Source organism: Cricetulus griseus (assembly GCF_003668045.3).
Source record: "Cricetulus griseus strain 17A/GY chromosome 1 unlocalized genomic scaffold, alternate assembly CriGri-PICRH-1.0 chr1_0, whole genome shotgun sequence".
NCBI lineage: Eukaryota > Metazoa > Chordata > Mammalia > Rodentia > Cricetidae > Cricetulus > Cricetulus griseus.
The window spans coordinates 208,072,907-208,275,074 of NW_023276806.1; the positions used below are offsets into that span (position 1 = coordinate 208,072,907).

At 40.7% G+C, this 202,168-nt stretch overlaps 1 protein-coding gene across 1 annotated transcript; it reads left to right on the top strand.

Moving 5' to 3' along the window:
• Positions 1–25,763: 25,763 nt before the first annotated feature.
• On the top strand, positions 25,764–177,533 carry Cttnbp2 (cortactin binding protein 2). The gene is made up of 23 exons (XM_027389955.2): positions 25,764–25,953; positions 37,674–37,781; positions 90,916–91,137; positions 103,010–104,642; positions 110,218–110,421; positions 112,045–112,144; positions 114,053–114,203; positions 117,005–117,256; positions 129,562–129,679; positions 133,771–134,046; positions 135,953–136,048; positions 137,168–137,247; positions 145,571–145,657; positions 145,740–145,839; positions 153,623–153,775; positions 154,760–154,947; positions 160,648–160,826; positions 163,768–163,973; positions 164,311–164,487; positions 166,670–166,733; positions 168,660–168,792; positions 169,983–170,081; positions 176,626–177,533. Exons 1-23 carry the CDS (start codon positions 25,873–25,875, stop codon positions 176,869–176,871), a joined length of 4,953 nt encoding a protein of 1,650 aa, XP_027245756.1. The 5' UTR covers positions 25,764–25,872; the 3' UTR covers positions 176,872–177,533.
• Positions 177,534–202,168: the final 24,635 nt, after the last annotated feature.

Sequence of the window (202,168 nt, forward strand, 5' to 3'; positions counted from 1 at the left end):
CCCCAACAACACCCCCACTCCCCAAGGATAGTGAGGCGTTCTATGGGGGACCATCAAATTTCTGTCATATCATTTGGGGGAGGGCTTAGGCCCTCCTCCGTGTATCTGTGCTGAAATTGTATCCCTCCATAGGGAATGGGCTCCCAAAGTCCATTTGTGCTCTAGGGATAAATACTGGTTCCACTGTTAGAGGTCCCATAGACTGCCCAGGACTCCTTTCTTTAAATATACAATCATATAATAGCTCACAAAGCTGGACTGTTCTAGAAGCAACGCTGGTCACACTGGGCTTGACTCTTCCCATAAATGGACCTGCACAGCACTCATGGGGCACAGAGCTTGGGTAGAGGGAAATGACATTCTTGAGAGTAAGAAGTCTCTGAAAATGTTATATTATTCCCTGGAACTTATCAGGTAACCCATCAAGAGAAACATGATTATGCCCATTTTACTTCCATGGACACAACATACAAAAGTCACCTCAGGACTCCCAATCCCTTAGCAGGGTAGAATCTCTCTGCTAAAGAACTAATCTAGGCAGAGCAAAATAAAGGCATTCCTGGTGAGCAGTACTTTTATAAAAAAAGGTTGTCAATCAATTTTCAGAAAATGTGTGTGTGGTACATGAATGCATTGAGAGAGGTTATTATAAAGAAGGCTTCAGAAAATCTTTTGTGAATACAGAATGTCTTCTGTTGCTATAAAATCTTAAGTTTTCTGTTTTGAAAATTCATCTCAGTCCGAATCGCTTTCTTTAGTTTCCTAATAGTAAAGTGTGTTTGCCACTTTGTATTGCTATTTTTATAGTAAGTAATCCTTAAGGACCAAGAGTTGTCTGGGATAATTTTAAGTACTTCCCCTGAAGCTACAGGGTATGATTGCCACTGGGGAATGGGCAGGAGGGCAGCTCTCTGGGCCTTATTTCCTATGCATTGCGTCACACTATGGTGCTGTCATGACTGCAGCTGTGACTCACAAGTGTATGGGTATTTTCTCTGTATCTCTTCTTGTTCCTCTAAATCAGGATATGCAGAGTCAATTCACCACTTCCTCTTCAAATCTCAGAGTAGGTTGATGTGTCAATGTGGAGGGGTCTGGTATGAAATCTCTAGGATCTGGTAGCCGTTCCACTTGGGAAATGTGAACCTGGAACAGGTTGAACTCAAGATCTCTGAGCCTCAGTTTCTTACATTGAAAGCAAAGCAAATTGAGCCAGGTATACTGGCATACACTTGCAACCCTAGGGATTGGAAGGCTGAAGCAGGACGATGAAAACTTTGAAGCCAGCCTGGGCTGTACAGCAAGACCTTGTCTCATTGGAGAAAAAAAAAAAAAGGCAAAGAGCAAAGGAAAGAGGGAGAGAGGGAATAAGGAAAAGAAGAAAGGAGGGAAGAAAGGAAGGAAGGAAGGAAGGAAGGAAGGAAGGAAGGAAGGAAGGAAGGAAGGAAGAAAGGAAGGAAGGAAGGCAGGCAGGCAGGCAGCCAGGCAGATGGGACTAACAGCACTACTTCACTTGGATACCGTAAGCATTGACTGATGCTTGGATACTGTAATGCTGGCCCTAATGAACCCTCCGTTTTGCATCTGAGTTGTAGTAGGTAGAATAATAGCCCCCAAAGATGTCCATATCTGACAGAATTTGAATATGTTCTCACCCTCAAAACTCCTGTTTTCATAAATGTTCATTGTGTGGTATTAAGGAAGAGAAAACTTACTCCAAATACTGTGCTTGTAGCTTCTGGGAGCTAATTAGCATAGGCAAGGTCATTAACATAGAACCTCCATAATTGAATACTCACAACTTCTTATGCAGAGGGGGAGAGATCTAAGAAGACACAGACACAAATTCATTGTCCATGCTGTATGATTCTATGCACTACCTCAGGCCCTTGAGCCATAACTATAACCCAACATAAACCACTCTTCTTTATGATAAGCCCAGTCTGTGGTACTATGTTGTCAACAGCAAAAAGCAGATTAATACAGCAAACATCTCAACTACTGAATCCTGTGAATCTTTTACCTTGCATAGAAAATAGACCTTGCAGGGCTGGTTAAATGAATGCTGTTGTGCTATTGTGATAAGGACATCTTCCTGGTTTACTAGGGTGAGTCTATCATAGTCACAAAGCCCTTATGAGAAGGACAAGTGAGAGGGAGGGGGAGATGTATGTGAAGATGTTATTTTGCTGGCTTTAAATATAGAAAAACAAGGCAAAGGCCTCTGGAGAGTGAAAAGAAATGAGAAGTGGATTCTCTTCAAGAATCTGCAGAAGGAATGTAGCCTTGCTGGTCCATTTTTCACTTCTGATTTCCAAAGCCATAGGAGAAAAAGTTTCTGTTGTCTTAAGCTACCAAGCTTATGCAATTTGTCACAGCAGCTATAGGGCACTGATGGACATTCTCTCACTCTCTGCATGAAATCACTCACATCTCGGCCACCACACCATCAGTTGCTACTCTATCTTGCTGTATTCACATCACGCTGTTGGACTAGATGTAGGGCTGTGCTCATACTTCTCTGAGATCGAGGGTTCATTGTTTTGCTCATTTAGTTCTTTCTTCTAAGAAGTGACTGAAACACAGTGGGTGCTCAAATTATGTCTGAGATGCATACTGAATCAGCAAATTTCTACTTCTCTATGATTGTTGCAAAGCACGCCTACCTGGAACATCCAAGAGCAAGCTGCAGGGCAAAGGCTGTCACAAATACCTTCCAGGTACATCTAGCATACTGTTCTCCTCTGCTCTTGAGGCACAAGTGCAATAGTGTTGTCTGTTTATTCAAGGATAACAGGCAAATGCCATTTTCTCCCCATGGCATGAGAGAAACAATGCATTGTGGGATGTCTCAACAATGTCTACCCTGCAAAAATCCATTCTTTCTTTTAAAGAGGTAAGATCAAGGATGTTATCTGCCCACCACACATATAGTGTGGTCTACAGAGCCTACATCAGTACCTCATGTCCAAAAATAACATTGTTGATATCCAATATTTTTAGAACTGAATGATTGGGATTCCTATTTCTGGGAACAGACAAATGTTAACTACAGACCTGGTATTTCGTGGATAACTTCCATTCATATTTATGAAGCTTCCTGTTTCTTTAAATGGGGCTCTGTTGCCTCTGCTAAATTCTCACTATCGTCCCCCGATTACCTGATTTGCAAGGCCTTCAGTTTGGTCTGCATTGATCAGTTATGTCAATGAAGTTGCCTATCACTAATATATGGATTTTTTTGTTGTTTTTACTTTTTCCCTGTTGCTTCAAGTGTCGCAGGATTATTGGTCATTAGCCAATTCATTTGTTGTATTGTTACTGCTGTCACTGGAAGAGCTGACTGCTGTAATCAGCAGGACAGTTTATTCCTGGAATTTGCTGACACTGATGTCAGCAGGGGAGGAGACCAAAGCCATCTATATCTACTGCTGGCCTTCTGCTTTGATTCCCTAGTCTACTATTGGTCTGTTCATTCATTAAATGGTTGTTAAGCACGTGCCATCTGCTTGGTCCAAGGGATAGATAATAAATCAGACCCATCCCTGTCTTAATGAGTCTGTCAGTCCAGAAAGAGATACAGACAACAAATGATGAGCACATTGAGCCTAAAAGAGAGGACAGCAGGAATCTAACAGAAAACATAACCTCTTCAGTGTTCAGTCGTTATCTTATAAGCAGCTACTTTGAGACATGTTTTATTAGATGCAAGGATTCTGACAGAGAAGATTAAGTTCCCGAACTTGTGGAACTTACACTCTATTAGGAAACAACAAATAAGCATTGTATAAAGAGCTAGGAGGAAGATAAGACAGAAGGTTAAAAGAAATGGTGAGTGGTGTAATAGACAGTCACCCCAGATGTATATTGAACTCTTCCTTCATAAATGGCTATAGGGAGGACCAAAAAAACTGGAACCTTTGGACTTTGACTACTGCTACCCTTAGGGAGTTGGAATCCACATGTAGCCTCTGTCCCTTTAGCCAGTTATGTTTATGTTTCCAAATTCAGGACAGATACCATGTCTCATATATACCATGCTCTGAGAAAACCTTACCAACCAAAAAAAACACTGATTGCTTCCTCCTGTGTTCTGTGTTCCTATGAACCTGCAGTTATGATCTCACATTAGAAAAATGTAGCTATTTGATGATTTGCCTTCTTGAGCTAGCTAAGGCTTATTCAGCCCTTACTCCTTACCCTTCTCCAGCTCTTCCTAACCTTCCTTCACGATAAGAACTACCCTGAGGCATTTGTTAAGTGTCTGGATCACCCTTACTCTCTCTGCAGATTGACTGTGTGGTTCTGGGTTACATCTTTCCAATCTGTTGGCCCACCAGGCATTATCAGAAAAAATAATGGGACACATCTGTACAGAGTTCACCCAATAAATTTAGTTGACTATGTTAAAAACTTAGAGATGAGCAAAGCCTTCTCATGCAGGTTACTGATGCAATAAACACAGTAGTTTAAAACTCCCTGGCTCCTGATGTTGATGACATTTAGAAAAGGGTATCAGTGGGATAAATAAGCTGATAGTTGCTGCTGATAATGTTAATCACCCACTCTGGGTATACATTAAGCAATGTTTTCAACTAGGTGATTTTTTCTTACAGGGAATATTTGACGATGTATGAAGACATTGGTTATAAATACATAGAGAATAGAAGCCTGAGATGCTAGTAAACATCCCACAGGATCTGACATCTCCAAAGAAAGGCTATCTGTCCCACCAAATGTCTAATATTTGTCTTCCTGTGGTGGAGAGTCTTATCTGGAAGCTTTTAGCAATCCCGATACAGGGGTAACTCCTCATACCAATTACCTAAGAGCATCTGCAAAGAGAGAGCTGAGTATCAGCATTCTATAAATCTTCCCAGGAAGGTCAGTTTGTACCCAGGCCTGAGAAGCATCACAGCCATGTAGGATGCTAGGAAAGGATTTGGGTTCTAAAACTTGGAGTTAAGTTGAAGGTTTGCTACATGCTCCCTGGGAAATTAGGCAACTAGCCTCCAAGTGTCTGTTACCTCACCTGTAAAATAAGAATAACGCCAACATCTCAGATGGTTACACTAGAGATTAAAGGGATAATGCAAGTGCTGGTACTTTGTAGCTATAAAAATATAAGCTATCATTACTGCTCCCTGTTTGGGCAGGGATCCAGGTGGCAGAACTGGGTAGGTTACTTGTGCAACACCACAAATAAGTTCTAGCCTGTAAATTCGCCTTAGTATTTTTTATTTCCTAAAATATGTTGTGCTTATGCCAAAGGAGTGAGAAAACCTGCGTGCTTACATTCACCTTCAAATGTATGGAATAGTCTTCTCCCCTCTCTTCAAATTTGATCTGCTTAATGTCTTTACATTTATATAAAGTTTAATAAAGCAATTCCTGTGGTTTTTGACAAGAACATTCCTGGATGGTCAGTCCACTGATGAGTAATCTAACGGCAGTGTACACTTAGAATAAAGCCACGCACGGGTGGTTCTGTGTAGCTAAAGTTGAGATTAACAGTAGGAGAGGCTGGAGCCGATGAGATGGCTCCGAGAGTAAGGGTAAGTGCCACCAAGCCTGATAACTTAAATTCAGTCCTACATGGTGGGAGGAAAGAAGTGAATCCTTCAGTTTATCCTTAGTATGTACTTGTGCCCTTCCCAAAGAAATAAAAAAAATAAAAAAGTTAAAACTGTAAAAATAGAAGAGGCATCACATGGTGAAGATTGAAGATAACAACATTGCATGGAGTGTGGGTTCAGATTTACAGGTTGAGACTGAGCATCATATAACACCATCTTACTATAGAGTATGGTCCATGAAACTGCAGTGTCTGTATCAGCCAGAGTGCTGTTACAAATGCAGAATCTCAGGATCTATCAGACACTCAGAATTAGGATTTTTATAATTTAATAAGTCCCACAGTGAATCGTAGGCAGGTTAAGTTTACAAAGCATTGTAATAGCAAATCCCACATGGAAAATTAGACAGTTCTCCTAAACATCAAACATGAACTAGTCTTCCAAATCCATACTGCCTTAATTCCTTGCATTTCTCAAATGGAGTCAGATGGCTGCCAAATGCATAACAGGTTGTGAATTAGTAAATTCTACAATCCTTGGGCACCTCTGTGCTTTGGGCAGTCATTCTAGATTGTTAGGTAAAGATCTGAAGGATTTCCATCAGAGGTACAGACAAAAGATAATCATTCTCTTGTGTTTGTAGGTTTTTTTCCCATTCAATAATCATTTGGGACACATTATTTCTCTGATTTTATTACCAAAACAAAATAAAACAAAAACAAAAAAAATGTTTGACAATAAACAGGTTAATTCATGAGCTGAAAAACTGGTTTGTTTTGTGCTGAGAGAACTTATCCTTCTTGTTGAGAGAGACAGTTAATCAGTGTCTACAAACCACTGATTGATGTGACTTAACTTCAAAAGATGCATGGTTTATTTCTCAATGAGAGTGAAGCGCCTACTCCCTGAGAAGCAGGCCCGGGGAGGGCTGGCATGAAGCTCTATGAAGGCCATCTTCTTTCATCTTTTCTTCTACCGGCTTGGTTCTTTCCATGTGAAATGTCTATAGCCCTAGGTCTATAGCTTCTGACTTCAGATTCTTGGAATCCTTTCAAGGACATGTCCTACACAAATACTAGAACCTGTAAAAACAAACATTCTTCATGCACTTAAGAAAGATGGTAAGAAAAGACTATTCAATGTGGGACTGCTGTCATAGTTGAAGATAGTACTGTAATGGTCTTGCAGTAAAGAAAGGGTATTGGTCTCAACAAAGACAAATGAGATTTATGTCCAAGGGACAGCCTGGGGGACACTGAATAGAAAATTACCAAGAAGGTACATCTCAGGTAAGCATGCTAAATTGAACTAACAGGATTTTTGATGATGGGAAGCCAGAGTAAGCAGACCTGGGGGGTGGGTAACAGTGGAGAACTATCAAGGGTGGTCAGGTGTAGAGGGAGATTCTAGTTTAACAGGCCAGCATTCTTGTTAAAATTAGAGTATGCAGATGTGAACATAAGAATCCAAAGGTAACGTCCTAGTCCAGTGGAGCTGAGACGTTTAGGCAGAGACAGGATACAGGGCTACACAGAAAAACCCTGTCAATAAATAAATAAACAAACAAAAAACAATACGCTGGGGAGGAGGTGGACAAAAGCAAACATGTTCACTGCTGATGGACTTTGCACATAGTTACTGGACACAGTAACTATGAAATCAGTATGGAGGTTCTTTAGAAACCAAAAATATGCCTACCAGATGAGCCAGTTCTCCTCTCCTGGACACAACCTTGAAAAACTTCAAGGCAATGTATAACACCGATTCTTGCACATGAATGCTTACTGAAGTTCTATTCATAGTTCAGCTACAGAACCAAGCTAGGAGTGGATCAATAGAGGACTGGATAAAAAAAAAATGAATTCAAGGCTATTCCCACTTACTCTGTTATCAGGTTCAATATATCTGGACTTACATTGAAGTTTTTGATCCATCTGGAGTTTTGTTCAGGGTGGTAAGTTTGCATTCTTCAACACAAAATAAACTCAATGGCATCTTTGGAGATTCTTTGTCTCATGGTTTATCAGGGAATTTTTTTTTAACCTTACAGGTCCTTTGTGCATGCATTATGGATTTTGGTTTTCTGTTTTTAAGGGATTCCTATGTTTACAAATGTGTATTTCTAGGTCTATATGCTTTTTCTTTGGCTTATTTTCTTTTGTTTGTTTTGCCCTATTCTGTTTTCTATTTGTTTGATTTGTTTTTGTTTTCTATTACTTTATTTTATTATTACTCTTAGACGGCTGGTTGTTTACTTTGAGGGACAGAAAGGGTGTGAATTTGGATGAGAAGATCTCAGAAGTGTTGGGCAAGGGGAAATCATAATCAGAATATACTGTATCAAATATATTGTTTTCAAAAAATAAAATAAACAAAACTAAAAGAAAGAAAATGTGGTAAATATAAACAACGGGAATTTTTTTCATCCATGAAGGCCAAAGTTTATGTTCCTCTGAAGGAAAACAGAGGCCACTGGAGATAATCCGTTTAAGTGAATTGAGTCAATTTCAGAAACCCACACATTGTATGTTTCCTCTCATTTTTGAGTCCTGAATTTTACATAGATGCATAACAACATATCTGTACATATCATATGTAGGAAAGTAGGAAGGTAACATTCTTGGAGCACATGACAGACTAACCTAAGCAGGAGTGGCTGGGCACAGGAATGGGAAAAGGTCAGGAGCATTGCAGGCATATACTCAAGCACATTACTTGCTTGCATGAAAAGTCCTTGTGTGACCAACTACTGTATATCCTTTTTTTATATTTCTTTTTTTATTTTTTATTTTTGTTTATTTTATGTTTTTATTTTTTTGTAATTTTTTTTTAGTTCAAATTAGGAACAAGCTTGCTTCACATGTCAATCCCTTCTCCCTCCCCTCCCCCAACCCTCCCCCCCCGCAACTCTCCACCTGCCCCCCACTCCATCTGCCCTCCACTCCCCAGCCAGGGTAGGGCCCTCGAAGGGGCTCCTCAAAGTCCACTACATCATCCTGGGCCGGGTGTAGGCCCTCCCCCACGTGTCCAGGCCTAGAGTGCATCCCTTCACGTGGGATGGGCTCTTAAAGCTACTTTTTGGAAACTGCACTATAGGGAATGGAGGAAACCCCGACTGAGTGAAATCTTGAGCGAATATGTGTTTTGACATGGGCATGGCCATGTGAAGGAAAACAAAGTCCTCAGACCCATGGAACAATTGACAAAGCCAATACCCATATGGCCTAGTCTCAAGAGAATGGCAAAACTTTGCTCAGGAGTCCAGGCCAGGTATGAGTGAGTATGAACATGAATGATTGATCACTGCCTGCAAGGATTGCCAACTACAGCTTCCTCTTTCTGGTTGTTCACCTCCAGAGGCCTCTTACAGAGACTAGCTCACTCCCAACCCTCCACCTCCATGTTGGACCTCATCAACTCACTGGGGTTCCAGGCTGTGATGGTATTGGTAGCAGTAGAGGTTAGAGAATCCGCCTGGTCAGAGAGCTTCACTGCAAGCGAGTCTCAGTGTCTGGTCCTTTCTTCATTTCCTCACCACCCAGCTAAGGTTCTGGGATCCAAGGTGTACAGGACACCACACCTCACTGGTGGAAAGGAATTCCAGAGATGCTCGTGTTGAAGAGGAGCCTCCTGTGTAGTAATTTAGCATCATTTTTAACATAGAACTTAAGCTGAGGGGACAAGGGATGTGATTTTGCATCTCATTGGTGACACGGGTTTAAGTTAGTGCCAGTGCATTGAAGTGGAATTTCTAAGAGGAATGCCTCAGGCATCTAAGCTGCTGCCATTTGCTTTTGGATATCTGCTGTGGTCTAGGTCAACAAATGTTTTTTACAGAGTCAAAGAGCAAACATTTCAGGCACTGCAGACAGCACAGTCACTTACAAGTATAAAACTCAGTGCTGTGGACATAAGCAGCCTTGTAAATAAATATAAGTGGATATGTTTGTAATTCTAGGAATGGTAATGTTTGAAAAATCAGAGACCTTAAATCAAAAAAAATTTCTTACATTGGAGGAAATTTGCTAGATATTTTCAAGAGCCTGGATTGATCCCTGGCACTAGAATATGCACAAACCCACTAAAGAAAGAAAAGAGAGCCAGGCATTGGTGGCACACGCCTTTAATCCCAGCACTCGGGAGGCAGAGGATAGGCTCCAAAGCTACACAAAGAAACCCTGTCTCAAAAAAAAAAAAAAATGAAAGAAAAGAGAAAAAAAAAGAAATAAGTTCTTAAATTTACATTCAACTTCTGAAAACATCATTGCTTAACTATTTTTAGGCACTCGAAGATTAAGAATCATAAAATTGTATTTTAATGTTCCCTAATTTAATTTATTAATTTTTTATTCTTTTATTCTTTTTTATGAAGCAGGATTTTTCTATGTAGTCCAGACTATCATGGAGCTATGTAGCCCAGGCTGGCCTCAAACTCACAATTCTCCTGCCTGCCTCAGCCTCCTAACTGATGGAATTACAGGAATGTGCTGCCATAACTTGCTTAAGCATTTAATTATATTTTATTTAAAACTTGGCTTTGCGGTTTTATAAAGTTTTTCATGTTAGAAAGTTCCATCCATGTACATAATCTATCCTCCATTCCCTCCACTCCAGCTTCTCCCCGTCCTTACCACTACTTTTCCCTCCTAAGTCATGTGCTTTCTTCTTTTATAAACACACTGCAATTTTATTTCATTTTAAGTATCAGTTTCCATATTCTTCAGGATAGACTCAGTAATACTGCAGTTAAAACTTGCCCACATTTCAGAGACAACACAATCAGCTCCCTGGCGACAACTCTCTGAGGCACAGTGACTCAAGGGTCCACTTTATAGCTTTGGCTTGTGAATTATTGGTCTATAGGTCTCTGGGAAGGGAAGAGAGATGATTGCCACTTTCTAGGCTGTGGCCTAGAAAGTATGTGTATGAGTTCTCTTTATAGCCAAGTAACTAGCAACTCACATAAGCCAAACTTAACTATCTGGTAAGATACAGAGAGCCACCTTCCCATGTAATCAAATGGCACTTACAGAATGCCCAGTATCTCCTCACCCATCCTTTTAGTATGATAAAGGGTCATAAAAAGCTTAATTGTGGTGCTTGACTGAGGCTAAGGATTGATGCAGGGTAAATAAAATATTCACTATAACTTTAGTAGTACATGAAGACATAAGATAAACATATTAAAGAGGAAGGACTATTACCCAGTTTTCCGTCAGTTTAGATAGCTATGTCAGAAATCACATTAGGAGGTGGGGGGAGGGACATGCTTTTAATCCTAGCACTCAAGAGGCAGGAGGATCCCTGAGTTCAAGGCCAGCCTGGTCTACAAGTGAGTTCCAGGATGGCTAAGACTACACTGAGAAACTATCTCAAAATTAAAAAAAAAATATATAAGAAATTCTATTGGTTGAGAATTGTGTGTTGTAGAATGAGAGTTCACTTCCCACACCATGTACTCCATGACCAACCACAAATGACACATGGCAGGTAGTGAAATTTATTCAAATCAAATCAATATAAGAATTTAGGGGTCAGTTTAGTTAGGCACCAATAAGAGAATAAATACCCTTTGTTCCTAACCTACCCTTTGTTCCCAGATATTTTTTTAGTGTTGATCCGCAGTTTTGTTAAACCATCTGAGATTCTCACACTTGAGCCATCATCACCAACCTCCAGTGCAGTGCTGTTGTTTTAGATGAGAGCCCTGCCTATTATCTCCAGAACCTCTAACATCTTCAGTCACACTCCTACTCAAGATGACTTTGAGCACCACATCTTTGTCAGTGGGGCTGGGGCTGTTTTACTTCCCTCTTATGAACTGTGTGAGCTTGTCTGCCTGCTCTGGCTGACTCCAGAGGTAGCAGAATGTTACCATAATCCAGCTCCTCCCTGATCGGAGCCTTCTCACTCTGTACATTTCCTTTGGGTTTTCTGCCAGTTTCACGGCTATATTCAGCATCTTTGGCTGCAGTTCCCACCAAGGAGACATGGATTTCTGAGTTTGGAGTTGAGAATCAGAATCTCCGAAGGCAAGGGCAGTGGGCGTAAGGCATTTATAGCAAGGAAAGGCAAATTTATTATAGCCGTGCAACGTGATATTTTACAAAAACAATTGCTTTTGTAATTTCAGCTCCTACTAGTAAAATTCTCCCATGTTAGCAGTTGGGAAGGCACAAATGTTGCTGTCATCGGAGTTAAGGAAGAATCCACTTCTGAATCAGCAAGTGAATGTATCTAAAGTATGCTGTTTATTTGCTTGCTTGCTTGCTTTTAATTGGGGGGGGGGAATCTGAGAAGAGCTCCTCCACTGAGCAGGAAAATAGAAAAGTGTGAGGTGAGGGTGTAAGGGGAGTGGATCCTGCAGAGCCAGTGAGAGGATAATGCCAGGCAACTGAAAATACCCCAGGAAGTCTTTCTGATATAAAAGAGGGTCTGAGACATACCAAGTCTAAGGGGGATGGCAGTGCAGAATATTTTATTTGCATGTTAGCGGAAGGCTGATAATGTTGGAATCACTGGAATTGCATTTATGTTTGGAGAGATAACATGTGATCTGCTGCAGAGCCAAGATAACAATCCCATCTGGGCCTTACACTCTTCTATAAAGTCAGAGGGTGGATGAAAGCCTAGTTCATTAAAAATTGCTTTCATCTTCATAGACTGTCCTCTATAATAGGTGGAAGGTAAAATATCCCCCACCCGGTGCATGTGTTTGAATCCTTGGTCTCTGGCCTGTCATACTATTTAAGGAGGTTATCAAACCTTTGAAACATGGCAGGAATAAGCCACTGGGGCTTTGGGGGAGTGACTTCCAGCCACTGCTCCCAGTCCTGCTCTCTCATTCCTAATCCACCTGTGATGTGAACCAGACCCACTGCAAGCTGCTACTGTCATGCCTTGCCTGCCACTATGGACTGGGGTCCTCTGAATTTACAAGCTACAATATTCTTCCTCCCTTTATCTGCCTCTGTCAGGCATTTTGCCACAGAAATGAGAATCAATTAGCTAATAATAGGTGGATGAACATTCACCGACACTGATTCTCACAACTTTGTGGCTAACTTCTACAGGCATGGGGAGGGGACAGAATATAGGCTTTTCTATCTGTAAAAAAAAAATAATTACCATTTCTTTGTTAAGACAAGATATCATTGTAAATAATACCCCCAAGTAGATCATTTTCAGACACTAGCCAGGAAAAATAAGTTCCTCAGGACAACTATAGCCCAACACTTGCTTTTATACATGAAATTCTACTAAAACGAAACCACACCGCTTCATTTGCACCATGATCTGTTTTTATATTGCAATGACATCCTATCTGAAATATTTACAGGTTAGAATCTTATGGGGAATCTTATTGGTTAGTCAATACTTGTATTAGAATAGCTGCACAGTGTCACTGGATAAAGAAATATCCGGCCACTGAAATTTAAAGGACTAAACTATAAGAGAATCCCACAGCCTGTTCCTGGAGACACATACCCAGCACAAGGAGATCCCAGGTAGGTTTCTCAGAGGACAGTAAGGGAGAGGAAGATATTTAATATAATTCATAAAGATATGTTAAAAGTGTTTGCATGAATTTTTTTCATCTTTTCTTTTCTTGGTGTTTATAAACTATTGCTGACCCTCAGGATGGCAAATTTGGAAAAGTCTAAGTTTTCAAAATATCCTTTATGATGTTTCCCTCAAATCATTGGTTAAAAATTCATTATCCCTTTTCTAAGAAACAAAGAATATTGCCCCACAGATACTCTTAGTGAGTCAAAGTTAATCAGAAGAGTGTATAAATGAGTTGCAAGAAAAGTAATATAGGAAAATCCAGAGTTACAATTAAAATATTAATGTTCACTGTATTTTCACTGAGGAATTTCTGTTACTGTTTATACTTAATTTATAAATAATAATTTGACAAATGGAAAGACTTGAAGATAATTGGCAGTTGCAACAGCTTCAGAGTATAGTTATTTTCCATTGTAAAAAAAAATGTACTGCTGGGCATTGGTGGCGCACGCCTTTAATTCCAGCACTCAGAAGGCAGAGGCAGGACGATCTCTGTAAATTCGAGGCCAGCCTGGTCTCCAGAGCGAGTGCCAGGATAGGCTCCAAAGCTACACAGAGAAACCCTGTCTCGAAAAACCAAAATAATAATAAAAAAATGTACCATTGCAATGAAACAGCTGATATTAGTTTGTAGCTGTTAAACAGTTTCTGGTGTCTTAGAGCCTTTGCTATGTAGAGATCCCTGACTCTGTTTTAGAGACTTTGAGTTGCTGTGTATAGATCCCTTACTCTGACTGACTCCTCCAGACTTGCTCTCTTCTCATAGTGTCTCATGTTCTATTTCAGTACAAATTTCTTTCCAGGTATATGTGGAGATCTTAAATCTCAAAATCCATAGGAAGAAAGTGAGTTAATCCAATCTTTGTTGACTATCTTCTTAGGTTAAGATGCAGCAGTAAGATACAGAGAGACACACTCCCTCAAAAGACGCCTGCATTTGCTGATGGACTCAGCCCAGGGGACATGAATGGAGAAGTTATGGGTGACTTGCTACTTCAGTAGTGTGTGGCTAGAGGTGGCTCTGAGCAGTGCTTGTTAAAATGTTTAACCAATTAATGAATGCTGCAGTTTAAGCAACACAAGAGTTAATTCTTTGATTTGAAGCATCCAATGTTCACAGTTTGAAAACTGATATGTTTAGATTTTTTTGACATATGTATTTTTCATTTGGAAATTTTCACATGAACATTAATTTTCTTCCTTCTTTTTTTAAAAAAATGGGTGTTCGGACATGACCAGGTTTGCATTTCTCCACACAACATGTTGAGGGATTATTTTTTGCTTGTTTTGTTTTTTTCTTTTATTAAACAGAACCTCTGCATCTGCCTTGCCCACAACCTTGCTATTCCCCAATTCCTTAACCCTGACTGTTGTTATTCATATATCCCATGTGCCTGGACCTTGTAATCACTGACTTAATAATTCTCACCTAGACTCAAGCGGATAATTATACTTTTTTGTCTTGATCATGTTTATTTTTTTCTTTCCATTTTCATTTAATTTAGACAGGAGATTATTTTACATGTCAATCCCAATTCCCTCTGCCTCCCCTCCTCCCCTACCACCCACCCTGCAACGAACCCTACATATCCCATACTCTTTCTGCTCCCCAGGGAGGATGAGGCCTTCCATATGGGGTCTTCAGAGTCTGTCATATCCTTTGGGATAGGGCCTTGGCCCACACCCTTGTGTCTAGACTCAGGGAGTATCCCTCTATGTGGAATGGGCTCCCAAAGTTCATTCCTATGCTAGATATAAGTACTGATCTACTACAAAAGGCCCCATAGATTTCCAAGGTCTCCTCACTGACACCCACGTTCCTGGGGTCTGGATCAGTCCTATGCTCATTTCCCAGCTATCAGTGGGATAATTATATTTTTAAGGGAAAAAAAAAGCTCAACAAATTCAATCCAGCTTATTTGTGTCACAGGAAACATTTTAAGACAGTGTTTCATCTGTGTATAATTTCTGAGATGCCTGACGATGTGGAACGTGGCATCCTGGAGCAGAAAGTGGTCAAGGGCTTTGGGGCAGACAGTCATTTTCAGCCCTGTAGCTCACATGGGTTCAGTTTAGGTTGTTGAGCATAGATATTGGGAAGTAAAACTGAAATTTCATTCCTTTCTAATTCTAGCATTTCTATAGCAATTGTCACCATGGTATCTTAATGTGTTCTGACAGGGGAAATCTCACTTTAAAAAAAAAAATGTGGAAATGAAGGAGAAAGACACTCTACACTTCAACCTGGGAACCATTTCCTTAATGAAGAGCTCAAAATTGTGCATAGGACAGAAGGGCCAATGTCACCTGTCTCAACTCAGGGATGTAGAATTGCGTAAGAATGAGACTGGCACTGTTTAGACAAAAGACGACTGAATGTCTGAGTTCTAAAGCAGGTCAAGCTATGCGTAGCTCTTAAGTATCCAGGCGCTCGCACATATTCATCTCATTTAATCCTTTCAACTGTAGTCTAAGTAGTCAACTCATTATTCCCATTTTGTACAGACAGAAACCAACTTGTCAAACACCAGGGATTTGCTTGAGAAATCTCCACAAAGGGAACAAGTCTTCCAATACAAAATTCCCTGCACTTTAAATGACCAGGGTTTTCAGTTTCCTAGGACTGACTTCTAGTGAGCTTCTCAGGTAGAAGAACCCATGTACACAGACAACCATGGGGATGGCCCCTGGAGCTACACAGTGTAGATGTTGATTTGAGCCTTGATTGAGGATGTAAGCATAGCAAGTGTACTGTTGGCATAAACGAGACCTGCTAGAAGCTCTGAGTATTTCGTAGTAGACTTGGCCTCACTCAAGCATAATTGAAAATCAAGTAAAGGAAATAACACAGAAATAATGATTTTGAATCTTCTCAGAGTGAGAGTGTCCTCCCAAATCTGTGTGTTGAAGTTCTGGCCCAGAATGTGTCATTGTTTGAGGAACGAGCCATTGAGATCTAACACTAGGGCTGGACTAGATCATGAAGGTAGAGACTCATGAGTTTAGTGACTACACAAGAAATTCTCCCTCCCTCTCCTCTTCTCCGTCCCTCCCCATATTTCTCACTCTTGTTTTACACACACACACACACACACACACACACACACACACACACACACACACACACACACTCTTCATTTAATTAAAATACGCCTGCCACAAAAATCACTTTGTCAGCTAGGCAGTGGTGGGGCACACCTTTAATCCCAGCACTTGGGAGGCAGAGGCAGGTGGATCTCTGTGAGTTCGAGACCAGCCTGGTCTACAAGAGCTAGTTCCAGGACAGCCTCCAAAGCCACAGAGAAACCCTGTCTCAAAAAAAAAAAAAAAAAAAAAAAAAAAAAAGAAAAGAAAAAAAAAAAGAAAAAGAAAAAATCACTTTGTCTTTCTGATTTAAATGAACCCTCTAGAGTTTCACTATTTAGACATTCCTAAGTTCATATTGAGTTTTTAATATTTAATTGAGTATCATGTAGTATTTGGTTTCAAATTAAAATTTTGTACCAATAGACTTGTTAGAGCTGTTATATATCTGTACAACAATTTTTATTAAATTTTATTTAAAAAATCTCTTTCCAAAACAGCAAGTATATTAGAGAGAATATTAATTCTTCAAAAGGTATAGGAAGAATCTGAAATAGAAATAAGTGTTGAAACTATCAGAAGAGGGCTAAGGTAAATTACTCTAAAAATACACCACAGCAGGACACACGCTTGTGTTGTTTTGTTTCCTCTTGGGATGCCTTACTTGGCCCACCAAATGTAGAGTTTGATTGTCATCTTGAAATAGGCAAGCTTAATATATATTTGAAAAATCATGGCATTTAAAAAAATTAAAATATTTGTAATAATTCAAAAAGCATGTTTTCAGGTTGGGGCTCTATCTTAACCTGTCAATCGCTCTCTGGAATCAAGAGGGTCCTAGTTCATTCCTAATGCATGTAAAAAGTCAGGCTTGATGCTGACTGGGGAGGTGGTAGCAGGAGGCCCTCTGGGGTTTACTGGCCAGTCAGGCTAGCCTGATCAGTAAACCCTAGGTCTCTGGCACAGACCCTAAGGTGGGGATGGAAAGAACTTCCCACACACACACCTGACACACATGAACACACAAATTATTTCCATTTGGCTAAGCTCTTAGTCATATTGAGCATTTATTCCAACTAAGAACTTTAGTAACAGGTCACAACATACCTGGAAGCACTTGATATGATGTCACAATACAGATTGTAGATATTTTAAAATATCAGTATAGTTATTGGAGAGCTTTCAAGGTACCCTTATATTCATGAAAACGTAAAAAGGTCACAAATTATGAACCTTGACATTATCATTACATCTTCTTATTTACTGTTCTAGTAATCAAACTTCTCGATAACTACATTATAATTGTGCTTTCTGTGGGAAGAATTTTGATCACTAAACTTAAATATTTCTAGCTTTTTAAAAATCCTTTTGAATTTGTATGTGGTGTTGAAGATCAAACCAACTGTTGGAGCAGTGTTCCACTCCTAACCTGTCATGATAGCTAACAAATAAAGCTTGTCTGGAGATCAGAGTTCGGGCCTAGCCACTAGTTAACCATAGAGACCAGGCAGTGGGGGCATACACCTTTAATCCCAGCACTTGCTATCTCATGCCTTTGATCCCAGTACTTTGGAGGCACATGACTTTAATCCCAGCACTATGGAGGAGGAAACAGGAAGTGATATGGCTGGGAGGAGAGAGGAATATGAGGTGGGTGGAGACAGGTGCTAGCCCCCTTTTTGGTCTGAGCATTTCATAGAGTTAAGAACCCTAGTGACTGGCTGCTCGATTTCTCTAATCTTTCAGCTTTCACTCCCTACTATCTGACTCTGGGTTTTTATTATTAGGACAAATTAGAACTTGTGCTATATTAACTTATCCTATGTATTTCATTTTGTGAATTTAGTTCCCTTTTTGAGAGAGCCCCTAACTATTATCACACTGCCACAGGGGCCTATGACACAAAAGAAGGAAGTAGTAATATCCACTTCACTTTCATATACATTCGTGCATCCATCTGCCTAAGTACTGGACCCATCCAACAAGTTGGAATAAAGTTTTATAGTTGACTTGGATGCTGGTTTAGTATCAGATACTGCAAACCCACCAATCCTCATTTAACCTCGAATTATAGAAAATCTGTTAGAGACTCAAAGTATGTTTTAGAATCTGCATGTTTGAGAATCCTCTATCATTGGAGCATATTCATTTACCCTTAGCTTCTTTAGTTCTGAATACCAGTTTTTAAACCCATGCAGACAGGTTACTTCCTGAAAACAAGAGAAACACCACTACACTTTAAAAACTGTCAACAGAGCTTTTACGTGGTGGCAATATGTTTTACAATTACAGACTAACCTTTATTGCCAGCTTGGCATTCTGTATCTGACTACAGATGGGGTCATAAATCAGTACCTGGATTCTATTTGTCAAGGGACATTAGGGAGTCTAAGCTAGGCTTATGCCACTCCCAGAAGTAAATCCAAAAACAAGAGGCTAAATGCAATTCAATTAGGCAAGAGAACTGGGATATTTTTGTTACAAATACTTTCTTTGAAAGTAGGCACATGTGGTTCTCATTTCTAATTATGACATAGTAAATTGTGTTGAGCCAACCCTTTTATTAAAACAACAATAAAGTAGGGCCATGTTTACAAAATGACTCTCAGTAAATATGAATTCAAGTGAGGCTTCAGACACTGTGAGTCTTGAGGAGATGGTTTGGGGAAATGAGAATATGCCTTACTGGACTAAGGAGGCAGTCTTGGGCTTGGGACCTTGCCTAAGTGCTCTGGACTTGAACTTTAGACTAGAAGAAACTTCAGAGAAGAGAATCCAAATATTAAAATCTAGGATTTTAAGCCAAAAAACTACAGGATCTGAAGGCTTAGGAACTAAAGAGGGGTGTGGGGGGGTCATAAACAGGTGTGGTAGTTTGAATGTAATTGGCCCCCATAATCCCATAGGAAGTGGTGCTATTAGGAGGAGTGGCTTTGTTGGATTGAGTATGACCTTGTTGGAGGAAGTGTGTCACTGTGGGGGCGGGCTTTGAGGTTTCCTATGCTTAGGATACTGCCAAGTGTGTCAGTTGGCTTCCTGTTGCCTGCAAGATGTAGGACTCTCATGCACCATGTCTACCTGCATGACATCATGCTCCCCACCATGTTGATAATGGGCTGAATCTCTGAAACTGTAAGAAAGTTACCCAAATTGAATGCTTTCCTTATAAGAGTTGCCGTGTTCATGGTGTGTCCTCACAACAGTAAAAATCTTAACTAAGACAACAGGACACAATATATATATATATGAAAGAAATGGATAAATTACCTTCCATTAAGATCAAGTTTTGCCCTAATTTACATACTTATTAAAAATAGCTTCCTTCTAGCTGTCTGATTGTTTTACAACTCATGTTTGAATCTCTAGTTCTATTTCTGTCTTAAAAATTCTATTGAATTCTGTAGTCAAGCAGAACAATGCAGTCGGGTTTATATGTGACATGCTGCTCAAACTTAGGGATCTGGATCCAGTGTAGTTAGATCCTTCCCTGCCAACTGGGTTCTAAAAATCTGGTAGTGGAGTTCCCTGCCACAGTGTATGGTTGTAGATGGATGAGCCAAATAGAAAGGTATCAAGCAAGGCCACATTGTAATGGCACCACGTGGACTGAATGGCCAGGAGGAGGGTGAGGTTGAAAGCTAACCCAGGGAGACAACACAGAAGAGATACTGAAGAGAAAGTACAGTAGTGGAATAATTTATATTCCAACTGAATTGATCCTTTAGAAGACATTAATGCTGAAACTGATAAATAATAAATACTAGGTGATGATGACATCATGATAAAAGGGAATTAGTCATAGCTGGTATGAGGATAACTCTGATTTTCATAAGCAAATACATGTATTGTATTGTTAAAATAGAACATTTTCAGCAGGGAAGTGTTGACTCCCAGGTGTAAGTTTATTATCCTGCAAATGAATTCATCTTCCCCAGAATCTAGAGATACTAATCAGGTTTTTCCTTTCAATTCTTGAATCACAAATATAATTAAGCCTTCAGATGTATCTATGTCATTTTTCATAAATATTATGAATTAAATTCATTGGTTATTCAACTTCTGTACAAATATTTATGTTATTTCCTCTCAAATAATGTCATCACATTTCCAAGTGCTTTAAAATGAGCCCAGCTAATATGAGGATTTAACTAGGGTTTTTGTTTGTTTGTTTGTTTGTTTGTTTGTTTGTATATTGAAGGATAAAAGTAACTATTGCCATAAATTGAGATTTCACATTGATTGGGGCAATGTGAAATGAAATGTGTGTCTCAAAAAAACCTAACATATTAGAAATTCCATTAACTACAAATACACAAATTGTGCTATTCTAAACAGTAAAAATGCCTTGGTTTACTTCATAATTTTATGTAGAATAATGTATCTGTAGCCTAAGCAAATCCTAATTGAGTCAAGCATAAGCACTTTCTGCATAATCGTTACTATTGCAAAGCATCATCCTAAGTTTCCTTTAAATGTGTTGAACTCTGCAATTGCTTTTGTAGTGAATAGCACATGCCCAGAATTAAAGGGACATTTTAAGGTTTGATTTTATAACAGGTTCTGTGCTTATAATCAAAGAGATGAGGGGCCGGATCTCACAACCTATTTATATGGTTTTAAAACTTTCTAAGAAAAATACAGTTCTGCTATAATTAATGCCTAATGGTATAAACACTTCTGCCTTCATGGTTGCCTAGTAACTACATACTGCAAGCTTGTGGGGTGACTAAAGAGCCTGAACAAGTGGGAAAACTCAGATCCATTTCCAATTCAGATGGTTGAGGGGCAGCTATGGGCCAGATTCTTTTGTTAAAATAGTTTTTCTACAATGGCTGTGCACTGAAACATACTTGTACACCACAACTTGCCCTTGTAAGCAATTTCTGTAGGTAGAAGTGTAAACCAGCAAATAATGATGGAAAAGAATTCAATAGAATGGGACCAACTCTATCTGGGTTTTCTGAACTAGTCCCGGTGTCTATTAGAGGGACTGGATCAGGGTTTGATTTTCTTATCATTCCTTTATAGCTATACTTCTGTAAAATCTAGTATCTGAGCTGGATATGAAGCTTATACCTGTAATCTCAGCCCTTGGAAGACTGAGGGAGGAGGGCTAGGAATTCAAAACCAGCCTTAGCTGGAGGCCAGTTTAAATAACACAGTCAGACCCCATCTGAAAAGAAAAACAAAGAAACAGAAAAACAAGCAACTATCCCCCCCAAACCCTGGTATTTGGATACCAGTTTGGCAATTGAATGATCCCTAGATATAGATCCTAGTTAAAGATGGCATGATGGCTAATCTTCATTGTCAGCATAACTTCATCTGAAATCAGCTACAACCCTAGCAGCTGGGCATGCCTATAAGAAATTCTTTCTTTCCTTCCTTCCTTCCTTCCTTCCTTCCTTCCTTCCTTCCTTCCTTCCTTCCTCCTACCTTCCTTCCTTCCTTCTTCTTTTTTCTTCCTTCCTTCCTTCCTTCTTCTTTCTTTTTTTCTTCCTTCCTTTCTTTCTTTCTTTTTTTTTTTTTTTGATACAGGTTTTCTATCTGTAAGAGCTTTGGCTGTCCAGGAACTTGTTTTGTAGACAAGGCTAGCCTCGAAATCACAAAGATCCTCCTGCCTCTTCAACCTGAGTGCTGGGATTAAAGCTGTGCTCCACCACACCCAGTGAGCGACTTTCTTGCTTCAATCATTTGAGATAGGAAGACTCACCCTAAACCTAGGCCACACATTCTGGTCGTAGCTCAGGTAAAAAGACTTGCAAGAAGGAAGCTTTTGCTTTTTGCCTGCTTGCCCTTACTCTTCCTGGCAAGTTCATCTAAGATCCTGTTTCTGAGATATTCCTTTCCCCACTTCTTAGGGGTTCCAATGTAGACTGAAGACTAGCAGCTCTCTTGGAATCCTCTGGAGTCTCAAAGTCAGGTTGGGATTATTGAGATATCCCATTCCATAGACTGAACAACTACCAGACCCTTTGCCTTACAGTCTAGAGAGAGTCATTGTTGGACTATCTGGACCACAACTCATAACAAACCACTTTAATAAATTCCGTGTGTGTGTGTGTGTGTGTGTGTGTGTGTGTGTGTGTGTGTGTGTGTGTGTGTGTGATTCATTCTGTTAGTTCTGATCCTTTAGGGAACCCTAACTAATACAGATTGTATTAAAAAGGTTAAGGGTGGTTACAATTTACATTTAGCTTCGACTTGCTTCCTATGTAGCAGATTTAATGTCCTAATTACATTTTGCTTTAGCTTAGGTAAAATTAGCTTGCATTCCCTTGGCATAGACCAACTACAGTTGGTAAGAAGGCTTTCCAAATCCATAGGTTGTTGACAAGAATGGCTAACTAGATTCAAATGAAATTTACTGAACAAAACCCACAAAGAGCCCCTAGCACATGCAGATAATGACAAGTTATCTATGAAGGAATGTAGTTAGGTCATACGAAAACCCATTTCTGGCAATGTCTTGATTTCAAAAGCATGTGTTAGATAGGGTGCTGGGAGCTCATCCTCATTCTTTCTTCCAGAATTCCTGAAGTCAAGATTTGGGGCGCCCTAGGTTGGTCACTTCATGCAGAAAGGAATAAGTGGGAGGGACTACCTAAATTGTATAACTATAGTCTTTGGGGACATAGTCAGAAATGATTTGTTACTCCGTAATTTTGTCATTTGGCAAAGCTAAGACATGATAGCATATGGTTTGCTCTCTGGGATTATCATATATGTTGTCATTTGACTGAAGTAAAGGATTCTCTTCCATGGCGCTGGTTTTAGGATACTCATATATTTCTTTATCTTTTCACATGGAAGGAAGCCTCCCCTTGTATCATGATGTTGGACTCTCCCGGTTCTTGGCTTTGTGGGTTGGAGGACGTGGCTGGTGAGGCCAAGGACAGGGTTTAATCAGAAAACCCACTTGGTTTCCCAACCACTGTCTCCATTCCTAGCCTCAACAACTCATTTCTCTGGCCTTAAAAAGAGACCTTTAAAGACTATCCCATAGCTCCACACAAACACCTCTCTCCCACAGTTTGGAAAACAATGAACCTCAGATTCTTTTGTCAAGAAGACGTCATTGTTATTATGTTCAAAGGAAAAATTAATGTAAATTGTTTTCTATCTGCAATATATCTCTCCTTCCATCTTAATGCTTTAGAGAACCTATGGGTTAAGAATCTGGTTCATTTCTAGTATAGGAATTTCCTCTTCCTCTTATACTTCTGGCTTCCTACTTCTACCCTGCCTTTTAGAAGTTTTCATTCTTACCCTGGAGTGTCCTTCATGGTTGTTATTTAGCTGTTTAATGAACTATTAAAAGACGTATGTTCTGGAGTCATCAAACTACTATCCTTTTGAATCTATTTGCTTTAACTGCAATAGAGACAGTCTTTGTGCAGAAAGAGTTAATTTACAATAGCAATGAAAGCTAATTCTCAGGACACAATTTAAACAAGTGTCCTCCAGTGGCAAGGCTGCTCCAGGCCAGGCCACTGGTGTGGGAGTTAACCCCTCCTTTGCTGCAAGCAGCCCTAGGATCCTCAGCCAATTCTCCGGGGTGGCAGTTTTAAGGCAGAAGCAAAGGTCTTGAATTCTCTTTCCCATGTCCTGGATTTTGGCAGCTAAAACATGCTGTACTATGGTTTTTATACCTGTATATTTTTCATTGACACATATACACATAAGTAAGAGGGCAAAAAAATCATTCAAGAATAACTGCTTTTCTGATATGAATCTGTTTGGGTTTTACTTAGAATTCTAGAAAGAAAACTATTCTTTTCCAATGGTGCAGTCACATTTTGAATGTTATTATAAAATACCTTAAAATAAATGAGACATTTAAAATTGAGCTGCATGTCTAAGCACTAAAACCTGCTTCCCAGAAATAAGGGATTTTAGACACCGCATTCCTAAGTCCTAAATGAAATATATTATTTCATCCTCGTGAGTCTCCCTAGAAGTGTGCCAGCTAATTTTTCAAGTAATAACTCAACATCAGTATTAAGAAAATTGATGGCCGAACGATGTGCAAAAATGAGTTTTGAAAAGAATAAGAAATATCATTGCTTCTAATTTTAATTATTTACTATCAGTTCAAAACCTTTTACTGTCAAATGCTTTTCTTTTATCTTACAAGAAATCTAGAGAGTCTCATATTAAGCAATTTCAGGAGAATATTCGATTAAATAAGAGAGTTGTGTGATGAACAGGAGTACAAACCGAGCCTGGCCACCTGAGTGAAGCCACAGAGAATAAACAAAGGAAGCCCTGAATCAGGATGACCTCCATCTGCTTCCTAAAATCTGACCCTTAACCTCAGAGTTTCAGGTGGAAGTTTCCTTGACCTCTCTTTTGAGAGCAAACTTTCTAGATTTTGCTGACCAATTCTTTCCAGTGTCTTTGTAGAAAAGGTTTTCTCTGATGTGTCATACTTGGATCCAGTTTGGAAAGCTGAGCAGTTAAGGTGTCAGAACTTCTCATTAGGAGCAGGTTGTTTTGTTTTGTTTTAAAGGCTTTGATCTGTGCACTTGGACTGAACATTCCAGTCATTCATCTTCCAGAATTTCAAGTGTGGGATTGGGTTGTCGGTTGATTTGACTGATTTGATGACATCACAGAGACAGTTTGAATGCCTCCATTTGATTTTGTGCTTTCAACACATCTTTAGGGACCTGGAACTTTAGGGACCTCCTTACCATATGGTCTCAGCAAGGTGATAAATTTTCAGATTCTGGGAGTTGGCAGGAAAAAGTAAGAATGGAATTAGAGGCAGGATGGGGGAAGTTAAGTGTCTTGGCCTAACTCATTCGTGCTAACTCCCCAACCATGCATTTCCAATCGACCATTTTGTCAAAGGTTTGTGTGTGTATATTTGGGTTTTCACCTGCACGGAGAAGTTGCTGTTCTCACAAAAGTATTAAGACATCACTGATACTTGGTGGTTTTTCTGGATGGACCCCTGGGGGGGGGGTCTCCACCTTCCTTAAAAAGAGAATCGAACAGAAAGGCACCTAGCTGAGGGGCTTAAAAACAGCAAGGCACAGACTTTCAGCGGAAAGTTGATCGTTTTAGAGGGTGAGCATCGAAGATGCGATTAAAAAAAAAAAGCTGGGTGTATATAAATCAAGAGGATAGAAGTGTTCAGAAGGCAAGAGTTGGGAAATATTAAGAGAGGCACCTCGATGGAGCTAGTCGAAGTGAGGGATGATGGTTCCTCGACCGTAGATCTTAGATTTAGCATCCAAGGGCCTGACATCCAGTTCGGTTTGTGTCCTGCTAAGTCAAGAGTTTGTCAGCCCATCGCCTCCGGAAAGGAAGCTTATTTTCTTTTGCATCCTGGGGTGTTTGTCTCCCCAACACCAGCTCAAAGCCACGCGGCTCGCTTGCTTGCTGGTTCTTGGTCCCTTGGGAGCGGCTGCTGCAGGCTAGCGGGTGGGCGGGGCGCCGGCGTCTGCAGCGCGCAGAGGGTTAAGCGGCAGGGGCGGTGCGCGCGGGAGGCGGGAGGGGGCGGCCGGGCTCCGGGGCTGAGAGCGCCGCGGCCGCAGCCAGCAGCGGGTTAAGCGCCGCCCGCCCGCCCGCCCGCGCCGAGAGCAGAGCCCCGCCGCTGCTCCGAGCTCGCATTCGGATCCGCTAGAGCAGGAAGATGGCGACGGACGGCGCGAGCTGCGAGCCCGACTTGTCCCGCGCCCCGGACGACCCGGCGGGGGCCACGGCGGAGGCCGCGGTAACCGAGTTCCCTGGGCTCCGGGAACGGTGTAGATGCGGGCTGGGGGTGGTGCCCCGGTCCCCGCCGGACACTCCCCGAGGGATGCCCGGTGCTTCCCTGGAGTGCCCCCTTACTTCCTCGGGGTTCCATTTCCTTCTCCGAGGTACACCTTCCCAGGGGTGTCCCCTTCCTTCTGGGGTGCCCCCTCCCTGGTGTGCCTCTTCTCCTGGATGCCCCTTCCTTCCCCCGGGGTGTGCCCTTCGGATGTCCCTTCCCTGGGGTGCCTGCCCCCAAGGCCAGAAGCGGATTCGAGTAGCGCGACGCTACCCCCGCCGCCCCCGAGGTGCTAGGAGCCCGTCGGTCCTTCTGGAAGCTCCCCGCATGCGTCCTTGGGGACCCCTTTGCCCACTGCTGGGGTGCTCACGGAGGATCTCAACCCCCATTGTTCAGCTCCGCCAGGCACCGAGCAAATGCTAGTCTCGGGGTGCCTGACACCTCTTGGGAGACCTGGGGAAGCAGCGAGGGAAAGGCGACCCGTCCGTCGCCAGGCAGGTGTGGAGATGCTCTTTGTGTGCGGGGGTTCGTGTGTCTCGGGGGGGGGGGGAGGACGCCCCGTGGGAGAGGCCCCGCGCCCAGCTGTGGGTGCTGCTGCAACTGAGCGCCAGCACTTTGGGTCCTAGCTGCCTGCTGCTCCATCAGTCATCGGTAGGGACCTTCTTCCCCAGGCGGAGTGGCACTGAGCTGGGGTTTCCGAACCTGGTGTCAACACATTGTTCCTTTCCCTAGCGTCCTCTCTTGCTTAGGCGCCTACCTGCTCCCTTTTTTGGTACTCTTGAGTTGTCTGCACGCACAGACGCTCCCCGGTGGTTCCCACTCCCTCTGTGCCCCGCTTGGGGGGTCTCAACCCACAAAGCCAGCTTGGAAAACGTTCGCAGGTCTGGGAAACAGCTTTTGCCAGAGCGGCAAAGATGTGCAAAGAAAGGCAGGTCTAGGAGCGCCTCCCAGTCTTGGCCAAATCCCGCAGCTCTCTCGGAAGATTCTGAGTGGGACCGAGGGAGCTGAGCAGCCTGGCATGGACGCCCAGGTCCGTATCTCCCATCTCCAGAGCCCAGACCCGGGCTGGGCAGGACCAGGTGTAAACAACCTGGGCAGTTTAATTCCCTCCCCTCTGGAGGGAGGGCTTGCTAGGAGGAGAAGGCAGGGGTGTGGAGGAAGGTACCTGGAGGCAAGAGCTGCGAGAGGAGAATAGGAGGGGTCAGGTACTAATTCCCATTGGTGAAAATAGAAGACTCTGGGCTAAAGTTTTGGGAAAAATAGCGGGTTTTTTTTTCTAATAAGAACTTTAAAGATATTTCAAATGAAACCTTTCCACTTGAGAAATACTTTCATTCTGAGAGTCGGGGACAACGAAGAAAATGGCTATCAAAGCAAAAGTCCCTCTGGGAAGCTGAAACTATTGAGTGTCCTGTTCTCCATGAGGGGGAAAGTGGAGGTGTGGGGGTCGCGCTCCTTCTCCCCCCAGGAGGGTGGATAGTTTGTTTAATCTACTTGGAATACACAGCTTTGTGCCCACAAGATATTTCGGCCACCAGGCAAACCAACACAAAGCATGCAGTTTATGATATGTAAGACTGTAAACAAAATTGCATCGTCAGGAATACTGCTGTGCCAACAAGGTCAGTGTTGCTGTCGGCTGTTTAAAATTGTCAGGAGCCCGATTCAAAGGCTGCTAAGTTGGCAGCTTGATTGTTCTGCTTTGGTTGAGGGAGAATAGCCAGGCAAAATCTCACCGACTGGGACCTCCTCCGTTATTCCCAAGGGATCCCTTAGGCTTCAAATCTGCAGTAACAGTGCTAAGGTATTTGAAGTAACTGTCTACTTTTAAGAAAGAATGTGGTGGCTTTTTATTCAGTAAAACTGGACTTCATTGTTTACAAGTAGTTGGACTTGAAATATGGGGACTCTTATGTTAGCTACTTGAGTAAACTGGCATTTTTTTATTATTTTGAGGATCACATGTAGCTAAAGCTTATCATGAAATCATGGTTCTCCTATCTCTCTGCCTCCTGAAGGCTGGGGTTAGTAGTCCTTACCACCACCCTGCCTGGCTTTGACTTATTATTATTATTATTATTATTATTATTATTATTATTATTATTATTATTAAAGAAAAGCTAATTAGAGAAATCCTGTTTGTCATACTTGTTCTTCTTCTAATGGTTAAAAATTAAAACTATATTTTGCCAACAAAGGACTTAATATATATTTTTAATTATAGTGAGGAATTCTCTTTTTGCCTCAGAGAGATTTATTTCATTTCAAATTGGTTTACGTCTTGTGGAATTTTATATATACATTTGGCAGAATCAAGCTAGTGAAGCCTCCAAAGCAGTTGGCTATTTTTGAAAGTGCATGTTTTTAGAGGGCTTTTTAAAAATTCTATTTAGATTGTTGCTTAGGAACTGGTTTAATTTATAGTTTGCAGTTTAATATAATTTCCAGTGGAGTGTTTTAAATTTAGTTTGTTATCCTTGTTCTTCACTGTTTAAATCCTGAAAGCACCTCGAGTGTAAAGCTGGCTAACAGCTACATTATTCAATAGGATCATATTAATAGTGTGATCCATGCCGGGAGCCTGGGTTATTTTCAGTGCCTTAGCCAAATGGGATGACTTTTATAGGCCATATTGCTATTTCTGCTCAGAATACAACTCTTATGGTAGGCAGTATGGAAAACAGAAATCTGCTTTTTATTGTCACTGGAATTTGGGAGTGAGAAGAAAATGGAGATCCACTTACAGCTGTATTTAGGGAGGTGACTAGCATTGTGTTCACTCTGGGCTTTTGGGATTAGCTAATATGCAAAGTGTAGGTATAGATTTTGCTGTGAGAGTGGAAATCTCGGCATTGTTTCCACTGAAAATTGTACATTGGTGTTAAATTTAATGACTGGCACCTGGAAAATTTTGTCTTCTAGGTAACAGCATTGGATGTAAACACAATAAAAAGGATCTTCACCCATTTTGGTTCTGATACTGGAAAAAATGAAATTGCAGTGATATAGCAGCTGTGGAATATTGAAGGTTTGGTAGACTAATTTTAAGGGGGCGTAATATTAACTCACCCCACAACATACACCAGTCTGAAGGTGCAAGCGTTTAACCCCTTAAACCATGACTCTGGTGGACTCTGCAGGACACAGAGGAGTAAAATCATGATGGGCACAAAAAATGTGGAGAGAAATTGTAGGATTAACAGTCAGAGAGAGGGTTCCTAATAGAAGGAACTGGAAATGTTTTCTGGAAGGCACTAGAAATATTCCATAGTGGAGGACAGAGCCTTCAGAGCACTGGGCCTTCAGAGAGAGGTTATGAGCAGATATGGCAGAAAGTAGTGTTGCACCCATGGCTGGTTCTTGAGGCTCCTTCACAGATGTCCTATGTCAAAGACTCTCAAAGATGCAATGACACCATCTTGGCTATATTTTTTAGAAAATACCTTAGATTTTTCTTGATCTTTGAAAGGTTAGAATGGAGGTGTTTTACACACTCTCTTTTTAAACAATGGCTTGCATGTTTCTGCTTGCACCTGTTCTGTTTATTTTTATTGCTATCGCCGATCTTGTTAAATTTGTCATAGGAGCAATTTTGTGTTAAGAAAAGCATTTGCCCCATTTGTGGTTCAATCCATACCAAAGCTAAGTAAGCAGTTGGTTCTATTCTCACGTGTTTCCCATAAGTTTATCCATTGAGAAAGCATTTTTACAGCATCAGTTCTGCATCATCAACAACAGAGATCAGCTGTTGACCATGTGACCATGAAGGCTGTGGCAGGGAGAGAGCAGACTCCTTCAAGGAGACTTGTATGAACCAAAATGGTGGTCCTCTTTTCCCTGAAGAGGAAATGGAAGAAGAAGAAATCTAAGAGGAGGAAATGGCTGAATTTAATCCCCCCTGCCTCAGCCACTTTTGTTTTCCTTCCAACTTTCTCTTAGTTAAAATTAGCTAGACCCAGAATCAGGTTTCCTTCCTGCCATTGTTTTCTCATCACTATTACATCCTCCAAAACAGAGTTGCTTGTCTTCTGTGAAAGTATCCAGGTGATACTGCCTGCCTTGAGGTACAAGGTGGGCCCCAAGCTCTCAGCAAGTCTTAAGAACTTCCTTAGTTGCTTGCCTAGTATGGGTTACTCCTAGTGGTGAATGAAGGTGCATCTACTTAGTAATCCCTGGAGTAGAATTAAGTCTTAGTTGCCCCTTGATTCTCTCTCTCTCTCTCTCTCTCTCTCTCTCTCTCTCTCTCTCTCTCTCTCTCTCTTGCTCTCTGTCTCTCTGGATTTTTGAGACAGGTTTCTCTATATAACAGTCCTAGCTGTCCTAGAACTCGCTCTGTAGACCAGACTGGCCTTGAACTCATGGAGACTCACCTGTCTCTGCCCCTCCCCCCACTGAGTGCTGGGATTAAAGGCGCGCATCACCACTGCCCTGCCTCGTCTTCTTTTGTATACTGCACGGGGGAGGCGTATTAGATAAAAGCATGTAAAGACGTAATATTTTTGCTGTCTTGACAGGTGGTAAGGGTGAAGAAATAGATTTTCTGAAGATGAGTTAAAACTTTGGGGAAATACATGAGGCAGGATGTGATTAATGGCCACATGAGAAAATGTAGCAGACTCTTAAACTCAACCGGGGGGCGGGGGGGTGGGGGGGAGATTTCAGGAGTCTTCAAGAGCATACAAACATGAAGGTAACCATTGTTTGATTGGTGAAGAAAGACAGTAACCAAATAAAAAGGTGGGAAAGGAGAGTTGGGAAAGCAAGAGAGGTTCTCTCTCCTTACTTCCTCCCCTCCCCTCCCCCTTCTTCGCTTCCCTCTCCTCTCTTCCTCTCTCCCCCTCTCCTCTTCTTTGTGGTAACACTTGCACTCCCTCATCCCACTCTGCTCCCCTCTCTTCTTGGCTTTCCTTCTGGCATTATTCTGACAGGATCTCACTGTACCCCAGGCCAAGTTGTCTTCAAACATTTAGCAATCTGGCTTCAACTTCCCAAGTGTTTAGACCAGGAATGAGCTAACACACCTGCACAAAGATTTAAAAATATGAAAGTAGGTTGAAGTCCTGAGAAAGATAGATATTTTTCCCCCTTGAGAACGCTTATATTGGCCAACTCCACACTCTAAATATTTTGAAAGTTGTGCTTATTTTTTTATTCATGCTGATAGAGCTTTCAGGATTCTGAAGTTTCAGGATATTTCATTGATTCCCCTTCTGTTTAGCCTCTATTGGTCTTCAAAGAAACTCTTGCTTGCTTACAGAATACTAAATGCAATTAGTTATTAGCATAATGTATTAAGCTAGGAAAAACACATTTTTCTAACTTTGAAGCAAAGAGGCAAAATCCATTTTCCTCAAGTACTGCTCAAATGCTTTTATTCCCAAGAGGAAAAAAAAATTCTTCAATCCAGTTATCCAGTTACCTTCATGGCACATGAAATCAAGATATTTGAGGAGATTTTAGAGACCACCTAGTCTAATTCCCCTGTCTAGAGATTCCTAAGTCCAACAACAGCCTCTTCTTACTTGGAGAAGTCTGAGAACCAAACAACTTGCCCTTCTTAATGACTGTTGACTTGGCCTTCCCCACATCTGTGTCCCTATCTCTGGCCTGTTCAAGCCCTCTTCTTTCTCGGGTACCTTCCTAGCTATGTTGACAAAGGCATTGATCACATGGGTTTTAACTGGAAAGGGGAAACTTGGTGTTGAAGGGAAGAGCCATACAAAATGACTGGCTGTATGTTTGATTACATTTTCTTTAAGGATATCTAATGCAAGTGATGTGTTTGGACAAATGTCTGAGGGACACTCCAACCCCTGTAGCTCAGAATATCCCTTGCAAGATTTTCGCAAGTGTTATGGTTAGCTTCAGCTGTCAACTTGACACAAACCTATAGTCACCTGGGAAAGGGAACTTCAGTTGAGAAATTGGCCTGATCAGATTGGCCTGTGGCCGTATCTATGAGGCATTTTCTTAATTGAAAATAGATGTAGAGATGTAGAAGGACATGGCTCACTGTGGGAGGTGCAATCCATAGGCCGGGGGATGCAGACTGTATAAGAAAGGTAGCTAACTGTGAGCCTGAGAGCAAGCCAGGAAACAACTTTTCTTCATGATAAATATATACCATAAGCTAATTTATGTGACTTATTATATCCCAAGACAAATGCCTTCTCTCCTTAACTGGAATCTGTCAAATTTTTATACAGTAGGTGTTCAGAACACTGAGTTTCCTGTATATACGACTTTTCTGAAAAAAAAAAAAAAAAAACGAACTCAGTTTGACAGACCAGTTTCATTGTGTTGTTATTGGTTTCATTATTATTTTATTTCCTTTGTGTCATTGAAAGAATGTGATCTGCATTTGCTGGGTTTTTGTTTTGTGTGTGTGTGTGTGTTTTTAAAGCACTAGCTTTCTATTCATTCATTTATTTTTATTTTTAATTGGTGTTTTGCCTGTGTGTATGTCTGTGTGAGGGTGCTGGATCCTGAGGTCACAGACAGTTGTGAGTGCCATGGGGGTGCTGGGAATTGAACCCAGGTCCTCTGGAAAAGCTGTCAGTTCTCGTAACCACTCCAGTCCCATTTTTTTTTTTAGTCGTAAATTGTAGTTCAGTAATAACACATAATCTGAACATCTTTCTCTTGGTATTTTGGAGGCAGTTTCCTTGTTTTCAAGAGTGGTCTGAAGATCTTAATGTTATGTAGATAGCAATATTTTCTGTCATCAGTATTCTTTTGAAGATTAGATTATTATGGTAGTTTTCAAATAAATATCATAAGATGTAGGACAATTCATTTTAATCTTAAGCTAAGATGAATTATTATTTTTTTCATTTCTAAGGTCTTTGTGCTATAGGTATATGAGATCAAAACCACTTCAAGTGAGAAAACACCAGAGCACTTTCTTTGTTTCTTGCCCCTCTCTCAGCTCCCAGGGCTCATGGGTTTCTAGTGCTGTGAAGAGACAATGACTTTGGCAACTCTTACAAAGGAAAACATTTCATTGGGCTGGCTTACAGTTGCATGGCAGGAAGCATGGCAGTGTACAGATTGACATGGTGCTAGAGAAGGGGCCGAGAGTTCTGCAGACAGCAGGAAAATGAACACTTGGCATGGCTTGAGCATGTAAGACCTTAAAACTCACCTCTGCAGTGACACACTTCCTCCAACAAGGCCACACCTCCTAGAGGGCCATTCCCTATGAGCCAAGCATTCAAACACATGAGTCTATGGGGGCTATGCCTATTCAAATAACCACATGGGCATGCTTCTCATCTCAGCTACACAGGAGATTGGGGCTGGAGGATTGGGAGTTCAAGGTGTTCATGGGCTGCAGAGTGAGTACAAGGCTAACAGGGCCAACTCAGTGAGACATTGTTTCAAAATACTAAGTAAAAGGAAGGCTTGGCAAAGCCCTGGTTTGCCTACATGGAGCCTGGGGTTCACCTCAGAAGCAAAACTGCTTCCCACTTTCTTTTTCCCTTTAAAGGAGACCCTTAATTCATTTCATATATGTGTATATGACAGGGTGTATGTGTGTATATGTATGAATATAATTTGGTCAGCTTACACAGTAACAAAGTTTTCTTTACATGTTTAGTGTCATTACCCCACACCCAACCCTCCTACACTTCCTCCCCTAGTGTTGACTTATGGCCTTGCTCACCTTTGTATTTTAGTTTTTAGTAAGACGCTCCAGAGTGCTTTTACTTATGAAGTCATTTCAGAGTGCCACCATATTTTCTTTCTTTTTCCTTTTTTTAAAAATTTAAATTAGAAACAAGCTTCTTTTACATGTCAATCTCAGTTCCCTCTCCCTCCCCTTCTCCCCTACCCCTCCACTGCCTCCCCCCCCCATCCCAGCCCCTTTCTGCTCTCTAGGAAGGGTGAGGCATTCCATGGGGATCTTCAAAGTCTGTCATATCATTTGGAGCAGGGCCTAGACCCTCCTCAGTGTGTCTAGGCTGAGAGAGTATCCCTCCATGTGGATTGAGCTCCCAAAGTCCATTCGTGTGCTCGGGATGAATACTGATCCACTACCAGAGGCCCCATAGATTGTCCAGACCTCCAAACTGACTTCCTCCTTCAGGGGGTCTAGAATAGTCCTATGCTGGTTTCCCAGCTATCAGTCTGGGGTCCATGAGCTCCCCTGTTTCTGTGGGTTTCTCCAGCCTGGTCGTGACCCCTTTGCTCATCACCCCTCTGCCTCTGCAACTAGATTGTAGGAGTTCAGCTCAGTGTTTAGCTGTGGGTGTCTGCTTCTGCTTCTTCCATCAGCTACTGGATGAGGGCTCTAGGATGGCATATAAGGTAGTCATCAATCTCATTATTGGTGAAGGGCATTTAAGGTAGCCTCTCCACTATTGTCAGTTGGGGTCAACCTTGTAAATCTCTGGACATTTCCCTAGTGCCTGAATTCTCTTTAGAACTGTAATGGCTCCCTCTATGATGGTATCTCTTTTCTTGCTCTCCTCTTTTTCGTGTACTTTCTTTCCTCCCATTTCACTAGAATGAGGATGAAAGAATCAGGCACTAGAAAACAGCAATGTGAAAACAGAGTGGAATTTTATTGTTAGAAGCAAGCGCTTGGTTATGTTTTACTGAGGAAGCAGGGGTGGAGCTAGATGCAGTCAGGAAGAGAAGGCAGATGCATTGTATGTTCAGAATAATACATCACTTAATACTTGGTGGTAGAAGACATTTCCTTAGCATTCTGCACGATACATTTGTGGTTCAGCAAGAACACTTGTAGCAGTGTTTTCCTCCTTTCATGAATTTCCTCTTTATTGACACGAGGCATAGGAAAATAGAGGAGCCAGCTGCAGGTCCCATGCCAAGATGCTGATGCTGGAATCAGGGCAAGCCCTCCTAAGTCTTAACATGAATCAGAATCTTGGCACTGCCTTTCATAATTTATTAGCCTTAAAGTAGAGTGCTTTTGCTCATGAAGCTTCGGAGAAGCAAGAACAATAAAACACACAATTAATTAAAATCCTTAGAACTAGCGGCAGCAACATTAATAAAACATTATCCTCTAAAGCACACAGGCATTGCAGTCTCAGTGGGGAAAGCCAGGTTAAAAGTCTTTCATCACCGTCAGTAAACTGAGTTTATTGAACTTGGGTTGGTAGAGTTAAAAACAGAAATAGACATTGAAGCAGTACCCTGATCCTCTCTGTACAAAACATCTCGGTTATTAATAGCAGTTGCTCATTTGTACTCCGTGCTTAATTTTACACATATGTTCTTGCACAGTCCTCAGAAGAACTGTTCAGGTGTCAGGCTTTTCGGTGTGTGGCTAAGAAAATAGATCCCTTGGTGAAATGCTTCTCAAAGTGAGCCCCATCCTTCATCCTCAGCAGGAACTTGTTAGGCAAATTCATGCCCACCCCCACCTTCCCTGAATCAGAGTTTTAGGAGTGGAGCCCTGCTGTGTTTTAAGAACAAGTCTCACATGTTCCCTCCTCATGCTGAAGTTTGAGAACCATTGGATTATGTAACCATATGTGATAATGCTCTGTTAGTGGAAACAGGATTTCAGATGGTATATTGAAGTTTACCACTTACTGGGAAGGAACATCTCCATAGTTGCCTGCTGGGCAGTGGTTTTCTTACACAGCCCCAGGTCTGCTATAGGTTTATTTCTCCCCATCTGCAGGCTCTGCTTGACAATACCTGCTCTGTTTCTCGAGTGCGTGCGTGTGTGTGTGTGTGTGTGTGTGTGTGTGTGTGTGTGTGTGTGTGTGTAAAAACAGCCATACTTAACTAGGAGGAACATTTAAAAATCTTTCTTTGGAGAGCCACCTGGGTCTCGTCTCTTTCCACTGTAAATCCTGGATCTCTTTCCTAAAGATTTCTTGGAACTGAAATATGACTGGTCTGGCCATGTCTTGTCACAGCCCCTGAAGTAATGGGCTTTGCTATGCTTTCTTCTGTGTATTCATACAAAGCCTGGTGTTAGACACTTACATGCCAAACCTTTCTCATTGGCTGATTGAGATGCTGATTTTTCTGATGCTCACACAGCCCATTCTGGAATGTTGTTGCTGAGTACCACATTCACACATAAGCCAGGCACAGGCACAGCTAGTACATCATGGTTTAGTGTTTACTAGTTGCAAGATCCCTTATGCTTTCAGACTCCTGAGTTGTTTCTTCAGGTAAAACCAGAGGTGATAGTGTCCTATGGTTTAAACTTGGTTCTTTGAGAATACTTTGGGAAACACTGAGTGTTTTGCAGAGAACCCCAGACTCTGCACTACCCCACCCCTGGCTGTTAACTTTCTGTCTGATCCTGTCTCAGATCCAGCCATAAAATGGATGTCAGAAGACCTCCATGTAGAAGTCATAATGAAAGAGGTAGGTTAAGGACTAGAGTGTGGAGACAGTGGTTATCTGTGTAAGCCTAACTGAGAACTAGGAAGTAGTCACCAGGGAACGTTGTTAGGAAGAGGTGATAGGGCTAGAAAAACAAGAGCCTAGTAGTGTACCTGGTTCTCTAAGAAGCCTAATTTTCTAGTCCTTGAGCCATATTTTAGCCTTCCTTATAGAAGAGCAAGAAGCTACATAGGTTTATTTATCTCTGTAGCATGGTTACAATGTCACCTGACCACAGGTCAGGATAGCTGTATATGGGTGATGGATCAGGCTTTTTAAAAGCGTATCTCTCTCTCTCTCTCTCTCTCTCTCTCTCTCTCTCTCTCTCTCTCTCTCTCTGTGTGTGTGTGTGTGTGTGTGTGTGTGTGTGTGTGTGAGAGAGAGAGAGAGAATTAGGAAGTGTTGACAACATGAAGAATATATTCATTAGAAAGGGGCAATTGTTACTTGACTATGAATTCTTATGTACAGTAATGTAAATCTGAGAATGCCCAGACATCTGACTTACAGAGAGAGAAGACAGAGTTTTGAAATTTTAGTAATATTTTCAGGTTTTCTAATGTTGGCTGAATGGAAGGTGAAGCTTTTCTTCATGGCCCAAGTAACACATCTGTAGGCCAGAGTGTTCTGTAAACAAGACCTGTTATTATTGGATGCCCTGGAATTTATAATAGCCTCCCAGGAGCCACTACGTCAGGGACCCTCCAAGGAATACATCTGTGTTTTCTTATTACCCTCAAAACCAGCCCCCTATCCCAAGGCCAGACCTGTTTTGATATAGACTCCAGGGACTTTTAAATTTGTGCTGTATAATTTGTCCAGATGTTTAGGCAGACAGACAGACAACTATATCTCTTTTGAGGGGAGGTTTGCAGAAATGGCATTACATGGTTTTCTCTCTCTAGGAGGTCAAACATCAGTCTGCACACTAAGCCACTGGATAGAAATGATCCATAGGCTGTCCATGTCTATCTTATTGCTCTCTCTTGTATGCATGTCCTTGTGTGTACACTTATGGCTAAGAGTGTGAATGTACATATATATACACATGCATGTGGAGACCACAGGACAATCTTGGGTATCATTCTTCATGCATTACAATCCTTCCCTTTGTAAAGACATGGTCTCTTATTGGCCTAAAGTTTGTCAAGGCTAGCTGGCTGGCCAGGGGGCTCCTGGGAACTTCTGGCTTCCTCTTCCCAGTATTGAGATATTGAGATGGATGTCCAGTGTCTGCCATGTTTGACTATATATATCTTCTTAAGGAATAGTTTTGTATTGACTCCATTTTTAAATTTGCATTACAGAAAAAAGAGTTCGATGTGGATAACCTCAGCAAGTCAGAGCTTCGCTTGCTCCTCAGTGTGATGGAAGGGGAACTAGAGGCCAGAGACTTGGTCATAGAGGCCCTTCGGGTAAGAACTTTCTGGGGGTGTGTCCTTCTAATTTCTCAGAAAGCCAATGGCAGAGGCACCTTTCTTCTTAGTTTTTGAATCAGTTGCATTTAAAATGTTGCCTTACGCTGTTGTGTGCTCCTCATTCAAAACCTAGAATCTACAAGAGAGATAAATCAAGTGGGTGTTAGGTTGATAGAGGCTGAGAATAAGCCACTGAAAACGGGAGACTAGAGAAGTCTACTGTGTTAATCAGTAGTCCCTTGGACATAGCACGTATTTGTTTGACCTTAGACATACAATCTTAGAAAATTAGTACTTTGGTGTCTTGCATGTATATGATAGCTGTGGGAGGAGAATTAAGAGATTTCACTTCCTATGTAAGTCATGAATTGATGTTTTCAGTTTCAGAAACTCAGTTAAAATGAAAATGTATTTATCTTCAAATTATTTTATCTGAATTTTCAGTAACTTAAATTTTTTTCTATAATAGCTTACAAAGAATATATCAGATGCCTCAATGACAGTTTCTTTGTGAAGCAATGTTAAACTGTATTGGTGCAGTTTTCTGATTGGAAATTCCACATCTTGATTTGGTATATCAGTCAGCTGATATAAGTTTCAGTTTGGTTTTGCTTTTTTCCCTCTTTTATAGTCATTTGTATGTAATCAGATATATCTTGGTTCTCAGTTATTTGGAAAGGATGACTATTATGTAATTATTGTAATTACATAATTATGTAATTACATAATTAATATATGTAATTATTACATATAAAGCACCGGTTTGTCTTATTTCACTAAGCATGATTTCCTTAAACTTTGTCCTGTGGATCTTATTTTAATATGTGAGAATCTATAAAAAATGTAAAAATACAGCTGATTGTTGCCTGTGACAAGAACTTTTAAGGTGTTGATGTGAGGTAGGTAGGTAGGTAGGAATGGCAGATGGGTCGCATAGGACATACAAGGGTGTACCCAGCTCTGTACAGGGGTGAGAACTTGGTCCCAAGGGGGAGTGGAAGCAGTTCCCGGATCCCACATACTGGAAATTGGTGCAGTAGGTGTGTTATTTACCATCAGTTCAGTGTCCTAGAACAATTCCCTCCTAAACTGGGAGTCTGGTTGTGTCATCTGCAAGCCAGCATCGAAGTGGAGCCAACAGCTCTTTGGATACAAAGCTTTGCTAAGTGGCTGTCTGCATACTTGGGTGGTGAGTGTGGTCTGTCCTGTTCCCCTTTGAGAATACAGTGCTGCCATGTGTGCCACTGTTCCAGAATGCAGTCACCTCTTGGAACCCAATGAAAAGGCAGGGCTCTAGCTGCCCTTCTGTGTTTCTCAGTTCTGTATTAGCATGCAAAATGTGCTGGCCCGGTGCAGTCTGCAACTGCTTTCAGACGTGTTTGAACGCTTAGCGGATTCTTTGTTTATACGTTTTAGAAAGCATGTACATTTTCTTTAATTGCAACATTTCCAGTTGGGAGAGTATAGGCAAAGGTTCGCTAATGATCAAGTGGATATCTTCTATAAGATTGGAGTTTCAATTATGAGGAAACTTGTGTGGCAAGTGGTTTAAACCCTAATCAAATCCTTTTTCTCATGCTCATAAAGTATTTCTGCCATGCTTGACTAGCCTGCCAGGGACATTTATGTATAATTGGATTTTTAAGTATACTATATTAAAGTTAAAAAAAGTAAAAATCTCAACCAGTTATGACATACATTTCCTGATATTGAATGGAAAAGTAAGTTACAGTAAGTGGAGAAGATCTTGGGGAAGTTAGGGGATGGGTGACTGTAATCAGAATATATTGAATGAAAAAATCTATTTCAATAAAAGAAAAAGAGAAAATGAGTTTTCATTTATGTATGTTTACTGGAGAATATGATGTCCAATTGCACTTATTTATAGCATTTCTATAAATGCAGTTGCAAGAGAATCCTGACCCAAGCCTACCTTAGTGTGACTCAGATACATACAGTGAGGTGGTTTTACGGAAAGGGTGAATGACTTCTGGTAAAGTTCCAAACAAAAGCACATGTTTAGCCAGGCCTGTGATGGCTATCAGCCCTGGAGAGGCAGAGGCAATGAGATCAGCATAAGTTCAAAGCAAGTGTGGTCTTCATGGTGAGACTCGGTGTCAAACAAAACAAACAAGAAAGAATGAATGGAGAAAGAGGGAAGAGTATGTTTGTGTGGGAATTCAATCCCTAGAAAATTCAGTTTGTTAGAATAATTTAAATAAGTTGTTTATTGATAAAAAGGAACTCCTCTCTTGATTCAAAATGGTCATACTGAAAGTTTCAATGAGAGGAATAAACTGAGGGGCATTTAAAAGTTTGGGGAGGACCGGAAAAATATTCGTGGAGGCTAGGCTGATGGTCTCTAGAGTGAGTTCCAACACAGCCAGAGCTGCACAAAGAAACCCTGTCTTGAAAAACCAAAAAAGAAAAGAACTACAGAAAGTTCCTAGATCTTTGGTACTCTCACCTCCCTGCCCTCTAAGACACAATTAATGAGAAAACAAAAATGTTCTGACCTGCTTCAACATAGCCTGTGGAGAAGCACTGACAGACCAGTCTCCTGTGTTTAGAGATTGAAATCAAACAAGGGAGGCAGGGAGAAGGCAGTCCAGCCAGGACCACACCGTGGGCTCACAGAGGAGCCCTCCACTTGCTTTGTCACACAGACACTCTGTGGAATTCGGTGTGTGTGAGATCTTCTTAAAAGCTTTTTAAAAAAATGCTGTTTATGATTTATTTAAATATTTAGACGATCTGGTTTGAAGCCTGGGTAGTAATGGAATTTTCACATATTTGTGCAACCTGGAATAGACTCAAATGCCAGGATTATTGTTCCCTGTGCATTTGACAGGAACTAGTCAAATATTTACCTGGGCCCAAACGTATCATTAAATTGCCTTTTCCTTCATTGTGCAGCTGAATGCGCCTTACTGGCTGATTAATCCCCCAGAAAAAAAAAAAAATTAAGAACACGAAAGGATGTGAAAATGTTTATTTCATATTAATAGATAAACTTATCTATAAATTAAGAACCAAGCTATCTTTAATCAGTAGCCAGTATACCATGTATCTGCAAGTGACATACATTTGGCTTTTTTTTTTTTTTTTTTTTTTTTTTTGGTTTTTTCGAGACAGGATTTCTCTGTGTAGCTTTGGAGCCTATCCTGGCACTCGCTCTGTAGATCAGGCTGGCCTCGAACTCACAGAGATCCCCCTGCCTCTGCCTCCCAAGTGCTGGGATTAAAGGCGTGTGCCAACAACGCCTGGCGACATTTGTCTTTTTCAAGTAAAGAAAAAAGTATTTGCTATTCGAGCTTAGTAATTGAAATAGGGATAACTAATTTGTACCCTCCACTGTATTAGATTTGGAAATGATTGTATTGTGACATGTCGAAATTCTTTAGATTTTAAAAATGTGCTTCAGACCAAGCTGTTTCACTTTCTAAACCACATGATCCTGGTGGTTTTGAGTTTCAAGTCATAAAGATTTCATTGATCATTGAATTGGTGGCAGTTGACTTTTGAGAAGAAGAGTTAATAAATACAAGTTGGAAGTGGTAACACAGATTACAGTATATATCTTGGCATTTCTGCTGCTTTCCTTTAAACACAAAGATTTATTTATTGTTTATATAGTGTTCTGTCTGCCTGTGTGCCTGCAGGCCAGAAGAGGGCACCATATCTCATCATAGATAGTTGTGAGCCACCATGTGGTTGCTGGGAATTGAACTCAACCTCTGAGCCTTCTCTTGGGCCTGCTGCTTTTCTTTTTAAGAAAAAAAAAAAAAAAACTCTAATATAAAAGTCCATAGCTTTGTAACAGTATTCACTTTAACAATTTTTAAAAATATCTTTAGACGTAAAAATTGTTAAATTGGAATTTTCAAATTTTGACCATTTTAACATTACTTTACATAGACTTCACTTCCAGCTCTGGTAACCTGTGGGGACTATCAGATGACAGAAATGCCTAGAGAAGGAATTGTGTAAACAGCCATATAAAGGAGACCTAAACTACAGTGGATGTTCTTTCTCTCTCAACGTTGTGAAGATGAGTGATGGAAGCTGGAGAGGCGGCCAAGTCCTCAGTTAACTGCCAGGATTATTTTTATGTTATGCCTCTCCTGTGGGAGTTGGATTCCTCTGCGTGGTGGAAGCCTGATTTGGGGTAGCCCTCATGCCAATGCACAGTGAAAGGAAAGGTGAACCGCAAGCTTTCAGCATACAGCTGTCTTCACATCGTGCTCAAGAGTTTGTCCAGCTCGACAGGCTAGCAAATACTTGTAATTGCAGTCCAGGAGGCTGAGGCAGGAGGATTGAGAGCTTGAGGCCAGCTACATAGTACAATCCTGTCCAAGATAAACAAAAATGTATTCATTGAATACCTACTGGATGCCAGGCAGAAAAGTGAAATAGAGATGCATATAAGGAGAGATATGATACACCAGACATTCAGAAACATGCTGTATCCAGACCTTGCATGTTTTTAAATCAGTTCTTCCCAATAGTGCCATTTAGGCCAGACTTCACTTTTTGTAAACTGTCACTGAACGTATTCAGTTTTCCTAGATTCATCTTCATTTTATAGTATAGCAAAACAAAAGCCTGATCTATTCATTGGGTTAAAAGTGCAGAGGAATTTAAGACTTTTAAGTATGAATGGAAGCTGGTTTTCTCACCCCCACTTGGTATTTGGTCTTAGATTCCTTTGTGGGGAGGAGAGAGTATCCAGTATCTTTCCAGGTGGTCAGCAGCCTCCACATTGCCCGCCAGCCTTCCAACCCGTTCTTGTCAACAGTACACCTAGCTGTGATGACCAAGGAAGGTCTCTTTTTTTTTTTAAATTAATTTTTATTTAAACTACAAGCAATCTTGTTTTACATACCAATCCCAGTTCTCTCTCCCTCCAGTCCTCCCATTTCCCCCACCAACCTCCATCCCATCCCCCATCCACTCCCCAAGGAGAGTGAGGCCTCCCATGGAGAATCATCAAAGTCTGTCGCATCATTTGGGGCAGGGCCTAGGCCTTCCCCCATGTATCTAGCAGAAAGAGGATCCCTCCATAGGGAATGGGCTCCAGAAGCCCATTCATGCACTAGGGATAAATACTGGTTCCACTGCCAGAGGCCCCATAGATTGTGCAAGCCTCCCAACTGACACCCAAGTTCAGGGGGCCTGCCCACTGGCTCAGATCAGCTGTTTCTGTGGGTTTCCCCAGCATGGTCTTGACCCCTTTGCTCATCACTCCTCCTCCTCCAACTGGATTCCAAGAGTGCTTAGTGCTCAGTGCTTAGCTGTGGATCTCTGCTTCTGCTTCCATCAGCTCCTGGATGAAGGCTCTATGGTGGCATTTAAGGTAGTCATCAATCTCATTATAGGGGAAGGGCATTTAAGGTAGCCTCTCCACTATTGCTTAGATTCTTAATTGAGGTCATCCTTTCGGATTCCTGGAAATTTCCTTAGTGCCAGATTTCTCATTAACCCCAGAATGGCTCCCTCTATCAAGGTATCTTTTTCCTTGCTCTCCTTCTCTGTTCTTTCCCCAACTTGACCTTCCTGATCCCTCATGTTATCCTACCCCCTTTCTTTCTCCCTCAAGGAAGGTCTCTTATGAGGGACACAATTGCTCCCATGGGATCAACACCATTCTGAAGTTGTATTGACCACTAGAAATGTCACTTAAAAAATCATATTTGAACAAAATGAATGTAAAACCTTAAATGATTTGAACCCATTGTGACATACTGACATTTCAAAGCTAAAGGTTAATCTGAACATGCCCATTTTAACAAATTTTATGACCCTTTCCAAACATGCTGCATATTTTACTATTTAAAATTACAGTCTCCCCCCCTCCCCAGGACTTAAAGTGGTTTACTTTTCAAAGTGAAATATGCTTATGATCGTAACGCTCAGAGCCGGAATGGTGATATAGAACATTTGGTGCCGTGAATCACCCCAGAGCCTCTCACAGAATAAGCAGGTGCCCACCCTCCACAGACCGAGGCCCCTGAGGATCAGACAGAATAATGTGCTCCATTCTAGTTTTCAAACCAGTTCTCGGTAAATGGCAGCATAGTGTGAGCATACCTCATACAGCATGTGGGCTAAGTGTTGGTAAAGGAATACTAACCTGGCTTTTCATTGGTCTTAACTCAGTAAAACAAAATTCCCCTATGATTGCTGGCAATTGATTAAGCAAAGAGTATTTGTGTGAGTGTGTGTTGTTCATTTTAACGAATGGATTTGATAAGCATGGCTGAATTCACAAAAATATAAATTTATTCCTTTCTATTGCTGTCCATGGGGATAAGACTTTTCTGTGTCTAGAGAAAAGAGAGGGAGAATTGATCAGGAATTATGTCATTTCTACAGCAAAATCAGTTTTCATGAAGTACAAATAGCCAGTAATTTAAAAATACTATTGTATTTTGTCCAGTAAGACAAAACCAGAAACTAACAATTTCCTTTCTGTGAAATTTTATTTTCTTTAGTGAATAGTTAGAATTAATTAAAAAAAATAGAATACGAGAGGAAAAGTTCTGTTCTATGGTCTAGGAAATGCAGTTGATGTTACGAGCACAGGTCAGAGTGCAGTCAGTGGTCACCTACTGAAGTTTCCTGCCCCTTAGGTCCCAGTGTAGCAGTGGTTCTCAACCTTCCTAACGCTGCAGCCTTTAGTACAGTTCCTCGCGTTGTGGCAACTCCCAACCGTGCAGTCAATTTTGTGGCTACTTCATAACTGAGATTTTGCTACTGTTATGAACCCATAATGTAGATATTTTTAGAATTAGAGGTTTGCCAAAAGGGTCGCAATCCACAGTGTGAAAACCACCGCAGTAAAGAATTGTGCCAGGGCCATGTGATGATGTAGTAAGAGATAGAGATGATGTATTAAGAAAAGGGTAGAGCACATGAGAATGGGAATAGGACGGTGAGAGGGGAAAAGTGCTGGACCCCCAGGCTCATGCATGACTCTTATAGGCCGGTCACATAGCTTCCACTGTCTCACTTCTCCATCATGGGCTTTTCTTGCATCTGTTGGGTTTTTGTGAATAGCCCTGGTGAACAAGGGGTTCTAGTGTCTTTTTGTCATATGTCAAGTAGGTTGCTGACTCTCTCCACTCCTGACTCTTCTACCATGGTGCTGATAATGTTACCGGTCCTGGCCCAGTTACTGAGCCAGAGAATTAGCTGGGTGATGCTTCCTTCCTGAATTATGAAAATACCCATGAGGAAAACAAACTTCCAACGAGGCTTGTGGAACTCAGTGATGTGTCTCTCTAAACTGGGTGCAATGCACAGTTACACGCAGGAAGGCAAGAATGTGGGGTTTTGTGCAATTTGAAGATACTGCAGTTACAAGGACCTGAAAACTATGGGATGTTCTTTCTGGCATTCTGCTTACATTTTAGGTTTATTGTCTCAGTGCCCAAGGCTAAGGAATAACTTAGGGATTTGTGTAGGATTTTTCCTTATCATATTTATGATTAATTCCATATCCTGATTGGAAAAAGTTAATAAGGGTTTGAAGTAACACCCTCAAAATCCTAGTATTTTTCTTCTAGTTGTAACACTTAGGGGAAAAAATTCGGAGGTTTCTGGTTCTATCTTTCTAATTTTCTGAGTCAAACTGTAAGTAAGTTTTTCATTTGTTTGTAGTACTGGGGATTGAACCCAGGCCCTAGCATATTGTTCTAGTTCCTTTTTAGTTGCTTAAGTAAGGACAATGCCCAAAAGCAACTTGGAAAGGAGATGGTTTATTTCGTCTTACAGCTTGCAGTCCATCACGAAGGGAATTCAGCATAGGAACTGGTCTTAGGGTTTTACTGCTGTGAAGAGACACCATGACCATGGCAGCTCTTACAGAAGAAACGTAATTGGGGCTGGCTTATGTAGTTTAGAGGTTTTATTATCATCGTGACAGGAGGCATGCAGGCATGCAGATACATGGTGCTAGAGAAGGATCTGCAGTTCTGCATCTGGACCCAGAGGCAGCAGGAGGAGACAGTGAGCCACTAGGCAGGCTCGAGATTCTGACACCTCAAAGCCAGTCCCCAGTGATGCACCTCCTCCAAAAAAGCCACACCTACTCCAGCAAGGCCACACCTCCTAATAGTGCCACTCTTTGTGAGCCTGTGGAGGCCATTTTTTTTTTTTTTTTTTTTTTTTTTTAAATACCACAGAACTCAAGTCAGGAACCTGGAGGCAGAAACTAAAGCAGAGGCCACTGAGGAGTGCTGCTTACTGCTTATTGGCTTTCCCCCTTGGCTTGCTCAACCTGCTTTCTGGTACAGTGTAGGACCACCTGCCCAGGAGTGGCACTGGCCACCCCTACACCAATCATTAATCAAAAAAATGCTCCATAGGCTTTCCTCCAGGCTACACTAGTAGGCACATTTTCTCCTTGGAGGTTCCTTCTTCACAGATGTCCCTAACTTGTTGAGAAGAAATTAACTAGCATGCTATGTGAGCGCCTACTTACCAAAGTATATCCCCAGCAGTATTTCTATGTGTTTTTGAGTCAGGGTCTTGATTTATTCCAAGAATGTGACCTTGTGATCTTCCTGCCCCAGGCTATTAAGTAGCTGAAACCTTGGCCTGTGTCACCATCTGTTGCAATAGTTTTTTTGATGAAATAACATTAGGATAGCAGTAGCTTATATTTCAAGTGGTAATTCAGAAGAGTGGCAAAACAAAACCAGAAGACACATGTATTCATTCATTCAGCAGATATCTATCTTTTTGATGTTCTTATCTTGTCCCAGTAGAAACACAAGGGCCTGATTTCTGTCTCTTGGATCTTAGACTCCAGTGGGAGAGATGGGCATTTAACTGATGAGAAAAATGGTTATACTTGAGTGTGTATTTGAGCAAAATGATGGCTTATGAAATGGGTAAGCAGAAAAGGTTCAGAACAGCTACTAGGTAGTGTGGACATTGAGTCTTTATCAACAGAACAAGAAAGAAAAATACAGAAATAGGCTAATTGGTTTCAGCTAGTCCTTTTCTTTTCTTTTTTTATTTGAGAGTGGATGAGTTGATCAGTTGGCAACTAGTGGTTATCTGAGGCTTGATTGTTCAGAATTGGCTGACACTGGGTTGTTTTTCTTCTTCAAATAAAGTAGATTTTCAGTGTGTTTGTATATGCTGTTTGACTGTGGTTCCTTACATAGAAAATCAATGTCTGGAAATAACCTCATGCTAGTGGCAGTAGCAACTGGCTTGTTTTGAAAAATAAAATAAAAATATTAAAATCCAAATGACCATGGTGTAGGGAAAAGAGCAAATGCTTTGAGAAGGAGTGAAGGGGCGAGGAGAGGAGGAGAAATCCCTAGACCTGACTGTGAACTCAGCTGGAAGGAAAGGTTCAGGCAGAGGTGGAAAGATGTTCACAGAGGAAGGACAGTGGCTGTTTATATGAGCTGCAGAAGGTCAGAGGGAGACCGAATGAAATGACATGAGGAGTCAGGCTAAGGTGAGACAATGACAGACATGGTGTTTGCATTGTGTCCTCCTGACCATGTGAGAGGCCACAGGAGTGCTTAACTATGAGGGAGAAATGTGCATTTTCTAAATGATCACTTTAAAAAATCATAGTGCACTGAATTGTGCTATAAACGATTTAATTTTTTAAATGTAAATAACTACATCACCAGTCCCAAACTGCTGGAGGTATTTAGGAGAGCCAGAGTGCTTACACAGCAAATCCTCCGGAGTCACTCGAGAATCAAAAGGCTCTTGTGCCCTTTCCCAAGATGTCCAAAACATGCATCTTCTCCATCAATTTTATTGCTTAGCAAAGAAGTGTTTTTTCTTCAGAGCATTAAGATTTAGCTGATTGTGAGTGTTTAAATTAAGATTGATATGGAAAGTTCCCCACCAGGCATCTTTTGGAAGACAAAGTTCTGCCTTCAATTTAATTTTCTCCAAATCTAGTTTACCTCAGTTCACGTTAGATTTTTAAATTATGTGGGTATTATTATTTGATGCCTTCTGCCTAAAAAATGTAAGCCAGCTATATAGTCCAGAACATACTTGCTGTATTCAAATTCCTTTAAACTCCTTTGTGTAGATTAGGGCTAAATGGCAGAAAGTGGCTTTACAAAGTGCTGGAAGGTATCTTGCAACAGTGTCTGAGTTCATTTTGTCCTCAAGCATCCATCAGGCTGATTTGAGTACACTCCTGGAGTGGGTTATCACTTAAGAGCCCCACACAAGCCATACTCGGTAGGATAAACAAGCATTTCATCAGCCCAGAATCCTGGTAAATCACTCTGGGAAACAGTGGAGACACACTCAGCATCAGGCCCTGACCCAGGTATTATGTCTGTAGTATGTCTGAACTGCATATCATTGGGCACATTGCATTTTCTACTGGAATCTCGTCTTTACTTCTTTTCACGCCTTTGTTTTAGAGATGAGACCTCATGATGATTTTAGGTTGTCTTCGTTTACCCAGGCTCAGGTTATCCTCCTGCCTCAGTCCCACAGGTACAGGGGGAATATAGGCATAGGCTGCCATACCCAGCTTGGCACTAAGTTTTAATGGTTAAATTTCTGTGGATAATAATAACCTTAATGTAGTGTAAATCAGACACTCAAGTCTGGGCAGAAAATTAAGTTCTATTAATATAAAAGGATGAAGCATACTTGTGTTTCATTATGATTTCATGAATGTATGTCTGTCTTTCATGCCTTCTTAAACACCCCTCCCTAAGGGGCTCCCAAATATCTCCTTCCCTCCTTTTTCTTATCTTTTGTTTACTGTTATCATCAATATTAAATATCATCTTGGCTTTTAAATCTAGTTCTGCATATGACATATGCAGTTAAGGTAGCCTTTAAAAGCTTACATAAACAGGATGGAGAGATGTTTGACTATCACAACTTCCAGCCTGCCCCAATGCACTTGCCTATACTACAAGGATTAAACTGTCCTATACCACAGGACCCAACCTGTAGTCAAGTTGATGGTACTTGAGACAAATACTTACATTTCCAGATGTTTTGGTAAGATTCCCCCGACCTTACCCTCAAAACTTTCGTCACAGTGAACCATGAAAATTGTAGGACAGATCTTGGTCCCTTCTTTTTTCCTGATTTCTGTAGAGGGTATTTGCTCCAATTTCTCTGGGTAGAATTAATACTTGTCCAAATCAGAGTGGCAAGATAAGAACCAAAGCAATCAACCTGATCCACCTTCCTCACAGCAAGCCTGAGGCAAGCGGGGAGATAACTGGTTCCCTGGAATCAGACAGGCATTATGGAATGTCTCACCATAGGCTGGAAAAAAATCATTTGCATGGGTGGGAATAGTGCTGTCTGGAGGCCTAGTAGTCAGTCAGTCAGGAGAGTGGCTTTTAGGAAGAGTAAGGCTTTTGTTACAGTTTGTCAGCCAGCATTTTTTAAAACAAAATCATTCCCTTTCGAGTAGGACTTAGGAATTTTGAAAATGCTTACAGTTGGCAACTGTGAAGACCGGCACAGTGAAAATTAGGCCAGTGAATTACTCTATATACTTGTCTTTGCCTCGCTGCGCTGTTCCCCACATGGCTGCAGCTAGGGTTTTGTATTGTGTTAGATCTTTCACCTAAGGTCATGGTGAAACTTGACTTGTGAATTACTGTATGTACTCATCCTCTGGCCTGTCACTCTGTTCCCTACGTTTCTACATGTTGGGAATATATTCTATATTATGTTAGATCTTTTGAATTTTGATGGAATTATTTTCAAGTGTGCATGAATAATTCTGTCTGTAACTACCACCATCTGAAAGTAGAAAACACAGAGGGAGGTGTTCTGTTCTTTTAAACCAAAACAGTTTCTTTCCCACAACCTTTTCCTCCTATGCAACAACAGTGGATTCTTTATTGCCATTGTCAGCTGGGTGAAATTTAAGCATATGGAGAAGGGAAGGGACTTAACATTTTTAGGGTTTGTTTATAAGCCAGACACTTCACAAGCATTATCTCTTATCTCTATGAAATCCCCTGTGATCAATGGTAACACCCGTGCTTTAGGAGTGGAGCCACCAAGACTGAGCATGTCATTCTCTGTCTGCCTCCACCCTCCACTGTCACACGCATATCCTCATTGGTGGCATTAGTAAAGTTAAGCATTTTCCTAGACCTGACTCTTCATTTCATTCTAAATGAAGCAAATTTCTAGGACCCGCCCCACCCCCATGCATTCATCAGCTGTAAATAAATATCAAAGGGACTTAGAAACTGTAGCTACAAAGAATTTGCTAGTCTTCTGATGTTTAGTCATTCGCTGATCCTTGTCAAGAGATTGTGGATAATTATAAACAGAAACCATTTCTCAAGATTGCTGAGATCTCCCTTGAATGGAAGTTCTGACATTGTAAAAAAAACAAAAAACAAAAAAAACAAAAAAAACATTGGTTATTAATGTTTTCTCCTTATTAATTATCATATAGAGTTTGTGCATTTCTGTAATTAGGATATGATCTTGTCATTCCTGGATGAATATGCCTGTGAATGCTACTCTCCCCAAGTGTACCTTAGGGAAACAGATATCTCAGATATCTGTGAACAGACACATGAGTGCCAACAGACAGGGCTTCCATCCTAACACTCCTTCCACAGTTTAAATTAAACCTGTCTTCTGTTGTTAGGTTTCATTTCTCTTTCTTTTCATTTTTGCATATTTTCTCTACTTGGTTTTTGCTTTGAATTTGAAAAACAAAAAGACAGACAGAGAGAGAGAGAGAGAGAGAGAGAGAGAGAGAGAGAGAGAGAGAGTAGCCTACCCATTGAGCCATTAAATTTAGTCCTAGATAGCTTTCTATAAAAGGTCATTGTACTAGTTTTTCTTTTCTGAGAACTTCCTACACTAACACTAAATCTCTATCATCTGCACTCTATACTGACTTCATTATATCATCTTTTGATTTTGTTTTTCCAATCAGAAATGACCATGTAACTGAATGCAATGGGTTCCCTTCTTGTATGAGTGCAAAGCCAAAACAAGCACAGCCATAAAATAAAATAAAAAAAACTTTACTGCCGGCAGCAGGTAAAGAGATAGCATGGGAGTTCTTTCTGAAGTAGTGCTTTCTCTCACAGTGTGTGGAGAGTTTATTCAGGAAACCTATGCATAGAAATCATTTTAGGGGTAGGCACTGAGTGGGCTTCTTGAAGGAGAGTATTCCGGAGCACGCTCAGTGCAAAGTCAAGAAAAGAAGATGGCAGACACAACTGTGGGTTTGCCTAGCCTGGATTCTTTTGGTCATGCTCCATTTCTCCAGATGGTTTCTTAGCATAATCAAAATGAAAGAGCTCTATGAAGAGGTGTACATCAGGAGTTTCCCCTAAAGGCACTCACCTCACTTAACAGCTATGACTATCTAGGGAAGGTGGATGTCAAGAGCAAGATTCATGACAGAGGTACTACCAGCGAAAAAAAGGTTGATGTTTTAAGTAATTAGAGTATTAAAATACAGTTACCTTTTACTAAAGAAATGTTTCTTTTTATTTTGTATTTTTGAACTCTCTTTTTTTATGAATGTTTGCCTGTATGTATGTCTTGACACATGTGCCTGGTCCGTTAGGCTCAGAAAAGGGCATCAGATGGCCTGGAACAGGAGTTAGAGCCAGCTGTGAGCCACTGTATAGGTGCTGGGAATTGAATCCCAGTCCTTGGTCCTCTACAAGAGCAACCAGTGCTCCTTTAACTGCTGGGCCATCTCTCTCTCTCACCCCCCCCCAAGTCCCAGCCAAGTAAGTTCTTAATTACTTTTAAGAAGTCTCTAAATAACCTCAGAGAGTTATCATCAAGTTGATGATGACTGGTAGTGGGTGAATCACTCCCTCCTTCCTGGAGTGACATTCTGAAACACATCGAATAAGCATGGTAACACATACCTGTAACCCTAACACTAGAGGCTGAGGCTAGAGAATAGTGAGTCCTTGGCTGTATGTCCAGATCCCAAAAAATTAAATAAATAAATAAATAAATAAATAAATAAATAAAAGCACTGAACTTCCTGCTGGTGTGTCTTGGGGAAATAATATGATCTCAATGGCTATATCAATGGATCCATGGGGGTTTGTTCCTGTTTGGAAAGTGGAATTGATATGTAAAATAATTTTCTTTCTAATAAAAAAAGACCCCCCCCAAAGAAAGTGGGAATAAGATATCAGTTGGATTTGGAAAGGAAAAGTTGGTTGGGAAATGAGTGGAAGAATTTTAGAAAACCTTAATAGGCATTGTTGATGTGTTAAATTCTTAATGAGTTTCAATTCCAAGCAGTTGACAGCTAAGATCCTCCTTGGGTTCTGGGGTAGGAAAGGGATACGGTAAAAATAGTGTTTAAGGGAGATTATGTTTGCCTCTTTTGGAAACAGATTGACAGCAAAGGGAAGAAAATGGATCTAAGGCAGCAATTACAAATGGCATTTGTTAAGTGTGGATCTGTAAAGCTCTGAATTCTTGGTGATGACTCTAAGTAAAGGCGAAACATTATGTGTATGTGTTTGTGGGGGATTAATAGATCTTGAGTAGACCCTGGATTGTAAGTAAAAGTAACTATTTCGGTATATGTGTGCATTGGCTCCTGACTTCTAAGAGAAAATGATGGTACATAAAGCAACTCGATACAAGGGCAGAAAGTTTTGCTTTTGCTTTTCCTTAAGGATTTTTTTATTTGTGTCTCCTGGGAAAAGAAGTCAGATGTCTACTCCGGTTTTTCCAAACACCTTTCCACAATTGTCATTCAACATTCAACTAATAAACATTCCTTCGGGGTACACTGCCATACCTGGTGCTATGCTGAGGGCTAAGAAACTGGCACCAACTAGATAATCCTTTATGTATGGCAATTACTACCTAGGAAAGGACATGGGCCATAATTAACAAGTTTCACCCTCTTAAGTGCAAGATAATTTTCCAAGATCCTAACCAGCCAGCCCATCCTGTAAACAGCTAACAAGGCTTTTATCTGAGAACTTCAGTCTACCCAACTAGGGTAGCACTTTTCTTGGGTTAAAAGAAATTCTTTCTCAGGAAATTGTCTGTCTTCTCATGCAGTGAGATCCCCTAAGCAGGCTTTCCCCTCTAGAGATGTCTGGGTCCTGTGGTGAATCTTCTTCAGGGTTCTGACCTGTGGACTTCCTTCTGGAGGAAGGAAAGAGTGGAGATGTATGACCAGCTGCCTGCTCTGTCTTCCAGTCCCGTGTGATAAAGCACTCCAGGATGTCATGATTTTAAACAATAAATCACTCTTCTTTGAAATGCACAGGTTTGGCTGGGCTGAGTGAAGGGAGTTTACTTCGTGTACCTTACTTGGCAAAGGGCATATGTTAGACCACCTACATTCCAGATAGTTCCCCTAAGTGTTTTCTGTCTGCTGGGAGCTCAGGGAAGGCTACAAGCTGGGGCCTCCTTATCACACAGTGGCAAGGAACCAATAGGGAGGGAGCCTCCTTTCGGGCAGAAGGTAGACTGTCCATTCCTTAGAGCCTAGACCAGGGTCATTTTCTGTCTCATTCTATTGGTCAAGCAGTCACAGCCATAGGGTGGAAGGCAGATAGAAACCTGACCTCACAGGAATGAGGGCATTTAATATTTTCAGGAAACTGCTGCCATTATCTGCTGAGACCTATCAGCTAATCAAGCTGTTTAGTACTTTATGTGAATTAGCTCATTTAATCTCCACAAGTATCTTCAGAGTGATCCACTATTACCTCTGCAAGGCTCACGGTCAAGTACTGTGTTCACACGGCAAAGTGTCTCATAACCTTGACTTTGATGTATCTTCTTAAATGCTCACCTGTGTAATTAGTGAAAGAGATCTAGATAATAGCTAATAATGATAATGCCAAAGAGGCTTGTGTAAGGGATGGAAAAGCACAATGGAGAGGGTTCTACCAAAGGTGAATTGTAAATGGCTTCTGGGAAGAGGTGTCCTTCCAGGAGGCTGTGGAAGACTGAGTACAATAGTGAGAACTGTATCTGAATCAGAACAGCCTGATGCAGGATGCTTGTGTGCTCTGCACACAAAAAGTAACTGAGCAGAGCACAGGGGTTGATTGATTCAGCAACCTGGCTGTAGTGGTACAGAGCTGGACCACTGGCAGCCCTGGGCTGAGGCAAGAGGATTATAAATGGATCCTGAGATACAGTAATAAGACTGTATCTCAAAAGGGAAGGGGTCTGGGGCTGGTCAAGATGAATGTGATCAAAATACATCATTTGAATGTATGAAATTTTCAGAGAATTTCTAAAATACTGTATGAAAAGAGAGGGTATTGAACATCACGTTGAAGCTTCTATGTACCCAGTAGGTTGGGACAGGGAATGTGTTTGGACATTATGAACCAGGGCAGTGGAATGATCTGAGGCATTAGTTTTCCAGGATGGTTTCCTCACTAGCAACAGGTAGGCGGTAGGCGGTAGGGGCCTTGCCTGGGAACTTGTTAGAAATGCAAATCCTTAGACTGCTCCACCCTAGACCAGCTGACATGGAGACTGGGGGTGGAAGATGCATTGTTTTTACAAGCCCTTCCCTGTGTCTTCCTCCCTACTGCCCTTAAAACCATTGAGAAGAAGGCTGGTTATTGTGGAAAGATAACTGCTTGGAGTAAGTAGCCCAACCCCTAAAGCTCTCTACTCAGGAAGCAGGGGAGCAGCAGTTGATGGCTGGAGCTGCAGAACAGCTCTTAAGGGAGTCTGAGTGAAAAGGACAGCTGGTGGCCCCTCACCATCTCAGGTCTGCTCTTCCAAAAGCCATTATCTCCCTCCTGAAGTGGCACATCCTAGCCTCATTCTGGAAGAAGCTTGTGGGAGGGTAGTGCTGGAGGAGTGCTCTTAACTCGCTTGGCTAAAAGAAAACATGAGTGTATAGGATGCCAAGCTTTTTATTTACCTATGCCCAGGCTGTTCCACAGAAGATATGAAGTAATGCAAGAATTAAAAACCCTATTATTATATTAAATACTGTATTATTTTATTATATTGTTATATATACTATATCATATGTATATGTTTATATACATTATATATTATAAAAACTCGGGACTAGAACAGACATTAAAAATCTTTTAAATGGCTCTCCTTTTCCTTTAAAAAACATTTTACTTGAGGCCCAGCATAAAACCTGGAAGTTGAGCTGCTACATGGAAGCAAAGGATTGGGGCTTTAGGCTTCCTGCCAGGGAAAAGAAGACAGGAACATAGGCAGTTAATGACTTGCGTTGTTTTTAACATGAAAAATAAATCTACGTCTTTAGACAAGGCAAACTCCAATCACATATTTTTCCCCCAGTTCCTCTTCAAAATGAAAGTGTGGCCAAGTAAAAATGTCCATCTAAGGATGAATGGGTGCTTTTTCGTGTTGTTTATGGGTGTGAGAGGCAGGGTGCCTGGGATGAGGGTTAAATGGGTAGGGCCAGCATCTACATGGTCTATGTTGACCAGCATCTTCAGTAGGTCATCTAAGAGAGCAGATGTGTTGTGTGATCTTTTAATCTTTGGCCAGTGTGATGCCATCTCATTTGCTCATTTGCGTTTCACTTTCCAAGGAACAAGTAGATCGCTTATATTGAAATGTGGTTAGGCAAATCTGTGTCTACATTAATGTGAGCATAGAACAAAACCATGGGAACAGTTAAGTGAAATGTATCTCAAAGAAAATGAGAGTTGATGTCAATGAACTTCAGCTTGTAGTAGCTTTCCCCAGGACTGCCTGTGATGCAAATGTTTCTAAGTTACGAATTGATGAGTATACTTAGAATTTAAGCTATGCTGCTTGGCATCAGACCAGTTTTATGTACCAGCAAAGTGGTACTTTTAGGTATTTCCTCCAATCACCTGACTTTGATTTGCAAGTTCATGGGTTACCTACCAACTTAGCAGTTTTCCATGACTGATCTTTGCACTTACAAACTCCCTCTATGCTTCTGCTTTTCATGGCTCTCAGAAACAGTCTGTGGTGCATTTGCTCCTGGCACTCTTCAGATAATAGGAAAACATTATCAGCTCCCTGTTAACTGTCATCTAGAAGTATGTTGTTCATCTTTCTCTGTCTTCCAGAGAATAGTGTGTGCCTTATGTAGGGCCTTGTTTATCCATTTCTGCAGGTCTTTAACAATCTCAATTTTTCTGTAAGTCAGTTTGTTTTCAAACTGTAAGGAAATATAACTTTTGGTGAACTTTGAAAACCATTTTTTTTTCATAACAAAAAAATAAAGCCATCTCTTTCATAAAGTCACCCCTTTAAGATGGGAGCACTTTCATGAGAAGATAATAAATTTCACAAATATTTGTCATAGAAAAGGTCTTCTACATATTCTTCAAGAAGTTTGCCTTCAAATAGTGATTCATTTAACTGAGTATGGAGATTGCCAGACAACAACAGTAATTAAAAGTTTTTAATATTTTTATTAAAAAATATTTGTGATAAGTAAACATTTATATTTGCTTTGTAAATTGTAGCAACACGTTCTACCAGCTATTTAAATGTTTCTTGTTAGTTTTCTTAACTGGAGAGAAAAAAATTACCGTAATGTTTTTCTAAGATTTATTTACTTTTGTCTTATGAATGTTTTGCCTGTGTGTATATATGTATACCTTGTGCTTGCCTGGTGCCTGTGGAAGTCAGAAGAGGGTATAAGATCCTCTGGAGTTAAAGGCATTTGTGAGCAACCATGTGGTTGCTGGTAACCAAACTCAGGTCTGCCACAAGAGGAACAAGGGCTCTTGGATACTAAGCCATTCTTTCAGCCCAAGTATTGTGATATTTTAAAGTCCTGGCCTCCATATTCATTCACTCATATTCTCTCTCTCTCTCTCTCTCTCTCTCTCTCTCTCTCTCTCTCTCTCTCTCTCTGTATGTGTGAGTGTGTGTGTGTATGAGATTGCTAAATTACTGACTTAAAAATTCTTCAGTAAGCTTAACTACCATTGTAGCTTACCTAGTGCAATTTTAAGTTTTTTGTTTGTTTTGTTTTCCAATCAAGCATTTAAAACATTTTCTCTTTTAAAATTTATATATATATATATATTTTTTTTTCTGAGAATATATATACATATATATATTCTCAGAGAATATATATACATATATATTCTCTGAGAATTTCATAAAATGTGTTTTGATCAGATTCACAATCTCCAATCAGAATCTTCCTGTTTCTCTTTCATTTCCTATGGTTTAAGAATCGACTCTGCTAATTCCCACATTGTCTCATCAACTTTTTCTGTCAGCTGTGAGGATACTCAAAGTATTTAATAACCAGACCCACACAACCCTCAGCAAATAAGAAAGGTTGCCTAACTAACCAGAACAATTTGCATCTATTTGTGTCTGTATCGCCAGAATTCCAACTGATGAGCAAAACACTTTCTACGACTATTTTCTTTCCTAAATTAAATTTCATCTTTGAAAGTTCCATTCATGTATATAATACATTGTAATCATTTTACCTTGAACCTCTTGTTACTTCTTGACACTCCTGTGGACCCCACCTTTTTCCTACAAGTATTTTTCTCATATATGTATCTTTTTGTTTTGTTTTGTGACACCCCACCTCCCCCCCCCCAAGTTTAACCAGGGCCATCTCTGTGGTTATAGGTTTGGTAGGTTTGGCCCTCAACCAGAATTTGTCAGTAGCCAGTAGTTCAGTAGGAAGGAATATGGCCCTGTGAACGCCCCCCCCATAATTGACTGTTGACAAGTGCAATCTTATGTAGGCTCAGTGCACACAGCATCAGCTGCTGTGAGATAATTATCAGTTAGTAAGGTTTGGTATGGAAACTCACAGCCTAGTCAGAGGCATTCATTTATATATATATATATATATATATAATATATATATATATATAATTCATATCTTAATGACTGGTGATAACAGCTGTCTTCAACATTGTGGCCACCTGAAACAGGTAATTTGTGGGTGCACAATTGTAATTGGCATAATTTTCCAGGAACCTTTACCACCTGTGCTACTTAAGAAACCATCTATCTTTCCTTGAATTACTAAAGTAATAATCTGATATGGCACTAACAAGGGAAATTTCTATCATTCAAAAGTAACCTTTCCCCCTTAATGAACTTAATGAACACAAATAATCTGTTTTTCAAGAGATGAGTAGTAACTGCCCCTTGCTTTTTTTTCTCTCTATATATTTTGGTGGCGTCTTTTTAAGATTGAGAGTTTTAATCACTGCCCGACATTGATGGAACCACGATGATCTGACATTTCCTCCTTCCTTTAGATGTCAAGAGGGATCGCTTCAATTCCTCCTTTGCAGATGTGTCAGTTCTCTTGGTCCTCATCAGGCCCCTGGTACTTGCTAAACACTCTGCCTACATTACTCCCATGGCCTTAGGGTTATATAAGGCTAGAGAAGAGCTGCCCTTGCTGTATGCTGCTCGCTTTAAATTCATGGCCTCGTCCTCTCGTTGGCCTTGTTTGCTAGTTGGCATTTGGATGACATTTCCTGGTACTATTACTCATTGCTTTCTTCTGGATTATCTTACTTTCTTCCCTCTTCTGGGACCTTCAGCGCCCCTCCCCTTTGTTCTACTCTTAGTTGATTTAGTTTCTCTGAGCTTAACACAAGTCAGAATGATGATTCATCCTTTAATCTTTCCCATGGTCACATCTACCAGCTCACTTTCAACATGGCTCACATGTCCCCGTTTCTTTCTGCTCTGGGCAGACTATCCATGCTCATAGCTTGGGTTAGGCTAGCCACTGGTACTTCATTCTGTACCCCTCACACACTTAAGGAGTCTTCTTCCCAAGGTGTTTCCTCCACTCTTCCACGTCATCAGACTTCCTCAAGCTGGCTGTCCTTCCTTCTTGGTATTGCAGTTTCCTTTTGTGTCAACACAAAACTCATCCACATTATTTTCTGTTTTCTACTGCCAATTCCATCTCTTCCCTTCTACTTGGATCTATGCTAATCAGGGCTTTGTCAATACTGCTGTAGCCAGAATCAATCCACCTTTGTATTTGTTGAGAAAACAACTGTGGAGTAAGACTTGGCTTCTCTCTTTATTCTACACCCCATTCAACCTCTTTATGAATCTTGTTGATTCTGATTCTCACATACACCCCTAATGTTCTGCCCCACCCTCTCTCCAGTGACATTACTTTGTGTTAGTCTTCATTTATCACGGGAACAGGCTAGGATGAACCATCAATAGACACCACTGACTTCAAGTTGTAAAGGGCTGCATTTAGTGAGGTTTCATAGCTGCTTTCCCATTTCCTATCTTTCCCAGATTCTAGAGGCTTTCTCCATTCCCAGGCTTATGGTCCTTGCTCTGTCTCAAAACCAGCAACAGAGTACTTTCCAATCTCTCTGACCTTGACTTCTATTATTTCTCTATCTCCATTTATCTCCATTTCCCTCCCTCTCCCCCCCCTCTCTCTCTCTCTCTCTCTGCACCTTATCTTCCTTTCTCAAGGACCCTTTCTGATAACATCTGGCTGCACTGCAATGATATAGATGGTCTTCCCATCCCAAGTTCTTCAACTTGATCACATCTACAAAGTCTCTTTTGTCATAGAAGAGGACATATTGACAGGAACTAGGAACTAAGGTGCAGACGTGGGGGTTTGGGGTGCATTATTCTGCCTATTCCACCACCATCAGGATTGTTTTTATAGCATCCTAACTAGTCTCTCCTGTAGTTGCTTCACTACAGGCTCTATTTACATCACAGCCACAGAGTGCTGGATAGTCTGTGGCTCTTGGAAGGAACATGGTCAGCCCAAACGGATAACTTTCACCTAAACTATATATGTATACACAGATCAAAGTGATCCTGTTTAAACATAGATCCTGTCATGTCACTCTTCACGTCACAGCTTGTGTGTGGCTGCCATCTCTCTGAACACGGCACAGGACTTCCTAGAGACCTCAAGGCTGTACCATATCCCCCTTAGGTACCCTAATTCCCACTTTAGATCTCTGAATAATGTCCTAGTATGTTGTATTTCTTCTTTGTAGCCCCAGTAGGCACTTGCCCAGACTAGCCTGGGGGCTTCCCTCTACATCTGTGTTCTCTGCTGAGAGAGCTCTTCTGAATAGGCTCAGGCCTGTAGTTCTCCATACTCCTATTCAGGTCTTTTGCAGGATGTCCTCTGACCATTCTTGGTAAATTGAAATCCTGTCCACACCTATTTTATTGCATTGTTTAGCTCCATTGTATTTACCAACATCTTATACATTGTGTATATTCATATTAAATTTTTTATTTATTTAAAAGGATTTTTAAATTTTGTGTGTATGGGTGTTTTACCCACATGTATGGATTTGTACATATTATTGCAGTGTCCACAAAGTAGGGTCAGATCCTACTGGAGTTACAGGCAGTCATTAGCCAAGTGGGAATCAACCTCAGGTTCTCTGGAAGCCTAGTATGTGCTCTTAACCTCTGAGCCATCCCTTCAGCCTGACTTTCTCTTATTTTTAATATCCCATAATCTTTCCGCTGGGACCTTTTAAGTGATTATACCAGCTGATAGTGTCTTTATGTGTGTAGCATTGTAATTATGTTTTCATCAAGCCTTCTTCCCTCAGAGTTCTCTGCATATAATTAGTGGTGAGTAGGAGGGGTTCTATGTAAATGTTCTAGCTTTGTGTCTGAGACTCACTTTGTCTTTGACAAGGTCTTGGGGCCTTGCTTCAGGTCATAAAGCTATGCCTGCATTGACATTGGCTGTTTGGAAGTTGCTGTTCTCTCATTGTCTTTCTGGGACAAATTAAACAAAGGCGGCTCATTCTCATAGAAAAACTGATTCAAAACTGAAAATTTCCGGAGGTTTAATGGAAGAAAAGATGGGGCTGAAAGGAAACAAATACAGGAGATCAGAGACTAGACCAGTGGTCCTCAAATTGTGGGTCAAGATTCTCAGGGTCCCTAAGACTTCTAAAAATTCTTTGATGTCAAATGGGTGTTCTTAACAATAGCTACATTAGTTTCTCTTTCTAGTTTCACTGTGTCACTTGGGAACATTGTAATTTTCTAGAGGATTAGAAAAGAGCTTGTGAGTGGAGAGGCTACCTTAAATGCCCTTCCCCTGTAATGAGATTGATGACTACCTTATATGCCATCCAGAGCCTTCAACCAGTAGCTGAAGGAAGCAGAAGCAGAGACCTACAGCTAAGCACTGAAGTGAACTCCTGGAATCCAGTTGCAGAGAGGGAGCAGTGATGAGCAAAGGGGTCAAGACCAGGCTAGAGAAACCCACACACAAAAACAGCTGACCTGAACAAGGGGGAACTCATGGACCCTAGACTGATAGCTGGGAAACCAGCATTGGATTGATCCAGACCGCATAAAAGTAGGTGTCAGTGAGGAGGTCTGGGTAATATATGGGGCTTCTGTAATGGATCAGTATTTATCCCTAGTATACGAATGGACTTTGGGAGCCCATTCCACATAGAGGGATACTCTCTCAGGCTAGACACACGGGGGAGGGCCTAGGCCCTGCTGCAAATGATGTGACAGACTTTGAAGATCCCCAGTGGAAGGCCTCACCCTCCCTGGGGAGCAGAAAGGGTGTCAGTGGGGTCAGGAGAGGATGGGACGGTGAGAGAACTGTGATTGACATGTAAAACAAGCTTGTTTCTAATTTAAATTAAAAAAAATTAAAAAAGAGCTTACGTCTTTTATTAAGAAGGCATTAAAGACATATTCAGGAATACAGAGTGGTGCCTCTCTTATCAATTAAGTTCTTTGAGATAGGAAATAAGTTGTCAATAACTTGTTTCATGGTAATATTGCCAAATCAAATTATTGTTTAAAATAATGAATTTGCTTAAAGCTTTCATTTTTTTCCCATTTTTTTAAAATCTGAATTAGAAACAAGATTGTTTTACACGTCAATCCCATTTCCTTCTCCCTCCCCTCCTAGCCCACCATCCCCCCAAATAAAACCCTACCTATCACATATCCTTTCTGCTCCCCAGGGAGGGTGAGGCCTTCCATAGGGAGTCATCAGAGTCTATCATACCCTTTGGGATAGGGCCTAGGCCCACCCCCATGTGTCTTGGCTCAGGGAGTATTCCTCTGTGTGGAATAGGTTCCCAAAGTCCACGCCTATGCTAGGGATAAGGACTGAAGGAGTTCCCGTAGATTTCTGAGGTCTCATCACTGAAACCCATGTTCCTGGGGTCTGGATCAGTCCCATGCTGGTATCCCAGCTATCAGTCCGGGGAACAAGAGCTCCCCGTTGTTCAGGTCAGCTGTTTCTGTGGGTTTCACCAGTCTGGTCTGGACCCCTTTGCTCATCCCTCCTCCTTCTCTGCAACTGGATTCCAGTTCAGTTCAGTGGTTAGTTGTGGGTGTTGGCTTCTACTTCCACCAGCTGCTGGATGAAGGCTATAGGATGGCATATAAGACAGTCATCAATCTCATTATAGGGGAGGGCATTTAAGGTAGCCTCTCCTCTGTTGCTTAGATTGTTAGTTGGTGTCATCTTTGTAGATCTCCAGACATTTCCCTAGTGCCTGATTTCTCTGTAAACCTAAAATGTCTCCCTCTATTATGGTATCTACCTTTCTTGTTTTCTTCTATTCTTCTCCTGACTCATCCTTTCTGCTCCCTCATTTCCTCCTCACCCCTCCTCTTCTCCCCTTCTTAATCTCCTAGCTCCCTCCCCACTCCTCCTGTGCTCCCAATTTGCTCAGGAGATCTTGTCCCTTTCCTCTTCTCCCGGAGACCATGTATGTCTTTCTTAGGGGCCTCCTTGTTTACTAGCTTCTCTGACAGTGTGGATTTTAGGCTGGTAATCCTTTACTCTATGTCTAAAATCCACATATGAGTGAGTACATACCTTAAGGTGATTGCCATTAGTTATGACGCATGTCTTTGATGAGCTTTATGGACACCAAGGGGTCCAGGGAGCAGAACTTTGCGGGAGCTGTAGTCCATAGAATTTTGCTTATAGAACTCAGCTCACTCAGATTCAGCTGTGTCCCTGCCTTGTCCTATTCTTTCTCCAGAGTCTGTGCTGGGTGTTTCAATCGCCCTACAAGGAGGTGAGCAGTGCTTCTCATTATTTGGGATCTGCGCACACCATTCAGGGTTCCTTCCGGAGAGCACAGATTTTTCTAGAGAGGCTAGGAATAATTGGCGGACAGGCCCAGATTCTCCTCAGACTGACACTGTCCTGTACCACAGCCAGCTCACCGGAGGGAATAGTGCGCATTTGCAAACATTCCTGAAGGTCCAGGCAAAGAAATGGAACATCCTGTGTTGTGTCTACCCCTAAATAGATGCTGAGGCTGCACACAGGAATAGTTTCTCCTTTGAGTTCTTTTGACAGGAGTTGGTAGTTGCTGAAGATCACAGCAGGAGATAGAGTCAGACTAAGAGTAGGTTCCTGCCACTCCTCTATCTGCTGACATCAAACATTCAACTTTACCAATCATGCCCCGCCCTCTGGTCATGATTGATGCTTTCTTAGGTGTCTGGTGGATGCTGAAAACTCAAGACAGAACAGAACCATGTGTTTTTCCTTGCATACATACCTATGATAAAACATGATTTGTAAGTTAGGCATATAGCAAGATTAAAAATGATCACTAATATTAACACCGGTTATTAAACAATATATGCAATACAAGTTATTTAAAGGCTATGAGCTGTTTCTAGAATTTTCTATGTGGTAGTTTTGGATTGTGGGTATCTGAAATTGTGGGAAACAAACCCAAGATAAAAGGGCACTTACTGCTGTATTTATTCCTTAGATATGACATCTATCCATTTATTTACTTACTTACTTACTTAGTTAATTTTTAAGGCAGGGTCTTGTAATATAGCTCATCCTAGCCTTGAACTCACTATGGAATGCAGGCCAGCCTAGAACTCACCACTCCAGCCTTTCCACTGCTGAGATCAAAGCCATGCACAAGCATCACAGTTTAGAAGTAGCATCTTTATTAAATCAGTAGCATACTCAAAATTCTTATGATAAAATAGTAACAAGGCTAAATGTTGTGACTGAAATCAATATTTGAATTGTTATATTGAAAAAGCAGGTTGCCGTTTTATAAGCACATTGAAGAATTTTATTTCCTCTAATCCTTTTAGCTGTCAGGACATGATTTTACTCAGCTGTTAGATGAACTGGGAAGGCAGCTCTGTGATTCTAATATATGACATGAGACCAATAAATGCTGATGAACTTTATGCTTTTAAGAAACTTGTTTCTCCTTAAGTCTGTTTACCATTCTAACAAATGGCATAAAAATGGCTGAATGTGGCCTGTACCCTATTGCTGACACCTGGAGCTGATGTCATATGCAGGCAGGAATACTTACAAATTGGTGTGATTTTGTGTTCAGAGAATAACAAGTTACCACTTTACAAAAGGTGTTTGGAGAAAGCCTTAAATTGGACATTTGTGTTCCTTTAGCAAATGACTAGAAATCTGTAGAATTTCATTTTGGAAGATTTTTTTTTAATGTTGTAATAGGACCATTTATATACTTTGTTTAGCAAAACTGTATGATACACTTTAAAGTTGTAAAAAGAACTGTGGTGTTTTCAACTGCTATATAAATTTATATAAATATATGGTGAATTGTAAAAGCCCTATTTTAGTGTGGATTTCTTATATTTCATATCTCTCTCTCTCTCTCTTTATATATATATGTATATATATATATATATGAATTGCCCTTATATATATAACTATATAGGAACTATAAATATAATTATACATATAGCATATATATCTATATACTTGTGAAGGTTAATTAATCTGTTTCTATTTTTTAAATATCAAGAGTCTCAAAGATTCTTGCTGTGATTAACACTACTATATGCTAATGAATTTTTTAACTACTTATTTTTAGCAAATAGTCTTTGTCAAGAAGAATTGTTTGTGAGCTTTCTAGGTCATCCTCAACAAGGCTCCTTATATCCCTTCTAATAATGGCACTACCAATAGGGATCTGAGTTGTCAGGATGTCTACTGGGCATTCTTTATAATAAGCACTGGTTTCCTGTGTGGGAAATACAGCACTGCAAAGATCTGGTCATTGGATGTAAACTGTTTCCTGTTTTGATGCTGTTTCCCAATTTTTCCCTGATGCTGGCTAATCATGGGAACTGCTGCTTGGAAGGGTTTTGTGGAGGCATGGAACATCCCCATGTTCCCCTGCACCCTGTGTGGTATTTATATACCCTTTGAGGTCTGTATCCCCTTAGGAAATTACATCTCTTAACTGACAGTTTCAGAATAAAATGGCCCACAGACACAGGATAAACACCATCAAAGCCATAAGCTATTGAACGGTGGTTTCTTAGTAGGTCTCCTAGTTGACTGGGCTGGGCCAGGTCATAACAGAGAAGTAAATGGAGGCCATAAGATGCAGGTCGCTGTATGAGGCCACAGTTTGAAAGGTATATGCCACTTTTCTGAGGCTCCTAGGATATCCTTTATAATCAGGCAGTTGTATTCCCTTTCCTGAGAGAGACTGGTTTGGGCAAATGTCAGGAAGAATGCAAATGAGAAAGCAACCAGGATGTACCAAGAGCAAATATCAGCGTCTGGCACGGCATTGCCAGTCAGCTGCAGAGAAGAAGCAGGCTTAGCAATTGAGTGTTTTGTTCTTCTGAGGCTGGTAGCACTGTGGAAATGTGGGGCTCAGGGCCTTATTGTTAAAGGGCTTTTTGGATGAGACTGTAGTTGGTTGTTTTTACTCTTTGTTCTTTGGGGACCCACCACCCAATTCCCAAATAAATACACAGAGACTTATTTTTGCTTATGAATGCCAGCCCTTAGCTTGGCTTGTTTCTAGCCAGCTTTTCTTAAATTATCCAATCTACCTTTTGCCTCTGGGATTTTACCTTTCTCTATTCTATATACCTTTCTTTCCTTCTCAATCCGTGGCTGGCTGTGTGACAGTGTGGCTGGCCCCTGGCATCCTCCTCTCCTTTTTCTGGTTCCTCTCTCCTTCCTTTTATTTATTCTCTCTGCCTGGAGGCCTTACCTGTTTCTCTCTCCTGCCTAGTTATTGTCCATTCAGCTCTTTATTAAACCAATCAGGTAATTTAGATAGGCAAAGCAACACAGCTTCACAGAATTACACAAATGCAACATATAAGAGTGCAACAGATCTTTGCATCATTAAGCAAATATTCCGCAGCATAAATAAATGCAACATGTCTTAAATTAATATTTCTTAACATGAGACAGTCTAATATATTCCAAGAAATATCTTGGCTTGTGTAATTGAAAAATTTCAGGAAGAGCTTGTAGATATGGCCGGACTAAGGGTCCCCAAATAAAATGTCAGTCAGATTGGAATCTTAACTCTCTCCATCTCTCAAGCATGGTCCCCTATCATTGAAACACTGACTCTATGTCTCTGTAAGGTACATTGATAGAATTGTATGATGAGGTATTTTGTCCTGTCAGTCAATATTCTTAACACTTTCTTCAATTTCATAAAGAGAATACATAGGGGAAACCATGAAATGATAAAAAAAAAAAGTTAACAACCATTCCTGGACCACTGGTCTAAGGATATGACTTGTGTTTAGCATTATGCTAGCATGAGAATGTGGAAACACCAGCCTTGGCAGAGTAGCCTTTTCTAACCAACCGTTAGCTCAATCTGGATAATTCCTAAGTAACATCCTTTGCATCTGAAATGTGACAGACATAGACACTTCTCATGGTGTCCAACAATACATGCTCTGTACTGTACATGCATTCTTTACTCCTTAACAATCTTGTGCCTTGGGAGTCATTGTCTGCTTTGCACAGGAGAAACTGAGAATCAGAATGGCTAGCAATTTGACAAACATCATTGGACTAGGAAATGGTAGAGCCAAACATAAAATCTAGCCAATCAGAAACCAGAGCCCCCACCCTAATCCCAAGTCTCTTCCCAAAAGCTATTTGATCCAGATGGAGCCTGTGAATTACTGTGCATTTGTGTCATGGGGACGAGGGCCACTGGTAGCTCCATGCTGTCCTTGGTTGTGTTACTATGCATTTCTGTCATGGAGACAAGGTCAACTGGTAGCTCCATGCTGTCCTTGGTTGTGTTTCTGTGCATTTGTGTCATAGGGACAGGATCCACTGGTAATTCCATGCTGTCCTCAGTTGTGTTACTGTGCATTTCTGTCATTGGGACAGGGGCCACTGGTAGCTCCATGATGTCCTTGCTACTGGGAGACAGAATCACTCCTGAGGATACTTTGAACATGTGATTGCATGTGTACCTGTCTGGGCTGGGTGTTCAGAGCATCCATCCACACACAGCTGCCACACTCCAATTTAAAACTCCACCTGAGGATGTGCACATTGTAAACTCTGTTTCCTTTTACTGATGTTGGCAACTGTCTGAAGAGAGGAGGAAAATTGAAGCACTTCAGGACTGCTTTGATGTACTGCCAAGAGGCACCTCTAAATAAACAAGTAAAGCCCAAAGTTGTTTGCTTGTGTAGTCTGTAAAGTACATAGATAACCAACACAGTACTCTCCATATGAGCTGGTATGTGCATTCCTATTCCTGGGTCCTGATGAAATGGAACAGATGACAAAAATCTCTTCATATGTTGAAAAGAATACACTTGAATGCTTAAAAAGCAAAACTCGCTGGAGAGATGGCTCAGCCATTAAAGGCTAGGGTCACAACCAAAAATACAAAAAAGCAACACTTATTCTTTTTTAAGCGTTACATTTTTAGAGCCCTTCTGAAAGTTGAAATAGGTGCACATTCTCTCTCTGACTGTGTGGTTGCCTGGAATTCTGCAACTTTGAATTTAAGTCTTAAACTGTCTTTCACAGGGATGGGGCCTTCAGTTGTTTTAGAGCTGTGCAGTATCTTTCCTAAAGAGAATGGACTGAAATAGTATCTTAAGTGGGGGAATATAAAGGAAATCAGTGTAAGTTCTAGTTAACTATAGAATTGTTCTGATTTGGGGAAACAGTACTGTAAATTTTGAAGTGACATTGCGTGAGACTGGGAGGTGATTTGTCGAGAACTTTTGTATAATATGCTTGAGAACCTAAGTTTGGTTCCCAGAACATGGAAGAACTAAAATTAATCACATACCCACTTCAAATATTCAAAGAACACAGACTGGAAAGTGAGTATGTTTGACTAAGTAACCACTGAGAGGATGCCGGTATTGACTTTTTGAATGGTTTAAATGACTGAAAGTAAACCATGTCTTCAGTTACAGTCATTCATTCCAGATCTACTCACAGATACCCAAAGCCATGGTATCCCATCCTGTATATTAATTAACATAAACTAACATAGTATTTGCATATAATCAATACATGCTTTCTTTCCTGTACTTAAATCATCTCTGGATTATATCACCTATTATGATGTAAATACTATGAAAATATTATTTTCCTCTTTGCTGATAATTTGCATCTAAAAGCTATTTCAGAGCAACAGAACTAATCATTACCATTATCTGATATGGTACTGCCATAAGCAGTACACATTTAATTCATAAAGAATCCACTTTGTGTTTAGGACACACTAGGTCAAGTGTTCATAAAAACATCTGTAGACCCAGGTCTCTCTTATAGTGCATAGCATATCTTTAGGGCATAGGAGAGATGACTTGGCAAAATAATGATGCCATAGAATAGCAAGGATTCATTAAAGAGCCAGGCACATAGTAAAATGGAGGCACAAAGAAAAGGACTAAATATCAGACTCATAAAGAAAGAATGGAGGAGACACAGGCTCTGGTAGAGTGACTACAACTTCCCATTGCCCCATTTAGGCATGACATAGCATGACAAATCCAATGCTAGCCAAATAGCTCTGTCGTTGAGAATTATTTTGAATATATATATATATAATATATATATATATATATATATATGGGAATATAGTGCTTGCTTTAATTAGATATGATAAGACATGTAGACATTGATATATCCTGAGTGACTTTTTTGTTTTTGTTTTTTTGAGACAGTGTTTCTCTGTGTAGCTTTGGAGCCTATCCTGGTACTCGATCTGGAGACCAGGCGGGCCTCAAACTCAGAGATCTTCCTGCCTCTGCCTCCCGAGTGCTGGGATTAAAGGCATGCACCACCAACGCCCAGCTCTGAGTGACATTTTTATAAGAAGGACCCTATATGTAGAAAGTAAAGCACCTCCCTGGGACCATGCGGAGAAGTTTTGGGAATGGGAGAGCCACAGCCTTGATCATGGTTAAATGGGAAGGAATTGGTGAGGTCATGCATGCAGGCTTAGGGTTGACCAGCTGGCTCCCTGGTTTTGTATAGGTGATGTTCTGTCTGTACATGCTTGGCCCCTTTTAAGGCAAACATATTGTATGATGATGCCTGGGAATTCAATAAAAATAGCTGGGTGGTGGTGGCGGCACACACCTTTAATCCCACACTCGGGAGGCTGAGACAGGCAGATCTCTGTGAGTTCGAGACCAACCTGGAGAGCGAGTTCCAGGATAGGCTCCAAAGCTATAGAGAAACCCTGTCTCCAAACAAATCAAAAACACAATGGGGAGGATAAAGGGAACATATGACCATAGATGGCTTGCAGATGAGCACAGGCTGAATGCAGAGTTGTTTTCTATCTTAGAGTTGGCTAGTCCTGTAGGAACAGTCTCTTCATCAGTTGTGCTCTAGTTCCTGAACATGGAGAATGGAGAAAAGAAAAATAAAGTTCATTAAAAGCTTAGGAGGTGAAATGGAGAAGGTAGGGGTGGTCACCTAGAAAGCCTGGACTTGCTCATTGAGTCTCCAGGAGCCCTCCAAAACTGAGAAATGTAGAGTGGTCCTGTGCTGTGGGGCCGTCATCCACTTTCAGCAGCAAGATTGTTGACTAGCGAGGCATTAAGTATAGAGACGTGGGGACAGCCGTGGATTCTAAGGAATGATAATGAATAGGGTCATAAACAATCATCAATAGGATAGGGAGGAAAGGATAGATACAGGCCCATTTAAATATGCCTTGCCTGGTTGGCTGTGGGTCAGAGAATGGAAAGTGGTGTCTCACTGCCTGCCCATGAGTTACAGGCAGAGTCACAATCAGAACACAGAACGGTTGGAATAAAGTGTGTGTAGTGAAAACAGGGACAGATTTAGTTGGGATCGCTTGTTCAGGATCAAGGTAAAACATTCAAGGCAAGGTTTAGTTGACTTGAAGGTTCTGTTACTTGTACTTGAATACAAGGTATTGCTTTTAGAAACAGAGAAAGAAAGAAAGGCAGAGCACAGATATAATTAACAACATCAGAGGGGGCAAGCAAGATGCTAATGGAAGGAACAGAGAGATGAGTAGTATGCAAACTGGTTCTGAATGGTATACATAAACTGGTTCCCAGTAAGAGGAGAGAAGCAAGGTTAATGTCAGGAATGGGTGGTGGCCTCTGAAGGGAACAGATTCTAAAATTCCCTGTGGATATCAAAAATGCCAGGTCTTCACATGATATTTAAATACAATCTACACATACTTTTGTCTGAACACTAAATCATTTCTGTAAGTTAAATCATCTCTGGGTTATGTACCTGATATGGTAGAAAGTATTGTACTGGGCTGCTAAGAAAAGAGCCTGAATAAGTTCCTTTTCATCCCAAGGGAGAGTGATACCTAGGAGTGGAGGCTGCCGACAGAGAGGGCTGGCTTTACCCTCAATCACTGGAATGTCATGGAACCAGGAACCCACAAACAGGGATGGGCCTCCCTCTGACAGATACAATTCATGAGGGTATACTGGTCTTGACAGCTTGTGCTAAGGCAACTTTGATGACCTCAGATGCATGGTCTCTTCTGATGTCTTGCTGGGTGCTTTGCATAGAACATGGTGTGTGGGCTTAGTCTTAAGGACATGATTGGCAATGGCTGAAGGTTGAAATTATCTTCAGAAATACCAGCTCTACAGTGGGTGGAGAAAGTAGGTGGTGGATGATGAGCCAGTTAAAAAATCACTGAGCCCCTTTTGTGATGACCAGGAAGCCCAGGGATACAAGGGTTCTGAGAGCCAGTTCCAGTGAAGGTTATTACGAAACTATGGACTCTTGATTTTTCTGCTTACCTACCAGGTCTAGACTCTCCTGGGCAATGCCATTGTTCTCAGTAAGTTTGCAGACTCAGCTTTATAAAAGCCATTTGTTTCATCAGTCTGGTATTTGGGTCCTAGAATGTTGCTATAAGTAGCTAATAGCTTTTCATTCACAATGAGAGTTACACTTTCCCTCATTCCAAGATTTATTTACCTTTAAAAAAGAACCAAATCAAATATCATCAGTGTTTTTCTTAGCCAGTAGCATCTTTTTGACCACTGGTATTCTAGGCGATTCATTCCCAAGGGACAGTTTAAATAGAAATGCCTGGTGTGACTCAGGGAAGCAAAAACACTCATTACTGTTTTAATGAATTCAGAAAGGAGGTGTACCTTTCCTGGGAGAAGCAGGCAGCTTCTGGAGCAAGAGCCAGTGAAGCCTGAGGTTTACTTACTATACTGCAGAGGAGAGGAGGAAATCAGGATAAAGGAAAAGCAATCAAATGCTGGTAAAAAGTCATCAGCTGCACAGTGACTGCCACCTTCCCCGATCCCGCATCCTAGTGATGTCTTAGCTCTGAGGATAGCCATCTCCGACTGCCCCTGCATTTGGAGCTCTCATTCTTCACTGTTACTGGCATTTGCAAATGATTTTCAGTGTCCTTGACATTCAAAGAGCAAGGGGCAAAGAATGGAAACACCAGATAGTTTGGCAGGGCCCACTGCTGGTCTGTTTGCCCACGCAGACATGAAGTATAACAGATTTGTTGATCCTGGATGGATGGATGGATGGATGGATGGATGGATGGATGGATGGATAATGTTGTTGAATTTTTCAACATTGGATCTCCATGGAGCCCTTGCTGTTGACCTCATGATGAGACTGACTTTTAGACAGGTAATAAAATCATTGTAACACAAAACACCTTAGAGAAACAGGCATTCAGTTCTTATCTTCAATTTTGAGAGAGTCTGCTGCTTGTTGTATACTCTGTATACATTAGGGAGCATTATTTCAACACTGCAAAGCAGATAACCCCAGTACTTGGAGACAGAAGAAGGAAGCTAACCTTAAGTTTGAGATTAGTCTGTCTATATAATGAGTTCTAGGCCAGCCTAGGCTACTTAGAAGGCTATTGTTATAAGCAAACTTACTTCAGACTATTGATAATGCTGAAATAGTTTCTATAATTATTTCTAAAATAAGCTATTCAGATATTTGTTTATATTTGTTTTTTTCTGCTTCTTGTTTTGGTAAATTCTATTGCTATTTATATTGAATGGGTAGGGATTGTTTCTATGCAGGCCAGGCACTGTTTCCAGGTACAGGTTACCCTTTGCTTCTCAGACCTAGCTGCGGTACTATGTGCATAATACCAGTTTTAACAACAATTCACAGAGGCAAAAGTAAACTTTGCAAAATATCAGGATAACAGGATCTTCTATGTCTGTGTCCTGTCAGCTCAGGCAGCAATCAGGATGTCTTTCTTGTGTGCTTTGACAGCTCTCATGTGCAATTGGATCTGTCAGTTTGAGTATAGGATTGTGTGACCACTGCCAGAGATGTGTTTTCTATCTGGGGTACTCAACTGTAGTTCCAGGATAGTTAAATGGTATCCTTGTCTTTTCTGCCAGCCAGCCATATTGAGAGACAAGGATCTGTAGGAATGGGGTAAGAGCAAGTGGGTTACTTCCTCCATAGTCCTGCTCTATTAACAACCGTTCTATAGCATCATCTCACAGATACAAAGAAAATGTTCTCAAGGGGAACGAGGACTTTCAGCCTGAACCAGTTGTGCTGCCTGTGTGGACTAACTGTCCAATCCTGTGTAATCAGGAAAACTTTAAGAACTGGCAGGATTGGAGCAGATGTTGAGTTCCTTGGTCCCATGCTAACTTGCTCTTATGACCCATGTGTTTCTGCAGGAATATTAATGGGGAGACTAAGGCTACCATAGAGCAGAGGCAGACACTTTCAGTTAGTGCCCAGCATGAAGCAGGGATGGATACTCAGAATCCTTTCTCCTCCTGCAGTGACTTTCAGCAGCTGCTACAATAAACCTCCCACACAGAAGAGTGATGTCATCTCCCACCTAGCCACTAAGCTTACAGGCTTGAGCTCCACATTCAGTGGGAAAGTGGGTGATGTAACTTGGAGATAGGAAAGCAGATTCTTACAAGGCTAGGCTTTATTTTAAATTCGGGTTTCCTCTGTTCAAAACCCAATTGCAGAAGTCAGAAATCATACCTGAGACTCGGGAAATGGTCCCCTTCCATCTGGGTCTCTACTCTTCTGAGGGAGACTATGCACTACACCATTTGCCATGTGGAGCCTATATTTGCAGCCTTCTCTAATTTATTCACAATTGCAGATGATTTAAGTTCTGCCACCCCCTTGCCATTCTGCTCTCAAATACCCAACAGATTTAAGAAAGCCAAGGGAAGCTGGATGCTGGAGAGGAGCAGTGTAGACATTACTTGATACAGTCATTGCTCGATAAACAGATGAGGTAATGTAAAACAAAAACCCTGGCAGAAGTAGACTAGTTTTCAATGACAAGAACAAACATAAACAGTCCAGTGATAACTGACTCGTTCACATTACTATGAATAGTGCACTGAGCTTGTTCAGTGCACTTGATTCATGACGCCTTTTTCATAGCCAGTAATATATCACAAACCATGAAGTGAGACAAACCGTAAACTAAAACGGACTCTTTCCAGTTCCTGCAAATAACCCTGCTGAGATCTGTCTATGTCGAACTAGATCAGGGCCTCACCCTCAGCCCAAGTCCTTGTGCCTCTGACCTGAAGGTAGTGTCCTACTCATGCCTACACATTTGCCCCTGTCTGAAAGCCACACACTGGATTCACAGCAGGCATGGGATGGAGTTACTTGCAAAGACTTCTGTTTTGCCCATTTGTGTAGAGCACCACTTCAAGCAGCCTGAGAAGCTTTCTCGTTTACCCTGGGGAGCAGCAGGAGAAGTTCATTCTCTAAGGCCTGGGGATCATTTGATGGTGGTAAAATTACTGGCAGACTTTGAATAAAGAGTGAGTGCATCCAAACCGTTGACATTCCTTCTCCCTTGATTGTTTTTAATATGGTGACTCATCTTCGACTGGTACATGGAGGGGAAGCAGACTGCCTTCTGTCTATTTTTTCCAGATGCTGAGCAGCTTTTCTGACTGGTTAGTTCCTAGTTGGTAGGTCAGTCTGCTTCTCTCAGGATGTGGGAGCTAGGTACCACAGTGATAACAGGATGCCCACTGCCATTTTCTTTGTTCCCTAGGGAATTTTATTTTTATAAAAGACAACTTGTCTGCCCACAGAGATGTCTATGTATTATCTCTGGTAGACATGACACTGCCCTTATTTCAATTTTTCACTTTCAGAACATTTTCCATGTGGGGATGTTTAATGTAATGTTGTTCCCACACCCACCACTATTTCCATTTTTTCCAAATCCATAATAATTAGGAGTCTCCAGAATTATATATGTCATTCCCAAAATAATGAGATATTTTAAGGACCATACTTTGTATTCCCTTGGGGCTTTGTGTTTGCTTGTTTATGTTGATACCTGCTGATCGTTCATATGGGCAAGACATTTGTGATTGTTATTAGTAAAAATATCCTTGATTCTAAAAACATAATAAAACAAATGCTTCTGAGGAGTGACATAATGGGAAGAACATGCACAGAAACTGGGTGGAAATGTTCAGAACAGAATTTGGTCCAGCAAAACCCACCAACTTCCTGAATGCTCCATTCAGAGCTATTCAGTTCCCCAAAGGGGGCGATTATTTCTTTAAACAATTTCACACTCTTCAGAAGTCTTATTTTCCCAGGACTGACTGTGAATTCAAAGAGCGCTCAGATTTGGCCCTCATTTTAATTCTTGCCTACCCACTTTCTGGCTATACTAAATCATCTCTTTATAAGGAAGTACTATTTTACTTGTTCAGTAAATGACAAGATTTTTCTAAGTTTTATGATGGGATCATTTGTGAGAAAATTGCCCCAATTTACCCAGTATCTAAAAACTGTAGAAAACCCAGAGTATGGTTTAGAACCTCCATAATGAACAGCTTATGTTCCACTGTTATTTTAAGACTACAATCAGTACTTCTATGTCTCTCTCTAAATTTACTCTGAAAGCTGGGAAACACATCCAATCCTAAGGCAAAGCTTATGACGTCAGCAGCTTCACAATAGCTCCCTTCTCTAAATGTGATGCTTTAGAACTCATTGTTTGCCCATGTTTGAACTGATCTCATGTATTAAGGGCTGCTATAGAAATAGAATTCTGTTGCTATTTGCCACAAGTGTCTTCTCTTGGCCCCACTAATTTCCTCAAAATTGTCTCATAATAAATTTCTTGTTCATTTTTCTCTAACCACAATGTCATATTTGTGTATGCTTCTCTAAGTGTTAGGCTATGAGGTTATGTCTGTTCATGGGCGAACTGATTACATCTTGCTTCGTAAGTAGTGGTGGTTCTTCTTGATTGGGGCATGGAAAGACTTCAAGCCATTATAGACTAGCCAGCTGAGCACAGGCCAGCTGTACGCTGACATCATGATACTTGAGCTGTGTAATTTAGTGTTTTACTCTTGAGGTGCAGAATAAGACAAGGGCGCCAGCTTATACCAGATCTGTTAACATGCTGGATATCACCCTCATTTCAATGTGGGAGTAATGAGAAATATAAGATAGAAGGATGCATTTCACATTTGGATATGTGAAACTATGAAGAAATTATGCAAAAACAGTGGCTAAAATTAGTAAGTCAAGTGTCCAAAATAGAAAGGTTTATTATGCAGGTATTCACTATGTAGTCCTCAGATTTGTGATCCTCTTACCCAAACTCCCTAAGTGCTGATATCACAGGGATGTACTAAATCTAATATTTACATATACTAAAGCTTAGTAATGGGTACATGGATCTTGATTATATTCTCTACTTTTGTGTATTCTTGAAATTTTCACAGTTAGCAAAAACCTTAAAAAAACACATTTTAAAAATTTAGTTGTATTTTTCTATATTAGTAAAGAGTAAATAAATAGAAATGGGAACATCCCTATTTGCAGTAGAGATATAAATCACACAATACAGAGGAATTGATCTAATGAAAGATTGCTGACACAGAACCACTTCTGAGGAACTGCGTCCTCTAGTACTATAAGCATGTGTTCATTCAAAATGGGTGAATATGAAATCATACACATTCAAGTTGCTTTATGTGTGTTGAGCAGGTTGTGTGCATGTGTGTATACGTATACATGCTCGCTCATAAATACATACAGAAAAGAACAAAGAAACTGAGGTCATGGATTTGAGAGAGAGCAAGGGAGCCTTAATGGAAGGGTTTGGGAAGGAAAGGAAAGGAGAAAGCAATTTAATTATGTTTTAATTTCAAAAACTTCATAATTTTTTCAATGGATGAGTATAAGACCTAGACCTATAAAACTTTTAGAAGAAAATACTCAGATGTCCTGTTTCTCAGGATACAAAAAAAAATGAAACTTAAAAATATTAAACACAGATGAAAAAGTTGTATCTAAGAAAATGAACACATTATCTTTGGAATTCAATCAAATATCCATGACACACATGCAAAAGAACATATTTCCAGAATACATAAAACAGTCACTTGGTTCCCCTGTTAGAAAGAGCAGATGCATACCTTACCAAAGACAGCCAAAGATGAGGTGAGCCAGATGTGGTGGTGTAGGCTCCAGTCTCAGCTCTCAAGAGGCTGAGGCAGGAGGATCATGAATTTGAGGCTGTTCTGGGTTAGAAAGGAATACTGACCTAAACAAAGCCGATTACCCCCACAACAACCATCACTACCACCCCCACAACAAACCAGGTGAAAGGATAATGGCTGGAACAGGCTGAAGTGTAAAGGCTTACTCAATGTCACATATGTAGCGTGTTGATAAGCTAGTAATCTCTGAAAGCCACCAGATAAACTACCAATCTCTGTAAGTCATTTAATAACCTAGCATTCTCTGAGTCACTTAGGAACATATCTCAAAAGGCTTGAGAATATTTAGCTTCTTCTTTTCAGTCACATCACTTCCATGGATATCTATTAATAATGTGTTTACACACAGATTTGTTAAAGCAATTTGAAAGCAACCTAAATGGTAAAGAATATACAAAAATTTAATATGTTAGAATGTTATTTCTTTTTAAAACATTGAAATAGATTGACTTTTTTAAATGAGTCATACTTAGATAATATAATGGGAAATAAAATACAATTCCTGAAGTCCTCAATAATGGCTTTTAATATATCCTTAGAAAAAAAATTAGCTGAGGGATGCAAGGCTTAACAGTCACAGTATTTTGATGAATAAATTGTGGATGATTTTGTTTTCATTTTTTTAAAGTTTTCCAAATTTGTTCAGTAAACATATATTATTTTAAACAAAGATGTTTTAAATGTTTTTTATATTTATATTTAAATTAGAAACAATCTTATTTTACATATCAATCCCAGTTCGCTCTCCCTCTCATCCTCCCATAGACCCCCACCCTCCCCATTCACTCCCCATGGAGGGTGAGGCCTTCCACGGAGGATCTTTAAAGTCTGTCACATCATTTGGGGCAGGGATTAGGCCCTCCCTGCTGTATCTAAGCTGAGAGAGTATCCCTCCATAGGGAATGGGCTTCCAAAGTCCATTTATGCTCTAGGGATAAATACTGGTTCCACTGCCAGAGGCCCCATAGATTGCCCAGGCCTCCTGTCACCCACGTTCAGGGGGCCTAGTTCAGTCGTCCTATGTTGGTTCCCCAGCTGTCTAGATGGGGTCCATGAGCTCCCACTTGCTCAGGTCAGCTGTTTCTGTGGGTTTCCCCAACATGGTCTTGAATTCTTTGCTTATCATTCCTTCCTCTCTACAACTGGATTCCAGGAGTTTTTCTTAGTATTTAGCTGTGGATCTCTGCTTCTGCTTCCATCAGCTGCTGGATGAATCTCATCATAGAGGAAGGGCATTTAAGGTAGTCTCTCTTAAGAGTATATTGCTTATATTCTTAGTTGGGATCATCCTTTTGGATCTCTGGACTTCCCCTAGTGCCTGATTTCTCTTTAAACCTATAATGGCTTCTTCTACTAAGGTATGTCTTTTAACAGTACAGACTAGGTTTCTTTTGTCAGTTCCAAGTAATAGTTTCTGTTATATTTAAGATTATGTTCTCTAATATTAAATATTCATTTAGATTAATTTTAGGTCATGATTGATTCTTCTGCAATCCTTTTAAATAACTGCTTTGTGGAGAAGCTCCTGTTCATTGCCCTTCAAGTCAGAAAGGCATGGAGGAAGTCAATTTGTAGTTAGCATAAGGATTCAGTACTCATGGTGGAGATCTGCTCACCCGAATCCCAGGTCTGATGAGTGGGGAGTAGCTGTTTAGTGTGATTTATTTAGACGAAATGTGGGATGATTCCTGAGTTCATCTTGCTAACTTAGTAATACTGACCCTTGGTAGGAAAGCAAAAGAGTATGTTACATGTAGGCCATTCTTGGCCAAGTTTGGAGAGAGGGGAGATAATTGCTTCTGCAGATAAGCAGATCCTGGGAAATGGGTACCAGATGCTGCGATGGCAAAGGAAAGCCTTGGGAGAAGTCAAAAGATGAGATTCTGAGCTGGGCATTGGTGGCGCACGCCTTTAATCCCAGCACTCGGGAGGCAGGCAGGCAGATCTCTGTGAGTTTGAGACCAGCCTTGTCTACATGAGCTAGTTCCAGGACAGCCTCCAAAACCACAGAGAAACCCTGTCTCAAAACAAACAAAAAGATGAGATTCTGTCTGTTGTAATAATCTACTTTATAAGTTCTGTTAAAATGGGCTATACAAAAGGCATGGCTCATTGAAACATGCCTTCCAGAGTTTGGCTTTAGAAACCAAATAAATGTTAAGTCAGTACTGATTTCTGATTTATAATATGCATTATGCTGTCCACACCATAACAATTTCTGTCTGTGCACACACAGAGATGTCTACGAGCAGGTGGCAGAAAGGCTATGTGGCAAAGGAGGGAGCTCAAAGGCCACAGTTAAAACTTTGCCTCTTCCCTAGCGTAACCCAGCGTGGCAGAGAAGAGCATGTGATGCATGACAACTCCCCCCCCCCCTTTATTTCTGTATCTCCTCTGTCTTCGTTCATGGAAGCATCGTCTCCAAATGGAATAATGGGAAGGAACTCCCCAGGGAAATTGACATTTTACTCATAACTCCAGAATTTAATTTCTATTCCTACCTGGTGAATTTTAAAGCATTTTGGTCATTGGAGGCTGGTACTTATCCTTTTCTAGAAAATGGGGTGACTTTTTACATTGCTCTTTCACTGTCTACCATGACCACTCCATGCCAGTGTGAGCAAGGAAAGCGACTCCTGGGCTTTTCCACTCCTCTCAGAGGAATAATTTCTGAGGTCCACAGATTCTCTCTGCTTTTCTTTCTCTTGCACTTACAACTGAGATTTTCACCACTTTCTTCTATCAAGAGCTTGTTTTTGTTTGATTTTTGCTGTGCTTGAACTCCTTGCTGCTAAGACAGATTTAGGGCTACATGAATTTAATTTTGATGTTAGTTGTTTGGAAAGAAAAATCTATGTTTCTCCATCTCAGTTTTGAATCATAATAGCTCAGGGTTTGAGAATGAAACCGTTTAGAAGCCAAGAGCCTCTCTGACTTGTAAATCCCAGTGTTACATTTCTTATGCATGTTTTCTCAGTCTGTGTTTGAAGCACAGCCAGAGATGAAAATCGATGCCAATTTCGTGCAACTCATTATATCTTGGAAATAGTATTGGCTCTTGAATTCTTTATCATATTGACCATAATTCATTTCATTAGGCAGCATGTACAAATGATAAAATATCTTTAAATTTTCAACTGATAAAGAAAATCAAAACACTGTACATAATAATGGGGTTTCCTGTGGGGATTCATGAAATATCACTTTAAATATGAAGTGCCTTCAGATACTGAAAGAGCATAACCGTGCCTCTATCCATCATCTCTCTGGGGCATCCCTAGCTCCTACACTTTTGCTTCAGTCTATATATACATCAGTGAAAAGTGAGTCCAGGAGGACAAGTGGTGGCCAGTTGAGACAGTTTTTTTTATTAATAGAGCCCAGAGTTGAGTGTGGGGATGGGGGGTGCATTGTTTGTGCATGGGGTGGCAGTACCATTTAGTTGTTCACACGTTAAATGGAATCTTAATTAAAACCGTGGTTCACACTTGCTTCTTATTTTTTATTATAAATGTTCTCTTATCTCTGACACTGAAAGTCCATCATCTCAGGTTGGAGTCATCATTTCCAGCATCACCCCTAGCTTGCTGAACGTTGGTACCCAAGGCAGTGACAGCCATGTTGAGTTGTCCAGACTTGAGGACAGATTTTTCTCTGCAGTTTTTAAGCTATATGATGCATATTGATGCTGGTGTCTGGTGGTTTTAGTTTTGAAGTTATCAGGGCTTTGGTCCCAGGGAGGTGGGGCGGGGGAAGACATCTACAAACAACTTAAGTGTCAAGTTTTATTTTACACATTCGTGGTATATTCTGTAAGTGTCTTAAGAGAACTGGCGAAGTCTGATTAAATCTGTTACCAAGTGGTCAGATGGGCAGCTGTACATACAGTTCTCACAATGCTCTAACCTCTTGAACACTGCCTAGTTTCTGCTTTTCAAACATTGTTTTTATTGTTGCTGTTTTTATTTGTTGGTTTTTTTTTTTTGTAGTGGTTTGAGCAGAGTTCTGTATAACATTTATCTTTGGTGCCATTTTTTGTCTTCTAAAAATATTCTTGTTAGAATTACCTTTCAGTGATCAGAAGTATAGGCTTTGACTAAAACTGCCAAGATGAGTTGTGCTAAGCGTTAGTCTGCTTTCTATATAATGTGAACTAAAATACTGGCTGTCACCTAGGCCATGTGTCAGGGGAAAATTAATTAAATTATGAAACAGTGAGCCAGGTGGTGGTGGCTCACACCTTTAGTCCCAGCACTCAGGAGGCAGAAGGAGGCGGATCTCTTGAGTTCAAAACCAGCCTGATCTACAAGGGCGAGTTCCAGGACAGCCTCAAAAGCCACAGAGGAAACCCTGTCTCGAAAAACCAAAAAAAGAAAGAAAGAAAAAGGAACAGTGACTATTAAGCTCTCAACAAGATTACCTTTTATTATTTTTAAATTATTGTTTTACTTATTTATGCTTGTGTATAATTCCAGCTTTTCATAAGATAAATTGAAGTTGTTCTTGCTTTCATATGAATCAGTGATATCTTTCATAACATTATAAATACAACTCACAGAGTAACTTTTAGTTTCTTTCCCCATGAGGATTCCAGGTACATCAACTTTCTAGTGTGTAGGGACAGATCTAACCAGCCTCACCTGTGGTGCTGACCACACCCATTTGGGGTCTGGGGTCTAGGACAGGCTTGCTCTCTTGGTTCTGGTCCAGTCACAGAGAGCAGCTGGGTGTGGATCCTTAAAGCTGCAACTGGTGGGTCATCGGTTTCTCATGTGAGTGACTTCTCCCTAATAAAATTAACCTATATTTGTCCTAGTCTCGTATATCTTAATCTGTACATCTACACTAGTGCTGTACTGAAATACTTAAGCAATAGTGGAGAGTCTATCTTAAACACCCTTCCCCTGATAATGAGAATGATGACTACCTTATATGCCATCCTGGAGCCTTCATCCAGTAGCTGATGGAAGCAGAAGCAGACACTCACAGCTAAGCACTGAAGTGAACTCCTGGGATCCAGTTGTAGAGAGGGAGCTGTGATGAGCAAAGGGGTCAATACCATGCTGGAGAAACCCACAGAAACAGCTGACTTGAACAAGTGGGAGCTTATGGACCCCAGACTGATGGCTGGGAAACCAGCATAGGACCAACACAGACCCCCTGAACGTGGGTGTCAGTTAGGAGGCCTGGGAAATGTATGAGGCCTCTGGTAGTGGATCGGTATTTATCCCTAGTATATGAATGGACTTTGGGAGTCCATTCCACATAGAGGGATACTCTCTCAGCCTAGACACATGGGGGAGGGCCTAGGCCCTGCTGCAAATGATGTGACAGACTTTGAAGATTCCCCCATGGAAGGCCTCACCCTCCCTGGGGAGCAGAAAGGGGATAGGATAGGGGTGTCCCATGGGAGGGCAGGGAAGGATGGGAGTGAGAGGGAACTGGGATTGACAATGTAAAGCAAGATTGTTTCTAATTTAAATAAAAAAGGGGGAAAAAAAGAGCTCCTGTAAGAGACTAAGCATGTAACTAATTAGTCTTTGTCTTCATAATGACTCATTTTCTTGAAATGCATTTCACACTCAGGTAATTCTGAGGCATAATCCAAGAACCTGTACAATAGCTGTTCCTCCTAAGAAAAAGGTTTCCTCAACCCAAAGCAAAAATCCCCTTCAAGTCATTTTTTTTTTTTTTTGGTTGCTTGGTCTCTTCATACATAAAAACATATATTCAGTATTGTGTATGTTTAGTATTCTTTATTGCTGACACAACTGCTCTTTTTAAGAAATGAAATCCTTCTATATTACCGCAGCCCGGGGGGGGGGGGCAAACTCCTGAATTCAATCAATTCAGCCTGAGTCTCTTGAGTACTGGGAGTCAGTGCCACGCCACTGCGCCCAGCTCTTGATCTACTGTCACTGGAAAGGATGAAAAGTGGGCCAGGGATGTGGCTCAGTTCTTAGAGTGCTTCTTTACCATTCAGAAAGCCCTGAGTTCCAGCTCTAGCCCTGTAGACCTGGCTGTGGTGGTGTGCACCTGGAATCCCAGTACTTGGGAGCTGGAGGCAGAAGTTCAAGATCATCCTCATCTATGTAAGGAGTTCAAGAGTAGCTTAGGCTATGTCTCAAACAAGACAGACATTAAAAATACTCTGTTATGTTATTAAATGTCTTAAGAAAGGCAAACGTTGCGTAAGGATGCTCAAATGGATAAACATGTGTGTTGAAAAGTAGGTTAACATTTTTTAAAGGGCTTGGACGTGTAACTACAAAGGCTTGTATGAATCTAAAGCCAAACCCTGAACCTTGTGAGATATTGAAAGTGGAGGCCGTGAGCAGGAACCATCAGTAGGAGATACTTGGGGGTGGGGAGCTGTCCCAAGCAGCTTAGGGAATAAAGGTGATCATGAATTTGCAGAGTTGGAGGCTCATTGTAAAGATTCTATTGTAGAAAGGCAATACTGAAAGACTACCCATTACACTGGCTCTACTTTGGGAGTACAAAGAACAGTCATCACACAAAAAAAAAGTGATGCAGGGAACAGATGCTTCAGCCCCCTGTGGTGTTCCTGAAACTGTTTTGATCTGACATCAGATCAAAATTAGATCAAAGGGTTGCATCCTTCCTGCAACCCCCCCGGCTTTTTCTTAGCCAAGTGGTAAACATGTCCTCACTTGCCACCTTCTAGAAATAGTTCTGTGTTGAAGATCTGACTTTGACCCTGTTTCATGAGCTCTTTCCTCCAGAGGCTTTGGGCTACATATTCTGTTTGCTTAAGTTGGCTAAGTGCTACTTTTAGCCATACAACAAGCATGCATTATGAATGTGTTGTTTTCCTTAGGCTGGGTTAACTGGGTCAGTTCAATAAAAGTAATCCATTTGAGAAGAACTGCAAGGAAAATGCTAGAGGAAGGCATAGCCCAGTGAGGTTTACACTGGGTGAGCCTCTAATTCCTTTGTAGAAATTAGAGATTACAGGCTTTGATGTCCTGCTGACCAAACTAGGTGAATTATGTGTGTGATGTAGCAAAATGAACCACACCTCCTTGTGTATGTTTGTTTTATAGACTTAAGTGTCTTTGTCAATAGTAGTTTTCCATTCCATATTGACCAACAGCATGCATGCCAAATGTACACCAAGTTTGCTGCTTACCTTGTTGAGCATTTGAGAGTACCTACCAACCTAGTAGTGAGACCCCAAAGTTTCCAAGTTATCAAACATTCCCAGGTATCTAGTTGTATCAACCATGTTCTAACTCCATTGGAAAAAAAGAAACTCATCCATTTTTATAGTACATGTAGATATCAAAACATATTTTTTTTTTACCGTTTCTCTTATATAACCAGTGCAAAAAAGAAGACATTTGTCTGGAAAGAGCTTGTATACTAAAGAGTTCATCCCCAGCTGGTTGAACTATTTTGGAGGGTTCTGAGGCTTCACTGGAGGAAGTAGGTCACTAGAGCATGTCCTTCAGGGATTTATCTTTTCCTGGGTCATCCTTCCTCTCTCCTGTCTGCCAAAGATGATCAGCCTCTGCCATATGCTTATGCCCCATGATGTTCTCTCTCACCACAGTGCAAAATGAGCAGAGCAGTTAACCTAGGGCTGAAATTATGAACCCAAATAAATATTCCTTCCACTTACTTGTTTATGTCAGGTTATTTCTTCATAGCCTCCAAAGCCTGACACAGCTTTCTAGTATTAAATGTGTGAAGATGTTTTTAAAATCAGTTACAGTGCGGATAATTTGCTATATATCATTGGAAGCATGCACTAAGAGTTGACATCAATGCTTTCTCTGTCTTTTGGTTAAGATCAAGTGTAGCAGACATTGCAGCCTATTTTCTTCAGTTCATGCTCTTATTCAATCTGTGACTTCCAACTCTTGGATCAAGGTAAACAATTGCATTCTCAATCAGCCCAGACTCAGAAGTGCCTTTAAATCAGAAAATTACCTTCTTCCAGAAACACTACTTATAAAGATAATTCAGGGATATAAGAAATTCAGAGAATATATAACATACAAAGACATTTTTGTGTGTTCACAGAGTGAAGTTATTACCTGAAAACTAAAAACAAAACAAAAAAGAAACAAACAAAAACAGCAGGAGTTCAGGGGTTAGTTTAGAGAATACATGTTCTTTGATGTTCATTCATGGAAACACAATATGGTAGTTTAAGTGTAATTGGCGCTCATAATTTCACAGGGCATGGTACCATTAGGAGGTGCGGACTTGTTGCAGGAAGTGTGGCCTTGTAGGAGGAAGCGTGTCTCTGTGGGAGTGTTCTTTGAGGTCTCCTTTGCTCAAGCTACTGCCAATGTGACAATTGACTTCCTATTGCCTACAAGATGAGGGATTCTTCACTTACCTCTTTAGTGCCATGTCTGCCATGCTCACCACCATAATTATAATGGACTCAACCTCTGAAACTGTGTGAGCCAACCCAATTAAATGTTTCTTAAAAGAGTTGCTGTGGCCAGGGTGTCTCTTTATAGCAATAAAAACTCTAAGATACCTGGCATGTATATGATTTTAGAAACATGAAAAATGTGATCAAGTTTGGTGCTAAAAGGCAAATTTTTTACATAACAAATGAGTATTCCTTGATTTCTCTTATTTTAAAATCAGTAGATATCAGGAATATGGATATATTTAGCAACACGATGCAGCTGCTTTCATCCTTAAGGGAATCTAATATATATGTTTTGCACTTCATTGTAAGTGTTAGTGTCTGTCCATATTTATAAAGCAAAATGATTAGTGTTTCTATTTTATGATTTTCTTATAATTATGTAACATTTTCAGAAGGAAATGAATGCCACAATTAGGTCATTAAAGCTGCTAAATCTTACATTTTTGTTTGTTGCAAAAGATTGTGCATCTTTATGGGACACTTTTTTGTATATTTGATGCCTCTACATAACATGTAACATTCAAATCTAGATAATTGTTTATGTTTTCAGCTCTTAAATATTTATCATTTCTTTGTACTGGGAGAATCTTTGAACTTCTATCTACTAGTTATTTTGGGATGCATAATTCCTACAAACTGTGCTCAGCCAGACTACAGAACATGAGAGATGTTCTGCCTGCCTATCTGTACTTTGGTACTCATTGTAATTCAGCTTTTTCTCTGTCTCATTGCCCCATGTTTCCTAGCATTCAGTGGCTACTATTCTAATCCATTTCTACTTTAGCTTCAACATATGAGTGCGAATATGGAACACTTCTCTATATATCTAGCTCATTTCACTTCATGTAATATCTTCCGGTTCCAGATATGTTACCTCAAAGGTCAATTTTTTCATTTTTATGGCAGAATAGTACATTTTGTATGCATACATATAAATCACATTTTCTTTGTTCCTATTATTTATTTCAGAGATACCCGAATAAATTCTATACCTTGCTATAATAGAAAAAGCTAACAATTTTATGATAAAGCTAAATACAACAAAAACACCAAATTATTTCACAGTAGCAAAAAAAAAGTGTTAAATATTTTCACACCATAAAAGCTATTGGGAAAAAGTGGAAATGTGTTCTCAATAAATCTATTTTACAGGATTTTAAAATTAATTTTAGTTCAATAATCCTCCTCCTGAGGCAAGTGGTTCTTTCCATTATGTGTTCAGAAATTATTTAAGGTACTATTATGAGTAATATACAATAATAAAAAATAGATGTCCAGTAGTAAAAAATAGATTGTTAAAAGTGTAATCTGGTGTGGGGGGGGCATCAAGATACCTCAGTGGTAAAGATGTTTGTCAAGTAAGCCTGAAGACATGGGTTCTATTCCCCGAGATCCATATGGTAGAAAGAAAGAACCAAACTACAACTTGTTCTCTAACCTCTACAAACACAGCACACATGTTCCTTCCCACACAGGCCAATGGATAGACTAAAATTGTGTATAATTTGAGCAGCAAGTGCACAGTTAAATACTAAATACAGAAGTGATGAACAGGATCACGTTTTCAGAAGAAAAATTTGAAATCTCGTTTTGATTTTTAAATTTTATTTGCTTTGAGAATAGTATACAACGTAGTTGTTAGAGATTAAAAAGGAAGTTGTTTTTTTTTTTAATTGTTTGGTTTTGGTCATGAAAAGTTAAACCTGGGATTATACATGCTAGGCAGGCACTGTGCTACGGGACTGAGAGTTAACCCCTAGAGTAAGGTTTTTATCACAGAATCATTTCTCTTCAGAGGACTCTGCTCCTGTTCTTGCCTAGTTTAGTTGCTTCTTCCTTGGTATAAGATGCTGTTCTCACCCCTCACCAAGGGAACCTCTCTTTGCAGCAGATAGAAAACATCGAAGAAAACCAAAACCAATCAGATCTTGGGGTGTGGGGGTAAGGAGAGAAGAAAGATGGATTCAAATTAATGAAAGAGAAAGAACATGACTTTAAGAGAACAATTTAGCTGGTTATGATGGAACAGGACTGGTACTGAGGAGACTGAGAAGGATTACAAGTTCAAGGCTAGCCTGGACAATTTAGTGAGAACTTGTCTCATTTGGAGGGGTCAGGGGCCGGGAATTTATGGTTGTTGAATACTTGCCTAATGTGTTCAAGGCCCTGGTTCAACCTCTAGTAAGATATAAAACATTCCAATTTTGTAACACAAGTTCTAATTGGTCTTAATAATAAAACCCAGAGATAGATATTAGGGGGTGAAAGCTGAAAGATCAGCGAAACAGAGCAGCCAGCCACTGGAGCTCTTACCTCTATGAAATCCTCAGACTGAAAAGAGGCCGAGTTCCTGTCTCCTCCTTCCTATTCCTCTCTCTGCTCAGCCATCTCACTTCCTGTCCATCTGTACAGACCTCCAGATCTCTGTGGTTAGCTAGTGGCTAGCTCCACCCTCTGACCTTCAGGCAAGCTTTATTTGCTAGAGTATAAGCAAGATACCACCATACAACTTATTGACTCACTGCAGACGGTGGAGGTCTTGTGGGCCAGGTGGAGATACGGTTGAGTCAACAGCTATTTTTGTGGAAGTGCAAAATTGGCTAGTGAGGTCATCTTATAGAAACGATGATCTTTTATTTGAATAAAGATGAATGACTTTTTTCACAGAGACCAGTTGGGCATGACATCGTGAAGGCGAAACTGGATCTCTTTGCCATAGCAGCATGGAGAAAACATAGACCTCAGTCATAGACGCTGTATCTCAAATGCTGCACCATAAGGAGCACAGGCTGGGCTGGCTTTCTGTCTTGCAGTCCCCACACTTAGATGAGCCCTACCCACACTTAGTTGAATACTATAACATTGCCACCTTGAAATTTTTCTTGGACTTTGAACAAAATCTTCCATTTTATAATGAGCCCTGGAGGTTGTGTAGCATGTCATAAATCATGGCATACATTGAGGAAACTAGGTGGGGGGGTCCCAACATGGGAAAGGAAGGATCCCTTAGAGTCACCAAGTACTTTGTGAAGAAAGCTAGGCACAGTTTCCATCCTCAGATGGTAAAGAACCAGTCAGGGCACCCATAGCTCCCGCATCTCCCCTGGATACCCACCTCCAATGCTCTCTACTCAGAGAGGGCAAAATGGAGAGGAGACAGCTTGGATAAAAGGAGAGAGACTGTCATAGGGCCTCCTTCCCATATAATGGCAGTTGGCTTGCTGTATGACATAAAAATGACTATATGGCTTCCATTAAATAATAGCAATTAGAAAAACCACAGGGTCATCCAGGTTTATCCAGGGATGATACGTCACATAAATAGGGGGAAAGTGGCTTTGATTTTGAACTTAAATCTCTGAAGTAATACTTAACCTAGGCATTGATTATATAATTGACTTTGAAGAACCTAGAAGCATGAAATGCTTTTAACTTCCAAACCTTGTTATTTTTTCAATTTAAAATTATTTTCTGAAAGCTACTGAAAGGCAGTTTAAGGAAACTGAGCTTTTTATGTTTTTTCTTTTTTCTTTTTTCTTTTTTTTTTTACTTTTTAATCTAATTTGGTAATAGAAAACAACATGTTAGATTTCCCCATGTCAAGGCACTTGTATTTATCTAGTTTTGACTTGCTGACAGTCACCTAAAAATGGAAAATCATAGTTCCATGCAGCTGTGCTGAAGAAGGGAACTACGTGTAGTATTTCTTGAGAAAACATTTGACATTTGAGAAAATTATTCTTGATTTATTGTAATTTATTATTTTTTTCAGTATCAGAAAATGTGTTAGCAGTTATTTCAGGGTGACCTGAATCAGGGTTGTAGGTAGTCTTTGATATAGTTCTACTGCTATTTTCCATTTCATGCAAAGACCATTGTAGACTATTTATAGAAAATTGCATTTGGTGTTCATTACATAAGTGTGAAATTAATTTTGTCACTGATGGTCTGACATTTGGAGTAAAACGAGGTTGCATTCTTTCCTGGGATTCTGTGAACTATATATGTTAATGCCCTTCAACAATGAGGATATAGTTTTATTTTCTCTACTTTACTGTAGGCTTTAGAGTTGGATAATTTTTTTACAAAGTATGAATACATTCTCTTATTTAAAGAATTTTATAGTTTATTCATTTTTTCATCAAAATCCTTACAATGTCTCCTGGTTAGGAAAAGAAAGAACAAATATATTGACTGTAACTTAGCTTGATTACCATTTAAAATATCAATTCTATGAGTATAAAGATAATTTTTCCTAAGGGTTTTTATATTATCAAAACTTCTCATTTTACTTGGTCTAAATTGTTTTAATTATAGAAATTTATGGGAGACAGCATAATAATCTATTACATTAGTATAGTTGGCAATGATCATGAATTTTACTTTATCTTTTAAAAAACATAAGCTTTTTGTCTCTCATCTATCTATCTATTTATCCATCTATCTATCTCTATGCATGTAACGTATGGGTGGTTTGCCTGCATGTATATCTGTGTACCACATGACTGCCTAGTGCCTCAGGAGACCAGAAGAGGGCGTTGAATCCCCAGGCAGGAACTCAAGTTAGAGATGACTGTGAGCTGTCCTGTGGGTGCTGGGAATTAAAATTGGATCTTCTGGAAGAGCAGCCAGTGCTCTTAAACACTGAGTCATCTCTCCCGCCTCATGGATTTTATGTTAAACTGAAAAGACAACACCACACCTATAATCAATTCAGACTCCTGAAGAAATAAAGCATTTATGGAAAAGTTTTATTTATATCAATTTTAGTGTAAAAGACATTCATAGTCACTCCCTCTTTCTTCCTCACCGTGTGTGTGTGTGTGTGTGTGTGTGTGTGTGTGTGTGTGTGTGTGTGTGTGTGTATGTGTTCATGTGTGCACACGCAGAGGCTGGAGGTGGAGATTGAATACCCAGTTGTACTGCTCTCTCCCTTATTACCTTATTATTATTTGAAGAAAACAAAACAAAACAAAAAAACCAAAAACAGAGATCCAGATGTCCAAGCCCCTCACAGTGGTGGATTTATGGTTTGCATGTTGCACCCATGGCTCATAATATGGGTGTTAAGAATTGAGCTCAGGGCTTCCTGCTTGTGGAACAAGCATGGTTAACCCACTGAGCAATCTTCCAACCGCTGAAAACGTGAAGTTCTAATGTGAAGTGCTAACACCTTCCACAACCATGACAAAATACCTTAGACAATCATCTTAAAAAGAGCAGAGGCTTGCTGTGGACCACAGTTTCAGAGGTGTCAGTCCGAGGTCACAATATGTGGTACATCATGGCGGGACTCTGCTATGCAGGAGACTTGGTTGCCACAGGAGGTCAGGCAGTGAAGTGAAAAGGGGAGAAGCAATCTTGGTCCTAATACCACTCTCAAGCACATATTCCCAGTAGTCTGATTCCCTTCTACCTCCTGAGGCAAGTGGTTCTCAAGCTTCCTAATGCTATGACCTTTTAGTACAGTTTGTTTGTGGTAACTCCCAACTGTAAAGTTATTTTTGTTGCGGCTTTATAACTGTAATTTTGCTACTGTTATGAATCATAATGCAAATAGCTGTGCTTTCAGATGGTCTTAGGTGAAGCCTGTAAAGGGTCCTTGGACCTCAGAGGGATCACAATCCATAGGTTGAGAGCCACTGTTCTAAAGATTATCCCAGTAGCACCCATCCCCGAGCCCCAAGCTTTCCATATGTGGGTCTTTGGGGACGCCCAAAATCTAGATAACAGTGGGAAGAAACTTTGGAAACAGGCCAGATGCCCTACCAAGCTTGTCAGACTTGGTGTCCTACTGGCCTTGGGCTCACCACCCGATGACACAGTCTGTCAACCTTTAGAGTAGCCCTGAGTACTATTTGGAAAAGACATCTCAAAACTTCTGGATAAATTTCTTTCTGTTATTTTCATTTATTCCTTTAATGTCTTTCTCCAACTCTGTTGTAGGCTCGAAGGAAGGAGGTGTTTATCCAGGAACGGTATGGGAGATTTAATCTAAACGACCCCTTCCTGGCACTGCAGAGAGACTATGAAGCAGGTGCTGGTGACAAAGAGAAGCCAGTCTGCACCAACCCACTCTCCATCCTTGAAGCTGTCATGGCCCACTGCAGAAAAATGCAAGAAAGGATGTCCACACAGCTGGCTGCCGCTGAGAGCAGGCAGAAAAAGGTACTGAGACAGTAGATTGTTTTTCCTGTAGCAGTGTGGAGCAAAAAAACCATCTCAGGTGGTGGCTGGCTATTGAATAATACATTTTAAGGAAGGATTAGTGTAAGTACAAAATGTAACTAAAAATAACAGTATGAAAAGTGAATATTTTCATGGAATGTTTAATACTTTCTTTAAAATATGAATTTGGTGAAAGTGGGCCTCATTTTATCTAGAGTCTATGTAAACACTTCTTTTCAGGCAGGCATGGTGGGTCATACCTGCAGTCTCAGGTGCTTGGAAAGCTGAGGCAGGGGGATGGAAAGATGAGGCAATCCTGAGTAATACATGAGACTATAATCTAAAACAAAATCAAAATTAAAGATGTTTTTACAAATACAACTTCTATTTTTTATTTTCTAGCATTTCTGAACAAAAAGGAAAGTAGCTAAAGAGAATGAGAGCTTGCATGGTTGTCACCAAATGTCCTCTTAAAGCTAAGGCTGGTGGCAAACTCACCTCTAGGATTTGAAGGCCATAGAACTCTAGCTGGCACAGTCACTTAGACCAGTATTCTCCTTCTCCCAGCAGCACGCCACATTGCTTACACATGAGCATATGCTTCAAAGAAGGCTAATTTGATCACAGACACACATACACATTCACACACTCACACACAAAAGACACACACAGACACACATACATGTGCACACACACACATGTGCACACACACACAGAGACACACAAACACACACACAGATACACAAACACACAGAGACACACAGACACACAGACATACACTCACACACACAGACATACACACAGAAACAGACACACAGAAATAGACACATACACATGTGTGTGAATGCGTGCATACACACAGGGGCGTGCATGCACACACATACACACACACACACACAAACTCAGCTCAGCCATAAAGAAATAAGTTTCTATTTTGTCCCAATAAACTGCCAAAACCATTGCTCCTTTTAATAGTACATTCGGGAAGTCTGAGAACCTGCTGCTCTCTGCTATAATTGGAATTAATATGGGCAGTTCCTCCCTGCCATCATTAAAGCATAAAGCAGTGTTTTCTCCACCTGTCCTTTTCAAAGAATCTTTACATCCACATTTAACACCTGGGAGACAATAGCCTGAATGTGCCTTACTGTAAATATTTAGGGCATTATCATTTAAGCTGTGTGTTTTTGCTGTACTTCTGTCTTTCATTATCATATGAATCCAGCGTGCTCCTATGTGGAATAAAAGCTGATCTTTTTATCAGTATGGTACATGGCAGGAAACAAAAGCAATTGGAAAAAAAAAAAAAAAAAAGGAGAGGAGAGCAGAATGCTCCTGGTAGGGAACCAATCACTTTTCCTCTGGACTTTAAAAGCCTTCTACCAACCCCTCAGATAACCACCAAGGTCTCTGGAGGTTTTCAAATCTCCCCGCAAACCACACAAGCAAAAGCCAGTGCATTGCAACTGATGTCACTGAAACTCATCTATATTTCTTGGAGAGGATACATTTCAATTATGTTCTTAACATGTCCAATGAGGTGGATAATAATAAATGATTTCTGCTGGACTTTATGCTGCATTATCAAAACTTAAGAAAATATTTTGTTTTCATTTATTACATGAAATGTGTAATTTTTCAAAATTCTATTTATATCCTGGATTTTGCTTTTAGGAGAAAATAAAGGACCCGTTTGTAGTTGAATCAAAGATTTTATTATCTAGCTGACTTTTTATTTTAATCAATGTACATCCTGTTTGTTTCTGAATGACTGGGTCATTTCCAACCTGGCTGGGAGTGAAAGGAAATAGTTTCTGTCCTATGGGCCCAGAGAGGCTCATATAAAACAAGCCCGTGGGTCTGCCTCCTCTGCATAACGGGATACAGGAGTCCTTTTATGGTCAGATACATTGGCTGTGAAGTCTCAGTGAAGGGCATTTGGGTGGACAGTGCTGCTTTTTTGTGTTTAAAGAATCTCCTGTTCCAGTAGGATTGCAATGTGTGAAAAGACTTACATTCCATTTTCTACCCTGTGTGCTATAAAGAAAATACTGACAAAACCAGAAACCCCAGTTGGTTTTTTTTTTTTTTTTTTTTGGTAACAAGAAAATTATGTCACCTTTAGTATGGAAAGTAAATCTTTAACCAAATGCCTTCATCTCCCTCCATATATAGTAAGCTGTAGTTGGAGAAAGCCATTATTCTCATTAAATCTCCTAAGCTTTGCAGTTGCTGTGGAAGTCAGTGAAGGCAAAGGCCTCACCCTCTGCGATTCAAGTGTTTATTAGCGGACACTGTCACATCTCTTTGGGAATTCTGAGACATTTGGCCCATGTGCTGCTATGGCTGGGCCTGCAAGGCCCAGAAGGGGCTCTGGGCTCCTGCATGTGCTGGCTCCTGCTGAGGCTACTAATAGGAGAGTTAACTGTTTGGTAATTCGTGTGCCAGAGAAATTTGGGCAGGAGTCAATTTGGCAAATAGGCTGAGCCTTTAAAACCACTTTGAATAAGCTAATGAGTAGCCAGCATGGGGAATTTTGCCTGGGGTAATCTACTCCTTGTCCTGTGCCAGGAACACAGGGTGAAATGAAATTTGGGGCTCTGATTTTTTTTTTAAATCTTTTTCTTCATCTTTTAATAGCTCTTTCATTCTAATGTATTTGGACATTTGGGAAGAAAATAAATCTGTATATTTTCAAATCTATTATTTATACTTTGGAAGTATGATTTCTATCACTGGAATAGAAAATTGGAGCAAAGCCTTTAAAAACAGGCCAAAATCATATCTTAAGAAATTCAAAGAAGTGATGTTTTGGCCAGCAAAAATTTAGCTCTATACCAGATGTAGTTTCCTTATGGTAGCATCTGTGCATCATTAGGTCAGTGTCATAGCATTAAGTGTGCATTGTAGAAGCCTTAGCTCTAAGCACGTGACACCAGTAGGCCTTGACTCAGGCCTACAGGAGTGGTTTACAGAAGTGTTAGTCATTTCACAGCATGGCTCAGTATGGTGGGGATGTTAGGGGATGGGCCCTAACTAGCCAGAATCATGGACAAATGTTCTCTGCAGAGCTAGATGGCAACCATTGGTTCTTGCTTATACTAGGGCTTGCTCCTCTGCCCTGCTGATACTGAAGGGCCCTGAGTATTCGTTGCATAAGATTCTGAATGTGCCTCCTGGCCCTGACTTCTTCATTTCACTTACTTATTGGAAGCCAACAGCAAATATATGTGATGCTCAGACTTGGCTACATACTCTCTCCTCAGCCTCGTGGAAGATCAGGAAAGTGATTGGTAGACATATTCAGACCCTGTAGAGTGGAATCCTAAAGCAGAGAATTTTCTATAGGAAGTGGTTTCTAATTCTAGACAAAGGAATAACACATAAGCCCCCCTACCTGAAACCAAATTATTCTGGTTATTTTCTTTTGTGTGCCCTTTCTTCCTGTTTTGCATAATTGCATTTTATCCTGCCATTTGTATTCATTCAGTGCTGTTTCATTGTGAAATGACTAGCTTATCACATATAACTAACTTTTAAATTGCTTTCTAGATGTTTAGCCATTACTAACATAGGAGACAGCCATCCATAACACCATTTTTAGGGAGAGTATTTACCATACTTTGCACATGAATGATAATTGTAGCTCATCCCAGGCTCCTTTTTATAATGTCTCACAGCATTTTAAAATAGACTTCGATGGCCCAAGAACATTGCAAGGCAGCTATGAAGGGGACCCAGGAGACGCAGATCTGTGGGTTTGAGCTGACATTTTTATGTGAGGTGCTTTTGCTTTGTCCATGAAAGCAGCAAAACCTGGCTTCCACTACTTGCTTTCCTTCTTGTGATAGTTTTATGATGAAGGAACTGCTAAAAAACACTTCAGAGTGGCAGCTATAGGCTCAATGAGCTAGAAAAGGGAAAGCAGAGACCTTTTAACATATATGATTATGTATTTGTTTATTAGAACTGACCAGATAGGCAGCGTAACAAGGTAATGAACACTAGGATACAACAAGAGTTGGAAGATTTAGACAGCAGTAAGGCAAAAAACACATAGCTCTCTTACTTTATAAATGGACACAATTATTTCCCCCTCTGTTCTCCACTGTGAATTAGAGATAATTGCTTTTATGTGGCCATTGAGCTCACACCTACAGAGTTTCCCACTCCTTCTATGAATGCACATTCATGGCTCCAGTCTGGGTGCTATTCTTGGAGCCACCACCAGCTTTCTCACTGAGTCCTCCAGGCTCTTCCACACAATGCACGGACTACTGCTAAAGAGCCTGGTGATGCTACTGTGTGGGCCTCCTCAGCACCTACCTGAGAGGAAGAGAAAAGTTGCTAACTTTTTAGTTTAGTGTATGGTCCCAATGTCTGAATCGTATAGAAAATTTTATTAGATCTGATAATAACATTAATGGAGTCCAGAAGTTTTTATTTTCTTAGAAGTAGCTAGTCTTTGGACACTCTAGGCAGCTAAGTGGATTGTTTTCTGTTTTCATTGAAGTGTGGGGACATCACTAATATTCAGACCATTCACATTTAAGCCACTACAAATATACCACTGAAAATATATTTAAATGAGGCTATCTTATTGATGAGATGAAAAATTAGTATAGGGCAGAACTGAGACATCCCTGGAGAGGATGAAAAGGTGAGGTTTCAGGATCCTGTGATGGAATCCAAAAGGCTTAAAGGACTCTTGTAAGATATGATATGCCAAGGCAGCATTTATTTAGTAAGTGCTAGGTCCAATGTCATTAGCTCATTTGATCTTCACTGTATGTGTTTGTCAGGGTTCTCTAGACATATATACATATACACTCACACACATATGTGGGTATTTATTAGAGTGGCTTCCAGGCTGTAGTACATACAACTCATTCAACAATAGCCATCTACCAACAGAAGGCCCAAGATCCAGTAGTTGTTCTGACCATGGGTCAATGAGGCAAGATTTCTCAGATGGTGTTCATTACATGCCAGAATCCCAAAGAAGTAGGCTCTAATGGCAATAAAGACATGGACTGTCCAGTAAGAGTGAGAGCAAACAGGAAAAGAGAACAAGTTCCCATCTTCTCTGCCCTTTATATAGGTTGCTAGCAGGTGTGGCCCAGATTAAAGATGGATCGTCCAAGCTTAAAAGGGATTTTAAAAGGGCCTTTCTAATGCAAATGATTTGATCAAGAAGAAACTCTTCCCACAGGTGTACCAACTGCTTGGGTTTTAGGTCATTCCAGATATAGTCAAGTTGACATCTGAGAATAGCATCACAGCATATTGTGACGTCAGTCATGATGCTATCACTTCTCATTAGACATAAGCAAAGCTACACCACAGAGCATCCAAAGAACTCTGCCTACTGGCTTAGGTACAATCAATCTCTGCTTCCAGGGGCCATATTACTCCTTCACCTTTGTACTGTCTTCTATCTTGAGGCCTTACAGACACCTAGGGATCTCCTGCTCCGGAGACGTGTGTATTCTCTGTTTACTGAACTCATTTTTGATGCTAGAAAAAAGCAAACGCCCTTCATAACTCAATGTTTTTCTTTGATTAAGCTGACATTTCTTAAGGGTTAAGATTGAAAAATACATAGCTTCCTTTTTAAAATTTTCTTGCTAGGAATTGAACCCAAGTCCTCACGCATGGTGGCCAAGTTCTGGTACCCCCAATTTAGTACCTCCAATGGTACCCGGATAGGGATTGGTCCCATAGAGGGGATGTCCAAAGGTGAAGTCACACCTAGTGCTACTGGTTCTTTTCTGGTGGGAGTTTGTTGTCTTCCTGCCTGTATTCTTTATTCCTCTCAAGAACCCTCCAGCCATAATTTTTTCAAGGATTTATTATTAATTCCTGTAGAAAAATATCTGAACAAGCATTCCTTCTCCATTATTGGTGGTAAAACTTTCTGTCATTGTCAAAATATACTCTGTCCAATTTATTTCTTTAGATATATCCATATGTTTAATGTAGTCAGGTCTCTAACTTGTAGTTTAAGTGAAAAAGAAAACTATGCACAGTGACATATTCCTAAACAATACAATTAGCTGTTATATTATGAATTGAAAATTGTTTTTAAACCACCAGCACTATGCACAGTGCTTGCACAGCACTTCCCCAAGGAAGAATAAAACTGATTTATTTAAAATATTAATTATTTTGATTTTGGTTTTATGAGACAGGTTTTCTCTATGTAGCTCTGGGTATAGCTCCTGAACTTTCTCTATAGACCATGTTGGTCTCAAACTCAGAGATCCACCTATCTCTGTCTCCCAAGTTCTGGGATTAAAAGCATGGACCGTCACTGCCCAGCCTTAATTTTGTTTTCAATTCTAGTTTATTCTATAAAAATAGAATGAGTGATGGATGGATAAGTAGATGAAGGTTGTTTTATGGGCAGAGAAAAAGTAAAGAGAGCAGAAGCAAGGGAACAGAAGCCAATTGGTTGCAAAGTTACCTTTCCTTGGAAGGTGAGAACAGGAAGACAATAATACTTTGAGTCAAACACTCTGCCTCTCTCTCTTCCTAGAGGGCATTGGTGACCAAATTCGAAGTCTGTTGCATGTTAGGCATGCGTTCTGCCACTGAGCCTTTGGCTTTTGTTTCTTTTGAGCCTATATTTTTGGAAGGTGAGGCAAATAAGTCAGTTTTCTGTTTGGTGATAAGGAATTGTACTGTGTCTCCATTATGGTGCAGGATCTTAAAACACTGGTCTCATGTGATTCCTGATTAATATATGTCTGCTGTTGTGCAAGTAAGGAAACCATACAGAACTAAGCTTTCTAGTTACAATTTAGCAAGGTCATACAAGTAAGAAGCTTGGGATCAGACTTGGCACTGCACCTCCGCATCTCTGAAACACACACAAGGCATGGGAGTGTGTTCTGTCCCAGTGGGAAGATTTACAGAGCACATGTTTGATATTTGCAAGGAGAAATGTGGTAAGTAATGGAACAAGTCCAAGAAGTGACTGGAAAGAATCGAGTTAATTACTAAAGGAAAGTCTAATGTTGGACAGATGGAAACCATTCTCTCAGTGAGTGAATCTTCTTGGTAAAGGAATCATGTGAAGGTGTACCAGGAGTCATCTTAGAAACCATCAGGAACATTGCATCAGCAGAGGTGAAGATTTGAAATATCTGTTGTAGTGAGTGGTAAAGGAAGCTGGAGAAGAGTGAGTGATGGTGACGTTGGGGGCCTATTGTGTGGCTGTCTCACTGTCTAGGTAGAATTGTAGAGGCACTACTGATGGAAGAACAGCAATTACCAAAGACTTGTGGGTACTTTTATAGTAGTGGAGTTTGGGGTATAAATATCAGCCATTAGTTACACGTTTTTCATTTAGAGGTTTCTCAAATTTGATTCTGAGATAGAAGATGAAAGCTATAAAAGAAATAAGGTGTGGTGTTCCATACTGAAGAAACAACGTGGTCAAGACATCTAGCACTGGCGAGGAGATGAATCCCTGGACCTCACTGGCTGGTCAGTCTAGCCCAGTCAGTGAGCCCCAGCTTTAATGAGTGACTCTATCTCAGAAATCAGCCAGAGAATGGACCTCTGGCTTCCACACACAGAATACATACACACATAGAACACACAGACACCCCCCCCCCACACACACACACCTACCTGAAACTTAGGGGAGAGGAGGACATGAGGGAGCAGGAAGGTTGAGTCAGGGGAAGAATAGAGAAGAGCAAGATAAGAGATGCCATAATAGATGGAGCCATTGTAGGTTTAAAGAGAAATCAGGCACTAGGGAAATGTTCAGAGATCTGCAAGGTGACCCCAACTAACAATCTAAGCAACAGAGGAGAGGCTACCTTAAATGCCCTCCCCTGAGAATGAGATTGATGACTACCTTATATGCCATCCTATAGCCTTCATCCAGCAGCTGATGGAAGTAGAAGCAGACACCCATAGCTAAGCACTGAACTGAACTGGAATCAAGTTGCAGAGAGGGAGGAGTGATGAGCAAAGGGGTCAAGACCAGGCTGGTGAAACCCACAGAAACAGCTGACATAAACAAGTGGGAGCTCATGGACCCCAGACTGATATCTGGGAAACCAGCATAGGACTGATCCAAACCCCATGAACGTGGAGTGGATGTCAGTGAAGAGGCCTCAGAAATCTATGAGGCCTTTGGTAGTAGATCAGTACTTATCTCTAGCATAGTGGGGAGCCCATTTCACATAGAGGGATAATACCTCAGCCTAGACATATGGGGGAGGGCCTAGGCCCTATCCCAAAGGATATGACAGACTCTGAAGACCCCCCCCCCTGGAAGGCCTCACCTTCCCTGGGGAGCAGAAATGGTATGGAATAAGTAGGGTGTTAGTGGGGGGCAGGGGAGAGGAAACTGGGATTGGCATATAAAACAATCTTGTTTCTAATTTAAATTTAAAAATGGAGAAAAAATAAAATAAAATAATAGCTGTGACCTCTGGTTAAACAGAGGTCTTCTTATGGTCTCATGACACTGTCAGAGCAATAGCATAGTGGATTCTTCCAGAAGAGGCATATTAGGACTGCCCAAAGTTGTTGGTCTTTAGAACATTTTACCTTCCTCTGCTGTAGGTAGCTAAAATTTGACTTGAGCCAAGTATTGACTTTACAGAGAATACATTTCATGTTTGTGCCTAAACCAGTAAACTGTTGAACAGTCTGGAAGTACCAGACATCTTTTCATTTCCCAAAGAATGCAAGTGTTTTTAATACTGTACTGTAGTCTATGTGTTTGTATTGTATCTAAAACACTGTACACAACTTCAAAGTGTTGTTATTACTATCAAGGGAGGAAGAAATGGTTCCCTTAATGATGTTGTTTGATGCAACTGTGAATCACAGTCATACAAAACACAATTAGGTTATGCCCACGTGTTTGTTTTCAATATCAAAAGGAGATAAAATAGCCTTTCTTCATCTTTAAACAACTAAATCCACTTTGACCCATGAAGCACTTTCTGGACTAACAGGAAAATAGTTTGTAGTGGACAGGTGCAGTGGGTGGGCCAACCTGATTGCTGCATCGCAGCCCATGGTATACCCTTAATGTTTCATAGTTTCATGACACATACTTCTCAGTAGAAAATAAACAATCTCGAGGACTTGTCAGAATAATGTAACTGGCTACTACTCCTGAATGTGTGATTCCTGACAGAATCTAAGGTAGCATACAGAATCTGGAATTCTCATGTTACCTCAGGACAACTAAGACAGGGACTTGGCCTAGGTGCCCATTAATGAATGGCCGGATGAAGAAAGTGTGGTTTATGTATATAGTATAGTGTGATCCAGCCTTAAAGGAGACTGGAATGATGTTACTTTTAGGAAAGTGAAGTGAACTGGAGAGCATGATTTTAAACCAAATAAGCCAACTCAGGAAGACAAACCTTACACGTTTTCTCTCCTGTAGATTCTGCATTTCTAAATATGACATAAAATCATAAGGAAGAAAATATTTATTTCTTTTTCCCATTTCTCTGACAAAATTCTTTACAAAAGCAATTTGAGGAAGGACAGGTTTATTTGGTCTCCTGGTTTGAGGGGATAGCGTGTCTCATGCTCTGGAAGGCAAGGTGGCAAGAATGTGAGACAATTGGTCACATTGTGGCTATGGTCAGCTGGCTTCCCCCTTTCCCTGTTTTATTCAGTCTAGGACCCTAGTGCATGGAATGGCGCTGCCTGCTCAAGGTGAGCTTTCCTTTTTTGGAAACACCCTCATAGACATGCGCAGAGGTAATACACCTCCTAGATGATTCCAAAAGTTAATAGCAAAGATTCCCCATGACAAAAACTATTTAGGAAGAGGAAGGGGACCAATGGTGGGGAGGTTCGAAAGAAGATAATTGGAGAAGAATTTGATTAAATTCTGTATATATGTGTTATATATACATACATGAAAATACCACAAAGATAATTATTTTGTGTAATATATAGCCATTAATAAAAATGCAGTTATAAATGTTGCTCATGTGCTCAGAAAAGCTGTTTCTTTTAGTAAATTACTATAGAGCAACAATGCTAACTTCATTCATTCATTAAACAATTTATCATGTACAACCATGTGCCAGCCACTATTGTAGGTCTGGAGGACACAGCAAATGATTCTTAGTCTTTCCACTCATAAAGTCATGTTGTAGAGAAGACAGATAGATACTAAACAAAAATGGTATGGACAACAAGAAAGGGGCTTTCTATGGAGGTGAAAGAAGGTGTCTTAGGGTTTTTTTTTTTTTTAAAGATTTTATTTATTTATTATGTATACAGTCTTCTGCCTGCATGCCAGCAGAGGGCACCAGATCTCATTCAAGGTGGCTGTGAGTCACCATGTGGTTGCCGTGAATTTGAACTCAGGACCTCTGGAAGAACAGTCAGTGCTCTTAACCGCTGAGCCATCTCTCCAACCCGTGTCTTAGGGTTTTTACTGCTGTAATGAAACACCATGACCCAACAGCATCTTGGAAAGGAAAGGGGTTTTTTGCTTACACTTCCGTATCACAGTCCATCATCAAGGGAGGAACCTGAAGGCAGAAATCGATGCAGAGGCATGATGGAAGAGTGCTGTTTACTGACTTGTTCTTCTTGCCTTGCTCAGTCCCACCAGTCCAGGGCTGTCACTGCCCACAGTAAGCTGGACCCTCCAACACCATCCATCAATCTAGAAAATTCCCCACAGGCTACAGGCCAGGATCATGGGGGTACTTTCTCAACTATGGCTACCACTTTCCAGATGATTCTGGCCGGTATCAAGTTGACATAAAACAGGCCTCACTGTAAGGGTTACAGTCAAACAGAAGCCTGAAGGAAAGAGGGGAGCCAACCTCTTCTGCTGCTCGATGATTTCTGTGACTATGAAGGAATCTCATCACCTCAGGGTGGCAGTGTAGCCCAATGGTAGGGCACTTTTATCATGCATGCAGCCCTGGGTTCAGTGCCCTCCCCTCACATCTGGAGACATAAAGGTTTTATAAGCTTACTCTCTGTGTCAATCCTGTGGCTTCATGAGCAGCCAATACATTTAGCTGATGAAAAGGCAGATCAGCCCCACACATAAGTTTGATGAGCAGGGGAGCCATAGGTTTTGCTTGCTAGTTACTTCTGTGACATGCATAGCATTCTTCATGAAGGAGAGCCTCCTGAAGGTGTGTGAGGGATTGTAGGCAGACAGGACAACAAGGTCAAAGACCCTGAGACAAGAGGTAGGGCCAAGTTCAAGAAATGCCAGGAAAGACAACGTAGCTGGACTGCAAAGTGGGATCCAAGTAAAGGCTGAGGGTCAGTCTCTAGGCTCACTAGCATAGACTGTAGTTCTAATGAAATAATCTGCTATCTCTTTATAGTTTTATTTTAAAAATCCCTTTACATGTGGTTACATATGACTTCCAGCCCATCAAAAGATGCTCAAAGAGGTAAATAAATAACTTAGCAATAGAATACCATTGGCAGATATGGAGCTTGGAATTTAAGTACTCTGATTGTGTAGCTCAAAGTAATTTCCAGCCACTGAACCATCATTAAGTGGCACCCATTCTCTCACTGATCTCTGCTCATCAAAACAGCCCCTTTTGAACTCTGCGCTGTGATTTGAGGCATCCTACTATGATTCTCTTGCACTGTAGTTAACTTTAATAGATTAAAACAATTCCCTTTTGTTGCCATGTAGGTGTTTTTAATAAAGCCATTTACGGCAATCTTCCCATTTTAATGAGTCTTTAAACATTATCCTTTCAAAAATCATAACAAAATGTGGCACTTTTGCTAACCCAAATCATGCCTTTGTTCAGAAATTAACAAAAAGCCCTTCTATGATACAAAGACTATTGTGTCTATTAATCCAGGCTTCCCTTTGAATATCTTCCAGTTGGAGATGGAAAAGCTTCAGCTCCAGGCCCTTGAGCAGGAGCACAAGAAGCTGGCTGCCCACCTGGAGGAGGAAAGGGGCAAGAACAAGCATGTGGTCCTGATGCTGGTGAAAGAGTGTAAGCAGCTCTCAGGCAAAGTCGTGGAGGAGGCCCAGAAGCTGGAGGAAGTCATGGTGAAACTGGAGGAGGAAAAGAAAAAGACAAGTGAGTTGGAAGACCAGCTCTCAGTGGAGAAACAAAGAAGCGCCGGAATGGAAGCTCAGCTGGAGAAACAGCTCTCCGAGTTCGATACAGAACGGGAACAGCTGCGTGCCAAGCTGAACCGAGAAGAGGCACACACCACTGACCTCAAAGAGGAGATAGACAAGATGAAGAAAATAATGGAGCAAATGAAAAGGGGAAATGACAGCAAGCCAGGCCTCTCCCTCCCACGGAAGACAAAAGATAGGCGCCTGGCTTCAGTATCTGTGGCAACAGAAGGGCCCATGATAAAGTCTGTTGCTTGCCAGACAGATGCAGTGACAGAAAGCACTGACCCTGTGAAGAAGTTGCCTTTGACTGTACCCATAAAGCCTTCCACAGGGAGCCCTCAAGTTCCCACAAACACAAAAGGGAATGTGGGCCCAGGTGCCCTACTGATTAGACCAGGTATTGACAGGCAGGCTTCCCACAGTGACTTGGGTACCTCTCTACCTACTGCCCCGACACCAAGTGCAAATAGAATTGAGGAAAATGGACCAAGCACGGGCTCCGTCCCCGATCTATCAAATAGCACACCCACAACCCCCAGTGGCACTGTCCCTGCCACTGCCCAGACACCAGGCACAGCTCCTCAGAGCCTCTCACAGGCTCCCCCTGTGCACAGTTTACATTCACCATGTGCCAACACACCTTTGCATCCAGGTCTCAACCCACGAATCCAAGCAGCCAGATTTAGATTTCAGGGCAATGCTAATGACCCAGACCAGAATGGAAATACCACCCAAAGTCCTCCCTCAAGAGATGTCTCTCCTACAAGTCGTGACAACCTAGTTGCCAAGCAGCTAGCCCGGAATACTGTGACCCAGGCACTGTCAAGATTCACCAGCCCTCAAGCAGGTGCTTCTCCAAGGCTGGGAACATCCCCAGGAGGGGATGCTGGCACCTGCCCTCCAGTCAGTCGAACGGGTTTAAAGACTCCTGGGGCAGCACGAGTTGACAGAGGAAATCCTCCTCCTATCCCTCCCAAAAAGCCAGGGCTCTCCCAAACTCCTTCTCCACCACACCCCCAGCTGAGGGCCTCCAATGCAGGGGCCAAAGTTGATAACAAAATTGTGGCTTCACCTCCCTCCACTTTGCCACAAGGGACCAAGGTAGTAAATGAGGAGAACATCCCTAAGTCATCTTCCCCCCAACTGCCACCAAAACCATCCATAGATTTAACTGTGGCACCTGCGGGCTGTCCCGTTTCGGCCCTGGCTGCGTCTCAGGTGGGTGCCTGGCCTGCTGAAACCCTTGGACTGAACCAACCTGCATGTTCAGACAGCTCCCTTGACATTCCCACCACCACTGCCTTTTGCTCTTCCATAAACCCTCTTAGTGCCTCATCCCATAGCCCCGGTGCCTCAGACAGCCTCCTGGTAACAGCATCAGGTAAAGGGATTGAACTCTTACACCCTTGTTAAAGAATGTGGCCTATTCTCTCATCTGTCCTATTTTCTTTCAAATTGTCTGAAAACATTTTTAATACCCCTTCCCCGTTTCCCCATTTATTTCCTCTGTTTTTTTTTTTCTTTTTAATTGTCTTTAAGGCTCTTGGGTGATGGTGATTCATCTTGCCCTATGAATTGTGGTTCCATCATGCTAAGTTCTTCTTCTTGAAAATAACTTGAAAATAGTGGTTTTTGAAGCACACAAAGACCATTAATTTAGAGAGACTAAAGCATTTCCAGGAGAGGATAGAGTATCCCTTCTTATCAAATATTTAATCTCAGGAGACCTCAGTGTTAATGGATCATCCTTAGTGTGCATTCAATTCGTTCCTTCTAGGGTGACATAGGAAACATCCTTTCAAGTCACTGTTCACACCACTCGGGTTTAGCAGTCGTCGATGGGGGTTTGCTCTGTAGGTAATGGACTGGAGGTGAATATCTGTTTGGTATGAACATTCCCTTCTTATCTTCAACAAAGGACCATGAGTGAATGCCAGGTACCCTGTTTGATAAGGTAGTGTCCTCTAAGTCTTGAGCACACAGATGGCTTCTGTGCCACATGTGTCATGTTAAAGTTCCCATTGCATCAGGGCATCCTGAAGTTGCTGGTTGGGGGAGTTGCAAAAGGACTAGATAATTTTCTTTTTGTTGTATATAGTTTCATGGAAGCATTTCTTTTTTTATTAACAAGGCTAAAGTGACATGCTTGGTGTCGAAGCTCTGTTAGCACCTGGAACAGTTGGTGCTGACATCACACATTGGGGTCAGCAGGTCTATTGGGCTCTAAAGAGAAGGGGTTTAAAAAGGAAAAGAGCATTTCCAGAGCATCACATTTATAACTTAAAGCATGCAGCCCTGTCCTTGAGGGGGTAAGTGCTGCAGATGGCATGCTTGTAGATCAAGCTGTCCCTGTTCCCGTTGAAATTCAGCTTTGAGAGAGGGGTTTTCATTTCTGAGGGCAAAAACTGAGAGCCAGAAACATCATGAACTTTGGAGTGGTAGATCAGTGTTATAGTTGAGGCTCTGTGGTGTGTAACTGTGTTCCTGATAATGAGCAGGTTCTTTCTTCCTTAAATAGGAGTGTATACTGCTCAGAGAGAGGGTTGCTGGAAGGAGTCTCAGAGACCGTGACGCATCAAGGCATGGCACTGACTTGGGGCAGCACGAGCAGTCACAGCCTCATTAAGAGTCTTGCTATAGCTCTTTGGAGAATAGGCCTTACAGTTGATCTTAGTGTCATTTTGCACTGTCTTTATAGGTATTGGAGATTCCCTTTTATTTCTCTCCAAAATGGTTGCATCTCTTGGTATTGCTCAGAATTATGTTAGCTTTCCCACTTGTTAAACATGCCCCGACAAAGGAGAGATTTGGTACCACCCAGAAGATTCTAAACATGAACCTTAAGACCTGCAGGTCGCTGGAAAGCATCGGCTCCAAAGTCATTTGGAGCCCCGTGAGTGCTCTGGTGCAATGTATAGACTGCATGACAGACAGCACTTCCCAGGGCACATGAATGTCATCAGCTGGTTTGTTTACAGCTGCAGAGCCATCTGTCCTCTGATACTTTGGCTCTGCTGGCTGCTGCCTGGGTAGGCACTGATCCCAGTTCCAGCTGCAGACATCCTTAAGGTTTGAAGAGAAGCTCCAGAGGCAGCATGTGTAGTCACTGGTTTTTGAGGGAAGTTTTACAAGATGGCTAATCCCTACTGTATTAAATGTTTGCCCAAACAACCTATTTTGTGTTCAGTGGAATTCTAGATAAAGAAGCCAGGACCCTAAAATAAAATGCCTTTTGGGAATATCTGAGGTGCTAAGGAGAATATAAATAGAGTTTTTGTCGAAGCAGTCACCGTGGAAGATATGTACAATCAGTTTGTTGTTTTCTGATATCCAGTCTTTTGATTTGGCCATAGTCACCTCAACTATAGGAAGACCTTTGGTGGAATAGCAGGCCTCTGTTGGCTTGATTATAAGGTGTGCCTCTTTGGGGCAGCAGGGTGGCACCAGAGGAGTTAGTCCTTCAGCAGGTGTTATTAAGAACCTCCTCATGTACTCCGAGGGCAAAAATGTTAGACTGATGGATGCATGCTTGTATAATTATAGAATTCAACTGCAGGAGTAGGCCATCCTAAACTCCCCAAATTTGATGGTGTTTCGGCTGTATTGCATTTCGTTTGTTCCAATTCTTCTGTTTTTAAGATTATTTGGGTGGTGCTGGGCTGCCTATCCAGGGCCTTGTGCATGCGAGGTGAGCACTTCACTTCTGAGCTCCACTGCAGTGTCTGCCAACACCCCCATCTCAGCTAGAAAGCACCAGAGCACCTTCCATCTGCCTCTTAACCTGGCTGTGCCTAGGTGGGCTTGTCCCTTCATAGGTCATTAGCACATAGGAAGTCATTAACTTCCCACTGACCCCATTGCAGTGACTAGGAACTGCAATTCCTAATTTTTGCTCTTTTGTGGTTCTGATCCTGGAGAGACATTATTTCTATGCTACTGGCTTTGCCATCTAAAACATAAACTCTTGGATACAAAAATTATTTCCCTACTGAAGGCTGTCCTGCCTTATCCTGATGGGTAAGATAGTTTACTGTCTGTCCCTCCTTGCCCTGGACCCCATAATCTTTCTCTTGAGATCACCTGTGTACCTGTCATCTTCTGTGTCTAACAATTAAGTGACCTGAAAGCCCAGAAGAAAGCTGGGATGACAGAAGGTTCCCATTTTAATGGATTGCATTGTCACTTGCACTAAGCAGAGGCAACTTCTTGTCAAACCACGAATTTTTGAAATTGTGTTGTAAGTTCTAAATAAATTAGAAGTTCTTGTCCCTCAGGAACTTATCAAATGAACATGCACAGTCAGTGATTGGATGAGTAAGTTTAAAGCAGGTGTTAACTCCAGGCAACCGAGTCCCCAAACCCTTGCACATTTTCTGTTTCTATTTCGTCATGGTTTTCCTTATCACTATTATTTATTTTATACATTTTATTTCATTTGGTTCAGACTTTTTTCTTTCCTTAAATATATTCTTTAAAGTATCCTCATGTATGATTGGCTTGGAAGCTAAATCCAAAAACGAGAATGGTCTGGGCTGTGACCTTAACCCCTCTCCACCCTCTGAAGCTGGTGCCAGAAGCTGTCCTCAGCTCCTCCTCTTCTGCCATTGCATGTCCCCTCTGTCTCGTGACCTGCTATGCAACGTCCTTACCTTTACTAATGTTTGCCTATGATGCTGCACAACTGAATGACTTTCTAACATCCGTAGAGTAGCTGTATGGATTCGGGTCTATTCTGTCATTACTAATCCAGGTAACCAGATATTACCATTTCTCTCATTATTGAGAGTTTCTGATGAATACTAGTGTTGTGATGAGGTTGTTATTTCACTTCCCCCATATTTGTAACAGGATTTATTAAGATAAATTGTGCTTGAAAAAAATTGGAAGCAACAAGTTAAAAATACAGCATTTATTTGAAGTTTCAGAGTATATGATATTTACAAAGCATATTTCTTTGGTGAAGATTTAAAAAGTATGTTTTTCAGTCCTCTGAGGAAGCTGAGAGAGCTGCTTCTGAATATCACAAGGGGAACGATGACACTTCATGACCAAAGATTAAGAACATTTTTGAATAAAGCATTTTTCCCTTTCACATTAGTGAGGTCTTTGAGAAAATTATATACATAATTTAATGTTTCCATATAAAACAAGTAGAAATATGAATTATTTATTGTCTTGTCTGAAGTCTAGAACTGGTTAAAAATGAAAAGGAAAAATTAAAACACACTTTTAAAGAGTAGCAAAATTTTAGTATGTACACATTGGTATTCATGAAAGAGTATCCAGAACCAAGATTCCTTGAATGAGATCTAGAGACAAGAGAATGACTATGTGCGTGCGTGCGTGCGTGTGTGCGTGTGTGAGTGTGTGTGTGTGTGCAGAAAGCATGAAGCTGACCCCTATCCCCATTCTGCCGGGGAGAGTAGTGTGATGCCTTCCTATTGCTTGTGTTTGCTTTACAGTCAAGGTGTCCAACCTTGGTGTTTATAGTTTTCTATCTATCATCCATTTCTAATAAGTACTGATTTAATTTTTGTGGGCCTGTTTTTTTTGTTTGTTTGTTTTTAAGAAAATACAAAAGGTAAAATGTACCAGAGAGGAGCCTTCTTGTAAGTATGAAGTAAAAATACTACTTTTCTAAGAAGACCTTATCAATATCGATGGGGAAATATTATAAAGATTTGAGAAATACTGAATTTTATAAAACTTTTAATCTTGTCTGTCATTGCTATCCTGCTATGGTAAAAACAATAAATTATCTATGGATTCAGATACTTTGTTATAAAATATAATTTCAAAATTTTAATATTCATTATAGTTTCAGTTGCATAAATGGCCTCTTTTTTATTTAAATTTTAAATGTTCTGAGAAACTTCTTTGTGTTTTTCTTTTGGTATATCCTGAAAGAATTTGAGGCCAAAAACTTAGCATTAAATCATAAGAATAGAATTGACTATTATGTTCAAATTAGCATAACTGAGTACAGGGAGAGTGTCTATCCATTGCATCTTGCTGAAGTCATGTATACCCATGGAAGGTCTGCCCTGACGGAGGTGTATGTGTACCTATATGAAGCACTGCTTAAAAGTACTGTGGCTTTCTTGTATATTTAAACGGAAAAGACACAAATACCAACTAAATAAACATTTGTATTTTACTGTTTTTACAGCCTTTTGATCAAGGAAGGATTCAGAAAATTTTCCAGGCTATATGCAGCCGACTTCTCACTCTTAACAGATTGTCTTCTAAAGCTGCTAAATACTGATGAGAACTATCTAACCATGATAACTCTTACAGTTTTCGTTAAAGCTATATGGTAGCATGCCTGGCCTTGTTGGCCAGTTAAAATGTTCATTAGTCCTCCCCTGAAGATGGCAGGAGGTGATGGTTTTCAAAGCTGTTATTGCTCCATGAGCTGTCTTATGCTGCAGCCAAATATGTTTGTTGTATTCTGTTAGCTCTTAAAATCTATTGTTTACCAAATAAGGAAATTCAAGGGACATAATAAATTCCTTGATAGAGTGAGGTCTACTTTCTAGCTTATGTAAAATAATCTTGGAAACATTGTTGAAGAAACTGTTCCTAATTATTGTGCTATCTTATATCTATTTGATTTATGTTTCCATGTAAGTATTGAAATTGAGGAAACCTTTATACAGTTTTAAAATTCAAATGCTTTTAGAGTCCAAATCGAAATCTAAGTTTGTAATGTGTGGCAGCCATCTTGGTTATCAATCATTTAACTAAAACCAATCATTTAACTCTTATTTGTGCCAGACTGACAACTAAAAATATGGATTTGTGCTAAGAGTATTAACAGATAATGTTGGAAACCATGTAATTAATCTTCTGGGGATACTTGTTCATGTCTCTCTGTGTGTGATTCAAAAAGGAATGGTAGTATCTGTTGTCTCTTGTCCTTCCTACTCTCTAACTAGGGTCACTTTAACCTACAGGCTGGTCACCCTCCCTAACCCCTTTGCTAATGAGTGGTGGTCCTGCCCCCCTGGCTGGCAGGCCCACCCTTCTTCAGCAAGCTGCTGCCCAGGGAAATGTCACTTTATTATCAATGCTGCTTAATGAAGAAGGACTGGACATAAATTACTCCTGTGAAGATGGCCATTCTGCCTTGTATTCTGCTGCTAAGAATGGACATACAGGTAAAAATAAACAAATACCATACAAGATCTAACCTTACCACACCTCGTACTTGCAAAATGACAGAAGGCCAAAGGTGATTGAGCAAAAGATCCACTTGATTTTCACTTTTCTTTTAAAGGGAGGGACGGGTAAATCTTTTTTTTTACATGAGGTTTTTTTTCTTTTTTAAGATTTATTTATTTATTATATATATAGTGTTCCACCTGCATGTATGCCTGCATGCCAGAAGAGGGCACCAGATCTCATATAGATGGTTGTGAGCAACCATGTGGGTTCTGGGAATTGAACGCATGACCTCAGGAAGAGCAGCCAGTGCTCTTAACCTCTGAGCCATCTCTCCAGCCCTTTACATGAGTTTTAAAGTTTTGTGACCATTTAAAGGCTTAATTGTGTAGTTACTTAATGTAAAATGTAGAGCTAGTAGTGAAGTAAATTTTCATTTGTGCACACCAAAATGCAATAGCCACATAGCAGTTATAAATCCCACTTTAGAATCAAGCTGTCTACCTGGGCTCACTCTTGTCAGGACAGAATAAACCTGTTTTTTGCCATGGAAGAAAAGCAGAGCATCTGGGCTGTTAGGACTAGGGTACGGGTAAGTTTTACTACTTAGGAAGGATGGTCTTGGAATAATTCATAGTTATTTAAGGTTTTTTTGAGAACTGAGAAGTTATGGCACTATAAATGATCTGTCAGTGGAGACTAAATTCTCTTTACTCTTTAAAATGCAAATCCTGCAGTTAAATATATTAAAATATGTGGTGGTACAGGAAAAGAGATGCGTTGCAGTGCCTTGACTGCAAGTCCTAAGTTAACAGTGTGCTGGTTGGTTCAGATAGACACAGTCGTTTGCTGAGCAAAGAAGACTGTAGTCTTAAAGCACTTTGGAATTCAGGAGCACTGGGGAATTTATTGTAGAGAAATTAGATTTAGACCATACAATATTATTTATATTTCTCTGTTAGTGACATTTACATCTCAGGTGACTTTCTGTGGGCTTCTCTTGATCTTCATGTGTGTACGATGACCTACAGAGAGTCACTTTGATGATTAAGTTAGCATCAATCCTGCAGTAAGAATATAACTATATAAATACCATTTGGGAAAGAGATCCAGCTCTCTGCCTCAAAACATTATTTTGGGAAAATCTGGTGGAGAGTCTAGCAAAGTACTTTTCTGGTATATGGTATTCCTTTTTAGCCACCAACAAGTAAAAATCATCTCTTAGCCGGGCGTTGGTGGCATACGCCTTTAATCCCAGCACTTGGGAGGCAGAGGCAGGAGGATCTCTGTGAGTTCAAGGCCAGCCTGGTCTCCAGAGCGAGAGCCAGGATAGGCTCCAAAGCTGCACAGAGAAACCCTGCCTCAAAAAACCAAAAAAAAAAAAAAAAAATCATCTCTTGGTGGCTTTGAAGATAAGAGTGTCTCCAGGAAAAGAGATGGCTTGATGGCTTTCCATATGAAAGTCCATGACATGCCGCATCCTGCAGGACAAAGCTGTTAGATCATCTGTGCAGTACGAAGGGCCTTGAGCCATTAAAATCTCTCCACAGCTTCTAGAGCTTTGGCTCATCATAGCACCAAATGGAGCATTCAAGTGACTTTCTGTTTAAAACCCATAGACTGTGTGCGATTGCTGCTGAACGCAGAAGCCCGAGTCGATGCTGCTGATAAAAATGGCTTCACACCTTTGTGTGCCGCAGCTGCTCAGGGACATTTTGAGTAAGTGTTGCACTTCATTCTTTTTTCCCCTGTGAAAAAAAAATGGCCCTTTTTATATTCCTGCACATATTTTACTCCTGCTATTTATGTAAATGAGTGCTTAACCTTCATTGACAAATAAATCCACCAAACATGTTTGAGGGTTCAGCTGCAAAGTGGGACCAGAGATTTGTTCTTCGTAAGAGAGGTTAAGTGTTATATCTGAAGGAAGTGTGCATGTGTCCATGTCTGGTCAATGAACGTGCTCTGGAGAAGGCCAACTACAGCATACAACCAGAGAATGAAGTAAGGAATGCTGCGCACGGCATTGTTTCCTTTTTCCTCCAAAAGCTTTTGTTGCTGCTACCATTAAAAGGAAGACAGAGCGTTATACTATTTATCATAACCCTACTGTCCTACTGGTTAAGTTATTTGATAGATAGGCCCACATCCTAATCTTGCTTCATTCACAATGAAGAGAAAGATCAAAGTAGGACTTTTGCAAACTGAAAGTAGTTTGAGCGCAAACAGAAGTGGTTAATTAATATGCAGATGGCTTTAACAATGATTTCTAAAGGAGTTGGAAGTCATTAAATATAGGGATTACTTTTAAAAGCAGAAAGTCATATTTTAATAATAGAATAGAGCCCGGTTGCTGCGCTGCCTGTGCTGAGCTGGCAGATTGTGAAGACTATATACTGTTGCTACCTTTAAAACCCATCTGTCCTGAGAGGAGTATTCTTGAACATATTATAGAATCCTTGGCATTTTGGTTTTGAGCCTTGGTCTCTTCAACAGCTAAGCTGTTTTTCCAACTCAACTTAAAAGAAGGCTTTTGAGAATTCACATCATTGTTATTAATTACAAATGTATTCTATAATATTCCAAATGCATGCTTCTGTTTCCAGTGCCGTTTTCCTTTCTCTGGTGTACCTAACATGCATCTTATCAGCCTGAGTTTACGTTGAAAACTGAAGGTGCTGCTTCTGCTGTTTCCTTTGGTTGTGTTCTGTGTCCTACAAAGCACATCTGTCCTCCTGGTCTGCACTTCTGTCTTTGTCGTCTCCATGTTACCAGGCCACATGTGAAGCTCCTTGCTTGGAAGTTGTGACTGTCACAGACCAGAAGCATGGATAGCTTTTGAAGGAGGAACCCTGTGGAAATTCAGGAATCAGTAAATGTAAAGAACATGTTACACAAATATGTCAACATGTAACTTATTTTAAAACACATGTAAGCCAAATACTGGATAAAAACAAAACCTGACTTCCCCTAATTCAAATTCTCTCTCTATGTGTTGAACTAGTCACTAAGTCACAGTCTTGGCTTTACTTCCTTCCCCTTTTCTGTGCAGCTCTGTGTCCTCAGAAGCCAACTATCACCCAAAGAGATAGCCTCTTCCATCATTCTCCCAAGGCAGCCCTTTCCCCAGCCCCCTGCTACTTTTTATAGCAGAGACACATGGTGCCCGGCTGTCTATGCTATTTATAATCAGTTTCTGGAGTGAAAGAAAAATCACAGAATGAATCAGCAGCCCCATGTTTGTTTCAAGGCCCAAACTATTTCGAATTACAAATAGTGTGTATACCAAGTGCGATTAAACCATCTAACCTAATAACTCAGACCTGTTCCAAGGACAGTGCCTGTATAAAAGTTGGTTATGTGTATCGTGAACTATGTGTGAGCATCTGTAAAAGAATGATTTGATTAATTTTCATCAATTCTGTGACTAAAGTGTTGTCTTTAGTCTTAGGAAAGTGATAGCAATGTAATAAGGTTCAAAATAACCAATTTGGTCTAAATAAAGATAAATGATATATGTCAATATGCAGGCTTGCTTGGGCATGTCATCTAGATTTGGAACTGACCAGGGAGTCCTTCAAAGCTGACATCTCATCTCTGTGTCACTAATCACAATCCTATATGCAGATGTATAGAATTACTAACTGCATACGATGCCAACATTAATCACGCTGCTGCTGGAGGACAGACCCCTCTGTACCTGGCCTGTAAAAATGGAAATAAAGAATGTATCAAACTCCTGCTGGAAGCTGGCACTGACCGGAGTATACAAACTAGAGTAAGTACCCATTTGGGACAGTTCTCACAGACATTTGTCATTCTTACTGTGTCTGAAAACTAGCTGTATAGGTTCAGAAATCATATACCTGTGTTTTTCTAGCATAGATGTGCATATATGACATGTGCAGACATTTTTCTTTGTCATTATTCCCTAAATAAGGCAGTGTAACAGCTGGTTACATAGTATTTGTATGTTAGATGACATTATAAGTAATATGGAGAGGACCTAAGAATGTTGAGGGATGCGTGACGTTATGTTAATGCCACAGTATTTTTCATGAGGGGTTTGTGCGTCTCCAGGAATGCAGAGGCCAGGCTGAGGTAGGATGTAGCATTGAAACTATTTCCCTATAAATGCTAAAGGACAACTGCACATTGAAACAGACTCCTTAACTTTGCTTTACATTAAGGACATTGAATTGGAAAATGACCTCGGTTTGAGTCTCTAACTTGCCAATTAAAAATTATGTCCACTTTACCTTGTCAGTCATTCAAATGCTGAGACTAGAAACAACAACAACGATAAAGGATACTAATGCTATTAGTATTTCAGAATTAGAGACAGTGAAAGTATAAGTTTCATTCATTGAACAAATACTATTCTTAGACATTTGATGTTGTGACATAATTTCACTTACAAGAGCTAATCATTAATTGCCAGTATAAGCAAAGATAATAATGCAAGTATGTCCGAATCACTTACATGCCTAGTTCCCATAGAGTCCAGAAGAAATCAGCTGGTTCCCTGGAACAAGAGTTTCAGATGGTTGTGAGGGGCCATGTGGGTTTGTGACATCCAAACCCGGTCCTCTAAAAGAGCAGCCAGTGTTCTTAGCCACGGGGCGGTCTCTCCAGATCCTGTTTGTTTTTAACCTGGAAGAAGCAGTTTAGTTTCACATTTCCTTATTATTTTATGTATTTCATCCAAGAAATATATGGTGATTATATACATCCACTAAAAAATCCTACCTTACTGATGAAAGAGAAATGAATTTTGCATCATCAAGCAGAGTAAGAAGTGCAACAGAGAAGGTTAAAGCACATCCTGTTGAGGACAGAGATCCATGCCCTCTCGCTAGATTTGTTGGTCGGAACAGAGTCTTCTTAAACACAGAAGTGCACAGTGTAATTCATAGGTGGTCCCAGGAATAATGATGCCTTACGCTTTTTAACGATAAGGTAGCAAGAGAAAGTGGAAAGTCGAAAGGTTTTTGTTTTGTCTTGTTTTTTTTTCTAGAAGGCCTGTTTGAACTCTGTTAAATAGGAAGGTAATCAGGACTTACTCCCTGAGGCCTATATAAGGTTGGTGTCCTAGCGCTGCAGAAGAAAGCTTTACCTGTCTGGACCATACCCAGCTCTAGTTACTAGCTGTGTGGCCTTGTCTGAGTCATCTGAACTTACTGTCATGATATTCAGAAACAGAAAAGGGCACATCCTCAAGGGTCTGCTTTGGGAAAGGATTGCAATACTTAGTGTACATTGAGATGGTTCCCACTTACTGGCTTATTTTCCAAACTTTTACATCATTAGTTAAAAAAAATACTGCTATTGTGGTATATACTTGTTGCACTCAGGAGTCAGAGGCAAGGAGACTCTGTCAACTTTCAGGCCAGCAAGGGCTGCACAGTGAGACCCTTTCTCAAAACACACATTAAAAAAAACAGAAAGTATTGTAGCTCATTCAAATGTATTTAATATAACAATATGGAATTTTTTTAAATTTTTTAAAATATGTAGCCCAGGCTGGTCTCAAAATCGTGATCCTCCTGCCTCCACCTCCTTCAGCAAATCCTACCAATATGGAATTCTATATGAAAATGATGTTAAACATATAATGTAAAGGTAGAAAAAATAAAGCCCCAAAGCAAGTCAATTCTTTGACAAAATCTCTAAAGACAGACAAAAATTCCTGTGTAGTGAGTGGGCAGACCCAGCTGTGTATCAGAATGGGAGGCGAGGAGAGGCTCACCCTAGAACAGAGCTCATCAGGTTTAAATATGTCCCATTCACTCCTGGGTATGCCTGATAAGCTGGTGGGCTTTCCCCGATAGCATCCCCACAGATTCGCTTGTCTAGAGAGAGGCTTGGGGGTGTGCATTTTTAACAAAGCCTCAGAGGGTACTGAGGCTATGGAACTGAGAACCCCCTGCCCTGAAACTGAGTACACTCAAAACCAGCTAAGTGGGTGGCAGGGGCAGCGCAATTCATTCTAGAAAATGAACTCAGTGATTTTAGGTGCAATGCAACATTATCTAAGGAAGTATGGACATCCAGGGAAATGATGTGGCTTTGTTTTCCTCTGCATTCCTACCTTTTTCCTGTTACCTAGAATCTTTCCTTCCAGAATAGTTGGCAAAAAAATGTTCAGCTCATTGGAGTTAGGCCACTGGCCTTGAAGTAAAACTCATTTGCAGTAGTGTTCTTCAGTGTGTTACTAATTTGCTAATACCACTGTTACTGCATATAATTTTAAAAATCTCATTAGGATAAAGTTCACTCCATTTTTAATACTGAATTGAGATTCTGATTGGTCAAGCATAATACTCATTCCAGACAGTGACTATTAGGTGAAAATGGTGATTTAACAGCAAACATGAATCACAGTTGTGGAAAATAGGGTCACCAATAAAAGTCAGAGTGCTTAAGTTCATCAGGAATATTCAGGGGTGGACCACCTCCATTCTTTGGTACAGTGATTCATGACCAAGAGCATTTAGAGGTGGACTTTAAAACAACACTACACTGTTCTCATCATTAATGTTGTTATCAGCACTTTGCCCTTGGTCTTTTTATTTTCAGGATGGTTGGACACCAATTCATGCAGCTGTGGACACTGGTAATGTGGACAGCCTCAAGCTCCTAATGTACCATAGAGTTCCAGCTCCTGGAAACACTTTGAGTGCAGAAGAGCCCAAGTCAAGCTTGTTCACCTTGAATGGAGAAGAGAGCCCTACAGGTACATCCAAACCTGTGGTTCCTGCAGACCTCATTAACCATGCTGACAAAGAAGGCTGGACTGCTGCCCATATCGCTGCTTCCAAAGGTTTCAAGGTATGTCGGCCAGCAGCTGGCCTCATCACCCCATTGTAAATTTGATGAGTGGCATAGCCATCTGCAATTGATCTGATGTGTTTAGGCTGAGGAATTGGAAATGGAGTAATATCATTGCAGAAGATGAGCTGTGAGCTGCTGCTGGTACAAATTGACATTCATCTCTCTCCAGCAGATGTTTATGGTTAAGGAATAAGAGAATTTTCATTTTTTTTTAAAAAAAATCTCTTATTTGTAGTCTTTCAACAAGAAACAGTTTCAAATGTTTTATTTCATCTGTCTTAGAAAGGAAAGATGAGTATTAATGTAATTCACAGGTCACATACTAGTTAAAGCTCTGATATCTAGAGGGAGTCTCAGATTATAGGCTATTTTCTTGTGCTCTTTCTATTGGGAACAGTAGGTTTGACCAATAATAAGGTATTAGGACACTGGAGTGCAGAGCACCTCGCATGCTAATATCTGCAGAAACAAGTTGCTATTAGACCAGTGGCAAGGGTACAAGTTACACATGTAGGCTAAGGAGACAAAATGGAGCACAAAGTGATGAATAGGCATCAGATCCACCCCTCAGTCAGTGACATGGGAAAACAGAGATTATGCACGTCAAAGAGCAGGGGGTTTAGGAACGTTCACTTCAGGGACTGTTCATTCTAAAGGCGGCAGAAATTACGTGGGGTCCTTAAGACCATAGGAGAGAATGATTCAGGTGAAGTGAGAAACAGAATAGACATAGAAGCAGTGGCTAACAGTCCCAGCTGTGCTAAGGTGAAACCAAAATAAAGCGACCCTAGGAGTGTCATTGTTGGCGTGGGGGCCTTTAGTAACATTTAATAAGGGGCTTGACCTGAAATTACCGATGAATATACAGCCAGTGGGAGGCTTTACAAAAATAGGGTAAGTGGTTATCCAGTTTAAATTATTCAATTTAGCAATACAATTTAGACCATTTGGGATATTGAACAAAATGACAGCAGGAAGAAGGTGGTGAGAGCAATTTAATAATTCCTAATATTCAAGCATGGGGCTGAAGATGGTTTATTGGGTAAAGTGCTTTTTGCACAAGCATGAGTTACTGAACTTGGATGAACAGCACCTACATGAAAGCTGGGTATGGCAGCATGCTCTTGCAACTCCAGTACTGAGGATGTGGAAACAGACAGATCCCAGGGATTTTCTGATCAGTCAGTTGTTATAATAAATCTTTCCGCCAAAAGCCGCCTGAGCCCCACCACCACGTGTGAGCTTTACGCCAGCTGCTTGCCTGAGTTAGGCCCAAATGAATACACAGAAACTTGTATTAGGTTCATTACTGCTTGGCCAATGACTAAGATTCTCATCTGTTAGCTCAGTCTTAACTATCATAAACCTATATATTTTGTAAGACTTATCTTATCGGTCGCCTTATTGGCATCCCTCCTTGTCGGTGGATCACATTGTGCTGCTGGCACAGGAGCAGAAAAGAGGACATACTTTCTGTTTCCTCACTTAGATATGAGTCTCCTTGCCATGTCACTTCCTGCCTGGATCATCACTTCTCTACTACATTTCCCAGAATCCTCTTTGACTCCTAGTCCTTGCTTGCCATTGGTCAAACAGTATTTATACAACAATCAATCGGATAAACATACAAAGAAGTACATTCCCCATCAGTCAGTCTAGTCGAAACATTGACTATTATGCTCACAGGGAGATTCTGCCTCAAAAAAATAAGTTTGAGGGAAACAGAAGACGACACCCAAAGTCAATTTTTGACCTTGCCATGCACACATATATACATATACCTTAGTACCAATTTAGTTGGTCTTAATAATAAAAACTCAGAGACAGATATTGGGGTTAAAGCTGAAGATCAGAGAAGCAAGTCAGCCAGCTACTAGCCTTACCTCTACCTCAGACCAAAGGGGCAATCCTGGAAATACCTATGTGGGACTCTTCAATCTACTACAGACATCATGTACTTCACAGTTTGATTTCTAAAAATGAGTAGGAAAAGAAAAAAAAAGCATGATTTTGTTCCGTGCTCATTAGCCTAATGGTTTCCCCCACTTTACACTTTGACAAAAAAGAAACAAAAATTCTGAGAACTCAATATATATATTTCATTTTAATGGAATGTATGTAGCATAAAAGATTTTAGGAGACATAAATGAGAAGAGTAAATCATTTCAATTTGAAAATGCAGCTACTCAAAGACTGGCAGTTTGGGTGACAAAAGGTTCATGGAAAGTCAGTTTGTTGCTAACAGCCATTCCTTCAACAACAACAAAACTCTGTAATGTGAGATGTAGCTGATAGGAGTGGGTTATGAATGTACTCAGCCTGGAAGAGCAGATCATCTCTGTCCTAAGGTGTTTGCCTACCATACCTCTACACCTCTTTTGCTAGGCCAAAAGGAACCTCCTCCCCTGGGAAGCTAGCCTTCAGTGAAGGATGGGGCTGTTGCATGGACACTTCAATGCGAACTCTTCTTAGTCCCAGAGTTTTGATGATGCTATTTCCCATTGATCCCCTCAACCCTGATGGCAGTAAACACTCTTTCATTGTTGTGTAACAGGAAATATGACCTCCTTATCTCAGAATAGGACTCTTCTGTATCCTCATATTCTTAAAAGCAGAAGATCAATTTCTGATGTGAGATTTTAGGGAATGATTGACAATACACACTGCTAAGCTGTTTAATAGATTTTTTTTAGCTCTGGAGTGGGCATTTAATCTTCCATTTTGACCTCTTTATTTTATGATTAGGACCTCTAAGCTTGGGAGGGTTTAATAGCCGTTGGGAATGAAGCCCAGATTTCCTGATTCCGTTACTCTTTTTCACTCTACATCTCTCCTTTCTAGCCAAAACGATTATAAAATATATCTGTATCATTTGCCTGGAACAATGTTTCCATTCTGTCCAAAATATCTTTCCCAGATTATCCATTTATAATAAATTGCTGAGGCCGGTTTTCAGAAACAGTAAATCCCAACCATCAGTGTGTTGTAGAGTCATTCTACTCTAACCACACCAGAACCTTAAAAATAATCTTAGCTGGTCACATACGCTTTTCTAGTCTGTATATAGCTAGTGACGTTGCTCAAGAAAATGCAGAAACATGCATGCCACATATTTTCTCTTATACAGATCCTACATTTTTATTGATATATGCACATGAGTGTGGGTAGATGTTATGCAATTGGAAACACAACTCTGAAAACTTGATGAGCTTTATAAAACAGGAGACAGTGGAGCCTGGGAATTACTAGAGTGAAGCCAGCATGGAAGCAAACATCAGAGGGAAATACTGGTTAGTTTTGTCAACTCCACAGGTATTAGTCACCTAGGAAAAGAAAAGAATCTTGGTTGAGAAATTGTTTCCACCAGACTGGGCTATGAACCTGTGGAGGATCTGTAGGGCATTGTCTTGATTAATGATTGATGTAGGAAGCCCACCCACTGTGGGTGGTGGCCTACTCCCATCCCCTGCCTCCACTCCTTGGCAAATGGTCCTGGATTTTTATAAGAAAGCAAGTTTAGCAAGCCCTGAAGATCAAGCCAGTAAATAGTTTTCCTCCATGGCCTCTGTTCCGGCCTCCAGGTCCTTCCCAACTTTCCTCCATAATGGATTGCAACTTGTTAGCTTAAATAAACCTTTCTTCCCCAGGCTGCTTTTTGTCATTATGTTATATCACATCAACAACAACAACAACAAAATCCCACTAGAAAGTGGGAAACTTAAACCGAGAGGAATTGAAAGAAAAAAAAAATTGGGTAGGGTAGTGAAAATCAATAAAACAAGGTATACATGAAAATGCCATAATGAAACTTTGCTCAGATTTCAATGGAGAATTATGGGATTTTAGAGCTCGAAGGGACAGAGTTTACTCATTTCAGCCCCTGGCCATTGTGTATCCCACATCAGTGCTTGCTTCTTCACAGTTCTAGATGGTTTTTCCACGGTTGACTTTGTTCAGATAGGCACTACTGTCTTACCACAGGAGATCTTCTCCCAGACTGGCTTCTGGATGCTCCACAGAGAAGGTTCAACCAGGGATAAACCTTCTTTGTCTTCTTTGATTCCTGGAAATAGATTTTAAAATCTTCTTTTTGCATATATTCCTTATTATTATTATTTACATCCTGACCTTAGTTTCCCCTCCCTCCCCTACTTCTAGTAACTACCCCCACCTCCCCTCTGCCCCTATTCACTCTTTCTCCAGTTCCCTTCAGAAAAGTACAGACTTTCCATGGATACTAACCAACCATGGAATATCAAGTTACAGTAAATCTAGGCACCTCTCCTTCATATAAGGCTGGACAAAGTGTATGAAGAAAAGGCTCCCAAAAGCCATCAAAAGTGTCAAATACAGAGACCCTGTTCCCAATGTTAGGAGTCTCACAAGAACATCAAGTTGCACAACTGTAACGTATATGCAGAGGGCCTAGGCCAGTCCCATGTAGACTCCCTGGTGTTGGTTCACTCTTTGTGAGCACCTCTGGGCCCAGGTTAGTTGGCTCTGTGGTTTCTTTGTGTGCTTGACCCCTCTGGCTCCTGAAATCCTTCTTCTGTCTCTTCCTCAGGATTGTCTGCCTCCAGTTCTGCCCAATGTTTGGCTGTGGGTCTCTTCATCTGATTCTGTCAGTTGCTGGATGAAGCCTCTCTGATAATAACTGGGCTAGGCGGTAATCTATGAGTATAGCAGAATATCATCAGGAATCATTGCATTGGCTATTTGTTATGCCAGTCATGTTTGGTTCTATCCTAAGTTTCTGGGTCTTCCATCCTCTGGGTTCTAGCTCCCTAGGCAGTGTCAGGGATGGGCTCCCTCTCATGGCTTGTGTTTCAAGAGGAACCAGTCATTGGGTGACCACTTCTACAATTTCTGTGCCATCTTTCACACAACATCTTGTAGGCAGGACAAGTTGTAATTTGAAGGTTGTGTGGCTGGGTTGGTGGCACAGCCCCTCCTCTCAAAGTCTTGCCTGGTACAGGAGATAGATGGTTCAGGCTCTGAATGGGGGGGGGCATCTCAGGGATGAGATAGAAACCTAGTACAATAGAAACTCAGGAATCCATGGGGATGATCCTGGGATAGACTCCTAGTGATAGCGGATATGGAGCCTGATAAAAGAGCCACTTAAGGAAGCTCTCTCTCTTGTTGTGAGATCTTTGAGAAGTTGAGGTCCTGCCAAAGAAATGAGGAGATTAAATTTGAGCTTTTCTGTCACTGATAAAAGCTTATGTTCCCAGATCTTGTTTATTCATTTATCTATTTATCCTTTTGATTTTTTTCATCCCTTTGGTTTATTTTATTTTATTTTGTAGGTGGTATTGGTTTGTTTGAGATATGGTCTCCATTACAATCCAGATTGCTTGAGAACAGCCTGTGTAGCCCAGGCTAGCCTTAAACTCACAGAAATCTGCAAATTATATCCTCCTATGTGCTGGGGTTACATACATGGCCACCACAGCTAGTTTCCTAGAGCATTTTCTTTTGGGGGAGTATGAGAGTGTCATGCTGTGGGTCAGTCAAGACTTCTAACTTATCTGTTGCCCGTGTCTGTGTCTTCCTATCACTCCTACTCATCTGTGGCTCCCCTACCTTATTTAATATTTTTAGTATCCAATACAGCTCACGTTCCTCTGGGCTTCGTATACTCCATCCTTGTTTCCCCTCCAACAATGTTCTAGCAAATCCCAGGATCCATTGTGGGCACATCTGGTTTTGTTTGTTTGTTTCGTTTTGACAAGCTCTCTGGTTTTTAGCTTCAACTGTGTTTTCTGCAGTAACTAATCACAAATCATATCCTCATGTTGGACTTCTGTACCTGTCTTGTAGAATGTTCTTTTCAGCATCTCAAGTCATTTTTAGGCATCCCCAGTGCCCTTTGGACAGACTGTGGCTCACCTGCTGCCATCTCTTAGGTATTTTTGGACTATGATGGTATCACATAGTCTATGGCGTTCAGCCCTAGGAATATCACACACTTTCTCTTATAGCAACCACTTCTGTTCTTCAGGGGGCCAGGTTGAGGTAGAATGGAAATGCTGAAAGGTTTGGGGTTTTTCCCCCTTTTAATTTAAATTAAAAACAAGCTTCTTTTACATGTCAATCCCAGTTCCCTCTCCCTCCCTCCTCTCCTCCCTGCACCCCCACTGACCCCCCATCCTAACCCCTTTCGTGCAGAAAGGTTTGTATGGGACCCAAGATTTATATTTTTCCCACCTAAATCTTGACTGCAAAGCAGAAGTCACTGGAGTTTTTCCTTATTGCAGAGAATCATGCAATAGGTTTAAAGAGGGGAAGTCAGACGAGCTATCAAAAAGCATTAAACTAAGAGAACCAGCTGCCATTTAGAATGTTTTAATCATGTGACTATGTGTGTATCTGTATGTGGGAATGTGTGCATGAGTACAGGTACTATTGGAGGCCAAAGGCTTCGGATCCACCCAGAGCTGGACTGTCAGGCTGTTGGGAGCTGCCCAGCTTGGCTGCAGGGATCTGAATGCAGGTTCTCTACAAGAGCCATAGAGCTCTTAACACTGAACCATCTCCAGCCCAGATAGCTCTTTATTTTTATCTTCTATGATCATTTTCTTTTCCCCTTAACTTTTAGTGACAAACCAATGCCATACTACACGTAAGCAAAGGGGAGATCCTCTGAAATACTCATTCCAGTACATGAAGTGAAGGTCAAATGGATGTGTGCTTATTTGTGGCAGCAATGATTGACTGGAGGAAACATAATGGGAATGTAAACACAGCCATAACCAAGCTCAACCCCTCACCCCAATGTGGAGCTGTGGTTTTTGCCACTTTCAACAGTCACCTATCTGAGTTTAAACTCCTCCCCCTCCCCCCTCGCTCTGTGCCTTCTTCATTGACATCCCACAATAGAGTCTCTTGGGGTTCCAGAATCCTGTCTTTGAGTCTCTGAATGTTCTCTGAGACTGTTCAGGAAGGTTATTCAGAGTTCTCAGCTCATCTCCATTCATCTCCAAACATTTTGTTTGCCCAGTGCAGTCCTGAGTATGCTTCTTGTCCCAGTGGAACAGCTCATTGCAGGCTTTTACTCTTCAGACACCTCAGCTTAGAGGGGTTCAGTGACAACACTGTCAGTGAGCACATTTGCTCATTGATTCACCATGGCTGCGACTCTGTCTGCTCACATCTTCGTTCTCCTTACTCCATGAGTTCAAAAGTTCAGCACACCTCTAGATTTTATTTCTCAGTAAATTAACTTTATTTGCTTCCTCATTGACTCCCTGCATCCTGCCCTCATAGCTTCTCATCTGCCCTTTAGATGCATTCTGCACTCTGTGGCAGTCTCCACCTTATTTGTGCAGCCATGGGACCTATCTAACAGCTAAATATGGTGATATAACCTACTTTGTATCCTTGTATGGCTCTGTCACCCTCAGAGTAGGGTTTGCTTAATTTAATAATGGTTAAGCCCCTTCTCACTGGCCTCAGACAACAAGCATTTGTCACCTTTCCTAGTATGTGCTGCGTGTAACCAACAGGCCAGACCGTCGTCTCCCTGGTTTCACATCTGCTGTCCCCAAAGTCTTAAATAGCTTCTTAACCCGCCCCACCCCCGACCCTGTTTGCCTAGAAAATATTTCAGTAAACATTACTGGCTAGCAGTAGAGTGCTTCCAGGGCACCTCTTCACACTTCACTTACATAGTTTCTGTTTACTGTAATTGCTTGTATGTATCTCCCCCACTTCTGTTCCGAGCAGAGAACCTGGTTCTGAAGTAGTTTCTTGAACCAATGGGTGAATAGACAGAGCACTGTTTGCTCACTCTCTTCCTTTCCGGTATATCTTTCCAATGCATCCATCAGCTTCTAAAACAGAGCTGATCATAGTGTTTTCCTTCCTGCAGGAAGCCTCGTGTCTACAGAAGAGCACCCACGCTGCTTAGCGGGCAGCATTACAGCTGCCCTCTGACAATTCTGTTTTGACCTATTCACACCTACGTAGTTTATGCCCATTACACCAACCTGCTTATGCCAGTGTGTCTGTCTTAATAGCTCCTGCCTCCCCTGCCTGCGGAGCAGTGGGCACACCCACACCCAAAGGCTGCTCTCAGTTCTTAGTTGGACATTTTTTGTGCATTTGCAAACTTTTTGTTTTCTTTCTTTCTCTCCCTCTAACCAATCCCAAGTTCCACCTCCCTGCCTAGAATTTGATTTTATCTCTAGCCCTTTGAACTTGGGGTTTGTACTCTATCTCCTTGGCACTGGTTCCTTGCTTCTGAGCACTCCTTGACTAAATGACAGTGGAGGAGACTTCTCGTCATCCTCAACATCTCTTCTGTTCTCTCTGTGATCATGTTCACTCGCTGTGATCATGAATCCCTATGTTGTGCTCTGGCCTCATGGTCAGAAATGAAGATTATGTTCTGACAAATGCAATGTGAGTGACAAATGAAGCCCAAGACACTGGGTTTTAGGTCTCTGTGAGAGCAGATATATCCCCATAAGACTTCAATTTAAACCATCCATCTGGACACCTGTAGGACACGCTGCTCACTCAGGCCACTTCCACATACTCTTATTACACCATGCTTCCTCTTCCTTCAGTACCCTCATGGAAAGTGAGAAAGTTAGGTTTTTTTCTCCATTTTTCTTTCTTCCTACATTTCTGTAAGGCAAAAATCACCTGCTGTTGCATCTATAGCTCTCTTGATGTGGTTTAAATAAATGTTTCCCAAAGGCAGTGGAAGCTGTAGGCAGTGGGACCTAGTTAGGAATCTTCTGGCCTTATAGGATCATTATTTTGCTTCCCAGTCAACGACAGGTTCTCCGTTTTTGCTCTTCCCCATGCCCCTGCCTTTATCTGCCACCTTATGTAAAGCCCACAGCAACACAAGCAACTTACTAAGAATGGGAATCTCTGAAACTGCTTGCAAATGACCTTTTGTCTTTTTAATTGTTCATGTTGCATGTTTGTTATAGTAATCTAGCACACCAGCCCTTACTTCTTCATACTTTCCCCCATATGTAACATAGAAGAGTTTTTCTGTATATGTGCATTGTGTGTGTATGTGTGTTCAGGTGTGCGAGTATGGACCCATACATGTCATTCATGCATGTAGGCATCAAAGGACAACTTCAGGTGCTGAGCCTCGCCTTCTGTCTTCTTAGAGATACTCTTTTATTAGTCACTACCTACACCAGTTTGACTGAGATGCCAGTGAGTACCTGGCTATGCCTCTGTTCTTGCTATAGGAGTGCTGGGATGCATGCTGCTGTATCCAGTTTTTGATGAGTCTTAGACTCTAAACTTAGGTCCTCACACTTGCTGGGCAAGGCCTTTATTGCTGAGCTATTTCCCAGACCCATATCAAACTCTTCATGGCACTTTCCCCTTCTCCATGATACATGGAACTGGACCCTTATTTGTCCTTGGAACCTGCAGCCTTAACATAGTGTGTGGGTATAGCACTTTACATGTGTGTGATTTGATAGTATGTCAGTCTTGTACCACGTAACAGTATTTCAGTCATTGGTTTATTGATGGCAATAAGATTATATTGCCTCGTGACATTCAGCCATCTCAGGATATGGAAATGCAGTCTGTGATGTGTAGGTAGCCCAAATGACCTAAAAATGCATATCTCAGAAAATTTCACAGCATGTGTTCAAATGTTATGTAGTAGCAGTAGTTATTGGGAAGGCCCTGCTAAGTCAGAGTCTTCATCTAGTTTGTGTTTGCCATGAGGTCTACACCACACCGTAGGGTTGGATTTGTAGCAGTCTTTGAATGCCGTTATCCTTGTAAACACATCTTCATGCCCCCTTCAAGAAAAAGACAGTACTTGTCATATTAGGTTCTACTGCCTACCTGCATACAGTAACAACTAGAAGCAACCCACTTTGAAGGTCAGGAATCAAGGAATCTTAATTTGAGAGACTTGCAAATTCATATTGTACCTTTCTATCATTAAAAAAATAATTTAAAGTTATATCACCTAAATTATCTTTAGACAAATATTGGCTGTGTGCATTGACACCTTATCAGTTAACTAACTAGGATGTTTCCTAATGGGCAATGACTTGGTTATAATGAATTGCAGCTGCTGAGAAACACCGGGAGCTTAGTTCATGCCAAGCATTAAAGAACTCAGCAGCTTTTGTTTAAGTCACATGGCAGTCCTATGAGAGACATTTTTTGAAACACATAGAAAGAAATTAAAGCAGGAATGTTATAAAGAGCCATGCCATACTTTTAAATATGACTGTATCCATTAGCATGATCTGAATCCAGACCTGCTTCAACTTTTACTATCTTTGCCACAGGTACTAATGAAAGAATCATTGTGGCTTTTAGGAATCCTATTGTGATCCTGGAATTTGCAAAATGTTGTTCCCATATCGCATTCTTTTGAAACCTATTTGAGTACTGTGTCAACTCGTATTATCCAAGTTTCTTATTGGCTATCCTAGTCACTTAATTGGCGTTACAGTAATTTTAGAAATAACAGCCCAATAACTAGTTTATAAAATAGGTGTTGCTTTCAGTTAACTCTTTAGCTTAGTGATTTTCTAAGTCTGAGCCACAGACCTTTGATGATATGGCCCCTCCAACCTAAGCAAAAGACAGCAGAGAGAAACAATATTCCCAGTGTGTTTCTTTGAAGGCAAGTAGAATTTCTTCATTTAGGGGTCTCCTAACAGAGCTCCTCCAGTTTGTAGAACTAGTCTTGCATCCCATGAATACTCAAAAAAGTCCTCGATATCACCTATGCCCTCAGATCAGCAAGGCTTCTGGTCACATTTCATTTTAATTGGTAGTTCCAACTTCCTTTTTGCTTTTCTTTCTGGTTCCTAGAATTTCCCTGAACTTGTGAACTCATTATTGTATTTAAAAGTAAATTTTGGAGGCAATAGGAAGCAGCTGGAGCTCACACATGCTCCTCCTGGGAGTGTGAGTTGATACAGCTACTGTGAAAAGTGCTTGCACCATGTCCTAATACGTCACAGACCTGGCCTGCTCTCTGTCAGTCCAGTGCTAGTGCATATACCTGCATCTGTGCCCCATAAAACACAATCCTGGAAAGTTCATAGCATAACCCAAATGTGAATCAACACAGAATGAATGAGTAATTTGTGGCATGCTTATGTTCAGAAATACCATACTGTTAATACCCTTGAACTCAAATTCAATTATGACTGATAGCACGTGGATGAAAATTAGATGTCATATTGTATAAAGAAGCTAAGTGCAAAAATGTACCTGCAGCATGCTTCCATTTGTGCTGAATTTAAAGGTAAGCCAGCGCAATCACTAATGTTGAAATTCAGAAAATAGTTATGGCGGTGGGGGCGGCATGAAGACACTTGCTAGCATATGCAAGCCCCAAGAGTTCCATCCTCAGGACTGCAGAAGGAACAGAAAGAAGGAAAGATTTCACAGGTACAGATATTTCAGTTCCAGCTACTCAAATGTACACTCATTCCAGGTAGATCTAAATGAATCTCTCTCTCTCTCTCTCTCTCTCTCTCTCTCTCTCTCTCTCTCTCTCTCTGTGTGTGTGTGTGTGTGTGTGTGTGTGTGTGTGTGTGTCTGTCTGTCTGTCTGTCTGTCTGTCTGTCTGTCTACTTTTCTGCCTACCTTTCATTGAGGAGAATACTAGGGAGGACAGTGCCTAGTTTGGCATCCAGTACCTTTTATTGTTTCTGGCCTATTCAGGGTTCTCATTTTTCTTGGAAAAAAACAATCATAACTTACCAGGAGGCAACAAGAAATAGCCAGTTGAAGCAAAAGTCTTTCTGGTTTGTATTGCCAAGTTGTCTTGAAAGGGATATAATCTGCTGAAGTCTTTTTATTCTTTATTTCTGTCTGTGAAACAACTGGTTGGTGTGCGCACATGTTTGTGGAGGTCAGATAATAGCTCTTGGGACTTGGTTCTCTGCTTTCACCGTGTAAGCCTCCAGGATAGAACTCATGTCATCAGGCTTGGCAACTGATGCCTCAACTGGCTGGGCCATCTTCACTTCCATTTCTGCTTTGTTTGTTTTTTCTTTTCTTCTATTCTCTCTGTGTAGCTGAGGATGGATTCTGTCATGATCCGTAAGGGCAAGACCATGTCAAGCCACATATTTTCATATTCCAGACAGGTCACAAACTCCTAATGTTCCTGCCTTCACCTCCAAAGTATGGGTGTTACAGGGGTGTGCCACCATGCTCAGCCTCTGACTATGAATTCTTGATCAGCTAGCCACAGGCAACTGGCTTTTTCTTTCTTGGGTTTTGCACTCCAGTTTATTGATTTGGACATGGATATAATAGTGCTCTTGTCTTTACAGAATTGCCTAGAAATCTTGTGTAGGCATGGAGGGCTAGAGCCGGAAAGGAGAGACAAGTGCAATCGGACTGTGCACGATGTTGCCACTGATGACTGCAAGCATTTGCTGGAGAATCTGAGTGAGTGATGTTCCAGCCTGTTCTTCCTTCCACACCACTGGGGCCTCTGGAGCACTGGGAAAGACATCAGTGCAGCCCTCGTGGATCGTGGACTCACCCTCTTAATTTCTTTTGAGCCTTAGTTATAGCAAAAACACTTTTGATTATGTCATCATTTTTTTCCCCAAGTAGAATGAGTTTGCAGAAGTCCTTTGCTATACAAATAGTGTTAGCCCTTTCTTAGATTTTACTGACTAACCCCAAAGAACAATCTAAATGATTGCCCCCACCGCCACCCCCCACTTTCTCTGGAGACATTAGACTGCCAGGTGAGAAATCCCAGCTGTGTGCTCTGCATCAGCTGATCCTGTGAGCCTGGCAAGAAGGTTACACTCCTACACTTGGTTACCTACCAGTCTTTGCAGTTAATTGATGATCTCACGGGTCCCCTCCAGCTCTACAAGTATATACTCCTGAGTGCATTTTAAGGAAAGTTCTCTTATAGGCTTATGAATATGGCATGCCAGATCATAGAAAATGTGATAACATATCAAATATGTCAGCCATCAAACCAGTTGGTTCAATAATTACTCTTTAGGATAAGCAAATTTTTACCATCTAATATAATGCTTTAACCTCTAATTATGCACTCGTATATGGGATATGAATCCATTCCCTCCCTTGCTTTCCCACTCTTCCTCTTCCCTCCTTCCATCCCTCCTTCCTGCTCTTCCTTCCTCCTATTCCTTTTCATCCCAGAGCTTCTCTCTGTAGCATTCCCTCACCTAAAACTCAGTATGTATACCAGACTGTCTTTAAACTCAGTGATCCTCCTGCCACAACCTCCAGAGTAGCAATAGGTGTGAACCACCAGAACTATGTTAGACATATATCCCAGATCCACTCCCTAACTCCAACCCTTCTCCCAATTTAATAACCTGCATGGTATAATTTATTTTGCCCATATATGCATGGGCATGCGACATCAGTGGACCATATTTGACCTACCCAAGACCAACCTCATCCTTATAGAAAACTGACTTTCCCTCCTGGAGCAATGTTCAACTGTCCAAAGCTACTCAGTTAGGGGGTGGGTGCCCATGAGTCCCTCCCCCATAGATGACAGACTGTTGACTGGCTTGCTCTTATGCAGGTCTTACCTAAGCAACCACAGTGATTGTGAATTCATGAGTGCATTTAATCCTGTCATGTCCAGAAGACTGTTTTGCCTCAGTCCTCCTAGGCCTCTGGATCTTATATTTTCCTTCTTTCTTCCATGATGTTTCCTGAGTCTTGGGTTCTGGAAAGGAATGTGACAGGAAAATGCCCCCATTTATGACTAAGCACTCAACAGACAATCGTTCTTTTAACTTTGACTAGTAGTGAGTTCTGCACATACTGGTGCTAACCTCTGCATAAAGAAAATTCTCCAGTGTGGTCTGAGATACACACTAATTTGTGAGTATAGAGATAACAATTTCAAGGCCCATTTAGCAAAATGATAGGTTCATTCCTGGAGACTATGAGTTTCCTAAGAATTCTTGGTCAGATTAACAGCACCATCTATGTATTTTCTCCTGTGGAGTGGACTTTATATCACAAAGTAATTTGATACCAAAGCTCCTCAGCTAGAGCTAGGTGCCTGTAAACTCTTCCTCCATAGATGATAGACTATTGACTGGCTTGTTCTTGAGAAGGTCTTACCTAGACAACCACAGTGACTGAATTCGCTAGTGCACTCAAATCATACATTACCTCTATGGTTTGTACTCAGTACGCATATCTTCTCAGTTTGGTCATTATTGTAGCTAGCAGATTTCAGAAGAGAGTCTAGATGAGGAATTATCTAGATCAAGTTTGGCCTATGTGCATACCTGTCGGGGATTGCCTTAACTGTTAATTGATCTAAGATGACCCAGCCCACTGTGGGCAGCATTATTTCCATTATTTGTTGAGAATAGATTATAAAAATCCATGTACAAACTCACGGACAGCTATGAAAACATAAATCTTCAGTAAATGTTAAAAACTGGTGGGTCATACTGAGGATTATAGCAGATGGCCCATGAGAAAGGGCATGGGTTCCAAAGATACAGAATGAGGGGGCAGAACTCCTTGATGAAGAAAATGTAGAGTACATAAGAAGGAAATCATGGCTCATTCCAAGGGAGCTGCCTGAGCAACTGCGAGGATGCAGTTGTCACCCCCCATACCAGGGAAGTCTGTCAAGGGTGAAGCAGGCTTAGCAAATAAAGGTCAGGAGTTGTTTGGATGCATGAATTTGAGATATCTGTGTCAAGGCAGCAGAACTCTCTGGAAAAGTATGAACTGGATGTGTAAGTTTGACTGTCAGCAGTCTGTCAGAGACATTTAAAGTTACCGCACTGAGATGAGGGAAGGTCAGTGCAGGAATGACACTAAAAACAGAAGACAGTTCTGAAACAGTCTGTCATTAAAAAATCTTGAGAAAGCAGAGGGGCCTTCAGAGGAAGAATATTAAAGGGAGAAGAGCAGAGGGGCATGAAGGGAGCAGAGGCCACTAACGTTAGAAATGGTACCATTAATAACAAGAGAACACAGCTGACAACTGGAAAATAAAGTAACAATAATGAGTGGAAAAGCCATTTAAGAAAGGGGAAATGACACATTTGATTTTATATTTTAATTGTTAAAATGAAATTTTTTACTTGTATAATTTCTAATTTATTATTGAGAGTTTCACACATGCCTACAATGAATTCTGACCATATTCACCACCACTTTCTTTAGATTCTGTAAGAGATTTGTTTATTTCTTGAATTCTTTGGTTTGTCTTTTCCTCCATTTCATGTAATTTTTTGCTTGTTTTTTTTTCTTCTGTTTCTTTAAGGGATTTTCTTGTTTCCTCTTTAATGGTTTCTATCATCTTCGTAAGATAATTTTCTTCTTCATCCTCTGCGTTGGGCTTTTCAGGTCTTGCTGGTGTGGAGTCCCTAGATTCTTCTGGTGTCATATTGGTCTTTCTGTTGCTGAGTCTGTTCTTATTCTGTCATCTTCCCATCCCTTCTTCCAGTGGATGCAGGTGGGGTCTCTCCCTCTCTCAGGCAGCAGGCAGAGGGCAGAGAGCAGAATGTGGTGTGTCCGGACTCAGGGTGGGCCTTCCAGTCTGGACAGGTCTACTCTTGTCCAGGGGGAGGCTCAGGAAGAAGTGAGAAGGGGGTGATGGGGGAGGTTGGGGGCAGAGCAGTGCCCAGACTCACCTCAGGTGGCAGGCGGAGGGCAGAGGGGACAAATTAGACACTAGTTCTAATTTTCTAGTAAATGTAATTGAGTTCTTGAGAACAGAAGTGCATGGGTGCCAGCTCCAGGCATTTGGTATCATATAGACTGGAATGTCATGGGAAGTTTCCACTGTTGGGGCTGGAGTAAAACCAAACACTGGAGTCCTAGCTCCCTGCACTCTATGTGGGAGTTCCTGCTGCAACCCTGAACCCGTACCAAACACTCACTGGTACTTGTTGTGTAATACCTACCGTGTTGAATTCATTAAACCCCTTACTAATATAAATTAATTTACTCTCCATGCTGATTCTCTGTATATTTTCTGTATTTTTGTGGAAGAAATTGAGAGACAGCAAGACCAGGACCATGTACCAAGTTCACATATAAGAGAAAGGCTCAGATCCAGGTCTGTGAGGTTCTTAGGGAACTCTTGTAAGCCTGCCAACCTTTGGAGCTGTATCCTAACTTGTTCATGAAGATAAGGACAGTGTAGATGAAAGGTCTCTGGTCTTCACTACTTGGTTTTTTTGTTTGTTTGTTTGTTTGTTTGTTTTAAACAGCCTGAGAATCTTGCTGAAGGGAAAAAATTCAATAAATTAGAAAAGGCTGAGATACAAGGAATGATAAATAGTTCACCCTGTCTGCTCCCAAAGAAACAGTCTGCTCCCAAAGAAACAGTCTGGGAGACCAGCATTTGCCCAGTACAAGAAGGCTCAGTTTAATGTTGACTAAAAGAGCTGTCCTTTGATTTACCTTTAAAACCTTCATATTGGCTTATTTTATTTAATTGCTAGCTTGTTTTTTTCTATCAAGGCTGTTTCTAAATGTCTATCTCTCTGTTCTTCTAATAGATGCTCTTAAAATACCCTTAAGGATTTCCGTGGGTGAAATTCCGCCAAGCAACAATTGTTCCGATGACTTTGAATGTGAACACACAATCTGTGTTTTAAATATCCGCAAACAGACATCATGGGATGACTTTTCAAAAGCAGTGAGTCAAGCTCTGATGAATCATTTCCAAGCCATCTCTTCTGATGGATGGTGGAGTCTGGAAGATGGGACATTTAATAACGCTACCGACTCCTGCATCGGTCTCGGCACCAGCAATATACAATCCATCATGCTAGGTATAAGCAGCCTTGAAGTGAAAAGAGAGTTAAACGTCTGGGTTTATTTATGCTTGTGGGCTTCCTAGCCTGATAGTTCACTGATGAAATGCATTCAAGGCTTGACTCGTGGCAGCTGCCAGTACTGGAAACCTTGAACCTACACAGGGAGCCATTACATAATGTAGCCTGTTAATATAAAAATGCTTTTATGCCTCAAGTAATGTTAGAGAGTAAATAACTTGAAAGCCTTTGATGAGGCCTTGTTATTGCACTTGCGTCCAAGGTAAATGCAAGATGCTAAGCACACTACAGATGCTCCCTTGTGGGTAGTTCCTGAACATAACTCCAGATTTGTTCTCAGCTGTGGCTTTTGTGTTGTGCTGTGTTAATGCCTCAATGATGGGGGTCCAGTACAGTCTAGAATTGAAAGAGATCCTTTAATGAAGATATATTCAAAGCTGCCACATGGGCTGAGTCTGAATGTTAACTAGTTATTCCTACTTGACAGACAGTACAAAGAACTTAAAGAGATGAGGTCTGTTTTCTGGTGTGCACAATAAGTGCTCAAAAAATATTTCTTGCCTCTGGCTAGCTTCTTTCTTCTTAGATCCAAATTAAGATCTATGAGAAATCCTCTCTGCATGATCTGTGCTCAGTACTTTATGTTTGAAGAGTCCACGCCAAAGCCATACTGTACAACTAACTAGGTATGAGAGGACTTGCCCAAAGGTACAAGACTAATGAGCAAAGCAGCCAGGATTCAGCTCACAGGCTCTCTGAGAAGAACACACACACACACACACACACACACACACATCCAACAGTACCATGTTTAAAAAGAATGGTCACAGTGAAGGGAGGGCAAATTTTTACTGTTGCTTTTATGTATCCATTTAAACCATATGGTGTTATTTTTTGAAGCTTGCTCATAAATGCAGGTTTACATTAAAATATATCCCCACTAGCTTGAGAGCAAGTTATTTATGACAACTTTGGCATGATAGTTAAAATGTTGTTATGGAGCCGTCATTATGGAATTTTAAAATTGCATTAAGAAAATAAGGCATGCGTGATTCTCGGGATCACGTTTCGCCCACCTAGCACAGTGTTGTGCAGAGCCTGGCTCCGTGCTGAAGTGTTGTAGATGAAGACAAGAAAGAGGTTTTCTGAAAGAAGTGGCCCTGTTCATGCTGTTTCCAGCTAATCTGGAAACTGGTGGCAGTGAATGGCTATTCCCAACAGCCAGTGAGCGTGCCTCTGAACAGTGGATCCCAGATGGCTGAAGGTTCACCCTTATCAGAGTTGTAGTATACCCAAGCAGACTTTTAGCTCTAAAAGTCATCAAGTTCTGTGACCAGAGGGCCTAGCTTAGTGCCTTTCTATAACCTGTTCATAATAGATAGTATGATGTTCTTTAGAATGTTGACTTGTGAATTTTCAGAGTCCATGTTTCAAGGAACTTCAGGTCAACTGAGAAGCAGAGGGTTAGGTAGGGGTCAGTATAAGTGCTAGGGCACTCTGAGATAGAGAATCTGAACTAGATTGTCTGAGACTCTGAAACTTCCAAAAACGTTCTGGAAATTTTGCTGGAGACCAGATGTTCTTCAAAGTGCTGGGATTTAGCGAACCAGGGGGTAGGTTTAGGGTATGGAATTTATGAGAACTTAACCTTGGAAATAATCTGGATATATTTTTGTTCTTTAGATTATTTTCATAAATTACTGTTTTTGAGAAGTCTATAGAGTTAACAGCTTTCCCTTTTGACCTTCAACAAAAATGTCCCTGGGGAGTTAATTGCCCTTTGGATGACCTTTGACCTCAGAAGCATTAGATTCTTTTGCATCTTACAGAGGAGAATGTGTTTGCCATTATGAAAGCATCATTTGGGCTCTCCTTGACATTCTATTTCCATTTATTCAACTAGGAACGATGCCATGGTCAACTGGCCAGAGCTTCCCCCAGTCCCCGTGGGACTTCATGAAGAAGAAGAAGGTAGAGCAGGTCACTGTGCTTTTGTCAGGTAATGAAAGAGATTGCAAACCAGGGTGATGCTCAAGGAGTGTGGCTTTCGGAGGGCCAGTTTCTAGTCATCAGTGTGCTGTCCTCTTGCTTCTAGAAGTATCTGCTTAAGGGTAGGGAAGATTTAGAAGTCATGTTTCTGTCAGTCTCGGTTATAGCTGCCCGACTCTCAGATTCCTGCTGCTCTCATTGTCCCTCATTAGAAACAGCCTAGAGGCAAACTGGCATGCTGCCAGGAGTGACAGACTCTGTTAAAAAAGAGAAATGTCTGTTGTTACCATCAACTATGGTGTATGTCTGGTCTGATTATCATAATGGTATACATTAATATTGAGAAAGTATCTACTATTCTTAGGCTGTGTTTGTATTTATGACGTATTACAGGTATAATGTCACTAATGGTCCTAGCAGTCCACTAAGTGACATTTCTGCTTATGTCTAATTTATATACAGTACTAAGTCTCAGACTGATTTTCTTATGTGATGTTTCCTTATTGGTATGTAGTGTATTTACTGTTTCTCAGCCCTGGATTCTAAAAGGCTGCTGATTTCTTCATGTATTTTCCACATGTAGGAATGGACTTTCAAAAAATAAGTGTTGACTAAAAGTTTTGTTGTATGAATTATATTTATGACAATTTTTTCCGAGTTGCATATCCACTCTAAAAAACTTATTTCCATTCAACAGTGTGTTGAGAGAGTGGCAGAAGCTGGCATGGGAACAAAAACTAATGGGAGACCCTGGCCTTGTACATTAATATTAGGCAAGGAAGATTTCCAAAGACTATCTGTGACAACTGTTGATAATAAACAGTGAAGCACAGAGCCCAGAAGTCAGCAGGCACAGCTCCTGGGTTACACCTGGACTCTGGAGGTCCCTGGCTATAATTGCTAAAGTCGTCACTGGGCTTTCTTGGGAGAGACAAGAATCAACTGTGGAGCTTTTAGGCTCCCAGGGGTGCTAGCTGTTTAGTAATGGGTTAACAGGTGTCAGAGTCACTCTGATGCTTCTTCATCAAATGTCAGCTCCTAGAAGTCCACAAGTGTCCTGTTTCTTTCACGGTAGCTTGTGTGGTGTCTTGATCTCTCTACTTCCCTTCTCTGTGTATATGTCTCACAGGTCCTCACGAAGGCTGTCTCAGTAGTGTGACTTATGCATCCATGATTCCACTCCAGATGCTGCAGAACTACCTCAGGCTGGTAGGTTGGCACTGACGTCATCACTATTGCAGCATCCATCAGGTGGCCCATGTGGACCCACCCACCCACCCTGCATTCTGGGTTATGATGTTATTTTCCCCAATCCTCCTTCCTGGTAGGCTGTCCATAACTGGCCTGCATTTCTGTCACTATGACACAGCTGTCCATTTCTTTGACCCAGAGAGACTACAAATGATTACTAAAGTGCTTTAACTTGGGTGAGAACATATTACTTGCCCCTTAACAAGGATGTTCCACCAAACCATAGACATAGAAAGGATTAAACATGTATATCAAGATGACTTACTATGAGCTTTTATAATTTAACATTGAATAAATACGTTCTGTTAGAATATTGAGTTGACCTCTTTTCTGGAAACCAAGGTTTCAGACAAAACTGAAGTTTACTTTTTTTTTTTTCACATACCTAACTTGCCACACAGCTGAGAGGTCTGGGGAGGCAGAACAGTCAAGATAACAGCTCCAGGGTCCAAGCTCCGTATCCTCATGCTACCACAATTTTAGGTCATGACTTACTAAGCTGGCAGATGTGTCCTGATGTGTGTAATCATGTCCCCTGTCAAAATTAGGCAGGGTGTTAGTTACAGGAAGCGGAATATTATTGTCAAGGAAAACAGACAAGTATGTTACATCCATTACATATTTCACAGCTGTAGGTAGTACACCAAGTGCTTTCACTTATTTATTTCTAATACCCCAACAAGATAGATAATGTTACCTCTCTTTTAAATGAGTAAGGCAAAGAGAGGGTAAACCGATCTTGTGATCAAAGCAATACACATGGCCACTGATAGAACCCAAATTCCGGATGCCTATGGATCCCTGTGTCTGAGTGTGGTCTACTGAAACAAATACGAATAGCATAAGACAATAACGAAAGCTCCACTATGTAAAAATAGTCTGACTGTACTCTTTATACTAATTGTTTCCCTTAGATGGAAGTCAGTGGTTTTGTAAAGCCGTACACTGATAATCCTGGACTCAGAGTCTGGACTTACCTTGTACCGGCAAGCTTAAGCACTCCTGTCTGTGGGCCCAAAGCATCAGTTATGCCCAAGAGGAAGAGCTCCTGCTTATTCCTTTACTTAAAAGAAAGATGAGGGTGTAGAACCCTGATTATTGGGAATATGAGCCTCAGGCTGTGAGTACAGCCACTTCCTTCTCCCCTCTCAACATCTCTGCATTAAGCATGATCAAGGGCTGTTTGTTTCCATCTAAAACTCTGACAAGTTAAAATGTCTTGATAGGCTTTATGTCTTAGTTAGGGCTACTATTACTGTGATGAAAAACCATAACCAAGAGCAGTTTAGGGAGGAAAGGGTTTATTTTGCTCACAGTTTCATCTAACAGTTCATCATCAAAAGCAGGAACCTGAATGCAGGAGCCTCTGCAGAGGCCTTGGAGGAGTGCTGCATACTGGCTTGCTCAGCCTGCTTTCTTTTAGAACCTCAGACTATCAGCCCAGGAATGGCCCCACCCACAATAGGCTGGGCCCTCCCCCAAGAGTCAGGCAGGCTTGCCTACAGGCCCATCTTATGGGAGCACTTTCTTAATTGAGGTTCCCTCCTCTCAAATGACTGCTGTAGCTCAAGATGACATAAAACTAGCCAGCATACTTCATTCCATTAAATAGATAAACACCCCAGGAGGCTGATAGGAGTACAGTTTTGCAAACATAGAAGAACTAAAGCTAAGGCAAGCAGATGGCTGTAAATTCAAGGGCAGCCTAGGTACAAAATGAGACACTATTTCAAAACAGCAAAAAAAAAAAAAAAAAAAAAAATAATAAAAACAGAGGACCAATTTTTCTTTGATCTTACTGACCAAATGTAATACTGGCTTTTGTATGTAGTTTCAGTAAACATATATTTTTATATGCAAGGTATATGTATATACCTTGCATATATAAATTATAATTTCTCTTGTGTTCCTTTTATATCTTTGTATATATTCTATAAAAAGGGGCAGCAGAAAATGGTCACAAAACACAAATATCCCAAGTGCCAGTTGTACAGACTTCTAGATCATTTCATAACCCCATTGGAAGGTCTTCTCACATTTCAATTCTTACCAATTATTGTTGTTAGTTTTTAAACTGTCTCATCAAATAACGTATCATTGCATGCCTACTATTTCAAATCTGTACAACATATACCTGAGAGTGACTTCTGATACCAGTGATAGAAGTTCAGGGAATGTTTATGTGACTAAGTTGACAGTAACAGCTATTTGTGCCTTTCAGGTGGTAAATAATGTCTTTGAAATTGTGTGTCAGAACAGGTCACAATGAAATTCCTAGCTGTAAAACATGTAACTTTAAGTGACAGCTATCCCAATTTTATTGGCACAGTAAAGTGCTTTCATTCCTTCATTCTTTTTTGTGTGTTTACAGTCTCAACATAGCTGGCCTGAAACTGTCACTGGGCAGCAGTTCTGACTCAGAATATATATAACAAGTAGAGCACCAAACAAAAGTTGTGGTTTTATTGCTTTAAAATACCACAAATCTAAAGGCACATCTCAGTTGCCACAGAGACAGTAATGGAGACCACAGCTCTTGAATTAACCTCCATTCTGTGGAAAAACATTGTAGAGGGAGGAAATGACAGAATGGATGAGCCATTGTTGAGGTTGTTTGCTTCTAGAATTGATGTGCCTCACAGACTCCTGACTGATGTGAAGATAACACAAAAATAAAATAGGATACTATCAATCGTTACAATGAGGCCAGTATCCCTTTACTAATAAGCAAAAGTGTCACACTGTAGCAGAACAGTTCTAGTGGCTGTGACCCAGGCTATAGTTTTAGAAGTTGATTTTTATTTCCTTTTCAAACAGATATCCTTTCAGCACAAAAACCTTTCTCCCACCAGTCCCATCCAAAATATTATTAGTATTAGCTTAACTTCTCGGTCTTTCTAGCTGTAGAGCCCTCTGCTGGAAGCAGGAAGCATGAGACATGACTTTACATTATACCTCAGAGTTTGACGTTTGGAGAAACTTGACATGGTAACTCTAAAAGGGATGAATAGTTTGTTTGTGTTTTTTTTTTCTTTGATCAAGGTTCTCACATGTATAGCAGTCTCAACTGACTAGCTACAATTTGCTTCAGTAATTAATTTCTGGTTAAGTTTGTAAATGATAATCGATCTACCTATATATCATTTGATCAAAGAAAAGAGTCAGCAAAAGACTTGTTAAAACCTGAAATGAGAAGATATTATTACTGGAGTGTATGTGTTAAAATACAAACACTCAGGAATTCTGTGTGTGTGTGTGTGTGTGTGTATGTGGTGTGTGTGTGTGTGTGTGTGTGTGTGTGTGTGTGTGTGTGTGTGTGTGTTGTGTGTGTGTGTTTTCTCTTTACCTACACAGTAAAAGTGCTTGTTTATATTCTGTTATACTTCATGGGGGATGTTATCAAGTTTAAACATAGGCGTTTGTTTCCAGTAAAAGATGCATTCAATGCATTTTCAAGTGTTTCCTGTCCCTTGCTCCCTAGCTATGAATGTGTGAGAACCAGTGAGCGGTGCTGATGTTGAAGACAGCTTATCTCTGAAGCTAGATCTTTTGCTGTTGTATGATTTCAGAATCTGCCTTCAGGAAGTGTAGACAGCTCAATGGGAGAGTTGTAATGAATAGAGCACTCTTGTTTTCAAATTGCAAGGCCAGTTGAAAATCTCAGGGGTAGAATGTTCAGCAAATCCTCGAAATCTGTATCCCATTTCAATTGTGGGAAACAATCTATTCCTTGTGAAAAGGATTGCTGTTCAGCAATGCATAGCAGTTTGGGATTAATTTGGAGAGCTGGAGAGTTCTAGTTTAGAATTGCACCTGGCTAGCAATATCTAGTCCACAGTTTTTCACTAAGGTGCTTTTTGAAAAGAGACAAAACACCAGAAAATTGGAACTGAGGTCTCTATTATACCAGGCTTGCTTTCTTTTGGACCAACTAGCTCCCAAATCATGACGCAGAGACTTCTTATTAGTTATGAATGCTCAGTCTAGATTAGGCGTGTTTTCGCTAACCGTTTTAACTTTAATTAACCTGTTTCTCTTTATCTGCCTTTTGCCTCTGGACTTTTTACCTTTCTTGCTTTCTGGGTATCTAACTTTCACTGTTTCTCATGTCAGTTCCACTGGCAGGCTGCCTGGCTTCTGGCCCTGGGCAAGCCTTTCTCCTCCCTCTTCTTGCCTTCTCTGGTCTTGTTCTTTTCTTTCTTTCTTTCTTTCTTTCTTTCTTTCTTTCTTTCTTTCTTTTTTGAGTCTAGATTTCTCCTCTTATTTATTCTCTCTGCCTGCCAGCCCCATCTGTCCTTTCTCTGCCTACCTATGGGCCATTCGGTGTTTTAGTAGACCACTCAAGTGCCTTAAGCAGGTAAAGAGAAACAAATGCAACACATCATAACATAATTAAACAAATGCAGCATAAACAAAAGCCTTTATGTGTAAAGCATAACACACTTTTACACAGCTAAAGTAATTCTCTGCAGCATAAACAAATGTAACACGTCTTTACATTAATATTCCACAGTATTCATTAACAAGAACCTGAGACTTCCTTACTGCCTTTAGAGTATTAGCCTTGCTTTTTTTCTTTTTTGTTATTTAAATTAGAAGCAAGATTTTTTACATGTCAATACCAGTTCCCTCTCCCTCCCCTCTTGGTCCCCAACTATAACACCCTACCTATTCCATACCCTTTCTGCTCCCCAGGGAGGGTAAGGCCTTTGATAGGGGGTCTTCAGAGTCTGTCATATCCTTTGGGATATGTGTCCCTCCTGTCATGTGTCTAGGCTCAGGGAGTATCCCTCTATGTGGAATGGGTTCCCAAAGTCCATTCCTATGCTAGGGATAAGTACTGACCCACTACAAGAGGCCCCATAGATTGCTAATGCCTCCTCACTGACACCCACATTCATGGGGTCTGGATCAGTCCCATGCTGGTTTTCCAGCTATCAGTCCATGAGCTCCCCCTTGTTCAGGTCAGCTGTTTCTGTGGGTTTCTCCAGCCTGGTCTTGACCCCTCTACTCATCACTCCTCCCTCTCTGCAACTTGATTCCAGTTCAGTTCAGTATTTAGCTGTGGGTGTCTGCTTCTACTTCCATCAGCTGCTGGATGAAGGCTCTAGGATGGCATATAAGGTAGTCATCAATCTCATTATCAGGGAGGGCATTTAAGGTAGCCTCTCCTCTGTTGCTTAGATTGTTAGTTGGTGTCATCGTTGTAGATCTCCAGACATTTCCCTAGTGCCTGATTTCTCTTTAAACCTATAATGTCTCCCTCTATTATAGTATGTCTTATCTTGCTCTCCTCTGCTTTTTGATGCATCCCTGAAATCAGAAAATACTGGCATCCCTTCCTTACCATGTTCTCAGTATTATAAAACTACAAGTTTGACACCAGTGAAAAACTGAGCAGTTAGGCTCAGCCTTTGCAGCACAATGCGAGTCTCCTCTACTATGTCAGTGTGGATCCTTTCATAGCCATTAGAAAATGTAGAGACACCTGAAAAGACATTGATGAAGATTGGTGAGACCATGCTGAGTCCTGAGAGGTGTATTACTCATGAGCACTTTTGTTGATCTGGAGATGAATAGCATGGGCTGCCGTTGGTCCTCATGTGCTTATCTGTCTTGTTGAGCAGTGGATCTTGCTGCCATTGTTGGATGCTGCTGTCATTGTTGAATCCTATAGTTTAATCAGTGACTTATAGACATGAGATTGACATCCACCCAGGGGCTTCAGCTAGGAAAGTGAAGTCAGTAGTGGTACCCTCTTCTTGCCTTATTGTAACAATTTCCCCCATGCTTTTATAGTGTTTAAACTTCAATACGAAAATGTTAATGCTATATCTGTACAAGAATACTATCATTCTGAATATACTGCTTTGACAATCATAGATTAGGTGGTTTATAGTCACACTCTGGAGGCCAGAATGTTCAAGACAAGGACCCCAGCAGATACAGTGGGATGAGAGTCTGTTTCCTGGTCCCTGATAGTGTCTTCTTACTGTGCCCTAATATGGGGGGCGGCAGGGGTTTGCGATGCTACTTTCATAACAGCACTGATACCTCTTGCCTTAATTAGGGTGACCATGGCTGTGATGAAGCCATGAGCAAACCAAGTTTGGGAGGATAGGGTTTATTTTGCTTTTACACTTCATGACACTGTTCATCACTGAAGGAAGTCAGGGCAAGACCTCACACAGGGTAGGAATCTGGAGTCGGGTGCTGATGCAGAGGCCATGGAGGAGTGCTATTTACTCACATGTTCATTATGGCTTGTTCCATCTGCTTTCTTATAAAACCTAAGACCGCCAGCCCAGGGATGGTACCACCCACAATTTATGCAATTATTAAGAAAATGCCCTACAGGGTTACCTATAGGAGGCATTTTCTCAACTGAAGTTTCCTCCTCTCAGATGACTCTAGCTTGTGTCAAATTGACATAAAAATTAACCAGCCCACCTCTTTTTTTAAAATTTTTTTTCAGATTTTTTATTTGAATTAGAAACAAGATTGTTTTACATGACAATCCCAGTTCCCTTCTGCCTCCCGTCCTCTCCTACCACCACCCCCCCTACTAAAACCCTGCCTATCACATATCCTTTCTGCTCCCCCTGGATGGTGAGGCCTTCCATAGGGTGTCATCAGAGTCTATCATATCCTTTGGGATAGGGCTTAGACCCACCCCTGTGTGTCTTGGCTCAGGGAGTATTCCTCTATGTGGAATGGGCTCCCAAAGTCCACACCTATGCTAGGATAAGTACTGAACTACTACAGGAGGTCCCGTAGATTTCAGAGGTTTCCTCACTGAAACCCATGTTCCTGGGATCTGGATCAGTCCCATGCTGGTATCCCAGCTATCAGTGTGGGGAGCAAGAGTTCCCCGATGTTCAGATCAGTTGTTTCTGTGGGTTTCACCAGCCTGGTCTGGACCCCTTTGCTCTTCACTCGTCCTTCTCTCCAGCCCACCTCTTAAGGGCACCGCTTCCTAATTCTAGCTCTGTAGATCCAGTTAGCATTTCTACATAGGAATACAAGAGGGCGCAATCTTACTGACAGAAAAATCAGACCAAAAACATGGACAGTTCTCCAGAATGCAAAGAGATGAAACTGTGAAATCAATGCAAGAAAGCTGCAGTAAAATCTGACCTAGGATGAAAAATCTACTCCCTGAGCCTAGGGACTAGACAAGTAAGTGAAAACACTGTGGTGTAGTAAGGCTGTGCTCAAGCCAGCAAAGAGCTAAAATGAGATAGTGAATATCCAGTGTTATATGAGACTAACCCAAGGAGCTCTCTCCACATGTCATCCAGAGGGTTAGAGGTATAGTGATGGGACATGATGGCAGATTTCCTCACAAACAACAGAAGTATTGTAGGTTTTCCTTAGACATGTAGAAAACCAGTAGATATTACCAAAAACATAATGGAGGAAAACTTTCCTAAGCCAGCCAAAAAAATTAAAAGGCCCAAATGTGTAGATTTTATTTAAGATTTTGAGAAAGAGGTCATAACTAAACAAATCTTATCACCACTCTAAATATAATCCCATACATTCTTCAGGAGTCCTACTCACGAATACAAGTCAGAACAATTGTACCTCAGTAATATTCTTTGATTATAACTTTTCCCAGGATTCTTATGACACTGTCACACCTCAGCCTTGAAACTGAACCTCACCTGTACTTTCCAGAATATTCTCTTGTGTTTCTTGAGAAGTCCCTGCTTCAACCTTGGTCCTTGTCTGAACATCTGCCATTGGCTTGATTGACCACCAGTACCACGGAAATCAGCCTTAATGCTATGTTCCCCCTATGGTTCTTAGATCTTTACATTCCCTCAGCAGCTCTTGCCATTATTGTGCCTTCTGTAAGCATTAGTAAGTTCTTATTGAAGGCTACCAATAACAGAATAGTATGTAACTTCAGAGAAAATTCACTCATAACTGTCAGAAATATTGTCTTTCATAAGCTAACACACAGTCCCAAGCTTGCCATCAAGGGACCCCTAAAGAATGACACTCTTTAGCTCATAGTGTAACAGCTGGCAGGAAATCATTGTACATTCCTCTACCCTGAATATACTCTTTAGCTTCTCTAAGCATGCCGTAGTTTCTTGGGGAGGGGAGGCATAGTTCAAGTTTCTGAAGACTTCACATGTCTAGTAAATGCTGCTAATCTCAAATAGTCTTATTCTTTTGGATACCTGAGGATAATTGGGAATTTTGTCCTTCTACACCACCTTCACCTTGTCAAACTAGCATCTTCACCCAGGCTTCTTCTTGGTTTGAACAGGTTGAGCAATATCATAATGTCATTTTCCATGGCCCAGATGGAAGCTTGCAAGACTACATAGCACATCAGCTCGCCCTCTGTATGAAGGTATTGTGTATTTTTACACCATTTCGTTTGATTTGAAAACTGGGAAGACTATAAAGCTAATGACCCTGTTTTGTTGCCACAGCACAGACAGATGGCTGCAGGATTCCCCTGTGAAATAGTGAGAGCTGAGGTGGATACAGGTTTCTCCAAGGAACAGCTAGTAGACATGTTCATCAGTAGCGGTAAGAACTTTCAGAGAACTGGCTTATGATAACTCAAAGGCATGCTCTTCACTGAAGCCATTTCAGGGAAACCCTTATAGCTATGCAGCTTTTTAGTTTCTTCCCATTGACGAAACTGAAAATTGGAAGCCCAAGGAAACACTTAAAGGACGGTTCTGTCAATACCACTGTGTTAATTGGTCATCTTGAATTTTCAGTTTCTTTATATAAGACACTCATTGGTCCGACATACAATTTAACCATCCATAGTAGGACAGCAAGAGAAGAGGTAATACAAGCAGCTCCCCTTAGTAGGACTGCGTATTGCATTTTGACACGCCTAGAATTGCTGCTGCATGGTGATAAAGGGAACCAGATTGATGTGTAATAAATTTTGTCATCCACACATTTCCTGTAATGATGTACTCATTATTCTCCTCCCCGGAGCAAACATCTATCTTCAGCTGACCGTTAGTGTGCCATTGATTAGCGTTTTGGCAAATGCATTACATGCCCCCATTAACTCATGTGATCTCTACAACAGTCCTCTGCAAGTAGCTGTTGTTATATTTATTCCCACAAATAGGGTAGCAGAACCACATGCAAACATTTATTAAGATAAATTATTCATGAGGCCTTTTACAGCCTGACACCCCAAGTTTCACCACAGATGCAGTCCACATAACCCTGCATGGCACAGCTGTGACGCAAAGCTGAAAGGGGTTCACCTTTAGTGCCAAGAGGGTCTAGCCACAGACACACCTAGGGTAGAAGTTGTAAGATTCAAAGAGGATGAGTTGAGACATTCTGCATATTATTATTAGAGAGGGCTGTACCTTGTTTTTGGAGCCGTAATGAGTGGAATTACCCTGTGGCTCAGGGCTCAGCTTAGATTAACTTAGTATAGGAAGATGAAGACAAAAATCACCTTTTTATAATTTTTTTTAATTAAAAACAATCTTACTTTATATACCAATCCCAGTTCCCTTTCCCTCCCATCTTCCCACTCCACCCACCATCTCCCCATCCTATCCCCCATCCACTCCTCAGAGAAGGTGAGGCCTCACATGGAGAATCATCCAAGTCTGTCACATCATTTGGGACAGAATGAGGCCCTCCCCCAAGTATCTAGGCTGAGCAAGGTATCTCTCCATAGGAAATGGGCTCCAAAAGCCAGTTCATGCACTAGGGATAAATACTACTTCCACTGTCAGAGGCCCCATAGATTGCCCAAGCCCCACCACTGACACCCATATTCAGAGGGCCTAGTTCAGTTTTATGCTGGTTCCTCAGCTTTCAGTCTGGAGTCAGTGAGCTCCCACTTGCTCAGGTCAGCTGTTTCTGTGGGTTTCCCCAGCAGGGTCTTGACCCCTTTGCTCATCACTCCTCACTCTCTCTCTACAACTGGACTCCAGGAGTTCAGCTCAGTGCTTAGCTGTGGATCTCTGCTTCTGCTTCAATCACCTTTGGTTTTTAAATCTTGAAATCGAGTTTGGAGAACAACTGAAGATTCTTTAAGCCTTGAAGTACCCTTTGGAAGTAGGAAAATCTCCTAGACTCTTAGTGTCTGGCTGCTGCACGGGCTAGTCTTTGACCAGAAACCAGGAAATAGATTCGAAACACTATTGTCTTTCATGCTGTTTCAATCACAGATAACATTTGTTAACTTCCGCTCTTGCATGCCCTATCCTTAAGCTGTCTTTGTAACTGACAGCTCTGTGACAGACCACTCAGTGTCCCTCGTTGGTAATCTTGAAAGTACCTAAGGTACTACCCCGGGTTCTACCCAGGGATCCACAGCAAGAACATAGACTAGGACTCACTCCCACCCAAGCAGTCTGGCAGGAGCTGGACCTTCATCAGTCTCAACCATGGCTCTTGAAAATGTCCCTGTGCTTAGTTTTCTCTTATTTTATTTTAACAAAAGTCCCCTATAATTCTTCAGCTTTCAGGGTTGTGCTACCTCGAGGTTAAGAATATAAAAAGTTTTATTCTTGACCTGTTAGGGTCAAATACAGACTGACCTCTGCTATAAATGTAGACACCTAAGAAAGCTGGGAAGCGGTGAGGTCAGGCATGGAGGGTGCGAAAGGGAGCAGCCCAGCACTGCAGAGCTGCTTGACAGCTTCTTAAAAAGAACCCTCCAAGCTTGGAAACTTGGAGAGAGGCCCCTTGTCTTAAGACTCAGCTCCCCCTGCAGGGCTTCTCTGACCTTCTAAGGTGAGATGCTCTGCTAGGAAACACACACAAAGTTTATTTCTAGCTCTGCGTCCCACTCAGCTATAGATTAAGCAGTAGGACTCAGGACTCTTGGGACTTAGGCCTTGCATGTCATTCCATGGCAGTTCATGAGCCTCTTGAAAGCTACTTCTGTGACTTCTATTCTTTCTTCTATTTCTTTCTTTCTATTTTTATTTTCCTAAAGCAGGGTTTCTCCATGTAGTATTTGCTGCCCCCAAACTCACGCTTGTAAACCATGCTAGCCTCAAACTCAGAGATCCACTTGCCTCTACCTCTGGAGTACTGGGGCTAAAGGTGTGCACTACCATCACCACCCTGCTGCCTACTTTTACTTTTTTATTTGCTTGAGTGACTGAGTGGATATCCCATTGCAGGAGGTAGCACTGGTAAGAAATGAGGAAGTAAAGAAAGAAAGGAATTGTTTTTCCTATTCAGAAGTATTTGCTTGAAATGGAGGTAGATGTTAAGACCAGATTGGACAAGAAGGGATAAGCCACAAGAAAGAGTAACTTGATTTTGGAAAGTGCAGTGCTTGGCGGTTTTGTTGGTTTATAGTAGCATTTGGGATCGAACCTAGTACCTTGTGCTGCTAGGTGAGAGCTATGCCACGGGCAAGGTGAAGGCTTTGAACAATATACTTGAGTAAATCAATAAGGAAAGAGAGAAATCTTCACTCTTAATTCATTGCTAAATACAGAAGGAAATCTGTATTTGGCTTAGCAATTTATAAGGATCAACAGTTTCCTTCAGTTTTTAATATCAAAGTGAAGATAAAAATGGTGGTATTTGTGTGTTGTGCACTTGACTAGTGACCTGTCAGCAGCCTGAGTACTCTGGGTCCCTCAGTGGCCTTTCTCTCCTGGCTCCAAGTTCTGCCAAATCTGCTCCTTGCAGCTTCTGCTGCTGCTCTCCACGGGCCTCATCTCTAACCCATCAACTCTTGTTCAAGTGGCTCTGAGGCCTCATCAGTCCTCCTTACTTTCCCTGCTGTTGCTTCTTCAGCAAGTCCTCCTCAGTGATTCTTGGAGGATCACTCTAGGAGACAAAAGCTTTCACATGTTTTCCCTGGCGTTACACTCTGCAGGCTCCCGAATAGAAGTTTAAGTTCTTAGAATGTTATGGCAAGAACATGATGGTCTAGCTTGTCATCTTGGGCCTACTTCTCTGGATGCCTAAAACTCCCTTCCCCATCTCATCCTTTCAGTAGGACCCACTGCTTTTGACTCGTAGCTAGTAAAGAGGGTGGTATGGAATGTACCTCAGGGATACCATGGCTTGTGAGCAGTGCAAGGCATGTCCAGTGAACCCCAACAAAGGGTTCATGGGTCTGTGGGTATCTGTTTTCTTCATGCAGAGGGAGATAGTCAGGAACCATCCTTTGGTGAAGAGGTGATGGAGGGCCTTGGGGACAGGGAGGGCAGAGCCCTGAAGCCAAAAAGGCTCCCTAGCCCGTTGTACTGTAGCTTTCAGAATAATGAGGTCTAAGGCTGTCTGTCCACTGAACTGTTGCTTTCTTACCAAGAAGTGGAAGTGAGAAGAGGGTAGTATGGAGGAGCGCACTGATTCCTCACAGATGCTCTGTGTGCTAATGGCTTGTAACCTTATTATATTCTCCAAAGATGAGACCTGTCCCTTGGCTTTGGCCAGCATTGGAATGGTGAATTTTATCTATCTTCCACCAAGCAATGCACATGTTTGTCCTTGTCTGCATGTCTGAGGGGCAAAAATGCGAAGAGAGCCACAGAGAACGAATAAAAGAGCAAAACAACACATTAAGGAAGAGGGACAGAAGCTGAATACACTTAGCTGTAAGAATCCAAAACTCACATGGAGAATAAAATGGAGTCATTGAAAAGGGGAATAAGAACAAAGAACTCCAGGAAGCATGGGGGAGCTTGGAGAGAAGCATAAATCACTTTGTATTCGTGAAGTTCAAGATGACCTTTTCCTTCTCATTTTACCGTTTGGGAGAGCCACGTCACATGACTCTTGTTGGGCTAGGAGGGTTTGAATACATACTGCAATTGGCTCAGGTTCCTCTGCAATACAAGGTATGAAGCCGGATCATTGAGACAGATGGTGTTTTAAATTACATGCGACAGAATGTGGAGAAAAAAGAAAAAAAATGAAACACTAGATCAATATTTTCAGATAACACTTTTAATTCCTTGGAGAACATTCCAGTTTAGAAATAAAAAAAAATGAATGAAATGACAGTAGTAATGATAGATGAATATGCTAATTAAATCTCTATAAATGAACTTTCCTCATTGGGCCCTGCATCACTGGAGACGTTTTGAAGGCCTTCCCTGAAGTCACCACTTTGTCACATCCAGAGCATTGTCCCTACAGGCTGGAGTAGGCAGTTAGTTATGAAAGGGGTTCTTTTCAGTCCCCAAAGGGGTTATTATAAATTTGGGGTTTATCTTCAATTGTTACATGTTAACTGGTTTCAGACCAAGGAGTGTTGCTGTTAAATCAACACTGTAGGATTTTAATTGAAGGCTATCCATAGTGGGGATTTAGATCTAAACCCGGTGTCCAATTAAGATTGCCAATATCTACAGGAGAGAACGGGGCCAGTGCACTCTGCGTTTGGAAGAAATAAAGAATAGTTTCAGAAATGCACTCTGAAGTAGCATAGAGTGAGAAGGGGTCTCAAAGGGTCAAGTTTTAAGCTACAGGATAAAAGGAGTCCACAGACAGAAATACAATGGGTGAGTGGCTTTCATTCATATGTCCAGAAATTTGCCCCACTGGAAAAAACCTTCAAACTCAAAATTTGGTAATGAGTTCTCACTCACTTCTGTAGTTTATTAACATTTAGATATGAAACAACGCCAAATAACCTAAACTAGACCATACTGTTTCTTAACCTTTGCACACACTGGACTAAGGAAAGTGGTCACAGAGGGAAGTGGGTGATACTGAAAGGTGGAGGCTGAAAGGCCGGCTGTGTAAAAGAGACTTTTCACCAATGATATCCACACTCCTTTGATTGGTACCTCAGGACAGACCAAGATGAACACAGATGAGGTGGATACCTATGGACAGCAACACTCAGCCCTTCCTTTTTTTCTAGGCACAAACTCACAGTCTGCTATACATTAAGTCAAAATGCAATCTCTTCTAACGGATCAAGAAAATGAACCCATCTTCTCCCATGAGTCTTCCGTACTATCGCACATCCATAAGTTCGACTTATTTCATTGCCAGTGGAATCCCACCTCCTTATTCCCACTTGATGTCCCTTCCAGTTTGGAAGCATCGGACCTTACACACCATTTTCATAGTCCCTTCCCCAGTCCAGGGATGGGCACATGCTCACTGCTTCCAATAACTTGGCAGCCTCTTCTTTGGTGGGAAGTTCAAAGTTGTCTTTGACCTTTTTTTCCCCTCTGCCCCATCTCTGCAGGTGGCATGCAGACTTACATGATGCCAGTCTACTTTTTTGGGGCCCTGTTAGAGGCCCCCCTCACCTCTCGCCTGCAGCACAGCAGTGAGAGCTCCTGTTTCTTTTCTCTTCATTTTTTCCTGCAAATCTCCTTACACTGAATGAGACCTCAGAGCAGAATGCCGTCCTTCCTCTCCCCCAAGACATAACCCACAGTAGGCATGTAGCACCCGTAGCAAGGAAACACTTGGATAAACATTTGTTGAAATGAAGTTCAGTTTTCTTAGCAGAGTCACTTGACCTAGCCATACACCTAACACAAATCAGAGAAAATCTGGACTCCTTCAGTCCTAAGTTAAAGGAAAGGTAATGTAAACCATTGGATAGAGAGGCTGTGTTCTTTTTGTCTTTTATCACTGAATAGAAGAGGCTTATGTGTTGTTACTATTTTAACCAACTATAATTTCTTCTCTTTTTTTTTTTTTTTTTTGATTTTCTGAGACAGGGTTTCTCTGTGAATCCTTGGCTGTCCCCTGTAGATCAGGTTTTCCTCAAACTCACAGAGATCCTCCTGCCTCTGCCTCCCAGGATCTCGGATTAGGCATGGGCCATCACCACCCAGCCCAATTATGGTTTCTTATACTTCTATAATATACACGTATATATTTGTGCATGCATCATATATTTATTTATCTAAGAAAGGCTCTTACTATGTAGCTCTGGCTTGCTTCATTATTTCTGAGATAATGCTTAAGAAGCATAAGTTCTCAATGTTACTAGATTGCTGTACAAAGGGTCACATCAGACGAAAGTGTGATGACTGGCCCCTAGTACCAGGAAATGGAAAGATGGCTCTTATTTCTGTCCTAGTTTTTATGGATGTTTAGCTGAAGAGGTTCGCATTGTTCAAGACTTCTTTTGAGATTCAGACTCCATTGTATCTATAGTAATGAAAAGAAAATACAAACATTTCTCTCATGAGTATCCATGACAAGTAGAGTGTTCCACAAGTACTTTTAATTGATTGTTCCTCATTGAGGGTTAATTTGACTATGACTGAAACTTCTGCAGTCTTTTAATAAGTAATAAGTAATAAGTAATCCCTTATTAATTGTCATATAGGAATTGCTGTGTTCATGTTTTAACTAAAGCAGTAATGGCGTGTGAGTGCCTGGTAGTTATCATGAGTTGTGTTGAGCATGTTTTATACACTGGCTTATTTGTTCACTGTTAGTAGAAATTTCCCATTTAGTTCACATCTTTCTATTTGGGTTGACACGCAGTCATTTCTGCACCTCCTGAGTGGGAGGAATGGTAAGGATGGAGACACTCATTTTGACTCCCTCCTCACTGTTTCTGAAACCTTAATCTGATCACAACTCAGGGCCAGGATGTGCTTACATCTCTCAAAGCCTTGTCTATTAATGCTATGAACATCTTATGGATGTGTGATTTAAAGGTCGTTTAATAATCTTAACCTTTCATATTATGAAACATACATAAAATACTACATACAAACAAGTCAAGAATTTAAGTGTCTTCAGCTTCCAGAATCCACCCACATGTCTCCTCCTTGCTCAGAAAACCTCTCTTCCAGCCCCAACTCTATCATTTGTAATAATAATTTCTTAGTGTTTTTTGGAGGTGTTGTGGGATGAAACAAGGGTTTCACATTCACCAGACAAGCATTTGACTGTAGAGCCCCACTCCAGCTCTTAATGTGTTTTTAATCATTTGGTTACCTGTTTATAAATTCACAGATTAAATACTTCATATCAATTTTTCATATTTTATATAAGATGAAATTATATTGTATATATTCCTTGGTAACTTGTTTAATGTATTGTTTGTGACAGCTTCCTATGATCTCAGAGTTGTCACTTCCGCTGTGGGAATAGACTCATTTATTTGCCTGAGTCCTTGCTGATGGATGGTGGGTGGAGGCCCAAGATTTGCTATGTAAAAGGGGTAGCATGTTGTGTTCATCTTCAGCTGTGTTGAGTAATACCACACAAGTTTCTGGACTTGCAGCTGTCACCCCAGTATTTTCAGAGTATGCCCACCTCACAACATATTTCGTGAATATTTTGTCTTCTTAGTTTTGCATGTTTTGCCAGTTTGTGTAGGCTGTGCACAAGTATTAACCTCTCAAATTGCTTCTGACCACAGCTTGTCTGATCCCAGTGAAACAGTCCCCTATTAAGAAGAAAATAATCGTCATCTTAGAAAACTTGGAAAAATCTTCATTATCCGAGTTACTGGGGGACTTTTTGGCACCTTTGGAAAATCGAAGCACTGAAAGCCCGTGTATTTTCCAAAAAGGTAAAGGGTGGAGAGAGCACATTAACAAGCCAGCTGTGGTGTTGTCACCAGGAGTTGGGGCCAGGCTTTGTTTCGAGGTTCTTAGCCTGTTATTCAGGAATGGAACAAAAGCCCACATGGCTCACAGAGTTTCAAGGAAACTTTACTCAAGAGCAGTAGTACAGATTAGAAAAGATGCATTTTCAAGATTTCTGGTGGGCCCCATGAGTGAAGCTCTGGGGTCCTGATTCTTGTTTGAGATTTATTTTGACAAAGTCCAAGGGAAGTATGACCTTGGTTGCTAAGAGAGGGGTAGCATGGGTAGTTCTCTACTTTGATGAAAAGTTTTGGATTGTATAAGTCTTTTCTCATTTTGCAGGCCCCTTCCCAATGCATCTGATTTTTTGTTTGTTTTTATTTTTTAAGGCAGGGTTTCTCTGCATAGCAATCCTGGTTATCCTGGAACTCACTTTGTAGACCAAGCTGGCCTCAAACCCACTGGGATCTGCCAGCGTCTGCCTCCTAAAGGTCTGATTTTACTACAGGTCCAGTTATGCATAGGTACAAGAAAGGATATAGGGGACTTTTCCTCAAAGTTCCCCTGACACTTTTTTCCATACTGTGCAAATGCTCAAAATTCAGTCTAGGCTGAATCTGGCATTGCTCATAGTTCTCAGGTTGTATTCCAGGATGTTTTTGGGTAGAAAAAGAGCCTTCCAAAGGGTGTTGCTAGGGAGACTAAGTTATTTCCATTGTTTAAAGCAGGTATACAGCTCAGGGCAGGTGCAGGTTCTAGTTTGCTAGGCCCATTGCTTAGAGAGAAGTGTGTGTCTAACCCAAGCCAAAGGGAGTCCCAAGGTGCTAAGTTATTCCTTATGCATACATGTCCTGGTATGCCTCTAATCTTGCTGTCCTCAAAGCACAAGTTAAATACCTCATGCTGTTGATTTGCATTTGCACCAAACATACATAGCTGAGGTTGAATTATCACTTGGTTTGTTTTAGGAAATGGAATGTCCGAATGCTATTACTTCCACGAGAACTGCTTTCTGGTGGGAACCATTGCCAAGGCATGCCTCCAGGGTTCTGACCTGCTGGTGCAGCAGCACTTCCGCTGGGTTCAGCTGCGGTGGGATTGCGAGCCCATTCAAGGGCTGCTGCAGAGATTCTTGCGAAGGAAAGTCGTGAACAAGGTAACAAGCGGAAACTGCCGCCCGCCAAGGTGGGAGGGGCTTGAGTTCCACTAACCATGTGACACTGGGCTAGAATAATCTGTGAGCATCCCAGGGATGAATAAGAGTGATGGATGTGGACCTCTCTCAACAGCTTCTGCACGGAAGGACGGACAAGAAGGTGGGGATGGGTTTTACAGTTTCATTATTGGAGAGTGCATATAGAAGCTGTAATTGTTTTTCGATAATATTATAAACAAGAAAAGGTTAGCAGGTTCTACTGGTGTTATCAGTGGTTCTCAAGGAGTCCCTCCAAGCTCTAAAAGTTGTAAAAAGTTGGATTTGAAATGTAGTCACTGTTGTTAAGGAAGACTCACTAATGTCTTAGAGCCTGAGGATACCGCCCTACTGCTTATGCCATTTTTAATAGACACCTTTTACACTATGAAGGGAAATGGTTTAGTGTGCTCGTTTAAAGAATAACAGTATTTATTTTATAGTCTCTCATATAGAAGACTATTTCTGTGTTGACCAAATGTAAGAAATTATTATTTAATAGTCTGGGATTGGACTGATATCTGGGCATCAGAGTAGATTTAATATAACAGAACTTTGGTAAAGTTGTCTCAGTCCTGTGCACAGGCAGCATTTAGAGAACAGCATTATTTTAACAATACCATATTCCAAGCCACTGATAACCAAACAGCTCTCCTTACACAGGTGGACATCTGACTGTCCCTTCATGACTACAGAAAATACCTGACACCACACCCTTACTTCAAGGCATGTAGAGGAAGAAACTAGGGGATAGTAACATGTAGTGCCAACCTCTTATTACCATGGAGGAACAAAAAAAGAAAAACATTTTTTCTAGAGACTTGTAGTATCATAAGAAGTTTCTCCTTAATATTCCAGTGAGGATAACTGTCTACCCCATAGTGCTAGACCATAACTAGAGCACCTGTACAAGACCAAGACTCTCTGTCGAGTATGTAGCACAATTCGGTCTGTCTGTGGATGTATGAGTTACTGTGTGGAGCGAGCAGATGAGAAGAGCAATGTGGGTAAGAATTGCCTTTCGTTATTCAGTAGATAAAGTCTGACACCAGGGATTTGAATTAGCATCTGAAAATCTTATTTAGAGAAATCTACTGCCCAGTCGTAAATATATTCTCTTAGCCAAAGCAAAGTATGATGTGACCTCAGTAACAGGAAAGAAAAGTGGGGTGAAAAAAATGGCAATCAGAAGTTTTTCAAGTTACTAATACTTCTATTAATTTTAACTCTCCTAATAATCGCATGCCATATTAATTAAGACAACGAATTTGGTTAATATTTACGATCAATAACCATTAAAGGTAGTTTTAGTAAGTGTTTAAGTCTGTAGACTTGACATGCCCCCTGGCAGCTCTCTGGTAAACGTGGCAGCAAAGGAGCTCTTGTTGCTCTGGTCCATAGCATTTGAGAGTGGGATGTGGCCACAGAGGAGGCAGAGAGCAGCACATTGATGCCTCTCATCTCCCAGGAACTGCTTCCAAAGCTAATCAAACAGCGTCCCTGGAGTGAGCACACAATGGGAACAAGTGATCACTACAAAACATCGGAAATCTTGTAGCACAGAAAGCTGAACTCTTACAGCATTTAGAGGTGCGCTCTCGTGCTTGGTAATAATTTCTTCTCACGAGTCTTTCAGAGATGCTGTGAAATATATCTTTCAAGATGCCAAACTTCTTACTAATATTTAAATAAGAATAATTATATTTAGCGAGAAATTAACATTTAGCTTTCATTATAACACTCTTATGAGGATTCTTGCTAGAAGAATATCAGAGCAAGTGAGAGGTTTTTTTTGTGTCTTTTGAGGAGAATGGAAATCATAAAGGAAACGAAGCTACAGGTAACACAGAGCAGAAGGGCTGCTAACCCTGACATGCTCTTTGTGTTTTCCTTGACCAAATCAGCCCCTTCATGTAGCCCATACAAACGTGTACCAATGTTTGCACTCATCCTTTTGTAAATAATATTTATTTGTTCTTTTTTTGTTCTTAAAAATTATACATTTACGCAATGTATTTGGATCTTATTCATCCACCACTCCCTCTAATATCTCCCACCGTGCCACCCTTCCCAACTTCAAGTCCTCCCTTTTATTGTTAATAATACAGTTAGGGCTGCACGTATGTTCTTGGGGGAGAGGGCCATCCACTTGGGCAGGGACAATTACCAGTAGCCACCTCCCCAAAGCATAGCAACATTCCTTCAACTGCCCTAAGAAGGGCCTTACCAAGTCACCACCCTCACCATCACCAGGTGATGCAACTATGGTGGGTAGTTTTTATTCAAGAGAGATTTTTAAATATATCACTTGATATATTTTAAGTGTAAATATCAAGTGATATATTTAAAAACATACTCAGTGCATGGGAGCTCCACCTACCCAGATGGCTTTGGGTCGAAGTGCCCAAACTCTGTCTTTCTGTGTATAAAGGTGTAAAGATTTCCCAGTGGTTTTAAGTGATGTTTTATAACTTAAATTTTCTTAAATAATTTAGCTGGCCTTTAAAACTTTAAGAACTCATGCTACCTTGAAAATTAGTCTTCCTAAATACTCAATTAAGTCTTTTTTTAAAAAGCAGAAAATTAAGATCACAAATCCTATGATTCAAACATTTTCCCAATTCTTGTACACACAAACACACACAAAGTTCTATTTTGGCCACACACCAAAAGCTCAAGTTGCTACTGTGAAGTGGCAGCCTGCATTTCAGCCAGAGAGCTTGATGCAGGTCTATGATCTGAACTCAAATTTTTCTTGATAAAGCGGGAACCAGGAGAGCCCCTTCAGCTGTCACTTGTCTGCGTAGTTTGTCTGAGTGCATGCATGTGAAGCGAGCTTACCTGACTCTCATATTGGATCTGGGTGTATAACCCTGACTCTTGGCACTTCACCTTGAACTCAGGCCAGCAGATGAAGATGTCACACTTGCTGAAAGGCAGGGCTATGAATCTGATGAGCACAACCATGTTAGACTCTGGGCTCGGTTCTGATTTTCTGTGGCCGGTGGGCACAGCACTAAGATAATCCATCACAGCAAACGTGGGTGTGGAAACCTAGGCGGGGGCCAGCATGGAAAGTAGGGCAGGAGGAAGTCCTCTCTCTGGTCACATGGAAGGCTTTCGGAATGTGCTAATCTGTGCTCTAACCAAGGAAGCCAGAGCTGAGACTAGGGAGGTAGGGGTTCCGGCAGAGGAACAGCAGTTGCTTGAACTTGAACACAAGGACGAACTGAAGTGATGGGGCTTTGAAGCACAGTATAACAGAGGAGAGTTTCTTTGGTGACATACTGGGTAGATGCATACAGTCTGCCAGCTTGAATTAACAAGTGGTCATTGTGGAAGAGCATCACTTTTTCACCCATTTGTGGGCGAGTACACGTGGAAGCCAGAGATCTAATTTGCTACTCTTCTATGGGTGGTGTTCATTTTTTGAGACAGACCTAGAGCCCTTAGTGACCTGAGCCCTCCCAGTAGGTTCAGCTGGCTGGACAGCAAGCTCCAGTACTGGGATTATAAGCACACACTACCACACTTGGCCTTTTTATGTGGATCTGGGGATTGACTGAGGTTTTCACACTTTCATGGCAAGCACTTTACTGGTATCACCCAGGCCCTTCATGCATCTTGCTATTTGGGAATATCAGTAATCATTCTCCCACTTCTCTGTTCCACAGAGTATTATTTCAGCATCTCCTAGCTAACAATACATGATTTTGAATAACGCTATACATGAAGCTTGAATCTGTACTTAAAGATTGCAGTCAGAAAGGGGTCTTGGGTTAATGAGCCTGTCCCTGATAATTTATTTAACCGATGGTAAAGCACAGAAGGAAGGTGTTTGCAGTGTGCTGTGTGGCTAGCTATCCTCCCTCACACCTCCCAGTCCTTGGAACTCAGGGCTGACTCCCCATTAGCCCAGGTCACACCTTTTCTTTTGTTCTGCTCTGATGTTCCCAGCCATACAAGGTACACTGAGGTGTGGCTCAGTGGGAAAGTGTGTAGTTTGTGTGTAGAGGCTTGGGTTCCCAGCACCAAAAGCTATGAAACCTGACTTTATAATGCTTTATTTTCCTTAGAGGTGGCAATTAGTGCTTATAAACAGAAGGTATACCATATTGTGACATCTAAGTTCCTAAGCATCCCTACTAAGTTGTATTTATGCTAAATGAATATGCATTAAGGAAATAAAATATATAGTAACTGTAAGACCAATTTATCAGAAAGACCCCTGAAGGAGACACCAGACTTTAGTGTACTATCAAGTGATAATCTGTTCCCATAACAGCCATTTTGCAAAGTGAAACATTTTCTATAAGTAACAATTATACTTGGAGAGAGAGGTGCACACCTGTTTCCTCTGCTCTTAGGAGTAGGCAAATTCCATTCTCCTTTTGGAAATTATGCTTCTTGATGAGGATCTATGACCGTGGGATCTTGGGAAGCAGGTCATTGAAAAGACATTAGCACAAACAAACAAATAAACACTCATTCTCCCTGTGTGAATGATGGAGGAGTATGTTTCCATAGAGACTCTGCCCTTCTCCCCCTTGCTGGCATGTGGTCCTGAGGAGGCTGCTAAGGGACCCCTCCACTTGCTAGCTGCTGGTCCCCTTCCTCCTCCCACACAACTAAGTCTGGTCCCTTATTGCTTTCTCATGGTTGAACATAGGGAGCATAGCTTGAGCAGAGGTCAGCTTCAATGCTAAACTCTAGGAGGAAAAAGGGCCTTCTATACCTTTGTGATTATCAGTAACATTAAAAATATTTTATGTGACACCAGGCACTGGTGGCACATGCCTTTGATCCCAGCACTCTGGAGGCAGAGGCAGGCAGATCTCTGAGTGTGTGTGTGTGTGTGTGTGTGTGTGTGTGTGTGTGTGTGTGTGTGTTTTAGCTGCATATATGCAGTGCCTGAGGAGCCCCAAAGAGGGATCCCCTGAGACTGGAATTACAGAGTTGTGAGTTGGCCATGTGGGTGCCAGGAATGAAACCCAGGTCTTCTGTGAGAGCAGTCAGTGCTGATAACCATTGAGTCATCTCTCCAGCTCAACATCTTTTAAGTGTGATATACCCTTTTAATATTAAATATTACTAAATATTGTGTCCTGATACCATTTTTCTCTTTATTAGGAATAGATGTGTATAGTTAATATATACTTGAAAATTGCTAAGACTAAGATCATAAATGTATTCACCACTAAAAGTATTTCATGTATATGAGATGGTGGATATATTAAACAATGTGAACAATGTATACATGTTCAAAACATCACATTATACCATAAGTAGAATTATTTTTCAATTATATCTTAACATAAATCATAAATAAGCTTGGCATTGCCACCTCTTAACTTTGTAACTTGGGTAAGAGCTCTTCATGTCTTATTCTCCTGATATTTAAAATGGGACAAAATACCCAGCTAAGGCTTGTGGTGTAAATCATGTAAACAGTTATGACACTGACATGTGAATACATCTAGGGTGAACATGTTACTTACATAATGGACAATGTTTGCTTTTGTAACTTCCATCTACCCCAAGTAAAGGCAAAGGCAGACTCAGCTAAATTTGGATTCCATAGTTTATATTTTAATTTTGAACTTTAAATTCAAAATAAAAGCATTGTTTTTCTAAGCCACAGTTCTGTGTTCTACCCGTCTCTAGTTCAGAGGTCAGCCACCCTCACCTTGTGATCCTGTGTGTAAGATCGTGGACTGGGCTCTGTCTGTTTGGAGGCAGCTCAACTCCTGCCTGTCCCGCTTGGGGACACCAGAAGCACTTCTTGGACCAAAGTATTTCCTGTCTTGTCCAGTAGTCCCAGGACATGCCCAAGCAACAGTAAAGTAAGTGCCAATTTTTATTTACATACTATGCTTGTTAACTTTAATTGTCAACTTGACACAGCCTAGGGGCATGTGAGGAAACTCATGATTGAAGAATTGCCTAGATTAGATGGGCCTGTGGGCATGTTTGTGGGGGATTATCTTGATTATTAACCATTGCAGGAGGACCCAACCCACTATGGGTGTTACCATCTCTAGGAAGGTGATTTTGACCAGTATAAGAAAACTAAGAGGGGGTAGAGAGACAGTTTGATTCCCAGCACCCACATGGCAGCTCACAGCTATCAGTAACTCTGAATTCCCAGGGACCCAACGCCTGCTCTCCACGGGCATGACACACACATGGTACACAGAGATATGCAAGAAGAACCCCCACATACATAAAAATAAAATTTAAGAAAGTTGGCTAAGCAGGAGACAGTGGGCAAGCCAGCAAGCAAGCAGCATTTCTCTGTAGTTCCTACTTCAGTTTCCTCTCCTGACTTCACTTAATGTTGTGACCTAGAAGTTCAAGTAAACCCTAGTGATGAATACAAATGGAATCAGAGATAGGTTACTAACTGATAATTTATTAGGGGATATACTCACACAAGGGAACCAGTGACCAGGTTGGACCCCAAGCAGCTCGGACTCAGAATGCTTCCCAGTACCGGTTTGCTCTTATACACCCTGCCATGTACCTGTAATCAGGGTCTCTCCCTACAAAACCCTTTCCTCCCCTAGGTTTCTTTGGTCTTGGTGTTTATCTTAGTAATGGGGAAAAGTAGGACATGTGGCAAATTTAGCTGGCTCGAGACAGAGACTATTGACAAAACTGCTTCTGCTGTCTCCTGTCATTAGCACAGAGTGAAGTTCTGTACTCCCATCACAGAGTGACTGCAGCTTGTCTGTTATACATTTTTTTTGCTAAGATAATAGCAGCTATTCTCTGTGAGTATGTGCTGATCCACAACACACACCTTACTGAAGACATGTATAGCTTGCTATTTAGCCTTCTGGTGAGGTCTCACATACGAAACATCAAATATTTTAAGCATACCCTCCTATCAAGCAAGCAAGACCAACATTTTGTTTTGTTTTTTTAAAGAATTCTTTATTTAGTAGGGTGTTCTGTCTGCATGTGTCCCTCCAGGCCAGAAAAGGGCACCAGACTTCATTACAGATGGTTTGTGAGCCACCATGGAAAGTGTAAGATACAAATAAAATATCTGTTGGGCAGTCATGGCACATGCCTTTAATCCCAGTACTTGGGAAGCAGAGGCAGGTGGATCTCTAAATTTCAGGCCAGCCTTGTCTACCTCAGAGGAAGTCCTAAGACAGCGAGGTCTACATGGACAAACCCTGTTATAGGAAAAACCACCAATGTAATGAGTTAGTTGGGGGAAAGGAGGGAGATATTAAAATAGACACAGTATTATCTTGATTAAACTGAATTCTATATGTTTTATTATGTGTTGACATCCAGAGCATCCGGATTCTTAGCAACCAATTTGGCCGTGTGGAGTGTAGTCTTTGCACACGAACTGTCTAGACATGGCGATCTCACTCTTTAGCAATCTGACACTATGTCAGCTCACTGTGGTTAGGATATTGGGTGAGAGAGACGTTGTCACCCACAGCCAGTATGCAGAGTGGGCTATATAACTACAGATTTCCCTCCAGTCCTCTGAGTGTCATGTAGTGACTAAGGCCATGCTGTGTTTGCTTCATAGCTCTGAACATTCCTCTTCTAAAGAGAAATGCTGGACAATGTGTCCACTCTTTTTCCTGGAAAGAAAACATTACAATCTCTCCTGCTCTTGCCTTCTGCTCAGAAAGAGACATTATCTAGATTTTTCAAGTCATGGGGGACAGTATGGAACAAAAGATGATATGAGATGTGCAGAAAGGCCTAAAATGATTGCCAGCCTTCCTGTTTTCAAACCTATCTTTATCCATTCAGCACTCTTACTATAATTTGGAATTATAGAATTGTAAAGGCAGGGTGTTGTTTAGGTAGGGTGTTTGCCTGGCATATTCAAGGCTCAGAGTCTGGGAAGGGAATGCTTGCCTAGAAAACCAAGGGTTTGTCTGTATTCTCTGTTGTTGCGTTAGTTTTCTTGAATTATCTGTAACTAAGCACTAACAGATTCTTACAATAAGCCAGAGTTTCGATAGCTTTTAAGAATATCTGAAATTTTATGCCAATACCTGATAACTTTGAAAATATTTCTAGTCTTAGAGACATTGTTTTGTTTCTACATACTAAAAATTATATTTACTGCTTTTTGTTCCTTTTGATACTAGATATCAAACTAGATATTCATACATTCTAGGCATGTTTTCCAGCACTTTTAACTTTTAATGCTGCAAAAACATGGACATTTGTTACTAGCACTGATTGCTCCAAATCCAGCCACAGTCTCCATAGTTTATAGCTAAAATATAAGAGGTGTACCTGAAGCTACAGCTGAATGGCCAAGTTCTCTGCAGGGCTGAGCCATGTATATGTACATGGGTAGTGAGGAGGCCCTATTTTGGGGCAGACATTTAATTTGTCAGCGATATATCCCAACGCACATATTAGAATATGTTTGTCTTATTAATGAAATGTGTTAAACAAATGGAAGACATTGAGACATGGTTTAATAGAACTATGACTTTTGGATACTTGCCTTCATTTTTACATCTTTATCATGCATCCATTAATTCTGTAGATACTATTGATTCTAGGCTAAGGCAGGCATTTAAATAATGAGTTTCATTTGAAATATATTGTTCTTGAGACAAATTCGAACTGTTATGGTATTAGATAATCTATTTTGTATTGGGTAATTTTATTTATTATACAACTAGCCCCCCCCAAAGGTAGCCAACCAACAAAAACATGCCAGGTAATTTTGCTCAAGTGTTTTTGTGAACTTGCATATAGTTCATAAAAGACTTCTTCCTCTCTTGCAAGGTGGATGTCTAAGCTTTGGAATGCCGTCATTGCTCCCAGAGTTCAAGAAGCAATATTGTCAAGAGCCTCTATGAACAGACAGCCTGGTGTTGGGCAGACAGCTTCTAAGAAGCACCCTAGCCAAGGACAGCAGGCTGTGGTGAAGGCTGCTCTCAGCATCCTGCTCAATAAAGCTGTTCTGCATGGCTGTCCCCTTCCCAGGGCAGGTATGTAGGGCTGTGCAAGAGAGGAACTTTAAATTCTCTCTGTTGCTGTGTGGAATTTGGTTTTATGGAGTATTCTTTTGTCTCCTTGTAACTAGGGAAATGAATGTACTGCTCATAGCATTGTACCAGAGCTCTTTCTGTTTTTAATTACTAGCACGTATTTGAATTCTAGACCTCCCAAGTACAGTTAGTGCTGGTCCAGACAACTCCAGTGTGGTTACTGTTCCCAAGCCTATGATTTAAGAATAGGTCAGGTATTTCAGGTTACATTATGAAACAGTGCTATCTTTCCTTCTTCTTAGAAAACAAAACAAAACTGTGGTTTGTGTTGTTTCAGAGCTAGACCAGCATATAGCAGACTTCAAAGGGGGAAGTTTCCCTTTGTCCATAGTTTCAAATTACAGCAAGAAGAAAGGAGACAGTGGTGCCTGGAGAAAGGTGAACACCAGTCCTCGAAAGAAGCCTGGCCACTTTTCCTCACCCACGTGGAACAAGCCAGACCGGAAGCAAGAAGGTAAGGGGTGGGAGGCATGCAGGACCCAGTTTCTGAATGCAAGTGGGCTTTCATTCTTAAAACTGAATTCTGCCAAAGCCCCGAGTTGTCCAGTTAACTTTCAGGGAATGTACTATGGAATGGTTTTCCAAGCATAACTGGGAGCCTTCTATCTGAAAAATACCACATTCCTACTAGAAATAGAAAATTCATCTTCAATTTGCTAATTGACATTTCAAAAGTTAACTTGTTTTCTTGATCCCCATAATTAAATTTATCAGCTTTACTATATTTGGTTCACTTTGCATATATGTCATTCCTCAGTGATCTTCCCATAAAAGAATACATGTATAGGTGTATTTGCTGTCAATGCAAGGCGTTTATGAGTGAATCAGCTTTAGTATTGTTTTCCTGCATGGCAGTGTGTACAGGGTCACGTGAAATTTTAGGTACTAGATATGGCACAGGAAAAACAGCCAGAAATTCCTCACAGACTTTAAAAGAAATGAATAGCTTGAAGTAAATAATTTCCTGAACCTTATGTTCACCATATGCTGTAGTGTTGACAACCAGAATCAACACAAGAAATAAGGAAGCAACACTATGGAAATAAGTGATTCAGAAAACTCAGCTCTGCTGTTAAGATATTAATTAAACCACACATAGAGTATATGTCTTCAATTCCAATGCTGTGGGTCAGAGCCCAGCAGCTCTGTGACTCTGAGTCCAACCTGGTCTACATAGTGAGCTCCAGGCCAGCCAGCTGCATAGTAAGACCCTGTCTCCAAAATTTTTTAATTTATTAAAAATGTCAATCATATAATTTTGTTGATTTAGAATGGTTTGTGGTATCAAATATATACTTCAAAACATGAACATTTTGTGAAAGATTAATAAACAGTACTTTAGCATTGTATTTACACTGATTTCAGGACAGAAGTATCTAAACACCAATTTTGCAAAGCACCTAAGTACTTCAGCTATTTTATTCTTATAACAATGATTTTCCTCAAATAATTACATTGGATAATTACAGTGCTTGAGTTGATTTTGATTTTTGATACACATGGTGCCTGGTGGGCGAGATCTCGCCTACTGTGTGCAAGTGGCCCAGGACTGAAAGATAAAAGAACCTCCCAGATTACTCTGGAAGTTCATAAGATGTGATAAAGACCGCCCATTTTTCTCTAGACCTAGCAAGAAGACCAGTGATATTAGATCACAGGCTTCCATTCAGTGCCCACCATGGCACTTACGCAGTGGCCAGGGCAATGCCACCATTCAGAAAATAAGAAGAGTGAAGAACTACTGCAGTGACCTACTTTTAATGAAACTATTTTCAATTTAGTTTGCTTTTCAAAATTGTTTTCCTTGCTACTGTGCCATTCAAACCCGGGTTCAGAGTATGCTAGACAAGCACTATATCACTAAGTTACAACCCAGCCTAAAACCATTTTTTTATAGGAAATTTGGGCCAGCAACAGTCACACAATTTTAAATTTCACTCAGAAATTGCTAAGCACTTTAGTGTTTATAAAAGTTGGAGGAAAGGGCTTAGTGGTGTTTCTCAGACATTTCTAGTGGGACAGACCTCACATCGTGGCCAGTATGTACCCAATGTACACCTGATACAGAACATACCATCTGATGTTTTCTGGTTTCTTGAACGGACCATGACTTACAAATTGGAACATGTTTGTTTGAGTACCATGGCTCTTTGTGTGCTAGTCCTAACTTCTGAATGATGCATAGTTACTAGTATATTACTGATGTCGCATGCAATAGGACATGGCAACACATCAAAATCTGGATATGGTTATAGATTAGTATCATGAAATGGAAGGCACTGAGCTCCTCTTTTGGTACTTTGGAAGCACAAACCAAAATAAATCAATAGGCTAACTACTGAGTAGAAGATAAAAACAAATGTCAAGTTTCCTAACCTGAGACTCAGGTTGTTTTAATTTCATTGACCTCAGCATAAGCTTCCATAAGGAAATCAGTTATTCCCCAGCCTCACAAACACTTCTGTATCGGAAACTACACCAGAGTCACTGTCCTGAGAATATTCCCACTCAAAGTGAATGCTAATCCATACTCCGTGCAGTAGAGTCTAGAACCTCTTCATTTTTTTTTTTAAACACTAAGTTCTGGATGCACAGGGATAATGATCCAGTGTATTGAAAATGGCTGTTTTTCACAGGTCTGAGAAATAAGACTATACCACATTTGAACTGTAGCAGGAACACCTCTCTGTCAAAGCAACAGTAAGTTCCCTTTCATCAAAGAAAACTTGAGTTTAATAATTAACTTTAATTATTTTAAAGTATTGCATATACTTCTAACATTATATTGTACAGCTGTTATGCCATTAGTGTGATTTTGGAGTGATATTATTAACTGAAGACAATGCATTAATAAAACCTTTCAATGAAATTCTGCATTAAGCTCCATAAGCTTAATATAAAGCTAGAGAAAAAGGTTTCACTTCTAAAAATCAAACTTAATCATTTATCAACTCTATAGGCAAGTCTTACATTTGTGAAGATTTAGACAATCTGTGGATGACTTTTTAATGCTAGATTTATACAAACAGTATGACCTATATACCTGTAGATACTGTATTTCTAGTGATCATTTCACTATATTGCCTTTATGGTATTGTTGATTATTTCAGCTACACATATTTTGAGCTATAAAGAATTAGTTAGGATTGGTTTAAGGATATAAAACTGCAGTTGGACAAGAGGCATAGACTCTATGATGTCCTGAGGTCTACTGAGAGCATGATAAATATGGTTGATAACAATATGCTATATTTTAAAAGTTGTGAGATAGTATACTTTAAGTGTTCTCAAAACAAAAATGATGAATATGTGTGATATAACATGTTAATTGGTTTAATTTAGCCATGCCATTATGAACATACTGTATTGTGTATCATAATTGTACACGACTTTATTTATGAGCTAAATAAATGAATGAAAGAAAAAAGAATTAGTTAGTCGTGGGATAGAAATATTTGGATAGTTTGCAAATAAATTACATCATGTGCCCTGTCGATACCTCCCTACAGAAAAGAAGTAGAGAAACTGCATCTTTACGTCTTTCCACCAAGACCACACATACCAAAGCTTGTGTAATTTGCCCTGTAGCTCTAAGAAGGAGATCTAACGATTCCTTTTCAAAGAGAACTCAAGGCCTAAACTTCTAGGGGGGATATAATCTGGCTGGCCTTGGCTCTCTTGCTAGTGCAGGGCAGATTCAAGTTTGAAGTGAATTTTTATGCCAGTGTCTTACACTGACGTGTGTGCCAAACCCCCCAAACAGAATCCTGCTTTTTGAAAACCTTTTATAAGTTTTTGAGATTAATACATCATTTCTCTCTTCCCTTCCCTATAAACTGGTGTTTCTCAACCTGTTGTTTATGGCCCCTTTGAAGATTGCATATCAGATATTTACATTACGATTCATAACAGTAGCAAAATTACAGTTGTGAAGTAACAAAGAATTTTATGGTTGGGGTCATCACAACATGAGGAACTGTATTAAAGGATCACAGCATTAGGAAGGTTGAGAGTCAATGCTGTAAACCTTCCCATATACCCCTTTACCAATCTCCTTCAAATTTATGGCCTCTCTCTTTAAAATATTCCTAAATAAAACCTGCTCAGTCTGTATAATGTTACTCATATGTATGTTTTCAGGGGTGATATTGGTATTGGATAACCAATTGGTGCTTTCTTCCCTGGGACATTGTTCCTCCCACTCTCAGCATTTGTCAGGTGCCTGCAGTTCTTACTGTAGGACAGGCTTTTCTCTGTGCACTTTGGCATGTCCGTCATCTTTGTTCGACTCACATTTGGGCAGTCATGTTGGTGAACTTTACAGATACAGCTTCATTTTGGCTGACCTGAAAGAAAATGGAGATTGGAATAGTTTATACTTATGTAGCTCTCTCTTTGTGAAAAACTAATGTTATTCTACTAAGTCACTTGGCTGTAAGTTAACTACATCTTCTCTCTGGGTATGGGGTTATTGTTGCATTAGATGATATTTATGAGATACTTGGAAGGATACTGAAAACTCTTGTCCCTCTCAAAGAAAGTTTAGAAGGTACAGTGTCTAGATTTCCATATTTGGTAGCTGGTTTGTTCTCATTCTGAAAAACTCTCCCCTGGTCTTTGTAATAGGCCCTTAGAGAACAATCTCTCACTGACATTGACTTTGGACCACAGACTCTCTTTGGGTTCAGATGATGAAGCAGATCTTGTCAAAGAACTCCAGAGTATGTGCTCCAGCAAATCTGAGTCTGATATAAGCAAGGTAAGCAGTCCCCGGGGGGCAAGGTCCTTGCCTCTGTCCAGTAGACCCACCTTCTACAACAGAATCTGGAAGCCACATCCTGAAACTCATCCCCTTAATGAAATTTCATGTTGTGTGTCATTGCTGATGTTGGAAATCCATTTTCTCCAAGCCATTGGATAGTAAGGGCTTTGTTGTCCTCCTCTGAAACACCTGGTCTTAAAATTGTATTACGTTAATATATCAGCACAAATCAAACCCACACACACATATATGTGTCATATATTTATTTATAATATATTTATATATATATGACACATATATATTTGAAAAGTCTGTTGATTTGGAGAGGGTTTGTGTTTGATGTGGGGAAAGAAACCCATGGCTTTGCATGCTGGACAAGTGTCCTATCACTGATACACACCCCTGCCCTTACTTTTTGATACAGATTGTCTGTGGCTATGGTAGCTTAGACAACCCTTGAACTCAGTGTCTGTGTCACCATAAGTAGCTTTATAAAATAAAAACCTAAATTTACATTTCTAAGAGATTATTATTGCCAATTTGTACAGAGGCTATTGGGAAGAGACAAGCTTCGTAGCAGATTCGGGTTATAGACAGAGTTACAACAACATTCTTTTCAAATGAGAAAAGGAATGGTCCTGTATAATATGCATTGTCATGGTCTTTAAGCTGTGAAACTTCAGAACCAGATCTAGAAACCAGTTTCCCTGAAATGTCAAGGAAAACATTAATAGCATCAAGTTTAACCTGTTTTGGCTCTCTGGTATCTGCACTGCATTTGATCCTACTTCCTCCATAAACACATTTACTTGGAAGAAAGCAGAAATAGTCACAACGTGCCTAGGATCCAGTGAAAGATTGAGCTATTTAGTTGAACAGTTAAACTCTCTAGGGAAAAGTAGAAGCCACTGCCCTTCTTGACCTTGCTGGAAATGAACTGAAATTCTTATCTGCTGGAAAAAAAATGAGGTAAAGATTCAAATACTAAATTTTTCTTCTTTTTTTTTTTTAAAAAAAAACTTGCCAAGTGACTATTTTTTCTAGAAAGTTCTTCTCTTCATGTAAGAGGTGTTTTTAATAGATTCTTTGTCCTGCTCAAATGACAGACTTTATATTACCGTAGCTGTGCTGCAGGTGAGCTGTGAGGAACAGTGCGAACCTTATGTACTAAGTTGTGTGTTTTGCAGATAGCTGACTCCGGGGATGACTTAAGGAAGTTTGATAGTTCAAGAACCAACCCTGGGTCTTTAGCGCCTGTTGATCTGAGGATGCCAGTACCACAGAAGGTAAAGGTTTTTCTCCCCAACATGAGAGGGAAAAGTGCTTACTGTAAAACTGACTTCTCAACTCAACTCTGGAATTAACATTGAAAGGAGAGATAGGAAGAAGCATACACAAATCATTACAATTTTAAAATGTCCATGTAATGTGCTGACCTAAGTGTTTTTCTTTCCATTTGATATTTCAAAATATTGCTTCTTTTAAGGTCTCACTTTGATTTCTTTTTTTGACACATGGCATAAGATTTCTTGCATTTGGTGAACTTCGAGCTAAATATACCAAGGGCAAAATGATAACCTAAAGATCTTAGGCACTTAAAAATGACTCATTTCCTTTGAGTTCTAGTGAGAAATAGTCATTCAAAATCAAGTCACAAAGGCAAACAGAAGAGCCAAGCTTCACATAGGTTCTGTTAAGCCATGCAAGAGACAGTACAGCTTGGTCTTCTGGGGAATGGGAACAAAGGATTCAGTCCTGCCCATCCATTATGTTGTGAGCATGCATAGGACCTAGAAGCACTTAGTAACATGTGGTTTGTTCAACAAGCCCTGTCTAAAGTGCCATTCCCATTCTGTTCACATCTACTCTCACAATGGCTTACAAAGACCTATGTGTGTGAGGACAGGTGGGGTACAGAGAACAAGATTATAAAGTTTCCGTGACACAACTGTTAGATAACTAATCTTTATTTATCTAGTTATCTGGCAGTCCTTGATGAAAGCTTTTTCTGACTCCATTGTTTGATTAGATTCCAGTTCTAGTTCGTCGTGCCTGTGCTGAAAGGAGTGAAGGAAGCTGAAGCCCCTAATAAAATACATAACATGCTACCAAGAGCAGTTTAGGTGCATGGCACAGTCCTTGTGCCATTACTGGGCACTGGAGTTTGAAAGTATTTTGTTCATAGGTTGTCCTTCTGCCATCTTTAAATCCTCAATTCACTGTCTATGTGTGATGGCTTCTCTGAGCTTTTGGTTGATCCTCCAGAACCATTCCTTAGGATTTCTTGAATGGCATAGAGGAAAGGGCTGTAAAGATCTTGAGAAATAGAATAATGAGCAGTTTCTCCCTAGTATCAAGTCATTTTGTATGAAAATATCATTATCTGATAGTTGGGGTTATAGCTCAATGGTAGAATCCTTTCCTAACACATATAAGTATTTAGGTTCAAAATTCTGCACTGAAAAAAATATTTGCTAGAGAACCCTTATGATTTTATTAGACAATAATGCTGGGCTGTTCACAATAAACCCTTGTCCATAAGACTGTACTGTGAATGATATAAGCCACAGACAGATAGGACAACTTTGTGTTAGCCTTAAGAGACAAAGGTGTTATTTATCCTGCCTGTCCTCTTCAGAACTACATGGTGGTTTAAATGTGCCTTGGCTGTGTGTGTTAGGGTAGCTGCATCGGGTCGCTCTCTCCCCCTGTGTGTGTGGTGTGTGTGTGTGTGTAAGCACTTGGAGGGACTCTCCCTGTCTAGAAGATGCTTTTCTCAGCAGCTGCCAGCAGAGGGCAAAGCACCACAGCTGTCTGGAAGCTGGCAGAGTCCTTCCTGTTCTATCTATCATATTTATAACTCGCCTAGCATTTCTTGGTTCCATGCCCAGTTTCTTCTCTTATCAGGAAATAACTCCCTTGAGAGGTAAGAGGGCTCTGGATTAGCTGAAATTACTTTCTCCTCCATGTCCATAAGGCATACTCCATCAAGAACCTTCTCCTCATGCCCCAGTGTAGCTCCTTTCTGCCCTGACAGTGAGGGACTGTAACTATATCTTAAGCAAAACAGAAAAGCAAGTCATCAACAAAAATGACAAATACAGTAAATATCTTACTCCTACCTAAATGTTGTAAATACAAACAAATCTTTCTAAAGCAAAAGTCCTTGTTGGCATAATGACATCTACTTGACAGTTTGGGCCAATTTTTACTTCCTGAACTCTGCTCTCTAAATATTCTGGGTAACTACACTGAAGTATAGATGGGACCCTGGATTCTCATGGGTAGCCAGGCATAATATCCAGTGATCTGAAATGTAGCTCTCTTGTGTCTTTACTCTCTATGCCCTTTCTTTGTTCCCAGATAGATTTTTAGAGAGGTTAGAATATCTTCATCCAACCTCTCTACATATGAATTGTATTCCCATCCCTGATGTCCTTTCCCCCTTCCTCCTATCCCCTTACTCTGGACACAGTACTGTATATGCTGGAGGCAACACATCTTCCCACCTGTAACATCCAGAGAGATCACCATGTCTTCCAAGTGTGTAGAAAATGCTTAGTGATGAATGAATGGCTTGCTCTAATTTAAATACTTTGCTAGGGCTAAAATATTTAAAACAAGTATAGGAAAATAGAGGTTTTTGTTACAGGGTTAAATGGGGAATTTCAGAGTTTTAGGTCAAGAAGGATTAAACAATTTTTAAGGCTCCTGCTTAAAGATCTGTGGAAGAGATCTTGGCTGGGAGGGTGTTGGTAACATCATCCCTTTACTGTCCATAGGCATGTTTTCTGTTTTGCCTACTTCAACCATGAATTTCTATGACCCACCCTAAGCCTAAGTGAGCCTCCATGTCCTTAGTCCCTCCTCATATTCCAGAAACTGACTCAATGTGAATACCCCAAACACATGTTTAGCAGTTAATGGGAGAATATTTAGTAATTTGTGTAGCCATTCTGCTTGTCTTCATGATGCAAACCAAAGGCCAGACTTAAAAACACACCACATTGTCTCCTTTCCTGTTTTGGGTCTTGGTATTAACTCAGTGCTTTACCAGAGATAAAATGGTGAGATTACAGGCTTCGTTCTATATTATAGCTTGATGCTATCATGGTCCCCTCTTTTTGTTATGCCAGGGAGGGAATCCCAGCCCTACCCTATGCTAGACAGTGGTGTACCACTAAGTAACATAAGTAGTCTACTGTGTTTTAGACCAAATTATCACATAAATCTAGTCCCCAACTTATAATCTTCTTGTCTTCACTGAGTTTAGCATTGACATGGAGATACTCCTCTGTTGTGTCTGTGAGGGTGTTCTAAGAGGATTTAACTGTGTGAAGGCACACATAGGATAACTATCATCCAAAGGACTGAAGATCTGGCCTGAATAAATAAGAGAGAGTGAGCACAGAACCATATTCACCTCTCTCTACAACCTGACTCTGCATCTCTTCAACTCAGAGCCACATTGGACACCACTTATAATGCAAACCACAAAGGTGTGTATGGTTACACACAAACACACACCAATTTATTAAGGGGGGGTGCTACAGGGAAGCAGACTCACAGACACAGGACAAGATATATCCAGTTGCAGAGTCCTTCCGTTTGCCCTAGGAAGCTGAGAAATGACCATATGCCGATTCATACTGCCTGACTGCAGTCTTCACAACCCAAAAGAGTGTCATGGCCCCTCCCCCTCTCTCCTCTTAAGCAGTCATGTCCACAAACCAGAAGCCATGCTCTAAGGCTGGTACCCAATGCTATTGGTGGAATGAGTTCCCACAGAAACCAGGAAACTTACTAGGACAATGATTGAGAGCCCCCATGAAGTTAAGTTGTTGTGTCTTTACTGTGATTTTACAGTCGTGTCTCAGTGCATGATTCTTACCATCCAATACCCAGGCTGAGCTGTATTAGTTCTCTTTTGTATAACTCTGACCAAATCTCCAACCAGAATAATGAAAGGGAGGAAATATTTGTCTCATGGCTTGAGGGGTTTAGTTCAAGGTCACTTAAGCAGAACATCATGGCTGGGGGAGTGTGTGGCTGAGGAGAACTATTCACTTCCTTTGTAAACAGGAAGGAAAGAGTGAGACAGAAGGTTGCCAAAGACAAGAAACTCTAAGGGTGCACCCCTGTTGACCTATTTTTTTGTGGCCTAAACCCTACTTCTTGAAGTTCCCCAAAACAGTACATAACCACGCATTAAACTCATAAACTTATGGGAAGATGCCTCATATTAAAACAATAATATGAATTCTTCTATCTCACAACTTATCAGCACTAACAGTTTTTCAAAGAAAACCAACCATGCTAAGAAGACGGTGGTTGTCTTTCATTTTCTATTGCACTGTTAGCATATTGTTAGCTTCAGGAGAGCACAGACACGTGTGTGTGTGTCATCAGTCCTCTTCCCAGGCCAGTAGTCCTAAAACAACAGAACACAAATGCTTAATGATTCCCTAAAGAGCAAATATGTCTGAAAGAAAGCTCTTTCTTTCCCAGGCCACATACAGCCTAGCCTTCTCTCCCCTGCACACTCATGTGCTTTAGACCTCAGTGCCCCCTCACTGCCTTTCATTCATTAGCAAAGTGTTGAAAGCTCTGACATACCTTTGTCTGGAGCTTTCAACAGTTAGCTGTCTCTGAAGTTCTGGCACAAGTAGATTTCACTTCAGTGACTTAGAGGTGGTTCCGTGGTCAGATGGGGGGGGATCATTAATTATTAGGACTGTGTAACAGATCAAAAATGGAAGGAAAAGGAGATTGGAGATAGACTTAAGAAAGGGCCTTTAATGACATACCTAAGAATTTGGGACTTTAATCAGCCCCCTACACACACAAGACACACATTTTTTTTTCTCCACCAACACTGCCATAATAATTATTTACTGATTTTGCAGGCAACATTGCATTAGGTAGAAGAGAGAAAAGCAGATATATATATATATATATATATATATATATATATATATATATATCTGATTCCTACCTAGTTGAAAGAACAGTATTGATCTGTAATAGGAGACACCTTAGAAAGGATAAATTAAAAATGCAGATTAAAGAGCACGGTTAGTTATGTTGATTTGATGTGTCGAGATGCAGTCCTCAAGCACAACTGAGAGCTAAAAGTGGGAGCTAATTAATTAGTGAAAATGCAACCAGAATGGGCAGTAAGGAGGGATCACCAACTGTGTGAATAGAGAAGGCTCAGCTCAGTGCCACCACTGAGAGCTCAATGCAGAAAAATGATCTTGATGAGTTAAGTGTTTAGCTTTGAATGCACCTTACACATGTAGGGGATGCTTTAAAGCCATGTACCATGCCCCACTCAAGTCGAATTAAATCTGACTCTCAGGAGGTCAGCACCACCCAGCTGATTCCAGCATAGTGGCCAACATGAAGAACCTCTGACTTCAGACTTTCAAGTGTATACCATGGCCAGTTGAACACAAAGTGTTGCTTTCCATTCCAGGTCATAATTTGTTCTGTTAAATTCTAGTTTTAAATCTTTCAGTGGTTGCATTGCTGTGTGGTGGCATTATTACAATGAAAATGATGTCCCCGTCTCAGAGCTTTGCACAATTTAATACAATATGGGTCAAAGGACCTTAAATAAAAGTGGGGAAACATTGGGGTCAAAGGACCTTAAATAAAAGTGGGGAAACATTGGGGAATTTCCAACTTCCTTGTTCTGACTATATAGATACTCTCAGCTATCTAGCTGTCATATTCCTTATGGGGAAATGGGAAATGTTAGCCAGGTGATTACCGTGGCTCAGCAACACTAACAAATTAGAGCAGAATATGACCAGGTGGAGATTTTGACCCACCTGGTCACAGAACTGCTAAGCAGGAGCCTTACTTCAATAGAATGTACACACCAGTAGAGCAGGGTGGTTTTCTTATGTTGTTATGTGACAAACTAGGACAACGTATCATCTACTAAAGGGCTAAATCCTATTTTTTTTAAATATAAAAACATGACTTAGCCAAGATAACATAATACGAAAATCTGCCTCGGAAGTGCTTGGTTGGTGTCTTAGCTTTCTGTTGCTATGACAGATAATTAAGAGAAATTATTGAAAAGGGTGAAAGATATATTTTGGCTCGTGATTTCAGTGTTTATAGTCCAGGGTTAGCTGGCTGTATTGTTTCTGGGCCTGTGGTGAAACATGACACCATGTTAGTCAAGAAGTCGAGGAAGTGACAGAGGCCCTGATATACCTAGAACCTACACGGTAAAAGAAGCAAAGTGACTCCTACAAGTTGCCCTCTGAGCTGCACTCACATGCACATATACATGTAAATAAAAAATTTAAAGATACACTATTATTAAAGACACATGCACACACCCAACTGTCTCCAAGGAGGCTCCACTGACACGTCACACCACTTCCTAATAATCAGTTCACTGGGTTTGCAATTTTATGGAATTAAGTCAGAATGTTTGTGATCCAGTGTCTGGCAGTGATTGGCTCTACCAGCTGGGAACCAAGCCTTCAACACACGGGCCTTTGGAGGGGAAAATAAATTATCCAGCCTATGACAACTGAGCTTGTCCAGTTTGATGTTCTCAGTCCTAAAGTTCTATGCAACTCCTATTGGTATGGACACTTAGATTCACCAGCACTTGCCTTCCTGCTGCCTACATTTAGATAAGATGCAGAGACACTAGGAATCAAGTCCCATGAAAGTCAAGTAGAAAGTCTATACTAGTCAGTTGGTAGCTTGTGCCCACACAGGGAAAAACTGGGAGAGGAATGGGGGACTAACAACTCAAGTGGACAATGCTACTTAAACCTGTTGGTTTCCCCTCTCTTGCAGGAAGCCAGTCCTCTCAGCAGCCATCAAACCACCGAATGCAGCAACAGTAAATCAAAGACTGAGTTGGGTGTCTCAAGAGTTAAATCTTTTCTTCCTGTTCCTAGAAGTAAAGCCACCCAGTGTTCCCAGAACACCAAGAGAAGCAGCAGCAGCAGTAATACAAGGCAACTAGAAATCAATAACAACTCCAAAGAAGAGAATTGGACCTTAGACAAACACAAACAAGTAGAAAAACCTAACCAGTAGGCCTGCCTATAACATGATCACCTTAACTTCTTTTGTATATTTCATGCAGAAACCAAGGATAAGAAGATGTAAATACCTTCCAACAAACAAAAGCATTTTCCTGTAATATAAAGGATGAGTGCGGGACCACTATTCAATTTTTTGTAAAGAATGTATTTATAACCTAACATTTTTCTGTTAATTCTGTAGGACCAGACTTCAATACCGTGAAGTTATAGTAACTTTCCAAGTAGTTTTATAATAGAAACATTGCTTTCATTTTAAAGAAGATGTTCAGGGGTATTAAAACAGAAATGTCTGTGTACTGTATATTGCTATTTGTACATATGTACATATATGTATATTTATAGAAGTTGCATACACATGTACAAGGTTGGCTTAGATAAAATGTACCATTTTGAATGGAGATGGTAATTTTATGTTCACCTGATGGGGAATGACTCAAATGGGGCAATAACAAAACATTTCTAAAGTTATTTTCCATTAAAAGCCATATGACGTATTTTGCCTGTTAAAATTCTAGTTTTACATTTTGGATCTTTTAGTGGTTACATTGCCATCTGGTTGCATCATGTATATATATATTTACGCTTCTGAGTTTGCATTATGACTTGTAAAATATGAAATTATAATGCAATAAAAGTGTTATCTTTCTTACAAAACTTTTGTACCTAAGTGGATATAAAACTTACCTACATAAAGATGTCAATAAATGAATTTGGAGTTAACTTCTTCAATATATTTCTAATAGCACACTGATTAAAAAATACTAATATTTTCTAGAAGTGTGTCTTCTAAAATTAATGGTGAAATTACTTACCCAATTTCCAGTAAAGATACTTTGACATCAAATAAAATTTTGAATTAGTGAAACTATGTTGCTGTATTTTCCTATCTGTAGCTAAACTTGGTTACTTATTTATACAACAGGTTTGTGTTCCACTTAGGAATATTCATAAAATTTATCCTGCATGCTGCTATTTCACTATATATCACACACTAGCTTACCCTTACAATATGGTATTAGATATTTGGCTGGAATAAAAGCAAACAAATAGAGTTCCAACTATCAAAAAAAGGTACAATTTCCAAATGCAGCATCATTTAGTCATCTACAGGTATTGAAAGCCCGTTGAAGGGTCAGGGTAGGTATACTGTTTTAATCATTACAAAAATATCTACAATTGATAGGGGACATTGTTGTGGGTGAAGTAGAAGGCCTTTCATCAGAAATTAGAGTTCAACAAGTAACAGTATTATTTTGGGCCAGGCAATTTTGGGGGTATACAGTGTCAGTCTCAAGTACATAAAAAGGTGCACTGAACAGAGAATTGGAGCAAAGGTCAAAGACTTGGAGGGAAGAGACTGTGGCCTAGACTTGAACAAAATAACTATGTTGAACCTGACTTAAATTCTGCATGCCAGGTAGTATTGGATGCAAGCATTTTCATAAAAATGTGCTACTCTTGGGAGGAAGAGAATATAATCAAAGACAAAAGGGGAGAGACAAAATCAAATTTGAGAAACACTGAGGTGACCTGGAGCAACTGATCCATGCTGCTTTGTTTTGTCAAATTCAATGTGTACTTTTTGTAATTGCATGGCTGACAGCATAACATCTAAAAAGAGAATTGAGATCAAGTGCTTTCAAAGTACAAGTAGAAACCTACTGATAGGTCATGATATTTAATAAATCATAACTCATTAAAAAAACAAAACATGATGGAATTGAAAATGTCAAGGTCATCACAATAAAAGAACTGTGAAGCATTTCTCCAGTATGTGGATTATGAATGCATATCCATGTTAATTAAATTATAACTGTGGGCCATGGTCCTAAATCTTTAAATGTTAATAGGATATAATGGAACAAGGTAGAACCTATATTTAAGGGAGTGTCTGTAATCGGCTTACAGACTTATGACCTTATGGCTGAATTCAGCACTGCTGTTCATTAAAAACTGCTGTGGTAGGCAACAGGTTGTGTAACCTGTAGCAAAATGAGGATCACAACACCCATAAAGACTGTGTGTGGACATTACATCAAAGCACAATAAAGCATTTTTGGTGGCCATATTCATAAAACAAGTATTGAGTGAATGTCTTGGGGCTTAGCTGGATTTGGTAACTACTGTTTACCTAATTTCAGCACAGGGGAGGCTAAAACAGATCATAAGCTTGAGGGCAGTTTGGGCCACAGAGTGATGACCTCAAACTTTTCCTCAGAACTTGTTGTGGCATTATGTATATGTATAAAGCAAACAATATGAAGGAAAATAGAAGGCTGTATATTGAAACTGTATAATGGACAGATCATCAAGACAGAAAATCAGCACAGAGACACCAGACTAAAGCTCATCTTTAAAGCAAATATGCATACAGTGAATATTCCACCTCACATAAATCATTCTCCACGATGGATCACTGTTAAGCTACAAGTCATTATGGGAAAAAATTAAATCATCCCAAATATGGAACCCAATGCCATGAAACTAGAAATCAGTAATAGAAGAAAATTAAAAAAAACAAGCCTCAGAAATCCATACTAATTAACATTCCTGAACAATCAATGGACTAATGAAACTAAAAGACAAGTGGGGAAATAGGAGACACACGACAGTAGAAACAATATATCAAGATGTGGGACACAAGGAAACCATTTAGAAAGACAGTTTATAGCAATTATGTCTACATAAAGAAAGGTGTCCAGGCCAGTCATGTGGCACACACCTATAATCCAAGAATTTGGGATGATCGTGAGTTTGAAGGCATTTGATTGAAAGAAACAAAGTGTGTGGGGGGGGCGAGCGACTTCTCAACCTAACACCTTAATGAACAGTGTAGAAACTAGCAGAACAAGTTTTCTACAAACTTAAGTTCAGAATTAGTAGGATAGAAAGAAGAAGTAATGATCAGAGCAAGTACTTAAAAAGTGACTTTCACAGTGTTCCTACATTTTCTCCGACTGTAACAGTTCAATGTAAGTACTGACAGCTACAATACAAGCCTTACATCTTCAAACTTCAGTTCTCTGAAACAACCAGAAATCAGTGACTACAAAACACACTTGCAATTTTTCACTTTCATTTTAACTTAAAGCCAAGTTTCTCCACAATAGGTCAATACATTTTGTAGTTGCTTATGTAAATAAGGAAATAGATTTTACCTGCCTGTTTATTAGTGAAAGTTGCTAATTTGGATGGTCAGTTTTACACAAATTTCCGTGAAGTTGGTCCTTAAGGAGACCAAATTCAATTGACTAGCCCTAGTCATTATTTAGTCATGTATTCTTAAGGACAAAATGATCAGTCACAGAAAAGTGCACCTGTGAAGTCACACAGTCATTTCTGATTTCTATTCCCCTACAAGGGCAGTTTTTCCTCAAAAACAAAAAATCAAATCTGACTGATTCCAACAGACTGAATTAGTGAATAGATACTCTCTAATAATCTGACTTTTATTACATGACATATCTAACCTGCTTTTAATGATGAGGAATTGTGAATTCAGACTCTATCACCAATCTAACACAGTGACTTCTAACAACTCAGGGTTCTCCTGTGCTAACAGAAGAAAACCCTGGCAGTTGCTCTATTCCTTAATCCTAGTGATATGAAGGCAATCAACTAGACAAACAGAAAAGTTTATTTAGGTTGTATTTAAGGGTAATCAAGAATTTATTTCTCCTGAGGTAATTCAGATACTTAGATCTATTCCAGTGGCTTCAAGCCTCATTGTTCACTCATTAAAGCACTATTGTACCAGGAGCTGAGAACAAAGCATTAAGACTCACCAGGCTCCTCCAATTCTGACTTTACAGCCTACTGGAGCAAAACAGTGAGTAAAGATTTTTCTCATTATGTATGTTCAAATAAAGGAAATCAGTAGAGCTGTGTGATGGAGCCCAGTAAAGATGGAGAGGGAATTTGGTGTAGGAATGTCTCCAGAGACCTGATATTCCTTCTGACATCTGGAGGACGCAATATATCAAGGCACATTTGTGGTAACAGAAGTTGCAATGTCATCTGTTGTTCACATGCAAAGACAAATGAGCTTCCATTAAATTTAAAAGCTACTACATGGCAAAAAATAAATCAACAGAGTGAAGACATAACTTATGGGATGGAAGAGAATCTTCAGGAGTCATACATTTAATGATATCCAAAATACATTAGGAACTCAATAGGAGGAAAATAAATAGCCAAATTAAAAATGTGGAAAAGGGCCCAAATAAGGGTTTTGAAACAGAAAGTGTACAGCCTATGGGGGAAAATACTCAGTACCACTACTCTTTAGTGAAATGTAAATAAAACCACAATGAAATAGTAACTTACACTGTTTAGAACAGCTGTCATCAAGAAGGCAAAAGATATCAAATACTGAAGAGAAAGAACACGGGGGAAAAAAGAATCCTTGTACACTGTTGAAGGTGCACTACACTGAAAGCCATGCTCTTTGGTTATGGCAGTTATGGAAAACACTATGGAAGCTCCTTACATTAAAAGTACTGGAGCTTAGGAGATGGCTCGGCATATTAAGACTGCTTCCTGAAAAAGTGGGAAGATCTGAGTTCAAATCCCCAGGGAGGGAAAAGTTGCACACCACAGTAACCACTGTTGGAGAACTGAGACATTTCATCAGTTTGTTGCTCAACCCCCTGCCAGCCTAGCTGAAATGCCAATCTTCAGGTTCAGTGAGAGCCTCCAAAAATAAGATCAATAGTGATAGAGGAAGACACTTGGTGTACTCATGACCTCTGCATGTGCACACAGGCACCCCCACAAAATTGAAAATACAGATTACACATTATCCAGAAATGCCACTTCAAGGAAGTGACATACATCTTCTGATGTATATCACTGTAGCATTCCTTGAGATAGATTAAATCTGAAATCAACTAATAGGTAGATAAAGAAAACATGGTACACATATACAATGGCAGCTGAGCTAGTCTTAAAAGAAAAGAAGGTCCTGTCATTGGTAACAACATCGTTGAACCTAGAGGACATTATGTTAAGTGGAACGAAGCCAAACCCAAGAAGATAAGTGCATTGTGTGTGTGCACGGTTCTATGTGGAATGGAATCTTATAAAACAAATATGGGGACTCATAAAAGCAGAGAGTGGAGCAAGTTTGGGAAGAGGCTGGTTGAAGGGTTGGAACATTTCAATTAGGAAGCGCTAGTACAGGAGACTTTTTGTATTGCATGGTGTCAGTAGGTAGTAATAATGAATTCTATTACTGAAAAAATCCTCAAATCTTGAATTTAAGGAAGTGCTAGCCACAATCCAAGTCAAATCGCTTTCCTAAAAAAAATAAAGAAATCAACAACTTCACAAACACATGATGTCTCTCATTAAGGGGAAACGATGGGGCTGACAGCAGGTACTCCTCTCTTATTTGGAATTGATTTTTTTCTGTACTGATCATCCACTGATTTCTGTACTTTCACTGGGGGTTTTTCTTCTTTTTTGTGAGAAAACAGACTAACTTTATTTAATTCTTAGCTCTCTGAGGCAGGACTGAGACAATATTGTCTCCATGACAAACTTTCTTAGGGTGCTTAAGTACAAATTCCCACAAAATACTTTTTATGTGAAAGCAGTGTGCACTGGTCAAGCCAGTTTGCTGTTCAGATCTAAACTGTCTTTCTGACAATTTCTTCTGGAATTTTCAAGACTGACCTTGTAAGTAATGAAATAGGAATGAGCTTACACCTAGCACCTGTGTGGTGTAACTTGAGAAGTGAGATGTTCTGGCCCCAGTGTCTTTCTCTTCCTTATTTCTGAATCATCTTAATAAAATGTGATATGTTGTGGTATTCTGTGATACAGTAAATAGAGCATAGAAACTGGTGTAACAAAACTCCTTGCTTCCCCCTTCAGTGATCTGTCATTGATCATGTGACAGATACTTAACCTTCTTGGGCTTAGGTTTTTAATACGATCTTTGTGTCTATCTTTCCCCAGATACCTCAAGTAGACAGCATTTCTTTTTTTCCTTTCTTAATGTATGAGGGAAAAAATCAAAATCCTTGTATTAATTTAGAAGGAAAGACCACATATGATCCAGAAAACATAAGTCTATTTGTTTTTTCAATGTGTGTGTTTCTATCTTTTATGTGTACCACATACATGCATGTAGTACCTACAGAGTCCAAAAGATGGCATCAGATCCCCTGGAACTGGAGTTGCAGATGGTTCTGAATAGTTATATAGGTTATGAGAGCCAAACCCACACATAGGAATTATAAACCAAAAACCATAATTTCCATCTGTCTCAATCCATTCTAGATTTGGTTAGTATTCTGTCCTGTTTCCCTTAGAAGACCTTAAAAAATGTGAGTAAACCTTTTCATATCTTCTTGGTATATGTGTCTATGTTCACCAGTTTTGATATCTGAACTAAAATTTGGCTGAAAAGTTCCAGGTTCCTCTGTGAAATTACAGTGCTATCTTCTTTGCCATCATTTGAGGTGCTAAATATTAATCTCACTTAATCCTACAAACACTTATTAAGTATCTTTGTCTTTAAACTTAATATTTACCCAAAGTACTTAAGCATTGCTGTACCAACTAATATTTTCCTAATGCTCATGACTGGGAGGTCAAGTTGGTCATAGAAGTCTTGCGGTTTGTGTTATTTATTTCTGAGTAAGCCTACACCCTGCTCAACTCAAATCTACTAGCTCCCCTACCTATTAGAGCTTCGGTGACTGAGATCCATTATTATCCTATTGTTTCTCATGCTTAACTTCACAGACACACTTCATCACCTCTTTTAGATCTTCGAGAGAAGTCCTGCAATTAGTAATTTGAATGTCTACCATCTAGTTTCTAATCAAGATACACCTTTCATTGAGAATTAGCACAGTTATGTACAGTAGATTCTAAATGGCAGAGTGTTTCTGAATAGACATTGACAGGTGTATACTTTGGGAGTTACCACTTACATAGAATTGGACATGACTTGTATTTACTTTGGGTTGGGTAAAAACTCCTGCCTTCCCAAGGTATCTGTAATTCAAATCCAAACTGATAGAGCACGCCATAAATTTAAGAGACTTGGCTTTAAACTCCTACATGAGTGATTCACCCACATCAAAGAAAGCTCAAAATCAAAAGCCCAATTTGTGTTGCCAAAATCTTAAATGTGAGTTTGAGATTGATAAAACAGTTGAAATTCTTGATTTCAGATTTATATATGTCTCCATAATTTGTGATGGGCCCATATATTTGAATTTTCATTGAAAACCTAGAAGACAAATGACTTTTAATGCCCAAAGCATACAACTGTACCCAAAGCAGCTCATGAGGCATTAAAAACCAGAAAATGCCTGGTTAATCCCTGTCATTTTAATAATACCATGAGCCAACCATGGTATTATTAATACCATGGTTATTAATGTTAATAACTGCCTGTTAATTAGTGAGGAAAGGAACCGAGTACCTTAAGATCCTGTACTTGGGACTCATTCATTTCCCATTCAAGTCTGCAGTTCCTAACTCAAGATGATAGTGTGTCCCCTGTCACTTTTTAGAGGGTATAAAATGGTCCAGTTGATCTAGCTCATTTTCTATTGGTCCTTAGAAATTCTAATAATCCATTGGTTCTCTGACAGTTTAAGAGATTAATATAAGCATTAAGAAAGTTTGGAAACATCTTGATATTTAGCATGGCATTTTTGTAAAAATAAGCTAAAATTTTAAAACCTTTAAACATCTGTGTACAGCTGGGATAGTTCAAGAATGCATTAAAAAGCTTGCCTTTATGTGGTTGATAAAATTCACTATCAGACAGTATACAACTTTATGGACTCCAAAGAGGATTATTTTGCTGGAGGATACAGTTCTTGTTGGTGAAAAGTATGCTAATTTCAGTAAGAGCCCAGATTACTCATGCCTCCTTAATACCAAACTGTCCAGCTAATTCATTAATGGATTAGACTTTTGAACTAGAGGTCTTTCAGGACTTCTGCAATTCTGTAACTGTACTACATTGGTAACTGAGACCTAATAAGATTGGATGATTTAGTTAAAGTAATAAAACTGATTGGAGGCAACACTAAACTAAACCCCTGTTCATAACATAGCAAACCACTCTTCAATCACACAGTGCTTTTGCCTATTCCTCATCTACCCTTTAAATTCCTTCTGGTAACATATGAAGATTTCCCTTTGGAAATGATTCCTTTCCTTTTCCTTCAAGTGGCCCAGGTAGAGCCAATGATTTTCTGAATATAAAGAATTCACATGGAGTCAGGTCAGTCATGCCCAAAGATAAACAATTCTAGGACAACATTTTAATTCAGTTAGAGGCATCTTCTCCATTGCTGATGTCAAATGGATAACTGGTAAGCCTGATCCATCTTGTCATCTCAAGGGAAAGCCTGCCTTAAATGGAGTATCACAAGGAAAGGCAATCAATATGAAGATGTAACCTTACTGACAGACTGGGGAAGGATGTCATTATTATTAATTCCAGTACTGAGACATGAGACAGAACGATGCCAAGGACACTGTAAGATCATCGCCCCAGAGTATTCCCTTTGCTTTAATATGGTTAGCCTTTTGTCTCTTGTAACAGAAGTAATGAGAAAACAGCTCTACCACCCTATGACATATTTGACATAAATTTGAAAAAAAAAAGTCTGCTTAAGCCCAGAGAAGTCCTCTAACCATACTGCAGGTGGAATCTACTTTCCTTCTCTGTGGTGTGCTTTGATATGAGATAAAGTTTTGGACATTATGGTTTGTTTTGCCTAAGTTGTATTTAATTATAACTATTTTACTCATATGAAAAACAGAGGACAAAAGCCCATATCTGTTTCTTCACACCATGGATTTGGAAAGGAGAAAATCTAAGCTAGAAAAAAATATTTTGAAAACTTCCCATTGAATACAAAATTCCCACATCATATGTAGGTAGAGACAAAAGTAGATTGGGTGTTGCTTAAGTCTTGAGGACACAGAATATGAGTTTGAGAGTTAAGAAATATGAAGTTTCCTTTCGAAGTGATAAAATAGAACAATATCATGCTTTCTTTTATTGTAGAATTCAGTAAGAATATGTATGTATATAAGTAAACTAACTGCATACATGACATGAAAATAGAAGAAGGAACTATTTGGAGATAGGTAGAGAATCAGCATGAGGGGAAAATGGAAATGAGAAGATAATTGGGTGAATATGGGCAAACTATAATGATATACATTTTATAAAAATGCCATAATAAAACCTAGTATTTTGTTTGAAATTAAAACAGCTTAATAAAAGATACTCTCCAATTAATTGTGGAGATAGCTGTATTGCTCTATACTAAAAAAACTATTGAATTATATACCTTAAATGAACAAATTAAAAAATATTCTTCCCATATGAGAATATACCATTTCAATAAATTACTTTAAAAATTAAACTAAACCCACTAACAAAAAAAAAGTCAACCTAGATACCACATGCAATTATTTTATTCTCACCATGGTGATAAAATAATGTTTCCTAGAAAACAGGATTGTACAATCTTACCTTTGACAGAAGTATTTAAATTTTGATTACCGAACATAATGAAAAGATGTTTTTAGCTTCTTTGTTAACATTTCATCATCAAATGTCTATCTAACACAGTAGTTCTGGGGATTGACTAAGAGGCCCAGCTGGCCATGATGGTGGAGCCATCATGCAGTTTTGATGTGAACATAAAATCTAATTCATTCAGCTTTTACTCTCTGGGTTAGACAACACAGCTTGATTCTAGATGAGGTATACCAGGGTCAAGTTGAAATCTTTAGGAGTAGGACTGGCCCCAGTGCATCAGGGCTTGGAGAGAAATGTCCTGTCTCTCTATCATATTGCTGTGGCTACTGCCTCTTCTTATAGCCTTCAAGAAAAGAGTCAAAAACAACTAAATTATCTAAGTTAGATTCCTGGTAAATTCCTTTGTCAGATTCCTAACTCTGGACACCAAACTATTTATTTAATTACAAAGGTCTCCCCAGAAGTGAAAGGGAAGGGGGGATTAAGTTACCCAAGAACTTGTCTTGAGATAGGTCACAATTAAATCTGGAGATGAAGCAGCTAGTATGCTTCGGTGACTCGGACTGATGAGGTTCAAGTCACCAGTCAAGTGGTCCTTCTATCATTTTGTTGTTGAGATGGAAGCCTACACCTGAAAGTAAACCACCAACCATCTCAATGTCACAACTGATTTGGCGATCACAAGCAACCCCATGAGATGACTGCAATGTGAACCTACTAAATCATAGGGGCATTCAATGACTCCAATCTGGAATATTTTTCCTTGCCAAGGCAGACAGAAAGCACCTGGTTCTGTGGATTCATCTGGCACTTACCTAACAGTTGTAAGCACTGCTTGGAAAATATTTTGAAAGGACTGCCAAATCTGCGTTCTAGAGAATTATTGGATAAAAAAGTATAATTGCCGGATGAAATAGGCATCTGAATTGTTACTACCTACAGATTCAATGGCCAGAGACTGGTCATTTTAAACTTAAAACCTGAAGCTTTAACTCTACAGAAAGCTCCCTTCTCTAGCCCCCAGGGAAAAAAAAACTGAAGTGCAAAGTAAATGCTCTGATTTTGATCTTAAGAGAATAGGAAGAGTTTTCTCATGAGTATTCTCACCTGGAAGTTTCCAGAACATTAAAAAATAGAAAACAACTCCCTCAGCACCCTCATGTCCTTGCAAATCTTCCTGTATGACAGAATTTCCCTGTCCAATGCTAACACATCATGTACTTGTTTTTCAAGTGGTAACATTCTAGCCTGCTGTCTAAGGATAGATACATCTTCATAATCCTAAAGATAAATATTATTAATACAAAATGATTACACTAAAGTAAATCTGTTCCATTCTGTTCACCTTGAGAAGGTTTCCTAAAAGATGATACCTTCTCCTTTAAAAGAGTTCCCTTAATAGACCAATGGGAGAGCTTCAAGCAAGGGTTGGCACTGGTGTTCCTGTTCCCCCTAATTCTTCTGGATGGAAACCAGAAAAGATGGGACATGATTAATTACAAAATATCTAAATACTGGCTGAGGAAACTTTATCATGAAGGTCTCCCAGGGGCACTTAATACTGTTGGATAAGGGTTCTATGACTTCTCATTCACACATTTCTTGGTATCTTTAACAGAACATTGAACTCATGAAGTAAATCAGTTGACCATGGAAGGTTTTACATACCTTATCTAGACTGATGTTTGCTGTTTAACACTGTCAATGACGACAATACCACCAGGAACAGTTAAATAATGAACTATGTAGAATTTATCTAAAGAACTTACGACTTATTGGAATAACCTCATTATATAATAGGCACATTCCCTAGAGTAAGAAATCACAGAAAGTGCTCACTGTGTAAACATGAAGAGATGAGTTAGAACCCCCTGCACTCATAAAACCAAACAACAGGGCATGGCCCCATAGGCCTGTTATTACAGCACTGGAGGTACAGACACAGGCAGGTCTCTAGAACTTACTGGCCAACCAGTCTAGGCAATCTGTAACTTCCAGATCCAGTTAAGCAACATTGGCTCTAATTATAAAATAGAGGGCTGGAAAGGTGGCTCAGTGGTTAAGAGAACTTGTTGCTCTTACAGAGGATCTGAGTTTTGTTCTAAGCACCCACATTGGATAATTCACCACCACCTTTAACTCTAGTTCCAGGTTTCTGAGGACTTCTTCCGGCCTCACAAAAATCTGCATACATGTGGTGAACATGCAGACAAGTAGGCACACATACACAAATAAAAACAATTAATATTAAAAATTAAGCTGGAAACCAGTAAGAGAAAACACCTGACATGAACCTCTGGCCTCTACATAAACATACATTTCTACACTACACTACACTACACACACACACACACACACACACACACACACACACACACACACACACGCACTACAAATCATCTTTATTTTATGAGATGAGGCCCTGACTATGCAAGTTACCTTATATTTCTAAGGATATTTTCTTTACCTATTTTTGCAATGATAGAAGATGAACTCATTACAGATTACTGAGAGGTAAAAAGTATTCAAATGACTCATTGGAAACCAATAAAGGCCTTAAAGTGAAGAATCAGTATTCAGGATGGATAGCTTACTGGTGGAAGAGGATTAATTAACACAGCAGGCCTCTGTCCCTTTCCAAGCCAAGCCCCTGACTGAGTACCTAATACCACCATACACTAACACTACTATGTACAGACAAGTATATGTTTCTGCCCAAGATTACAGCTGGGTAAGGATATCCCAGTCTATCAGAAGGAAATCCTTACTGCAATAGGTGGTATGAAAGAGTGTTAACTTTGGGGATGTACCAAAAGAACAAACACAGTTGTATTGGTTATACTTCAGCAGAGAGATTCCTGGACATTGAGATTTACTCAGCTGTGTTTATAATCAAGCATGTGACAAAACAGGGTAGGAAGGAAGTCTTCACCATCAAGATCAGAGGAAGACCCTAAAGAGGGAGAACATTGCCTGGCACTCTATTATACAGGGGAGGTAACAGATCTGTCACAGACAGACAGACAGAAAGACACACACACACACACACACACACACACACACACACACACACACACACACACACACACACACATGCACACCCGCCCTGCAAGGCAGAGTCACCTCAGTGGCTGTCTCCTCTCTCCCATGTACTTGGGTCCTCTGTACTTTCTTTGAGGTCCTATAGACATCTCTGACACTGCCTGTCAGTTTCCCTTGCAGCATAGGTAATAGTCTCAGACACTCATCCTGCTGATTGTTTTTATACATTCTCAATAAATGTCTTTTGAATGTGTGTTTAATTAAGGGGGGGGCAATTTATTGAAGCTTGCAGGATTATACAATGGGGGCAGCCTTGGAACCAAGGGTGGTGGGGATAGTAAGGCATTGTTTGCAAAATGCATCTTCTTCATTCCTGATTATCCATCTGGAGGACAACCATACGATAGCATGCTCTTGCCTCTACGCACCACAATCCATCACAGCTTCTATTTTCAAGGACACCTAGTACAACACAAAGCCTTTTCTTTTGCCTTTGCCGTTCCAAGCTTTCATCACTTAAGTCCTTCCTTATTCTCTTTTATGTTGTCTTTTTTTTTTTTTGTCCTCTTACACTACCCAGACTAAACCATCATGTTTCTTACTTCCAAGATAAAGGTAGCCATACCCTAGACACACTTATTTTCCTTTCTTTTCTTCCATGATGTCAAAATACAGTCATAGTTAAATCAGCATTTTCGGGAAAAGTACCACTCAGTTTACTGATGTAACAAACATGGTTGATGACTCCCTCTGCTCCCTCCTGGGTCAGTTTTGATTCTCAACTTCCTGTTACCAGACAATGACTGAGCATGGATTGTGACACTTTCGTGGACTGTGAGTAACTCATGAGACACTTTTAACCAGACTTTAGCATTCCATGGGCCAGGCCAAAACCTCTTTAGAACTACATTAATCCTCCAAATATAATGTGCCTCGCCCTCCTTAATTCCTGTTTCCTTCATAGGTTTCTATCTTCCGCTGGGGTCTGAAGGATCCATACCACCACCATCATCACTGTCTCTTGTTATGCCTCTTTGTCCTTCATGAATGTTCTTACTAAAAAAATCTCTAACACATCCAGTCAGGTCTTGTGTCCACCCTCACAGATACTTGCCAGGCTTGATGGCACCAGCTAATAATCCCTTCATGAGGATAAGACAGAGAGATCAAGAGTTCAAGGTCTGGCTGGGTTAAAGCATCAAGCTGCAATCCACTGTCAACTCTATGGAAATAATCTTGTTTGAAAAAAATAAAAACTGTTGCAACTGCACAAAACCTTCTTATCATCAAAGATCAGACTTTCCCTTTCATCTCTTTAATTGCTCTAGGACTTTGCCCTTTTCACCTCCCTTCACTTTGATTATTTACATTAAGCCTTCATGTAAGCTTATAAAGTCTCTGCAAAAGCAAAATTAAAAGGATCCCAACCTTCTATGAAGGGTGTTTCTTCCCATGTCACTTCATATAGTCATTTTTCCTTCCCCTTTATCCCTTAATTAATGAAGTGTACTCTGGGTCCACTATTAACAAATAAAGTGCATCAATGTGCTCCCTACAGCTTAAACTTAAAATTGGAAGGGCCATCTAGTCCCTCTTCCACCTCCGGGCAGTATGGAAATAGTATCTTTATCTCCAATTTAGAGATGCATAGCGTCCACCCAGAGTGGTTAATTCATGGCTGCCAAACAACTCTGTTTGGAAGGAAAAACAGGACTGCCTTATTTGTGCCATTACTTCATGCTACACAGAGAGTAGGTAAATGCCAGGGAGCTCGTGTCTTGCAAGCAAGGCTGGCCTGCAACAGTGGGACACAGGCAATTTAAAGAGTTCCTTCTCACTCCACATAGCTCTCTCAGGACCCACCTTAATGTTTTGCGATAGCACAACATCTGTATAAACACATCAAACTGTAACTTAACCTTTCCACTCGTCACCTGAAAGAATGTTGTCTCCTTGTCTCCCAAGATAACCGACTCTGCTGTCTCCAGTGTGGCAGGCCATTTGTGGTGAGTCATCCCCCTAATACCCACAAGCTCTTATGAGTTTCTGCACCAGATACACTTCATTGCTTCAGGAAAACTGGTCGAGGGCTGGCCTGCTGCTTTAACTTGGCTTTACAAAGCTCAGAGAATTGTACACAATCAGATAACATATGACGATCCCACTAGGATATTGGAGACAGTGTGCTGAAGTCATTAACAAATTCAATTTTTAAAAGCTTATCAAATCACAACAATGTTGAACAGTGGAAATGCCACATAGTTTAGCTGGGGAACTAGGCGAGTCTTGAAAACAAGCACACTGCATTTTTCTGCGAGTCACTGAAGGTACTTTAGGATAAAGATGCAAAAGTCCTGAAAGATGAGCAGGAAACTTTGACCTAGAGCAGTGCAGAATGCAAACATCTTGTGATTGTGGAAGGATACACGGTCCTCTTGTACCTAATTTAGTTTTGAACCTTCAGATCTTTGAGAGAATACATCTCTGATACCTGACCCACTTGGTTTGCGACACTTGGTTATAGCAGCCTGTAGTGTGCAAAACAGTGGAAAGCTTCCATGTGCTTTCTGAACTCACTGTGAAGCTGCCACTGAAAGTGGGATGATGCCCTCTCCAAACACGCTTGTCTCAAAGTGTCCTCCAGGATTCTTTGTCTGGAGATGGACAAACCTGAAACTCAGTGATTGGGAGAAGCACAGTAAAACAACCCAATAGTAAAAGCACAGTGACCTTGAGGACAGTTAGAAAGCAGACCATTTCCCACAGACCTTATTATTGTTTACCCCATGATATAGAAATTTGCCTGCAGTAGCAATGGGAAGGTAGCTAGAAGTTTAGTCTTGAGAGGCTTATTTGTGGAAAGAATTTTCTGTATGCCAGGAAGTCCAGCATGGCCATCTAGCATAGCATCCCTAGGCAGTTCCTGCTCTCAGGCTATCCAGTCACCTCTGCTTTTACTTTTGTGTGCTAGATACTTAATAAACACACCAAATCAAGCAAAACTGTTGGCTGTTATAGATCATTTTCAGTGATTTTCAACCTGCGGGCTGTGACCCCCTTTGGGTGGTAAGATGACCCTTTTATTGGGGTCACATAGCAGATATCCTGCATAGCAATATTTGCATTATGACTCATAACAGTAGCAATTTTTTGGTTGGGGGTCGCCACAACATGAGGAATTGTATTTAGAGAGGTTGGGAACCACTGGTCTAGACCATGGAGGACATACCCCTAGGAAAGGAGCACACCATTCTTTGACAGCCTCCCCCCCCCCCCGTCCATCTTAACTTGCCCATTGGTGTCCTCTTTGTTCAGCAGTCCTCTTTGTTTAGGCAGTCAAGAGAGACTTTCTGAATACAGGGTCTATCATTGGCAGCTGAAACAAACTCAGCCACTTCTCTATTCCTCTGGCTCTTACAGCATTCCATCCCCCTGTTTTGAAAAGAACCTTGAACAGGAGTCATGCCATAGATGTATCAGTTGGAACCGGGCTCCACAACTCTGCGTTTTGATTGGTCATTATTTTCTGGAAGTGTCTCTGCCTGTGGCAAAGAGAAGCTTCCTTGAGGAGGATGAGGACTATGTTTATATGGTGATATGAAGACAAATATTTAGAATGTGTGAGGGACTATTCTGGCTTAGTAAAGCCCACATGACACTCAAACAACAACAACAAGCCATTATTTTTAACCTGAGAATCAAACAACCTTGGGCATATCTGTCAAGTGGTCCACTACACTGCTAATATTACTAGCACGAGAAAACTAAAAACTTCTCTTGACTGGTTAATGCTGGGAAGACAGTTCAGCAATCAAGTACCTACACTGGGCAAGCACAGAGAGAAGAATTTGCTCTTAAGAACCCACAGGGGGAAAAATTCTGGGTATAGGGACACATGTTTGTAATCTCAGTGCTGGTGAGATGGAGACAGGCAGTTAACTGCAGCTTGCTGGCTAGTCAGCCTAGCCCATGGGCTGTCAAGAAACCCTGTGTCGAAATTCAAGGCTCCTAAGAAACACCACTAGGCCTCTACATGCACACACAGGTGCACCTACACCAATAAGCACCTATACACAAACTTACATGAATAGTCACACACAAAGATACAATTGTATCACTGAAAATAAAAAAAAGGAGCTAAAAGCATTTCAGTGTGATATGAAAATCAGTCCTCTATTGGGACTGTTGGGGATATAAGAGACACGATGGTTCAGGGTAAGGAACTAACCTGACCTGGTCTGGCTTCTTGGGCTTTTCCCTGAAGAAATCAGAAGTCATTTCCCATCTCAAGGATTAAGAGGTTATTTTAAGAGCAAATAAGTGAGAAAGCATCCTGTTATTACCTCAGCTGACAGGAAGCCAATTGTCTGCAAGTAGTTGAGCTGCATATTGAGAGGCAGGCTTTAAGAGAGTCAGCATTTATGGTAGGGAGACACATAACATACCCACACAGGTATAACACATTACATAGCTTTCTCTGAGGGATGATGTTTATTTGACACACACCCATTGCCAAATCTTAACTGCAATAATCAGTTGGAAACATAGGCATCACTAAAATACCGGTTCTTCAGTTCAAGGCACCATAAGAACTGAGAGTAACTACCTCAAGACTATGTAAAATTAATTTATACATGTAGAATGAAATAAATGCCTTTCTCTGGTAATATTTGATATGGTCAAATATCAGTGTTGTATTCAGCTTTATACAGGCTGCTTGAAATTTGGGGGGGAGTGGCCTTCCTCTGTGTTCCTTTTCTGACAAAAGAACTAACTTTCATATTACAGACAAGATGAGGGTTTTCTTGGCATGCTAAGCACTATTCAAAAGATCCTTGGTTTTAGCATGGGTTTAACCCTTGCCCTTTTCCATAGTGTCCTTGATCAGGGGCACATTAGTGTGACTAGGTAACAGTCACACCAAGCTAAGGAGATGGCACTCCTACATTTGTTTTCTCTAACTCATGTTATGGTTGATATGATGTATCCCTCCAAAATGGTGCCACTACTTGTGGAAGTTCTGGAAACTTTGGGAGGTAGGCCTCACTGAAGGAAGGAGGTCACTGCAAGCATGCCTTTGTGAGTTATATCTAGACACACACACACACACACACATGCCCTACTCCCTCTCTTACATAAGGTGAGTGACCTCTAACACATGCTCCCACTGCCAGGATATTCTGCCTCACTCACTAAAAGCCAGCATCAGCACAAACGAGTACTGTGGACTGGAAGTTCTAGAGCCGAGGACCAATGTAGAGCCCTCCTACTTTAGGTCATGCCAGGTCCAGTGTCACAAGGGTGTTAACATAACAGGGTATATGACTTTGCCTTTCTTGAAAGATGTTTTAAGTCTTTATCTTTATTTTATGTGTGTGTTCTGTCTGCATACATGTCTGTGCACCACAAGCACATAGTGCCTGTGGAGGGCAGGAGAGTGCATGTAGTCACCTTGGACTGGAGTGACACATGATTATGAGCTGACAAGTGGATATTGGGAATGGATCTTGGAAAAGCATAGCAGTGCTCTTAATCGTGAGTCACCTCTCCAGTCCCATGTGATTTCGTTTTTAATGTAATTGTTAGTTTACTGGATCATTTTTATTAAGATGGCATTTGCAATCTTAGGAACATAATAGTTTTTCTCCTCAAACTCTTCTTCCACTAAGGTAAATACAAACACATGCCCCCATCTACCTGGCACAGTGCTTCATAAGTGGACAGCTTACATAAGAAATCTCATTGTTTTGTACACGTGGTTAATCCACAGTACCCTAATCTAGCAAGACAAAGTCACATCGGTTATGTTCACTAGAGGAAAGAAAACTTGATGTGGAAATAATATGTGGTTGACATAGCTAGCTTTTGTTGTTGTTGTTCACTCTTGTCTTCATATCAAAGTATTGAGAGCAGTGACCTATTTGCCATAAGGGAGAAAGAAGGCAACTTCCCACATCCGAAAGGGATGTGGATGACAAATCATATGCATGACTAACATCTAGGAAGCAGCCACACAGCAGAGGTGGTTTTCTCATTCACGTTTGTTAATGATACTTTGGTGACTAGGATTACCCAAACCCTGAGCTGCTGTACACTGTCCTCTAAAGAAAATACAAGTCATTCTAATGGACCTTACTTGGACCAATCGATCTACTCTTTGATGTCTTTCCTAAGACAAAGATTCACTCTACCCAGGGCAATGATCTTTCATGAATCAAGAGCCACAGAAAGACAATATGAGTAAGTTGTAACATGACAATGTAATGGAAATTCTTCAATCAAAATAGGATGTATATTCAAAGAAAATAGCAGAGCCAAGACTCTCTGAGAACAAAATGGACAGCAATTTAAAAGGCAAGACATAAAGTCTCTTTAAAAGGTTAAGAAGGTAGTTATTATGCCAGCTGGTTGTGTTTGACTTACCCCCTTCATACCAGTCATCTCATCTTGTTTCAATTTACACATCATTTGAGCCTCTTCCAACCCCACAGTGAAGTTAATCACCAGGCATCATGTGCCTTTACTGAATTCTAGTCCATGTTTATATGAGAACTTAAGATTTATATCAGCATGTTACAGGATATTGACTTCTTTTAACTTCAAAGGATTAAAAAATGTATTATAAGACTTGGATCCTAGAAATGCAGACCATGCAAATGAATATCCTAAAGGCCTTCTCAGTTTAAAGAGAAAAGAATAAAATTTATTTTTTTTAGAGTTTGGCTTTCTAGATGAATCAGATAATTTCTTACAAATCACATTGCTCTTAGCATGAGGCAGGCTCTAGGAGAATTAAAAATAGTTCTAGATTCCAATGGACTTGAACAATGATCATCTCTGTTCTTAAAATTCTCCAAAGTTGTAAGACCCTTATGATGTATGTTCATCAAAGTGTCTCTGAAGCTTTTCTTTGTTAACTAAAGAATAAATGCCTTTTTTCCTTGCCTATTGATTTGGGTAGGGTATTGCATTTAGTTCCATTACACAATTAATAACATTGGGTTCAATTTGAACCTCACATTGCAAACAGCCCATCAACCTCCTTTGTTTTCTCCAACTTAGTACCTTAAGCCCCAGGCATCCCTCCAGTTATGAACGGCATTGATTTATATAGAAAAGCCAGGGGTTTGATTCAGATGAACTTTTAATAATTAAAATACATTCATGTCACCTACTTTATTTGGGAGCTGGATATCTTCTCAGGGTTGGTGTTCATTTGTAATTTTGCTGTTGATTAGGACTGAGAAACCCTTGGGAGCAATGAGAAACCTGATGAAGGGAATGGGATTTATCTATGTTGACAGAGTACTAGCATACATGCAGTCCCAAGTATCACATATAGCAGGCATGATGGTGAATGCTTGTAATTCTAGCATTTGGTAGGAGACAAAGAGGATCAGATGATTAAGGTAATGGTTGGCTACATAGGATGAGGCAGGCCCTAGATGCAAGAGACACTCAAAAACAAGACATAACTCTAGTGAAGATCATTAAAATCTGACCTCAAGTAGAACTTAAGTAGAATCCTGAATGTTTTTAGCTGTTCTGTGGCCCTCAGTGCTTTTGTAAAATAATATTTGTCAAGAGGGGTTACAAATGAAATCACATGGGTCACTGAAAATAGAATATTTTCTGAATCAGCCATAAAAAGAACCCAAACATATTGAAAGAGCATCTAGCAGGCCACAGCCCCTTCCCTTACACATGTGCAATTGAAAATACCTATATCTATACTAAAAGCTCATGTCCTGACATGAAAGATTAAGATGAAATGAGGGCTGTTTGTTATTTAGATCAATCTTATGATCAGAAAGAGCTTTGATGGACTGCCTTTGATGGGAGTGTCTTGCAGGAAACAGCCAATCATTTCACCAGGATAAAGTATCTCAACACAGAGGATTAAAACCAGAGTCTCTCATTTCACTTCTTGATATGATCATTCTGTAGAAAGTTTCAAGAAATAGTTAAGGAGAAGTAAAGGAGTTTTCTTGGCTAGATTATTGAGAAAATACTTTCTATTTCCAGTGAAATGGGTGTCTGGTAGCCCCCAGGTTTGTCTGGAGTTGTTCATGCACCACTAACCATAAGAACATCAATACTGGCTGACTCCTTCCTCTGTTACATCCTGATAATAAAAATCTTACTCCCATGAGGATGTTTTCTTCCTGGGGCCTTCTCAAGTGGGCTGCTTCCTTCCCACACATCCTGAACCACCAAAACCTGGAGGTGGAGGATAAGTTTCCATGCTCCCCAGCATCATTTCCACACATTCAAGCCCCCTCAAAAATGCCCTTCAAAGTTCTTACCTCACACTCTATCATCACAGTCTGCTAGTACCTACTCCCTCCCATAGCCACGTACTCTATAGATTTGCAAGATCATCCATTTACACTCACGGGTTAAAATTTTTATTTCCAAAGTTCATTGCCACCCCTCAACGACATTATTTTTGGTGATTTTAATACCAGTGATAATAATGCCTTCAAGAAACTTCCTTCTTGTCTCATCAACCTCTTTGTTCCCATGTCACACAGTCCCTTGAGTTTGCTATTCCTAGTTCCTGCATCCCATCCATAACCTTAATACAAAGCATTTTATTCTCTGATCATCTCATTCTGATATCCTCACTGGAAAACAAGTAATCAGCCAGTTAAACAAACAAGCAGTGAATGACCAAAAGAATAGGCATCTAGGCATCTTTAACTCCATCACCATACCTTTCTTCCTGTTACAATTCCTAAGCACAGGACCAAACCTAGTCAAACCCACGGTACTTGTTAGATGACTATAACGGCTAAACAACCAGCCATTCTGCCCAGTCTCATCTTAGATATATGAACTCTATGGGCATGTGTCCTTTTCTCTGTCTGCCTATCTCTGCTTCATTCAGGGGTACTTCTTATTTCAAATTTCCCTAAATCATGCACCAAGCAGAACCAGGATGCCAGATGATACCGCTTTCTTCATCTCAGAATGCACATAGGCAGGACCTATGTCAACCACAACCCTGTGCCAGTTGACAGTCCAGTAGCAACTCCCCCACATATGCACATATGCACGCGTGCGCGCGCGCGCACACACACACACACACACACACACACACACACACACACACACACACACACACAAATCAACACATGTTTTTGAGACACAAACTCTCTGTGTAGCTCTGGCTGTCCTGGATCTCACTATGTAGACCAAGCTGGGCTTGAATTCACAGAGATCCACCCTCCTCTGCCTTTGAGTGCTGGTATTAAAGGCGTGCACTGTTATACCCAGCTGCAAGTTCCATTGTAACTCTCAATGGATCATTTTTGTGTGTTGTTCATGGCTCTCAAAGGTTGGAAGAAGCTGTCACAGACAGCAGACCCTGTTTCCTTTTTAATTTCTCTTCTTTCTTTCCATTCTCATTCTCAACTGATGACATTTATTTGTTCCACTAATAAAAATCAATTCTACTCACAGAATAACCCATTACAGTTATTCTGGACATTTTTTGAGTCTCTCAACTCCATCATCTCCCCTCTTCCTGTAGTTGACTGTTCTCGTACCCACTAAACAACTACAATGTTATTCACCCCACCTTAAAAAAAAATAAGTCATAGTGAAACTTTCTTTACCCACTTCCACCTGTTTCTCTCCTTTCTTCCAGGCAAAATTTATGAACACCTGTGCTTATAATCTTTAGGGTAATTTTCCCTAAGTATCTTGAATCTCATTAAAATGTTCTTATAGAATAAGGGAGGTCTCTCATATTGCTAAATGCAGTCACCATTCTCAGTTGATTTTATTGACCCGCAATATTTAAACTGATCACTTCTCCCTTCTTAATATACATCCGAACCTGGTTTGAACACCTTCTGAGTTCTCCTTTCCATATCACCTCAGCTTCCATTCCTTTCCAAGCTACACTGTTTCACACCTTCCCCACCATATGGACTCAAAGCCTCCATTATCTAATCTAACTAGGTTTTCTAGGAATGTTAGGAGCCTACAGATTGCCCCAGGATCATGATAAAATATTAGTGCTAAGGGCACTTGCTAGTCTACCTGAGCTAGCAGGTTCAACCCTCAGCACCCCATCCCTGTGAATCCATGCACCCATAGCTCTTTTTGCCAGTCAGCCTGAGCTGCACAGAGAGAAGTCTCAAAAACTGAGAAATAAAACTGTCAGTATCGAGTCAACATCCAAGAACAAGCACCTGAATTTCTACAGTTCTCATAGCTTCCAGGTGATGATAATGGCAAAATGACAAGAACCTGCTCCACGACTCTGGTGTTAAACACAATCTGGCTGGGCATTGGTGGTGCACGCCTTTAATCCCAGCACTTGGGAGGCAGAGGTAGGTGGATCTCTGTGAGTTCGAGGCCAGCCTGGTCTCTAGAGCTAGTTCCAGGACAGGCTCCAAAGCTACACAGAGAAACCCTGTCTCAAAAAACCAAAACAAACAAGCAAACAAAAAACCTCCCACAACCTGAAGACCTGCATTTTCATGATTAGTATTTCTGGCCTTTCCGAATTTCTCTCAGCTTCAGGTTCATATATCAACTGTCATTCTACTTTGAACTCTCAAACATAGCATGTTTAAAACATTCCAGAATCTTAAACTCCAGCCCTATTTTCTCTGTTCTTCACAATCTCAAAATATTCCACCTTTATAACTTCAGACCAAAATCTTTAGCATCATCCTTCTGTCCTCTCCTTTCTAAACTATAAGCCATTGGCAGATTTTATTGTTTTATCCTCGATCTTGCTATTTTGGTGCTAGCTCCCGTGTTCCATCAGATCCAAGAATGCTGGGCCCTGCTTAGCTTCCCTGCTTAGCTAAGATAGGGTTAATTCAGTGCTATGGCTGGAGACTGCTGTCTCTATAGTGCTACAGTAAGTAGACTCCTGAGCGTTCTCCCTGCTTTCATACTCCACTGTGTCAGCTTGCTTTTCTCTTCGGAATAGGGCAGCTAAATGTGCCCCAATCTCTTCACTCTCCACTCAGATTATTCCAGGTTCATCACATGGAGTAAAGCTAGTGCTCTTACAGAGGGCCGTGTCCTCCCACGCTGTTTTGCTAGTACAGTTCTACTTTACTCTCTGATCTGGCTATGACACCTCCTTGCTGAACTTTCACCCCACCCAGCCTTTGTATGAGGCACTCTTCATGACACCCCCTCTTCTTTCCTACTCAGTATCCAATACTTGGCTGACTTCAATCATCAATGAGTATAGTTTGACTGACTTATGTCAAATAATTTAGTTTCCTCACTTTCCTTTCCTCTGCTGTACTACAGAACATACTTTAACCAATCTATTTTTTTCCTCCACTCACTGGAATGTGAGCGCCCTAAACTCAAGGACTCAGCCTTTTCATCTTGCTGCTCCATTCCAACACCTAGTGACAGAGATGGCATCTGTTATTCACTGTTTGGTTCACGATTCCTACTCGAAGTCACCACGACCTACTAAAGGAACATCCCTGAAGCACCCTCCACAACAAGGAGCCAGCATACCGTCATTGTCAGTGTCTGTCTCCCCAGCTCCAGTCTCTCCAGCAAAATTGTGGCCTTGCTTTCCAATTGTGGAGCACCATGGCTGTTTCAGCCCATCTCCACTGAAAACCAGCCACTGGCAAGTCCAGGGTTCTCACACAACTCGCAGAATCTCCTGGGAGTTGTTTTTTGGTTTTTTGTTTTGTTTTGTTTTGTTTTGTTTTTTTCTGCTGGTCAGTTGCTCAGCCTTAACAGCTGCATCCACCAAAGAATTCTTTAACTGGTTTCCAGTGGGGTCTTATGTCAGCATTTGCTCAACATTTCCAGGTTTTCCTAATATTCTTCCAGGCTTTGGAAACACTGCTTTGGGTATTATCTCCTTGGCTTCAGAATGACAGTCTAGTATAGGTAGAGTTTTTCGTCAGGACTACCAGCTCCCAAGTTACCACACAGAGACATATTATTAATTATAAATACTCAGATGAAAGCTTAGGCTTGTTACTAACTAGCTTTTACATCAACCCATTTCTATTTCTTTCCTTGCTGGCACGTGGCTCATAGTGTGGCTCATTTTCTTCTTCTTTTTTTTCCCCCCCAACTTTATTTATTTGAATTAGGAACAGGATTGCTTTACATGACGATCCCATTTCCCTTCTCCCACCCGTCCTCAGCTACCCGCCCCCTCCACTAAAACCTTATCTGTCACATATCTTCTCTGCTCCCCCTGGATGGTGAGGCCTTCCATAGGGTGTCATCAGAGTCTTTCGTTTTCTTTGGGGTAGGGCCTAGGCCCACCCCCTGTGTGTCTTGGCTCAGCGTGTTACCTCATTTTCTACAGGTGTTTCCTCTGCAACTGGCTGATGTCTTCTCAGACTCCACCTTCCTTCTTCCCAAAGTTCTCTCTCCTCTGAAAATCCTGACTAGCTACTGGCCAGTTAGCTTTTATTTTTTTAAACGATCACAGTGTCATATATTCATGCACTGTAAAGGAATATCCCACAGTCTAGTTCAATGGGTTTTAAATTGCAGTGTAAGAAGTACCTGGAGCGTAGCTTCCTCACAGAGATCTAGCCTGGCATGAATGAGGTCCTGGGCTTGATCCTTAGCACCTGAGGAAAATTTCCTGGAGAATTTTTCAGAAGAGAAAGATTCCTGAGCATATCCCCAGAGATTCCAATTAACTTGGTAGGATAGAAAAGGAGAACACAAATTTCTAACAAGTTCACAGGTGCTG

What these genes read in the sequence shown, in the direction of transcription:
- Cttnbp2 (XM_027389955.2), top strand. Translation starts at nt 25,873, where the DNA reads ATGGCGACGGACGGCGCGAGCTGCGAGCCCGACTTGTCCCGCGCCCCG. An exon ending in TATACAATCCATCATGCTAG is followed by an intron (nt 134,047 to 135,952) that starts GTATAAGCAGCC and finishes TTATTCAACTAG; the next exon opens with GAACGATGCCATGGTCAACT. An exon ending in CTGTCCCCTTCCCAGGGCAG is followed by an intron (nt 163,974 to 164,310) that starts GTATGTAGGGCT and finishes GTGTTGTTTCAG; the next exon opens with AGCTAGACCAGCATATAGCA.